The sequence below is a fragment of the Anser cygnoides genome, chromosome 2 (genome assembly GCF_040182565.1).
Source record: "Anser cygnoides isolate HZ-2024a breed goose chromosome 2, Taihu_goose_T2T_genome, whole genome shotgun sequence".
Classification (NCBI taxonomy): Eukaryota; Metazoa; Chordata; class Aves; order Anseriformes; family Anatidae; genus Anser; species Anser cygnoides.
This window is the reverse complement of record NC_089874.1, coordinates 39,062,200-39,350,557: the sequence shown is the minus strand read 5'-3', so window position 1 is coordinate 39,350,557 and position 288,358 is coordinate 39,062,200. Positions and strand designations below refer to the sequence as shown.

General features: G+C 35.5%; 1 protein-coding gene and 1 long non-coding RNA gene across 2 annotated transcripts in view; both read right to left on the bottom strand.

The window, feature by feature from the left end:
* Positions 1-73,849: 73,849 nt before the first annotated feature.
* KCNH8 (potassium voltage-gated channel subfamily H member 8) lies at positions 73,850-265,143 on the bottom strand. Its single transcript, XM_013171969.3, has 16 exons — positions 264,186-265,143; positions 200,606-200,839; positions 185,700-185,831; positions 174,894-175,021; positions 171,735-171,975; positions 150,459-150,616; positions 144,633-144,840; positions 120,821-121,018; positions 116,325-116,524; positions 113,912-114,161; positions 109,758-109,972; positions 92,767-92,805; positions 91,228-91,583; positions 87,786-87,892; positions 86,586-86,662; positions 73,850-76,241 (listed from the first exon to the last, which is right to left on the bottom strand). Exons 1-16 carry the CDS (start codon positions 264,259-264,261, stop codon positions 75,531-75,533), a joined length of 3,330 nt encoding a protein of 1,109 aa, XP_013027423.1. The 5' UTR covers positions 264,262-265,143; the 3' UTR covers positions 73,850-75,530.
* Positions 265,144-280,514: 15,371 nt separating this feature from the next.
* LOC125179634 (uncharacterized) overlaps positions 280,515-288,358 on the bottom strand; it is a 13,181-nt gene continuing 5,337 nt past the window's right edge. Inside the window, exons 3-5 of the long non-coding RNA XR_001203625.3 lie at positions 283,108-283,207; positions 282,732-282,828; positions 280,515-282,185 (exon numbers count right to left, since the gene is read on the bottom strand). This is a non-coding gene — a long non-coding RNA (uncharacterized lncRNA). The remainder of the gene's footprint in view (positions 282,186-282,731; positions 282,829-283,107; positions 283,208-288,358) is intronic.

Below are 288,358 nucleotides of genomic sequence, written 5' to 3'. Positions count from 1 at the left end.
TACTGTCCAGATCAAGAATTTGGTTGTGTTTGTAATTATGCCAATTATAAACAAGCTATAAGTGTTCTTAAAAAAAAAATAAATCAGAATCTCAGATAAGAGCAAGGATAATCTTCAAATCTAGCAAAAAAAAAAAAAAAAAACAACAAAAGTGTGAAAAGCATGAGGCAAATGCTGATTGTGGCTTAGCTGGTGTAAAATCAGGCAATAGTGCTGTTCTCAGTGGTATTCTAGATATAGGATTCAACTGTTCATATGTCTAGGTGTTTTGAGTACAGTTCAGCTTAAGGGTGGGGGGCGGAGGAGGTGGGGCCAAAAACCAGAACACTAATTGTTGAACAGAACGGCCAACTGGATTTCTACAAACTGTTGAGAACATTCAAATCAAGAAAACAGTGAGTCAGTTATGAATAAACATATAGAACAGAAGGTGCTCCAATTTTTTTTTTCTTTTTTGGATAGTAATGACGAGGAAACAGCACATAAATAAGAGGTGATTGCAGAGCATTCTGTTGATGTGGTAGCAGAACTTCAGCTGGAATGGTCTCCAAATATTTTAATTTTGTTCTTATTAACAGCAGACATTTTTTACAAAGAATGAATGTTTTTGGTAATGTCAGTAACTGCCTTCAGTGCGAAATCCATGTGTACTGAACATTTTCCCATCTATTGGTCTAAAGGAGAGGATAGTATTACTATTGGTTTCTCTAGATTAAAAACACTACAGAAGATTTTTGTTGCTTTGTACCTCCTGTACCTTCTCCCTGTACCCACAACAAATAAAGTTTTATTTCTTTTAAAAGAAGAGAAAGGGGGATGGGGGGAGCAAAAGTGATTGATTCCCAAACACTCAGTGTTAAGTGTTTTACCTGTTTTTATAACAAGCTTTTCAAAATGAAACAATTGTAACTCACTACTTTGTCTTCTGATTGTTGTATTATTCTCAGGAGAAAGAGATAAGAAATCACATCTTGTCATTTTATTTGGGTGAATTTTGTTCTTGATTTTTGGCTATTGTGAGATATTTTCATTTGATGCTTCAGAGGAAAAATATAATGCAATAAATCTTGTGATTCGATGGTGCTTTCTTTGAGTCCCGTGAGACAGAAGAGAAGAGGATGAAGTGGCTTATTCCCATTTCTTTGCACGTAGGTGCAAAGCTGGCTGTTGCTTCATGCAAAGAAATATGTCCTAAAGACAGGGTTGATGCACTTTGTCCATCAGGAAACAAATTCTCTGTCCTCTCTATACGTTCTGGAGATGTTAGTTATGCACAGTGACTCTTATACCTAGGGACTATGTCTTTTTAACCATATTCAATGCCTAGTGGCTAACCCCTATCTTTTAAAAGCATTTCTTGCACGAATGAGATTGGAGAACACTGACTATATTTTTTTTTTTCCCTAGCACTGTTGTCTGATTAAAAACTGCATGCAGTTTACTAAAAAAGCTAGCAAAATGCATTGCTCCTTTAAAATGGAGGAGGTTGTACAGATAGAAAAGTGTTGTTGACTGTGCTGCTTAAATGGGGTTATCAGGTGTGCTTTTTACATCTTGGGTATTTCAATGATCACTATTCATAGAGTAATTAAACTTCTGACATTCCTACAGGTATTTATCCTGTCTTTAAAGCCTGGAATCAGAGGTACTGATTTCCTCCTAAATCTTCCTAGACCTTTCATTCCCCCAGTGACTTGTACAAGGTCACATGAAGCAGTGTGCGATAATCCAGGGAGTTCATTCTGGGATCTTCTGAAGTAGAGCTCAGAGTCCAAGTTGCTGAGCCATCCTCTTTTATTGCAAAAAGGAGAACTATTTGGATGAGTTAAGTGTTGAAACAGTCCTGAAAGTAAATGTCAGTGTTTTTACATTCATATTCAGGAATGAAAATTTGTCTAATGTTTCAAAGGTGGAAGCAGTCCTGGGGATTTTAACAGTACTATTGCAGCAGTAATTAAAATATTGCTGAAAAAATATTGAGAAACTTTTTTTCATGAAACTGTATTATGCTGCTTGTCTGAAAATGATGTAGTGAGAAGAAAACTATCAGCTTCATGAGGGGTTTTCGGAGTAATCAAATGATTGATCAACTAAACTTCAAGATACTGAAATCATCCCTCTTTTTCAATTATCTTTCTTTAGATGGAAGATTGGTGCAGTAAGAGAATGAACTGATCTGGTTCAAATGACAAATTGTTTTTGTTTTGAAGCTTTTAACAACAAAAAGAGCAACTACAATGCTATAATCTACTGCCATTATGGAAATGAGGAGAAGAAAAAAAAAATAAGCTGAGCTTGATTCCCCTGATGAGCTCAGAAATCAGTAGATTTTTACTTAGATCAACTCTTGAGCCACAAAATAATGACTATAATTGATTCACCATGGAACAGGACTTGAAGTCCAGAATATGTCAGTGAAAAACTGTTTAGATATTTGTTCTTGGGGAAAGCAGAGGAGGGAAAATAAGTAATTTGCTGCTGTATGAATGAGATAGAGAAAATACTCAGAATATTATTCAAATTACTATTTTGCCTTGGACACTTGTAATAATTTCTCAAGATAAGAATAAATACTTTCAATGATCAGTAAAAAGTTTATATGCTCCCAAATATTGTTTGTTTACATATATGTCTCACGCTCTTCAAGAGGGACAGGTAGGGTAGGTGAGGTGGTGGGGTGGCAATGTATATGAAGCATGGGCTGGACTGTGTGGAACTTCAAGTTGGCAATGGCAAAGTTGAGAGCCTCTGGGTAAGGATTAAGGGACGAACAAATAAAGGGGATGTCGTCGTGGGAGTCTATTACAGACCACCTGGCCAGGACAACAACACCGATGAATTATTCTTTGCAGAACTAAGAGATGCCTCAAGATCAACTCCCCTTGTCCTAATGGGGGATTTCAACTTGCCAGACGTCAACTGGGATCACCACACAGCTGACACGAGCACATCCAGGAGGTTCATAAAGCACCTAGATGATAACTTCTTGGTGCAGGTGCTAAGAGAGCCAACTAGGAAAGGTGCCCTCCTAGATCTGTTGCTGGAGAACAGAGAGGGTCTTGTGGGAGACGTGGTAATTGGCGGCTGTCTCAGTCATAGTGACCATGAAGTGGTTGAGTTTAGAATTTATGGTGACAGAAGGAAAACTGCCACCAAAACTTCAGCCCTGGTTATGGGGAAAGCAGACTTCAGGCTGCTCAGGGAACTAGTCAGCAAGGTCCCCTGGGAAACTGCTTTTGAAGGCATAGGCGTCCATCAGTGCTGGTCAATCTTTAAGCACTGCCTCCTAAAAGCACAAGATCAGGCGATTCCAAAATATTGGAAGTCAGGCAAGAGTGGCAGAAGGCCGGCCTGGCTGACCAGGGATCTTCTACTGGAGCTTAGGCGAAAAAAGAAAGTGTACGGCTGCTGGAAGGAGGGTCAGGCGATAAGGAAGGAATACAGGGATGCTGTTCATGTTTGTAGGGAGAAAATTCGTGTGGTCAAAGCCCAACTAGAGTTGAAGCTGGCCATGTCTGTGGGAGACAATAAAAAAGGTTTTTTTTAGATGTGTTAACAGAAAAAGGAGAACCAAAGAAAACATAGGTCCGCTACTAGATGGGGAGGGTCTCCTCACAGACAATGACATAGGCAAAGCAGAGATGTTTAATGCCTTCTTCGCCTCTGTCTTCAACACTGATGATGGGCTTCGGGACCCAGGGTACCCTGAGCTGGAGGACCATGACGGTGGGAAGGACAAACTCCCAACCAACCCTGAACGTGTGTGGGATTTGTTGCTCCACCTGGATCCATACAAATCCATGGGTCCGGATGGGATTCATACCACGGTGCTTAAAGAGCTGGCTGACGTCATCGCGGGACCTCTCTCAATTATTTTTCAATGATCTTGGGAATCTGGAGAGGTCCCATTGGACTGGAAGCTGGCAAATGTTGTGCCAATTTTCAAGAACGGTAAGAAAGAAGACCTTAGCAATTACAGGCCTGTCAGTCTCACATCAGTGCCTGGTAAAATTATGGAGAGGGTGATCCTTGAAGTTATTGAAGCACACCTGGGGGACAATGCAGTCATTGGTCCCAGCCAACATGGGTTCATGAGGGGTAGGTCCTGCCTAACAAATCTGATTTCTTTTTATGATAAGATCACCCATCTAGTCGATCAAGGGAAACCAGCCGATGTGATCTTTTTGGACTTTAGCAAAGCTTTTGACACGGTTTCCCATAGTATCCTACCGGACAAAATGTCCAGCATACAGCTAAACAAAAACGTCATACGATGGGTGAGCAATTGGCTGACGGGCAGGGCTCAAAGGATTGTGGTAAATGGGGCCACATCTGGCTGGTGGACGGTCACCAGTGGGGTCTCCCAAGGCTCCATTTTAGGGCCAGTCCTCTTCAATGTTTTTATAAATGATTTGGATGTAGGACTAGAAGGTGTTTTGAGCAAATTTGCCGACGACACGAAACTTGGAGGAGTTGTGGACTCAGCTGAGAGTGGAAAGGCCTTGCAGAGAGATCTGGACAGATTGGAGAGCTGGGCGATCACCAACCACATGAAGTTTAACAAGAGCAAGTGCCGGGTCCTGCACCTGGGATGGGGCAACCCTGGCTATACGTACAGACTGGGCGACAAGACACTGGAAAGCAGCACCGCAGAGAGGGATCTGGGGGTTGTAGTTGACAGTAAGTTGAATATGAGCCAGCAGTGTACCCTGGCAGCCAGGAGGGCCAACCGTACCCTGAGGTGCATCAAGCACAGCATTGCTAGTTTGTCGAGGGAGGTGATTGTCCTGCTCTACTCTGCACTGGTGCGGCCCAGCCTCGAGTACTGTCTGCAGTTCTGGGCACCACAGGACAAAAATGACATTAAATTGTTGGAGAGTGTCCAGAGGAGGGCGACGAAGATGGTGAAGGGCCTAGAGGGGAAGATGTATGAGGAGCGGCTGAGGTCACTGGGCCTGTTCAGCCTGGAGAAGAGGAGGCTGAGGGGGGACCTCATCGCAGTCTACAACTTCCTCGCGAGGGGGAGTGGAGAGGCAGGTGACCTATTCTCCGTTATCACCAGTGACAGGACCCGCAGGAACGGTGTTAAGCTGAGGCAGGGGAAGTTTAGGCTGGACATCAGGAAGAGGTTCTTCACCGAAAGGGTGGTTGCACACTTGAACAGGCTCCCCAGTGAAGTAGTCACTGCACCAAGCCTGTCTGAATTTAAGAAGAGATTGGACTGTGCACTTAGTCGCATGGTCTAAACTTTTGGGCAGACCTGTGCGGTGCCAGGAGTTAAACTTGATGATCCTTATGGGTCCCTTCCAACTCGGGATATTCTATGATTCTATGGTTCTATGTCCCTCCAAGTGCTTTAAGAACTTTAGAGAGAGCTAATTAGGAAACTTCCTTGATGCTCAGAGCTGCAGAGCTTCCATGCTCTGATGGCTGTGCCTTCTTGTCAGTGATGTGGACTGGTACCTGTATTCTTTTTTTGTGAATTGTGAGTGTAGTAATGGTGGGGGGTCAGTAAGTTTGTCATGCAGAAATGGTTTTTGGGAGGCCTTGTTTTCTGGTCAGCCAGCCTTGAGACAGAAATTGGCTTCTTAGGTTTCTGTGTACTACTGCTTATCCAAGAGGATACAGGTGGTAGAAAATGCAAAATCCTGGTGTGAGACTGTGGTGGTCTATCTCTGGCTTATATTTGTTTCCCTTTTTCTCTTTCTTTCATGTAGTGTTATCTGTCACTGGAAAAATAATTTATACAAGAAGAAAATATTGTCCTGGCAAAGATTACTTTCAGCAGCCTGAAACAAGTTGTGTGCAAACAAACAACAACAGCAACAACAAACAGTTGTCTGTAAACTGTTGCATTTGCCTAGCAATGCTCTTGTTTGAGTCAGAATAATTATGTTAATTTTTAATACACATATCACTTCTGCAGGGCAAGGTTGAATATGGAGTTCTTTGTGTTTCTACCAGATGACATTTTGCATGCAGTCTTTTCCTTGTATTAAATCCGTTGAGTCAGAATAGGGAACAAAGCTGCCATCCTTCTAATCATCTCTTTTTTGAGGATATTAGCACTAAGTCCTTAAGGTGTTGAAGAAATCTGATTGCCTTGCTTGTTTGCTTTAGTAAGCTGCCAATACTATTTTTTCTTCATGTTATAGGCTTTGGTTACTTGAACTGCCCCTTTCTAAATTAAATGGAAGCACTTTTGATTGCAGTTGCTCTTTTTGAATAGACAGGTATACTGAACTTTTTTATACCCTTCTCTGCACTAAATTGGATATGTATGAATAGCTTGTTATTACAAAGATGTAGCTGCTTATAGGACAGACTTCTGCATTTTGACTTTCTCATATGAATTAAAAAAAATATATAAATCAATATTCTGTGTTTTAATGTTAATAACCAAACCTGAAAGAAAAAAATATCAAACTCTAAGTGCTGTAGAGGATCTTCAACAGTCTGGACCTACAAGACAACTTCCAGGAAATAAAAGGGTGTGGGGAGAACCTATTTGAATGTATTTGGCAGCTGGTGGTGCTGGTAAATGAATGTTAATGTATTTCAAACAGAGAACTTTACAGATCTGTGGAAGCTTTTCAACCATCGCTATTAAGATTTTCTGAATGTTCAGACAGAAGTTCTGCTAGGAACTGTTACAGAAATTAATATTGCTTGTGATTTTGTTTTAAATAGCAATCTTGTGAGTCTGGAGAACTTCCAGGAAATGAGAATAAAAGCCAAGGTCTCTTCAGCAGTTACACAGAATAGACAAAATAACCTAGGTAACTGGGCTGGTTGCCTTGACACTGACACCAGGCAAGATGATTGAGACTGATATGGGATGCAATCAGACTAATATTAGCAAAGCTAATGCCAGTCAGCATGGTGCTATGGAAAGCAGGCTTCCTGTTGTATTTTCCTGTGAATTATATTGGGGGTGCTAAATGAGACAGTCTTAGATTTACTTATGACACAGGGCTTGGATGCAGTGTGAATTTTCTTAAGGCAAACGACATGCACGCAGTAGTAGACAGTCGATAAGAAAAATTGCAATGAGGTCAGTTCATAAAATAACTGTAAATGCAGGTTCATTCAGTTATGCAAATATTTTCTAAGTGAGTTCCCTGAATTTTAACTTTCTGTTTATTCATTTTGTTAATGGGTATTGTGGGGAAAAGCATATAATCACTTTTGGCTTACAGGGGAAAAAAAGGAAACTACTGAAACTGGCACTGTGTGCTTGAGCAATGGAGAATGCAGAACACTACTTCTAAGCAGTGAAGTTGTAGGATGCAGTGCATTAACAATAATCATTTAAAAATATTTTGGAGACTATATGTGATATAATGACATAGAAGTCTCTAGGTAAATATGTCCATAAATTAATTCATAAAAACCATCAGTGATATGTATTTGAACAAATTTCCTTCTGATAAAATAAATGACCTCAATGTTTTATTACTGTGTGCACTGTAAGTTACCTTTTCTCTGATGTGTGTGGGAAAGATGCAAATCCACCAGCATTATTTAGAACAGCTTTATTCTTTTAACTCAATACTTATTCAATTACTAGGTAACTGCTCAAGCAAATCAGGCACTTGCTCATGCACTTCTCTCATATGTACCTTTGTGAAGCCCCAGCTGGACCTTCAGAACCAGAGGTGTGTGGGGGGGTTGTGCACCCTGGGCTTCTCTGTGGCTGCTTGGAGTCGTCTGTTCCAGCAGTGAGATCTGCTTTCCAAAACCTTCAGCTGCACCACATGCTTTGTCTGTCTCTGAAAATTCAGTGCCATATTCCTAAACTTCTGTTGTGTTTAGAAAGACCTGAAAACAAGCAACCTCACCCCCAACTTTAGAGTCCTTAACTGATACTTTTCACCAAAAATAAATAAAAAAATAATTCTGTGACTTTTGTCAAACGACAACAGAAATTCATATATGCTGATAGAAAATCAAAGATCTGGTTTTTGTAGTTTGGTTTTTGCTTAGAGGTGCAAAGCTTTCAGAATCATTGAAGCTATAGTGGGTATCACTTTTTTCCACTTCAGACAGTGGAAAAATTAACTTTGTTGAGAAAGAAATTCAGTTTGTAAAGCTGTATGCTTAATGAAACTGTTAGATTTTTTGAGAGAAAAATTTCTCTGTTAAGTTACCTATAAATCATTTCACTTTTTTTTTTTTTTTTGGTTTTACTCCAAAGTTTCAGTGTCATCTTGGAATTAGTTTTTGAGTGGTTATTACTTGCAGACTGCCAGAAGATGATAACCTGTCAAAAGCTATGTGGAAAAGGTTTAGTGATATCCAAAAGGGAGTGACTCTAAGAAACTTCAAAATCTTTGGGAGCTGATGCATTTAGGATGTGCTTTGTCAGTTGTATATGGAATGGGCAAAACCTCACTGAAGGTGGAATCATGCCATTTCAGAAGCTGCTAAACCTTTCGGTGGTTTCAGTTAATTCATTCTAAATATATCATCAGACATATGGAAATGAAATCTTGGCAAGAAACACGTCATTGTGGGTTTTGTTTTGGTGTTAAGTGACAAGAGAAGCCGTGGATGTGTACAGTCAAACAAAAGCTGTAGAAAAGATCCTAGGGGGAAAAAAAAAAAAGTCTTTGGGCTAAGTGCTGTCTGAAAAGGGCCTTGGAACTAAGAAAAAATAAATTTTAAATTACTACTCTTTCCCTGAACATGGAGGAATTTTTGTTCCTGTTATGCATTTATGTGAGTGAACTGCATCAAGGAAATTACTCTACGTAAACATCTCCCTCTGGATGGAGATGAGAGGGAGATAGGAATTATTTTCTGAAAACAATACAAAAAAATCTCTTTTGCAACTCTTAAATAGATAAGGAATGGCTGAGCTTTCCAAACATTGTAGGAATAACTGTGAACATAATGATTTTAAATTGTACATCAAAGAAGCAAGAGATACTTTTAGATAATAAATGCATTACATATCCAGACTTATTTCATGTATATAATGTTAGTAAATGTCCTTAACTGAGCATTGATGTTCTAAGCTTTCACACAGATCAGTGAACTTTAAGTATGTATTTATGAGATATAGAGCCAGCTGAAGAGACTGAGCTGCCAGAGTCAGCTTAAAACTTAGACAGCTTGCAAAAATGTGAACATCACAATGCATGATATAACATACCTTGAAAACACTTGCTCTGTTATAATGTGAAGTGCAGGTGGATAACTACAAAGATTAAAAAGTGATTTTTATTGAAAACAAATACATGCTGCTTCTGCAGTCTTTCTGATACATCTGATACGGAAAATGCTGGTGCTGCTTGCAGTTAATTTTGTGACAGTGGACCTTTGCTTAGCTATTTATGGTTATTAATGTAATCAACATCTCCCAAGGCATTGTTATAAACCAGTTTACATGGAAATAGATAGCTGAAGCCTAGTGATCAGAATGACAAGAAACCACTTGAACACTTGAAAAGGATTCAATGTCTGGAGAAGATCTGGCTGTCCCTGGAGGTGGAGTGTCTGTGTTCCTGCTGAGCTGTGCTCAGCTGACCCAGGTCTGTTGCCTGGCTAGTATACGTGTATTTTGAGAGCATCCAGCAGACGTCAGAGGAATGCTGAGAGAAAACCTACAGTTCTGTGGAGTACACCACTGAGAAACAAAATTGAAATAAACAAGGTACATCAGGCTGTACAAAATGGTGTTTTGTGGGGTTGTGACTGCCTTGCCCTTACACTGGACTAGTGCAGCAGACAGACAGCTGCTCAGTGATTGAGCCAGGTTTGACTGGGCAGGCAATGCCAGCCTACGTTTGAGGAGCTGGAACTATAAAGAACGTTCTAGATACCACGAATTGGGATTGGCTCACCTACTCCTAGAGAAACCTCAGTAGGTATACTCTGACTGCTAAGTCCCCAAGTCCTCTCACTGCAAAGAGGGAAGACTGCTTCATTAGCTGCGTCTGTCCCCCATAAAGTTACTGTGGCCATCAGATGGTAGCAAGCACAACCACCTCATCAGTCACTGTCTTCCTTCCTCATGCCTTCTGACCTATGCCTGCAGTAAAAGAGAATATGGCGCATATTGATGCCAGGCACTAGAGCCAGCAACTGCTATGACAAAATGACAGGTGACAGAATAAGTGGGTGACAGTCACAACCAGTGGACCAAATGGGAGCTGTTACTTGTGAACAGCTGTTCTGTGAAGCAGGAGAGACAATTGGCAGGCCCTACACAGGAGATGACAGAGCTACCGTAATATGCAGCTTCCTAGGAAATGAACCCATGTGACTTTTCAAAGAAAACAAAAACAAACAACAGACATTTTATTACAGCCAAATGCCATTCTTGTTAAAGCACTTTAAAAACAGAGACAGATTTTTACTTTTCTATTTCTTGGAAAAAGTGCCCAAGTCCCTCAGGCCTTTGTTCTCCTAGAATTAGACTTACCTGCAAACCCATATGATGTTTTATTATATGTGAACATCAGAAGCATGGTACAAATCTGAATTAAGAACTTTTATGGAAGCCAGTTAGCAGTATTGTAAGCACTCTTGCCTGCAACTAAGTGTTAGATGTTTAATTGAGGGAAAAAATCCACAAAGCATCAGATGCCTTTCTCCAAACACTTAAAATTTAAAAATTCAGTACAGTAGGAGTTATTGAGGAGTGAATCATGCTTAAACGACGTAGTGGTACATTAAATATATACAGTGGTTCTTGCCGCTCAAGTCTTAGACAAATACCAGAGGCAAACCTGCTGCAAAGATAAATGTGAGAGCTCTGTGGCAATCAGTCAAGTTATCACTTCTGATGTCCAGGGCAGATTTAAATATTAATAGTATGGAGATAAGGCCTGTTATGAATCACGGAGTGGTTTGGGTTGGAAGGGACCTTTTTAAGATCATCTAGTCCAACCTTCCTGCCATCAACAGGGTTTTACTGATGTTTGGGATTGCACTGACCTAGGTACAGCACCTGGCCTTGCTGAACTTCATGAGGTTCATGTGGGCCTACTTCTCAAGACAGTGTTTCCCTAGATGACATCCCTTCCAGTGGTCAAATGGAGGTTCAGCTTGGTGTTCGCAGACTTGCTGAGGGTGCACTCAATCCCACTGTCCATGTTGTTAATAAAGATATTAAACAGGAATAGTTACAATATAGACTGCTGAGGGACACCACTTATCACTGATCTCCACCTGGACATCGAGTTGTTGACTGTAACCCTCTGTCTGTGGCCATCCAGCCAATTCCTTATCCACTGAATATTCCACCCTTCAAATCCATCTCTCTCCAATGTAGAGATAAGGAGGTCACGTGGGACTGTGTTCAAGGCCTTAAAGAAGTCCAGGGAGATGACACTGATCAGCCTTCCCTTGTTGACTGTTGCAGTCAATCCATCAGAGAAGGCCACCAGATTGGTCAGGCGTGATTTGCCCTTGGTAAAGCCGTGATGGTTGTCTTGGATCACTTCCCTGTCTTCCATATCCTTTAACATAGCTTCAAGGAGGATCTGTTCTATAATCTTCCCAGGCACAGAGTGAGGCTGTCTGGTCTGTAGGTCCTCAATCTTCCTTTCTACCCTTTTTGAAAATGGGAGTGATGTTTCCCTTTTTCTAGTCACTGGGGACTTCACCTGATTGCCAGGACTTTTCAGATATGATGGAGAGAGGCTTGGCAACTCCATCAACCAGTTCCCTCAGGGCCCTGGGATGCATGTCATTGGGCTCCATAGACTTGTACTTGTTTGGTTTCATCAGGTGGTCTCAAAACTGATATTCACTTACAGTGGGAGGGGCTTTGGTAACCCAGCCCTTGCCTTGAGGTTCAGGCACTTGAGAGATGTGGGAAGAATGATTGCCAGTGAACAGAGACAAAAGTGTTTTAGTCATTAGTTAAAATGTATTAGTCATTCTTTGAAAGATGTACAGTTGCATTTGACTTTAAACAAAATAGAGTGAGCAAGGACAGCATTAATGTCACTGGGGATGTCCATTGTGGCATTGAAGCATCCATGCATGACATTGCGTGGGACTGAGTAGTAATGAAGGAGGGAAGAGGGTAAATCTATTGCCTTCTTCAGTAAATCTATGCCTCCCTAGGAAAAACTCTCTGAAAGGCTATAGGTTGAACTGCTGCCAACAGGAAAGAAATAATGATTAAAGAAAATAATCCTTGTCTTTCGATATTCAGAATTTGTACATGAAGCAGAACATCAAACACACCTGAAAGGCAAAATAGATATTTTCTGTAGACTGACATTTATTTTTTTATTTCCTTTCAATAGAATGACTTTAAACAGCCATTTGCTCAGGATTTCAGGTGACATTATGCATGTGTTTTATGTATTCATAAAAAGAGAGCGAGAAAAAGATTTTTGAAATTCTATGTGCTCAAACTAAATACAGGGCCATAAAAATTTCTTCTGCATTGAAATTACACATGCTTTTAGCTCAAGCTGTGATTTTGCAATGTCTGAGAATGGTCTGATTAATTTTAAGAACTTATCGAAGTGGAGCATGAATGGTAAGCTACAAAACTAGCCATACAGTAGACTTATTTTCCAAATATTTTTCTTCTAATTGGGAATGTGAACATTCTCCACCATTACAGATTCAGCTTCCTATCTCACCTGAGGTCATGTTTCCTGTGTTTATAGCTGAAAAAGATGGAGTCAGGCATTGAAATGATCATAACTGATTCTTAATTACTATTATGACACGTTTAACTAGAGTGATTTTTATTTACCTTTTGCTCTCCTTTAGAGATGTTTTGAGTGGAAGGCAGCTGGGGGATAAGGTTCTTAGGCTTCTGCTCCTTGTTCTCATGAAGTATTACAGATATTAAGAAACTTCTAGCAGAACTAATAAACTGTCTTACTAAAGAATTCTGCTTTTCTTGCATCTTTCTTGCTCAGGTCATTGAATCTGTACTGAGATCCAGGCCTGCCGGAAAATAAGTACTCTCCACAGTAACATGCTAAAAGGCACAGAAGGTCCTGAGTGAGTGGTCTTCGTGACCTCCCACACTGCCTTGATGGTGCATCTGCATACTGTACTAGGACGTTTAACTGTGGAGACCTGTATTAATACAGCTAAGGTCAGGGGGAATATTACCAGGATGGTCTTTTTCCAGATTGATCCTACAAAATAATTTTTGAGGGATGTCTTAGAAAAATGAGTCACAGGAAAAAATGACCAGGGCAAAAGTGTGACCTTGAACTCTCAGGCTTACTCCTGAAATAGCCTCTACCAACAGAAGTTCAGTTTTGTAGCTTGAAAAAAAAATCAGTTTGATGGTTTCCTGCTTCTGTAACTGAAGTTGTTATACACAGTAATTATGGGAACAGCGGATGTATAGTGAGTTTTGAGGAGAAGGAGGGAGGTGTAGCTTTATGGAATTGTTATCCTGGAAGACTGTTTTATCCAGGAAGACTGTTTTCCTTTCAAGCTAAAATAAGAGTGTAAGTTTCATAGGAAGTGGTATAGCCTAAATTATAAACCAAGGAAAGGCCATCTCAGTGAAGTATTTCTGGTCACCAGAAGCATCTGATGTATGTTCAAATACTTTTTTTCCTAAATTTTTGATCTATACAGTTATGTTAAGTAGGTGTTTAGAGATTCCTCATTGCTCTTTTCAGTTCATTCCCCTGTGTGAATAGATAAGACCCAATGGGGTGTTCCACCAGATGAAGCCACTGGAGAGACAAGACCTGAGAGGTGGATAAGTAGTGGTCCAGGGTCACTTGTCTACAACATAACTTCCATCTATCCAAAATTTCTTTTCTCCTACTTTGTAATTGTACTTTGCTTTCAACCAGTGAATGCTACAATTCTGTTCTTGTAGAGTTTGACAGTCATTATACCTTCCTAATGGAAGAAAAGGGATTTAAATAGCTTGCTTCCTTATTTAGATACTGCAAGGTTTCTTTATGCCTGGAATTTATGTTAAAATACAGTGACTAATTATAAGTGTGATGTAATGAATGAACAGTTAAATTACAACTTTGTTTTCCTATGATGTAACTAATCATAGTTTAGTTTTCTTCTGTTGAATAAAGACCAGTATAACCTCCTGTTCTCTCTAGAGACTATGATTATAATCTCTCAACTTTCTGTAAACCTTGCTCTTAAGATGCTAGGCATAAAAAATAGTAAAAATATTAGTATTCAGTCTACCTTACATGAAGACACACTTAACAGAGTTAGAAAGGAATTTAATAAGAATATAGGACAGGCTGTGTCAATCAGGTTCAGGACATGGACTGACAAGCATAATGACCACCAAATGATTTACACACATCTGGTCTTTTTTTTTTTTTTTTTTTTTTATCCCCTTACTCCTCTATTTTCCCACAGTTTTTACTTCCCAAATCACCTAAATCTCCCCCCACTCCCCTTTTCCCACCTTCTGTTCCTCTCATAAACGTCCTTTGATAATCCCCAAATGCTCATCCTTTGCATCTCATGATGTGTCCCACACCGCTAAAGAGCAACACCCTTAGTCTGAAAGGTGATACAGAGAGCTGCTCCTGATGGTTCATCTTGGTGGGTTTCATAGAGGGACACTGGAGCTCATGGCCATCCGGCAATGCATACTCAAATGTATCAGTTTTAATGTGATGGGGATCTGTCTCCCTCTTCCAGACTGCTTTGTGTTGAAGGAATACTCAGAGACCATAAAGGTCTAGGAGGCCAGTTTCTGCTCTGTGGGATGGGGTTGTGTACTCTATTCAGACAGAGCAAAGCTGAGCCATCAGTTTCTGTCTGCAAGGGCAGTACCACTATAATGGAGCTGTGTCTCCTTCTCTGCCCTTCTCATGGTATTTCCAGCTACATGCTGTTTAAATTTCTGGTCTGGGAGTGAGCATGACAGGAATTTCAGAGACAGCTTCCAGGAATAGGTGTGTATTTTACGTTGGACCATGCCTTAGGTTAAAAACAATAACAACAAAAATTCCACTACTGTGAATAGGGTAAGATGTCTTCTTGCCTCTTGTTCAGACTGGAGTGGTGTTAACTGCGAAGCTCCAGTTGGGCTTTTTCATGGGTTTAGAAAAGAATTGGTGAAGATACCTGTGGGAAGTAGGGGCCTCATTCAATCAGGGTCACTAGCACTGGAGAACCAGAGCTAAGGCTTTCCTAGGTGAGGGCTCTACCCTCTAGGCTCTTATCCAAAAAGTGAATAACAGGTATGGAAATAATGGGTGTCTTAGCATCTGGCTGCAGGCAAATGTCATTTCCTTTTTTCCTTATAATCCTATAAAGGCTTTCTGTTTTAAGAGGACTGGGTAGCTGTCTGGATGTGCCCATAACAAAAAGGAATGCCTAAATTAAGAAAGACTGAGGTTATTCAGAGGAAGGTTGAAATAAACTTGCCTCTGTGTGATGACATCCTATATTCCTCAAACAGTTAACGTCAGGCAGTCTGGATTAGCCCTGGTGCCATCTGTTATATTGAGTTAGCTTGCACATTTTTTCTTAAATTGTAGACAGAGAACTGCTTTAAATGAGGTTTGACTGTTCTAGCCCAGATGGGCCCCAAAAGTCTCAGGATAGTGAGAAGAGTTACTTCGTGGCTATTTGAAAAATTTTTCTTTTTTAAATCTTTTCAAAAAGTTGCCCAAGATATCCAGTGGAACTGGTATTGCTATGCAGCCACAATGGGTCAAAATGAAGATACGAGGAGAAATACATTGTACCAGTGTTCCTGCCCCCTTTCCTTGGCTATCTGAATCCTGCCACACATCTCAGTATGCACTGCATTTTAATCTCTTTTCTGGCACTGCATCATAAGCCTCAGCTGTCTCAGTAGAGAGTTGAGCCCTGAAAAGACACTGTGTCCTAAGATCAGGATCCTGGGGAGCCTATTTGCAGTCAAAGGCTTTTCTGCAACAAAGGCAGCTGATCTTTCCAAATGTGTGGTAGATATTTTTTTTCTTGCCCTTTGTAAATGACAGGTCCCTAGGATTAAAGGTGCTGTTCTCCTATGTGTTTCATAGAGAGCCAATTAATGTTGATTTGTTTGATTTCTATTTTTTTTCTTTTTCTTTCTTTCTTTTTTTTTTCCTTATAGCTCTTTTCTCAGATTGGAGAATAAGAAGGTTGATGAGTCATCCTTTCAGCTTTTCAATCCTTATTTTACCTGTTACTTGTACAGCTCCTAATAAACTATAGGGATTTGTTGATATTTCTAATAGGGAGACAGGACTGCAATGAAAACATGAATGGCACTGTCTCTCATGGAGTAAGTTTCAGTGACTCTAACTCCCAGAATAAGCATCAATAATTTAATTGATAGTAGACATCAATAATTGGATTTAACTGCTTACCAGGTCCACCACTATGTGCTCATTATTTTCCATAACAAGTCTTGGTTTAAACAGCATCATTAACTGAGCAAATTTATTAGCATTGCTTTAGGTCAAAATGGCAGTTCAGCTATTTGGATAGTTCCCTATAGAAAATATCCAAGCAATTTTTCCTCTGTCCATGAGGATAGTGCAGCAGCATGGGTGGTAATGAATATTTAGAATGCTTTTATTAAAAAAGAACAAAAGAAACAGCCCTTCCCTCCCCCCCAAGCCAAAACCACACTTTCTGACAGCATTCATTATAATTTAATTGGAAGTTTACTGAGATGAATGCAGTAAAGCACTAGGTTGTTCTAAAGGTAGGGGTTAGATTTATCCCTGAAGCAGTTCCAATGGACTGTGGCGCTATGCCAAGAGTGGATTTGGCAAGCTTTCTATATATGTTCTTGAGGCTGTTCAGGGGGATAGTTAAGAGTTACAGGCATGAGTTTAAGCAACAGACTGGAGAGGAAAGTGCCTCTGTGGTGCTTGTGATGATTTAAAGAACTCTGTATGTTCCATCTTGGGTGTATTTTCTAAATATCTCTGTAAATAAATATATTATTTTCTGGGGATATTTGATAGTCAGGGAGAGGCTTTACAGAAGCAATGAAAGGACTGCATATTAACCTTGTAATAGTCATTCTATATTGAAAAATGAATAGACAGTAGAGTGGAGAAAGTGGTCTAAACTGTGTATTCATAGCAAAGCCCCAGCATACTTAACCTTTGAAACAAGTTATAGGACAGTTACAGCAATAATACAGTTGGCAAAATTTTCCTTTACGTTCACAACTTCTAATCTGGAAAGCTCTGGGAACTTTGTGGTGGGTATAAATGGCTTAATGAAAGGCTGGGACTGTCTAAACAATAAAAGAGAGCCTATTGTTGTCAGGCAGTATGGTTTCAAAGCAGAGAACTTGGCTGCAATGCAGAAAAAAATATTTTCTTGCCTTACAGCAGCTCTGTGGTGTAAAGGAAAATCACTTCTTGTGTGCTTCTTTTGTCTTTCTGAAAATTTATAATGCTTTTCTTATATCATCATGATCTTCACAGGTTAAAGTCTAAATAAGACTTGATACAATCAATAGAGTACCCACCTGCAGAATGTCATGGAACAAGGGACATACGCATTGGCAACCTGTTGCTTTGGACACAGATATTTTTGCAGCCTGCTCAATTTCCTGGCTTAGAGGAATCAAATATTGTTATGGTTAAGAATCAACATTGCATATATTTGAGCAAAACACTCTGATTGATTTGAAGCTTACCCGTGATGTGATTTGTCTAACTGCTTTTTTTGATCGTTTCTAGACACACTCTTTTTTCTCTTTTCTTCCCTCTGTAACAGACCTGTGACCCTGCTTCCCAGATACTGGCATCTCCCCAAACCCAGTTTTCACTAAGGAGTTAACCTTTTATTTCTTCTCCAAAGCAGCATGCTTCTTTCTGCAGGGTCTCCTTCCCTCCTGTCCGTGCAGCCCTTGAAAGCCCCTGCTGTGCAAGTGCTCTTAATATTGCTGGTTGCTATCCTGAGAACAAGAGGCCCTGGGAACATCTTTTGTACTCCTCAGCCAAGCTTGCTGCAGCTCTCACATTACTGCCTTTTCCTACCTTGTTATCTGGATCCTTCTTGAGGGGAAGTGTAGCTAATGAGACTTATGTACAACATAATAAAAAGGGGCTGCTTAAGTCTTTACAAACAAATGTGCAAGCTTCTATTAACTCCATGGAAAAACTAGGTTCATCTAGAGGCAATCAAACTTGTACCTTTTTGGGGGAGGGGAGATTAAATTCAACACTCAAGCAAAGTCCTGTATTGCTCATGAATTGCAACATCAGAATCCTAGAGACATCTACTCTATGACTATTGCTACCTTATTTTTGTAGTAGGTGCTACATGGGCCAGTGAAGAAATTGTGAACTTCTGTGATTGATAAGACTGTTTTCAATACTAGAGTTTCTAAAAGTATCTTGAATGGTTTTCCCAACTTACTGAAGAACACTAAAATCTTTAAAATGAAGCATATACTTGAGGATTTTTTTTTTCTTATTCAGAACTTTAGAATTTTGTGTTTAGTCTATTTGTTTGAATTAAAGACCAAAGTTGAAATGATTCAATCTATAACTTCTTTTATTTCTACTCTACTTGCAGGTAGGCTTAGATTGTGTTTTCCCTCTCAAGCAAAGGTTTGGATTTCTTTATTGTTCTGTATGAATTTTAAGAGGACAGAAATAATTTTATATTGCTCAAAAATGATCAGTATGACTGAGGTAAATCTCTCTAAGAATAAAATGCCCCCATGTAACTAATTACAGTCTTTCAATTGGAATGAATGAATGTTTTCTTCTTATTTTTATTTTCCCGATTCCTCGTCAAGCAGGTTGCAAGTAATTAATAAATTGATTTTGGAGACAAGGTCTTTTTCTATTTAATTCTTATTTGTTCCATTCCTGGAGGAAAAAAGAAAAGAAAAGAAAAGAAAAGAAAAGAAAAGAAAAGAAAAGAAAAGAAAAGAAAAGAAAAGAAAAGAAAAGAAAAGAAAAGAAAAGAAAAGAAAAGAAAAGAAAAGAAAAGAAAAGAAAAGAAAAGAAAAGAAAAGAAAAGAAAAGAAAAGAAAAGAAAAGAAAAGAAAAGAAAAGAAAAGAAAGAAAAGAAAAGAAAAGAAAAGAAAGAAAAGAAAAAAGAAAAACCTGCACAAGCTTCCCTTTTAGGAATTATTTGGGAAAGACTTTGCTGACAATTCTACTGTGCTTGCACAAATATTTTTCAGACAACATTTAACTTCAGATACCTTGTCTCTTTGCCAGGGGTTTCCAACATGCTTTCTCTAGATGAAGGAGTTTTTCATTTGCTCATGATGTCCTACATAGCCTATGGAAGTTTGGCTATAGCTTTTCCTGATAGCTTTTCTCCTCAGCCCCAGGCCAGAGAGGAAAAAACACACTAAGCCTGATTCTTCTTTTTGTGCATCCCAGTTTGATTACCCTCTGCACTTCCTTCTTCCCCAAACTATCAGACTTATCAGTCACTCCACTAATTCCTCCCTTTTCACTTTTAATTTCTGGATTCTCTCTGCTCTTATGCTTAGACAAAGTCAGCCTTCACATTGCTCTTTTTCTGTCACTGCTCACACTTTTCTCCCATTTATGGTCACAGTCAAAGTTCAGAAATTGTCCTCTCTGACTTCTCTGCTTGTCATTTGAATTTTCTGCCTCCTCCTGTCGTCTTACCTCCTTTGGTACTGATCATCCTTCCTTACCTGTTATACCAGATCATTCTGCTGCCTCCAGTTCATTAACACCTGTCTGACAAACTGTTCATTTGGGAGCATTTGAGCCATAGGACACAGCCCCATCTGAGGAGAGGTAATGACCTCCCTGAGCCCGTCTGCTTCTTGTCTTTGTGCCTGACTCTACACCTAAATCAGTGTATCTGACACAAATCCAGAGTCTTTGTGTCAGAAATGATCAAAGCCGTCATAATCCTTCTCTAATGATGAGATGAAGTATTTACATGTTCACCTCTGATCTTTATATAAATGGCCACATTTTTGACATTTTCCTCTCATTAAATGGATTTTGCAAGCTAGAGGTTGTCAAAATAAGTAGGACAGCAGCTTCTGGCACCATTTTTTTAGGGTGTTCTGACTTGAATGCCATCCTTAGAAGCACTGGCACAGATATTTGTGTTATCTTTGGCTGCTGCTCACTCTGAACTGTGCACAGGAAGTTTTTAGGGGAAGGGAAGTCTAGTAAGGGAAGAAAGCCTGCTACTGCATTTCCTTAACAGTTTATGCTAGTGTGTGTGTGTGTGTGGGTGTGGGTGTGGGTGTGGGTGTGTGTGTGTGGGTGTGGGTGTGGGTGGGTGTAATCTTTGCATTTACCTTCTTATTCTAGGTCTTGTGTGATCCCTGGATCAAATAAGTCTCAGAGTGGGCTGCTGAAGGAGGGTGCTTGATGGAGGTCATGGGTTTGTGTGCACCTGCTCTGAATCTGGAAGAAGGATATGCAATTGATTTTTCAGAACTTGCATTATTTCCTTAAAAAATAACAACTCATATTCTTAGAAAATTTGATTTTATTCTGCTACCCTTTAATAAAATGAAGTCTGAGTCCTGGTTGTCCTCAGGATTGTACCACATCCAGCAGCTGTGTGTAGATGTAATGGGTCCAGGAAATCCTCTTGATTACCTAAACTTGAAAGTCAAATTTGTTATGAAACAAAATAAATTCTGTGAGTTTTAAATAAAATATCAAGGCTAGATTCATTTGTGATGGTGACAATGGTGTCCTCTACTCTCCCTTATTAAAGGACACTTAAGACCAGGATTGAACCAGCTGGCTTCACATTTTTTGTTGTCAGTCAGAATAGAGATTGAAATGCCAGTTACCTCATTTAAATGAGGATTAAACACATTTTCCTTCTGAGTTCGCTAAATATTTGGTCTCTCAAGAATATGTGCCTCAGTTTCCGAGTTTAATTCAGTGAATTTCATAAACAGTGAAGGAAAGAATGTAAGAAGACATCTCCACAACATTTTCATTTCCATTCAAACAAAATTATTCCTGAACTGGAATTGATAATTGTTCTTACAAATAACTATGAATCAACAACTTTATTTTATTTTATTTTATTTTATTTTTTAATTTTAATTTTAATTTTAATTTTTAATTGTTTATTTTTTATATTTTGATGAATAAGTTTTTTGTCAAAATGTTTGTAAATTAAAATATTTAGGATAAACAATTTTAACAGTTCTGTCTTAAGTACTAGAGATTCTTCAACTGTGACAAAAAGTTGTGGTTTTTTCATATTGATGTCACTGAAATTGCTACTGATCAACTTGCTGATATAATTTCTGTATTGATATAACTTTTTAATGTTGTGTACAATTTATTCTGTTACTTCTTTAATCTAGAATTCTCTCCTTTTTTGTCATAAAACAATTCTGCAGCCAGAATCAGGTCCCTTTTGTCATATTAATTTTGTATTGCAGAAACCTGTTATCTTTTAATAAAGTTCTAATATTCACTGAAACATAATCCTAATATATAATCATACAGATTCAGGTATTAACACTTCCTTATTACATATTACTTTGAAAAAAATATGCTTCTAGAAAAAAGAGAATACCTTACTACCTGAAAATGTACAATAGCTTGTAATACAGATTCATATAGTTGTACAAAACCTCTTGGGCATAAACTAACAGCACCTTAAATGGTTAGAGAAATTCACCTTTCAAAGCACCTAAAGCAAGTTTAATGTTATCTACTGTTTGCATGTTCTGTTGTCTCTTGCGGTTTAATTGTGATTGAAAGTAGTATTCTGTGAAGCTCTTTATCCTTCTTGTTATGCACAGACAGAATCCTTTGAGGCAGAGCTCACAAGATTAAAAAAAAAAAAAAAAAAGGCAGATTTTCAGAGAAAGTAAAGACCTAGTCAACACTGGGAAATGCCGGTCCAGTAATGATGACAAGATAACTGTAAAGAGAGATTATCAGAATAAAGTCTATTTATAGACAGTATTCATCAAGAGCATAATGCAATGAAGGGAAGATGAAATTCTTGTGCTGATAGTGCACACAGTTGTAGCTATATATAGCTCTTCTGTACTCTATAGAGGGTTCCTTGTGAAAGTTGATACAATAAGGGCTTTAGAAATAAGAACCTTTTTGCTGCCTGCAAGCAGGAGAAAGTATGAAACAGTGTCACAATAAAGTTGCTTCTATCAGTACTTTTGAATTGTTTTTTAAGGGCACCATATGACAGATGAAGACTTGTGAAAGTTTTTCACACTCAATTTACATTTCCAGCATTTCAAGATGTCTTTGGATAATGGCTGTGTCCCCAAGCCTTTTCATTTGCTATTAGTCCCCTTGGCTTTGGAGGAGGAACATCTTGCAGCACTCGTAGTGGTGGTTGAATGAATTTCCATGCTGGAGTCTTGTAACGACAATGTTCCGAAACAGCATATAAACTAACTTTTTTTTTTAGGCTGTTCATCAAATTTCTCTAGTTAATAAAAGCTTCCTTAACCACAGTAAATACATCTAACCTTGTTCTGAAGGTCCTCATGCATGTCCCAAGTCTCTTAAGAAGTCCCACAGGTAGCTGAAGTTCAAATACGTCCCTTAATACTGTAAAGTGTAAGTTCTTGCCAGCTATCAGAGGGATTCCCCTTATTACCTGAAGAATTAGCAAAGAATCCCACCATCCCACTTAATATATATATATATATATATATATTTAAGAATATTGATGGTGGAAATTAAACAGGTTTTTGTCCTGCTGGATGCTATGTTATGTATCCTAAACATAGCAGACATTTCTTATCTTGTGCTAGGCAGTACTGTTTGCTTAGATGTCTTCTTGCTTTTGGAGGTCTTGGAAGGTTTAAAAAGGCTGCATCTAACACTAAGCTGCTCTCCTCTTCCCTTAGAGACCCTAATAAAAGAAAGAATCAACAGGGAGAAGTCACTACACACTGTCTCTCAAATAACTTGAGGTATCTTACCTTAAAATGCTGCTGCAAAAGACCAAGTCTCAAAATATTTCAGTTCCTTGAAAAAATGAATAGAAGTGATCAAAATGAAATTGTTGGGGAGTGTATGATATGATCTGTTCTGCAAGTCTTACATAGCAGTTTGGCTTCCAATAAAAATATTGGTATAAAAATTTCTGTTGAATTTAAAAGAACTATTCAGCATTTTTCTTCCACATTTCTGTCTTAAATGGCCTACATCTTTGTATACTGATTTGGTTAGGAAATAGTGTCTGATTTTCCCCTCTTTCTGTTCAGCCAGGTTAATGTTCATGTATTTTTTTTCAGTGTTTGCTTTAATTGCTATAGTGGCATGAATTATTCTTAACAATATGATATCTTTCATTAGGCCTATTGTGATAAATTAGAAAATTAGAATAAAACACAGCAGGTCAGTGTTCTGCACTGCAATCAATTTTGCAGTGATTGGGTTGCTGACAGTAATATATCAGCAATCTAGAGGATAGAGGAAAGGCTATTTCACAGCTGTAATTGACAAAGAAGTATGAAAATTACATGTGAATGCATATGATAACACTTGAATCCAGATGTTCTTTTTCCACTTTATGTGTCCTTACTTTCAAAGATAAAGTTTCAATATGTGTAGTTTAGAGGAATATTTTAATTACATTGTGTGCCTGGTGAAAGGTACAAAGCTATAGTGAAGAGTGAAATTACTGGAGACTCTAAAAAGAAATTTAGTAATTATGTTTTCCTGTTGTAGGTTTAGACTTAACAGGGAAGAATATCTTCATGGCATGGCCATTAAGCACACAAGGTTTTTTGATCCCGTAAGTAAATTCTTGGTTATTAACAGCTGCCTCAGGTTTTTTTTTTGTTTGTTTGTTTTTTTTGGAGGGGCTCGGTGGTATTTCTGTTCTGTGTTATTATCAGGTTTCTGTTAGTTGTCATTATTGGGAGCAAAAGGATTGTGTCTTAAAGTTGGGTTGGTACTCACTGATGTACTGTGAAAAGGACAAGACTCAACAAATTTGAACTTGTCTTGTTTTCAAGACAGACTCTCTGGCAGTGTGGTAGGTCAGTGTGAGGAAGCAGGTCTTGACCCTATGTGGGTAGCAAAATAGGGGATCTTTTTGTTGTCCCGTAATTAGTCTAAATGTAGTATTAACTCAATATGTTCTTAAATTTTAAGTCGCTGAAATAGATAATATTATGGTAGCAGTTGGAGAAAAAAAAAAAAAGAACAGAAAAAAAGCCAGAGGAAATTTTAAAAGTAGCTGAGCAAAGAACAATTTCTAGCTTATTGGTACTCAAGTTTTTCACAATACTGTTTGAGAGGGAAACTGAGTAACTGTATTTGCAGTGCTTTTTCCAGGACTCAGTCATTTACTCCAGGTCAAGATTAATTGTTAATTAATATATTGCAGGATCCATACAGAAATGCATTGTATTTGGTGAGTTTGTACCAACAACATTATTCATATCAGGACAGAAAAGAGTAGATAGCAACTTCTCAGAACCTAGGGAATATTGAAGTTCATGTTTAATTGTGAAACCTCAAGTTAGTTTTCCCATAAGATTTCTTCAAGATTTATTGTGCTGAATATAATTATTTAGAGCATGAGCTAATGAAGGATGATTTTTGTATGGCTTTTTTCTTGCTTGTTGCAAATTTGGGAAAGTGTTTAAACTCTGCTTTTGCTGGCTTTACTACTTTAAAGTAGTAAACTGTATAAAGTTGGTGAATGGTTTTAATTACAAGAAAAATGAGGTGATGATTGCAGGAAACAACATACCACTATCATGTTGGAACTCTAATACCTGTGGAGTCAAACATCAACAATTACTAGGCATGAGTACTACTGTAATATTCATGTAGTCTCCTCCAGTATTTAGTTTCATACCCTTCTCTGAGCCATAGGCCCTCAGGGCAATGCAGTATTGGTGTTTACATGGCCCTTCTGCCCTAGCAATAAGGACAAGCAGAGAGGAGCTCTGTTCTCTCTCTCCCTATTTTATTACCTCATCTCAATTCTACTTCTGTTTCTTCTCCAGACAGTAGTCCTCTCCTCTGATTCCCCAGCAAAATCATGTAGCAGAGAAGTGCTCTGTTCATGGGATATAGGTTGAGGTGAGAGGGGTTTCTCATTTCATGTGAAAATTTTTATCTTTTTAAATGACTGGTAAATACTTCTTGATTTCCCTGGTTTATTTTACTTCTATAAAATTCCTTGCCTTCTGTGGTTTTCACTGGCATTGGTTGTTTCTCCCCATTGTTTTTTAATAAATCTGACTTTGGAACTGTCTTGGAGATGGAGATCAAAATCAGTTCACTTTTGCAGGTCTGATACTGCCCACTCATTTTCATAGAAGGACTGAGATTTATACAAAAATAATAAGCAGTTCATAGGTGAAGAAAATTCAGTATTGTTAGCATTAGTAAAACACAAATTAGCATTAGTAAAACACAAATACCTGCATATTCACCTCATCCCTCCATCTTTGTCTGAATAAGTCACATGGCTTACACTAAAATATTAATCTATGCCATATAATAAACTCCCTGGGATTTCTGAAGTGAAGGATATATGATCAGCTATGAAGAGCTATTTGCTCATTGTTCTTAAATGGCTTTTGTACTTAAATGGCTTTGTTCTTAAATGGCTTTTATTTCCCTTTCAGTACATTGTTAGTTTCCTTATGAGAAAGGTACTTTAGATGTTAGATAATGAAATCTGCATTCATTCTCATTACTGAGAGTTAATTATACTCAGAAATTTTCTACATATATGTGCGTGTGTATATGTATGTATATATATGCATGTGGATGCATCAAATTAAGCACCTAAACAACTGTCTAGGTGAGTTACGTACAATAAAACCAGTTTGAATTTGCCAAACACAATGGACTCCCTAAAATGACCTAAAACAAGATTTTATGGGTTAAATCTGGCCAAACTTGTTTGCTTGTTTTTTGTTCATACTGGCTTTCCATGAGTATTGCATGCATTCAGAGAAATTTTGTTTTCACACCTGATAACACAAATAGGATAGGAGAGAGGGTTGTTGATCGGATACATCAAAGTAATTCTCTCATGTTCAAAATACATTCAATATAAAGAAGTGAAAAGCCCACATAAAGAAGTGAAAGTCTTTCAGTGAAAGTCTAAGGCACTGTTATTTTATATTAGTTGGTGGTCTGTACTTAAATGCAAAGTAGATCTTCAGAAGGTCCATCATATCAAGAGGTGCAATCTACTGTAGTCTAGTTCTGTTTGTACATTGTAAAAGATGAGAAGTGGTTATATGTATGTATATTTACCTGTATTCTGACAGCTTCCATTTTCCCTGTGTCACGTTTTCAAGATATAGTATGTCAGTGAATCAATAGGACAGTTGTGTTGATTTGAAATTCAGATTTTTAGGTTTTGGAAGTTTATAGTGGAAGGAATAGATACTGTGATTAATCTACTCCTTCACTTCCTGAAGCTTTACCAGTTCTATTAGACAAGATATATTAAGGTTTCCAAGGCTTTTACTAAAACCGTGTTATAGAAAAAATACCATACTGTAGATATTCTTCTAAGAAAAAGAGAGCTGTCACTTGTGAGAAAGAAGAACCCATGGACAAACACTTGAAAAACTCCCATTTGATTTTATTCATAGAGTTGTCCTTTTAAAATTGCAGAAGGCCTCCTTGCAACATCTAGGTTATTACGTTTCATGTTTTTATTTAATTTTACAATGACTTGCTCTTATATCAGAAGTCAGCTTCTTTGACTGGCAAAATCAAATAGTATATTTTCTCTATAATATTATTTTATTAGTTTGTTGGTTTTAATGGTGTTAACTTTGGTTGAGAGAAGCGAAATCCGTTTCAATGACACCTTACTTTCCTTTTATCTCAGAAACTCCACCTTATATCAACACTGTGGGTTTAAACTCTGATATGGACTGTGACAAAAGAGGTGTTTTTTCCTTTGTTTTGTTGTTGTTGTCCTTGTTAGTGCTTTTGTTCATTTGCTCGTTTTTAACTGACCAGATAAAAGTACTGAATTCTATGTAGTGGTGAGATCACAACATTCCCTATGGTGGGCTACACATATATTTCTTTTAGAAGCAAGTGAGTACCTGGACAGAGATGGGATGTTCTTACGGTAGGAGATGGATCCTGTCAGAGAACTGTAAGGCTTCCTCTGGAGAGAGATGTGGAGACACAGGTAGTACCTTTTGGCTGTGACACCAGCTCATGAATGGGCTATCCATAACTAGTTTTGTCTTTACAGTGAGTGGGGAAAATAAGGTAGGTGGAATAGGCACACGTAAGAAGTCTGTCACAAGTGTTTCAATACTGCATAGTAACAAACCAGACCTTTGATCCACAAAATAAGGCTGCTTTATTAATTTATACTAGATCTTTGGATGGGTAGATTTGACTATGGATCACATCCCTCTGATCTTATTTTGTTAGAAATTGATTAAATAGTATTAAAGCAATGGGTTAAGTGTAACTGTTTTAGAGCCATGTGTCTACATACTTCAGTGTTTGTGTAAGTTATTCTTTCAGGACCCTGGGATGGACATGTACAATCTCCTAAGTGTACTCAGCTTTGTGATACAATAATATTCTGTGTAGCTTATTCTATTCTGTATGTGCTGGATGGCAGTGGCACTGAATGGACTGGATAAATATATTATTTTTATTTTAAGGGCTTGTCCATCTGAAACACACAGATTAACTTTGTCAGCTAGTATTTTTTTCAGTGAAAAGTGTTAAATTCTTCTTGGAAATGTTTATTAAATGATTGATATCTGACCTTTGGCATGACAGACAGAAATATGTTTTCAGTAATTAGGAAGCAGCATACTGAAGGTAGAATTAGTGTGGATCCTCCCAATAAAGGCATATATTCACAGGAATCTATCCAACTGTGTGTGTGTGTGTGTGCATATGTGCAAGTATTTATGTTTCATTTTTTGCATTTCCTAGAATTAAATCCTGCTGGCAGAATTTTATATTCAAAGAAACACTTACTGCTTCAAAAATACATAAAACTTTAACCTCTTATTTTGTGAATTGTTATGTTGAATGGATTAGAAACTTTTTGGGGATAAATTGTGTATTTTGATATGTCAGATTTCAAGCCACCATAAATAATCTATCCTGATCTATATGCTCAGCATTTGGCCATTAAAAAGCATTTCTATGCATTTTTTGGAAGAAGGTAATATTTCTGTCTATTGTGAAAAAAGTCATTGTCCTTTAATGTACAATTTTTTTTCTTCTTTTCTTTTTGTTAGAGGTTTGTATAAAACTAATGAAATGGCTCAACAGAATTTGTATTTTATGGTTACTCACATGGTAGAAGCTGTATCCTTAATATTAATATTTTAGCCTTGGTTTAAAAGTTTATTTTTGTTGGGTTTTATGTATTTATTTAGCCCATAATAATCAGTACATACTATTTTAATGCTTTGAAAACAAGACAGTTTTTTTTTTGTTTGTTTGTTTGTAAAAACCTTCAAGCTTCAGGTGTGTGGTATTTATTTATTTATTTATTTATTTATTTATTTATTATTCTGTTTTGAAGAATAGAGAACAAAGAATGGAAGTTTTCATTGCAATGACTGTGAAGCAATCCATCATTTTAACAAAACCATTGTTAGAACTTTGGAAAACCTTTTCTTTAATCAGATATTTAATACTGCAGGAATCAGAAATTGATAATGGTGATTTTTTAGCGGCTTTGAAAATAGAAACAATGGCTTTTGCAGTCTGTAGCAGTAGTTCTTAACTCTCAGTCTAACATAGCTAAAAAACTATTAAGAGAGAAAAGTTTTTTTTTTTTTTTCTTTTGAACTGTTTCCATCATCCTTTTATTATTTTTTAATGTGTTTCTCCACAAGAATGTACCTGTTATTGGTACTGATGAACATCTCACTGTAGTTCTGAATTCTTTCTTAATTCATAGGGAAAAACGAGACGGGTCCTGAAGATCATCAAATCCTTTAATATCTGGGAACCATATCTCCTGTCTCTTTTAATTACTTTATATTGAATGTCCTCTTAAAGCTGATCTTTGAATTACAGATTGCAGTCTGATCTGAAATTTTGTTGAAGAAAATTGGGTTAAAGTGGTTTTAGCCTTCTCTGATTTATATAACATCTTCCTCTATTTGTAACTTAGAAATAACAAAGAGTAGCACAAGCCTTTTTTTTTTTTTTTTTTTCCATTCAGCAAGCATATTACAGAATATATCCACTGAAGTCACAGACTTTTGTCTGAAATTCTAGCCTTCAGTGGTTCTATGAATGGTCACAGAAAAAGGATGCCTGTGGCCATGGGGAACATACTCAGTACAGGTCTATATGTATAAAATAATTACATAAAAGAGAACAAATTCAAAACATAATACTGAAAGAGATTACCTCAGAATATCTTAAAGCTGAATCAGGACAGGAATTTGTTTTCAGAGCAGAAAGTTAAGTTTCAGATTCTTATCCTAATAAAACTTGGACTTTGATGACCCAAGTGGGAGTTTTAACTCTTGGGGGAAACATATAATAAAGCTGCAAATCATCGATTTTTATTTCCTTAAGCTTTTTTATTGACTCATTTAGAAATGCTGTAAGTCAAAGTGGCGTTAGACTCCTAATTATCTTACCTGGTTAGAATTTTTCTATATTATTCCATAAAATCATAGAATGATTTGGGTTGAAAGGGACATGAAAGGTCACCTAGTTCCAATCCTCCTACCAAGGACAGGGACACTTCACACTAGACCAGGTCACACAAAGCCCCATCCAACCTGGCCTTGAACACTTCCAGGAATGGGGCATCCACAGCTTCTCTGGGCAACCTGTTCCAGTGTCTCTCTACCCTCAGAGTGATGATTTTTTTCCTTATATTTATTCTAAATCTCTTTTACTTTAAAATCTTTACCCCTTGGCCTATCACTATGCTCCCTGAAAAAGTTCCTCCTCAGCTTTCCTGTAGGCCGCCTTTAGGTAGTGGAAGGCTGCTATAAGGTCTCAGAGCCTTCTCTTCTCCAGGCTGAACAATCCCAGCTCCATCAGCCTGTCTTTGTAGGAAAGGTGCTCCAGCCCTTTGATCATCCTTGTGGCCCTCCTCTGGACTGTCTTTAATAAGTCCATGTCCTTCTTATAGGTTAGCAAAAATAACCAACCAAAAATCCAGATGTCCCCAACCATTCAAAACTCTCCAACTCTTTTTGGAGCTCAAACTGAACAGAGGAATACATTACTCATAGACAGGGAGTCCCAGCTCCTACTACTGGGTTAAGGATCAGCCCAAGTAGTCTTCCAGCAGTAAAATTTATTAACAAAGCTCCTGCAAAAATTTCAAATAATGTGGCACTAACATGTTAAAGCAAAAATGTCTAACTAGTGCTGTTCAATTACACATAACCATAAATATTTATTCTGTAGGTACACATGCATGGGTGGACGTTATTAGGTACATACATGCTATAGACCAGGCTTATTGACACTAGAGAGACCAAGAGTGGGCAGAATGACTGTGCATACTGAGCTTTATATTGTGTTCCTTCCTCCAGAAAGTAGTGAGAAACCTTTATGTTCAGGATGCACTGTCAAGTCTGAGGAACTCTACTTAACCAGTACAATTTCATGGGTTTCTGAAAAATTTTATACAATGCTACTCAAAGCATTGCTATCCTAAAAATCCACAGAAGCAAGGCTTTTAAACTATGACTTTTTATTAATTAATTTATTTATTTAAAGAACTCAAAATAAAAGAAACAGTTGCTTCAGGCTGGATAGGCTAAAGAAGAGATTGCTGCTTTTTGCTTCTCTGTGCCCCTATTAGACCACTTTATATAATGTAAAATCTCTTTGAAAATCAGGCTAACAAACACAGTGTAAGAATATACAGTACAGCTGACTGGAGCACTAATTAAAAAACAAAAAACAAAGCACAAACACACACACGAACTAGCTTTGTGCTTAGGTGGATCTATTTCTATGAGAGTTTAAAAAAAAAAGAAAAGGAATTTTGCTTTACTTTGCACATCAGTTCTGTCCTTTTGTGCAGCATTTGATGAGCTGTAATTATATTCTTGGCAGTCACAATGAAGCACATTAATTTTGCTTTTAAATCTTTTGAAATTCAATAGAAAAATATGCAAATGGTTCAGGAGGAAGTATGTAATTCAAAAGAGGTGTTAGAAGTTTCATTGTCTTTTCAGGACTACTTTGTTTGTCAGGATAAATCAGGAGTCTATTTCCTCCCAAACTTTGAAACACTATTTTTCCAGATCCTGATGAAATTCTAGCATTTTCAATGTGTGTGGGAGGGAGGGGGGAGTTTCTGTCGTTGCTCTTATTATTTAATTGTATATGTATCTCCATGCTAAAATGTGCCATTCCCTTATGGATTTACTTAAAAATAAAACCATCCCACTGATATTAACTGAATTAAAGTCAGCAATATAGGGAGCAAATTAACTCTATTCTTACAGTCTCTTTGTGAGTAAATCTGCCAATAAACCCTTGAGATGTCAGAAGTCTAGCATATGATCAAGTATATCTTACAGAAATTGGGTTTGTAAAGTGACACAGCTTTCATTAGAATCCTGGGAAGTAAGTTTACTTGTCAAGACCCATAACCTGAACTCTTGCCAGGCTGAGAAAAGCCCTTTTCCCAAATTATAATATAAAATTGTCTTCTGTTTACATGCAAGCAGATGCTGATAACCATGCAGAAAGGTTATATATGTTATACGCAAGCTATCTTTCTGTGTGATATTTACCTGAATTTTCAGAAGAGTTCATTTACTGACTCACAGAGCATGAATCAATAGGCAAACCCTGTGTAGGTTGTCCCATTGATGACATGATGGGCAAGATCCATATGAATGACACTTGAAGACTTATTCCCCATATTATTTTTGATCATTTCTGTCTGTCTCTGACTTAACTAATTAGAAATTCTGGTAGCTGCATTGCTTCTTTATATCTAGTTTTGAGGTACTCTTGCAGAAACTTTAAGCTGCTTTAAGCAGCTAGACTAAGAAGGTTTTATTCACTGAAGGCCATGGCTCTTAACTGGAAGCTGCTTTGAGTTCTTAAGGGTCTTTCTGACCATTGTTTGAGATCCTGTCAATAAGGTGAAGAAAACTTTCATTGCAGACATAGTGGAACACCATGCAGGCGGCTTTGCTGTAAACATCCTGTGGAATACACAGAAGGAACTTGCTGGAGTGGCAGGTGGGTAGCTTGGTTTGACACTTGTCACTTTCCAGAATTTAGTGCTCCAGAAGCCTCATTTCTCTGAGGAACAGTGAAAAGAGTATACCAACCGAGCAATGGGATGGCTTGAATAATACTCCAATAGTATTTAATGCATCAGAAATGTATTAGTCTGATTGTGGATGTAATGTTTCTGATGTGTGTCACATATAAAGTCTTGGCCTATTGTCTCTCTCTCTCTGGAACTTTTTTGGAGAAAAAAACCAAACAAACAGCCTCACACCACACCTGCACCTTTAAAAACTTACTCTTTTGTTGAAGGGTTTCATGTTCCTTAAAAACAGTACTAATTATGATGATCAATTATATAGTGACAGGGTTTAAATGAAGTCACTTGAGTGAAACTGAATAGCAGATTTGGCATGGGCAGGTGGGTTAAATTCTCTGATTCTCTCAGAGTTTGTCCCCCAGTTCTCTAGTCCCTCTGGTTCAAATTCCAATCCGAATTTGAATAACACCCCCTCCACCCCCATTTCGAGTGGGATATCACATGGAGCAGATGAAGCATAAAACCATCCTACCAAACAAACAACCCACAAAATGCTTTGTGTGACTGTCACCTTTGGAGTTGGGACATGCGTCTATGACTCACTTTATGCTTAGCTTGATGACAATGCAAATGTGTATTGAAATCTATTGCTTGCTGTAGACCTCTCTATGAATATCAGGCCATAAATAAAGGCATTGAACTCTCTTCCCCATGTGAGCTTTAGAAGTTTCTCAGTACTACACGATCACAAGCATTGTCATGACTGCCTTTGCTTTGATTTTCCAGCTCATTTCTAAGAGGTGTCTTAGCCAGAACAACTTGTCAGCTGGAAAGAGAGAGCACTCTTTCCACTCACTTGCTAGAGAGCATCCCTCTGGAACACTTGTGTGATTTTCTCTTATGAAATCAGGTGAGAAAGGAAAATAAAGAGACAGCAGCAACTTAAAATGACTGTCACTAGGCATTTAATATCTCACAGTTTTGACTTAAGAGCAAGCTATTACTCGTCAGCTGTACTGCACTAAGTACAAAATAGAAACAACCAAGGAAAGTTATTGTGGAGAAAACACCTCGTGCCAACTTACTATCCTGAGGGAACTTCTGTTCTTAAAGCTTTGGGAAGTATGGAGCAATTAACGCTTGTGAGGCTCAAGCAGCTATTGCTCATTAAGTTGCACTTAATGTATATTTCTCGTGTTTTATCTGTGCCTTACATTGGCCCCAAGGGGCAAGCTGGGGGATAAACTGTTGCTGTTTTAAGCATGCTGTAGGATAATAGCTATTGTGGCTGCCACAGGGAGCTTGTATAATGCAAGGGGAAGACAGAAACAGAGATGGAGAAAGGTATGAGACCAAGGATGTGTCTGCACTATGCTAACCAAGGGGGAAAGCAACAGATCTTTTGGCTTGGTGGGGTTGGATTTTCTTTTGTGCCAAGTTCTTTAGGCTGTATGGCCTTGAGCTGCTCATTTTAGCCCTATGTTCTCATTTTGAGTAGCTTTTACTTCTGAGAAAGGTACTTCTGGTGCTGTTGTGTGCTTAGGGATAGGTGTTCATTTCTGATAAAGTCTGCAAAGAGGTGTGTGTGGGAAGTACTGAAAAATTACTAGTGCTTCTGAAAGGTTTTTAGTCTTAATGCTCTTTTAATCTGTTTCTGCTTGCAGATGAGGTTCTGTGAATGCTGTTTTTGGCAGTAAGAGACGCTTAAGAGGTTTCTGAGCTCAGCTATTCTTTTCCATCCTCACAGTTAAATTATACAAAAATAAGGGGTGAGGGGCTGTATGGTAAACTGAACTGACTTAAATTTAGAAAGTATTAAAGAGTATTTTTTCATATTGTGAATGGAGGGAAAGTGAGTATATTATTCCAATGACTAGCTAGCTTCCAGGGTATTTGGAGAGTACACAGTGAGTGATACAAGGTTGAGACATCCCTAAGTTAGCATTCTAAAGAGAACATTCATGAAACCACAGACCACAGCTTAAATTTGTTGTTTATTTGTGCAAGTAACCTCTGCTGTTTATCCTGGAATTGCTAACAGTGAGCCACTACCTTCAGCCTTTTATGAAAAAGACAGCTATGTACCTTAAGCTTATGGTTTTGCCCTCATCCTTTTGAAAAAAAATAATATATATATATATATTTATTGGCTTACTTTTTATTTTATTTTATTTTATTTTTTATTTTATTTTATTTTATTTTATTTTATTTTATTTTATTTTACTTTTTTAATTTCCTTTCTTGGTTCATGTATATTATGGCTATGCACATCTGTACTTTCAGGTACATCAATCTGAAAACTTAGATTCTATAGCTGTCCCATAGCAAAGATTGAAATTTAGTTATTGATACTCCAAGACTTGATTTTGCAAGAGTGTTGTGATATATTGATATGGGGCCTGAGATGGAATTTTGGTTTGGTTGGCTGGCAAGGTCTCAAAAGAAAACTGATTTATTTATCTGTTTTAGCAAATGTTGATGGAAACACCAGGTGTATGTAAAAGGTGCAGTGCAGAAGGCTCTTCATAATGTGCAGTTGATTTCAGTCTTGCAGATGACATTTTAAAATCCAAAGGTTTCTGAGAATGTCTCCAAATGAGAAAGAGACGGACAATGGCTTCCAGTTTGTTTTTTTATTTTACTCTATGTATAGTGCCAAGTCAATAAAGCCAATCTTCTGACATTTTCGTAGTCATTTTCACAGATATTTTTTCCTATTAAAATTGCTAAAATAGTCCAATAACACAGGATGAATGGAAGTTACAAAACTGTTTTTAATATATATTTGAGCAACCTGGTCCAGGGGAAGGTGTCCCTGTTCATGCCAGGGGAGTGGAACTAGATGATCTTCAGGGTCCTCTTCAATCCAGACCATTCTGTGATTCTATGATACATGGATGTCAGTCAACTTCTGTGTTTGGTTGTTGGTTTGTTGCTGTCTGTGGATGAGGAAGGGTTTTACACACAGGAACCTGTTAAGGAGCTTTATTTTTTCCTTTCTATGTAAGAAGCAGAAAACCTGTGGGTTAAGGATATATTGATTGTTTTGGTAAAGACATAGAAATCTTGAAACGAGAACAACAGTAGTTAAAGAGAAGGGAATGGACAGGAAAATGTCATAAACTGATCTACTTCTTATAGAAAAGCAAACACAACTTATCAAAACACTGGAAATGAAATTACAAGCAGGGAGTTCTCAGCTCAGTTCATCCCAGTGACAGAAAGGAATCTAAAGTGTTTGGCTCTGTTCTTCCTTGCTGTCTCCCCTTTGCTCCTATTCTCTGCTCAATCTCATTCATTTCTGTTTTCACTAGCCTTTCTCAGGAAGGGATTTCCCTTGGCATTCTCCTTTAATAAAACAGAAATCTAAGTTTCTACGTTTACATAAATTTTCTGACAGCCTCCAGGCTTGACTTACTGCTCCTGTTGTTCAAAATGAATTGCAGTAGGCAATTATCGGGTTGATGTATATGTATATTTAATCTATTGCAATATTATCTGATAAAGAAAATTTATCTGTTCAATGCATAATCATGGAAGGAAGGGTGGATTTATCCTTTCCCCTGACATAGGGGAAAGAGAAATGGAGAAAGCTGAGAGTGGAAAAGCTACTTTGGTCCCCCGTGTAAACTGAGATTTCATTTCACTGGTAATTGCCTTCAAAACCCTAGAAAAGGCACTGTTGCTGTAGCTATGTCATTCTGCAAAATAGCAGAATCCACATAGATCCTCTTTTGCTTATATCCTTCCAAATATATCCCTCATTTTCTCTCCGCTTTGTGGGTGGTATGACCTGTGGTTCAGGACCACTGTCTACTGCAATTCCTGGAGTTTTATTAAAACACTTTGTGTGTGATGGTGCCTTCCCTGATTGGGAATTTGGGTTAGAAACAGCAAGAAATATTAATGGGGAAAAGAATATCTCATGTTTATAGACAGAACCCTGAAAAGATGGCCTGTATGTATCTTATGTATTCCACTCTGAAAGCAGATTACTCCCCCTCAACCTCAAAGCATCCTGTGGATATGTCTGCTAAATAATGTTAGTGAATTTAGGTGACTGGCTCTTGATTTTTTGAACAGATGGATTTATAATATGATACTGCAGATAAATACATAGTCTAGTTTAATGATACAGGGCCATCTAAATGGATTACACAGCTTTTATACAATTCTGCTTTTCAATGCCAGTAAGGCACAGATAGACTTGGTCAGGAGTATGTCATAGGTGAAACACTCTGAGTCTTCTCCTGAAATTACTGTAAAGCTACTTATTGTTCATACAACTCTAAGCACTCTTTCATCTCTGAGGAGAAAGAGGATTGTTTATACTGTGAGATTTGAAGCATCTAACTGAGCTAGACTTGGCTCTTAATTTACACACCTATGTAATCCCTGCAGGGAGGGAGGCACTCCCAGTTGCTCTCCGGGGATGCTTGACTTCCTCTGTTGACTGAGCAAGGAGGGTTGGAGGGGGAGGGCAAACTTCCCTTATATTTAATCATAAAGACATAAATATTTCTCCTTTTTGCCCTCTCACCCATGCTGTTGAACGGTTTATTCAAGCAAACTAAACTCTGAACCTGAAAAAAAAATAGAGAAAGTATGTGGTGATTTAAAAACAAAGGAAAAGGCTGTTCCAGAGAGCAGGCAAAATGTTGTGTTTGTTGGAAGTGGTTAAACTTGAAGAGGAACAGTAGGGAGCTGAATATAACAGCCTTGAAAGCCATTCTACTACCGGTGTATAAGCTGAAAGATAAGAAAATTGGCTCAACAGCGTGAGCCTTGCAATCAAGGCTGTTCTTGTTTTAATAGTCACATGCACTCTCACATGGCTTAGTGTTTTTCTACAGACTAGTGTTTGCATTTACTGTGGTGGTTGCATCTGTAGCTAAGAGTGATGATGTACGTCCAGCCCAGCCTCTGATCTCTGTCTCTGAGAGCAGGCTCCTTTTCAATACTCTGTATGTGCTTCCAGACAAGAATTTTGGGAATGTTTTGTGCCTGAGAAAATGCTTCATTTTTATTTAGATCTCCCACCTCCCCCCTTTTAGCTGTTCTGCCAAGGGAAAAAATGCTCCATCTCTGAATCAAGAGGGACATTTTAGCAGTATTTTTGCTGTTAGGACTGAAAAATCTGTTTTATTCTAGAAATGGAAATCCAAGCTGTGTATGTTTTCTTGAAAATTTAAATATTTGAGTTAAACATTTGTAAAAAATAAATCTTGAATTTCATTATTGGTTGGCAAACACTGTTTACCTGGGAATAAACCCCCAATGTTTCATTTTTTTTTTTTTTTTTTTGTGAAAAGCAGGCAAGGAACCAACAGTCTCAGAAAAAATATACTAGTCTTCTCTCTTTCTTTTACATTAATATGAATCAGCAATGGCTTTGGTGAAACTTTTTGAAATAGTTGATATAAAAATCAGTGCATAGTAATCCAAAGGACAATGTAACCCATTATTATATATATATGCATATATATATATATGTATATATATATGTAAAATCCATAATAATCCCCATCCATATGTGGTAGTCCCATCAGACAACTGGGGTCAACTGAACCCAGTATTGGTTTAAAATTTTGATAAATCAAGCAGTCTTGGAATACCAGAGGTGATGTTTATCAGAAGACATAAGGTAGTGTCCAATGGGAGTAGTAGTAATTTTCATATTTTAAAGAGCTTATTGCTGTTTGAGAAGAGGAACTTTTGTCCTGACCTCAGGTAGAATGCCCTAAAATCTGTACTTTTTCTGAGAGAACATTGTTGTTCATAGCTACCGTTTGAGTATAGAAACATACTTGGGCAGGGAAAAACTTAGTTTTTTAAATCTTATTTCCCTATAGATTATTATTATTATCATTTTAATAAAGAAGTTTGGTACCATTTTTAAATCTACTTAAAATATAATTGGTAATGGGGTGCTGCTTCTCTAATGCTAAGAATATGTCTTTAATTACTTTTTGGATAAAAGCTGCAGTTATTATCCTTATGACATTTTTTTTTACAGTCTTTGTATTAGCCAGCATGATGTATTTGGGAATTTTCTAATTTGTAAAAACCAATGTGTTTTTGTTGAGAACAGTCATGTCAAACCAACCTAATTTATTCTAATGACAAAGTAACAGGCCTTTCAGATAGGAAAAAGAAAAAGGTGTATATTTTTGTAAAGCTTTGTTACTGACTTGCACGATATTCCCACAAGCAAACTAGATTAACACATTTAAAAATAAGTAATAAATGATAATAATAATAATAAAAATTTCAGTAGTATAGGGAAAGAGTGGATGACTATACAAAGTAGGATGCTTTTAAGACTTTTCCTGGTTGAAAAACAATTCAATGATTTCATTAATTACTAGGATGGTAAAATTGAGTACTCATAAAATCTTCAAAGGACACCTTAATGGGCTGGACTGCAAATGTGATGACTAACATTACTATTCAGAAGTCTTGTCAAATTCAAAAAATACTCTGGAATATTGTAAGTGAAAGGTGCACAGTAATCAGTTGCATAAACACAGGAACAACTGTGCAGGTAGCCGTTCAGTAAAAAAAATGTGGGAGGTAGTGTGGTTCACAAGATGAACATAAGGAAATAAGGAAAGAAAGATGTGAAATTGTTATAATACACTGAAAAAAAAAAGATTTAGGAAGAGACAAAAGTCTTAAAAAACATTAAGAACACCTATAATGAGAGAACAATGTATGTTTAAAGGACAAGAAATAATGGGTTTAGGCTGCAGCAAAGAATATAAACATTAGGGAAATCATTTTAATTTTAAGTATAACGAAGTATGAATGAATTGTGTAGAAAGTACTGGATTATCAACACCTGAGGTTTTGAAGAATAACCTCGACAAATATCCATCAGGAAGGTATTGGATTGTGGAAGAACCAGATGCTATCTTAAGACCTCTTCTGTCTCTATCTTCTGTGCATCCACGCTATCTACAGTGGGGGAATAGGCTGACTGTACATGTGGGTGGTATAGGGAAAATAATATATACTGCAAAAATACTTGCTTATTTTTCTTATGCCGTTCTTGTTTCTTGGACAAGTTCAATTAATGCAGAAGACTTTCATTTCTCATTAATTTTTACCAATTGTAGCAGAGAAGTATGCCTTAGGTGCATTATTTAATACAGTAAGCAAAGTTAACATATATGGACATATATGAAATAACATGAAATGAAATACTTAATTTTTTTTTTTTTTACAGTATCTACTTAACCTGAGAATTTCCAGTTCAACTATTTTAACTCTTTCTGGTGTTTGCTTTGACAAAACTACTTCACACAACTCCCACAAACAGAATATACCTGTAAATTCTGTTTTTCAGTACTTGTTTATTTAATATATATATATATTTTTTTCCTATGCTGTATTTTTCTAATTAGTTGGCTGCAGAAGCTGTGAAAAAAGCTAATAAGTAATTGGTGAAAACTTTAATAAGTTTGGAATGCCCATACTAATACTGTGACATGGAAAACTTTTAGAGTAACTTGACCAGAACTGATCTGCTATTAGAGAGATTGTATTCAAATGTCTTTACTGAAGATTTTGTTCCCAACTGTTTACTTCTGTCATTCCATTTAACATTTGCATCTTTGTCAGGCATATCGTAATGATGATCACTTGCCATGCTTTAAATATCTCAAGGGCATGCTATTCTTCAAGGCAGCAAGCTGTTCGACTGGCTCCACTGATTGTCAAACTGCACTTTGCAGCAAGTAATATAAATGTGATTTTTTTTTTTTTTTGGGGGGGGGGGCAGGGTAAGTCTTACATAGCATGAATAATTTTGAAACATCTTTTATCACCACTCAGGATGCAAACACAAGCCTTTAAACCTTAGTGGAAGTGGAATCAAACAATTCTGGAATGTCAGATCTTTCACAGAAAGTGTACTTTTTAAACTTTTTTTGATGTTGCTGTTTGGTTTTTTTTTTTTGGGGGGGGGGGGGGGAGGGGTGGGGTGGGAGGGGAGGTGTATTTATTTTTTGGTTATTTCCTGTGTCTCTCTGAAATGTTTTAAGGTTCAGTTTGTTCCCAAAATGATCTGCACTATTTTTTACAGAGGCTTTTGGGAAGCATGGGGATGCATCAGGCCTTGTCCACGTTGTTCTTTACCAGATGGATTGCAAATTGTATGTGGAAGCAGCCACAATAGTACAGGAAACCTCCCCTATTTTTCTCTGAAAGATGCATCAAAAATAATTCCCTCATGGAACATCTTGCTTTTAAACAAATAGAATGCAGGAAAAACATCCTGTCACTTAGACTTTTTCTTCTGTGGAAATTGCCATCTCAGCAAGATGGATGCTGACATGATAAACTGGATGGAAATCCAGAAGTAAAGCAATTTCCTCATATCACAGTAGTCCTGGGCTGTGGATGCAGTGGGACACCAAGGTCCAAAAGTAATAAGCTGAAAACTTCCCTCAGTTGTTGAAATTACTACTTTGCAGGATGCCACCAAAAAACTGTGTACAGCCTGATAGTAGGACTGATAGCAGCAGCTAAACAAATGATTCAGATATTTGGCTGAACACCAGGGCTTATTGAGATTTTTCATTAGGGTTTTTGGAGAACATATCATGTTTCTTTACTTGTTCAAAGCTGGTCTAGATCCTTTGCTTGGTTGAGATAATCTTAACATTAATGAAGCTAACAAAGGTTTATAGAAGCTGAAATTGCCCAACAGTATAAGAAAAACCTTATAATAGTTGTGCTGTGTATTCATTTCACTGGATCTATATTGCCCCTCTGTAACTTGAATCCTTGTTTAATTTTGTTTTCATCTTCACTGTTATTGCAAATGTTATTATACCTGAACATACCTCTTACAGTCCTGTGGCAATCTGTTTCCTCCATTTTTGAATGATTTTCTTTTTCAGATATTATTGCAGCTCATGAACATGCTTAAAGTGCATGACTTTCTGTATATGATCCTGTGCCATCTGTTTTTTTTTTTTTTCCCCAGATAATAAATGTCTCTGTCTTTGTACACTCTCATTCCCAAATTTGCTTTTTAATGGCTGGCCAACATTTTTTTTTTTCATCTTCACCTAATTTCTTATTTCTCTATGTAGTGACTAATTTGCTTAAAAACAGAACAAAACAAAACACAACATTTATTTATAAAATGTGAGGTCAATTCGTTCACTATTTCCTTAACTAAAAATTCCATTGTTTTACTTTTTTCATTTTTACTCATGTGTTTTAAAAGCAGCCATAAAATATTAACATAGTTGATATACAGACTATCTTTTGTTGATATTAATTTGGAATTGTTTGAAGAAGCAATAGTAACACAAAATAGATGCTTCTGAGGTCAGGTGTAAAGTCCCCAAAGCTGTATGTCTAGTCATGCTGAAAAGTGAATGAGAGTATCAGCATCAGTAAAGCAGGGATTATGGCATTTTTCTTTATGCCCATAATTCAAATAAGTTATTTTAAACAAGCACACACTCTGTGTGGAAAAACATCAGCATGCCTATGACTACTAAAAACGTTAGTTATAAATGCTGGCTTACCTTGACCCTGGGTGTTTACCTGTCAAGTGAGGAGCATGATCTCTCAGTACTGTCTGGAGGGTCCAGTTTAGCATAAATTCAAGGTCAGCTTTTCTTTGCATATCTTAAATCAGAGAGATCCAAAAGCAAAACACTTCTCTTGGTCTGCCTCAGATAGATCTTTGAGTAGTTAATTTAAGTGTTTGTTGGCTCATGAATTAGAATTTTTTAAGCCTTGTGTTGAACTGATTTACAGCTGAGTTATTGCACAGTATTTCAGAGAAACAGAAACCTTACTCTGAAAAAAAAAACCACGAACAACAACAAAAAATAATAGTAATAAAATAAATGACAACAACAACAAAAAACAAAACACACAAATTCATAAATTAATTTGTTCCTGGATAATCACTTCTGCTGAAGACCTGCATAGATATTTTATTTTTTAGCTGTTGTGGAAATTTAAAGGCCGTAACTTTCCATAGGATCTTTTAAATATTTGTAAGTTAGTATACTTTAATAGTAAAAGTAACTGATAGCTTGCTTAAATATCTGTGCAGCTCATAGAATATATTTTGGAAAAATCTTTATAATCTTTCCTGTTCTTCATTTACATTTTTTTTCAACTAAGCGGAAAATTTCACATTACATATATATACATATAAATATATTTACATTATTTGAAGTACATCGAACACCAGCATCATTTATTAAAGTTTTCTGAAAACTGAGTGAACACATTAAAGACCTGTAAGAAGAAAGCTGTTCTTTTCTGGGCTATATTCAGACTAACACAAACCCTTTGCCCTGCAAACATAACAACATGTCTGCTTGCATGTGTGTCTGTGAAATCTGACTCTTGGATATACACCACATTGCTGTCTGCTGCAGCATCCCCTTGAGCATATACATGTGTATGTGTGAATATCTATTTTCAGAGATTATTAACGCAGTTCCTGAGAGCTTAAAGGGCTGTAGGATCCCTGGTTTGTGGTTGCCAGCCACTTTTTATAGCATGGATCCTCAATTTCCGCAGTCTGTTTTCTCCTAAGGGCAGTGGCTGTTCCGCTGTTCTGGAGTAGGTTCTTCTTTGTCTACTCCGTATTAGTGGAGTTTTTTTATTTATTTTTTATGTGTGTGTGTGTGTTTGTGTATGTGTGTGTCTATTGAAGAGAGGGGTAAGGAAAACATAGATGAGAAAGTGGTTTGTTCTGTGATTTGTGTGTATAAATGTGCTACAACGTTTCATGGTATTTCTCAGGTCATGTAAAGTTTGATGAAGGATTCTGTTTGAATTTGCTGCCTTGGGCTGTTTGGCAGAAAATCAGCTTCTGTAGAAACAAATCAAAGAATGTATCACATCTTCTATAGCTACCATAATATGAACTTAAAAGAGAAACTGTTTATCTGGTTGTTTGTATAAAGAACAGCTCAGAAAGAAAAAATTGAATGTTGGAATTATTGTTAGTGGTCTTTGATAATGAAAGCTGAAATTCTTTCCTAAATGGACTTTTACATTGTATATTCTTCAAATTCTCCTTGTGACTCTTCTCTCTTTCTCTCTCCCTCTTTAAATGTTAGTCTGTGAATTCACATTAGATAAAAATAAGAGCAAAATTCAAAAATTGAGGCTCTAGTATATCAGAAAGAGGTTTAATGCTACCGATGAGTACAGCTTTACAGTCTCCCCACTTACAAGGGCATATTTAGAGCTTAATGAGCATGGAGTGGTAGTGTATATTATAGGATAAATTTCCAAATAATAACAGAAAATTAGGTTGCTCTTCCCATATGACACTAACAAGCTGTATTGTAGAGGAGGCACTAGAAAGAAGTGGTCAGAGAAAACTTAATTTAGGACTGAAAACCTGTACTATATTCCTCATCATCAATCTATCCTGCACTCTCTGTTTTAATTATTCTGTGATGATCTTTGAAAGTACAGCTGCCATGAGAATGTCAAATGAGCAGAAGTACACAATGTACTGATCCATTGAGGACACTGAGGACATTGACCTTCTTTATGTAAACTCATGTTCCATTTCAATCAAATGTATTGTCACACCACCCATACATTTACAACAGCTTCATAAAAAAAGTCAACACTGGCATATATGACAGACAATTAAACCATCCTGTGGAGTCCACTCACACTGACACAGGAGTAGGTGAAAATCATCAAGTGATAAGAAGTATGTAGATTCATTCATTCATAATATATTGATTAGGGAAAAGTGCAGCTGCAGAAAGTCAATATGCCTGCATACTGTTGTCTCAGCTGGATAAATGCACTTAGGGTCTTCTCATTACTGTAATTACAAAAGTAATCAGTTTTAAAAGAAACCACAGATACCATGTAAATGGGTATGGAATTTAGCAGAGCAATATCAGTTTGTTGCATCTGAGCAGCATCAGTTTTCCTGCAAGAAGAAATCTAACAAATAGCAGCAGAAAGGCTTGCTGTCCTAGATAAGTTGTTCTACAGATAAGTTTAATAATACAATATAAAAAAACATTAGACAGTCGAATCCAGAAGAGGAAAGAAATAATGCATAGAGACAAAATAATGTTTGCCAGAACAGGTATATTCTAGTGTCATGCAATCCTATTATTATGTCAGATTCAAGTAGCTCTATTAGAAATGTTTCACATTTGAATTAGAAAGCTTCCCATGTATGCAAGGTAAACAGAATAACTGTCTTAGGAAAACTACAGAAGAAGGTGAAGTGATGGTGGGAACAGAGTATGTTATAACTAAAGCAGGATGTTTTTCAGGTTTACATCATCTTTATCAACTTCTAGTGAGCAACCTGTAGATATTTTTTTGTTGTGAAATAACAGTTGATGGCTTCAAAATGAATGCAGCTGAGAAGACTAGTTTTGCTGTAGGCTTACTTTTATGTATTTGTGGCAGTGGTGAGAAGAATCTCACCAAAGCTTTCTTCAGAATAAGCTGAATCTCATCATCCTTTGAAAATTTTTCCACCTCTGCTCATCCTTGAATCCCTGGATTAGGGAAGGCAAAGAACAAACAAATAAACAACAAAAACTAACAAAAACACAATCAAACAAACAAACAAAAAACAACTCTGTAACTCCAGTGACATTGTGCATATTATTTGGGGAAAAAGATGTAATATAAAATCCTTCATAATGAAAAAGGGATGGCACTCTAGAAGACAGTTTCCTGATATAGGAAAATAATGTGCAAGTTTTTCCTTTAATGTACATAATTGGTAGTGGTTTCTTATGTAAATGGTATACTCCAGTCTCCAGTGACTCATTAGCAGTAACCAAGCCAACTACCTGTATACGTAAATTTTCTGGTAACTCCTTGTCACAAAAATTGAAATCTAAGATGGATTTCTGATGTGTTGCTACTGATATAGAAAAGTCCTAGAAGAGGGAGACAGGAAAAGAGGGATAGTCTCTAATTCAAAGTTGTCAGTTGATCAGGTCTTTGAATCCCTTATGGAGTTACCTCACAAAAACCCTCAATATTTGTGCATCTAAGCCTCATTTTTTTCACAAGCTTAGTCTTCATTCCCTGGGAACCCTTGTTTTTATGTGTTTTAGTAACACGTCTTTTCCTCACATGAGAATTTGTTCATACTACCAAGTCAACACTTCTTTTGGCAGAAGACTTATCGTTCTGCAAGAAAACGGACATATAGATAGAAATATATGCACTCTAAAATACAGAACAGACTGCTATAACGAGTTCCCTATCCACCTTCTCCAGCTCTTGCCCTTCTCTCTGATGTCCGCCTTCCAGATGCACTTCTGTGCCCCTTGTATTTCTCAGGACTGGCCAACACACAAGGTGTCTGTATCAGATTGAGTAGATACCTTGGAATAAACTAAAGCAGAGAAATGCTGAAAAAAGTGAATAAAGAGAAAAAATGGACTATCAGAGCTAGTAAGGGACTAGAAAAAAATAAATGCAAGAATGAGAAAGGTGGAAAAAAATGGGGATGCCTGAGATTCAAAGCCCAAATTTAGGCTTGCACATTAACAGCGGGCAGTGCTGTACGCGTTCCTGTGCTCGATTTAGATTAAAGCTGTTTGGCAGTACAGGTCGTGTGAGACCTCTTGCCAGCTTTTGTGGATTCAGAGGGTAGAGATTGAAAGCCAGGGTCAGTCTGCCTTCGGGTCCCCATCACACACAGACAAGGAGAGCTTGGGCAGTCTTATCTTCATGTGGATCTGACACAGCACAACTCCATGAATGCCCATCAGGCTGCTCTGAGCTGCCAGTTTCTCAGAGGTCATATCCTATATCTTCAGCTCACAAGAATCCAATAAACTGCTCCCAGCTGTCCAGGTGCTGGATAAATGCAATGTTACAATAGTAGTGCCATGTGAGTTATAATCTTATCTCAGGCTTTCTCTTGAGTTAGCAGTGACTGCTTGAGATGTAGAGACACCTATTAATGGTGTCTTTACACTACCTGAAAATGCATCAAGGGGATGGCCTTGCTAGTTCTTTCAGCTCTTGTTCGTGTTAATGCAATTTGCATGATTATTCCATTTCCATTCTGGCAGGGCTTGAAATCTGAATCAGAAGCTGGATTTTTTTCAGTATCAGATATATCTGCATTAAAAATCAGTCCTTTGCCCTAGTGACTTATTCTTCCTAAGTAAGATAGGTGTAATACTGGAATTAAATAGGTAATAGGTAAAATATTTTGGTCTGTAATAGGCTAAATATTTTGTTTATAGAAACTTTATGGTATGAATCTTAGTTGTTATGGGATTTGGGCACAACTTCATATGCTTCCTTTTTTTTTTCCTCTGGCATGAGAAATTGTTAAAAATAAAAATCCTCACAATTAAAGCCTTTGTTGAAATGTGTATCTGCATATGTAAACAAGCTTACAGCACTTGGAAGCCCATTTTGTTGAACTGTATGCAGTGTTAACTTTAAAAGTGTCACAGTATTGCATGGACCAAGTAGATGCTCAGTCTGTGTTTGTTTTTCAGTGGTATCTGCCTCTCAGGATTTATTTGGCATTTATAATGATACTTGTTATTTTTTTTTTCCTTTGCTCTTGGTGATGAGGAAGGTTTTATGAAGAGATTTTTTTTATTTTTGTGGTTATATCATCCAACTTGCTTTCTCTGGCCTTTCTCACTCAACCTACTGTAGTCAGCATCCCTGCTCCTGCTGGTACAAGCTGTTTTACCAGTCTGCTCCAGACTTCTAATTTCTGAATCTTGCTGTTTATTCCAAGTCCTCTGTTATAGTCTCCTTGTGAGTGAGTGGCTGCAATTGTAATTGGCTTTCCTGCCCTGCCAATCTTCCAATTTCTTTCCTTTTATTCCCATTTTTATCCTCCTATTGCAGCAAAGTAGATTGTATTCCCAATGTTACTAATTTTTGTGAGGGCCTTTATGCTTTTCATTTTCTCAGCAAAGCCTGACTTGGTTGCTGTTTCCTGATGGGATGCCTGTGCTGACTTACCACTCAGCAGCAGTTTCTTTTTCTGCCTCCTGCATTTCTATTTTTGTCTCCTGACATTTTAATCATTACTGTATTTTTTTTTGGAATCACTTAGTGCTCATTCATGTAATTTTCTTCACTTTAGCCCTGTCCCATACACCTGCCACACTTAATTTGCTCTGCAGTTTATTTGACTTCTCACATGGAAACAAGGTTTTATATACACAGCTACTTTATGTAGACTTCTTTCCTCTTGTTTCCAAATGCTTTTTTTCCTAGTGCAGACTATTTCAGGGACATCAGAGGAGGTTACTTATCCAGGAGAATTAAACATCTTGCCTGTCTGTGAAAACTAGCAGCAGTGAAAAGGAGCACCACTGTAAACATTTTTATATACATGTTACTGGACAGTAGAGAACCTGTGCAGCAGAGAACACTTTAGAAGTGCTCTATGGAAAGATGCTTTCAGTTGGAGCTCACACTTATAACACATATCCATGTGAAATGTTATATTATTTCATATTCATTTTACTGCAATTTATATCATTTTAACAGAAGGTATCATAGAAACATAGAATGGTTTAGGTTGGAAGGGACCTTAAAGATCACCTTGTTCCAACCCCCCTGCCATAGGCAGGGACGCCACCCACTAGTTCAGGTTGCTCAGGGCCTCATCCAACCTGGCCTTGAACACCTCCAGTGATGGGACATCCACAACCTCTCTGGGCAACCCGTCCCAGTGCCTCACCACACTCTGAGTGAAGAATTTCCTCCTAACATTTAATCTAAATCTCCCCTCTTTTAGTTTAAAACCATTCCTTCTTCTCCTTTCATTATCTGATTGAGCAAAGACTCACTCTCCATCTTTTTTATAAGTTCCCTTTCAATACTGAAAGGCTGCAATGAGCTCACCCTGGAGCCTTCTCTTCTGTAGGTTGAACAGCCCCAGCTCTCTCAGCCTGTCCTCATAGGAGAGGTGTTCCAGCCCCTTGATCATCTTTGTGACTCTCCTCTGGACCCACTCTAACACATCAACATCCTTCTTGTACTGGGGGCCCCAGACCTGGGCGCAGCACTCCAGGTGGGGCCTCACAAGGGCAGAACAGAGCGGGACAATCACCTCCCTCACCTTGCTGGCCACTCCTCTTTTGATGCAGCCCAGGATGCAGTTGGCCTTCTGGGCTGTGAGTGCATGCTGCTGGCTCATGTTGAGCTTTTTATCCAGAACCCCCAGGGCCTTCTCTGCAGGCCTGCTCTCAATAAGTTCTTCTCTCAGTCTGTACTCATGTCAGAGGTTGACCCTTGCAGGTGCAACACTTTGCACCTGGACTTGTTCAGCCTCATTTGGTTCATGTGGGCCCCCTTCTCAAGCTTATCCAGGTCCCTTTGGATGTCATACCTTCCTTCTATTGTATCAGCCACACCACTCAGCTTTGTGTCATCTGCAAGTGTGCTGAGAGCGCATTTAATCCCACTGTCTATGTCATTGTTGAAGATATTAAACAGTAGTGGTCCCAAGACAGACCCCTAAGGCATGTTTTAAGAAGTTGCACAAAGGTATATCTTTCTCAGTTGCTAGTATATATGGAATTGTGTACAATTGCAAAGGAAGATGTCATCAAGTTCAATTATATATACTGGTTTAAAAGAATAATTTGTTTACTATGATAGGGAATGTAGGATATAACCTACTTTCCATGGAGACTCATTTATTTGACATCCTTGTATTTCTGTCTTTCTTTGTACAAGCTCCCAGAGAGCCTGTACAGCTTTTGAGAACCTTTCGATTTTTCCTTTTTGGGATTCACAAGCTACTGTTGGACAATTTCCTGCTATTGTGTAAACAAATCATGCCCATACTTAAGTATTCTGTATGACTTATTTATTTTTCATACTTTGAAAAGATGTTGTTTGAATGGAGTGTCTCTACTTTGACTCTTTCTTGCCAGAGGTTATTCTACTGACTGTCAATGAAAATGCATAGCATGAAAAAATCTACTGCAACAAGCAAGGATTGCTGTAATCCTTTAGTGCTTTAGTCCTTTAGTAGACATTTCACAGGCAATGAGGATTTTCGGGGGTAAAATAAGTTCACAATTCATTCTCTAACTGTAGCTAAATCATGTTTAATTCCTGGGAAATATTAAGGATGGACTGACATTTAAGTATAGACTTCCTGGTGTGTAGGATGAGTGTTGTGCAGGTAACAGCATTTTCTTTGGCTGCTGCATTTCCAGTTTCTGAAGCTCTTCAGAGCAGGTTTGTTACTCTGAGAGTTTCTGATATGGCAATTCTTATTTTCGCTTTGCCCCATCCAGATGTAATTTGCTTCATCATCCATTATTTTCAGTAATGATTTTCTACCCAGAAACACTAGTATCTGAGCTGGGGCCAATTTGATTGAATACTATTCATCAAAATAAAACAACAGGCATCACTGCAATGTTGTGCTATGAAAGATCTGTACAAGCCAGTGTTCTTACAAATGGAGATGATGGCTGATGAGGCTGTAATGCGTATTTCTATAGAGGACTGTTACTAGACTTCGGTGTTTTCAGATGCTTTGTTTGTTCATCTTCCTTCTCCTCTTGTGTGTTAGCATTAAATGAAAACACCTTCCTCACAAAGTTTCCCACTGGGCAGTTCAGGCAAGAATGAATAGTTCAATACAGCATTTGTGGTAGCACATTTGCCTCTACCAGTCCATACCTCAAGTCATGGCCCAAACAAAATGATTGCTTTGTTGATTGCTTTCCTTAGCATTACCTCTAGTGGACACTGTAGCAATAAGATATTTTCTGCTTTCTGAGTTGTCAACAAACTCATAAGGATCCTAAGGACCCCTTGCATCAGATATTAGGATGCTTTCTGAAACCAGAGTAATGATTGAATATGTTCTTCCAAATGATCATGTTGGAGAGAGTGATAAAAATATCACCAAGTGTCACTTGCCTTGTCTAGTTTTTCTATCTTTTTGCAGTGTAACAAAAACAGCTATTTTCCCCTCTGTACCTTCCCTTCCCAGCTGCAGTCCTGAACACCTGAACATAACTATAATTAGGCCTTTTCTTTAGAAAATGAATTAAGAAATGGAAATAAAATAGTAAAAGTTAATTGCCATTCAATTTCTAACACAATCCTAAGGATCATGGAGGAGGAGATCCAGGTCTGGGCTATCTAAGGAAGGAAGAGGAACAGCCAGTGAAACACCCAAGGAAAGGACTAACATAAGAATGGAATTTTCTGTGAGAAACTTTTAAAAATTTGCATTGAACCTAGCTGTAATTTTATGACCCTATTCTATTCAGATGAGCTGAATCATCATTGGCATGATCCTACAGAAAGAAAAAATGTGATAAAGATAGGACTTAATAGCACAGCAAGACTTATGTTTATGACAGTCTTTGAAAAATGTGTTTTTGTAGACAGTCAAAATAAAGTTATATAGCTAAGCTGCCTAAGATGCACACACCTACAATAAAAAATTGAGTTTGAGTGGCATAAACATGTAAATGAAGTTTTGCTACTGTAAGAGAGAAGTTCTTTTAATTTGCCATGCACAAATCTCAAAAGCCTATAATGAACATAAAGAGGAGTATAAGATTATCATATAACTTAAAATTACTGTGGAGGAAGTTATTCTAAGAACTGTACAAGCAGGAATAATTTAAAATTGCTGTATAATACAAAAGATCCTTCATCCATAAAAATGAAAAAGGTAGTATTTACTTCAGTGTTTCTAACAAGAGGCCAGAAAGAAAATCTGTGTAGTGAATCTCCAGAGCAGAAATTCGTGGCTTTCAGCAGCCTTTGGTGGATCAGATCCCCCATGGTGGATCTGTAGATATTAAGGGACTACGATTATTTCAAGGATGTCCTAAAACATCTAGCTGAGTCTCAGACACCTACCAAGAAATGACTTTTAATTAGATTCACTCAATGCTGCATTCTTTTTTCTGTTTTGTAGCATATCTTCTGTTTCTAACTTGTGAAAGTATTTATTTATTTATTCATCTATTTATTTATTTATTTTGTGTGTGTGTGCGCGCGTACAATGATCTACTGTAGCAAGTTTTGTTTTTCCATGGAGAATAAAACTTTGGTGTACAAGTTACTACAATAATCAATATAACAGTATTCCATTCAGTAATCCACATTCTTCTGCCAAGTAGCATGTAAGAGACCTAATAGGTAAATCTACCTCAATGTGTCACTTTTTCCCAAACATCAGCCAGATGCAGTTAAATTCTCACTGTTACGATAGCTTCCAGCACTGATGCCTTGTCATCCCCAGCAGTAGATTTAGGTAAAAAGTTTCCCCACCAGCAGAACTGCTGGGAAGGGTGGTCATGCTGGGCCAAACCATCAGTCTTGAAGTTTGCCTCTGTGCAACTAATTACGGGTTACATAGATGTAATCTAAACCAATTTTTAGCAAGAGTTTAAATTAAGAGGTTGACATAAAGGGAGTGGAGTCCTTTTCCCTTACGAGGAAAGGCTAAGGAGCTGGGTCTCTTTAGCTTGGAGAGGAGACTGAAGGGTGACTTTATTAATGTTTACAAATGTGTAAAGAATGAGTGTCAGGAGGACGGAGCCAGGCTCCTTTCGGTGACATCCAATGATAGGACAAGGGGCAATGGGTGTCAACTGGAACATAGGAGGTTCCGCTTAAATATGAGACAAAGCTTTTTTATGGTGAGGGTGACAGGACAGTGGAACAGGCTGCCCAAGGGGGCTGTGGAGCCTCCTTCTCTGGAGACGTTCAAAACCTGCCTTGACACATTCCCGTGTGATGTGATTTAAGTGTTCATGCTCTGACAGGGGGATTGGATTAGACGATCTTTCAAGGTCCCTTCCAATCCCTAACATTCTGTGATAAGTAGTTTGTGATGTCTTTTCTTAATGCATTTATGATCAAAGTTAATATTTTATTAGTATAGGGGAAGCATTGGTTTGAGGTTTGACTTTCTAAGATTCTTTCTATTAACTTTGTTGATCTAAACTTCCATTCAAAAACTCATATATTGTTGGAATAGTATTTGAGCACTGTGAGAAAAAAATGAAGTAGTTTGACAGAACGGATGGAGGACGTATCATTAGTGGAGACAACACTGTGCACCAAGACATACAAATGGTATTTCTGAGTATGAAATTGTTTTGAGAGTGAAGAAATTTCTCATTTTGTCCAGAAGCTTTGTATTGACTGTCAAGTATATTTCCCAGTGCATTAAAACCTGTACTTTCAGACAACAGTTTTGGTTTCAGTCAATTAATATTTTCTAACATGTCTCCCTTACCTGTCCCCAAACTCATAGAAGCCAGCCCCAAGATATTTTGTCCAAAAAAAAAAAAAAAAAAATTTTGACCAGATCAATCTGACATCAGTTCAGGAACTGACAAGTATAAACAAACATTGATATCAGTGTCACTGATCTGTTTGAAAGCTGGCTCAACATCTGTTACTGTTTGGCAAAGGGACACAGAATGTACAGATTTTTAAAGCCTTGTAAAATGTTTTCATATTTATGTAATGATTGATATTTCATTGCAATTACTAACCTGATAAAATTCGTCACCAGAGGTGGGAGGATGAGAGCAGCTGAGACAGGCACATCTGCTAGTTCTTTGGAGATCCAACAAACTTTTAAATGAGATTCAGGCTTTGAATTCCTTTCAAGTTTATTTTTGGCCCCAAATCCAGAGAGGATATTAATGGGCTGAAAGGAAGCACACTGTATTGCAATAAACCATATCCCAGAGAGGGCTTTGTGATGGGTCTCTAAGCAGTTTCACTAAATCAAATATTTTCCTTGGAGATAATGAAGGAGAGAGATATGAAGAAGTAGTTGTTTCTTTTCCTAGTAAGTGAATACTACTCTTTATAACACTTCTAAACTTCTAATAATTATTTAAGGACACTTAAAATGTTCCTTTCACAAATGATAATTATAGTCTAGTTGTAGTTAGAATGGAGTAAGACTTCTTAAAAGACTAGATGTACTGGAGGAGGAAACATTCAGAAAAATACTGTTCATTGAATGACAAAGATTGGAATGATGGACAATGGTAGACATTTTAAAATGTGAAATGGTTTTATTAAAGCAATTCTTCATTTATTTATGTTTGAGATACATCATTCTTTAAAACAGACATTAAAACTTTGATCTAATTAGATGTTAACTTCAGTAAGTTTTGCAAAATCAAAATCTCTATGGGAATGTCTGCACTGTACTACAAGATGCAAAATAGATGTCCTCAAGCTGATGTCAAAAGTGCTATGAACAGAACAGTACGGTCACCTCACTTTCCTCAGCCAATTTGTTGCTTTGCCTGGGAACAAGTGGTGGAGCTTGGGATTGGAACTGGAATCATTAATAGTATTTTGCAGTATTTCATGGGTGAAAATGCAGTCTGCTTGGAGGCAAGTTGAAGATACCCTGCAAGATTATCTTCAGTGCCCAAAGCATGTACACTTCCCCGTGGAGCTCAAAGCCAAGTTGCTTTGCCTTCTCTGAGGCTAACTGGCCAAATATCATTCATCCTTGTTAACACTGGGGCACCGGGGTTTTTGTTAACACTAGGGTGAGGCAAGCTGTATTGCTATCTTGTTAGGCAACTAAATCTATAAAACTAGGGCTGAAAAATTTGTTTCTAACTTTACCTGAGCTAGAGCTGTAACAGAAAGTGTTTCCAAGCAGAAGTGTGGGTAAAGTAATAGGATAGCTCTCTCAAAAAGTACAGCCATGGCTAAAAGAAGCCATTTTTTTTTTTATAGTGTTTTAGAACAAGGTTTCACTTTGGTATGTAATAATGATAAGCAATTTAAATTTACAAAATCAAGCAATCAAAATTGGAAAATGGCTAGAACTTAGGTTGCATGTGAATTCCCATGAACATGCATATTTTTTTTTTTAATGTGCTTTTACTTGTACCTGTTTGAACCTAGTTTTCATCTTCCACAACTGTATTGTTACTGCTATGTGTGTTGCTTCTGTTTTAAAGAATAAAAGTGTTAGTGAATTAAGATACAGAGCCTTCCAATGTTAGCCAAAGAAACATTACTTCCCAACCTTGTTTTGGGAAACCACAAAACCTCTCTCATGAGATTTATCCCAAGTAAATGAATACATTTTAGCTTGAAACAAACATAAGGGTTTGAAAATTTCTATGTTGTGGGCCCAAATTTTCAGCAGTTACATTACTGAAAACAGGAAGGTGTTGGAGTCTCTTTCTATAGCCATTTAACTAAACCTCTCTGCAATGATATTTCCACTTTTGCATCCCTTGTGTGTGTTTATTAATAGAAATGCTATCAAACCTGTCATCTTCTTCCACCACCAAATTTTTTAGTAAAACAAAAATGAATGTTCACTAGATATTGCCAGTCTGTAATGGGGGGAAGGGGAAGATTGGGGAAGTATTGTAACATTGTGATTTCAAAAGCACAAGCAGTTGATGCTACAAATAAAATACATCTTTCCCAAACATGACACCCATCAATTTAAGTTTAATTAACAATAATGGCATCGAGACCATCTTGGTGCTCTTCAGAATATTGAACAGTTGTTGGCAGATGTCTGCCAATACAGCAGCAATTACAAATATTTCCCTGCTGTATCATTTCTATTTAATTCTCTTTTTAAATGAAATCACATAATTTATACACTCTTCAGGTATGTTCAGGTCTGCAGTCTACTGTGCCATGCAGCACAGCATAAACCAACCTGTTTTCTTAGATTAAATCTATGGTAGTCTAAAAATAGCTCCATGAACATATGCGCTAAAGTACTTCATGATAACCTTTATTTTCTCTGAACTTAATGTAATAAATCAAAACTGCAGAGCCAACCACATGCTGTTGTACAGCAGGAATTGCAGTCATACATCACTTCTCAGTGCAAGAAGGAAACTACTGATATGTATATAATGTATGATCTGTTGAAAGTATTTAAGATAGGATTTTAAATGTATTTAAAATTTTTAAATGTAGTATTTGTGAGAAACCTATCCTCTGCCTCATTAAAAAATAAAAAGTATTTTTTAAAAAAAGATAGCTGATAGGAAGGCTAGGGGAGTAACTTTATTTAGAAATTTTAATTGGCTTAAGAGCTTTCTACTTGTAGATCATCTGCTGGATGATTTCTAATGGTTCATTATCTTTTGGTTTACATTAGATGAGATCAAGGTCTGGTCATCAAAGACCACCTCAGGTCACCTTGAGTAATGCACTGAAGTCATTCATGTTCTTGTGGGCTTTCCTTAAGGCCCAAGAACTAGTGGTCAGAACAGATCTTATCATGTCAGGTTTAAAGCATATTGGCATGAAGCTGAAGAAACGTTACTCTGTTTTGGCATGTTGGATGTGCTCTGTTCGATAGGAAATTATTTGTCAGGTTATCGCTCATGTTCATTAAATGGGTTCAAGCATTTAAAATTTGGAACCAAATTTCTCATGGAAAGGAAACTAAGCCTGTGAGTCTTAAAGATCAAACAGCTATTCTGCTTAACAGTGAATGGGCAGTGGATGCCGAGGAGAGGTTGTTGCTGCTCAACCTGATGGACTGGAGGTAAGGAGGAAAAGAGGAAGCTCATGCTAATAGCAGTATAGAAATGTGTCAAGGAGGCAAAAGGAGTGGCTGTGCATGGAGGGTTAAGCCTTCAGAGATCTGCAGCTCCCTATTTAACAAGTATTAACAGGCCTTAGCTCAATAATAACAAATAGTTATGCATATATAATATAGGTGGTGGGCTTTTTTTTTTTTTTTTCCCTAATCTTGCTTCTTGGAATGGTAGAAATGAGTAACAAGGTAGCATTCAGGTCCCCAGTTATTTCAGTGAGTTTTTGTCTATTTGTTTTTCATGGTTTTAGGCTAAAGCAATGTCCTTGCTGATAACACTATACCTTTGTCTATTTTTTGGAAAAATCTAAATCTGCAGTCTGACATTTTGTGAGTGACTGAATCTAGAGTTATACCTTTTAGCTAGCTTGCCTCAAGCCAATTGAAAGAGATACTGCATTTCCTCTTAAATTTCTTAAAGACAATGTTTGTTCTCAGTGATTTATTTTTATTTTTATTTTTATTTTTATTTTTATTTTTATTTTTATTTTTATTTTTATTTTTATTTTTATTTTTATTTTTATTTTTATTTTTATTTTTATTTTTATTTTTATTTTTATTTTTATTTTTTTATTTTATTTTATTTTTTTTTATTTTTATTTTTATTTTTATTTTTATTTTTATTTTTATTTTTATTTTTATTTTTATTTTTATTTTTATTTTTTTTTTATTTTTTATTTTTATTTTTATTTTTTATTCTTTTATTCTTTTATTCTTTTCTTATTCTTATTCTTATTCTTATTCTTATTTATTTTTTATTATTTTTATTCTTATTTTTATTTTTTATTTTTTTTAGAGCTTTGAATAAAGTACTTGTATTTTAGATGAAATACCTTTAGCTAGACTGGTTGTAGGAAGTATGGCTTATGCTAATAAATTACAGGTAAATGAAAATTTATCAAATTCAATTTTGGATAAAATATACATTTACATATAATTAAATAAAAACATGATTTTTATTCTTTATATAATGCTCTGCTTGCAGATTAAAAATTTTTGATCATAGAACATGTATTGGAATATTGATATGAAGTCTTTGGTAGTGAAATGACTCAATGGTTTATTGTGCATGCTGATTTTCAACAGATATTGATGTTGTATATGCTTTTTTTGATTTGCCTTCCAACTGACTTCTTACTCTGGTCTTCAAATATTACCAATATTTTTGTTTTTCTTTTTGATAATGTAGTTGGGAAAAAGCCCCTAACGTTTAGGTACTGAGACTTTTTTTTTTCCCCCCATTAATCTTTTGTTTTTCAAATGTAGAATACAAGGCCTCTTTTTGTTATGGTCACTACAATGTTATGAGAAATTAAAGTTGAACAAACTCTTCATATTGTTTAGATTCTCACATTGACTATATGTCTAGGAGTTTAAGAAGACTTCTGTAAGTGAACAAAAGGAAATTGGTAATGATTGATAATTAGCTGCCCCCTATTTGAGAGCTGCTGTAGCTCACCAGCAGCCCCAAACAGCCTTTTCAGGCTGACTTTCTCTTTCTTAGTCTGGATTCTGAGCTTAAAGCATTCTCGGCAAGTTTGGTGTGCTGCTAGTCTGAACTGAGGCCGGTGCCACGAGGCCAAGACAGAACAGAATCTGCTCACTTGCTTTTACTGTGGTGCACAAAAAGCAGAAATATTGTGGGGTGGGACTGGCTTTTTACTTGTCTGCAATACCAGCTAAAGAGTGTCAGGAGAAGATCAGTCTTTCTTCTCACCAAGAAATTTGAAGTCTCCAGCTTCTTTCACTACAGCAAAACATCCATAGAGTTTTGGGATTGAATTTTAGTAAACCCTGGTTGGCAAGCAAATAAATAAACCCATGGCATTACAAGGAAGGGAAGGGTATTTTTACTTCATTGCTCACCTGTTGGAAGAGGATAGTTACTTGAAGGAAGACGGGAGGAACCGTGCTGCGGCCTCTTTGACAGCACTAGTGCTGACCACAGATGAAGATGGGCCATCTCTATAGGGAGTGCCAAAGTTGGCAGGTTTTTTCTCTCCTGTCAGAAGGTCACAATGTAGTAGGGTGATGTATTACATACAACTGCCATATGGCATCACTTGACAGTACTGCTGTAATTAAAAATAACCTCTGAACACCATAAGTCTACTGTGAATTTCAAGAATATGTGCTTTTCACTCTATCATCTTCTTTGCACATTTCCCATCAGATTTCATCTGTTGACTTCTTCCACTGAAAGGAGGCTAACTATGCTTTTTACAGTGTGTATTCCACAACAAATCACTAGAAACATTCAAATACCAAACACAAAAATGAAACATTAATAAATTAATCTACACATCTCTCTAAATATAGCCTATAATCCTTTTAACTGTAAATATTGTCAAGCATAGCAAGAGACGAGGTATTCCACTCAGTATTTAATCCCTTTCAAGATAGATTTCTCAGGTTAGATTTAAGTAGTAAAGCAGCAAGTAAAATGTTAATGCAAGTAATTCTCCTTTTGTTCTCTGTGAATTATTCAGATCTGAATATCAGTGGTGTGTAGTTTCCGCAAAGTCACAACAGAATTTTGTCTAGCTACTTTGACAGTCAGTCACTAGAAGCTTTATGGAAGTATAATGTGTTCAAGTACTGTAACTCAGCTGATTATGGTAACACAGGTCAAAATATTTGTACTACAAAGGTCATTAAAAAAAAGATCATCATGTGTTATGAAGAAAGAGGTGTTTAAAAAATACAAATATGCTTGGTAAAGTAGGTTATTACACAAAAGCCGTAGAAGTGAATCCTTCTTTAAGTGATACTGCTTTATGATGAAAAAGGGGGAAAAAATAGACAAGATCTTTTTAAAAACCACTCAGAAATGGTGCACTACACAGTTTTACTACAAACCACTATTACAAACCACTTGCTAGGGATGCATAAGTGACCTAAAAGTGATTTTGGACCTGAATTTGGACCTTAATTATTCCTCTTGGTAATGTCTAATCTTGCTAGTGTCTAGAAAATATTTGGAAGTGAAAAGCTTGTAATGAAATATGAAAATACAACAATGTAAAAAAATGTAGTAAGGAAGACAGTGGCAACAGGAATAGTGGTAAAAGGAGGGAAGGTCATGAAGGAGATGTGGTTATTAATATTTATTTATTTATTGCTATTTTATTGAATTTTATAAGCTTTTCAAGGAACATTACAGAAATGTCCAGAAGCTTCCTTAAACCTCAGCATCACTTCAGCATCATCCATCTAGCACAAAGAAAGAAAGGTGTTCTTATGAAAGTGAGTGTTCAGCTGTATAAATGGAGATCACATTGTGGGTGTGATTTAGACTGTGGATCTCTCTAGTAACACAGCACAAGATGACCTTTAAGGAGCAGTCTGGGGGCTGCAAAGAGAGCAGGCTGCAGATCTTAAAAGCAACTAGAAGAAGAGCAGAGGCTGGAAACTTGTGTCAGGAGGGGTAAATCCTCCTGACTGCAAGTTTTCTTCTGCAGCATCAAAGAAAGGCCGTGAAGTGCTACCTTAATATAACACTGTGCAAGCTGTTTATGTCAGGCTGAAAAAGTCTTCAGCAATGGCTTTATAACTTTAATGAAATCATTCTACATTTACAAAATAAAATGAAAAGGAAAAAGGAGAAAAAAGTTTAGGGTTACAGAACAAATGTGATGTCACTAGTTTTTGCTCTACAACTAGTACTTGTAAGTTTCTGCATAAGCTTTTCACATCCCACTTCATCAAAACCATACACCCCATTAAGAAGGATGCTGTCATCTTAAAAATTGTGATATTAAAAACAATTCCAACATCTATATATATTGGACCTTGCTAAATGCTTTTTTTTTTTCCTTATTATAATTTTAGTTTCTTATCAAGATGTAGCTACACTTTTTTGTATTGATAGAGACTCTCATAAATTTATTATTTATATTTGTTATTCATATTTATTATTATCATCATCATTATTATTGCTCTGCATCTTGCTCTGTAGTAGGGATTGTGCATTGCTAGCACTCAAAATCACCTTCAGGAAATGTTCAAATTGCCTGGAGATCAGTAGGAGAGGCTGCCAGGTCATAAACTACATTTTGAGTGGCATCAGGAATTCAGTGCTGGAGCTGGTGCACTTTTCAGCCAGATCACATAATTCTTGATGGAGTTTTGCAAAGCTGGGAGTGTTGGTGGCTAACCAGACACTCCACACTGTGTGAATGACGTTGTGTATCCCACACTGGTGCCAAAGTAGGGTGAGAGTCTGCTTGCACATTAAGTGCTTAGCAAAGTTTGAGGGTCAGCGTGGGCTATTGGAGGGGGAGCTAGCCTGTGACTTAGGAGACCTCAAACATGTTTCTAATTCCACCACTGATATGTTGGGATGCTATCTAATTTCTTTTCCTGCCTGAATTGCTGTTACTTTGGTAAGCTATGTACCCTCTCCATTATAGAAGATGCTTTGGCAGTATGACTTGCCACAAACTATGCAAGTATACAGCAAGTAGTTCATTTGTGTCTTTCTGTCAGTTTCTGAACTGGTATTAACTGTCAAAAATCCTGGAGGATTTTTTGATTTTGACTGTCAAAATCGTTCATAATTCCCCAGCAGAATATTTTTGCTGTGGCCATTCCTGTTTCCAGGATTCTGCCTGCATCTCATCAGTCCCCACCAGTTCTACTGCCCTTAATTTTTAACACCCACAAAACTCCCTCACAAATTTTTGCTTTCCTGCTTCTCACCTAGTTTCCCTGGCCCCTCTTCTCTTGGAGTAGAAATATCTCCCACCCTAGGGGCTTGTTGCTGGTGCTTGCATCTCCTGAGACTTTTTTTTTTTTTTTTTTTTTTATGAAGGATTATCGCAACAGACTAGAAGCTTTTTGGGTACGAAGCAAATTAAAATGGTAGCCAAAGACCACCCAGGGCATAGTCCTTTATGTTCCTGAGACAGACGTATAGATTCCAGTGACAAATCCTGCTGTGTGGGGAAAGGATCCACTGAGTCTGTGTCAGGATAATTTAATGGATGTTGATGCAGTTGTTAATGGGCTTCCTTAAAGAAACATCATTTTGGGGCTGGTTTCCTTCACTTGTGAAATGGACTGTGGTGCGAAATGGAGTAGACAGAAAATAGGCAGGAGAACAGGAAAACTGTAAAAAAGGACTTCACCTCCAGCTGGACAGCTTATTTTGATTTCACTTTGAATTTTCTCTTGTGTTGACTCAACTTTCTAGAAGTAGATTTTAGTCTAACCTTGGAGTATTTGTAATTTAAATATATTTTAGTTATCAGTTGCAGAAGCACATAGAAGGAAAAACTAAATAAACAAATTTTGATGAACTTCACAGGTAATGTGAATGCTTTGGTGGGGTGGGGACTGTCCCATCTTGAGCAAAGAACAAATTAGTTTTGAAATTTTTGCTGGATTGGAGGTTTGAAAATAATTACATTTTGGGTAGATGTGCAGTATTTTGCTTTCACATTTTTTATATTTGCTTTTAAAATGAATGGAAAAGAACTGTTGAAACAGCAAGAAATTTGTCTTAACAGCACAGCTGTATGTTTGATACAGCAGTGAAGTCTTAGAAATCCTGACTCCTGCTGGTGTGATTTCACCTGAAGTGAAGAGTACCTCAGGAAATTTTAGTTCCGTGTTACCAGGGCATTTATTAGTTATTCAAGTGACTGTTCTGTCCATTTGGTCCTTAACGTTTCCTTAAGAGTCTTCAGAGACAAAAGCAAGAGAGGTGAAGTTTTTCATTGTTGTTTTTATGGGCCTGCCCAGGGTAGATCTGATTCTTTTCTTAGCTAATTGAATACTGTGCTGTGACAGTTCAGGTTTCTCGAGGAGCTGCACTTGATGACGTAAGCACTGTATAAGTAGACAAGCAGAAAACTACCTGCAGGTTGGAAATATGTGCTCCCATTCCTATAGGGCATTACTTCAGTTATCAAATGCAAGGAGCTATCAAAAGAAAGAACTGTAGGAATAAATAAATACATTGTTAATATCACCCGAAGTATCAGAAATCTATCTGAATATCTATATGAACAGATATCTATTGAATATTTTTGAGAATCAAGAAAAAAAAGTCTATTCTGACAGCATGGTGACTGCATATGTGGAGGAAAGAGAGATTAATTCCATATTACAAGGCCTTAATTGGCAGCCACCTGAGTAAAGTATTCTGTTTGGAGCTAAAAAATATATAAATGCTCCTCCATGGCTAAAGGGTTAATAAAACCTTTCATGTCTTTTCTAAAAATTGCTGCTTACAGAATGAGCTGGTCATGACTCCCATAAAACACACATATACAAAGATATACTCCCACTTGGACCAGAAAATAATAGGAAAGCAGTATCTGTGGTGCTCAGGCTGGCTTCATGGGCAGAAAGAACATGTCCTTCCTTGACCTTCAAACTCGTGCTTAATTGCAAGCACTTGCAGGGAGAAAAGAGTTTTCAGAATAGGTCAGACAAGGATGGTAAGTATTTTTCAGTCATTCTATACCAGTAACTAATAGAAAAATACCAGCTTTAAGCGATTTTTTAAAATGTTTAAATGAAAAAAGCATAATGAAGGGCCTGTGCATTTATTGAGGGTAGTATCAGTAAAGTAAGCATTATCAAGACATTTGAGCTAGAGTGGTCCAAACCTAGAATTTCTGTTCTATGGGAAATTTGGGGGGGATGGTGTTTGAGCTGTATCAAAAGCATCCAGCAGATATTTTGAAAGCTTTTAAAAAATCTTTTCTTTTTTATTTATTATGTATGTATGTATGTATGCATTTATTATTTATTTAAAATAAAAGTATTTGTCAGTGTACATGTGGCGTAGCATTAGAAACTTAAAGGCTGAGTTCTCAATGTCCTTGAGATCAGGAATTAAGGTTTAGGGTTCCTTTGGAGGCATGATCCAAATTTCCAGCATCTCCAGTTTGTTGTCACAAAGATGGAAAACCTGTGCTATTCTATACAGTAGGGGCTACCCTGGAAAAAAAAAAAAAGACTTGGGAAGCTGAAAACTATTTTTTTTTGGGGGGGGGGGGGCAGTGGGGAACAACTGTCTATATTTTGTTGAACATCTCTGCCAACTTAAATATTTCTGCAAGGCATTCCAGGTTCAATAACTCAGCATTTTCCAGTTCAGTCTCTTTCACCTGAAAAAAAGTGAGTTGTAATTGGCATGCTTTTGTAGAATCTGAGTTTTTCAGAACTTCATGTTTTTGAGTGCATAAAATAAATTGCTGTATCTGTCTTTGAGTTTCTAGTGTACAACTTTTAGCCTACCATTTTGAGTGGAAATCTAATTCTGTTTTTTTTTTTTTTTTTTTTTTTTTTATGAAAGTTGTATGTGACTTATTTTGGGGCACATCAATATCCCCGCTAGTAGAGTCATGAACCCTAAAGACGTACAAGTAGAAAGTAGAAGAAAGATACCATTTTCTCATTATCGGAAGCAGGAGCTTTGTTGGTTTTAATAAAGAAACCATAAAGCCTGCTGATGGGTAGTAAGGATCCTCTTTAGTGGACTGTAGACTGTATGGTCAAGCAACTTATTTTCTACAGACACTACTAAGGAGGAAAATGCACTAAAGATAGGGAACATAGGATTTAGCAAAAAAGGTAGGAAAACACAGAACTGTTTTTACAAAGGTGTCAGCTAATGAACTAGAATGCAAATTAAACTTTACAATAGTCTAATAGACGTGGTTACCCCCATTGAAGTCTAAGTGACCTGCAGATCTCTCTCATTCTTGTATTGTTTTGTGACAAGTGTTCTTACTACGGCAAATTGGGCTTTTCAGAACTGAAAATTGTTGCTTTAAAGATTTCTAAAACAGATTTTAAAGTAATTTTAATATATGGGCTTGGGGCATATTTGGGAGCAATGCGTGCCTTAAAGATATTAAAAAATAAATAATTAAAAAAAAAAAAAAAGGAAAGACAAAAAAAATAAAAAAATAGTATAAACAGGATTTTCCTGAAATTAAATGGAAGCTGAGCATCACAGAAAACTTTTCTTTATGGCATCTTCTACTAGGCAGAATTTCATACAAGAATTTCATAATTCTTGTGAAAATAGGGGAGTATTTGTTATGAATGTCCATAAAAACATTCTGTCTCACATCTAAGTTACATACAGTGTAGTGATAGTATTTATATGGCAGACTTTATGCAGAATCAAAACAAAACAAAACAAAACAAAAAAGCAACAAGGATCCAAGATCAAGAAAGCTATGACTCAAGGGAAAGAAGTCTCTCTGAATAGGTTCATTCTGATGTACCCTAAATCCTAGGGAACTTAAGGTGGGCCCCCTTTTTCTGTCATTGTCTTTCTGTGAGTCATTATCTGGAAACAAGGATGTCGTTGTTGTCTGATTTTTTTTTTCCAACTCCAATAAGAGAGGAATTCAGCTGTAAAAACTTAAGCCCTGAGGTTCTCCTCATACCACAGAGAGCTCTTGCTCTCCCCAGCACTGGGATAATGCCTGTAGATTGCTATTGTGCCTTATAGTCAGCTAGCTCTTGCAATCCTCTTTTTATAGGGTGGTGGTGATTCTTTCCTTTCCCTTGCAGTTTGTCTTTGGCTCGGGTTGTTGATTTAAAGGTTTTTCTTGTTATTTTTTTCCCAGCAGGCAATGAATCATTGTGTGCTGTTTTGTTCTGTTTTCCATTGTTCTGAGAGCTTGTTTGTTTATTAATAAGAACAATAACAAACAGAAATGCACAGCCTTTTCATAGTCATTATTTGCAAAGCACGTTGTTCCAGGCTACCTAGTACCTGTGTCATAAATTAAGTCTGCAACAGCCACATACAAAAAATGAATAATAAAGCTAGTGTTTGCTTTGCACCAATTTAAAAATAATTTATTTACGCTGTGTGAATCAGCAGCTTTAATATTTGGCTCTAGTTCTGAATATGACAATTAAATTATTTTCTCTTGCACTTTAGCCATTTATTTTACACTGACGTTACTCATGGCAGAATTTACACAACATAAAACAAAATAAGCTCAGGATCAGAAAAGCTATCACTATGGAGAGGAAAGGTTATTTCTAAGGCCACACATTCTGGTTTAAAATACACAATAGTTGGAAAGTAAAAGTGCAAATGGATTCACATCAATATTAAGAATTAAGAGTTCACTCAGGAAAGTTCAGCCTGGAAGAAATTCATAGTGTGGCTGGAGAACTACAATAAAGCTGTAGTTAAAGTAAGAAAAAGAAAGGTTTCTGATGATGACATTTACAACTGAAAAAAAAAGAAAAGAAAAGTTAATTGCTCTTCTGCTCTGCAGAATTCAGCTTAGAACTGGTGTGGCACCACCAAAATAGTGGGAACTTGTTATAAATTCTCTAGATGAGGCTTGCATATGGCTGGGAAGTTCGCTACTGTTATTACTGAGAAAGAGAGAGAATTGTGAACTGTTTCATTGTGGGAAACTTTTGCTTCCCAAATATAGTTTGAAGAACAAATGCCACTAACAGTGGTAGGCAAAAACCATGCCTGGGAGATGACAGCTGGCAGATTTCATCACCAAATGGTCTCTGAAAGAACAAGAGGAAGGTCCTGTATCGGATCTATTTTAGACATTTCGCAGGGGCATTGCAGAAGGTCATCTTGGACCAACTGACCACATGTTGAGAGTTTAAATTAAATGGAAAGTAAAAGACTGAAAGGATATGCACATGGCAATCTGAAGTTAGTTGAACAGAAGTTACTGAAGTGTGTGAATAAAGATGAAGCTTTGCATATTTTCAAAACGAAAATATAAAAATTATCTACCATTCATATCCCTAGTTCCAGAACTAACTATTTCATTCACACAAGAAATTTCAGCTATGTTAGGTTACTCAGCATAATCTGGCAAAACAGATCAATATTGTTGACCAAGTTTGCTATTTAATGTATTCAGATTGTAAACATGAAAGTTGTCTGTGAATAGCTGTAGAACCATAGAGCTGTAGTAGCTCAGTAATACAGAACAACTGGGAAAAGGAATGGTATTTCAAACTCAATTTGAAATTGATAGATAAATGTAAATTAGTCCACCTGGGGGTGAAAATGATCTATCATGGGCTGTCAGCTGATTATGACCCCACAGAAATGAGGTTCAAGATTATAACAAGCAGCTGTATGAATAGTTCATCTTAATATTCAGTAATGAGACGCAAATAAAGTATTAGAAATTATGATGGAAAAAACACAGAACAATATAAATATTTTACTGCGTGCTGTAGTGTAGCCAAAACACATGACAATAGACACACAGACATGCAAAATATAAGAGAAAGGAAAGGTGGTTGGAAGAATGATTAAAGATGTGACTTTCCTCTGGTATAGAGAATGAGAAAACAGAGTGGGATGCTTCAGCCTGAAGTAGAACTCAAAAGCGAATGGTGCAGATGTCTTTCAAATCATGAGTAGCATGGAAAAGGTGATCAGGGAATGATTGTTCAGAATCTCTTTCAATATTAGTAAAATCAAATGTAGGTAGCAGGAACTCCAGTTACAGAAAAGAAGACCTAGTTTCTGCCAAGATGCTCTTTGTATAGCCCTGGATCTCACCCTTCTGCAAGCTTTCCCAATGCATTGGCACCCTCCTCTCGCCCCCTTCACATAGTGCGTACATGCTGCTGTGTTCCCTGTGTTTTTGCCAAAATGTGGTTCAGAGGATTTTGCTTCTAAAAAGCTGCTGTGTGTTTGTGAATGCTATATTTTTATTTTATTTATCTTTAAAGTAACTATTTGCTGACTTAATGCAAGCTGCTGGAGATAGACACTTTCTCCTAATTCTACTCTTCTGTATCTGTGTATTTTGACATAGTTGCAGGAATACAGAGTAAGCACAAATATACTTAGATAAACAAGAGTTTACTTTCCAGATCCCCTGAGTTTGCTGCTGATTTGGGGGGAACCCATTCCCATTCAAAGCTGTCAGCTTTATTTGTTTATTATTTTTTACCTGGGTGAGTGGCCTGGGGATATATCATCACATAGGAAGATTATACTCAGATGCAGTATTAAGTATACTCCCTCCTCACCCACCCGCCAACCCCCAACCCCTATTTAATTTTGTTTGCCATGTTTCCTAAGCTCCTGTTTCTTTCTGGTTTCAGATAGGGCTGAATGGTCTTTTTGCTTCTGCTTGTGAGATGATCGGGGCTGAAAATGCCTAGAAGAAGGGAAAATGTAAGGTATAAAATGTCTCTCAAGTATTTGAGTGCCTGTGCTTGTAAGGCTGACTGCAGTATCAGTAAGGCTTGGGCATGCAGTGTCAGCAGATGTACTGTGTGTTTCTGAAATACATTGCCTGCCTTCTTGATTCTGAAAATACCTAACTTCATGAACACTAAAATGCACAGGTATTGTCCTGATGTGCTTTTTATGTCTAATAGCAGGTTAAAGAGCTTCTCTGCTGCTTCTGCTAACCTGGACTGGTACGTGTGATGCAAACCTTGTGCAAGTCCTTCAGAGGCTACATTTTCTTCCAGCTTCCACACTTGAAAAGGTTAATTAATTATCAAACTGGCTGTCATAATTCAAGCACCTGCTCTCAGACACTTAACAGACACTGTTATGGGAACTGCTGTGCTACGTAGCTCAGACGGAAGGTAATCCTCCTGTCTTGTTTGTAGGTAGCCTATTTTCGTACAAAGCATCGAGTTAGGAATCCTTCAGTATTAGTGCTCGGAAACGCTTTCAGATTTTGTACAGTCCTGCTTCCCACTGCAGCTGCTCTCCCAGATAACTTCTGGCCAGCAGATCAGAGCACTGTGCAGAGCAGGGTTCCCTGCACTGCCCAATTTTTGGTGGCCCTGCTCACTTGGCGTTGGAGAAGTTCTTCAGCTGCAGGTACTGCTCAGCTCAGAAGGGCCCTGCCTTGTTTGCAAGCTGTCATGGGACATTGGATTAATTCTTCATGATGCTTTTTCTCCCTTTTTGTGGGTGTGTCTGTTAGTGCTATGCTTCGTACTGTTAGGCTGAAAGGTTTCTGAATTTCATATTATCCCCTTATGCTGTTGTGAATACAATGGACCCCTGCACTCTTTTAGGCCTTCAATTTCTTCTGCGATGTGGATGATTACTAAACCAAGCTCTGTATGATGCCATTTATTTTCAAATGTGCTCTTCTTATCAAGGTGAAGGATGACCTATACTTCAGAATACAGTGAGATAGAGCTCTAGTGAGGATACTGCCAAATATCCCTCTGAGTTTTTAGTCCTCCAGTTTTATTTTTATTTTATCTTATTATTTTTTTGTTAGCAACAAGCTATATAAACAGAAGCTTTGTGATATAGCCAGTTGCTGAAAGGCTCTGAACATATGAGCAGTTGAAAGAATACCTGTGTTTACATTACTGGTTTGCATCGGAAATAGGCAGCTTCTCTCCTTTAATGGTCTATAATTTTCATAATAGCTGATGTTTATTATGATAATTTAGTCATAGAAGAGGTTATTAGGAATATTAAAATAGAGGAAAATTTACAAAAGGCTAACCAGCAATTTTCTTTTTAAAAATTGCCTTTGCCTGTCGTTAACAAGGTGGAACATAGCAAGATTTGCCTTCTCTCTGATAAAGTAGAAGTGTCGCTAGCTATTAGTACACTGTATACATTCACCAGAGATACTGTGGTGCAACATATAGGGCAAACTGGTAATTTTATGTAAGGAAAAATAAGAAGATGATCACATTATTTTTAATCTTCAGTGGCTGGTTGACAAACGTGGCACAGTCATAACCTATTACAAGGCAATGTAGCATTCAGAGACTTACTTTTTTGTCACATTTATTAGATTTCATTGCAAACAAAAGGACTGAAAGGGGCTTTGTCATTTGCTCTTGGAAAACAATTTCAGATTGATGTGAGTGAGAAGAAAAAATCTTTTAATCCATGTAGTTATAGTTTTCATTTTCTTTCCTATAAGCAAGTCTAATACAAGAACCCCATACATTTTTTTCCACACATATTACAGGCTTTAAAAATCTATTTAACAGCCATTTTCATGGTTAGTGAAATAACACTAAAATTTTCCCTGTAAGAATGTGAGCTATATTTCTTTCTTACTGTGCTGTGAAAAAAATCCAGTAGCACTAGATGTGTGTGTTAAGGTAAAGCGGAAGGAAAACTCAGGTTGCAAATGATTGACTGTTGGCCTTTAAGAAAGTGCAATTAGTCTTTAAAGTTGCCATTTACTGAGACTTGTGGTTCCAGTTTGTCCCTTGCTGCTGCTGTTTTTGTTCTGTATCTGGCTGAAAACTCAAAAAGAAATGGTGTGTGGGATTTGATTGTTTGTACATAGGGTGGTTAACACTTATTAATTTTTTCAGTGAGAAAGATTATATTTTTAGAGCAGGAAGCAAAATCTTTGAGGTGTATCATGAAGAAAAAAAATCCAAATATGTGGATTTTAACTGATTGCATTGTCTTCTGGCATTTTATTAGGGCAAGCAAAGGAAGTAGTAGTCCATTAAAGGCAGGTCATGCTTGTCCAACATCATCTCCTTCTATGATTGTGTGACCAGACTGGTAGATGAGGGAAGGGCTGTTGATGTAGTCTACTTAGAGTTCAGCAAAGCCTTTGACACGGTCTCCCACAGTATTTTGCTAGAGAAACTGGCTGCCGTTGGCCTGGACAGGTGTGCTCTTCTCTGGGTAAAGAACTGGCTGGAGGGCTGTGCTCAGCGAGTTGTGGTTAATGGAGTTAAGTCCAGCTGGCCTCCCATTACAAGTATTGTCCTCCAGGGGTCGGTACTGGGGCCTATCTTGTTTAATATCTTTATTGATGTCCTGGATGAGGGGATTGAGTGTATCCTCAGTAAGTTTGCAGACGACATCAAGTTGGGAGGTAGTGTCGATCTGCCTGAGGGTAGGGTGGCCCTTCGGAGGGGTCTGGATAGGCTGGACTGCTGGGCTGAGGTGAATGGGATCAGGTTTATTAAGGCCAAGTGCCTAGTCCTGCACTTTGGCCACAATAACCCCACGCAACACCACAGGCTTGGGGTAGAGTGGCTAGAAGACTGTGAAGAGGAAAGGGACCTGGAGTGTTGATCAATGCTCGGCTGAACATGAGCTGGCAGTGTGCCCAGGTGGCCAAGAAGGCCAATGGCATCCTGGCCTGTATTAGAAATAGTGTAGTCAGCAGTAGCAGAGAGGTGATCATCCCCCTGTACTCAGCCTTGGTGAGGCTGCACCTTGAGTACTGTGTTCAGTTTTGGGCCCCTCAGTGTGTTCAGTTTTGTAACACCCTAGGATTCATCTGTGGAAATTCTAGTTTTACTTATTTCTGAGCATTTCCTTTGTGATGCTCAATATATCTGAGTTTCCTTAATGCAGTAATTTCTGCAGCTGTCCTCTTGGTGAATGTTAAGTAACTCTTTTGCATTACTGTGGCCATGACATTTTTTAAAGAAATCAACTGTAATAGGTCAATGGAAAGTTAAAACAAAACAACCAAAAAAAAAAAAAAAGCAACTCCCCCTCCCAAACAAACAAACTATCCGTTATCTTAAGTCATAACTTTCAGTGTCCTAATCAGAATATTTTGAATATGTAAGGCTGATAAGACATCTAGGATAAGTAAAACAGAAAAACTGAAGTAACATGTTTCTTTTAACTTATCCTTATAAGCCATTTAATGGAAATATGGAAATATTAATTCCACGTGAGATTCTGATGATGTTTAATCCTACAGTTTGTTAAATACTAGCAGTTTGCCATTGTAATAAATTGTTTGTATGACTCAGTGTCATTGAAACTAAAAATTTTTATATTCCTTTTCCTACTTTGCTTCTGTTGTACTGATTGTGTTTCTTGGTCATGTGTAAATCCTTTGATCGACCATGGCAAAAATTAACAGGTTCCTGAAGAACTAGGGAAAGAGAATACGTTCAAGTGTTAATCTCTTATTATGCTGAGGCTTAAAGCAAGCAATCAAGACATAAGTGCAAGATTATAAACTAAATCTTATATATTAAAACATATTGTAGATGCTAGTTCTCCTTTTGCACAACTTTTGTGGTTCTGAATTCTGATTCGAAATGACACTCAACTCTCTTAAACTTGATTAAAATGGTTCTTTGAGAGATTTCCAAGTCTGAGAGACTTCTGGTATCAAGGTGCACATGAAATAAAATTCACATCAGCTAATTTCTCTAAATGAAAGGAACAGTCTGTGGCATTTCTTCATATTTTTGAGGCAGGAAATTGCTGTTTCTTGTTGCCACTGTCTGTGTGTGGTAGGAGAAATACAGGGATCCTATAAACTGAGGTGTACTGAGGAGGTCAGTGGGAATGATGAAATGACCTTTTTGCTCATCTTGGAAGGGATAAGACTGATTTTATGTGTGGCATCATCTAATACACTTGCAGCTATGTATTTTTCTTAAAAGGATTTGACTATTTTTTACTATTTGCAGATACTTTGGGGATGTAGGCTTAGGTTTCATATATCAGGTTATCAAGCTTTCTGAGTGAAGAGTGGATACCATGTGAGCTGGTAGAGTTGGAGACTGCTGTGAGATGTCCCATGACTGAGTTGTGGGAGGGAGTCAGGAAACCAAGCGCCAGCCTTTTTCCTTTTTCTCATTATGTGCCCCATTTCTGCCCAAATTCCAAGCTGTAAGCTTATTCTTTTAAGGCTGAGGTAAGTGGTTAGAAGCAAACAAGAATGCAGCTATTCACTTTCTGTGGTAGGCTCAGCAGCATTAGATGTCTGCAATGTGTACCACTGAGAGGGGGTTTGGTTCAAATGCTTTTAGGCTAACCAGAGAAAATGTGGAAAATGTTGAGAACACTTTGATTCAGCCAAAACTGCTGTTTGTGAAAGATTTTTTTTTTTTTTTTAACGAGCTACCAGGTGAAGCTATTGACAGAGAATTCTAAAAAACTGCCTCATAAAATGAAATATTTTGAAATCTTATGCAGTTAACAGATGCATTAATTAGAAACTAAATTATTTGTGCAGATAACCAGCACGTGGGTCAATACAAGGTTATCACAAGAGCTGGGTACGACTAGTGCTTAAGAAAATGTGTGGAATTTGTGATAAGCTGTGTTTCTTAAATTGAATCGAGCAGTTATCATAGGCACAATCCAAATGCATGTCTGTACAAGTACATCTGAAGGTATAGAAGCAGAAAACAGGTTTAATTTAATGGGGAATCCTACTTTTCCCCATTGTCAGTGCAGGCAACCATGTCATCATGAGAAGGTAATAACACAGGAGATATTAGTAAGAGACAGGTGTACTGCCTGAATCTTGAAGGTTGTTCTACTGCATAGCTCAGTTCAATAACAACTTAGTTCACTAGTGGTGGGCTAGGATGATTCTTTGTAGTAAAATGACCAGGAAATGCAGAAAGAAATTGCTGAGTTAGGGGACGTTATAAAGGGGATAGAAAAGAGAATGGGTGAGAAAAGAACTTAAGTGCGCACACACAAAAAAAGGAGGTAAAAATATATTGGGTAGGATTGTGAATGAAAATAAATATGAGAGAACAGTTGCTGTACAAAATAAGGAACAGTAATGGAAAATGCAAGAAAGAAAATGTAGCAGATTTAGGGAGTAAAGTAATACCATGGAAAGAACAATCCTGAGAGAAAAATGAATTTTATATATATATATATTTCCCTATTCTTTGTGTGCATGTGTGTGTGTGTGTGTGTGAAGCTTAGTGCAAAAAGGAATACAGTAAGTTGTCTCAGCTGGGCTACTGGATGTTAGGGTAAAGGATACTTGCACTGATGTTCATAATGAGCACCTTTTGAGGGTAACACTTGAATATTACAGTGTTTGCTGCTTTAAATACAGAAATTTTTCATGGCCATGCTGTTTACAGAACTACTGTGTTTACCTGTCTCCCGGAAATATTGTGCCATTCCAAAAATGCATATTTTCCCATTTGTCCCTATGAGTTGCCAATTTGCCTTCAGAACTGATGTTGGTTCACTGCCAGGTATCTTCGAACAGAAGCTGCCTGTGGGTTTCTTTTCTGGAGACTTTCATAATATGATTGCGTCTGGGAATTTAAAGTTGAACTGCCCTTCAAATCCAGATTTCTGGTCTTGCTGACTGCCTTTATTCCTTGCTTGGTATCAGCCAGGAATGAACATGTCCTGTGCTATTCTTGTCCCCCGGGTGTTTCTCTGGGATGCAGCATGTTCACATGCGTGGTGCCATCTTACAGACTCTCTGGAGTCCAGCTAATGACCATGTATGTTCTTTGATGTTATAACTATTCTAAATGGCATAGCATTTCTCAGCGTTTTCAGGATATATTTGACACTTGCAGAAACAAGGAACTGCTTAGGACAGACCTCCTTGTGCTATTACTTCTCAATTACTGCATGTACATTTTCTTTTTTCTGGAAAAAAATGTACAGTGGTAAAGCTATAGCTATTTATGCAAAGTGGTTTTTTTTCTTTCTTTTTCTTTCTTTCTTTTTTTCCTCACTGTTGTTTTTAAACTTTAAATAAAACTGGTGTAGACACTCCAGAACAAAACACCCAAACTTAATTTCACTCCACTAGCATTTATATTTATAAAGAATTTATGTATTGCTTATGAAATAAGAAAGCAAACACCACTCTCAATTTATATATATAAACAATACATATACATATGAAGGGAATTATTAAATTATATTAAAAACAGAGCATGGTAGACAAATAGTATATTTGTGCACTTCCAGTCAACAGCTGGGAAATGGTGAGCCTAGCTTAGCTTGTGTAACTCATTAAGGCAAAAGTCTGAGGGCAGAAGGCTCTGCCATGTTGCCACCCAGCTCCTGGCTTCTCTGCCTGGATGTCATCCCCGCTGCCCCATGTAGTGCAGCTCCTGACTTCTGTCCCTCTAGACCCATCCTCTTGTCCTGCATGACAGTGGGGATGATGGCAGAAGATTGCTAAAGGTGGGCCAAGATGTTCCATTCCTTTAAGACTCCGTGGAAGAACAGAATAATGTGTATTTGCAGAAATACTGCATACCTGTATTTACTAGTTTTTGTTATTAATTTTTTAATTTCTGGGATAAGTATTGTTCAATCAGCAACTCTCTGTGTAACTGCAATCTAATTAAAAACTGGAATAGAGGAACAATAAGAAACCATATATATAAACAGTCATGTTGATGCGTAGACACAGTGACAAAATTCAGGCAGCTCAGAATGAAAGATGACACTGTCCTTAATTTGTACCTAAGGGGAAAAAGAATGTGAAAGGACACAAGTCAGGCAGTGTATAAGCTGGGATTTGTGCTCCTGTGCACATCTCATTGTTAACAATGAACTTAGTCTTTGAAGCTTTCAGAAAAAAAGTCAGAAGGAAGTTAAGTCTGTGCTCTGCAAAAGTTTTAAAAGCTTAAGAGTTTACAATCACCAGTTTCCATTAATTATTAAATGCAATTTAGTTTACTTCTTTATTTTAAAACATTTGTTATGAGTTGTGAACATGATTTTTAGAAAGCTTGCTGAAGAACATGCAAATATGATGCATACTGTGCATCTTTAAATACGTAAATCAAAATCCCAATGAAAAGCAGTTGCTCTGTTTACACTGTAACAGTGTAGGTCTCTAATACATTAAATAAATAATAATAATTAAAAAACTTCAAATTTTCTTTGGGCATTAAATCATGTTCTGGACTAAATAATTTACCAAACCTGTTGTTGTTGTTGTTGTTTGTTTGTTTTGTCTAAAGGTCAAAACAATTTTCTTAGGTATATAAATAAAAATCATCAAATAATTATTTCAACTTTTTTTCTTTTAACTCTGACTAAACCATTACTATTTTTCTCCTTTAATATTCCTCTTGCAATTTACTCAATAGTTTTCATCCCTCTTAGTTTTCTTCTCCAAATATAAAATCCCCAAACAGGGCTGCATAATAAAACATTGACTTAGTCTTAATACTTAATACTGCAATAAGACAATCTGAGGATACTGAATGTTATCGGTATAACATGTCACAGTTAAACTATTGATGGATGACTTAGCATAGGACACAACATTCCAGATGTTTTATTTTTTTTAAATAAAATAATACCTTAATTTATTTGTATTCCACCAGCATGAATACATTCATTACAAATTGCATGCACATAAAAGAATCAATTTGTAAACTACATAATTTTAACAATAAATAGTATTTTTGATCTAATACACGATGGTAGTGCATTTCTTGTTAAAACTGCAAGCTTTTACCAAAATGAAAACAAACTCTTACTCTCATTATAAATATTTTAAATAATTTGTAAGTACATATTTCATACCAAGTATATAAAAATAGTATTTTTTGATAAATTAAGAGGTTTAATTTACATGACAAATAACGTGCAACAACTAACCAGTCTCTACCAGCTCTGTTTGGTTGATTGTCTAGATGACATGCAGCGATAATTGTCCCTTTGCCTTCACAGAACTGACAAACAGACCAGCAGGACCCACGATCACCTGAAGCAAACGGTGCCATGGATATTGTTTGGGAACAACAGTCAGACACTCAGTGAAAACCTTTGCTTCGATGAATAAATGCTGCCCATGACAGTTCTTTTGTCCTAGACTTCCAGCTGCTCTGACCCTCAGGGTCTTTGGACTATCACAACAGTCTGCCAAACAGACCAGAAAGCTATATCTGTATATAAAATGCTTTTCATCATGCTTCTAGAATCTAGAATATTTTTTCTATAGTATGAACCAGCAATACCTTTTCTTACTTTCTATAAAACTGAATTTTCACCTTTGTAAGTATCCTTGATCACCAGAGAAAAGGTCAAACAAAGCAGTCATGTGGTACTCTCTACATTTAAAACTGGCAGCTGCAGAACATGTTTTGAGTACCACTTTACTCTTTCTTGTTATACATCTATGGCTTGGTTATCTTTATCTTTAATATCCCTTGTGCTTGTCACAATGTCTAACGCGAAATCTGAGGTCTGTGCAGAAACTACTCCAGCTGTTCGTTCAAGGTCCCATGATCCTGGCAAATTCTCCAGGCTTAATGAGCTGATTGCTCCTTGGCTAAAGCTACCTTCCTCAGACCTGCTGGGCAGCACGAGGTGTAATGATGTCTCTGATGAAGAGCATACTGAAGAAGAAAGAGTTGCTGAAATAGACTGAAGAGGGGTCAAGGTAGTGTCTGAATGGGGAGAGGTGCATCTTAAAAACTGCAAGTTATCTTTCTGAATTACCTGATACTGGGAGGGTGAATTGTGAAGGCCCGGTGTATAGTAAAATTCACTGTCTGTAGAATTTTGAAGGTTGGGTTCAGTTCTTTGGGGGCTGCTGCCTACAGAGGATAGGTCTGTATTCCAAATGTCACATAACGTGTTACTGTGGCAGGGTTGTGCTTTGGTGCAAGTAATGTTCCCGGCTTGCATGTGTGTGCAAGGTTGACGTGGAGTCCAAGCCATTCGAGCCTGCAGGCTTTCCAGAGTCGGACTCCGAGATATGCCATGCATTGTGCAGAACCCTGGTGGCTTCTGGGATGTGAGCAGGTTCTCAAGAAGGTACATCACATTCTTCATATCCTTACTTAACTGTGAGACTTCTTGAGTTAAGGTTGTCACCTGTTACATCAGGGGAAAATAACTCAATATTAAATTATGCAGTATACATTTTATAATCATGCCTGAAATACATTTTATCTTATTTTCCTTCTAACATCATCAGGTTTGATGTGTAGTATAGTATCTTTATTTTAAGGAGATAAACTCTAATACATTTATACACCCTAATTTAATAGTCAATCCATCTGCCTTTCCACAGCTACGTGCTACACTATCTGCAGCGTACTGAAATAGTTAAACAACTCAAAAACATATACAGGAATATTATAGGCTGAATTCACCAGATTTTAAATGTCAGTCTGTCTATAAATAATGGCTTCAAGTTAGACCCAAGATGATTTCCAGTGGCAATGATATTTGCTTCTTGATGAATCTTTAAATATTTTAATGCATCAACCTTTTAGAGATGGTAGTTTTATACTGACAAATGATATAAATATTAGGTTTTCTGAAAAGTCATTTACAAATATTCGTGAAATATGCTGCCATCTTCATAGTAAAATAAGAGACCCATGCCTGAATTTGCCAACGATAAGTAGTAGTTACATGAAAGTCTGGTGGACAAGTATTAAAAATAAACAAACAAACTAAAGTATTTGGTGATTTTCATACTGACTTTAAAACTGAAACTGGAATTTTTAAAAGCAAGTTGTTACTGCTAAATATTTAAACAGTAAGAAAGTCTATGAAACAGCTTGCTTCAATATAGCTATCTTTCTGCTTGAAAAATAGAGTATATAAAACAAAGGGAGAGAGAGAGATCTGCAGCATACATTACTTCGTTGTGTGTGTGCAAAAGAAAGAATCGTATTTTCTATTTTTTTTTTCCCTAATGCTGAAACAACTGTTATCACACAACTTATTACATGAATTACATGAAGGCTTTAATTTCCCCAAAACCGCTATTTCAAGCTGGGATCAAGTTCACATGTTTTGAATTTGTGTTATAAAGTAAACAGAGATCTGAACTCTACTGGGAACATTCTTTAAGACAATATAAGGGCATTTTAGGACAATATAAGGACATTTTGGGACATAAAAAGCTTAACTGATCACTTCAAATGTGTTTGTATTTTCAAATTTCCTTCGTAAGGAAAAAAATTGTAAGAAGTCAAAATCAGCCAATTAATTTTATTAAAGAGAAACAGGCCTATTGAGAGACAGAAATGAACTTTGTTTCCATGATAGATAATTATTTTAGGTGAAACCACTTTCTCTACTGTTAAACTAGAATTTCTTATAGTGATACTAGTGAAGATAAGATGTTGAAAACAAAGCATGACTGCACAATTATCTTCAGAAAGCTAAACCACTTGTGAAAATTAAAAAAGTCTAATTCAGCTGGCCTTTCTTTGCCCTGAAGAGAAGACAGTACCAATTAGGTGTCCTACACAAATTAGTTTTCATGTAATCATAAATAAAATTTTCATTTTCCTGAGAACACATTTCCAAAAAATTCTACTGAAAAGATATTTCAGGCAGGGCATGGCTGCATTATGATCTTCCACTGGTATTTACTGCAAACACAAGAATTATAAAGAAAACCTAATTTAGAAGGAAAGTAGAAATCTCCCATACAGCTTCTATACATCCATTCATTTCTCTGAGCTTAGAATTCAAACCCATTATATTGTTTAACAGCTGTTTATTGTTACAGTTGCACTGCCCCTGGAGTAAAGATGCTTAGGGGTAGAAGGTTTTTATGTGTCATGTTACAGAATCCCTCTGCCTCTCTTTCTACAGCTCTCCCTCTGTCTCATTACTTAATCATTAAGTTATATAGTAGGTGGAAAATAACCATGAAATCTCCTTCTGCCAGATGAGATTAGGCTTTGAATGCTTGCAAGTTCATTTCAACTTCAGTTCATGTGAGGGATTATAATATGCTAGGAAAGTGATTTGTGAACAAGATTCCTGTGGAGCCAGAGAAGATTCTTGGTACTGTCAGACTGGAAGGAGACATGTTCTGAGATTTCTGCAGTACTGAACATAGGAAGACTGATATTCATCTTCCCCAAATTATGAATGCTGTATGAAAATATCTATAACTTTAAAATAGCTTGTTTGGTTTAGTCTTTTTTTTTCTTTCTTTTTTTTTTCTATTCCATTTCTGATTACATAAAGACTTTAAAAAAATTTAGTTATCCTTCAACATGTTTCTTTTCCCAGTTCATTGAGACAATACAGAAAAAAAAGAAATCTGTTTCAGTAGTTGTAGCATTTATGAATTTGTGTTAGTTATAACTTGTTCTAGTGCTCAGATACTATTTTTGATATATCAAAATAGCTCTTAGAGTGATGTCTTCTTATAAACTTGCTCTTGCACGGTCGTATGTGCTTACCTTATGAACTGGCCTTTGATGTATTCTTTAATAATTTCCAGTAGTACAACAGTGTAATGCCCAAAGGTTTTATACCAAACTTCATTAGAAATTGACCACCGCTTAGTACAGTCTATTTCAACAAATAGTGCTAGGCACATAGACAAAGCAAGTATGTCATATTCTGTATCGTTTAAAACATTTTCTGTATTTTAAAAACTGTTAATCTTACTGGATTAAACTTCCAATAATCATAGAATGGCTTGGTTTGGAAGGTAACCATTACATCAGTTATGTTAACAATTTCACAGCGCTTCAGGAAATGAAAAAGAACAGGGACTAAAAGCAAAAGAAATTTTAAGTCTATGAAACAAAAATCTGACAATACAGATTCCTCCTGAACAAAAGGCTAATTCCTTGTGTGCTGGTAAGGCTATTTTTTCAGGCATTTAGTTATTATTGCTAGGCAATAGAGCTAGCTCTACAAGCGGTTCCCCCTGTGCTAGGCATAGAGCTTTAAATTAATCTGTGAGATCCCCAATATACTTGAAATGCTGCCTTAAGAGTTTCTAGGACTTGAAAAAGATACTGAAATGTTTCCTGATATAGAAACTAGGATTTATATAGCTTGAGCTTAAATTATCAACAGGGGCTTCTCAGGCCGGTCAAAAGCGATGCACTGGTATCTTTTTAGCAGAGTTTGAAGAAACTGTATTTTTCAAAACATATTTTAAAAGAACAGTCTTTTTTTTTTTTGTCTTTCTTTCTCTTTCTTCTCTCTTCTCTCTCTCTCTTCCTCCCCTGTCCTTCTCCTCCCCTGTCCTTCTCCTCCTCCTCCACCTCCTCCTCCTTCTTCTCTTCCTTCTCCTTCTTTCTCCTTCTTTCATATGAACTTTAATAACAATGTTTTCTGATGTTTTAACCAATATAAGTTTTAGTAGTTGTATTTTGCATTTCCAAATTACTTTGACAGTTTCAGTAGAAAGAGTAATTTCCTTTACTACCAGTATTAAACAGTTGTGCACTTTAATTGGATACTTTGTTCCATGTAGTTAAGTAGGACTCTAGGTGACTGTATTTAAGCCTTTCCATAAGTGATGAAAAGTTCTATATAATGTAAGGTGATGATTATTTTTACTTAGTTTAAATAAAATTTGTTAAATGGATTTCTTTGTTTTTCATTCTATATACCATCATGTAATTTTTTGATTTAAAAAAATTTTTGGTTACATTTTCTACCAAAATTCCTCTCTCTCATCAATGTTCCTGGAGTGGTCTGGAATAAGCTTTCATTTTCCGATTAGAAGCCTAGTAGAATACATTGCTATTTTTAATCTCTGTGGTTTATTCGTCTTTGCAATTCAAACTTCACCCAGATGTCTTCCTGCCATGACTCTTTCTGAACACTCAACTCAAAGATGTGAAGAAGAAAACTTGCTTCTTGAGAAATCAAAGTTGCATATTGGCAATGCGGAAAAGCTGGCTGCTTGCACTATCGATGCAGCTTTGCTATTCTGTTTAGTATTTCATTGATTCTTTTATTCTAGTGCTTCATAAAGTTGATGAGACATTCAGTCAGAATGAGTTGCCTTTGAGGCCCAAATTAACTGGCTGGTGATAGTCTGTTTTCCAGTAAGTGCATTGTTGAATGAGTGAGATGAGAATGGAACTGAGGCAGAATTTTCATTGATCATCCATCAGCTTCTAAGTCACCATAATAGCAATGGTGACAGACATTTCTGACCTAATGGCACTTTAGGAATAAAGATAGTTGCAGAAGAAAAAACAATGCAATGCATCTAGTCTTAGTTCAGATTAAATATATGGGAATTGTGCAATGATATGAAGAGTCAGTTTCAGTGAAATAAATCTGGAAGCTTTTGAAATTTGCCTTATCATGTAGAAGTACAAAAAATTTGCTGGTTTCTCTGCCTACTTGCTAGACAGGTCTCTTGTAGTTCTGGGGTAACCAGTCTGTCTGAGTAAATTGGGACACTAAGACTGTTGATATTAGTATTAAATAACTTGAGGACAAAACAGGAAAGTATAAAAGCCTTGATAATTTAAATGTATTCAAGTCAACAGCACTCCTATAAAATTCAGTCTAGAAAAGGGGTCCCAGACTGCACTTTGAATAATACATGGCTCTTTGTTTTTGGATGTGGATGGCATAGAATCAGTACTGTGTCGTCATGATGGGTGCACAAAGAAAACTAGCTTTGAAAATTACTGCTTCAAGAACTTCAGAAACTATCAAGAGCAAATTCTGTTCAACTAGTTACTTTGAAAGCAAATGGAGGATCACAGAAATCCCATTTGACTGGGAGAAGAGAAGCAGTTAATGTCTACTTTTGAAAGAACAACTGAGGTGTTACATATGTTATCAGGAAAACATGCTAAGCAATTTCTATAAGCCAAAAGAAAACAGACAACCATAAATTTCTCAAGAATAGCACATGGTGAAACAGGTAAAATGATCTAATTCTCTCTAATTGTAATGTAATATATACCTCGTCAGAAGATTACTCAGAAGTTATATTGAAGAATGTAATCATGACATTCTGCTAAACCAGCTAAGAAGATATGACCAGCATACAATCACTGTAAGTTAGATTCATTCATGACCAGAATGGTTTATGATCAATAAACATACTGTTGTCCTTTTAGGACATTTCAAGATAGTCTTTTTAGCTGTCTATCCCAACCTGTTTTTATTTTATATTTATTTTTAATGGCTAAATGGAGTGCACATTCACTGTTAAATATTAGTAATATGAAATTCAACAAATGTAAATGTTAAACATCATAGCTGAAAAGAAAATGTCAGAACCATGAGTATAAATATAATATTCTGCCCATGCAGGATATTACAGAAAAGGGTCTGTGGAGTGTCATTGTATCACACGCTGCATGCTTTAATCATGCTCCCAGAATGTATCATCAGCTTTTTATTATTATTATTATTATTCAACACAGGCCAGGGGGCTATCTTTATTGGGAACTACTTAGGCTGGTGCAGTTTAGGATCACACACTTTGTAAGAGCCTTAAAAAATCTAACCAAAGACAATTCAAATGAAAATTCTACTAATAAGGAATCTTAGAAAATGTGACGAGCAAAGAAAGTCTGAAGGAATTGCATTTGTTGAGATTGGCTGGAACAATATGTTTCCAGTGTAAATTGGTTTTAGACAGAGAACTGCAGTCAGCTTTTTCTTATATCTTCTGGAAAATGATAATCTCATATGTCAACAGAGGTTTATATTTAGATGTTAGGAAAATAGATCTTTTTGATACAGGAAGGTTTTGACATGCCTATTAGAGTTAACAGTGTAATGGTTATCTCCTATCATAGTAGTAATATTTTTGTTATTGTTGCTCAGATCAGCTTCTGGCCCCCGGTTAATTTTTATACCTCTTTGCTTGCACTGCTGATGTCTCAGGTGCATTTCCAGTAAGGAAAAATGCAAAAGAGATACTACAACATATAAACCTTATGCCCTATAGATACTTTATGGATACCTTATGTCTTGCTTTTTTTTTTTAAATAAAAAATAAAAAAAACCTCTCCTCCCCCAAGCTTTAAAGAATCAGCCATTTTTGTTACCATCACCTGTCTACAGCTTTTAAGCTAAAACTAAAAGAAAAAAAGAAAAAGTACTCTACACTCGTCAAAGCAAGAGGTATAGAAAACAGCAACGTAGTAGTTCTTAAGAAATATGAATATGTATGATTAAAGGAAAAACTACCTGAACAAATATCAACAGACCAAAAAGCATGTTTAATTTGTGTTTGTGATTTAGAAAGCTTTTATTTCTTAACACAAATAATTCTAGGCTTTATATATTGTCTTTTGTGATAAATGGACATAGTTAAAATAAAAAATGGGTAGATTGATCATAATTAGTTTTCATCATCAGTAAATGTCATTAGTTCACTTTTTGCCACATCTGTCTTTATTGAAGGATATTTTGCAAATGTATATGCTTTTTTTTCCTGCCCTTCCAGAGAAGAAAACGAGTTTGATTTTTAGAAGCTGGATGCAACATACATTTTATAATATTCTATTTATAAAATTTCTCTAGGTGATCTGGAAAATAATCATTTAGTCAGGATTGTCCCTTTTGTTAGATGAAAGTGAAATATCCATATGAATACATTTTCACTGATCTGAATAAGTGTCAAACGCTTAGAATATTTTAAGCACTTGCAACTAAAAAAACTAAAATTAAAAATAGCTGAATTTCCACTAAGTATTCCAAAATGCAGCTACATAGAAGGCAATTTTCTAGTATAAAACCTGACCCAATTTATATTTCCTTGTGTTTGTTTGTTTTTCAGTTGAATGGGAGTAATGTGAATAGTCTGCTCATTATACCGATATAGTACTGTAATTGTGGAATCTACTGATGTAGTAAAATTTGAAATCAGTCCCCAAATGCCTCCTTTAAGCAAGGGGTCAACCTAGCTTCATTCTTTGTATGTCTTGTTTATACATACAAATCCAGGTTTCTGAATAATGTTGGACATCTAACAGCATCTCTACATGGCCAAATGCAAAGCCATGTTTGTGTGCTCTGTACTCTGGGCTGACTGGGCAAGCTGTGGTCTGTCGGCCTGCTAACCACAGTGGTGTAGATCTGCTTCAGATCATAATACTTAGCACTGCTTTAACTAATGCAGCTGTAAGAGACTGAACAAGAGATGAGTTGGATAGGAAGAACAGGGGACGTGACATCTGAGTTTGTCTGTATGAATTGTGCTAGCTGTATCTTGTATGTCCAAGTATGAAAAAATGTCCTTGTATATTTGAATAGAGAACATGCACATGTGTCCACAGCAAGTCTTGAGAGAAAAAATAAGACTAAAATTTAGCTATTTTCCTATTTTTGGCTTCTCTGTGTTTCAAATAATTCAGATGTGTATTTCCTTCCTTCCTTCCTTCCTTCCTTCCTTCCTTCCTTCCTTCCTTCCTTCCTTCCTTCCTTCCTTCCTTCCTTCCTCCCTCCCTCCCTCCCTCCCTCCCTCCCTCCCTCCCCCCCTCTTCCCCCCTTCCTCCCTCCCTTCCTTCCTTCCTTTCTTTCTTTTCTTTCTTTTCTTTTTCTTTCTTTTTAATATTAATTTAAAGATTTAAAGTGGAAATATTTCCGTGCTCTTTCCATACAGTTGCACTCAAATGATAGAGAACTAAATGTGTAGTAGGACACAGATAATGAGATAGTGGTCCACAGGTGCCCCAGTCTAGATTTACGGCCATCTGTATATCTGAAAATATCTAATTTTCCTATTTTTACTCCTGGGTTCTTTAGTTTAATTCCATGTTTAAATATGATTGTATCAGGGAAATGGCGAGTGTTTAGATACACATAGACTTTGCAGAGAAATGCATTGGAAAGACCAGGTTGGGTGTACACATCTCCACAAAGGAAGGATGCATGCTTGTCCAGCAGAAGACTTATTCCTAAACTCTCAATCTGCATAATCTGGAGTAGGTTTTTGAATCAAGCTTTCTCCAAGTAAGAAAGTATACCATTCTGTTGTGTGTTCAGTCACTGAATTTTGAAACTGTTGCTTAAACAACTGAATTTCTACAGGAGCAAGAATCTGAACCTAAACTCTCTCACCTGCCACATATTGAACTATGATTGAAGTTGTGTCTTTTTTATTCAGTGTTTATTTAGACTAAGTGGAACAGCTTCCACAGGCAAGTAGGAGTTTTCTATTAGGGAATTTGTAATAGGAAAGTCTAGTAGTCCTATTCCAGTTCACTTTACAGTGCTGAACCAGATAGAAAGTCCTTTTTATCAGCTTAGTTCTCAATCAGTCTCAAAATGAGAAGTGAGGTTAGGTTAGGGAATGAAGAAGCTGGGTAAATGGCTAGGCAGCTAATCTGTGGAGCTACAGAATAGGAATTTGGAGCATGTGGAAGCCTCTCTCTCAATACTGAGCAGCTGATTTTGGTGCCTGTCCTTCTTCAAGGAAATTTGTATGTGTTGGTCCTAAAGATAATATGTAACAAACTCTGAGAAGTGAAATCAAGTCTCAGTCTTCTGTTAGCCCCATTCTTAGGTAAAAGAATTTTCTCTTGCATTATGTAGTGAATATCATACACCTAAAATGTTGCCATGAGTTCCAATGGATGTGGAGCTGGGTTTGCCTTCTTTTATAGATTTGTTTGTGGGGCAGCTCTGCTAACAAGAGACTGTCTTGAAAGTCTGAATGGGAAGATACATGTTTTTGTTCTCCCAACAAACAGCTGAAATGTTTTTAAGCTAGCTAGTGAACTGTTTTAATACAATTGCCTTTCATGAAAGCAGGAATTTTTGCATTTGTTGATTGACTTCTGATTTCCACTGGAAAATGTATTAATGACAATGTGTGCTGCTGTTGGCTACTTGTGACCTGCTTTTTCAATATTTTCCTTTTTAGGAGTCTGCATATTTTACAAAGAAGCTCAATTTCAAACTCTGCCTGTATTTTGACTGCTGCAAAGAGTCTGCTTCTACATTGGTCATATTCTTCCATTAATGATCACCACCAACTGATGGAAAAAAAAAAGAAGCATAGGGTCTACAGGTGCTGTTCAATACTTTCTGTTGAAACAACAACAACACAACACAAAAAAAAAAAAAGGACAGCTGGTATATTCCAGCAAAGCTACTTGTGGGCTTATATGGGTAAGGGCCAAGTCACTCAGTACTGTCAGTTCAGGTGCACTCTATGTGGGGCATGTTTGAATACATGAATATATATCCATGTAGAATACGCAATTAAGCAGTCTTCTAGTGATGCAGTTTTTCAATGTATATTTTGATCTATGGGATGACTTGGAGGATAACTGTCTGTCTCTATGGGATTTGCCCCCAGGATGTTACCTGTGACATCTAAATCCATACCAGTTTAGAATCACTCCTTATGCTCTTTAAGTTCTTTGATCAAGCTTTGTAAAAAATCTGCAGTGAATAGGGCATGGCGCTTTGTTCGGAACTCAACAGTTTGACATACAACCAAGTTGATGTATGCATCGTAACTAACTAGCTGTGCCTGTACTCTTAGCTCAGTACATGTAAATTATCTCACCAAGTTAACCTGACCCAGGATAAAAGAGGTTTACAAGCCCAATACTTCATATATAGAAATAAAGTATAATTAGATTAAGCCTACACAAGATGGAAAGGAAAATAAAATAAAATTTGATATTTCTGGTAACAAAAAAGATTAGGAAAAAGAAACAAAGCTGTATGGTTTGACTTTAAAAAGTATATATTTAAATGTTTCCTCTAGTTGGCTCTTAAGAAATTGTCTCTAATATCTTTATATATTGAAAGACTGAGTATATTGTGAACAGATTTTAGTCTTACAATACAACTGTGCAGTTAAAGTCTGAAGCTTTCATCTTGTTAACTGAAGTATTGCAGTGGCTGGAAATAAAGAGTATAGACAGAGAACATCTCTTTAGTGTCAGATTTATAGTAGATTACGTTTGAAACTCTTTGGAGGGATGAATAGAAAGCACAACTGAGCAATACTGGCCCTGTATTCCTCAGGTCCTACAGGTCCATTCTTGAGCATGAATGGAAGTACTTCTGTCTATTTCTAACTAGATTCAGGTAAAGTGATTTGAAAATGACTGGATTTCATTTCTTTCAAGGAAATTCTCCAAAAGCATAGCGTTACTCCCCAGAAAGAAAAGTTGGAATAAGGTGCTTGAGGAAAGACTGAAAGGAAAGAGAGAAACAAAAGCACATGTAGAAGAGAAGAAATCCCAAGAAAATTCAAAATCTAGCTATACTAAACCTCACTTTGATTTTAGCTCCAGCATGTGACACAAACTTTTAGAGATCTTTAATTTGGAAAATTAACCACTGGAAGAGCTAAAATTTAGCTGCCCTAAATTTAGGAACCCCATCCAATTTTCCAAACTCCTGTATTGCACATTTATCATATTCCCACATTTGCTTAGTTTTCTTCAGCATTTCTTGAATTATTGTTAATAAGCTCCAACTTCCACAGAAGCCCATTACCTCATTATTAAGCCTGCTGATCTGTTGTTTGGTCTCTTCTACTTTGATAACAAGCACTGCAGCACCAATTTCAGCCTCTGAAAAATAATTTAAATGCATGTAAATAAGAGAAGTATAGTAACTTCTTTTAGTAACTTCTTATAATAACTTCTTACCATTGGTGACTATAGTCACCAATGGTAATCTTGTACTTCTATATTGCTTTAAATTAAAACCTAGTTTTTGCACTTGGATCAAATGAAAATAAAATCTTGTATTTAATGTTCACTTTATAATGTTTAAGAAAAGTGTGAATTAGGAAAGTGATCTCTTCAATCTGAAAGGACTGAAATTGACAACCCTGGTGCCAATGGTATGACATGTTAATAGTCTAGAGATTATAGATAGAAGTAAGCTACTATTAGTTTTTTGTTTGGCTTCAAGAGGGACAAAAAATGTCCTTGTGGCCTCCATGCAAAAGGTATATAACTATATGAAGAGTGTTTACTCAAGTACATGAAGAACATTTACTTACAGAAGGAAAATGTTGGAAACAATCTGAGCAGCACTAGTTTTGTCACTTCAGCATTAGTCCACTGGTGTCCCCACAGTTCCTCTTTTTTTTTTTTTTTTTTTTCTTGCTGACTTGTTGCATTCCTTGTGATGCTATATTGTCAATCTTTTCAGAGTGTAAGTCATATAAGGCTGCCTAAAACCCTTTGCTATTCAAGGTTTCACTATGCCTACTTCTGAAACACTAAGTACTTCCACACTCCTTTGCCTCTGTATATATCCTTTTAACAAAAATTTAGACAAGTTTGCATATTGCATTTTTTGATGTTTTTAAAAAATTGTTATTAAAATGTTTTGTTATCAAATTTTGTCCATGTGTTTAGTACCTTCCATGTCCAAAAATTTCAGAGCATGAGGCTCCTGGCTGATCCTACGATAGTAAAAATATAATTCATGAAAACATATTACTCCTTGCAAGCTGTTTTACGGTGACTGTTAGTAGGAAAACAACTGTCCTTAGGGACCCTGTTGTATTTTTCCACATTGTTCAGTGTGGTACTGAAATAGTACTGAAAGTACAGATACATGTTAGATCAATTTATGCTGCTTGTAAGGACTTTTCCTTCTGATAATCAAAGAAACAAAGGGTACAAAAAGCAGTTATGAAAACTCTTTTCTCTGAAGAGTGATTTCCCAAGCAACATTCACCTCCAATTGTTGGAGATACCCTGGAGTCCTGCCGGAGCTGATCACAGCTGAAGTCAAAGGTTTGGCTCTCCTCATTGTGGTTTCCATCTTCAATCCCGTCAACAATTCTGTAAGAAAAAACAGAGTTAAGGGAACAGCTTCCTAAACCGTTTCACAGACATCACATTCACAGATATACTGTGAAAATTACTCATAAAAGGCACATCTTAAAGCAATAGTGAAATTTACAGGATATTAAATTTAGAGAAATCTAAAAAATATTGCTTTACACTTACAACATCTTGTGAGTCACTATAGATTACCTTTTCTATTAGAAGAAGGAATTTGAGGTCAAATATTACTAACTGAAATTTCAAAATTGTTGTGACTTTTGCGGTATATATAACAGGTCCTAACAAAGCTTTTATTGAATATAGTTCAATTTCCATACATACAGTAATCTGTAATCTTCTTCAGCACAGACTAAAGATGATTTCTCTATGCTCTCATCAAGTCTAAATCTCCTAGCATGTAACACGCTCTTATATTAGGCTTAATTAGGCAGAGCCTAAGCCTGAACAATATTTATGACAACATCTCTGTAAAACACAGCCGAAGATACAATAAATACAAATCAAATACATCACAGATTCAATATATCACAGATGAAAGACCTATGTAAATTGAATAGTTCTGTATACATACTATACATATATTCTTATATATATATTTTTATATATATATATATATTCTTGTCCTTCTGTTTCTTCACATGGGCTTAGGGCTTTGTGTCATGCTTTAGTGTTCATGATGCCAGCTGGATTTTATTAAACTGCACTCTAATCTTAATCAGCCTCTGGGAAAAGATGAGGCTCAAATGTGGTGCCTTGGCTATTCTGGACTATACCGTTACCTGCAGCTGAAACCTGAATGATTACTTTGGAATTTGCTATAAAACCTATTTAATGTCATCTGGCCTCACTGCTTCAAAAAGTAAACTTTAAACACTAATATTCCTTTTGTAGAGATTTCTAATTATATCAAATGCTAACATTTCAACTGCCTTCAAAGCACATGGGAAAACTAAACAGGCGTGACTTGGAATTTGTAGCTGCTGTATTCTTTAAAGTGTTTAACGATACAGACTTAAAGGAAAATATATTAGCAAAAATAGCTAGTTCTGGAGTGCTACAAGACAGGCCTCAGTAAAAATGTAGTGAGAAAGATGCTTATTCATAAACAAGCAACTGGAATGTGGAGTAACAATCTAGTGAATAGAAAACACATGGGCTCAAAACTCTCTCCCCTTTAAGAATTAGCTATTACAGTCCTGAATTTTCTCCTGAAGACAGATATCTCAACTCCTAGAAACCAAAAAGTCAGAAAAGTCTAATATGTGACCTCTTCTATCTAGTTGGTCAGGGCCAGAGTACTGTTGCCAATATGGATTTGAGGAGATTCAAATGCATAAATGTTTCCTCCCGGGCATTCTAGGCTTCTTCTTTTTGATGCTCTACTTCAGATGCAGAATGCAAAAAGGGGTTGGGAAGATTAAGACTGTATCCTGGAAGTTATGATGCTGACTTCTATTTCTTCTGTCCAGGACTATTTTAACGTTTTAACCAGTCTCTGTATGTTTTGTCTACTGCCTTCATTATAGTGTCAAAGAAACAAACCTGAAGTGACTGAGAAATTCTTGTTGGCTTGCTCTAGGGAACATGCACAGAAAAAGTTTAAGACAAAGTACATTTTCTTTTGAAAAAGTGAGGTTACTAACCTCCCCACTACATTGACTGGACATTTCAGATCAAAACAGCATCTTACACCCTTACACCACTGTACAACAACAAATAAAAGTGAGGATATTAATTAAAAGATCTTATTTTCTCTTTCATATTTACTTAAAAATATTTGAAGCTCTCTTTAAAGTGCTTTTAACCAGTCCGTTTCAATGTTCTAATAATATAAACCAATTTGGGGAAATAATATGAAAGTTTTTTAGCTGAAAAAGTCTGCAAACCACATACATCATGAGACAATTTTCTAGCCTATTAGGATTATTCTGGAATTATAAATTGTGAATTGAAATAATAAATAATAACACATGTAACAACACTTGTTTCACATTTGCTCTTACAGCCTTGAGTGCCAATGTCTGGATGCATATGCTCAGAACAACAAGGAGCAAAATTGCAGTTCAGCGGAAAATATGAAAGGTGTCTTTCCCCAGAATTACCATTTGTTATGCAAATAACTGTCTGTCACAGCTGACCTGAACCAGACTCACATGAGATCCAAAGAAGAAATGAGAAAATATCTGTTATGCATTTCAGTTTTGCTCATGTAGAAGCTAGTTTTTCATATATTATTTTTCCTTGTATTGGCAAATACAGGGTAATCAGTTTGTATACTTCTCCTATTTGAAATGTTATTATATTCATCAAATATATGATGAGGGGAAAAGATTGTTATACACTCTTAAATGTATAACTCTTTTTATTGCATCTGTACGGACAGGTGTCTTAGAAATAAATAAATATTGGTCAAGCTTTGGTTCTTTCATGTCTACAAAGGAAAGTTTGTGAAAATACCATTCTGCCTATCATGAATAAAGGAAGTTCTTGAACATGTGAAATGCTTAAACTTATAGAAACCGAAACTTGAACTGAATAATCACCTCCTGTTTTTCCTCATATGTCAAAAAAAGTGATTTTGATTTTGGTAATGAAAAGAGCCTAAAACTCTTGATTTTATTAACAATTAATGATTATATTGCAAGAATTCAGAACTAAGAAAAAAAAAATCACCTTACAAATAACATATAAGTATTTTTTTTTAAATTATACGCTTAAAACCACAAAAAGCATTATTCACATTATTATATGACTTTATGTCAGAATTCATGGCAAAACAGATTTTCTCAAATCCATGTTTACTTTGTACATAACTTGTATTGTCAGGTTTTCTTTATCTAATGTAAAAAACTCTAAATATTTTCTAAAATTGCCAGGCAGTAGTTTCCCATTATAGTTCTCCACTCCAGTAATTTTTGTATTTGCACAGCTCTGCCGCCTTATCATCAACTTGCTTCCTAAATTACTATATCTCTGATGGACTGAGTATGCTTCACAGCGTTACTGTGGGAATAAAGATTATTATAGATGGACAAAACGATACTATAAAACCAGACTATTCAAATAGTCATTTTTATAATTGCTCAGTACTTTCCCTTTTTGCTTACAGAAATTCTTTATCTTGCAAAGAAGTCCTAAAGTGTTCAATATTTTCTACAATGAGAGGACTATTCCTTCTCTGTGGGATGAACAAAATATGGACATATTGAAAAAGTATTAACATTTTGAATATCAAAGGTTTTTTTTTTGATTTTTTTTTTTGTTACAGTCATTATATTTCTAATAGAAGTTATGTGATATGGAAGAAAATAACCATTCCTAACTATTACCTTGGGCTCAGGTCTGGTGGGCCACCAGCATTCAGTGCTGAAAGGTGTAACTTAAGGTTTTTCTCCTTCCTTTTGGAATAGTAATGGAGCTCAGTTTCATGTTTGGTTCTTGAGGGGTTTGAACTGCAAGCACGAATGGGTGAATGGAAGGGCACTGTTCCTGAGGCCAACTGCTTCAAGTTCCTCCCCAGGTGGTTTTTATTGCTTCCAGCCTTCTTCTGTTGAGAGCAAGTTGTGCTTCTTGTATGGATTGGTGAAAGGGTGCTGCTCTCTTCTTCTCCTTCATCATCATCTTCTTCATCTTCTACAATTGAAGGGAGTCTTTTCTTTATATTTCCATTTCCCTTGAGCTCTGTCTAAAAAAGCAGATAATAATTACTAAGGTCAAATTCAGAATCTGATGTTGCAGGAATCCTTCTCTCTTCAACTATGGCTATACGTATGTACATGAAAAAGATAACAAATACATTAGCAAGGCTCTCTAGTGCCATAGACAGTAAACTCAATGCAGTATGTCTTAGTACCAAGATCACATGACTAGGTCTTACAAGCCATGTGGCACATATGTACTTGAGTAGATTAATCTTGCTTTACTGAGGTGTACTTCTGAATGTTACTGTCAGACTCCTGGTGTACCAAGGGAAAGAACTGAGGCTGGTAATTCCATTCCACATTTTTGTATGGAGCCATTTGGAATGTGTAAATAGCATTTATAACAGTTCAGTTGAAGCCCAGATATCCTCTGCATCCTTAGTCATTATGACTGAAACATCTGCTGGGACAGTAGGCAAATTTCTCAGTTTATACAAAATCACATTAATGCATGAGTAGTGTGACAACGTCAGCTTCAGAACTGAGTCAACAAAAAGCATAGCTACCTTTATAAAAAAAATAAAATAAAAAATTGCTCTGTGGATGCTTGGTGTTGGACCCAAGACAATTTAAAAATGCAGGCTTGGGGAATTTATCTAAATGTTCTAAGCTCCTATCAGTATCTACCTAAATATTTTACAGCAAAGTTTTAATTTTGCTGTGTAATACTCACTTCCATCAAGTGAAAGTTTTTCTTTTAGTATCCATTGGCAAATAGTGAATTAAACACTTTCAGTCTGAGAGGTATGAAAAGGTACAAATTTAAAACGTCAAAAGACTTGTCTATATTAAAATATTATAACAGCTTTTTTTGTCAACCATAATAGTCATCTGAAGGCTGATATAAAGATCAAATTACACAGGACCTGGCTGTCATGTAGCCTATACTCTACACAGAATGAGTATTATCCATATTCAAGGCTTTGGCTTGAGAAACATTGTATTTAAAATGTGCATGCCATAGTATGATATCCTAGCTCAGCACCTGGAAGAAAAGATCATAATCAATCATAAAATGGACAGTGGCACAACTATCTGCAGGATGCTATTTAAAGACTCATTCTGAAACCAATGAAGTCACTTGGAGTTTTTCCAACTTTGATCTGGCCGTAACTGTGTGCATGTTTCTAAGTCAAGCTTTGCAGATTTAAAATGTGAGCAACATACCTGAGATAGCGTAGACTTGTTCGATAATTTTGATATTACCTGAAACAAACCAAAACACATAACAAATATGTGTATCTGCAAAGTATTGGCTTCCAAGAGCATACAAACATCTTAACCAAAATATTTATATGATACAAGAAAAGAATCTCATAGTAAAAAATGTATTGAAATAAACATAACAATGAACAAATGACACTCCTCAGAAAAAGATATTGTCAGAAAATAGGTTTTATTCATATATATATGTGTGTGTGTGTGTGTGTGTGTGTATAAATATTACCTGCAGAAATAACATTTTTCTTTAATAAAAAGTTGGGTTAAAGCTCCAAACCTGTGAATGAATATGGATGGTTAAGCATATGCCTGGTAAGGTTCAGTGCTACTCTGATGGAATCCCATGCAGGAACAGTGCTCTACTTTGCCCCTATGTCTTTGTAGCTTTAGCTCCTATGCCAGCCTAGTGCATTCATCTAGATGATCAAAGTGTCACATAAGAACCTACTACTCTACTAGGATCTAGAATCTCTACTTTGAATATTTTTCAGTCAGTAATGGGACTGAAGCAAGAAGGACCAATATAATCCCAGGGGATATACATGCTTAACAGCTGTTCAAAGCCGTGCAATTTTATCTTATTGGATACGAAGAGGAATGAAACCAAATAAATAAATAAATAAATATTCATGCAATTTTAATTAACTACTACCCATAATCTCTGCAGGAACTGCCTAATACTGTGGGATACAAATGTCTTGTTGTTTATTTAGATGTCCACAACTTGATCATAGGCAAGTCACTAAGACTGCATGTGATATTTATAGGCATATTGTAGTTCACCAAGCAGAATTTTTAGAATTGATTTTCAGCTTTCATAAGCCTTGTATGTTGATATAAAAAAAAGTTTAACACTCATCAATTTTAAATTAAGAGCTTAGGTTTATTTTTCTCCAAAGAAGTCAAAGAGGCTAAGCTTTTCTTGAAGACATTGTGGCTTCCCAAATACACAGATGTTAGGTACAGTTTTGGAAAAAAAAATCTCTGCAATTGCTCATACAAGTGAAGGCGTTTGTGCTGCTATAACATATGACTACATATTTAATTTTGCGTAAGCAGAAATCCTACTCCTCAACTGCCAAGTCAGTAGCAGGTGTATCAATAAATTTAGCAATAACACTCTAATAACTGCCAAACAGAAAAACTGCAATAACTAGGCTATGTAAATAAAATAACTGCTGTGCTCTTCCTGAGTTAGAAAAAGTGCTACTTGATATTAGCTGAGAAGCAGGCCTCAGATACTGCCATCTCCCAACCTGCACTGTAATCTATACCATTTGAAGAAAGATTGTTTCCTTCAAGATTCATGAGAACAGTAAACTGGAAGAGTATTAATATGTTAAAGTTAAAAATATATATATAAAAAAATCAGACTTAGGAAGTACTAATGGCCCACTTTGCACATATGTTCACGTGGATTAATTTACAATTCTGCCCAGAACTTTGGGGCCTCGGTTTGTTTGGCATCTAGGCACAGGTGCAGTATGAATGTTAAATAGCAGCCTTAATTAAAACTCCAAGCCAATCCCAAATATTAGCAGCTTAACAAAAAAGATCTTAGAAAGTATGAATTTGCCTTCTCAAGAGTTTAGAAGGGACTTTTCACTTGTACTTTGTAATGTGGGTGAAGATCTCTCCTAACTTGACTTTTTTTTTTCTTTTTTTTTTTTTTCTTCTGAGCAGAACTGTTAATTCTGATTTTTGTGACTTGGAAATAGACACAAAGAAATTACTATATGGCTGACTCCTGGTGTTCTGCTGGTGTTGAAGCAGACCTGCTGGGGTCTTTCATCTGGGCTTTCACCTCCAACACTGTATTAATGCACTACAACCACATTTATTGCTTGTGCATCATATCATGTGCAAGTAAAAATAGGCTCCTGGACTTTACATCCTAGTAGTTGAAAGTTGATGAAACTAATTTAACTGTGACCAGGCACAACCCTCGAGAGTTAGGCTTTTAAAACTCTACCAGTAACTCCCTTCTCTTTCCCTTCCTGCAAAAAAATTGTTCTGTAAGAGAAAAAGTGAAGATCATCAGAAGAACATAGAAAACAAACAAACAAACAAACAAACAAACAAAAACCAGCAGGCAGTAAAAGGCAGTAAATTGAAAGACTTCACCATTCACATAGCTTTATATCTGTAAATACATTGTAAATAATTATGAGGAATTGTCTGTTAAAACTTTTTCTTTAGGGTAACGCACTTGTGTACCTTGTTTAGGTGTACCTTGTTTAAAATGCATATTATTATTTAATGTAAAAAGAAAGAGGATGAAAAATAGCTCATATTCTTATCTTTTACGAAGAACTGAAACTGTTAAAGAGTAAAGGCAGCTGAAATAAAAACACAAGCATTTTTCCTATTATGTGCAAGGAAAAAAAAAAAGACCAATGTTCAATGTTAACATGAGCTGTGTGAAATACCCTAAGGGTCTAATTCAATTTTTAATTTCAGCTCTGGTGTCTTGCAAAACCAGTTATTAAAGTTAATTTCAAAAGATAAAACTATAATAGATCATGCACCACAAGCAGAATTGTAACAAATTCTTCCATGTACATAGTCTGAAATCTATGGTCTTGTACTTGTTTAATATGTTAATATAGACAGCTTAAAGATTTAGTAGTCTTTATAATTGCTTATTACAAGCAGAAAAAGAGCATTTTCACAGCTGCAAACACTAGTGGTTTGCTGTCAAAAGCCAGTGATCTAAAGGTTTTTCCAGGGTCAAGAGACAGTAGTCTTTAATAGAAGAATCTCTATGGGGACATGTAGTCAAACCAAGTAGTTAGCTATACAACAATTCAAGATGAATTCAAATTATAAAGCCCTAAAACCAGAAATATAGAGATGCGGCTAAATTTGGTGTTAATGTATTAAATGTCCATGTAAGTAATTTTGTATTATCAGCTTTTACTGCCTTGATTCTTATTGCCTTCATGAGAAGGAGGAACAAAATAGAAATGTAATTTTACTGATTTGCTTGCAAGACTTGAGTCCTAAACCATTTGAATAATGCTTTGTATCTGAGGGGTCAAAAGGATAAAATACATTTTCAGGAAAGGATTTGAAATTGAACTAGAATACTAATGTTCTTAGTCAGCATTTGGAAGCAGAAAAAAACAAACACAAACACATTTAGAAGCATTGACAATATGGGGGGTGGAGGGGTAGAACACATGCCATATGTTCTATTCCTTGGAAACTTACTGTATGGCAATGGAAAAGATACAAATACATAATAAGGGATTAACATACCACTGAAAAGCCTAATGCCTCACATGTGTTCAGGCCTCAGTTCTCCATAATCAGGAAATTTTTCAATGAACTATCACAGATCCTTTAAATCACAAGAGTTAGTGTCTCTTAAAGGATCTCTTAGGTTAAATATGATGTTTTTATATCTACATTTACTGTGAAACTCAACACTCCTCCCTATCTCCTTTTTTAATAATAGTTTCTAGAGTTACTTCATCAGATTTTTCCTGTATTTTTCTCAGATTCCTTCTTATCTCTTTTCCTTGCTTAATGGAAATATAAAGATGACATGTTTTTGTGGAAGCAGATGTTTTCAGCATTCTCTGATCCTACTTACAGCACAGAATGTATACTGAATTAAAAGCAAAAGTTGAACAACAGATCTGCCAACAGTACTTTATTCTATGTGACCAAATACTGTGAATTGCTATGAGCTCTTCAGTCTTCTGTTAAGTCCTTATCCTAAATCATTCATATATTTTGAACAAATTATAATAGCCTGTGAAGCTAGCCCAAGATTTTAATAACAGACTGTTAATGGTTAGCTTTTGATAAGTCTTTTTTTTGAAAAAGCATACTTAATTGCATTCCAATTTCTCACATGAGCTTTCTATATTTAGCAGAATTTGTTAGAATTTCAATTTTCATATATTTCTTTAAAACTTGGAGGTTAATTTCACTTCAGTCATTAGCAAAAATATTTAAAGATACTTTGATTGGCAGGATCTACTCTGTTTCTTATTCAAAATATAAAATCTGTCACTGACACAAAAAGTAACCTCTTTATCTCCTGCCCCAAATCAAGAATTGAGTAGACAGTAAATGTGGTTGGTATAATTTGTCATTTTTTACTTCTATATTCATACCTCCCTCTCCCCCCTCCCCAAAACAGGGATAAGAAAGTAGTATCCCACTCTGCTCTGATACACGTCTTTCATAGCAAACCATGTGCTAATTTAAACAAACAAAACAAAAACACCACCACCACCACCACAACAACCAAAAAAAACTACAACAAAAATTCACACAACAAAATCAGGAAGAGACTGTTAATAAGGCCAGATGAAGACAAAAGGAAGAACTGTTAAAATGGACAATAGACCTGGCACTGCTTGTACATTGTTCTGGCAGGCTGCACTTCTGGAAAAGCTTACAGATTACTGCAGACAAAAGATACAGTGGAGAAAAATTTTCAATATTCCTACTGCTAGATTACATGCATGTAAAGATTTACATAATATCAATAGAAATTACAATGAATGCTAACATCTTTCAGAGCAATAAAACTCAAAAAACTTCCTCTTCTTTAAAACAGTCAGGTATATGCCTAGCCTCATTCAACTTGAAGAGTCCAGACAGACTCATAAATGTTTGCAGGACTGGTTCTATGGATCTATCTGATTAGACTCAAGGTCAGGTTGTAGAAATTGTGAAAGTGTTGATTCTAAGTTCCCAAAGTTATTTTTATGTTTAAATAAAACTTCATACTACTTATAAAAACAAGTGTATCTAACTTCAGGCAGGCTCTTAAAAAGCAAAGATGAAGACAATACAGTGGATCTTGAAAAATATTCTCCTAACAATTTTTTTTTTAACCTACCAACCGCCTATTTCCAAACACCCCCAAAGCTGCCCAGCTCTTTTGGCAGTCCAGATCAGTGGGATGAGTGCTGAGGACAGCAACATATCTGGGGAGAGCTTTTAAGAAAGCTCAGAGTTGTCTGGCTTTCAGGGTCAACCTTACAAAGAGTAAGGCAGGGACAGGTGGAATCTTTTTAATTATTTTAAAACCTTTTCTTTTTTTTTTTTATCCTCAGAAACTTTTCTCTTTAATAATGAATATTTAACTTTTTGGAAGGTTGTTTGTTGATTACGTTAACCTCTAGTGAATTCTCCCAGAAGGTTTAAAAGGGCAAGAAGTCATGTCCTGGCATATAAAGAAATCAGCAGAAGTCCAAGTATATAAATTTGTTAAGTAAGAGAGCGACCGTAATTTCCTTCCCTTGAGATGCAATTTGTGTTTCATATGGACCCATAATACAGAAAAGAGTGTGTAGTATTTTAGAACTCTTGGCAACTTTATTAATCATGAATTTCTAAATAGCTTAGAAACTAAGATAACGTAGACATTGAAGAAGTAAAAAACAAAAAAACAAACAAAAAAACAACAAAAAACAACTTCAGTTTTCAAAGAAAAAAACAAAACAAAACAAAACAAAAGGAAAAGTAGGGTAAGTGACTTAATACCTGAGTTCTGTAGATTTGCTGAACATGACTCACAAAATATTACAGCCTTTCTTTCTCTGTTCTGTGTTAAGGGGAGCTCTGGAGAATGGCTATGTAAAATCTTTAACTGTTGGAAAACCATGATTTAACACACTTCTTCACATTGTACAGGATTGCTAGTTATCTAATCGTGACAATATCAAACCCATTAAAACAATTTGTATCTTCAGGTTAGGATAAATTTGTTTATTTAATTTTATTCAATTTATTTTTTCTGAGCAAAAACTTATTTGGTCTATCTATCTTTATAAGTGTGTTGAAAAGAAAAACATAAGGACGTTTGAACAGCTTTGTGGAAATTTTATTAACCCTGAATCTCATTACGTTCCTGTCCAACACCAAAAACTGATGTCTGTGGTCTTTCAAGACTCCAGTGATTTCCAGTGCATCTCCACTGACCCTATATACCCATTAGACTCCTCACATTCTTGCCAATGCTAGCTTTCTGCCGTATAAACTAGTCATTCTGCCTGTAAATTTCACAATAAATAGCCTGGAAACAAGAATAAGAGTCTGGGCTTCAGCCTTAAGCCCACTTAGCTGACTGCTTCATGCAGTCACAACCCACAGGGGAGAAAGGATAGCTCAGGAGAACAAAACAAAATCCAGCAGAAATTTGATAAAAAATGTGTTTGGCCTGAAAATAAGATCAATTCCAATACTATTTCTGGCACCACCTACAAAACAGTAGTTTCATAGTATAAGGCTCTGCAGAAAGGTTCCAAAGCAAAAGCTTCCCAAGAAAAGGATCCACCTATGTCTTTACTATTTCTAATAGATTGCATAATCTCTGCAACTATAAATATGAAGACTATAAATCTATACAGATCTGTCAAATAAGCCTAGAAACAATTCTAGAGTTAACATAGATATGATTTCAGACAGGGCAGAAGAAACAGCCAGTGACCAAAACCAAAGCTGACTAATTAATAGCACAGTACTTTGCAACCAAAAGGATTCACTCATTCCCTTTTACTCTATGTACGTGTTGTCATTCTATAAGCGATAACACTTAAGTAATCAGTAAGCTTTGCTATTTAGATCAAACATAGAACCTAGTAATCAAAATCTACATCCATAAATTCTGCTTAGGGTTTAGATTGGTATTCTGCTGGGTTGTAGTGTTCCTACTGGGACTGAGACTTTTAAATAGTTCATAAATCTGTCTTTTATGTACTTTGGAGGTAACCTTCATTCTCTACATACAGCAGTATCTCCAAAAGAACAGTATCACCTTAAGATGTTAATGCAGTTCTTGCTCAGGTTACTGCATGCAATAAATTAATGCTTTTCATAGAAATACCACAGGACACAACAGACTACAAAAAAAAAAAAAAAAAAAGTCAATACTCAACTATCATCTCGCACATGTCATTCATCATTCCACAAAAACGAGGAAAATATGTCAATTGCTCATTTGAAAATAAAACATATCAGGTGATTTTTCAGATCCATTCACAGAATAGGCTTACCTGAGAAGGTATGAAATAGCAATGGACACAGGGAACATCCAACATATAGTTGTAATATAAAATAAATAAACTGTAAAATAAACCTTTGTTTTCTGCTAAATTTATTTCTACTCTTTTCCTAATCCCCCAGCATGATCATCAATGGAGCCCACCCCTGAATACTTACTATATAGGCAGTACTGCACTGTGTATACTATACTGTATATATGCATATACTGTAGTTATATATTTCTTAGTGTAGTCATTAAAAATGATCTATACGGATCTATATGATTTAGGTAGGAGCTGCACTTTCAGCAGGACTCTAGTTACACTTGCGTAGGTAGTTTCTGTAGCTCTGGTTTTACTAAGTGAAAGTATAGATTAAAAAAAAATCCAATATTTATTTTTATAACAGTAAAATTTTAGATCACATTTGTACATAAATGATTGCTTTTTCATTTTTGTATCTTTTCATATCTTTGAGCAGAGCAGTGTGTGCAGCTGATCTTCAGAGGTTCCTTTCCTCATCTATTATACAAATCTATGATCTTTAAAATTTACACTAAAAATGCTACCAGCTGAATAAAATTGAGAATGGATGCTTGTCTCCATAAGAATGCCTACCTGACACATAAGTTGCACTGATTATATACAGTTTGCTCAAAGACTAGATCATATTTAATTTCACACATTTCTCTCTTATAGGAACTTTTCCATACAAGCCTTCCTGTCATGCTCATTATATCTCCACATAGTCTGCACCTTCAGGACACGTTCTTATAAAAAAAAAATTGCAGTATTTTCCTTTCCTTCATAAATTAGTCTTAACTAAATTATAAAAATATAGGTTACTGTAAGATTCCTTCAGAATTTGAGGCTATTTTCTGGTTGTTGCTAGATCAATGTAAAATAAAAGCAACTATGGGAAAAAAGCAAACAAACAAACAAACAAACTCAAAGCAAACCAACCAACCAAATAAAATCATACCGGTGTAAGATATAAGACACTTTAAGATTGCTTTTCCCCGTTTTTTCCCGTGTAGAAATATCATGCAGAAAAATTATAAAAGTTAGCATTATCATATTGTCTTAAGGCATAGTGAAGCATATTAGAAAAAGTGTTGTCATCTAGCATGGCTTTGTAACTAAAATAGAAATATGGTTAACTTCCAAATCAATACTCTTTGAAAGACAGGAGCATTTCCTGGCTAAAACTCTGTTTGACACTGTTTTATACTCGCTTCATACCACTGTCTAAAAACATCAATAAGCTGCTTTTCTAGCGTGGATTTTTTTTTTTCCAACATGTAAACCTCTGGTTAAGCTTTATAATCTGATGCAGAATGCAATAATCCCAGGAAGAGAAATGAATGAGAACGGAGAGTGTTCAAAATGACTCAAAAGATAAAATTAGAAGTAGTTTTTCCCCTCATTTAAATTTAAAATCTAATTACAATGAAAACTGTTTGTATTTGTCTAGAAATATGCAATTATGAAAAATTATTTATATACATGCATTTAATTGTATTGTTATAAATAATGTATAAATAATTATCATAATTTCTTTCTCTTAGCCCATTCACGGGAGTAAGAGACAGCCAAAAGGCTTGACATTTTGAGATGGCTCACATATACGTAATGTAGTCCCAGACAAAACTAAATGGATTATTTTTCTCTCTTCCCCTTCAGCCTCTTCAACATCTTGCAGGATTCAACCTTACAGCGCATCCTCTATTTGTTTCAGGCTTAAAGTTGAAGATTTATAAAAAATGCAAGAAGTAATGAAAAAATTAAATAATAAAAAAGATGATGAATTGCATCAATAAGTTGTAAGATGAATTTACTAACTAAAACACCATCACAGATCAGAAGAATATCAGAGAGACAAAAATGGAGAGTATAGGTGGCTGTATGCTGTCATTTTTGAAAATATTAGAATGACTGAAGGCTATGGAAGGGAGCCTGAAACATACCAGGAAAAACAAAACGAAACAAAACAAAAACAAACAAACAAAAACAAACAAACAAAAAACACCTTCAGGTAAGGATACTAGCAAAGAAAATAAGAAGCCCACAAAGCCTGAAAGAAAAAAGGCGTTCCAGCCCATCCTTTTTGAATTACATGTTCCTTTATTACTTTATTTTTGGGTGATGTACCATAGTGAAGGATATATTAGAAACATGATAATGAGATAACCATCTCACTGTCTTGAGGGGCACTGAGTGAGCTGATGGCTCAAAGGCACCACACATCATGTACATCAACAACTGCAAGTAAACAGGCTTTATGAGTCAGCAGGCAACAAAAAGGAACCTGCCTTGCACTATAGCTCCAGGTCAGCCCCACTCTCATGCTGAGTGCAGCAGGTAATTGCCAGGCAGAGGAAGCAGAGGATAAACTGTAAAACTGCACAGGGAGGAGGGTATTGCAACAGAGTCAACTGTCTGAAACTAGTATCCACCTTAAGCAGCCAAAGATCCATCAAAACATGCTTAGTGGCGTGAATAAGGTAGGAGATCTGTGAAATGTCTTGCAGAGTGTTAGATGACAAAGCTCATTCCCAAACTGCTTCTCACTCACTTAAAACCAGGAATGAAATGTAAAACGGATGAAATGCTCTATTTTCTTGCTCAGATGGTCAAGCCTTTCTACATCTGCATGTAGAGGTAGAAAGGCATCTACACCTTCCCTGAAGGTGTTTAAGGAAAGGTTGGATGCGGTACTTAGTTACATGGTTTAGTGGGTAATATTGGTGGTAGGGTAGGTGAGTAGCATTGGTGGTGGTTGGACCAGACGATCTTGGAGGTCTTTTCCACCTTAATGATTCTATGACTTGTTCCATAGAAATACAGAAGTTAAGCTGCATAAGTGAGGTTGTATGAGTGCTGCGTAGTTCCGCAATGTGGTATTTATTCTGGGAAGATGAAGAAGGAAAGCAAAGAAGAAGAAAAGATTAAAAAAAAAAAAAGTAAAACAAACAAATAAACAAACCAAAAAAAAGCATTCTGGCAGTCCCAGAAGCATGAAAGAAAAATCTGAGAAACTTTTAAAATGTAGAAGAGTGCTGAGCAGTATTGCACAGTAGCACTGATTGCACCGCAGTCCATGCATACAGGCAACTAAAAAACCTACTCCACCGAACACATCAGGAGACATGTGTCAAAGTTAATTATATGTTCATGATTTTTAAGCAATTTTAGTTTTTGACAGTATAAAGTGGACATTCATTCCTATACTCTACCCTCTGAGAAGGTGAGAGGTTTTCAGACTCCACATAATATGAAAAGGAGAAATGGGAGTACAGTATCCAACAGGAAGAAAGCAACAAATGCACAGCTATCAGTGACTTAGACAAGTCATCCTAATACAAAAAAACGAATTTGGTCTGTGCAGCTGCCAAGTACACATGGACTATAAAGAAAGGTAGTAAGCAGGAAGCTAAGGTGCTTTATTTTTCATAATAATAATGCAGGTAAAGTATTAGACTTCTGCTGCTTTGTGTGATTTATTCACTTCTATATTCTACTTGTTGTGATAGCTTTTACACACACACACACAAAAAATCCTGTTGAGAGGTGTCTCATTTTTCAGCATTTATACCTGTTATGCTACAGGCAATAAACACCAGTGAGTTACACCTACACTAATAGCACACGATCATCTGCCAGACAAGCTACTGACAAAGGTGAGGGATTAATAGGAGGTATTTTGTTTTAAAAAAAAACAGAAGTTTGTTTAAAAATGGTAAGTTTTCCTCAAAGTTACCAAACCACTGATAAATGTCAAAGTAAAGCTTGTTAAATTTTCTTAATTAAACCACTCCTTTCTACACAGCTGATGAGTGATATGGCCAAACCCTCTTCCACATTAAACAGATGGTTGGGATTATTTGGTAAATCTTCTATGAAAAGTATTTATTATGAAAAACATTTTGCAACATTTTATTGTTCTGCAATGCACAAGCTATGACCTACTCTGGAGTGGAGGAATTATGATTAAGTGAAGCAGTGTAGTAATAGCTGTTTAAGAAAATAATCTTTTAAATACATAGGTTTTATTATAAGTACCTGAGAAATCAGTAGGGTTTTTTTTTTGGCTCTGAAAGTCAAATGTAAGAATAAGTAATCATGTGACTGAAGTTACTATCACATTTTTTTACTTTGCAGTCTTTGCCAAAATTAGAAGCAATCCTTTCCATAAAAACATGCTGATTTTTTTTTTCCTTCAAAGCAATAGAATTGCAAATAGGATAACTTTGTTCTGTTTCTTTAAAACAAAATACTATTTACTATGCAGAAAATAAAGATATATTAAAAAAATCAGAAATGTAACTCTGCCTCCGTTGCTGGTTAGTAATAGATAATCAAATATGTAACACCTCTGACTATATTAGAAAACCGCATTAATAAATTCAACAGAGCCATATTACAATATCTAGAAAAATCATGACCAAAAGGTCATTATTTCATGAAGAAATAATTTATGTTAAATAAGTAATCTACTAGATGAAAAATAGACTGTGGATAGGCAGACTTCCAGCTGAAATTTGTGCATGAACTCAAAATATCTTTTTCTCTATCCATCTTTTTATATTGTTATTATTATTTATTTGCCTACAGGACCAAAACCACTAGTTGACACACAAAAAAGGAGAGAAGTCTGGAAATAAACCACTTAAGAAATGAAGTGGAATTATACTCTTAAAATATGTGCTTAATGCTTTTCTAAAATGAACCAGAAAACTCAGCCTAGAGTAGAATCTGTAGATATTATTCTTCTGAAACTGTGCCTTCTGTTTTATGCTCCAGAGCTTAAAGCGGTTTTCACCTTTAAGAACAACTGTTTTGGCCAGATTTCCCAGTAGAAAAGGGTAATTTGTTTGGTATTGCTATTAGCAACATGAACTTCATTATATTGAAAACAAACAAACAAAAAACCACAACTCAAACATTAAATTAAAAAAATTCTAAATACCAGCCTCTCCAAAATACAAGCATTAAGCCCCAATTTGTCAGACAATGCCTTTTATTTGGGGGAAAAAATAAATCCTTGGTTGCCTTTTAAAAACTATTTATTTGTCTATTTACTCATTTTTTATTATCAAGGAGCTATGCTGTAATAAGAATGTTCCCAACTGGAGGAAGAATATACCACTTTTCTAGTACAATCTTTGTTATTATCTCTAATTTACACTGTGATAGACTCCAACAATGCAGTCCTTCCCCCCTATTTTGGAGATTATTTTCATTTTAAAGAGAATAGTATCTCCTCCTTTGGGGGTAGGGAGAAAGGAAGCTCTCTGTAAGAGACAGAACAGTACTTTTAAAACTACAAAAGAAAAAAAATATTCTTATTAATTACAAATCATGTCAAAAAGACAGAGTTTTTAATCTTCAAGAATGTCATCTTTTCTTTTAGAAATGGCACATATTGATAGTGCTCTAGTGAGTCAAAGACATGTGTGCCTGCATGCTTCTTATCTTCCTTTGGGACTTCATTACAACTTGAGAGATGGCATAGGTGTCAAGGAGGATTCTTGTACTTTGCACCAGTCTGGCTGTAACCAGCCTTTGTGTGTTTTTCTTTTCTTTTTTTCTTCTTTCTTTTTCTTTTTCTTTTTCTTTTTTTTTTCTTTTTCTTTTTCTTTTTCTTTTTCTTTTTCTTTTTCTTTTTTCTTTTTCTTTTTCTTTTTCTTTTTCTTTTTCTTTTTCTTTTTCTTTTTCTTTTTCTTTTTCTTTTTCTTTTTTTTTTCTTTTTCTTTTTCCTTTTTCTTTTTCTTTTTCTTTTCTTTTCCTTTTCCTTTTCCTTTTCCTTTTCCTTTTCCTTTTCCTTTTCCTTTTCCTTTTCCTTTTCCTTTTCCTTTTCCTTTTCCTTTTCCTTTTCCTTTTCCTTTTCCGTTTCCTTTTCCTTTTCCTTTTCCTTTTCCTTTTCCTTTTCCTTTTCCTTTTTCTTTTCCTTTTTCTTTTTCTTTTTCTTTTTCTTTTTCTTTTTCTTTTTCTTTTTCTTTTTTTCTTCCTTTTTCTTTCTTTTTCTTTTTCTTTTTCTTTTTCTTTTCTTTTTCTTTTTCTTTTTCTTTTTCTTTTTCTTTTTCTTTTTCTTTTTCTTTTTCTTTTTCTTTTTCTTTTTCTTTTTCTTTTTCTTTTTCTTTTTCTTTTTCTTTTTCTTTTTCTTTTTCTTTTTCTTTTTCTTTTTCTTTTTCTTTTTCTTTTTCTTTTTCTTTTTCTTTTTCTTTTTCTTTTTCTTTTTCTTTTTTTCTTTTTCTTTTTCTTTTTCTTTTTCTTTTTCTTTTTCTTTTTCTTTTTCTTTTTCTTTTTCTTTTTCTTTTTCTTTTTTTCTTTTTCTTCTTTTCCTTTTCCTTTTCCTTTTCCTTTTCCTTTTCCTTTTCCTTTTCCTTTTCCTTTTCCTTTTCCTTTTCTTTTTTTCTTTTTCTTTTTCTTTTTCTTTTTCTTTTTCTTTTTCTTTTTCTTTTTCTTTTTCTTTTTCTTTTTCTTTTTCTTTTTCTTTTTCTTTTTCTTTTTCTTTTTCTTTTTCTTTTTCTTTTTCTTTTTCTTTTTCTTTTTCTTTTTCTTTTTCTTTTTCTTTTTCTTTTTCTTTTTCTTTTTCTTTTTCTTTTTCTTTTTCTTTTCTTTCTTTTTTTTTTAATGAGTCGTGACGCCTACACTATAGACACTTTGCAGACAAAAGAAATAGTAACAACAAATGGTTACCTAGCCCACGAAAATATTGTGTAAGTATTTACCTATTCTAAGCTTCTCATAAGATAATTAGGAGTTATGAACATTTGTTACTGCTCTCTCCATAACAGAGCAAGATTTCCAGGGCACACAGATAGCAAAATCATTTCCAGTTTCTTTCATATTATTGTACTTGTAAGAATCTTCTTCTGACTGCCTAGCTTTATCAAATCAGGCACCTGGTCCTCTAGCTGCCTGCTCTGTATACAATCTGTAATATTTAATGCAAAATATATGGTTGAGGGGGGTGCTGAAATCTTTATCACTTAGCAAACTATTTCATGACTATGATGTCAGTCACAGCCCTAAAAAAATTGCTTGAAACACCAGAATGCCTGAACTGTGTTTACATCACAACTCCAGCTACCAAATGAATTAGTTTTTCCTAGCTGTGCTGAATTAATTTTGTATGTTTACAAGAATGAGCTTCTCCAGCAAAATTCAGTAAAGAAAACAAAGGACAGAATACATATAATCAACACAGGCTTTTTCCTAATTCACATCTTTCTGTGATGTGAATATATAAAAAGATGGTATAATAGTACTGACAGTGTGATTGCACAACCATTAAAGTTTATACTCATAAATCTCTTAAGGACTTCTGTTTTTAGTACTACTATGAGGAACCACTGAAACTTTATCTCTGTATTTTTGTATCTGTTTCCGTTATTCATTAGAAGCTGAAATAGCTACATGATTGCCAGCTCCTGTACTTAAAATCCCCTGAGCTTTTCTTTTAAATTACTTAAACAACTCTTTCAATCTTTCTACAACCAGATAGCTGCAGTTTCTACTTGATATTGGGAGGAAATATGGTTACAGCTCTTTGTTTTACTGAAAAGTGGCTGTGGAAATTCTGGAGCCTTTTCCACCATTACACCTTACTTGGATTTTACTGCAGATGGAGCTCATCACTATATGCACTTTTAGATGTCCAAACGAGCCAAGAAAACAAAACGAAACCAAACCAAACAAACAAAAACCCTTTTCATAGAAATTTCTGTGTGGTAGGGTAGTTAGGTAATTTGGAGGTTTGACACTAGGATCAGGAAACTCATGATTACTTCTGTCACTTTTTGGTCCACTTAGCTCTAATTCAGTTCAAAGTTCTTCAGTTTTGTGTGTAAAGAGTTCAAACAGCACAAGGAAGGGGAGAATGGATAACCAAGACTACATTTTTCTGCTGTATTACATTTTAATGATGGCTTAAAGCATTTGGCAATCTACAACCAAAGGCAGTTTTGGTGGACTGTGACTAAAAAAGCAATAAGGTTTTAGGTCAGGTCTGAAAGGCACTTGTCAAAGTCATGCTATTTCATGTTATTTTGATCTGCAGTTCATCTGACCCTAGACTGAAAGGCACTTGGCAGATTGTAGTGGGGAAATTCATGCTTTTTCATTCTGTAGATCACCTGGCTCTAAATACTGCTACTGATCCATTTTCAGAAGCATTAAATTCACATTCAATTTCAAAATTGTATTCACGTAAGACGTTCAAGGAAAAACAGAATGAGAAACTGACTTACTGAAATGAATCAAATCTACTTTTTAACTATGGAAAAACTCTCCAAACCTAAAACTTTCTATAAAGCTGAAAAAGACATAAACACACACAAAAGTAAAATCTCCCTATCTTAGAGTGTTTAGTGTCACAGCTGCCCAATTCTCCCATAGCACCATTCCCAAGACATAATGCTGTATTTAAAAGATGTCATGTTTTCATGCACACACATTTTACTTCTGAAAACGTTCTTAATATTCTGTGAGAGTAAACCATCAGATAACTCAGATAACAGATTATTTCTGTGTGCAAGTTATTTATATAGAAGATGTGGTATTTTCTAGGAACTGCACTCCTAGGTGTGCACAGCAAGTAAGTTTTTGACCCGGCAGACTTTGCTATAGCCATAGGGATCTTTCATGATTTGGTGAGCCCTGTTTTTGTACTAGTAAAATTTTTTGCCGCCCTATACCTACTGTTCATCCTTATTGATAAATAAAATGATTGGAGCAGAAATCAGATGCATGTGACCAAGATTAGTTCTGCTGCAAAAGCAATACCAGTGGATGGCCTAGTTAACTTCAGGATGTAGGAGGAAGTGAAACTAACATTAACTGCCTTGTGTTATCTCAGTTTATATATGCCTGTGACACTGGATGCTAATTAGTCTCCTGATCTTTTTTTCCCCTTTAATTTTAAAATAATAGATTATACCATGAAAATACAGTGCATATCCACAAATTCTGAAAATGTTTTCTTCATTAAAATGTAATAATTTGTTTGGTATTTCCTTCAGAGCTTTAAACCCCATATTCTAAAGTGAGCATGAAGAGGGTCTTTACCTCTCTGCACTGACAGAGCTGATGTAAGTTTGCTCTCAGTAGAGAATCTGTGCATCATGCAGGCATCTCCAATTGGGAGGAGCTGTCCTTGGTTTTATAAAAGCTGAATGTGTTTGCAGCTGATATGATGACCCCCAGATCTGTCAGCATACAGAAAAGCACGAAGCAATACCGACTAGCCAAGCAACGAGCCACCCTTTATAACACTGAGTTAACAGTGAGCCTATGTTAAATGGAGGATAAAGGTCCCACAAGGCATGAAGTTTCTAAGCCTTGCAATACTTTGAATACTTGAAAATACTTCGGTAAGTCTATCCTGGTCTTTCAGCAATGCATTATCTGAAATTTCTTGTTGGTTATTTGAGTTTTCACATGTAGTCGCCCATTGAAATGGAAAAACACTTTTCAGTTGCAGTATGATGAGAAAAAAACTTTGTTATTTTGAACATGTGAAAACATTCTTAAATATGAAGCAATCAATGTTCATTAGACTGGCACATGAGGTTCTAGAAAAGGTATAGTTAAATACTTTTTTTTTGGACACATGCTTTATATAACTGTGAATTGTTTGTAAACATTAGCAAAAAAAATGACAAAATACTAAAGAAGTATGTTCTCTCAAATGAGGTTTTCTATAGAAAAATGAGAAGCAGAGAACATGTTCTCTGTTTATAATCTGTTCAACTGATCAACAATTCATATAGATAACGATTGAATTATCAAACATACTGAACAAGTGATCCTTTTAATGTAATCTATGTATTATTTCTTTACTGTGATGAAATCATGATTACAGGCTAAAGCATGAGAAACGCCTTAAAGTTAACAATAGCTGCGGAGACTTTTAAAGATACTTACATCACTTTCATGGCCTTCTCTTAGATTGTATGTGAGATCATGCTGTATGTCTTCAACAAACTTGTGAGCATACTCTGGGTAAAGATCAAGCACTTCAAAGAGACCTTTGAGGATAATGCATTGGAGGTCACAGTATGTTAGAGCTTTAACGTCTGCATTTGTTTTAATAACTTGATCCCTAATTGATAGGTTTGCTCCAATTAAATCTCCTTTACCTGAAAGAAAAGATGAAAGCAATCACCTTGAAAACATGAATTCTTGACTACTGTTTTGAATCATAACTCTGTTTAACAACTGCTAAATTTAAAACCCATAGTTACTAATGAATTTTTAAATTAATAACATTCACAAGTATAGTTATCTAAAGACTTTCTCTGATTTTTGCAGGAAGAATGTTACATACAATGAATGGGAGGTACAAAGACTCATTTCTGTACATGTAAATATCTCATTTAAGAGAGCAATCAAGTAAATACGTAAAAAAAACATATTACACGAGTAATTAGTATCAGGTGAAATTTTGTAAGTCAAAAATTGAAGACCATATTTCTTGCTTGTTCTTTTTAGATCATTTTAACAATGACATGATTAATTGTAGATCCTCAATTCAAATGAAACCTTTACTAAGAATATGTATTATAAAACTTTTGCAAGCTCTGATACTTATAGTTGTATAGCTGAACTTCATGATGTATATTAGTTGTACAAGGTAATAACAAATATATAGCCCAATAGTACTTCTGCCAAGAAAAAATATTGGATTCGTAAGCCATTATATTTTCATTTCTGGGCAACCGACCACTTGTTGAAGAGCATAAAGAGCAAAAATCTTGCATAGCATCTGATCTGAGGTATTATGTCCAAAGAGCAGTTATTGAACCAGAGATCTTCCTCTAAGGTTAGTGCAGATGGTCTTTACTGAAGACCTGGACAGTGCAATTGAGTGCACTCTTGGTGAGTTTATGGACTACACCAAACTGGGGAAAGTGACTGATATACTCAGGGAAAAGCTGTTATTCAGGGTACCTTAACAAGCTGGCAAAAAAGGTCTGACAGGATCTCATGAAGTTCAACAAAAATAAATACCAAGTCCTGAACCTGTGAGAGAAGATCTCCCTGCAGCAATATGGGCTGGGGTCTGACCAGCTGGAAAACAGCTCCTCAGAAAAGAGCATGGGGATTGTCATAGACAAGTTGAACATAAGCTAACGATGTGCCCTTGAAGAAAAGAAGGTCCAAGAGCATCCTGGGCAGCATTAGTAAGAGTACAGCCAACAGGTTCCAGGGAAGTAACAGGAAACCCTCTGTATTTCACTTTTCAGACTACATCTGGAATATCATGTCCAGTTTTGGGTTTCCAAGTAGAAGACAGAGTGTTGACATACTGGATTAAATCCAGAAAAGGTCATGAAGATGACCAAGGACTGGAGAACATAATGCATGAGGAGAGACAGCTCTGAGCAAGTGGAACAAAAGCGGCCCAAACCAGGACTGGGACTGGGTGGCTTTCAGAAGTCTCTTCTAATCTTACATTAGTCTGAGATTAGTGAGTAATAAGTGAAGACTGTAAAATCTGAATATGCACACAGCATGTGATTCTACCTGGATATTACACAGAAAATGTTCTTAAAGTGTGTCATCACGCGGCACTTACAGGGCAACCAGGCGATCAGGTCCAGTCAGCATGGGTTTATGAAAGGCAGGTCCTGCTTGATGAACCTGATCTCCTTCTATGACAAAGTGACACGCTTAGTGGATGAGGGAAAGGCTGTGGATGTAGTCTACCTTGATTTCAGTAAGGCTTTTGACACTGTTTCCCACAGCATTCTCCTCAAGAAACTGGCTGCTCATGGCTTGGACTGGAGTACGCTTCATTGGGTTAAAAACTGGCTGGATAACTGGGCCCAAAGAGTTGTGGTGAATGGAGTCAAATCCAGTTGGAGGCCAGTCATTAGTGGAGTCCCCCAGGGCTCAGTACTGGGGCCAGTCCTCTTTAATATCTTTATCGATCTGGATGAGGGGATCAAGTGCACCCTCAGTCAGTTTGCAGATGACACCAAGTTAGGTGCGTGTGTCGATCTGCTCGAGGGAAGGAAGGCTCTGCAGGAGGATCTGGATAGGCTGGACCGATGGGTTGAGGCCAACTGTATGAAGTTGGCCAAGTGCCGGGTCCTGCACCTGGGGCACAATAGCCCCAAGCAGAGCTACAGGCTGGGAGATGAGTAGTTGGAAAGCTGCCTGGCAGAGAAGGACCTGGGAGTATTGGTTGATAGTCAGCTGAATATGAGCCAGCAGTGTGCTCAGGTGGCTGTATGCTCAAACAATACATCAATGTTGTTGATTTTTTTTTCCTTAAAAAGTATATTTTAAATTTCATTGTGAGATATCACGTAACACTCTAAAGAGGAACCAAACAGTTGTATTTAATCAGATCATCTCTTATTGTACTGTTGCTGTATTACTTGTTAGTGAGAATGGCAACCAAAACATATTCCACCACAATTAGAATTGTGACAGAGTTATAAAATTGTTGTTTGGGAACTGCAAGTAATCAACATTTTCAGAAAAAAAATCTGCTCTTTGGAATTTACATTACATTAGTAAAACGGTTTCTCATTGGGACCTACAGGTATGATGCACTCACCTTCTTCTAGCATTAATTAGGTTTAAATGATGAAGCTCCCATTCACTGAAATGAAACATTATTTCATTGTATCATGTTTACGTTTTTGCATTACGATTTCATTCACTTCTCTCAGAAATCCACTAATCTTTCTTTTTGTTGTCATTGTTACCATTACAAAATGAAGCTCTTATTAACATTTTCAGAAGTGTCTGAAAATGAAATTGTTAATGAAATCGTAATTGTAATGGAGGTAAGTCTTGACCTCTTGCTATACTTAAGCTTATGGTTTTTTTCTAAGCCACATTTTATAGCTTTGATTTATGTGATCCAATAAAATAGAAGCATTCTAAAACTTCCTAATTACAAGCAAGTGTTAGAGTGATATGGACTGTCAATCTAATGGAATTAAAGAGTTATGAAACAAATAGGACATGTATCACATTTATATTAAAAAAAAAAAAAAGGCCAATCAAATGAATGCTAGTAAAATAAAGGAAATGTAATTGCAGAAGATCAGAAGCTTGCATTACAGTGCAATCCCACAAAACAGGAAGGAAAGCATAAAGGAAATGTTCTTTTTAACTCTGCTTTATAAGAATATTAGAGGTTATTAGAAAGAAGAATATATTGAAATCTAAAGAAGCATTAAGATCATAACAAAATAATTCTTTTATATTTAGAGTAATATTTTACATTTTACTTTATCAGAACACTTCATAAACATTAACTCAGACAAGTCCTTTAGCTGAAGATAAAGGGAAGCTCTTTAATAGGCATTAGACTGAAGCCTATCACTGAAATTTACAGATAGAGATGCTTGATATTAGATAAGCCAAAGCACTCGTCTAGCAAACAACCACTAAACAGAATTTATTAGAACAGAACTTCTGGCCTTCTTCTGTTCTAATATACTCAGATGAATTCTGGCAGCATGAATTATCTTGAAGTAACTCTTGGCAGAGCAGAGCCAACAATGTTTGCTTTTCACCAAATGGCTGTCCTACAAGTGGTGTTCATATGCATTTATTAAAGAATGAGATTGGGCTCACATTGCTTGCTTTCATTTGTGAGCAACTGCCCACTAATTTTTGTTAACTGTTTAGGAACTAATATCAAATGTCCTCTGAGGTATCAATACTGGTGTCAAATATTGTGGAAAGTGCCAAATTATATCAAAAGCTGATAAGGACCTACTTACATACAAAGGAGAGAAAAATAAGTGCAAGAAAATCAGACTACAAGCAAAATATTATACAGCTATTAAAATTAATATTTAAAGCTCTCTAGGGCAAATAAATAAAAAAGTTTAAACTAAAAGATTTAGGGATTGCCATAGCAGATTAATAGATGAATAGTAGATTTAAATCAGAATAAATTATTTCTCTCTGTCTCATTAGACTACTAGAATACGCTAAGCCATCATTAGTATTTTGAGGATGACTGTGCTCTTTCATTAACATCAATCTTAATATAGCTGGCTACTTTGGAGGACCATTCTTTCTCTTTGAAGCTATGATCATGACCATACCGAGAATCGCCAGCACCGTGCTGTCCTTCAGGACTTCCATGGAACCTGAGCACACAAAATAGATCGCTTGCAGGGCATCTCCCTGCCGGAGGAGGTATTCCCCAGGAGCACAGAAGGAGGTTTTGATATGCAGAGACAGAGACCTGAGGCAACCGCGGCTGGCACACTCAAAAAGAGAGAGCTGCAAAATCTCCTTATTCAAGTGCATGGTGATATCTGAACGCAGCTCATCTGGGAAATCTTTTAAAAGCTGCACCAAAAGAAAAAATAAAAATAAATAGAAAAAGAGAGAGAAAGAGAAATAGGAGTGAAAATATGTGCTAGGTTTTAATAAATCTTTACACTGATAAACACTGATAAATTCCTGGAAAAAAAAAAAAAGATTAAAAATATGCCTTTATGCAAAAAAAATAAAATAAAATAAAATAAATAAAATAAAATAAAATAAAATAAAATAAAATAAAATAAAATAAAATAAAATAATAAATAAAAATCTCAGTGGTCTGTGGAAGAACTCCCCAAATGCACAATTTAACCTTGTTTGAGTTCCCAGTTGTTAGACCAAAAGTATACTCTCTGGGTATATAATTTTGTATACGGTAGCATATACTATAAAAACAGCAAAAGTGAACTTGGTTTAGGTTTTCTTTAAAAAGTTTATATAAAATTCATGAATAAGCCTTTTGTATGGTAAAACCTGTGGAAGAGGAATAACTAAGAAAACAAAAACAAAAAAACCCCACCTCTATATAGTTCACATCTAAACTTTTAAATTGTTTATTATTATTATTATTATTATTTATTATTATTTTATTTTTTATGATGTTGCAATTAGACTCTGAAGAGGTGGGAAAGAAATACTGACAAAGATGCACATCCAGAACCTATGGAAACTAAAAGAAAGACCTATTTTTGGGTCTTCTTATTTTTATTTAGTTTTAATTCTAGGCAAATTCCTACTGTAGCTTGGCCAACACATAATAATATATCCCTGTATATTTTACAAAAGATCTGTTGGAAGATGGGAAAATTAAGAGAAACATCTTTCGGCTCAGAGATGTCTCCTGAGAATAATATACAGCTGACCAAATGTGTATATATACATATATACATGTATTTAACCACAAAAATTTCAGGTGGGGCTTTTAAAAAATGTTGAAGTGGTTTCAAGAGTCAGTCCCTTGAAGCAAAGTATACTGCTTGCTTATGGGCAGAGCTCTGGACAGGCACACTGCAAGCCTACAACCACGGTGCTCTTTGTAGTCTGAGGGGATCTCATGCCTGAGCAACGTAGTCAGCCAACGCTTGACCAATTGTGCTCAGACAAGATAGTTTGTGGAGGGGAATCAAAGCATAAAACACTGATGGTCTCTCCAGAGGCTGCTGCTGTTGTACAATAGTCAATGACTTTCAGTGGGATTAAGGTACAGAAGGTACAGAAACTGAATCTGATCCTTAATCAAATTTAATAAAGCTTGGATATCAGTGGTTTTTTTTTGTTGTTTTTTTTTTGTTTTTGTATCATTGGAGATCTTACTAGGTTCCTTCTGTTGCCAGGATGCTGTTGAATATCCTTTTTTTTTTTTTTTTTTGTTGTTGTTGTGCACACTGCAAGAAGAGTCTATCAGGAAAAAAATGTTCTCAACCCAAAATCTTTCTGCTTGCTTCCACTTTATGTGTAGAGGCCAATGAGTTTTATAATGACAGATGTAACAAGAGCTATGAAGGGAACAACGCATTCAAATAACACTCCAGCAGAGAAAAAATATTATTTCTCCCACAGTATAGTAATACATAACCTGGATAAGTCATTTAGAACAAGCGAGCAAAGACACAGCCAGAAATCTGCCCTTTGTTTTTTACTGTCATGTCATTCTCTGCAAATTAGTCAGTATTTAAAAATATAGGGAAATGAATAACTTAAGCATTCAGACAATATCTTTCAGGCCAAACCACTTGTTTACAGGAATGCAAAGCACAAAAGAAAATGAAGGAGGGAGGAAAGGACAGTGAAATCACCCTTCCTTAAAATCAAACAGGAAAAAAAAAACCACAGTAGATTTTTTTTGTGTGTGTGTTTGTTGAAAGGTAAAGAGCTCACTGGAGTTTTTCTGGTATCATGCTAACGGTTTCTGATGAGGGTCTCTTCAACAGTTCTAAATTATGAAGGACTCTGAATTTTTAATATATATGTTAATTATATTATATTTTAATATATATTATTAACATACTTAGAACAGATTCTTCAATAACATTTCCCTCCTGGGACAACACAACTTTATTTTTAGACATGTACTTTTTTATATGTAATTTCACAGAAAACACAGTATCACAGACAGAAAACGATCCCCTGCTCATTCCAAGTCAGCAGTCAAAACTATCAAACACACAACCCCCTCCCTCATTTGGTTACCTCGTTGGAATCAATTCCATTATTGACAGACCATGTAGTTTGGAAATATTCAAGCATCCTTTGCTTTAGCTGCTGTGGCAGGTGATGGACCCGTATAAAATCCTTAAGATCCTTGGTTCTTGTGTGATAAAGGGACCATCTGGAGTACATCCTCTGAATTATGGCAGTCACATTGCCAAACACCAAGGCATGCATCAGAGCTAGGGAGGACAGAAATTATGTGTAATGTGGAGTGACTTGTTGATCATTAAAATGTAACAGAAAATAAACACAATTTTCACAGAAAATCAGTTTCCTGATTAATAGATAAAATAAAGCTTGAGTATAAGACTCCATGAGAAATATACAAGTGTTCATACTATTATTCATTTCTGGTTATAGTCATGGGACAGGATAGAACAACATCTGTTGCTATCTAGTCAGAGTATAATACAAAATAATGCCCAAAACTATAAAGTTTATAGGCTAAAATACTATAAGGTTTATAGTCTAAGAAAAAAGGAAACAGATATACAAATGTAGGCAGGCTTATTCAGGAAATAATGAAAAACTATTAAACAGTACAAAGACTAGACTCAATAAACTAAATAAATTGTAATCTATTTCAGAGAAGTCATGCAAATAAATACAATAACAGAGCATATATGAATCTAACAGGGACTATGTGTAATGGAATGAGATTGTAAACAACATTTAAAGATATACCATATTCTGGGAAACAAGATGTTAAAAAAAAGGAGGGGAAAAAGCTTTGTAATGTATAAAGTAAAAATTCATGTAAAAGAAAAAAAAAAAGAAAGATACATTCAAACTGACAACCTGATTTCTTATGTTGCTTGAGAAAGTCAAATATGGTGTGAAATTTTTTATCAGAAAGTTCTGACATCCAGGAGTTTGCCTGCAATTAGAGACTGGCTTGGGAATAAAAATACCAGAATCAAAATTGAAGAAATGCCTGCAGATACAGTGCATCTGGGTTTGTCTGTGCAGAAATGTGTTTGCTGATTATCAGTGGACAAAATTACTGTAGATTGTCTGTCATGTGGTATTGATCTGAGGTATATAATATACACATTTACAAATTGTTTATTGAAAAAACTATTAAAGAGCTTGATTATTACTCTTAAGGGACATCTAGCTTTATAGTGCTTGAAAGGAAGCAGACAGACTCCTCAGAGTAGCAAAGGAATTGGTTTATAAACAAGACAAACAAGACATTGACCTCGTATGGCAATTTATAGAAGTCCAGGGTAAGCAGAGAGAAACAAGGGGAGCAGGAGAAGGAAAAGATATATTTTGATGGTTAATCATACTTTCTTATTGTAGAAACAGGCAGAAAATTCCTTGGTTTAGAGAGCAGAAAAATTTTACAGGCTGAGTCAAACAAAAAGGAGCTAGTAATATCTATGTCTTTATTGTGAAGGGAAGGCAGAAAAATGGAGAAAGCACTGAAGTGTCATGTAGTTTCACAACACAATGCATTTAGAGGTGATTCACTGATATGTTTAAGTCAATACAAGTCCATTAGTAAAAGAAGATAAATGAACAGTACAGAAAGAAAAGGTTCACATGTGAATATTAGAAAGAAAAAGTATGTATAATTGTAAGAACTGTAATTTTTAAGAAGAATCAGCTGGATCAACCAAACGTTGTTACTGATGGTGCAGTGCATTACTAAGACACTAATGAAGCTTAGGTAACAAAATACAGCAGACTGGTGTAAAGTTAGATACAGGGTATTATAGTAGAAATATTCACCTGGGGCTGAAACAATTCAGCCAGATGTAGCTAAACAGACTGAAGATGGTGTAGCACTGTGTTTTAAGAATGTGATATTCACTTTAAAAAGAGGGGGGAGGGATAAAGCAGTGTATGGATGTGGTGTATGGATGCATATGTAAAAATCACTTGTATTCTGGTCAGTCTCCCACAGGCTCCAGGGTTAGGAGGCGAACAGTGTAGAGATCTCTGTGATGTTTTTATGGGCACAAATATCATAAAGAATTGTTAATATAGGAGAATCTATCTTTGCATATGTACACTGGAAGACAACTGCTACTGATGATGACAAGCTATTCCTGTCTGTGATAGCCGTTAGATTTCTTTATTAAAGAATGTTAGACCCATCCTACTTTCTGTAAAATAACTATTAATCCATTCTCTAAAATGAAGTAAGACAAATTAAAAACTTCTAGGAAGCATATTTCATAAAGTGTCCTTAATTTGAATAGTTACTCTAAATTACATTTTTCTTGCTTAAGGAACAGAGGAACACCTCTGATCCCAGGATTAATATTCTGTGTATCCTAGGAATTCTAGTTAAGTTTTAATAAGTACATTTTGCCTCCAATTTTAAGAAGAAATATTACATAGCGTAGGATGTTTTATCCTCACAATAATGCTTATCTTAATTGCAATTTTAAATCTATGCACAATGAGAATTAATACCAAGAGGCAGTGATGCACATTAAAGATGAACATACAAAGTACTGCTAAACCAAATCATGTTACCCATTCCACCTGAAATTTCATAAACTAATGGCTGGTTTAAATACTGAAAAAAAAAAAAAAAAAACCATTTTTTTTTTCAAGACATCACTTTTCACTAGGAAATTTTAAAATTAAATATCAGCCAAAACTACACTTCAAAGCATGCTTTAAGAAATGAAAATATATTATATGTTAAAGTATACAGAGTAGTATTTTGTTCCTAATAGTTTTCAAAGCAGTCTGTGCTGCATGATGCCAGCTCCTTCAAGTTTTCCCCCTAGGCTGATTTACTCAAATAGGGTCTAAAATAGGTCTAAAATTTCTCAGGAAAACATCTGCAAACCAGCCTGCTCTGCTTCTTTACCTGGATACATCTTGTTTCCTGGGCCCTCCCTGGTGTAAAGTCCTTCTTCTGCTGCTTCACAGTATCTTTACCTTTCACTTTTCAGTTCCCTCTTACTACATTCAGTCAGCAAGTTCCTCACAATTTATTCAGTGCACAAACACAGATGTACCACTCAGTAATATAAGGAATGAAAAAGAAATTTCTATAGCTGGATTAAATAAAAGTGTAGGATACTTTTATAGTCTATTAAGTTTCCAAAAGGTCTACTATATCAAAATGAATTAAATATTCATCATTGTGTTACCCAGAATATTGCTGGTTTCTTGATATAAATGAATACTTCTTCATCCATTCCAACACATTTTATATAGTGAAAGCCCCAATGCAGAGACCACATTGTATTTTAAAGCTGCATAATGTTATGCCAGCATTAAATTAATGAGTTCCCTATTTTTTCTGACACTGTCAAAATTAAAATGGTACTATTGTTGGATTCATTACATCACTGATGCTCATTTTGAGGACAGGGAAAAATGGCAATAATTCATTGAGCATTTTTAATACTACTGGATGCTACAGATATATAGTTTACAGGGTATTCATTATGTTCCTTAGTTTCTGAGTGTCAAGTTACCAATTTATTTTTGGCCAGTAAAATTTATGTTGTAAAACTGACAACCAGTGCCTTGCAGACACACCTTGTAGAAATGCTGGGTGGTAGAAATACCTACTAGTATTTCTAGAACGATTAGGTAACCAGAGAAAATATGAGGGGGCCTTTTGTTCTTCACAAACATTGTGATATCTTTGAGATTTGTGATGTACACACTATGAAACATAACAGCTATTTTTAATTAATTAATTAATTAATTAATTTTGGAAGAAGAATGTAAAGAGGTACCTGCAGGTACCTTCTCTGCACTGTCTTGGGTTTACCAAGATCTGCAGGTGCCACTATCTCACTGGTGTTCCCAGGTACCTCAGCAGGAAAGTGAACCCAACAATAAGACTAGGTAATTAGCATCAGTTACAAATACGGTGAAGAGCTGTAGGCATGACAAAAACACTGCGATTTTGAAGCAAATCTGAAGCAGCGATGTGGTAAAATCTACTTAGTGATAAATAAACTTCTTTTTCCTTATGGAAACGCTCACCTATGGCTCACACAATGTTTTACCTGGCTCTGTCCTGTCTCCACTGCCTTTGTTCTGGGCTGGGTCCTTCAGACACGGATATACACGCAGCCAGATACACTTTTAGGCTGACATCCTTTCTTTGCCATTTTTCCCAGGGCTGCTGCAGGGACTGAACTGGAGCTGAACTTATTATTTAACTGACTGGAACTGTGCCTGGCATGTAACCAAAATGCAGATATTCCCAGGACACATGGCTGGCCCACACTCACTCACAATAGGAAGAGCTTGCATTTTACTGGGTAATGACTTTTGTTACCATAAATTATCAAAAGCTGGGAGATATGCCTGCTTCAGGTAAGTTATCCAGTTTTAATCTCCACAAAATATTTCCTTCTTTTTGTCAGTTTAAATTAGAGTTTCTGTTTGTTTGATTTTGAATCAAAACCTAGCAAAATTTCAGGTCATATTTTACTCCCCTCTACTCTGCCCAAACATTTTACATGATGCTTAGCATAAATACCTACCTCCTATCAGCATTGTGCAAATGGAGAAGATCTTTTCAGCATCAGTATTGGCTGAAACATTTCCAAACCCAACACTTGTGAGGCTGCTGAGGGTGAAATATAGGGCAGCTATATAGGCACTTCTGATTGATGGGCCTCCCAGGGTATTATTGTCATAGTAAGGAGACTCTATACGTTTTCCTAGCTCATGAAGCCAACCTGAAAAACAAATCATAAAAAAATGACTGTTAAGGAATACTGACATCACGAATACTACGCACTCTGTAGAACAATATGTCATTTTAAAATACTTATTTAGAAGACACTGCATTCTTCACACTATTTCAAGAATAAAAACGTAAAAAGAACAGAAACTGTAAGAACTTATACAGCATATAAAGGACTGTTTCTCTAGAGTATTGCTTTTTATGTATGAGTATTTATGATAAGAACTGGATTTCTGTGTTGGAATTGAATGGTTTTGAATTGCATATTACAAGTCTAATTAGCTAATTCACAAAACCCACTAAGGCACAGAAAAGACAAAAAAAATCATCTCCTAATAACACTGCAACAAAAAATTTAACATTGATTTACTTTTTTTCCCATTAATTAATGCTTGGAAAGCTTTCTGAGATTATAAAACTAAATTGTTATAATAATAATCACATATTTAGAGCTTTTTATGTTTCTCTTTACAGTAGAAAAGATTCAGACAATAGAACACAACTTACAAACCAGAATTAATTTTCCGAAGACGCTTCAGTAAGTATTTTCTAAATTAATAATTTAATCTTTCTTTTCCTTTCTTTTCATTTTGCTAAATGAATGTATGTGTGCTAGATAAAGTAGTATTAGATGCTGCCTCACAGACATTTCAAAAAAAAATATAAAAATAAAAACACAAATGGGAAAAAGTGTATGGTTCTTCTTTTGGAAAAGGAAAACAACCAACCTGAATGAGCTATGAGCTGCATAAATGTAATGATTGATACAAGTAAGTTACAAAAAAAAAATCAATTTATGAGCCCACTACTGTGTGTTAAGCAGTTTGCTTGGGAGAGTGGGAATCCTTCCTGGATATTCAGCTATAACCATCATAACAAAATATTCCTGGCACACAGTTTGCTTTTAGAAAAAGTGGTAGGAGTTCCCCCTGTCCTAAACTGAGAGCTTCAATAATTATGTCAAGTCATGTATGTACTGAAAGACTGAACCACTTTCTGAAGCTTAACATCTCTCCCAATTCACTCAGCATATATTTCTTTATTTTGGATAAAGAATGAACCCAAGTATGAACCAGGGGAGCTCCTCTTGTACAGAATATTTGCAAAAGTAGGTGGTAGATTTTAAGAACCTGACTCAGTGCTTCCAAATAAGTTGGGGAAAAAAGGTTTGTAAGTATTTTGCTTGGATGGTCATACTCAAAGACTTACAGTGAACAGCTCAATGCCTAGGTGGAGATAATGACGAGTGGTGTTCCTCAAGGGTCAGTATTGGGACTGGCACAATTTAATATCTTTGTTGGTGACATGGACAATGAAATTGAGTGCACCCTTAGCAAGTCTGCTGATGACATCAAGGTGTGTGGTGCAGTTGACATGCTGGAGGGAAGAGGTGCCATCCAGAGGGACCTTGACAGGCTTGAGAGGTGGACTTATGCAAACCTCATGAGGTTAAACAAGGTCAACTGCAAGCTCCTGCATCTGGGCTAGGGCAATCCTAAGCACAAATACAGGCTGGGCAGGGAAGGGATGGAAAGCAGACCTGACGAATAAGGACCTGTGGGTGCTGGTTGACAGCTCGACTTGAGCTGACAATGTACATTTGCAGCCCAGAAAGCCAACTCTATCTTTGGCTGCATCAAAAGCAGCGTGGCCAACAGGGCGAGGGAGATGATTCTCCCACTCTGCTCTGCTCTTGTGAGACAACAACTGGAGTGCTGTGTTCAGCTCTGGGGCCCCCAGCAAAAGAAGGACATGGAAGTTTTAAAACTAGTCCAGAGGAAGGCCACAAAGATGATCAAGGGGCTGGAGCACCTGTCCTATGAAGACAGGCTGAAGGAGTTGGGGTTGTTCAGCCTGGAGAAGAGAAGGCTCTGGGGAGACCTTGTAGCAGCCTTCCAATACCTAAAAGGGGCCTACAGGAAAGCCGGGGAGGGACTCTTTGTCAGGGAGTGTAGTGATGGGACTAGGGTTAAAGGCTTTAAACTAAAAGAAGGTAGGTTTAGATTTGATATAAGGAGGAAATTCTTCACTGTGAGGATGGTGAGGCACTGGAACAGGTTTCCCAGAGAAGATGCAGATGCCCCATCCCTGGAAGTGCTCAAGGTCAGCTTGGATGGGGCTTTGAGCAACCTGATTTGGCAGGAGGTGTCCCCGCCCATGGCAGGGAGGTTGGAACTAGGTGATCTTTAAAGTCCCTTCCAACCCAAACCATTCTATGATTCTATTTACCTCCTAAAGCAGACTTGTTGAGTCACTACTGCTACCACACAGGGCCATCCTCAACACTACACTCTCTTGCATACTAGCCTACAGAGAAAGCTAAACCAGAAGGGCTGGGTAATAACGGCATAAGATCAAGTCATGGCTGGTAGAGAGCATTGATTACAACCAGCTATTTTATATTTGTGGCTCCCAATTAACTAAAATGAAAGAAAAGCAAAAAACATAACTGAACTCATGCTGGCAACCCAGCTACGAGGTACGTTGTGAGGTAAGTAGTGTCAGTGTGTACCAGCAGCAATCACACAGTGCAGGCACAAGATAAGGCAGTTGAATTTCATTGAGAGTTGTAGCAAATAATTAGGGGTGTCTATGCATCAATATCTGCTGAACTTTAATTGGCAACAACTTAAGCTGCTGCATACAAATAATCAATACTGTAAGTACAACACCACAGAAACTTGAAGCAATTAAGCTGTCCCACATTTATTGTGGTTATATTATTAGGGCTGCACTGACACCTTAGTCTTCTGCTGGTTTGGGTCCTCTTGCTGCTCCCTTACAGTAGTGTAATCTCAGAAAAACATAATTTCTCCAACAATGATATGGGCCTTTACACAGCTGATTTCATTCCTTTGCCTGTATTAGAGAATGTAATCCCATACATTAAAGAGTAGAAAACTAGCAAAATCCCTAACGGAGTTAATAAAAGTCTATCTAAACATAATATACAGAAGCACAATTGTAGAGTTCAACTTCAGCTTTTGAAAATATTCTAAAGTATATCAAGAACTGCAAAATTGACACAAATTAAATATGTTATTTTAAGTAACTGTAACTGATGTGTAGATACTGAAATAATGTCCCTTAGGAAAAAATCTCTTTCCTGGGAATGTTCTAAAAGCCACTGATTCTTGGCCTTTTCATTCCCATTCTTCTGCCCTTTGTTATCTGAATGAATTTCACATTCATTGTTATAAAGGGTCATATCACAACTTATTTCAAGTAACTTTGTACAAAACAGTACCGGTCTCACTTTTAGGCAACTACATTCCCATTGTTATTCAGCAAAGGCAAATAAGCCTGTTTTTTAATTGACAGATACACTTAAACTGGCTTCTCCTTTACAACACACTTTATGAAGAAGAAAAAAAAAGAAAAAAGAAAAAAAGAAAACCCTAATGAAACACCATCACAAAAGATCCATTATTAGTAGCTGAGATATGGTGCCAAAATATGTGCTTAAAGTGTATCAAACAGTAGAAATCTCTATATGAGTTCTATAATAATTGTACTACTGAAATACCAAATACAATATTAACATGTTACAGTTGCAAACAAACACTTCTAGCCAAGGAAGTCTCTCTGCATCGTTACTCAAGAATAGTTCACCACTCTGTGCCTAGTTCTGTGATGTAATTTAGGATCAGACGAATAAGCTTAATCGGTAAGATGAATGACTTATCATTAAGCTACAACAGTAACAATTAGCAAATGTTAGCAATTGTTAACAATTTCTACAAATGGTTTGCTATGTAAGGAGAAGTTATTTGGTAACTTTCATTAAAGATGGATCATGAGATTTGGAAGAGAAATGTAAATCTGAAAGTGAAAACCAGATAAATATATTGCTCTGATTTGTAGATAAGGACATGATAAACAGCTTCTCATTTCCGTCTGTTAAAGATGATTCTCATCAGGACCTTCTGAAGAAATGATATAGAATGAAGTTTCAGCCAAAGTATATATAATGCTCCAATATCTTCCAGATCAGTTATACTTCTGAGATTTTTTGTTGATAGCAATATATTTTTTCCTGGTGGAGGTAAAGACAAGAAACTGTTGTCTGTAAATATTTTCATTACCCTATAGTCATGAGAACAGAAACAATGCCTTTTGCTTTTTGATTCCTGTAGGTAACAGCTCTCAGCAGATTCTCTGGCAAACTTGGGTAATTAATTTCTGCCCTCAGGGAAGAAGAGAAAAAATAAATATACCTCATAGTCAAAGAGGGAGCATCCTAGAATTTAGCATTATGAAACTTGTCTGGTTCTGAATTAACATTACCTAGATATAGATCTATGACTTTGAAAACATGTTAAAACATCAATTAACGTAATTAAGAGGAAGGCTTTTCAAAGGGAAAAAGAACACTTGTGTAATCAACTCCCTTTAGAAAAGTCAGTAGCAATTGGGTATCCAGCTCCACTAGGCTACTTTAAAACTTGCTGGAAGAATCCATAGCGAGTCTCATTTATCTATATCTGGGAAGATATAAATAAATGTACCAGAAGAAATAAACATGAATTTATGCATTTGTAGATGATGTACTTTACAACTAGCTGTAAAGCACATTATCTCACTTACAAGGCATTCAGAAACTCAGTCTTCCCTCAGTTTGGTGCTTGTACTTTATAGAGCAGGTAAGTCACTCCATAATTTATAGGTTCATGCTATACTATTACTTAGATTTTCCTTTTATGACAGACACTTAGTATACCAAAATGTTAACTATGTTAAGTGGTATTTAATTTAAGCAACTTAGAAAATAGTTGCATTATCTAACTAATTAACTACCAATACCATTTATTCTATAAAACAGACACACTTTTTTTTTTTTTTTTCCCTAGTTAGAAAGTAAACCAAAACTCTCTGGTTTATTCTGGACTACTGTGTCAGGAAATGCAAAAAGGTATTTTTGAAGACTGCGTCTTAGAGCATCCCCAAACACCTGAAAGCAGGAATGCTTCCCCCAAGATCCCAGGGGTCATGATGCTGGAACAAGAGTGGGACAAACCTTCTCTCAGCTGCAGCTCCATATCTAATTCAGGGGGCCTCTTGTATTCCTAGGGAACAAAGGTAGGAAGGCCTATCTGCCCCTTCACCATTACCTTTTTGTCTTTAAAGAGTATTTGAACTTCATTTATGGCCAGAACATACTTGGCTCTTTCATGCAAGAAAATAAACATGTTATGCTGGTATTAGGGAAAGGGAATATGTAACGAATGAGTATAGGGTAAACCTAAAGGATACTGTCCGGTCTGGGTTATCTTTAAGGGCTATGTTTCAGTTTCAAGAACACTTTTCCAATTCATCTAAAAAACTTTGGGGCTCTAAATGAAAACACAAAAAAATGACAGTGGCTTTATTAGATGGTACTTATACTTTATACTTCTACAAAATCGCACCTGACAGACTTGGCTATAGAACAGACTTACAACTTCTAGAAAAATCACAGGTTTATCATATTCTAAGTGCTCATTGTTTAATTCAAACAGTAGAATGGATCGAAGGATAAGAAAAATGGACTATGTTGAGTGTGTCTCGAGTGTATCTTGAAACTGGTGGTTCATGTGATTTTATTAACACACAAACTAACAGCAGTCACAATCCCAGAACTGTACCTTATGAAATAACAAGCAATAAAAAAATAAAAAAAAATCTAGAAATATTGGAGAACAAAACATAGAAAATATAAACAAGCTCCCAAATAGTACAAAATAAGGAAAAAAAATGCTCTGAAATGGAGCACATACGGCCATTTGATGTAAATAGATTATAACTTTTAACACAGAAGTTTGTGTATGCTATGCCTGCTAAGCTAAGTTGAAGCAAACAGTTTGAGGTTATCCCTGGAGGTCTTTAAAAGACGTTTAGATGTAGATCTTAGTGATATGGTTTAGTGGAGGACTTGTTAGTGTTAGGTCAGAGGTTGGACTAGGTGATCTTGGAGGTCTCTTCCAACTTAGATGATTCTGTGATTCTGTGATATATTACCCCCCCAGAAAATAAATCTTAGGGCAAAACAATTGCTAAAATATAAGTAATCCAACTCCCTCTTTTAGGTAAAATTTTTTATGATATCAATCTCTAAGACAAGTTTTATGTATTCTGTACCAAATTTTACTTCTTCCAGTGTGCATGACTCTGCTTTATTAAATAATCATTGCCTCTGCTCCTATGGTGATTACTTATTTAAAGTATTGTTCTAAATATCCTTAAAGTCCTTTTTATCCCTGTCTAGCCAAAATATTTTTGACAAGTGCATTTTTTTTTCTGCTATGTCATTTGCATTTTTTTCTAGACAATTAATACATTAAACAGCACCATTCCAACTACTTAATCCCAGAAAACATCACTGTTATCCTTTCATTGTCATAAAATGTATGATTTCTTTACAGGCTTGATCCATCATGGAATTTTGCTTGTTATGTTAGAAGAGGCACACAGATACCAAAGTAGATGGTTTTAGTATTAAAGACCCCCAGTGATGACAGGAGCAATCATACTTCCAACCCCACTTTTCTTAACATTTCAAATAGAAAACCCTACAACCTTGAAAGTGTCATGCAGCTGCAGGTTCTAGGATTGTGTAAACACAGCTGCATCATATATGCCCAGATAGCACAGTTGTACAATAGTAAAAAATAGGGCATGTGTTCTTGCTCTTTTCAAAATAAAGATATTAAATAAATATCGTATGTATAAAACAAAACCTGAGGTGCACCTATATGACATGTCAACAACCTTAGGCTGCAGAGATGGAGCTAGTAGATTAATTTACCCCGCTTGGTCTTTATTTTGCTAACACACTTTCCTAAAAAAATTATAAAGTGAGAAAGAAAACAAATTTTATAAATCATAGAATAGAATCATTAAGGTTGGAAAAGACCTCCGAGATCATCTGGTCCAAGCATCCCCCTACCACCAATATCACCCACTAAACCATGTCCCTAAGAACCACGTCCAAACTTTTCTTAAACACCCTCACGGATGGTGACTCCACCACTTCCCTGGGCAACCTGTTCCAATGCCTGACTACTCCTTCTGAAAAGAAATTTCTCCTAATTTCCAACCTGAACCTCCCTTGGCACAACTTGAGGCCATTCTCTCTAGTCCTATTGCTAGTTATCTGCGAGAAGAAGCTGACCCCCAGCTCCTCACTCCTTCCTTTCAGGTAGCTGTATAGAGCAATAAGGTCTCCCCTGAGCCTCCTGTTCCCAGACTAAACAACCCCAGTTCATCTGCTCCTCATAAGAATTCACCAGCTTCATAGTTCTCTGGATGTGCTCCAGGACTTCTATGTCTTTTTTGAAGTGAGGGGCCCAAAACTGAACACACTACTCAAGGTGTGGCCCCACCAGAGCAGAATACAGGGGGACGATCACCTCCCTGGTCCTGCTGGTTACACTACTTCTGATACAATTCAGAATGCTGTTGGTCTTTTTGGCCACCTGGGCACACTTGCTTTTCATGAACCCATACTGACTGGGCCTGATCACCCGGTTGTCCCACATATGCTCTATGATTCCATTCAGGATGACCTGTTCCATTACCTTTCCTGGCACCAAGGTCAGGCTGACAGGCCTGTAGTTCTCTGGGTCCTCCTTACAACCCTTCTTATAGATGGGTGTTACATTAGCAAGTCTCTAGTCATCCAGGACCTCTCCAGATGACCATGACTGCTGATAGATGATGGAAAGCAGCCCAGCAATCACATCCGCCAACTCCCTCAGCACCCTTGGGTGGATCCCATCTGGCCCCATGGACTTGTGACAGTCCAGGTGGAGCAGCAGTTCTCTAACTGTTTCCACCTGAACTGTGGGTGGTTTCTTCTGCTCTCCATTCCAGACTTCCAGGTTGGGAGGCTGAGTACCCTGAGGATAAGTGGTCTGACTAGTAAAGATGGATGTAAAGAAAGCATTAAGAACCTTAGCCTTTTCCATATCCTCAGTAGTCATGTCCCCCCTGCATCCAGTAAAGGATGGAGATTCTCCTTGGCCCTCCTCTTACCGTTAATATATTTATAAAAACATTTTTTTGTTGTCCTTAACTATAGTGGCCAGGTTGAGCTTGTAAAAGACATTAATTTTCTCAAGCACCAAGAGTCTGATTAATATGATTAAAGTAATTATTAAAGTAATGCCCAAAGGAGCTTAATCAAAATGTTTTTATTTTATGTTACGTTAATTTGTTATTTATTTTATTTTATTTTATTTTATTTTATTTTATTTTATTTTATTTTATTTTATTTTCAGTGTAAAATATGAGTCTTAACGGAGTATATTCCTTATTACAATGGATTGAATTATAATATTTTTTCTTTAACTAGAAAGAGTTAGAGAAAGTACTAGAGGAACATCGGCTACAATCAGAGCTACGTAGTCAAATTTTGTGTAGGGAAATTCTTTACATGAAATAGAAATGAAACAGATTTACCTTGGACTGTATGAAATAGTTTTACCTCAACTGCCTGTGGCTGGATTATTTGCAGCAGGGGCATGCAAGGCCACTCAGGGCATACTATCCTCTGCAACCTTGGGACTGGTGTCCCGGTATGATCTGTGCTGCTGGGGAAGTGACGTGATGCCTACAGCAGGTATGGAGATGAGTGCTTCATATCAATGCATTGCAAAGGCATCTACTCTCCACAGTCTGTAGTATCAACTTTCCTTCATTAACAAGATAATTTTAAATCTAATTTATGTCTGTTTAAGAATTTCCCCCAATTTTGCTATGTCTGTGTCATAATCGTTTGTACTGATCTGGTGCATACATTGCACCAGCTTGTTCAGGTAGCGAAGAGTTAACTATGTTAACCTTGTACAAGGCAGATTATAATTAACCTCTGGGCTCAGTGTACTAAGTGTCAACAGAAGTAAGACACATGGATATTTCCACGATGGAAACTACCGATCATTTTCCGTGGATATATATAAAAGTTTATACAATTTTGCTTGATGTGTACCACATTACAGATAACAAAAAACACCAAAAAATCCCTTTAATGTGTAATCGAAGTGGGAAAAAGTTCCCTTTTTCTATCAAGTATGCTACATCTCTTTCTATTAAGTAGATAAAATCCATAGAGGGGAGAGAGGTAAATTTTATAAGAAGATTTCATGTTTCTGATCTGAGATGTTCAGCTCTTTAAAGCATAGTGCATAAATCAAAACATAGTGTGCATTCATGTAAATCTTACATATTTATGTCTCCATGTGAAATTATTAACAGCATATTTTGGGGATCTTGTTAATGATGGGAATGAAAATAAAAGTAACATTTCAAAATGAAAAGAAAAATGGAGTTGAGTTTCAAAACCACGCCATTCTCAGAATGGAAACTTGATGAGATATCTCCTCTCCAAAATAATACGTGGGGATTTACAAGAAGCAAATTTTAGGGTCGTTGTCATACTAGAAATTAAGTGGACGCTTGGAACAGATAGATGCAATAAAAATGTTGTTTGACTCCCATTGGAGATAGAATTCTGGATAGAATCTTTATTACATCTTTCCCAAATTAATAGATGATGTAAGAGATGGGCACGAGCCAAAATCCAAGACAAAATATGTTCCTAATAATGCTGATATCTGGGACATATCTTTGCATCTATCTCATTTCTTTATCAAAAACATCTTATAAATGTTTATAAATACATGAAGTGTGGGAGACAAAGGGATACAGCCAACCTCTTTTCAGTGGTTTTTGGGGACAGGACCAGGGGAAATGGCCACAGTTGGAGCACAGGAAGTTCCGCTCCAACATGCGGAAGAACTTCTTCACAGTGAGGGTGACTGAGCACTGGAACAGGCTGCCCAGGGAGGTTGTGGAGTCTCCTTCTCTGGAGATATTCAAGACCCGTCTGGAGGCCTACCTGTGCAATTTGCTCTAGGGAACCAGTTTTGGCAGGGGGATTGGACCCAATGATCTCTTGAGGTCCCTTCCAACCCTTACAATTCTGTTATTTATTATGGACCAAATAATAATAATAATAAAAAAAACAAACAAACACTGGATTTGCAGATATGTCAGATGAAGTTATAATACTCTGCTAGGCTTTGGGAATTTTACCATTGATTTTATCATCTATGCCATCACCAAGAGAAAGTTTGAACTTCGACACTGAGCAGTCAGAAAAGAAAAATGAAGATGAAAATAGAGGGCCCATGTATTCTCTATTGTTTCATAAAGCTTGCAGACTCAAGATACATTAATTTCTTCAGTTGAAAGCATCTGGTCCCTTTTGAAATGCCTGCCTCAAATTTACCCTTAGCAGATATATTGACTGGTGTTTTTCTTCGACTCTGGTCTAGAGAAAACCATCTCTTTCCCTAGAACCTTATGAAAAGTTTTTAAACAATCAGGAAACATGCAATGAGACAGATGTTTTAGGCTTTTGAAACCCAAGCAGCTTTCCAAACTAAATGTGTACTCCCTCTGGTAGCAGCATTTTTAGATACAAGCTTAACCTTTGTCAGGTCTACTGAAAATGAATTTAATTTGAAAAGTGACATCCTATGGAATTCTTTTGTAAGGCTGACTAATACTCTTTGTAAATAAATTGGCTGTTGTATTTCTAATTGAATATATGCTTAGAAGCTATCGTACAAATAATTACATTTTGTAGAGCTTTAACTCATGTAACTAGACAAAGTCATAACAAGATATTGACCGTTGTACTCACTGAAAATGAAGCTTTCATGGTACAATAAATATTCGATGAACTCAGTAGTTTAAGGATGAAGAGGTGCTCAATCAGGGGATTAAAAAAAAAACAAAAACACAAAAAAACAACAAACCTAAGATCTAATTGTAATATCGCTAATAACAACAAAAACACAGCTGAGCCCATAGAAGTGCCAAAAAAAATGACAATTAAGTTTTAATTATTTGACAAAACTCAACTCTAAATTGACTGTGAGAAGGCTGCAGATATCATTGCTTATAGTAAGAAAGTAAAATTTATATATTCTTGTGATAAAATTGATGTGCCTTTGGGAATACTGGCAAAATTCCTCCGTGGGAAGCATTTCATCCATTTCATCTCTAGTCATCAGCAAGGTTGGGTCCATTAAATAATTAATATTTTCATTTAAGAAAGCCACAGGTGCAAGGAGAGAGACTTTTTATCCAAGAGGAGCCTTTAATTCAACCAAATGAAAGTACTACAACATGTTCATGGATTATACTACTATTTCCAAAGTTTCTCTGGTTGATCACTCCAGGACACATTCATAGCTTGTAATTGATAAAGAAATAGGCCTGATTTACAATGCTTGTAATACTAGCATTTTGTAAAAAACATTGTTGGAAAGACACCTTTTAAAAAATACTTGTTTAGTCAAGCAAGAACAGGCTGAAGTTCTGTAGCTTTTCCACCTAATGCAAAATGCTATGTAAACACTGCACAAAGCACAGTGTACCTGAATTACCAACAGCTGCACACATTTCAAGCCCCAGATTCTTTACAAAACTTCATCATGTGCTTGCATTAAACATTAACGTTACTAGATGATGAAATCCTAACTTATTTTGACTGCAAAATAAAGTTTTGCTCTTTTTCTGCACTTTTGTTTTTCTAGACAATCTCCTGAGGACCAGTCTAGACACAGTACCACAGTCAGAGCCTCAGATATTTCTTAAGGTGCAAAATATAGATAGTTCACGTGAATTAGCTACTTTCATTTTTCCTTCAACGTGTGGATAAAAACTCTCTTTCCAAAGAAGTTATTTCATGTCTACAGCTATAGTGCATTCTGGTGAAAGATGACAGAAGAGATGGGACTGGGATGGGTGGAGACAAGTCTTTTTGAGTGGAGCTCCAAGACAGTCTCCAAACAGTTAGTTGGTGCTCTGCATAACCCTAAAGGTTAATATTGGACTTTTCCTCCAGGACCATTGTCATGTGGAATGGGAACTGGATTTATGAGCTTGCCCTGTTTGGTGGGCTGTCCCTGAGGCTGACTGGGCAGGCTTTGGATGGCTTGTCCGTATAACCTCAAGCTGTGTTACTACTTTGCTGCCACATAAGGCTGCAGAATGTGTCTCTGGGGCACTCAACTGATATTCTGTAGATGAATAAACAATCCAGAGAATTAGACAGATCTTTTGTTCATGATGCTGAGGAACCCTCCAATACACTTTTGCTACAGTCTCCTAGTATAACACAAATATAAATATTTCCTTTACAGTAGAGATGTGTTTATTCCAAGACCTGACTCTATTACACATAAGGTTCTGTTTTGAGATCTAACTAAGCAGATTTGCAAAGAACACATTTCCCTTGATATTTCATATTTCTCTAAACATTTTTGCTTACTGTTGCATAGAATCTCCAGTGTAAAAGATAAGTGCACCTGCATTCCTGTAGAACTAGGACATAAGTTGCTCAGTCTCATTTATCAAGTAGATAAATGTAGAAAAGAAACACACTGGATACTCTTCTCTGTGGTAAGCATGCACAGATCTTCTCTACAGTAATTCGTCAGATGGCTAAATTTAGATACATGGGAGATTTATATCCTTCTTGCTTTTGCAAGCCAGCATTTTTTTCCTCTTCCACACTTCATTGAAAAGATCAAGTGGGGATGTCTGCAATATCCACTTTTGTGACAGTCAATTATATTTTAATGAAACTTTTTTTTTTTTTTTAATCAGCAAAGTGCATGGAAATAGCTCTGATGGCATTGATTTATTTGCAGTGAAGACAAATGACTTTATTCTTAATTATGCTTGTTAACCAAGAAAAAAGTTTGTTATAAACTAAAATAAATTAACAACATAAGAAAATTAACTCTTTTTTTGTTGTCTCCTATAATGTTCACTTAATTTTTAGGTTATAGGTAAAACATGCAAGGCTAAACATATAGGTAATTTAAGAAATAAAATTACAACTCTGTCATTGGAAATATATAAATAATTTGTAAATCATCTACTTCTCAAAGAGTCTCAGCATTTAACATTGCTGTTCCTTAGGCAAAGTGGATGCTACTGTCATTTTCCAGGCTATCAAACACTTTGCAGCTAAGTGTGGAATTAGAAATGTTAGTGCTTTTAGTTCACTCAGTGAAAAGAGCATGTTTATATATGCCCTCTTTGCTTTCCTCTGCTCCATCAGTCTGTACCCATCTGTTAGAGCTTTTCTTATCTCATATTTAGAATTTAATACCCTTCTGAGCAAGAGCAGCCTTTCTATTCTGTGTTAATTGAGCAATGGAGACGAGAGGGTCCTGACCCATAACTAGGATCCCAGATGCTGTTCCAATAAAATTAACGGTTCTGACACTTTTTTATGCTGTCAGCTGAAGTGTTAGGAACCTGCTTTGCAGTTTTATATGTTCAGAGTCCAATTTTTGAAGAAAAAGGTTAGAGATACTACAGATGATATGTTCCTTTTTCTTTTAAGAAATTATTACCCTCCTCCTTAAGGCAATATGAATCACACTAAAATGAAACATTTGTTATCAAAATATGAAAAAAATACCCCCAAAACAAACAAACAAACAAACAAAAACCTTAAAGAGCATCAGTTTTAAAGCTGCCAGCAAAATTGTGGATCTACATGTATGCAGTGTGGCATAGTCTAATTATGTAATTCTTATCATAGTTGGTAAATTAATTTCACCTCTGCCCTGATGTTCTCATCTGCTCAGTTCTCACCACCAAAGAAACTCAAGCTAGAGTCTTTCAGCACTTCATTTATATGGCAATTTTTTGTTCCTAACAGTGAGTTTAATATACTCACTCCTGAAACAGAATCTGTAAATAGACTCTCCTGGAGGCAATGACAGAGGTAATCTATACCTTAAAATCTCTGTAAAACAAAGAGATACTTATTTGCAACAAGAAGATCATATATTTTATAAAAAACAGTGAAGTGTGCTACACTCTCTTTCTCATACTGCCTGTTAGCCAGTGGTCTGCAAGAGTAGGACTGTTTACTTCTAGACTCCTCAGTAAGAGTTATCTCTGCTTCTCAAAGCTAACTAATACAATTGTCAACCCTGCCTCACTCCTGCCACTTCCCTCACTCCAGCAATCAAGTCAATTTTCAGCAACTTCTATCCATTCAAATGCAGCCTCCCAACTTTACAAAACAGGGGCAGATTCCTCAGCACATAAATATTTCCTTGAGTAGGTCTAATTACAAATGAAAGGATTAATTCAGAGTTGCAACATCATCATGCTAGTTTTCATATGGCTACCCAGCATAATCACACGGGACGATATGAGAGTAAGAGGTCAATTCAGGTCATTATAGACTGTTACAGTGTACATGACCTCCATTTCTCCTTGTCTTCTACACTAATAGCATCCATGCTAGTTAGGTAACAGCTAAGTATGCTAACACTCACCACAATCCTATCCTTGCTTGCTTCATAGATTCCACAATATAATCTAAATCTTTTCTTCTGCATTCTTACCTAAGGAGCCATTCCATTGCTTTCTTTGAAACAATGCTGCCCTAACCAGGCAGTCATATGATAAACACTACATTAAATTAACGCACAGTAATGTTTCTATTGTTTTACATATCAACTAGTGTTACACAGAAATCCTTCATTTACTCTTGCCTTCTCTTAATCCTCTAATCCTTGAATAAGGATCCTTGATAACCTAAGTAACATTTTTTTCAATATGATTTTTTCTACGTATCATTTGAATGAAGCAAGTTGAGATCCAAATACAGTGAGCTTTTGTGAGGGAGAATCTACAACAGGGGGTATCTCACTTCAGTGGTATATCTTAACATCATAGCAAAACAAGAAAGCTAGTGTGTCAATAGGAAAGCACTCCATGCGTTTAAAGTGACAGCAGTTCTGAGAATAAAACATCCATATCTACAGACCTAAGAAGTCATTTTGAAGGGTGTGATATAATCCTACGCTTTGGCATTTTTATCCATAGTTATCGTAGATTTGACAATGAAAAATGATTTAATATAATTAGGTATAATTATTTTACAGAATCTGGCTTGTGTAAAATTTTATAGAATATAGAATACCATGACCTCACAATCTTTTTTTTTTTTTTTTTTTTTTTCCTGAAAGTAGTTACTAGTTCACCTTAAACTTTGTCAACCAAAGGTACAAAAGAAGCATGAATATTTCCAAGGTCAGTGAAAATGGAAGAGAGTCTGGAAAGAAAAGAGTCTTGAATAATTTCTTCATTTTTTATATGGAAATTATTTTCTATTCTGGTAACAGGAAAACCCTTCTTTCATCAAACTGTTGCTCTGCTGAAGGAAGGATAGATAAATAGAAAGTAGGAATATACATAAATGACTTTTCTAGATTAAAAATGTAATGAATGTTTGCACTGTAGAAGGAAAAAATATAGCAGGCATTATGGGATCACTATGGAATAAAATATGACATTCTAAAACCCTAGGGTCTCTACCTAAAAGATGTGGCTGAAAGAGGCAGTCCACTCAAATAAAATGCAGCTGCTGAAAATGTTTCAAAAGATAATTGTGAAGACTTCCCGTTTTTAAATTGGATTGAGACATACTAATTTTAACAACTTGACCATGGTCTTTGAAACCAGAGGTAGTAACTTCTGAGAAATTTTAACAAAACATCCTACTCCAGCAATGAGTAATATACACTAATGTTTTAGCAAAGTAGTACAAAGTTCTCCATGAAGTGTAGTGTAATCCCAGAACAAGATGTCCAAAGGAGACAGAGGAGCTTTCTTTCTTGCTAGCTTTCATGATTTGAGTGGAATTGATTTGATTAATTGCTGATGATAGTCCTACTACAGCCAGCTAGCTGAACTAGCTAAACCCCAGGGGTTCTTTCCAGCCAAAACTCTATGATCAAAAGTACAGCATTTAAGCATAAAGAGTCTGATGTAATGATTGACTGAGCAAGGTTTTTATACAGAATATTTGCAACTTTCAAGAAATTACACTCTCTACACTGTTTCTGTTACAGAAGCTGTGTGGAAAGATCATGGTTTTACTTTACCTCTTGGGACTATTCCCTCATCGGGTGTATACTAAGCAGATTTTCCCCCTGTACATAGCACTGAAAATTTCTATTACACTTGGAGAAATTGGTCCAGATACAGTTTTTCCACTGAGATAAAAAATGTTTTGTAGAATTAATGAACTATATGTAGGTAATCTGCAGTTAGACACAGCAGGACATTTTCAACTTTGTCAAACCTCAGGGGCTTCATCCACACACCAGATTTTTACTTTTCACTTAAAAATTGTCCAAAATTTTTGTCCTAGGTACAAAACCTTGGAATTGTATTACTGAATACATAAAAACCTCACAATCCTTTTAATAAGGTACTTTCATCCCTATCTTGTCTGGACTGCAAATCCAATAGGGTATGTTAGTCCTGGGGTATTTTGTGATTACTAGAATGGTTCAATCAGAAGGCAAGGTACGGTATGCAAAGGAAAATGTAGCTTAATCAAGGAACTGAGCCTGTAGAAAAGAAAAGCAGGGAAGAATGACAGAATAAAACTGACTAAGGCTCAAAGCAGCTGAGATACAAATTAATGTTAAACTTAACATAAAGGAAATGTTTCAGTTCAGTTCAACAAATGATACTTTGGCTTCCCACAGCTCTGTCAAACACAGAATATTTTGGGTTTTCAAATGCAAAATTGAATGATTTCCACAAAATTAGATTTAAGGTTATTTTTAAATTTAAATTTATATTGTAAATCCTGACAAGGTATGGTATACATAGGTCTGAAATGTGGGATGTTTGTTAATTTAAAGCAAACAAACAAAAACTTTCCTAAAATGTATATATTACTTATAAAGCAGGCAGAAAAGGAGGGCCACATTTTCAGATAAGCCTTTATGAGACCTATATAGGTAGGTCCTCACCTTGCACAGAATGTGTTTCCACATGAATTTCCAGCATATGGTGAGGTGATTACAAGTGTAAACCTATTATTATTATATTACTATACTATTATAAACCTATTTGTGGCAGTTAAATTTCTCTCTGTCTATTCTAAAAGACTGACAAACAAGTAAAACAAAACAAAACAAAACAAACAAACAAAACAAAACAAAAAAAAATCATCCTCTGCTCATATTTATTCCAAAGTGTAAAACAATCAGATAAAAGAAAAAGATTTCTTTCATAAATATTTCTTACCATAAGATTCTTCGAATCATGTCTCAAATCTAGCATTCTACACTGGAATTATTTTAATTATTTAGGTATTTATCACAATTTAAAGAAATATTTCAAAGTTGTTTTGAAATGATTAAATGCATTTATTCACTATAATTTCTTCATGATTATAATTAAACTATTTTAGTTCTTAGAAGAGAAGAAAGGCATTCTCCTTTCATATTTCTTTTCAACTGTGTTAGGCTATTTTATCACTGGTAAATACTTCAGTATTGTGGTACTTCCTTGTTTTTGTTTGTTTGTTTGTTTTCAAAGAATATACAAGGTAATAAATGCAGTTCGTAATTATTTGTGAGATGGGTGCTTTGAAAATTGTCATGGCTTCAAAGTAATTGTCTTGCTTTATCCAATTAATATATTCATTAGTCATGTAACACAATCCACAGATTAATTATTTTATGAAAGTGCTACAAGAAATAACCCAAATTTAGAGACTGAGTCTCTAAGACACTGATGGCCCAGAATACTTCACAAGATTGGCAGCCATCAACCATTTCCTTCATATATAAACTAGAAATTAATTTTCAGCCAGATTAATTCACTCCTCCTGATATCCAAAATAGACAGACAAACAGATATATGTATATTCCACACACACAAAAAAAGGACCTTCAATACAGTTTTCCCAGGTTATATAGCATTATAATTCATTTTACTAAATGAAAATGTCAGCACTTATGCAAGATACAACTGTATCTTTTATTCCTTTTCTTAAAGCCACCTCTTAAAAATTAGAAAGGACTAGAGTTCCAAAGTAATAGATTCTGTTATTGCTGACAACAAAATATTAAAAATACCAGTAATCAAAAACATAATGAAGCAGATGAAAAGATTAAAATCAAACATTCAGGTACAGAGATGGGAGATTGAGATGAACAACTGATCATGGCTTGTGAATGATGTCCTTTGCAATTCAGTCAGCATAAAGTTCATTTTTCCCTGCAAGGATTCATAAATCTACACATGCCATTTCTAACCTGATGAATGTGTGTGTTTGGAGCAGTGAAGCTAACCCAATATTTTATTCTAGAATACAGATTTTTAGCCAAGAGTCTTAGATATAAAAAGAATAAAAACCTGAAATGAGAATGGAGGTATTCTATGGAAATAGATGTAAATAAGTGAAGAATGCTGTTTAATGACCTGTTTTTAAAGCTTCTCCCAAAGTGAACATACTTGATTTTGTACAAAAGTATGGGTTATTTATTTATTTATTTATTATTTATTTGTGCTCTAATAACAACCCCTCCATAGTCTGGATGTTATAAGTGATACTGTGGGTGGAATAACAGAAAGTTGCAGATGAATTTCTGGTGGTCAGCAAGGATTTTTTGCAAGACAATTACAAAAATTATACCTGACAGCTTTGACTGTCTATGGGAAGCAGCCTCCTGACTCTTGGCCTTCTCCTAATCTTCTCGCTACGCTCAAGACAGGTGAGATTCAACAGCTCATATGTTTCTCACAGAATGAATGCTTTTAGCATTGAGGAAACATTTTCAATATAATCTGTTTCTTATAGAGAGAGATCTAGAAGTCTTTTCTTATATTTGATAAGAATTTGAAAGGGAACTGCGTATAATAATTCAAAACCACAGATATACAATAAAGACCCTTATCTATGCCTTAATCTGATTATTGTTAAACATACAGAAATGAGCACCAATGCATTGAAGTCAAAGGAATTACAGTGGTAGGATCAGTCAGGAACCTCAACGCAGTCGAGCCTCTGTTCTGTGTCTGTTAACTGAAAATTAATCTTATTTTTACAGATGGCTGAAAATCGTGCCATGTGTCATGGTAACGTCTGTTTCACCCATGAGAACAAGCAAGGAGAACAACATGGAATGTAATAGCAAATAATTTAACAAAGCTTTTTATCAGACATGTTTTTATTGGATATAAGAGTTAAGCTGCTGCACAAAGAGTCACTGCTTTCTGAGGAGGAAAAACTTGCTGAGGTAAAGATCTCTAGCACCTCAAGGCCATGTCCACAGTGAATATCTTCTAAATACCCCACATAGTCAGTTAAAAAATCAAGATAAGAGCTATGTAAGAGATGTTGAAGATCTAGATTTTAACACTAGTAAATGTCTCAATGCCACTTCATCATGGCAGTTCATCAGTAATATCCCCCCCTGCCCTCCCTCCGAATCTTTCTCATTTTGCCACAACATGGCTTTTTTCGGGGGGGGGGGGGGGAGGGGGATGGCTTACAATTACAACCACTAAGAACAAAGCACACAAAGTACATATACTTTTCTGTTCTGTGTATTTTCGTAGGGAGAACATTATCACTCCCATTGCCCCAATCCAAATGCAAATTAAGCACCTCATTTGTTTAAATTGGCCAGAGGAAGAGATACAGAGAACCAAATGCTACTCCCACTAAAGTCAATGTTGTGAGATCTGGGCTATGGTGCATATCTGATAGCACAGCAAGGTCCAAAGTACTATGTTACAGCATTACAGTTTAAAATGTTGGTTTTCAGTGTTAGCAAGATCTCAGTCTTGAATCTGTGACACAAGCTTTCTGAGCTTTTTTTTTTTTCTTTTTTTCTCTCCTCAAAAATAGATGCACACATAAAAATATTTTTTTCTTTTTAGTCTTGGAGTGGATTTCCCTTCTTAGAACAAACCTGTCCCTATATTTCAGCTGTTGTATGCATTGCAGTATCCATACCCAAGGCACTACTTCTTCATGTAGACACTGGCTGAGACACTCCAGTGAAGAATAAAATGTATAGTTTCCAAGGGGGAGACATATTCTGTTTAATGAAAAAGTAGAGGAATGTTATTTTTGTATTATATATTTTTTAATGATGTCAATTACAGAGCCTCCTAATGCTCCTTGAAATGAAATTTATATAAGCTCTACTGACAGAAACTTGAGCCTCTAGCTTCAGTATTAATATAATTAAATCAAAAATTTAAAAATGAAAACCTGCCAACAAAGAATAAGGACCACACTCTACTGCCTTGCCTGCATTAATAAATCTCTTATGCATTATCCAAAATTTTAGAAAAAGTTCCAGCTGAAGCCTTCATGCAAGAGAACAGAATACTTACAATCATTAGAATACCTTACAATCATTACCTTTATTATACCCAGAAGCACATTTTCTCCTGTGTGCATTATTTGTTTGTGATTCACTATGATCTCAAAATCTCATTTTAATTTGCATAATCACTTATACCCTAAATCACGTCTTCTCAATATCCCCCACACAGATGCTGTGTGAATGGTGTAGTAGAATGGTCATTTGAAGTTTCCTTAAGGTTAAAAGAAAGGCTAGTTAATATAATCATCTCTGTATCACCAGAGTGGCAAAGATTATAGCACAGAGGACCAAGATTTAAGTTCACTATATTTCATCAGCAAGAAGCTTGCATACATAGAGTAATAGGATTTGCACTGACTGAAGGAATTACTTAATATTTTGTTTCAGTTCATGTATGTGACACACAATCTTAAATAAAAAAATTATCAATGCTGAAGTGGTCTTTGCAAAATAATGGCTTTATGCAAGGTCTCTGGAATTTTCTGATCTTTTTTGTTTTAACCAGTTTCCAATACTTTTTAAACATTTAAATATTTTAAAACTGTTTCCCTTAAAAACAAAACATGAGTCATAAATATTTAACCTCAGAAATAACCATTCTGACAGATATGGAACTACTATCACTTTGATTTGCTGCACAATAACTGCATGAGCTTTGCAAGACTCATTGTAGTATAATTTTTATTACACATTTATAGCATCTAAATATTTCAGAGACTATCCATGAAGGTGGTAGAATAGCTTTCCAGACAAAAATACACAAACACACATCTGGGGCAAAAAAAATGAAACAAAATCAAGTTGTAAGCTGAACAAATAGGCAGTTTTGCCAGATGGGAGGCTTAGCTTAAGAGTGCATGAGGCTAAGAAGTGCCCTGGCCTTTGCAATGGGGAGGTGCACTGACTGCAGGAAACAAGTCTCATGGTGAGACAAGCCAGTGGGAGGATGTTAAGGAGCAACTCCTTCCTAGGAAGCCCACTAGAAGATGTGAAATGTGTGGAAACCCAGTAAGAGCATTCTTCACTGAGACACAAATAAGACTTACATGAAATGGCTCTGTTCTGAATAAACTAGGTTTTGTTCTAAAAAGATAGTTGGGACTGCCAGCAGCCCCACCCAGGGGGGAGGCAATGATGCAGCCCATCCTCATCACAAGGACTGTGATGGATGCTTTGAAATAGGCTATAATTTGTGGCGTACGCAAGCTGACAATATTTTTTCACAGCTACTTCCCATCAGAGAGACTTTCCTTTTTTCTATTATTATTATTATTATTATTATTATTATTATTTCTGGATTTGTTTTTCTGTTACCAGTATTTGACCAATTTGTGCACAGTGGGCTTTCTTTGTGTATTATCCCCTACAGGTGCAGTCTTTTCTTTGAGAGGTTTGCCCTCTGTGAGGTGTTCGACAGCAGGTTACGGACCAGGTTTATAGAGAAATAAACAACCAACTAGAATAATAATAATAAAAAAATAAAATAAAAAATAAAATAGCTTAAAGTAAGCTATGGGCAAACTGGAGAGATTTATTGAACATTCTTTCCTTTTTCCTCTTCCTTGCACAGCATCCTCACCTCATCTGAGGACAGGCACTTTTAACATACTTGTAATTTTCCCTTCAGATGTATCTTTATTAGATATTTAATGGGGTTTAGAGAGAAAGAAGAAATTAAAGGAGATAAGAATAGTAGATAATGATGTTCAAATACACCTCATGATCCTTTGGCCAGAGGTGTTTGCATCATTCCCCCAACAACCATTTTTCCTTCTAGGAAACTCTGTCTCACCATCAGATATTGTTTGTTTATGAAACAGTCTCATATTCACTCTGTTCCTCTTACAGATAACTTATATAACCTAAATTATTCACACAATTTTAATTATGTTTTTAGTATTTAAAAGCCTAAGGAAAACTAGCAGGGTTTCCTCCTCCCAGTTAATTTTATCACTGGCCTTCTTTCATCTCCTGCTTCAGGTAACACATTATAGATTTTAGGTGAAAGGTAAATACAAGTAAAATTAAAAAACAGAAAGCAGAAGGACCCAGAAGAAAAAGGGAGAAAAAGGGATGCTTAATATTGATATGCCATCTGAAAAATACAGTAAAAGATATATCTCCACAGTAAAGTCAAATGACCCTATATAAGGTTCCTATACAAAGTATATTGTTTTCCCGTTGCAATATCACAAAGGAATACAACCCTTAGAAATAACAATAAAAATTAAACAAACAAACAAACAAAAAGTTTAGAATCTAAAGAGTAAATCTGGAATATTCAAAGAAAACAGAAAGAAGTGTGGGTTGGAAACTAAACCCTCAATGTAACTTGACAGGTCCAATACCATCTATCCATTGACAAACACCTTGTCGTCTGTGCAAAAATACCACAGCTAAATCAGCTAAACAATATTTCCAAAGGGATTTTTTATCTTGAATACATTTCAGGGCCTATCTGCTTTCACTGTACAGTAAAGAATAATCAGCATGCTTGAGGGAATCTCTGCTAATAAATTGTCTAATTTGCAAAAACAGAATAAACTTTGTTTTCTACTGTGCTACACCATCTGTTTAGCTCTTTCCTATCTAGATCCTTGTTTTCCTAAACATGGAAACACTTTAAAAAATCTAATTGTTTTCCACTTTTTCCATTTTCTTTCCATTTTAACCCTCTTTTCCAGGCTGATCTGAAATTCAGAGCACCAATCTCTTCAGTTAGAAATTGCCCACAGACTGTTTTTTCTTATTGAATGTTTTTGTTACCATTTAGCCATGTAATTTGGACAACTCATTCAGTGGATGTTTAAAAGAGCTAGTGACCGGAAGGAAGGAAGGAAAAAAGGAAGGAAGGAGAAGGTTCCACCCCCCATTGCTCCTCCTCCGTGCTTAAAACTGATCATTTAAAACTATGCCAAAGAAAGACTTATGCCAAAGCTCAAACACATAGTATTTAGAGTTTAAAGGAGAATTATTTTTTCTTATTGAAGTAGATAGAAATTCACTTTTCAGTTTATAAATTTAGAGAAGACTACTTAGGAATCAAATTTTCAAAATCTTGAGAAACACATCTTGAATTTATATGACTTGATACAGATTCCAACATTTTTAGTGCAAATTTCTGTCCTTTACTTGTTTGATAGTTAACTTTAAAGAAATACATACATTCAGTGTACAACCTGCTAACTAAAAATTATGGGATTTAAGCAATTCCTTTTCTCTAAAACCAGCATTAAATAATTGTATATGGTACATATACATATGGTTTACATATGGTACAAAGCCAAGAAACACTGAATGGTTTATACATATATTTTTGTATACTTACACACACATACGCATGTATATATGTATATGGTGGAAAGAATAACTTACCTATGTCCCAGGTAAGGGGGTTATTCTGTTCCATCTCCCTTTTCCCAATGACATACCAAATGCAAGCCATCCAGTGAGCAAGCAAGGCAAACATGGACATGAGAAGTGTGAGAACAATTGTGCTGTGCTGGGAGTAACGATCCAACTTCTGAAGGAGACGCAAGAGGCGGAGCAACCGCACTGTCTTTAGGAGATGGACAAGAGAAACCTAAGAGAACAAACAGAGAAAACAACTTGTCAGCTCTTGACTTCTATCACCCTATTCTCTTGCTGCAATGAATGGAAACTCCATCCTCTAAAGTTGTATGGAGTTTTACTTTTGTTGTGTACGTACTTATTTTAGTTACTTTAGTACTTCTGATTTAAACCATACAATGAAATCCTGAGATATCTTTCCTTTTGAATTTTTTCAATGTAATGTCTTCCTTTGGATTTAACATAAAAAATTGTTTGCACAAAACTAGATTTTTCCCTGCTCTAGAAAAGAAACTAAATTATCAGACTGGTTCAAGGTTCATTTGACTCCTGTGTGAAACAACAAAATAAGCATCTTCAAACACACAATGATCTTCAGTTTCTGCTAACAGACAAAAAAAACAGTAGGCATAGCTCCACTTAAATATACATGACATGAAATCAGCTTAATAATTAAACCTGGAAGAGGCAACAACACAAAGCAGATATTTTGCAGAGTAAGGAAGCAAGAGAGGTGAATGAAGGACTCAGATGTTTTGTTCAGATTTAAACTTGTGTTCAGGGGCCTCGGTTCCTTTACTGCACTGTACTAACTCAGAGTCCAAAAGACTCTGTCAGACAGAGTCCATTAAAACTTCCAATACTAGTTTGAAAATTCCTTACCTAAAAGACTATTGCCTTTCAAGTGTATGTTTCAAAAACAAAAAAATATTCTCAGAACTCTAGGTGTATGAGGATTATGGGCTCTGGCCCCAGAGAAGATGCAGAAATACACAAAGCAAGAAGTCCCTGAACCATCCCATCCTATCCAGAGCATCCTCCAACCTATATCCACACCAGAGCTTGTGCACCTCCCAGCTTTTCATGGAATATTCTCGGCTCATGCTTCACCTGCTTTAGCAAACAATATGCAGATTAGAATACAACACATTTTTTATTTTTTCAAAAACTAAATATGCACAATTTTCGTTAACAGCAAGCATTCTTTCCTTCATTAATGAGACATTAGGATTAAGGTTTACTAGATACTTGGCAAATACAGGATACATACATCTACAGACTGAAAAAAAAATAGTGTCAAACTTGACATATCTTTTCATAGCACTCCCAAAGCAATGTAATGAGCTCTCTGAAAAGAAAGTCTCAAAGCATTGTTGGATCAACATCTTTTGTTTATGATAATCCAGAATAACCTGAAGTTAAACCTTTCTGCTTCTATTACCAACACTAATAACCTGAAATCTTCATTTCATAGGTGTGCATTTTCTAACAAGTGGGTGCAAGTTGCCTGATAAGCTTTGTAACATGGAGTATTTTAAATTTATTCATGAAGGCTTAATGAACCATTGATTTTATTCCAACCCCAGAAATTAAGAGATTAGGTGGGAAAACTATAAGGAAAAATAAATAAAAAAGACAAGTATTCTTGTTTCTGCTACAGTTTTGATAGTGCAGAAGTAATTCTCTCCTGACCTTCATGTACTATTCACTGCCCATATATATTTTTTTTTCACAAGAGCCTTTATATTTTTTCTCACAGACATAGTAGGGAAAACAAAAACAAACAAACAAACAAACAAAAAAACCCAGAAACATGACACTTGTTTAAATGACTTTGAATTTCACAGCTGTGAGGAATAAGATTTGACATGAGAGCACACAAGCTAATACAGGGTCCTCTCTTCTTGCAATTCTTTTGTCTATTACTATAAGTCAGTGAAATTAGTTAAGTCTGTGTCCTTAAGCACAAGAATATTTGCAGTTTGGGGCAGAAGGCCCTAAAATATTTGATGGAATTGCCTTGTTTGTATTAAAATAATTATATTACAAATAAAATACAATTATTCTAAATGAATGTCATGTTCATCATAACAAATGACTCTTTTTCTCTGGCAACACATTTCCCAGTCTTTTTTTTTTTTTCCCTGTCTCCATTTTTTATCTCACTCATAAGCTTGTTTGAGCTAAACATGGCTCTATTTGTTGCGCTCTTAACAGAAATGGTCCCTGTTCATGACTGACACACACAGGTGTTGCAGTAATATATAAATATAAATATAGATGGCATATATGTGCTGTGTTCATCACTATGGAGCCCTTATCTTTATATGATTGTTTATGTTCCTCCACAGCACAAACAAATAGTGACAGATGACGTGAAATTATTCTTTTAATCAGTTTCTCATAAATAAGAAATATCAAAAGTACTGTTACTGTAAGTGCACCCAGTCAGTTATTATCTGTGACTAAATCATTACCATTTTTATTAGGTTACAAAATACTGCTGGGTATATAAATAGAAAATCAGAAATGGATTTTTTTTTTTTTTTAAAGTGGATACATTTCATTTTAGGGCCCAAAGACTGCCTCATTCCAAAATAATTTGCTCATAAATTTGAACACAGATGTAATTAATCATACATAATTGCAATGAATTTCCTCATTAGTTATGCCAAACACTCTTCTTCTATTGTGTCTAATCTGTCATTGAAAGACCTCAAATGCCATCAGGCAGCTTTCTGTTCTTTGTCATAAATTTAGAAAGACAAAGTGAGGAATCAGCACTCATACTTGTGTCTGTGTAGATTTTGCTCTGCCCACAGATATAAAGCCAACTAAATTTTCCATTTGGTTAATCATTTTAGACTAGCTGGGTTAACCTTTTTCTGTCAAAGTGACAGAGTCAGAATTTTATCTAAAACCAACAAAAACTCATTCATAGCATTCTGTGATACTGAGAAGTACTGAGAAATAAAGTTGCAACAAAAGTAGTGAAGGAATTCTCTGCTTGGAAGCATTATGTCCTATGACAAAAAGGAAATAATAAGGGAATGTGATACATTTTAAGTTTTAGTGGCAGTGATCTTTAATTCTTTTTGTCTGCTTGGTTAACGGGCTTTCCTCCAAAAGTGACTTTTTTTTTTTTCTTTTTTACTGGCTCTATACCACCAATAGTTACTCAGAGATGAGCAAATTAAATCATGATGACTAGTGCTTAACAGCCTGTTTTTTGCTTCGGCAGCATTTCACAGAACATTTCCATGGATGAAGGGATCCCTTACATCAGATGAATACCACGATGAGAGAAGCTAGGGTCTCAGCAGGCACTGAGGTTAGGAAGAAACATGCTTGAGGTCTCAGATTGCTGAATTTTTATCCATCAGTGATAGTGCAGAATCCTTGCAAGGTGTAAAGGCAGTAGGACCAATTCCTAAGGTTTCACCTTTTTCTTTTGAAATATCTCCACAGATGGCAAGAGACTCCACAGCTTTTTCACACGCTCTAACTACACAAATCTCCAACCAGAGGATGATATATATGTGCCATACATACCCATGTATGTATGGCACTATACCTAGCTTGCAGAATTTAGAGCATCCCTAAAGAGTTGGCCTTTGTGCCGGGGCCTGAACAGCAAAGGAGTGAGATGCTCCCTGATGCCCCTTCTCACCGTTCTGTTGAGGCAACATCTGAGAGTCGATGGAGTGAAAATCTGAGAACAGACATGAGGAAATAGCTTATTAACTCAATAAAGTCTAAAAACAGTGGAATGTGATTCACACCTCCCCCCACTCTTGAAACAGTTGATAGTCATTGCAATCTTGAGGATTATATTGACTGTTGCCTTGTCTTACCACTATGGAAAATACAATGTAGTAAGGCACTGTGTTCCCTTTGAGGAATCATACAGATAACAAAAGAATTAAGTCTGTGAGGGTGAATACAGGGTACAGACTTCTACATTCTGGATTTCATCTCGATTGCCAGAGGGAATAAAGGGTTGGCCCTTGACCATTGTGTATTGGTCATTACTATACAGCAGCTAGCTACAGAAATTGGGCCAGAGCAAATGGAAGAAACAGACTGTACCTTGGAAAACTTTTAATGAGACATTTAACTCTTGGGGCATACAGGGAGCTAAGCCTGTCAGTCAATTCTAATTTCTAGATCAACATGGCTATATATTGTTTATTACTTGAGGAGTTAAGTGTTGAGGACTGAATCTATCCTTAATCATCTCATGAAGGATCTACAATTAATCAGTGTTTCTGGATATTCTTAGCCACCATATTAGTGATCTTGTTAGGGAATAAAAAGTTAAAAGAAATAACAAACAGCAGATATGTGCTAATCATATTATAGTAACATTTGTAATATTGTGACTTTTTAAACTGTAAAAATAATTATTAGATAATGCTTTATTTTCAGTAAGTTACTACAGAAAGAATATCAGTTCCTGAACAACAATAAAGAAGAAATAGATCAGACGTGGTTCATCCAATGAAAAAATCATAACAGAAGTTAAACCAACATATTTATGGTGGCTATTCAGTTTTAATGTAAGGGACAAACTGAGATAGTAGTGCATTTAAATAGATTACTCACTGTTTAAACAAATAAATAAACAAAACAACAACAACAACAAAACAAACAACACAGTAATTGAAGAACGTGGATCTATTAACTGCTTGTTTTTAAAAGCTACTAGCATAAGATTGACAGTTCTTAATATAACAAATGGAATGAAAAGGGAGATCACTGAAGGAAATGAAACTAAATGAATAAAAACAAACAGGATACCTTACACAGGAGTTTTACTGACTAGCGTTTTGCTTCCTGATACTTGTCTATCCTATCATCTATGTACATGTCTCTAACTCACATTTAATGAAAATGAGATTGAGTGCATCTGTTCAGTGAAGATCAAAATCCTGAGAATTGGAAAGCAAACAGCTTAAAACCCTAAGTCTCTTAATGTGAAAAATCCACAAAATTGAGAAATCTCTGCCAACACTATCTTTCCAATATTAAACTTTCTAATTCTATTTAATTTTGATTAGTACATTCTTACTCTACTATTGTTAATAGGACTATGAGAAGAAAAACCTTTGTCTTAGCATAAGTTAACCAACGCAAATGTAACCCACCACAACTGACATTAAGTGGAATCAACAGACATTGGACCCACACATTTTTCAAAGTGGCTTAAGCATTTTGTAATTAAATACATAACAAAGCTGAATTGAAACCAAAGCTAATGATCACCCTAATATATATTAGAACACAAATAAATTAGCATGATACTTAAAATTTATCATGCTGTAATTTTTGCATTAGAATGCCTGTCAGTAAAGAGAAAGAAGATTCCTATAGGAGTGAAGAATGTATTCTACCGGCCATAACAATGATTACCACCATAACCACTTATGAAACTTGAAAAATTCAATCATTGAACACAGCATAAGAAAGCAAAGGCCACAGAGAATTATATTTGAGTACAGTAAGCAATAATGAACTAAGTGCAACTATATACAAATTAAGGATAATGGATCAGATATTTACATATATGGCTTTCATGTTAATGTATGACCACATTGACACCCAACCTCATAACACCTTTAATTAACATGTAAGATTACATTCTATTTCTTCCTTTAGCATTCAAAGTAAAAATACTCAATGCAGCTGCAAAAGATAACAATGTATTTTACTTCGTTCAGTTTTAGTTTCCAGATTTGAAAAAGCAAACAAAAAATTAATCAAACAAACAAAACAAAAACAAAACACCAAAACCATCTTCTGAAAAAAAAAAAAAAAACACTATTAAAATAGACTATGGTTAGTACTTACCACAGTAACATTGAAAGCATAAAGAAGATCAAAAGGAAGTGCAGCAATTAAATCAATGATAAACCAGGTAGTCACGTAGTGGATACAAATAGATCTTGCTTCAAATATAACTTGGCCAGACTTGCTGACATATGTTGTTCGGAAATTTAAAATAATATCTGCTTGACAAAAAAGGAACAGAATCAGAGACAGTGATTTCTTTGTTCCGGGACAGCAATCCCCACCACAACATTGATTGTATTATTTTACGCATAGCAAAGACCAGAATCTAAAACAGAAACCCATAAAATATGCTGGTAAGAGATCCATATACATAGAGTTAAATCAATTGATGCACAAAATCGTTCTTTGCAAGAGTAAAAAGAATATTCAAAACATTTAAAACTTGCTGATTTCAAAGGGAGCTTGAATTAAAATAAATACAGTCTTCTTTAAACAGTACCATATACAGTACTTTCCAACTGTAGCTTTTTTTATGAAAAATGAAGATATGATTGTTGTACATAAAACCTATTGATAACTGTTTTAAGATTTAAAAAACTAACAAAAACACAAAAAAAAAACAAACAAGAAAACAACAAAACCACAAGACATTAATTACTTAAATTAAAATGCAAATTTGAAACTTTCCTTCAGTGATAACTGTCCAGCATAGATGATAAATAATGTCATTCTCAAGGGTAACCACTTGTTTCTTAATAGAAAAGTGCTGAACCCATTTGGAAAAAAAAAAGAAAAAGGCTTTTGGGTTATGATGGTGATCACAAAAGTGATATGAATTGCTTCATGGCTTGTGCACTGTACATGTTCCTATCTAATGTTCCAGGATGAGTGCCTCTCAATACGAGATATAGTTTTGACATGTCTTGCCAAAGCACATTAACACTCAAAGAAAAGCTTAGCTCTTGACAACAGTCTCAATTATTTTCATGTCTTACAAGATGAAGACTATAATCTGTCCTCAAGCTATGGACCCAGTTTCTACCAACATTTGTGAGCACTACTTATATAACTTTTACAATGGCAGAAAGAAGTGCAGTGAACCATAAAAGTTGGTGTTTTACAGCAAGATCACTAGCTCACTGCCTTGCAAATTCTAACACCTCATGTTGAAGACCATCTCATTAAAAAAAAAAAAAAAAAAAAAAAAAAAGATCCCAAGTGTCAGGAAGATGTTCAGAACGTAATTGTCTTTTTTTTTTTTTTTTTTTTTTTTTTTTCTCTCACAATAATAATTAAAACAAACAAACAAACAACTTCAAGGTGATGGTCTTGGCAGCCCAAAAGCCAGTGGTCTTTCTTTGAGGCAGCTTTTTGGATATTAGTTTGGTGTGTAATGGACTTGTCAGCTGTGTAATTTGTAATCTGTGTAGCATATTATAAAGTGTTACAAGGAGGAAACTGCATTCATTATACCATTTGCAGCAATGGCAGCATTGATTTCTTTCTGTCTGTTAGATGATGCACAAGATATGCCTGCAGCTGCTTCTTCTACATGCTGCTCTTGCACAGAGGTGGCAGCTGTTGCTGAAGGCTGGTTCCTCACTATGCACAGCAAGGACTGTGCATGTGTTTGGGAAGTGTTTGTTGCCCCAAAAACAGGTTTCTTACAGCCTCTGGGGAAGGGGAGGTAAAAGTGCCAAATGGAAAAACCTACAAACCAAACCCAGCCTCTTGCCCGCCAGTGAAGGTGAAGGAATAGGAAGATGATATATGCCTTGTAAATGGAAATAAACACAGAATGTAAGTATTTAATTGGTTCAGTCTATTTAAGAAATTTGTTTTATCTTTGGATATAGATATTTCCTTTCCTCACAAATCCAGCACAGGTAAACCTGCTCCAATTCAGCGAATTCTTGAAAAAAAGAAAGCTGTGAAGTCCTAAACTATAAGTATACCTCTACATTAATCTCTGCATAATTAAAAAATGTAACAAACACTGCACATCATGTTAGAACTAAGAAATGGGGAGTAGTAGGACTGTTGTTTCATCTACTCTTGGATTTCTGGGCAGTTTATGATGCCTGAAAATATTTCTTCCTGTTATACATACATGAAAATGAATACTGAGTTTCTGATATAATTTTATCCTGCAATTTTCATTTGGTGAAAATACAACTAACAGCAAGCGTGAATGAACAGACTTTGCTCAGACAGTGAAATGCAAAAATGAGCATTAAAAGCTTTTTTTCCTATGATTTATTTAAAAATCAAACAAAGAAAACAAAACAAAAAAAAAACAAAACAAAACACGTGTTTATGTAGAACACACACACACTGAAAATGAAATAATTAAATATTACGCAGCTCAGTTTAAATGAGCCAGATTTTTTCAAATCAATTGTGTTGTGTTGTTCTTCTTATTCTTAGGTATTTTTCTTACTTCTTGAAATTTCCATTCATCAGGGACATTGTTTTTCATTTCTTACCATGTTTTCTCTTTTTATTTTTATTGTAGTTTTTGTTTTCTGTGCCATTACTTCTGAAGTTGGCTTTGGAAATGACAATCTCCTACATTGTTGCAAGTATAATGAGGACAGCTAGTTTAAAGGAAAGCAAGAGAAGTAGTACCTGAATGGGTTCATTTTAACTGAGTAAATTAACTAAACATAAAACAATCTCAATTGAAAATGCTGCCTCATTGAGGGAACATGAACTGCTACTAGTATATATTAATGCATTTTTTTCAATTCAAGAATTTTATTTCAGAACATTTTCATGCTTAAAGAACATTAAAAGTGAAATACCTTTTCATACCTTATGAACACAGTTACTAGAACAGAGAAGCCATACAGCCCATGCAGAAAATACTGCTGAAGTCCTATAACAGAGTTTACACTCTTCTTCTTCAAAATAGTTTGAAACTGAAATTCATCCACCCACAAACTTCACAAGTTTCTTAAACTTTGTTTTAAAAATAGTGGAATTGCTGACATTGAAATGAATTACTAACTCTTATACATGTTTGAACAGATGCAATCACTCAGTATCTATGACTGTGTATCCATCTTAAGAACAGCAGTATCATTTTTTTTTCCTTTAGCTTACTTATATAGATGCTTTACTCCAAGTTTGCTGTGATGTGCTGCTAGGACATTGTGATGATGGAAGCTATGAAGAACTGGGGACAAGGGCCTCTATATTTCTGGGGCAAAAGGTGTGAATTCATCTAAAGCACTGCCAAATATTGGTATAACGTTATTAAAGTGTCAGTTTTATCATCTCTTTTAATTCTGCTCAGATTTGCCTTGAGATATCCATTTTGTGCATTTATATTGTTAGATAATGTTGTGAAACACAAAAAGATCTGATGAAATTTGTAGCTGCTATAAAACATCATGCTTAATTATGTATATGTGATTTTTTCCTCTTAACTGAAAAAAACACCACCCTCACTCTTAAAAACAAAAAACAAACTACTGAGTTTTAGTTTGATCACCCTAGAAATTTTCTTTATTTTTTTTTTTCAAAACAGAATCAGAGAAGCACTATAAAATATCTGTTGGATTTTCATTTTCAATATGTAGTGAGACAAACGCACACTTAATTTCATTGTCAAATACATATATATATATATTTATATACATATTGCTCATGCATGAAGACAGGACGCTTCTGACACATATTTTGCCATTTTACAATAAAAAAAAGTTAAGAGTTCCAGTTCTAAAACAATATGTTGTTTTGTGTGTTGTTTTTATGCTCTTTAATGTTGATGGCAAAAGTTATTTTTCAGATATATTTCATCCTGTCTTCAGTTTTCATGTGTTTGCTTCTATTTTGGCAGTGAAATACAGGCACAAACAATGTAGGTATTCTTGTTTTCTAGGACAATTTATGACTACAAATAGGGAGGCAGTTACTGAAAAATATATGTTCATATTGTGTAGGACAATAAACACACCACCATCGGCACCTTTAGATGCAGATATATACCAGCTATAAAAGCATTCTTAACTATACGATTCTTAAAAGCCTCTAAAAGAATAATTACTTAACATGAGATTAGAAATGTTATATGAATTTGGGATAAATTAACGTTACAATCTATTTAAATGGGGTAAAAAAAAAAAAAAAGCTATTTTTGATTAAAAATCAGTAACCATCTGGACCTGGAAAATATGATCTTATCATACATGTACACTTTGAAAAGATGACAGTCTATGATGTGAACTTGGAAGTGTAAAAGAATTTTTTTAAGGCTTCAAGTGTTTTATCAATATATATGATTTGAACAATTTTTAGGCATGAATTAACAATCAGATTGTTAAGGAAAATCATTAAGCCCTGCTAGTTTAAAAAACAAAAAAGAAACATATGACAACCAACGAATCAATAGACCAAACAAAAAAGCCTCCACAAAGCTGTAAGATACAAAGTAAAACAGAAAATGCAACTGAAATTCAGGAAACATCAGCGGTTAACAAAATTACAAGTCTGAAACTGAGTCACCAGTATTAATTTTCAATACAACCTCATAAAATTGGAGAAATGTTAAGGAAATGGAAACTTGCCAGGATAATTTTAATAATTCAGGGGGAAAAACAAAAAGCAACCCTAAAAGTGATAATCCAGAAGTCAATAGGTTTGCTAATTGCAAAAAAATTGAGGGAGCAGATCCTTCTTGCATATGTTAAACGTGTAGCAATAATAATACACATAAAAGTATAACTGATGCCATAAGTTAATGAATGACATGAAATCATCACTGTCTCTTACTAAGAAAAATGTCTTCTTGACAAATTATCCAGCTAGTTGTTTTCTGCAGCACACTTATACGCACTGAGGTTATAACTCAATTTATTTCATCCTGTATAATTGTAATTTGAAGATTTGCATTATCCAGAATATTAAACACATAAAACAAAAGCCAAACCTGGTTTGCTGCTCAGTTTTAAAATGATGTTACTATGGGTTTGTTTATAAACAAAACAGTTTCTAGACGATTTATCTTGGATGATTAAGTTTTCAATGTTATGATAGTTTTTAATAGAAAAGATGGATGACTGTGTACCAAGACAAATCCAAACATAAAATCAGCCAAATATCACTATGTCATAGGCAAAATACATTTAAAATCCAAGACAGAAAAGGTATCTATAGAAGAAGAGAGAAAGAGAATTACAGAAACTATCTGGACTTCACTTTACTTCATGTTATAAACTCAATTGTTGGTTTACTCTGCTCCAAAATACAGACAGAAGAACTGACCTTTGCACGATTTTACACATTGATAGACAAATTAGTCAAAATAGAATATACTGGATACACTAATACATCAGTTAAATTCATGTATTCATTTTGGAAATTAAACATGGCCAAGTAAATGATGTGATGAACTTGGATCAGTTGGATTCAAGTTAAATGCCCTAACAATGTAAAACAAACACGGCATCATACTAAATATATTGTTACATTCATGTATGAAATGCTTATGTACTCATGTAACTTAGGCACATGAGATGGATGTATACATGTATGCAGATGTGCTAGGGAGAAGAAAGGCGTGTCTGATTTTCATTATTAGCTTTTGCAGCATTGAGTTACTTTTTCTTTCCATAAGAAAATGGAAGATCTCTTTCTCTTCATAACTTTTTTGGGAAAAAAGAGGTATTTGGACTTTCTCTACATGTTCTTTATGTAGCCTACACTAAGACTGCACAAAGTAAGTTCATATCTTCGAGCATGTTACCAATACATGCAAGAAGCCACCACGCACTTTTTTCCCCATTACTGCATTACTGAGGGTAAAGAGAAGAGACAGGCAGAGACTTAGCACAGAGACAGGATCACACTAGATCATTCCTTTAAGGTATCAGAAAAAAGATTTCTTTATCATGTGTTTTGATCCATTGCCCAGTTCCACTGCCAGATCTGGGTCTGGAAGATAATTACTTCCCATATTTCACTGACAGAAATATTTTATGCTGTCTTCCTTAATTTGAGGCTAGACTGTTTGCTAAGATCACCTGACATACACTAACTAGTTAACCTATACACTGTTTGTAACAGGTCAAACTATATTTCTGACAGTTTGATCTCTCCCATTCCTCACTTCTACTTATTAGAGGTGAGTCTCCTAAAATAATAAAATGTTCAGTGAAGTTTTTATTGTTTTGGAACTCTGTTGGCACTTTAAAATTTTCAAGACATAGTGCAGAGTCTTAACACAGTGACTTAGACACATACATAAGACTATCTAGTTCCATGGACCAAGATCTTTCAGTCTATAATTAAGTTTTAAGAAACAGTGTTTGGATTCAACAAAATCCTCATACTAAACAGAAAATATAAATAAAATCAGAGAGAGAAAAAATTTATCCTGGCCTTGCACTCATAAAGCTAGAAAAATGTTTTGAAACCACCTGTTGTATTAAAATGTGAAATTAGCATGGTTTCATATGGTTCATAATACACAAGAGGATTCACTCAACTCCACAGGTGCTCAGTAGAGTTAGTTGCATATTATTCACATTCACAAATCAGCATAGTAGCACCAACAATGTGCATGACTACTTCATGCAGATTTGCTTGATATAGGTAAGAAACAAAGATAAAGATGTTTGTTTCATGAGTTAAAGTATTCCTCAACAGAAAAAAAAAAAAAAAAAAAGCCCAATGCAGGTTACTGTTTTGGAAAACACAACAGACAGAAATACTGCACTTTCTCCAACTGGTGTCATGAAACCCATAAAAGTGGTAAAACTTCTCCTTCTTGTTTGTCTCAAAAACCTCCAGTGTGTAGTTATCAAGGTTAAAGAAAAGGATTTGCTTACTTATTGCACATTAGTATTTTTGAGGCAACTAAAGCTTTAAAAGAGAAGGAGATAAATGCTTGCTTTAAACTCCCCTAAGCCATCCAGTACACCAAAGGCTTATCAATTCACATATGGAATTCACTGTTCAAGACTGAAGAGATTAGAGGGTTTTCTGCACAGCACCCCTTTCTGCCTTCTTTTCAAAGCAATTTAGCACAACAATCACAGATAATTTTTATGTATAAAAAAATCAAATAGAAAATGGTAAGCGCTTCTTTCAACATCCAAGTCATTAGATAAAAATACAGAAGAAGGTAGGTGAGTGTGATCTTTCATTTCTTGTCAGTTTTCTGAGCTGCACTTAGGTGTAAACAGCTTCTTTGTCTGGGCAACATTATTTACAGCTTAACTATTACCAAGAAAGCTGAAGGGTGAGGGGAAGTGCTCCTAAGCCAAAAAAAAAGGATATATAAAAGCACAACAAAATCTTTAACACAAATTTAGAAAGGAGTATTTATTCTGGAAGGTGTTATTATTTTTAGGAATTATATGTTCTGCAGCCTTTTGGGGATTGCTGTTTAAAGAGTGGAAGGTGAAAATTTTTTACTTTTTTAAATAAATGTTTTCTCATCATTAAAACTTTGATCAATGAGAATGGTAGGCAAATTGAGACAACAAGTAATAAATATCAACAAATTGTAAAATAATCTATTCTGAGAATACTCATGGAATATTTTATATGTTATAACTTTATTGTGAAGCTTACTGTGCACTAGCTTCCACCTACAGATGCCATTAACCTATCAAAGCACAGCGTGAAATTCAAAACAAGCATCAACAATGTAAAGCCTCAGAGATTCCAGGTGACTTCACATCATCAAAATAGTTCTCTTCAGCGCTGGAAGTTCTGAAGTGGTGTTCCAAAGGCCCTAAGATGAGGTGGGCTTTAAGCTTTTTTTTTTTTTTTTCTAAAGGAGGAAGGACACAAATCTTACAGAAGATTACAGCAGTAAACCAGGCAAGAGGGACATTTAATCTCTGAGTTGGTTGTTAAAGCATACATGAAGTGACTGTAATATCTTTTGGACAGTAAGTGTCTCAAAACTTTTCTATATGAGGTATGTTTTAATATATTATCATTAAATATGCTGTAACAGCCAAATTCAGCCTGTACATGCTTCATACTTAAGGTTGTATTTGACGTGTTAGTTTCAGACTGGAACAACTACTATAATCCCTTTTCCATTTCATCAGTTCTCAGGATTCTGAGAGCAATGAATAAATCATATAATAAGTATTATTACTGTATAAAAAAATATACTTCTGAAGCAAAGTAACCTCACCAAATTTTTCCATTTAAGTTGGAAAAAGCATCATTTTAAATGATGTTGGATGCAACATAGATCATGCCACGTGCTAAGGAAAACAGAACAAGGGACATAAATAATGTCACTGACATGGGTAATACCATTAAAAAGTTACCTAAAACTAAAGCAGAAATGACATCAAATAATATCATAATTGGTTGACTCACTGTGTTACAACTTCTGAATACATGAAACATCTGTATATTAAAATATTTGATGTAAGGAGGGAAGAAAGGATGAAGCCTCTCTATTCTTTTCTTCATCAGGAAAACGGATGGGTTCTTATTTCAAGTTATATAATTCAATTTCAGTTACAAGAAAGCTAGAGTTCTCACAAATGAAATCTCAAGATAGACTCTAGACTGTCCTTTTGACTTTAAGAATGTCCTTTAAGTCATGTTTAAACTAAATGATGCCTTTTTCTTCCACATATTTTTGCTTTGTTTTAGAATAGATACATGTGCTTTGTTAAACAAACACCTACACTCTTTAAGTCAATCCTGACCTGTGTTGCAGACTTTGGCTTCTGCACCAATTGCTGTTGTGTGGATGAGCTGGTGAGCTTAACACAAACAAAGTGCTTCAGTCCATAAAGCAGCAAGTCACTGTACTGCTATCAAACACAAATGTGAACTTGGCCTGGCAGCACTCCACAGGGACAACACGAGACTGCCAATTTAAATGGGTTTTGAACAATCAGTCGTATCACCCCACTGCCTCATCTCTGAATATATAAATAGAGATTTTTCAGTTATTTCAGCTCTAATTTCCACCCTCAAGTTATGCAGAACCACTTCATATTAAGAAAAATTTAACGGCAAAACAATGGCCAATAACCCAAAGAAAGACTGCTCTGCTTAGGCTCCTTAGCCAAATCTCTTGCCTCCCCATCTCGTCAGTCTCTTTTCACGTGCCTGCTGCTTTCTCATATATCCTCTACCACTGCTCCGTTCTTGCGTCCAACAACAGAAGTTCTTCCCCTCACACCCACTGAACACAAGTGCCAGTTTATTCAGCTCCTTTCCTCTTTTCCAGCCCTGCTCCTGCTTTGTTCTAGCCTGCAGACTGCTCACCTTCCTCGACCAACCCCACACAAGGTAAACCGGAAATCCTGTTAGCCACTAAATCTGTAAGATGCATACAGAGAAGATAACCAGTGGTTGACAAATCTCACAAAACCTTTTGTATAGTTTTGGTATGATCAACCCCAAACATAAACCTTGACCTTGATTTATCTTCTGGTTGGATCCCTAACTAGCTCAGTCTGGATGGATTCTCATAGCCTACTATTTCCACTACGGGCAAGATGTGCCCAAACATACTTCCTTCCCCTCTCCTCCTCCCCCCCACCCTCACCCCATGTACCAACATTCAAAAATGTTAATTCACATGCAGCTACCATTCCTATTTATATTTTCTTCCAATTAAATTCTCACACTGTATCTACAGCAGTAAATGAAAGATGAAACAGCAGAAAGATGAAACAGCATTATTGTACTGTCTTCCAAATTTGCAGTCATCATGACTACATGCTTTTGTAATACTTTCATTCAAAATTTCTAAAGCCAATACAGTGATCTAACTGAAAAGCTTTAACTTATATCTTTCCTTATTTGAAGGCTTTAATGGCCTTTACTCTCCTGTTAGTGACCATATTTTTGTAAAGAATTTCATTCTGCAGTCATGAAAGTCCATGCTCATGCAGCAATGCTCAGTTCCTATGAAATGACAATGTATTTCATATTTGGGCATACATTTGCTGGGAACTTGAAGCAAGTCATTAAGGTGGCAGAACCATTTGGTGACTGTTCTTGAATTAAAGATTTACCATCCTGTCCCTTTCCAGATTTCTTTTGCAATCACATTCACACATTCCTACTTAGTCTTTGGTGTAAAAATACTAGTTTAAACTGGTACAGAATCACATAGAATCACACACAGAATCACACGGAATGGTACTCAACAAAACGAAAAAAGACTACACGAAAGCAGAGGTTCTACTTAATGCATAATGCAGGTTGCAATCCTAAATGATATAAAAAAGTGAAAACTATAAAATAATATTCACAGAACTATTTTATTAATCCTTAAGATGTTTTCCAGAATAATTCCTCTTTTCCAACTTCAGAAGTGAAATTCTAAAATATGTTTTGTATAATCTCAATTTCTAATCCCTAAAAAATCTAAAATGATCTAATCTAAAAAATACAATAAAATAAAATAAAATATAGATAATCCAATAGTAAAACTTTATTTTCAGGCCAGATGAATCTCTTCACCCATAAACAGGATTATTTTACCTGAACCAGCTGATTTTCCTGTGCCCACATTACTTGTTTTCTCTTTAAGCTTTATATTTTAAAATAAATCCTGCTGGGATTAGACATATGATCATAACAGCAGAATAACAATTTAGGATTAGTCAGCTGATTCAATAACTGCCTGTGGCACACTTTTTGATTGCAGCAAATTCTAGGCAATATAACTCATTTTACCTCTCTTTTACTGTGAAATAACTGAAATTGAAAAATTCTGCACTTTAGGGCAAGTAGGATACATATAAACAGTAACCAGGGAACTGGGTGATGCATGAATTCTCATTAGACTACAGTAATTCAATCCTGTGCTTGAGACCTAGATAATTTAGGCATATTAACCCCATTGATTTTCAGAGTAGACAGTTTCCTACACCTCCTCTCTCTCCTAGATGTTACAAATGGCTCTTTCCTTATTTCTTTTATTTTTTTCTCATATTCCTTTATGTGATTTTATATTGATTGTTTTTAGCTAGCTATACATTCCCCAAAGCCCAAGATCTTTGATCTATCTGATTATTTGACCCGATGTTATTTAAGTATATATGGTATCAGAATCTGGCCAGAGAGTTTTCAGGGAAGGTTCCAGGAAATATTAGTGCTATATTGATTAAGAACAATTTATTTGTTCCTGTATAAACTCTACTTTTTTTCTTTTCTACTGCTTTTGTAAAACTAAATATTCCTAGTTAATTTGCTAGTTTCAATTTATTCAAATGAAAGAGTAATCTTTCATCTTATAATGTTCCTTCAAACATTTATTACCACAATTAGTTTGACAATTTTCTTTTAGGTGCTAAGAGGTTAATCTGAGGGAGATAATATTTTTTATGTAGGAGAGGAAAATAATGTTTATTTTACACCTGACGCTTAGAAATCCAGGCTACTATGAAGTCAAGTAAAATTTATGAGAAAAAAAAAATACAGGGATTAAATAGTAAACATAGATACCTCTACAAATACCTGAGGGGACAATGTAAAGAAGATGGGGCCAAACTCTTCTGGGTGGTGGCCAGTGATAAAACAAGGGGTAATGGGTATAAATTGAACAACAGGAGGTTTCATCACTATATGAGGAAGAACTACTTTACGTTTTGGGTGACAGAGCATTGGAACAGGCTGCTCAGAGAGGTTGTGAAGTTATTCTTTGGAGCTATTCAAAACCTGTCTGGATGCGATCCTGTGTAACATGCTCTAGGTGACCCTGCTTGAGCAGGGTTGGATTAGATGATCCTTGGAGGTCCCTTCCAATCCAACCTCAACTATTCTGTGATTCTACGATTCTGTGATGCGCTCCCAAAAATAATGTCTTTAAAACAACCCACTGTAGCTGCTGAATTATTATTATTATTATTATTAATAATTATTATATTTAATTTATTTATTTTTTAAGGAAGTTATAGCAAGAGCGGAACATATACTAACTAAAAATCAACATAAAATACAGAAATCTTTACATGAAAATCTAGACATTTTGGGGAAAGAGAAATAAATCATTGGTACACACGATTGAACTTCAGTTCCACTATATTAGTGCTATCCGATCAAGAGAGAGACTGTTAATAATTTTGCAGAAAAAACAGATATATTCAACAAATACTTATTTTCTAATTTATCTAATTTTAGAATGGAGCAGCAAAATATGCTTTTATCATATCAGATGCTAAATTACCATCCAATGTATCCTACCTAAGAGTCAGAGGGTAGAAACATTTTAAAACAGCAATCCTAAAGGTTTAGCAAAATGTCAATTCTGCAGATTAATGAAAAAGAAAACTACAAATAATTAAAAATAAAAAAGAAAAAAAAAAGAGAAAAGAAAGCCATGTCATAGATAAGTTGTGGATTCTCTTTCCTCCGAGGTCTTTGAACAAGAGCAGATGGTATCAGGAAAACATGACTTAGCCAAAAAACATAATGTATTGGAGTTAATACCTGGATGAAATTAATACCTTATATTCAAGATTGAACAAGATGGTCATATTTTTCTTTCTTAGGAGAATCTTTATGAACTGAAAGGTCATATAAAACTATACAAAACTGAAATCTCAGCTGTATTGTGATGACATATGTTACAATGCTAAGGAAGAAGCCACCCTAATTTTTACACTGCTAGAAATTAAAGAAATTAAGTATCCCAAGATACAAACAGTAGGTTTCAATGGATTTTTAATCTGAAGAGTAATATCAAAAGTCAACATCATACCACATTGAGGAGCATAATCATTAAATAAAATTACATAAAAAGGTTAGATTTAGTCCTTAAGCAACAGTACATTTAAAATGGCAAAATATCGCTAACGATTATACCTCTTCCTCCTACTTCTCTTTGCATGCAGCCCCCAGTAAAGTTTTCTCCTGGTAATTAGCACTCCAGACTATTTAGGAAGCAGGTCAGTCAAGTTTGTGTGGGCATTCACAGAGGATGAAAACTTTATCAGGCACATGTTACACCTCTACTCAAAGATCTTTTTTAGAGGTTTCATGGATTTAGTTGGACAGCTATTGTTAAGATGAATATTGGAGCATAGTTTAGAGCTACAAATTCTCAAAATGCTCATCACAGGGAAATCACATTCATGTACTATAATTGACTTCTGAAAAAAAAAAAAAGCTTCTGCTAATGTGGAATTGATACAATTAACAGGTTTTGCTGTATTAAACTCATCACTGAATATAGTAAGCTGTTTTACTAGTCAAATTTCTCCTACAAAAGGAGTTTATTCACTATGGGACACCAAAATGCTGATCACTGTACAGCACACGAGGAGTGACATATTCCCTGCTCTGAGGCAGTATTCTGACATATGTTTTCAACCTTGCTCCAGTACAGTCTGACAAACTGACAAAATGTTTACTAATTTTAATGGATCAAGATCTGTTCTCTGGCAAGAACTGGTTCCCAAAACCCAAACCATCTGTATCTTACACACTGATCTGCTCTTCCTCACTACTTGTTCTTGCAACAGAAGGCAATGGGATACTGAGGTCATGACCAAGTGGAAATACTGTTTTACTTAGGTAAATTATCCATTAACACAAAAATCTGAAAGCATTAGTGCTTTGAATGGATACTGTGGAAACAAAAGCCATTCCCTTCAGGAGTACAATGTATAGACAGTGTATATACCAATATATACCAATGCTTTGCCATGGTATGTTCAATCCAACACCACAGTTACAGGCTGCTGTACTCGTTACTGGAGGCATGCTGTAGGCATACAGAATGGTAGGCACACAAAAATTAAAATGGGGGTTTTAATGGCAATGTTTTACCATACTAAGAGACCATGAGCTCAAATCCCAATATCATGAAACAGATAGGAAGACCACAGACTTAAATAATAAAAGGAGTCATACTCCTTTATCTCCTTCCTTGATTTTTAGTCCTTTGAGTTTACCTTTTTAAGTTGGTCTCCTTAACTATGAGGATGTTTAACAGAGATTATGTAATCTCACTTTTACAGTAGCTGATATTGGAACTTGGACTTGGAAAGACTTTTATGTATTTATTTATTTATTTATTATAAACAAACTATACTCTGCCTTTAAAAACAGACTCAATCCATGAACACACTGAGTAACTGAAATATACTATACTGACTTTTTTTTTCTTTTTTTTTCTTTTTTTTTTCTTTTTTTTTCTTTTTTTTTCTTTTTTTTTTCTTTTTTTTTTTTCCCAAGGAAGATACAGAATTTGGAGACTTGAAATAAAAACAAAGAATTAAAAATATATCTGAAATATGTCCTGCTAGCTCTGCTTTTAAAAAAGCTTGTATTTGTGATTGCTGAAGTGCAAAAGTTTCTACATGGGCAATTTTCTTAATAGGACTTAAAGAAATATGGTAGAAAGAAGCAACTTCAAGGAATAAAAGAACATCGATCATATGACTTAACTTTTCACTAAATTCAATGTGTGTGAAGCAACTATATTTAGTTGCGAGGCACTTCAGAAAAACAGTTGCTGTGGTTTAACCCTGGTAGGCAGCTAAGCATCACACAAACACCCATTCTCTTCCCCCACTTCCCATGGGATAGGGAAGAGAATCAAATGGTCAAAAATTGAAAACTTGTGGGCTGAGATAAAGACAGTTTAATAACTTAAAAGGAGGGTGAAGGAGAGGGGAGGGAAGGCAAAGAATAACAAAACCAAGGAAAAAAACAGTGATTCAAAACACAATTGCTTATTACCAGATGACTGATAATAGGGTAGATGCTGAGCAACGGCAACCATGCCCCCTCCCCCCCAATTTTTCTTGCTGAGCATGATGACGTGGGGTACAGAATAACCCTTTGATCAGTTTGGGTCAGCTGTCCTAGCTGTGTCCCTTCCCAGCTTCCTGTGCACCCCCAGCATCCTCACTAGCATGACAGCATAAGAAGCTGAAAAGTTCTTGACTCATTGTAAGCACTGCTCATCAGTAACTAAATCATTGATGTGTTATCTAAGTTTTCATCACAAATCCAAAACATAGCACCATACAAAATACTATGAATAAAAATAACTCTATCCTATCCAAAACTATCACAACAGTTCTCTTTACAGAAATGCTGCAGACAACAATGAAAAGATGGAACAAATAAAACATTCATTGGGCAATGTGACAACTGCTTTGCCCATTTAAAATTTTCTTTAGTTTTTAAATGATCAGAAGAGGGAAACTGGAAATATTTCTCTCAGAAATACCTCCATGCAGCTAGATAACAGTTCACATAGGATGTTATCCATAAAACATTAAAAAAAAAAAAGGCCACAGGCAAGATAATAGAAATATGGTTAACTACTAATCACCTAACCATTTCTTGGAAATGACCTGGGTAGTTAATTAAGACTTTAACCTTGAGTTTAATCTACAGTGTTGTTTTATCATCGTGTTATATGATAACAAACCTAAATGCAAACTTTATCTGATTGTAGCATTAACGCAAGTCAGTCATACAATATATGACAGGGTAATATTAACAGGCTTTTTGCAAACCTTATGAAAGGCAACAGCAGAATGAAAATTACTTACAAAATTGTTACTACAGCACTTCATAATGTGCGTGTTGACTATAGCTGAAACAATAATTTGTCACAGTTGTTTTTTGTTTGTTTTACAATGACACCACAGTATAGATGACAAAATAATAATAATAATAATAATAATAATAATAAAAGAATGAAGAACCTGTTGTAGTTCTCTACTAAGTTCTAAGAAGCCTGTCACTCTGATGTTACAAGTCTCATTGTGAAACAGGAAGGAGGAAAGAAAAATAATGTGAATATATTCGTTTAGGACAGGTGATAAATGGCACACTGACTATATTTTTCAGAAGCATAAATGCAGTATATCTTGTCCAGCTATAAGCTGCCTACAGAGCTCTCCCCAGAATTGTAAGGGGAGAGAGTAAGAAGGAGAGTAAATGCCTCATATTTCAGCCTGTACTCATGATGATCCCATGATCTTAAATGTGTTTTTGCATAAGCCACTTGCTTTGTTCTAGGTATTCCTTCACAAAATCAATGTGTAGCTATGAGATCACACCTCAGATGAGAAAGAGTCAGCAGAGCCAATTCAAGTCAAATTTTCAGGGTGCCTCCATTATCATATAATGTATCTACCTTGATATACAGAAATGTTTCCATGGAAATTATCACTTCTAAATTATTGTGGCTTATGCTTGTCTCCTTTATGTACAGCTGGATGTTTTTGTGCACGGAAATGGCATTTTACATGCAGAAGAGCAGCTGTCCTCTTTAGAAGGATATGTAGGGAAGGTTACTGGAAACATTTCTAACAATACAATGGTCTTGCAAACTTTAATTTGTCACACTGAGTGAGAATCTTTAAGAAATGTATTACTTTTTTCAACATAAATATTGTTTAATGTTTATTCACACTTCCAGGCAACTCATAGTTCATGAAAAGTGCATTAGGTCCTTGCCTCCCTAATGTTAGGTACATCAGTGATATTCTATCCTTTTTCAAGTTTTGTCCATATGTATTCATGGATAATACCATTTGATGCTCAGATATAAATTCAAACCAATGTCTTGGCATCTACCTAATATTTTGTTTACTAGGGTCTGAAGGTAAAATTTCTAAAATATTGTTCCACTACCATTTCCTTTCAAAATGTACAAGACCTCTTATTAGATTTTAATTTCTCTAGGCACAAAAATTGTTTTACATGTCCTTCTGTACACTTGCAAAGATATGAAATGATAGCCATAATAATGAAAAAAGGACATGAGGAGAAAAAGGAAAATAAATTTGCTAATTTAAAGAAACCTAAAAAAATCTATAACATTTAATAGTATCTCATCTGATTCCAACATTTTTTTCTTGATATATATATAATTTTCAATACAATATTATGCATACTTGAACAACTGTGTAAGTCACAAATATTGATACAAATTTATACTGGTTTTATACCATATTTTTAAATTTATAAATTCTGAAGATTCAAAGGCTTCATATAATTTAAGACACTTTTGGGATTACTTGATATCTGTTGCTTCTGAGTAATTTAGATTTGTGATAGACAATGATGGGAGACGTCTCTAATTTTCAGTATCATGCAACAAAAATTGCAGCACTATGGCTTCTAAACATGCTGCTGTTAAAAGCTGAAATTATTGAAAAAAAAACAACACACTGTTAAACAGTATTTAACAAGACAGAGAGAGATATACAAAGAGAATCTTAGTAACCATGATTCATTTTCTCTCTTGAAATCATAAACTATGGAGAAATTCTTTATACTTGAGGGGGAAGGAGTAAGTTGTCTTTTTTTTTTTTTTCTTTTTTTTTTCCCTAAGGTAGGCAAAACAATACTTTGGGGAAAATAATTTAAAATGACTGTTGCCATTATTGTTATAGATAGCATAATTTTATACCTATAACTAGTAGCCAGTTTCTTCTATCTTCCATCAGAAACTAATGGAGTCCAAAAATAGAAAACTGAAATTAAAAGTGAAAGGTTTCTTATTTTTCTAGCTTTTCTCTGTACAGTTGTTCCTGGCCACCTTAGGAGACAAGATACTCAGACACCTCTCATCTTATCTAGCAAATAAAGTATTACAATTAGCCTGAAAACATATACATGAACAATTGCATTGAACTTCACTCCTGTTGAAGATATCCTATTCAAATAGTCCTGTGTGGTAATGAATCTGAGCACATAGCAACAAAATACTGATAATCTTTTGGTAATGTTACTTTCTTTGATTTAGGTGTTCAAAATGTTTTAAAAATAAATAAGGCAATATCTGAGAGCTGGAATGAAATAGGAAGAAAAGCACTATATATATACAGAGGGGTAAATGTTATGCAAACAGGAAGGTATTACTAATAAAATGGAATGAAATGGGAAAGAGATTCTTCCAGCTTTTTTTTTTTTTTCTGTCAAAAAGTCAGAAAATATTATTTTACAAATATTAATGAAAACTAACAAAAATATATTATGCTTCTTGGACATATTGATATTTCATCTGTCCAGGCCCTAGGCATACGTAATCTACAAATGAAGTACCCAGCTACTGCTTATGCAAATTAAGGGATAGGACAGAAACGTTAACATAGTGTCATAAAGCAGGCAATCTCACTCACCAAATGAAACGCCAAGATAATTAATTTGTTTGCTTAAAACACTAATCTTAAAAAGGTTTTCTTTCCACCTCTTTATGATTTTAAGATACATAAAGCAGTCAATGAGTTCTAAAATAAACCAGTTTTAAATTATCATTGGATAGAGGAAGCAAAAGATCTATTTACAGGAGAATGTTAAAGAAGGATTGCTAACATTACAACGGGAAAGAGATCTACACGTACATTTAAACATTGCATCAAAAGCAAAAAATAATTTTAACTTTATTTTAACTTAATAATTTTAACTTGAGAAGCCTTAATTACTTTCTGTCACCAGCATCTTCTTCAAAGATATCATAAAATGGGTTATTATTATTAATCTTCTGTTTGTATTTTAGACATCTTCAAAGGTTAAATCAGTTAAAACTCTAGCTAGATATGTTCTTTTCTCATAAATAGTTTAATTCAGATTAATACTCATAAATACCCCAACTAAGGTGAATACTTCCATATGTATTTTATCATGCTTAAGCACATACTGAATTGTAAATTGAAAAAAAAAAAAGAAAAAGTTTTTTTAGCCAGTATATTCATAAAAACTCTTCTGCATAAAGGAAAACTTATCACTTCACTTGAACTGATGTGTAGACAACATCTCTCCTTTTTATAGACATGACTCTGCTCCCTTTGATAACACAGCAAAAAAGTAAGACATTGTAAATCCAAATAAGAGTTTATGCAATTTATGTGCATAAAAGGAATATTATTCCATGTTCTGCGAAATCTGAATGAAATCAAAGTAGGTAGACTCTTTTTCCTCAAGCCATGATCACAGGACTGTAAAACAGCTGAAGGCCCCATCTAAAGCAGAGATTCCCATTGTCTGACTGAGATGGTAGCATCATAAAAAGAATTTTGCTCAGCACTTCTCACTGGCTTTTCTCAGAGTGCACAGATCACTCATCAAAGAGGTGCTTGGCAGAGCCCCAGTGTAACAGTGCCCTCAAACTTATGCTTAATTTTATGCATGTTGTCAGTTTTACTATTTTCATTATGGTAACACATGTTCTGAGACATTCATCCAACATTTTAATGGACAAGGGACCATTAAGAGGTGACTATAAACATACTATTTTTCTTTAAATTTAGTGCAGAGATTTATATGCAGCATGCGATTGTCCTGAAAATGCTCTATAAACCTTTCCCCAGAGCCACAAATTAAAAACAGAAAAAAAGTTGAGACGCAATTAATTTGGGAAAAATCAAGCTGTTAATGAAACTGGGGGAGAAAAATGGTATGTTACAGTTCAGTATTTGTGGTTATCAGTAATATTAACTATGTAAAGAAGTATTCTCTAAGATTTTAAACAATTTTCTTTGAATATATTTGCTTCAATCCACAGTTTTATTTCCTGGATGATAGAGCTAAAGATCTAACCAGAAAATATCAAGCAAAATTGACAGGGAATCTTGCTTTTATTATTATGATGATGATTTTTACCCAGTTACTCTATTGGTCATAGAAATACCATTGCTTTTGACTTATACTAGTATAAGAATTCTGTGTTTCCAGTAAAGGATATAAACAGAAAAGTAGCACTGAGCAATATGCCATCTGTCTTGCTACAAATGAAAACTACAGCAGATAAATCAGATAGTCCCAGCTCTCTTGTGCTCAGATTCTAATAAAGACATTCATAACACAAGCCAGTTATCTACACCTGTGTGAGGTGAAGGATACAACCATTATCAAAGTATCTTAACTTTGAGTCTACTGTTTTCATAAACACAGAAAGACTCCCAGGTAGATCAAGTGGAATTCATTTTGTATTCCTTAAAATGGAGTCACTTATGACTGACTAGAGTCATGACCTTGCTGCTTTCATACAGGAAAAAAAAATTATCCTCTATTATCTGCATTGCAGAACACAGATTTCTTACTGCAATGCCTCAGTACCATTCAATATGAATCACTTGCGAGATTGAGAGCCAGATGAGATGTCATAGTAAGTATAAAAGAGGAAGATTACACCTTAAACACACTGGCAAATCAATGTCCAAAGGAGGAAATATAAATACCTATCATGCAAGCTGCATATTCCACCAGTAGCAGGGAAGCTAGTTTTATTGTCTACAGTAACCATATCAAAATGATGGAATAAAGTTTTCTTTTTTTTTGTTTAATATTTTATTTTGTAAGAAAATCTCCTGTTAAACTATAGACATATAGAGTTGTTCCTTAGCGTTTAAGGAGTTCCAGTCTTTCATTCTCCTAGAGAGGACATAACATTGATTTTAATGAATGAATAATTACTTTTTTTTGTTTTCAGGAAAAAGATAGAAAAGTAAAATTGAAAAGAATTTTAAAATCTTAGGGTGATTTTATTCTTTTATTCATTTTCTTTCTCTGTTAGAACCTGTCTTAAGTCTTTTCACATTCGAGAAACACATACTCAACTTTGCTTATTTATTTAAAATAACTTCACATGCATATTATCAAAAGATCTGATGGTCAGTGTGACTGCAGACAGTGATGTTACAACAATAAAAACGTTGAGAAAAAAGCCTCTGTGTGACCCTGGCCAGTGATTCTTTTCTATATATGTAAAGAAAGGAATAAAATGTAATACAAGAAAAGAAAAACCTTAGCTATAATTCATTTGCTATTAGACTTCACTTTGTTTTCCCTGTAATTCATTGAAGTTATAAATATTAAACAGACCATTGAAATAAAAACTTTAAAGAACGGACCAGATGCCAAGCTTCAACCACTTAAATTTTATCCCAGTTGTCAGTATAGCATATAGACATTGTATATTAGCATTATGGCAATATAATTTTTAATCTTATTAATTTTTAAAACCTAGTGATTTTCAACTTGTGGTCTGTGGGTCTTCAAAGTGTTTGTAAAAGGTAAATAAGAAAAAATGTTATGAACAACAGTATTGTAAGGAATTGGGAAGGTTTTAAGCATCCCCAGGGTAAAAAAGGAAAGAAAAAAAAGAAAAAAAAAAAAGAAAAAAGGTTTTCAACCTTAAGTTCAAACTCCCTTTTGAGAAATAACAGGACTACCTGAAGCACTTCAATGTAAATAAATATAAAAATAGATCAAAAGTTCAAGCAAAATCTCAAACTATACAACTAAAATTTATTTTCTTTAAAATCATGAAAACATATGATTTCCCCTTTTCTAAATCATATGTTTTGTGAAAACCTAAAAAAAAAAAAAGACCCCAAACAAACGCCAGAGTTATCTTACCAATGATAAAAAGAATTTCCACTGCAATGTCACTGACAGTTGTGCTTCGAGTTGTAGACAGCTCATCATGGCCAATAAAGCAAACATTATAAGGTACAGTCACAGCAACATAAAACGTTGCCAGTAAAATAAGCCAGTCCCAGCCAGCTTTAAAAGTGCTAAAATGCAACAATATGAATTTGGATTTTTTTGCATCTGAAACTTTGTATTCTGGAAATGCTGGTTTATCTACAAAAACATTCTGAAAAGAGAAAAAAATGTAATGAGACAAAAGATTAATTTGATCACACAGACATTTCTTCTAATATAGCTTTTTTTTTTTTCCAAAATTACAAAGAAATATGACAGTCAAATTCAGGCAAGAATTAAAATTGTAACATATCTTTCAAAAACACAAACATATTTACATATTATTTTAAACTTATGCACATTCTTTGAGTTTTTCCTATTTTTGGAAGGATTTTTTGCTAAAAACAAATATTACAAATGCTGAAAGACAGATTATTCTTCACTGTTAGTGCGATTTTTTCATCTTGAAAATCTGAATCAAAGAGTAGTCTTTTAATCTCACAATTAAAATGCATCATAGAATTCATACATCATCTAAAAGCTACACTGGTATGAAATACTGAGAATTTACCTGTAAAATAAAGATTAAAAGTAAATTAGAAAATGTATCTGCTGTTTTCAAAAGATTCAAAAAAGAAAAGTGGCAAAACATGTTGAAGAAAATATCCTGAACAAATTAAAATATTTTCTTAGAAAGAACAGATATAGGTTCCAATTCAAATGACTTGAACAGTGTATCACCAGTTCTGTTGTGGGTTTAGATTAGATTTAGATTAATTCACGATCTCCCTAGAGAAGCATATTTTAAAATATTTTTTCTTGTCTTGTCTCTACACTAACATTTTTAACAAGATCTCTTTGTTGCTAACACAGTCCTCATGTTTATTTAGGTACATGGTTCTGATGATGGAATAGCTTTTGTGAATGTTGGGGCAGAAAGAAGATTAATGAGGAATGCCATAAATAGAATCAGAAGGGGATGGAATCTTGCAAACTATTTCTTCCTCTGTTGGGTGAATTCTGACTAAAAAGCAATGATTTTCTGCCAGACAGGCTAAAGCTTTGTGTACATAAGGACATAATACTGCAAAATGGGAATAAACCTATGGAATGTAATAGAAATTGCTGAAGACAAAATATCCTTTCTATGTATATTTTTAGAGCTGTGGAGAGGTTGTTTCAGACTAGGTCTAGCCTGGTCCTGTGGATTGGACAGCTAGTTGGAGAGTCCTGGTTTAGTTTCATATCAAGGTATCCAGTTCACATGCCCTGAGACTGCTATGAACCAAAGCACAATTAGTAAGAATTCTTTTGAAAATTCCACTCTGATATAAACCAAAATACTGATGTAGACCCACCATAATATGGCTTCAGAACTGACTGCCTTCACCGTTAGATAATGCCTAGCTTTGTCTTGAACCTTGAGTCTTTATCATCTAACAAAGGTCTCTGCATAAAAGACTTCAGTGCAACAAACAAGTTTTATAAATACTTAGCTTTCATACTCCAGAGTTTAACAAAACCACTTGCCCTGCTGGAAAGCAGCATGTAGTTCATGAACTGTCTTGTGTTATTTACTACAAAAATCTTGCTCACTGTCGTTGTGCCCCCAGTTAATGCTGTGCCAGTAATGAAGAGCTTCACAAAACAATATTGTGTATTCAGCAAGCTATGATTGCTTCTGATCTCAAAGTTACTACGAATATAAAAAAGACAACTGCATGACTCCAGACTTAATTACATTTGCGTTGTCTGTCATAGCCTTTCTGTCTGTGCAATTCTTTTGAAATACTGATATCCTTCTCTTCTCCATTCTTGGTTCTCATTCATGAAGCTGGAGGACTGAATTCTCGTTGTTTCTATTGGTCCATTCTTAATCACGAAGAAGAAAATGTTCCTATTATGAATTTGAATTCAAACCCTTAAAAATAAATTCACTAAATGAAGTAAATGAGTGCTTAACACACACATTTTAAACCAGTATAATATCAGCTGCACAAGGATTTTGACAGTACAGGAAAGTCACCAAAGGATATTTAAAAGTCACATTCCTAAAAATATTGCTGCACTATCAAAATATCATTGGAAGATATTCTGCAGCTTTTTGTTGTTAAATTTTTATACTTCTTTAACATTTAATATTTTAAAACATTTTTGACATTCTAAAAATATTAACATTTTAAAACTTCTTTTCAACATTAATCTTTTTTTCTTTAAAATTTTTTAAATAATTAACATTTTTTTTATCATTTACAGTTTACACTCAATGAAAGGGACTGTATGCCCTCTGAGACATACACCAGCTGTGTATTCTCATGTTCTTAGTCCAGCCAAGATTTTTCTGCTATTAATTTCTAATGTAGTAATGTCTAGAGCAATGTATCTGTACTGCTGCTTAACTTTGGTGACCAATAAGAGGTGGTGGAACAACTAGGTTTTCAGGGTGTTCATGATACATACCCTTTATCTACTTTTTCCAGGAGAAAAAAAGGAGACCATTTCTTTCTTGTGGCACTATCACAGATTTTCGAAGGTGTTTAATAAATATTTTTCTCTCTAGTTCAGAGATCATGGAATCACCAGCAAATGGAATCAGGAGACCGACTGTATTTTTCTGGTCTGCTTTGTGACCACGTCTCTGAGCATCTCAGTCCTCTCTTTTTAACTTGGAATTCCTTGACACATTCTGTCTGTTTACTTACATTTAAAATTTTTGTATAAACATATGAGAATATAGGCCCTAACTTGAAGTAGAGTTTTTTTTGATGCTAGTGAAAAACAACAAATAAACTAAATACTGTTCTGAGATTTTAAGAAAAACTTTTTCTGAGAAACAGTTCTGAGAAATTTAATAATGGGATTTTCCTGAGGTAAATGAATGTCTATTTACAGTATAGCTAAATACACTGTCTTGTTATATGAAGTGTAAAAAGTACAATAGTAGGTAGAACTGCACTTAAATTTGCTTTACTCCTCTTGTTATAATATGATTAGGACATTTCAAAGGTAACTACTGACCTTTTACAGCACTTTTTTTTTTCCAAAAAAAGAACAGTACAAAGAGTACATTAAAAAAAAATTTACACCTACATTATTAATTTTTAATTTGTTCTTCTCTCTCCTTTGTAGGTGTCCAGAGATATGATAAAGGACAGCTCTACTCCGTCTTCGAGCTGAATCGAAATGTGACCCAGCTCTTCCTCTTCCTTTCCATTTTTCTGTAGAACAGAAGTGAGAGTCCATTAAACATCAGAAAATGACACTTCAGCCTTTGAGAGTTGAACTGTTGACATTTTAGAATTTGCTAGAAATAAGATTGAATATATAGATTATACACACATTTTTATGCACCTATATATACATTTTCTTGGTTTTCTTCAATATTTTGCAGTTAAAAAAACAAAATCCCTCTCCTGAAGGGCAAATAAAAGTCACTGTTAGGTTTTAAAAGTCAAATGTCTTCACTCAATTCAGACGCAATTAATTCCATCATATGATTTCATAGATAAGTTTACTGGTTCAGAAAATGAAATCGTGATTACTGACAAGCATCAAGAGTGCCTAGGATTAACCACTTCAAGGCAAACAAACAAACAAACAAACAAAAATAACAATTTACTTTCTCCTTTTGTGGTCTACTTTACAAAACTAAGACTTGTACTTGGCCTGCATTATATCAGAATGTGTTAATTCGCACGCTTTCTCATTAGTAATATTCAAATTTTAATTTGAGTCTTTTAGATTTCTAATTTTCCTTCCACATGGTCACTGTCATGATCATTTGACATGTGTTTTTTTTTGTGACATGAAATCTATTAGGGTAAAAACTGGATACTGTTTTGAAAAGATTTTATTATTATTTTTTTTTTCTTCAGATATCTGTAATTGTCGGTCATGGGAAAAAAAATGGTTCTTGCTTATACAGCAGTAAATTCAAGGTAACTCCACTGACTCTGACGGAATTACAGAGAATTGACGCCAGGGTAAATGAAAGCAGACATTTTGCAATGTGTCAGGATTCAGAAAAAAAGAAATTGTGGGAATAAAGGAAGAAGCTGCCTGTCAAACAGGTTTAATTAAAGTCAACTCAATGCATACAAATTAGGGAGAAGGGGGAGCAGGGGGAAAACAAACAACACATTCAGTACAGCCTGAAATTAACAAGAAAAATAGCTACATCTTGAAACCTGCCTATGAAAATCAAGAAAGATTGGGATTAGAAAATCGGTGCATTTTTGTCTCTACAAAAAAGAAGCATAAATAAAGAAAAGCTATAAGAAACAAAACTTTCCAAACTTCTTAGTGAAGAATGCTTCATTTAATTCATGCAAGAGACCTCTCCAAATGAGGATTTTTTACATGTCGGTGAGGAGGAGAAGGGGTAAAAAAATTAAAAATATACATGTTAAAAAAGATGCACTGCAAAATGAAATTAGTTACTCAAAAGAAATCTGGGGAAGGTGGAAGAAGAAGCCCCATACTTCATACTACAGTTTCCTTATCTCCACTTTCTGTCTACAAAGCATAAAATTGCCAGAAACAAAGAAATGTAAAACAAATTTGGAAAATGCTCAAAAAAAAAAAAACAAAACTTTTTACTTTTAAACTTCCATCTCTCCATTATCAAACCATTTAAAACACGAACTAAATTTTTAAAATGTTCTTAAATTGTGGGTGAGTGCAGACTGCTTATCCACTTCTCTGAGCACAAAATCTGAATTTGTTGAATTGGGTCTCCACTGTAGGGTTGGATAGCTGTACATATTTTTGCCATTTCAGTTTAAAATCTTCTTTAGCACTTGCAGGCTTCCTTTTCTTATCTTTCTCAACCTAAATTGTCATGCTAGATGAAGCCATTCAGTTTACTCTGCTGCCTCTCCAGGTAGTCAATAACGCATGCTTCAGACATGCTATCAGACATGTTGAGAAAGCAAGAAAATATCTTTGCCCAGTTTTTGGCCAGCAACATTTTCAGGACTCTTCCAACAAATGTTTTGTTCTCACAATCCCTTGTATTTAATACCTCTTAGGTCTTTAACCTACAAAGCACAAGATAGTCTACCCCAGTAGGTGGTGGATACAACAGCCTATGTGCATTGAGATCCATGCTGAGTCACGTTGCATAAAGCAGGCACAGTGCCTTCAGGCAGAGTTTCTTTGAGTACTTTCAGCAACCCCAACAATGCAAGGCTCTTCTAGCATAGTAGTCCATTCAAGCAGGTCCTTGTTCCAGAATAACTTACAATATTCAAGATGTGGATACACAGTCGCTTTATGTAATACCAAAATAATGCTGTCAGTTTTGTTCCTAATGGCTCCTAAATTTAGATTTGCGTTTTTTTTTTTTTTTAACCCATTGAACACTGAGCTGAAAACTATCCACAACTCCAACATCTATTTCCAGAATGGTAAACATTACTACAGACATAATCAAAGTATGTACAGTCAGGTAAGACTATTTTTTTCCTATGTATTACTGATGCTGATTTTACACTTTCTGTCCACTCTTTAAATAAAAGTTCCTTATAAGATTTTCAATTTTATGTGCCAATGATCTTATAATATTTTGGTTTAGATAGATCCCATCTCTCCTACATAAGTTTAGCATTCCAGCTAATAAGAATTCTGTAGTCATTAACCTACTCAGACTGTGGGGCTTGATATGGCACTTAGAATGACAGTAGTCATATGTTTGCACAGCCAGTTACTTCTATCACAAACTGATTCCATAATTTCTAAAGGATTAATGCTACATTTATATTAATAGAAGCCATTCAAGTCCTAGAGACAGCAAAACAAAGATAGAAAAGGAAAGTGTAAAATTCCTTACAAATTACTAATATTTTTTCCCTTAAGCAGAAAAAAAGATTTTTTATTGCTGTTATTAAAAGTGAAAAAAACAAATTCCCTAAACTGATATGATGTCATCAGACAATGTAATTGTTAGAGCTGTGTTCTAGCTCATAACATAAAACAATGAATGATGTTTGTGAATTCTCCGGCTTCTGACCTTTCCAGTACCTTTAGGAAAAGTAGCAATCCTGATCCCAACTAAACTACTTTTTTCACCAGCTGTCTTGATGTGTGTGCAATTATTATCTGCAAACTTCATTCTTTTCCATACTTAATTTACTGATCAGTATTATGAAGGAGATAGTTTTTTTTTTTTTTTTTAATATACAGCTGTTTTTACTGATATTTAAAAATGGTTATGTACCTGACAGATTTACTTTCCTTTCAATGGATGTTAGACAAAAAGACACCACAGTGAATCCAACCAGTAGAAAGGCACTTTAAATGCTGCTGTTTTATTTTTAGCTTGTGCTTAAAATCAAAAGGATTTCTCATCTCCCCAAGTACTGTAAGAAACCAGTGTTTTAAAAAAAGCTGTTTGGGGGTTCTATTGCCTGGCACTTTTATACGCTCCTTCCTTTGTGATGATAATCCCCCCCAAATAGGTGTTAAAAAGGATGTTTTGCAATTTAGTCTTAACTCCCCTTTTACTTGATGAGAAATGTGGTAATATGTTTTTTAACTCTCTTGAAGTTCTTCAATGCCTTTTTTTTTTTCTTTAACGAGATTAGCTATAACAACACAATCATCACATATGACAATCTCGTAAATCTTTTCCGAGAAAAGAAACTAACAACAACCCCTCTCTGCCAATCTTACCACTACTCTCATAACAGCTTGAGAACTCATAAACTTGTCAGGCACATGAAAAGCACCAGAAAATGCAAATGCCTTTGTAGCCAATGACTTTTTTGTTTTATAAAAACATGATATATCAAGCTTACACTTAATAGAAAGTGGAGGTTTAAGTCTTTTCTTGTCCTTTTGAAAAAAGTCACAAATTCTGATATGCTCCACTACGCTTGTGCTGCCTTAACAACACAATACAAAAGAACCTTATTTACTGACCAAATTCAAACCTAACCTATGTCTGCTCTCCTTCAAATCACAACTGAGTAGTCAGAGCATAGCACTGGATATTCCTTGGAAAGCAAATCCGTCCCATACATTCAGATACATGTTAATCTTGAGCCATAGACTCATGCAATCTACAGTAAGTAACTCCAATGTGACCCAGAAACGTTACACTCACTCCACAGTAGACATGCTGTGGCATGAGGGAGATCATGAAATTGATGTCTTTTCATAAAGTGAACCTGCTCAAGCTGTAAATGTTGCACACTACTGGCAAAAAAAAAAAAAAAAAAAAAAAGTCTCATCCTTGATATTTTTCTTATGGCATTAATCTGTATCCCTTTGAAACAACTACATTCACATTTTTCCTCAGGTTACGTATTATTACTAAAAAAAGAAAAAAAGAAAAAAGAAAAAAAAAAGAAAAAAGGAAGGGGGGAGGGGGGGACGGAGGGGGGGAGGGGGGGAGGGAGGGAGGGAGGGAGGGAGGGAGGAAGGAAGGAAGGAAGGAAGGAAGGAAGGAAGGAAGGAAGGAAGGAAGGAAGGAAGGAAGGAAGGAAGGAAGGAAGGAAGGAAGGAAGGAAGGAAGGAAGGAAGGAAGGAAGGAAGGATGATTTTGAGGAACACAGGATAAAGCAATATGAAAAGATTTTGAACAAACAGGAAAAAAAAGTCAAAAAAAGAGATTGTAAGGAAGGCTGGTATGAGTTTTTCTAGGTTTTTAAAAATCTTTCACTAACTTTAAGGTATTATTCTTCAGGGTACACCACACCAGCAATTGTCAATATAGAGAAAACTGATACAAACCTGCTTTGTTATTAATGACAGAATAAAAGCACTACCATGGCCAATATGCTGCAGGAGGTCTGTTAGTTTCATGACATATTCTTTCTGTCAACAACAGTCAAATATTCACAGAACTATTAGGTGTATGGTGGATCCAGGTTAGCCTCTAGCCACTTTTTTCCTCTGTTAACTGATTAACTGATTCAATGAGAAAACGTACTTAATGCACATACCAGCTGAAAAGCTCTAAATATTATTACAAAATATTTTCAAAGGGACTAATTTTTACACAGAAACAAATGTATGATCTTCATCATTTTAATATTACACCTTCAGAGAACAATAAGAGAAAAGAAGCAATGGTATACATTACTCCTTGTCTCATGGATTGGAAAGACTTTTAAACAGCAGTAAGCTTAATGAGATAAGCTGCTGATTCTTCCATCATGAAGAATTAGGAGGTGGAGGAAATACACACAAAGACCAGGGATTTCTCTTTCTCTCTACCTCCACTTCGGTTGTTGAAGGGTGTGCATTCCCAAATAAATATATTTTTTTATTTTTATTTTTTTTATTTTTTCCCAGAAGCTGGTATTTAGACATATTTCATAAAATTCAGAATTGAAAAAAAAAAAATCCAAGTAGGTGCATCTTTCTTTGGCTACTTCTAACAATAGACTGAGATCCAACAGAACAAGGAAGCTAAACTGATTTTAAGCTATTTCTGTTTGTGAATATTACTGCCTTCTCCCAGGTTTTACCTGAAAAGTTGCAAAATCACTAATAAAATAAAATACTCCAACTCCAAAAAAACTATTTCATAACTGCATTAAAATAGTTTATTCACCAACCCATTACTACACATTTATAAAGCGTTATCTCACTAGGGGAAATATTGTCATTTTGATTATGCCACTAAATTTGAAACATATCTTCTAATTTATCTGAAGTGACTATTGATATGTAATTATACAGTACAAAATTTATTGTTAAATAATTTTTACTGGGTTACTACTTATTTTTCAGCTTTTTTTTTTTTGACATCTTTTATTTCCTGATTCTTTAAGTCATTGAGAAACTTTTCATTGACACCCACAAGTGTCTCCCTGTACATGAATATAATATTTAAGGCCATAAATTCAATGAATTTAAAGTGCCCCATTCTATCCCCCCTTTTAATTCCATGATAATAGAATGATTAATGATTAATTAATGGAATGATTAATGATTAATTCACATACTTTACTTACTGATATTTTGCCCCCCAAAGTGTTTAATTTAATATATTTTTTTATTTCTAATCTGAAGTGGTGGTAGTTTCACACTCATTGATGTTTTTACATATTAATTACATAAATGATTTGCACAGAAGTGATAATACAGTATAAACTTGTTTATTTGGAAGGTTAAAATGAGAATAAAATCACCTGAGTAATTTCTACCTTGTAATGAAAGCAAGAGTTTTGACAAATAAGGACTTGTTTTCTTAATACATTTATCTACAATTCAGAACCAGATCAGTCACCACTAAAAGCATTTTGTGGACAGGACAATTTGTCCAAAAGTAAGGCATGGGAGAAAAACAGTTGTTTGTTTGTTTTGTTTTGTTTTTAAAGTTAGTTTAAAGAGCTAAAATGCATATAAGTTCAAAAACCTGTCTGTTTTTATGTGGTCAATGAAACACCTACAAACTCTGATTTCTTCTCAAGGAATGAAATTTTCAGAATATGATAATGACAGGTGATAAACTGTTTTACAACCTTAAAACTGTCTTTGCCATGGCTAGGCAGAACTTGCTTTTAATAGACATTATTTACGAAGTCCTTGTAGGACCTCAAAGTCGCTCTGAGGAGCCACTGCATGAACTACATTCAGTATAGCTGCAAATATAAGTGAATTCTGCAAATGTTCCTGCTACCCTTACTTGTGTTTCTGAAGACAGAGTACATGTACAATACACTTCCTAGTTCACATAGTCTCCTAATTAATAAAATGTAACACACCAGGCTATGTCTAGGTCTGTGAAAGTCTTAAGTTTATTTACAAGGTTCTGCAAAGCTAACTCCCTCCACCTATCCCCCAAAACACAAACCTTAACATACTACACACACAACTTTGAAGATCTCTTCTAATTGGCAACGCACATACTGAACACATTTGTGGTTTCTTCCGTGACGTCTGCTGTCAGTTTTACATGTTTGAACTAGCAAACTCTGAAAGGAAAATCTGAAGATATTTTCCACTCTCTGTCCTCAACATATTCCAACAACCAGAAAACCACCAAGCTGAAAACCAAAACAAACAAAAAACTCCTACAAAACTCATCTTTTGATAACTTGTCTTTTAAAAATCTAAGGATGCTTGCATGAGTTTATCTAGGAAATAGTGAGTCAAATGGTTGCTAATGCATTTATTCTCTCACCCTTCCAAGATATTCTCCAGAGTACATGCTGCCTCCTCAACATCTGCACATTCATTTGCTTAAGAATGAATGTTTGCTTTTATTTTTTTTTTTCTCTCTCTCTACATATACTGCAAAGGACATTTCTCCCTCACCTCCAGTACATATCCTTATGTCTCTAGGAGCTGCTGGAATAAAACCACCATTTACTTTTAAAACGTGGTATAATGCTAAAGTAATGGCCGTGAAGATAATACTTCTAAGGGTTCAAGACTCAAATACAACATATTTGCTTGCATAGAGAAGGTGCAAAGGTATATGCTCACACGTATCTGAGGAAACAAGGAGCAGAAAGACAGCTCTATATGCATCTCCTAGGTGTTTGCAGTCATGCACTGCGCAAGAGGAAAGCAGGTTCTCCTTACTGAGGACAAGAGATTCAAACTCTTCCTACTCTGATGGTCAGCCAGGAACAAAGTCACCCTTGAGAAGATGTAACAGAGTCATTGCAGAACAAGGGTTTCCATGACGTGTAGTTCCTTTGAGCAGAGGAGTCAAACTATTCTGCTATCTCACCTCCTGTATTGACACAAGTGCATGATGTCCCATGCATCCTGAAACAATTCTACCTGCTTTAAGTAACGAATATCTAGGTGACAGTACATCCCCTTCTAAATACCCTGCCTCCTGACAGGCATAATGTGTTTTAAAACTAAATTTTGTGCTCTGAATATTCACTGCTGTAGCTTGAACTATCAAGAAGTAGCTGAGAACAATTAAGCAGAATAAATCAACCTGCACATTACAGAATTTATTAGAAGAGACCACCCTTGCCCTCAGCAGACATTTTTTTTACACAAAAATACGGAATGTAAAATGGTTGGCATATGTTATTTCACTTTGGCATACTGAAAAGAACCACCACTCCCTCCAACAAACAACGTGTAATCAAAATAAATCTGTCTTCTTAGAAAGAATTAATAGGAAGTCAGAAAAGGCTCACCATTTAAACCATAACACTGCAGCTTAGTTTAATCCATAGTGGGAAAAGGTGTCCAGCTTTTCATTTACAATTATTACTGGGATAAGAACATCTTTTCCAACAGGAAGGCTAACCTGGCAGGGAAGCCTTTCAACTAGGAATGATGGGAGGAGAATATGATGACATGTTTCCTGGGGGGGGCAGGTAATTGGGAATAAACCCATGCACTAGGACAGGATGAGGGCCAGCTAGCAGGCAAGCAGCTTGCCAAGCAAAACCTGGAGGTTTTGGTAGCTACCAAGACGAGCATGGGCAAACAATGTGTCTGGTGGTAAAGAAAGCCAACAACACTGTGGGATGCATTAGAAAAGAGTTGCCAGCAGGTTAGGGGAGGTGATCTCCTCAGTACTGGTGAGATTCATTGTAAATGCTGGTTCCAGGTCTGGGCTCCCCTTTAACAGGACAGAAATGGACACGCATTAACACAGTGAGTCCAGCAAAGGACCACAAAGATGTCTAGGTGTTTGGAGCATCTAACACATGAGGAGATGTTGAGAGAGCTGGGACTGATCAGTCCAGGGCAGAGAAAGCCCAGGAGGAAAAATAGTGTGCATAAATACCTGATAGGGGGAAATAAAGAGGAAGCCAGACTTTACTTAGTGATACCTAGTGAAAGGACAAGAGGCCATGGGCACAAACTGAATACATGAAATTCCATTTAAACATAAGGATTTTTTTTTTTCCACTTTGTAGGCAGTCATATATTGGAACAGGTTGCCCAGAGAAGTGGTAGAGTCTCCATCGTTGGTAATACTCAAGACACATACTAAGTGACCTGTTCTAGCTGACCCTGCTTTGAGTAGGTGATGGGAATTGGTGTAGACATTCTCCAGAGGTTCCTTCCCACATTAAATATCAGGTGATTCTCTGGTTAATATTTATTACATACATTTTTTTTATACTAATGCTGGAGTATATTTCTACAACAAACTTACAGGTGGGGCAACAAATGCAGTGCTGAAACCAAGCTGACAATATTGAAAAGATGAGGGCTCTAAGAACATTGCCATGAAATAGGGTGCATGAGATAGTGATGGAGGGAAGGATGGTAAATTAAGTTTTAAAACAAAACAAAACAAAATCAAAAACATATAAGAGTTGCTGATTGTCACAGCACCTCTTAAGGACTGTCATACACAAGTTTTTCCCTTTATCTTATATGAAAGTTTCAGGACAAAGTCCTCTCTAATCATTGCATGATAGGACAAATTTCACTGGAAACTTTTATACAGAGGAAGAAAAGAGAAAATCTGTTAAATTTGTATTTAAAATGAGACATTCAAAAGAAAAGGTCACAGACAGTGTCTGACATTTTGGCTGAGTAAAGGAAAATCAGGCAAAAAAGTGGACTTTTGCAGTCACGTTGGCACAAAGGAGAAACTGAAGTTGTGTGAACACATGAGATAAAACTTAAATGTGCTGCAGAAAATCAAAGGGAAAATCAAACAAATATCTCCTTATAATAAAACCATAAGTTAAATCATGGTTTCAACATGAGTAACAAGGGAAGTAACAACTAGGGATCAGGAAGAACAACCAGGATCAGAGTGTACCACACAAGGCAGACAAACGTCACTAGTCATAAATTTATAGCAATTCTTAAAACTCAAGCCACCAACACAGAGCAAAAAACTGAATGGGCATTTGCTGGTGTAATGCAAGTCTTCACGAGTATGTTCACAGTCAGAACATGGTTGGGATCTAGAAGGAATATTAAGTTTTAAATGTGTAACAGCAAACATGAGTAAAAATCTGCTTAGATTTTCAATTTAACATGAACCCACATCAAAAGCTGGAGACCATTTTAATCCATCCTAAGCTGAGCATTACAGCTACAAAATGTTTAACAGATAAACAATAGTTAAATAATAATAATAATCATCATTCCTACACCTATTTCAAACTATCACTGGTATATTAAATGTGATTTCTCAGTGTAACCTGAAAACTTGCATCTCTCATAATGTAAATAATTAGCCTTTAGAGAACAGATGTTCAAACAATTTCTCTTCTGCATGATCCTATACCATGTTTTAATAAACAATTTTCCTAAAACTTTCATAAGTGTAAGGTTTCCTGTCTAAAGAAAGAATTAGATAAAATGCATTATACATTTTAAATATTTTACTTCAACATGAAGTGATTGGTTGAAGTTGTATGTAAGGGGAATCTGCAAATATACTTAGTATTTCTTTAGGGACCCAGGAGTTGGACTCAATGATCCTTGTGGGTCCCTTCCAACTCAGATATTCTATGATTCTATGATTCTTCCATCTTTCAGCTCAGAAATTCTGAGACATATTCTCTGTAAAAAATGAAGAATGTAAAATCCCTCAGTTATTCAGGGTTGAAAAGTGAAGATGAAATTATTTGTTGAACTGTAAAGAGGAGGCAGACATTGTTAGAATAAATATTGAATTAAGAATTTTCATCAACGCAGGGAAACATAACATTTCCTATTTTGAGTACTAAGAAGTTATAAAAGAAAGCTGCATTCCAATTCCCTGTAAATATTATTTTTATTGAAAACTAATATTAAAGAGCAGCAAAAGTTGAATACAAATTGTTAGATTTCCAAAGAATAAATTAATATATGATCTGGAAGGACAGATCATATATTAATTTATTCTTTGGAAATCTAACAGGTCTCTGATTTAACAGTGTGCATGAGAGAGAGTTCAAGTAGCTGTGACTCTCAAAAACTACATTCTTATCAATATTGGGTTCAATTCACACAAACCTTCCTTTTTGTCTTCTGCAGCAATCTTCACTTTTGTGTCTGTTATATCTTTGAAAGAGGCCAGAAAGAGTACTACATCTCCTTTTTCATTCTTTATAGGAACAATATCCAATAGGCACCAGAATGAAGACCCTGTAAGGATAAAAATGAATTTAATTCAAACAGCTGTCTTTTAGCAGAGAGAGAAGGAAAAAAAAAAAAAAAGTGAATCACTAAATCTACAACTAATGCAATTCTAAAAAAAAAAAATCTTATTTAGGAGGTCAGTTGTCAGGAAATCACAGATGTTCAGCTCATGTAAATCTGTTTGCATCATTGGTTGAAGCTCAGTAATACTGCTTTCTCTGGAAGTAAGGCATTAATTTAAATGCAAAATTTATCTGTGGGGATCATTAATAGAATTTAATGAAACTGCTTACTCCTCTGATACTATGCTTTCCTTTGAACTCTCAACTGATGTTGCTTATTTTACTGGAATAGCTTTCACTTTGTTAACTTGACATCTGAAGCTTCCAGGTTTACTATAAAATCATTTTACTTTAATCTTGCTTGATACTCATTAAAATCTCTTGACAGGAGACCTGATAGTCAGAACATCATTTCACTAATTCAAAGATATTTAAACTAATCAGACATCAGACTTAGAATAGAAAGTGTAAATGCTTGATTCAAAGTAACTTAAGCTAAGAAAGAATTAACTCCCCGCATCTTACAGGTAAGATTTATAATACAAGAAATCTTCTGTAAAATTAATATCAGCTATCTTACTATATATAAAGGTCAGCTCGCTAAGGTGTTAATTAGACAACACTGAGATTGACAATATTTTTAATTTTTGCCAACCTTTCTCTTCCCAGATCTGGTAAATAATTGTACCACTTTCAATAGTTATTTTCACTGATTTTGTTACATGTCATATTTGCAAGGTATGTTGTTCAATTCCAGTGGAAACATTTATAGGTCTGCCATTAACACAGACGACTTGGAACAGAAGATAATGAATGTTATGTGCTAGGAGTATAATGGAGATTTCAGCAAGCACCCTGGATCCCAATCCCATCCATTCTGGGACAATTCAGCCCAATGCCAGGTTTTGTGTTTTTCCGTTTTTGGCTATTAATACTTCCTATCTCCAATCATCCTTCTCCTCCTATTATTTGCAAGATGTATAGTTACCGTTACAGCATTTTTGTTTGTTTGTTTGTTAGTTTTAAATTACCTTCTTGGAGATTTCTTTATGTTTCCATATTCATTTTCATCCCCAACAGACTGCTATTAGCATTCATTTACAAGCAAAAGTATATTTTCATTCAGAAAAGAAAAAAAGAAAGAGTTCCTTCAACCACTGCTGCCACTACTGCCAAACTATCAGCTGTGCTTTGGAGATGTCCTTTGGAAGAACAAGCAGATTAGTTATTTCATCCTCTATTCTTCCTTCTGAACTCTGCAGTCTTGAAAATGAACTGAACACACCAAGATCACAATTCATCTAAGTCAAATTTTCAACTGGAAGTTCTCTGTCTGTTAAAAGATGTAGGTAAGCATGGGGGGTGAAACTGCAGCTTTCCTTTTGAAGGGCCTCTGAAGATGAAGGTGGAGAAGTATGTTTGAAAAGAAATTCATCTGTTCTTCTTTATCCTGGTTAAACTTCTCGAGAGGCAGGCTTTGAGAGTAACAATACTGGTTGAGTCACCAGGTAATGTTTCCACTCAAGGAGTTTCCACTTTAAAGTAGAGATAGGGAGAATTGGGAACAGAAGGAAAGTAGATTGGGTAAGGACAGAGAAATTGTGTGAAAACAGACTGACTTTATATTAGGTTTAATCATTCTCATTTTGAGGTTGTAGAGAGAGAGCAACAAAGAAGCCCTTTTAAAAGAAGGTAGAACTGACACAGAAGCAATATATTTCTATCTTCCCTCTTTCTTTTTAATTTTCCATTCTTAATTCAAATTTATACAGACATAGCTTGTTTTATCAAAACTTTTGGGAAAAATTGCTTAGTGCTCTTACTGTCAGAAATGTTATATAGAGCCAACACCCTATCAATCTGAAGTGGTGTATTCAAAGACGAGAAGTAGCATTAAGCAATTTTACTTTATGGCTTAAAAATAGAATCACAGATATCTACAGAGTATTATTATCTACCTCTTAAACTATTCATGTTCTTTCTTTTACAATTGTATTTTGTGCATTCTAGTAGTAGTTTCAGTTGGACAAAAAGCTGTTCTCAACTGCATCTTCTTAACAATACTAATAGCAGCCTTTTCTTTTAAACATCTGTTGAAATCTCTGGAAGTAGAAGTGTATCTTACTCTTTTAAATTGTTTCATGTCTTTTTGACACACACACACACACAAATAAATCATCACAGCTGTTTCAGGCAGAAAGTTAGAGATATTAGCTACATCCATATAAATCTAACTCAGTTATGCTAAGAAGCACATCTGATAACTTTATCTGAAGTGATAGATTTGTATGTTTAGGGAAGTAATTGTAACACTGTCCATCAGTAATAATCAGAAATAGAGACAAATACTTTCAGTGTTACATGTTGTAATGTTTTTTCTCTTTTGTTAACGTGTATTTGAGTTCTTTGCTGGTGAATACTAGTCACTGAAATCATTTAATGTCATTTTCTGTTTCTCTTCAATCATATTTTCTCTCATTATCTATCCTCATTGTTCTCCTCTGTGAATGTGTGTGGGGTTTTTTTTGTTTTGTTTTGTTTTATTAAGCAAAACAAGTATGCTTAAGAAATGGTACAAACAACTAAAGAAAGCACATATCTGATACATGCATAGGATACTTCTCCCTCAAAGGGTTCTGTGTTAGTGCTTAGCATAGCAGAGTTGCAGATCTTGACATTACTTATACGCTCAACCTTTAGAAGTTCAAAGTTTACTTTTTGGGGGTTTCTGCCATTACTCTGACGTGTGCAAATATATATGAAATACTCTTCCAGACTAGAGGAGATGACCCAGTTTAAGCCAGGACTAGATCAGTATGTGCTTGCACTCTGTCAAGAACAGAAGTGTGCCACATTTCACTCTAGATGAGCATTCTTGGAAAAATGTACTTATCCAATGCAATCAATTATACAGCTTTTACTGAAAGCCAACACTGTAGAATGCTATAAGCCAAAATAAGAACTTTCTACTCACTGAAAAAAATAATGCCCTATTCAGTTATAGTTCTTTTGAGTGCACTCATCTGTGAGGAAGAAATTTCTTCCCTGCTTCAGGTGGTGCACACAAAGGTTTTCTGTATTGCCAGGAGTTGTCTATCAAAGACATTTCTTTTGGAGGTTTATTTATATACAGACCTTTATTGCTCCAAGCCACTACTCTTTGAGGAAGAGCCTAATCTTTCTCTTGCATTATGAACTGAATGTTCAAAATATATTTTAATATCCTCAAGGCTTGTATAAGCATATCTCAGGAAAGAAGAAAAGAGACCAAATGAAGCATAATCTTATCACAAAGCAATTTGGCTATAGTCCACCTTTCATGTATACATAAAAAAGAGAGTGCTTTATGGTCACTCTCTCACTCTCCGTTTCTACCTTTCCTCCCTCTGACAGTTAGAAGTCTCCTTAGACTGAAATCAAAACAAAGGTCAACAGGGCCAGGAATTTAAAAGGGAGATTTGATAAAAAACCCTTGCCATCATAGCACCAATAACCTTTAGAACCAAGTATTCCTGTTACTAGAAAATAAGGTCTGCTTAAACCAAGGAACAAACTCAGACTGTTAACCTTACTCATAAGCTATGTCCACCCAGCATACAATAATACTTAACCGAACTTCAATGACAGCTATCACAGACAAAGCCCATTGCAAGAGTCAGAATAGAAATATTTGGGTATTGCAGTGGTATTATAGAAACAGAGAGGGATTATTGATGACTAGTTAATGTAAGTCTTTAATGGAATAAAAATAAATAATTTGCCCATCTCCTCTGCTTAATCAATATTTTATCTGTGCTTTTCTGCAGTAAGTATCTTCTTAGTGTAAAAAAAGGAAAGCATAAATGTCTTGCATGTTAGATAAACAAGTCTTGTGACACACACACACAAAAATCTCTTCATTTAATAATTACCATATTGTATAACATTAAAAAAGCAGAATTAAGCTGCACAAGACATCATGTATCTGGCTGATTTTTTTTTTTTTTTTAATGGCAGTGCTTGATTTTAAACAGATATAAATCTAGCTTTTAAGATAAAATGAAACAAACAAAAACAACAAAAAACACAACTTTTTCCAGGGATTTGTTATTTAAAAGACAAAGATAAAATTATTTTTGTATAGATAACTGCAATAACATATTGACAGGGTTGATACTAATTCTTCAGCTTTACAACATGGTCCTTCCATTTACAGAATTACTAATTGTTAGCAAAATAAAGCATTGGCTTATTTTTTAAGAAGTTTAGCCAGATTATTTCACCTTTTCTACTGTAGAAAGTGTGAACTCCACCACTGACAGTCCAGGATGCCAAAGACTGTCTGGGGAAACCAAGCTAGCTTTTTTTGCTAGATTCCAAGTGCCAATGATAACATTTTGTTCTGAATGTTTTGTGATTTTGACAAGGTGTCAACACTTTGTTGAGGAGACCAAAGTGCAAAGAAGCAAACAATTCTTAAAACAAAACAAAACAAAACAACAACAGCAAAAAAAACAACAACAACAAACTGAACTAAATTAGAAGGGAATGTAGCTGAAAGAAAAAGTACATCTGTAATCAGAGTACTTTTTATCTTGTAAATACCAAAACTTTGACAATGATCAGTTAACATAGTTAACTCAAGGCTTTGCTACTTTAAGAAAGTAAGTACCTCATTCTTCTCCATTTTTTGCAGAAGTGGCATGTACATACTAACAAAATTTATCAAATTTTCCCTTGAATTCTGCTCCTGTTGATGACAGCCTATGTGCTATATCCTAGTGACAGTCTTTGGTCTGACAATATTGCAAGAAAACTAACAAGAAGACATATGGAGTATCAGGTAACTGATACATATAGTCACTTATGGTTGTGCTAACACTCTCATAGCAGTAAAAAAAAAAAAAAAAAAAGGCTCAAGAATTTATGGCCAACAGATCATGTTTGCAATTAGTTCTCTCTGCAAATTTTAAGAGTCAACTTAAATCCCTTCCAAAAAAAAATCTCAAATGAGAATACAGAGGTATCTCAAGAACTTGGCTGGGGGAAAGGGAATAGGTAAAATACCTTAATAATGAGGTAAAATTATGGTTCAATATGAATAAGCAGATAACAGTCAATTCTGTGGAGCTGTGTAGTGATTTATAAACTTCCATTAAAAATCTCCCTGCACATCTCTCACACGTGGCAATAGAGCACGTGTGATATTACTCAGATCTATCACATCTCATCAGAGAATGTGAAAATCCCCTCTCCATGTCTCCCCTTCTTTTTCAGTGACCAACTTCATCCTACACTCTGTTCCCACTACTGCTGGATAACTCATGAGCTCTAACTCATAGCTCATATGTCATGTTGCACAATGTCTAATTTTGCTGTCATCACTGCCATGATGGAGAAAGGGAAAGGATGTTCCACTAAGAGGAGACATTCCACAGCACATCAGCCTCTTATCCTTGCCTTGCTGCAAACTCCCTATGTTAGTCAGAGAAAGACTTTGCTCACCACCTCAAAATCTGCATTTATTAATATGCTGACAGAGGCTGCCTCTGTTCTGACAGCTCCTGGTTTGAGTGCTTGACTTTTCCAACCTTGGTGTTCTTTTCTTTTGTATGCAACTGCTAGTACAGTCTGCTGTATACATTTTTTACTAACAAATTTATGGACTCGAGCACATCTACATTTTGGATTTGTTTACTCAGCTTTGCTATCTCTCCTTTTATAACCACTTTCTACTACCTTTTCTACTTAATGCAATTCCCTATTTCAAAATCCTCTAGTTACATACGAGTTTTCATTGAACAAAAGCAGAGAAGCTAAGCGATGCCTGTTAAAGCCGCGCATTATCCTTATGTGTGCTACTTACTTTTTGTCTGCTCTAATTTCCTTTTCCTATCTCTGTCCAGATTAGAAAAGAAAACTGCATTTAAGCAGATAAGAACTTCCCTGATGTAATACATTTACTAGGTTACGTTTATAACAATTAGCAAAATACACAGGATTATTAAAAAAACTCAGTAAAGTCAATGAAATGCATTCTGTTTAAATGCAAAAGACTCCAGGGCAAATTCCTTGATACCAGCAGTCTGCAACTTACTTTCCCTCCAACTGCAATGATCGTTATTCTGTCACAGTCATAATACTACAAGTCATTTGTCAGCTAACTCCTGTGACAGCAGAAACTGAGGCAATTTATTGATCTAATTAAATATCCAATAGTTAAAGTCTTAAAAAATTATCTTAAAATATTCTTGCTACCTTACTTGTTTAATAATTATATGTCTAACCATAGACTGTTTTTACCCAGTATACTGGAAAAAAAAATCTAAACAAAATATAGTTTCTTCAGTTTTTTTCCATGTACTGTTTTGGAAAAAAGTCATGACCAATCCTTCCTGAGTAGTCTTGTCTTTCCTCTGTTCAGATGATATCAGCTTTTTTCATTATTTTGAGTTACACAATCTCTAAATAAGCAAAGTCTACTTTCCCTTGATTATTGTATTTTTGAAATCTATTGTTAGAATTGTGTTTACAGCCTATGGTGCATATTCTTTTTGGATTTTAACAATTCCTTGTTCAAAATGTAGACTTAATGACAGCAGCAGATATGATTTTTTAGTCTACTGAGGGGTGTACTTTTGTCACTTGGAAAGAAAAAAAAGGCAAAAAACTGACAAATTTTCTTAAGCCAGGATGATTTCTTGGATAAATGTATGTCTGTATATATATACATGCATGAAAAACATGTATTTATACATACCTTTCTCCCCCAGCTTCTCTCTGTTTCTCTCAAAAAGCTAACCAATATTTTTAAAATTGTGTCTGAAATTTCTGACATCAGAAGGAAATGTATTCCACATTGATCTAAAAACTACCATGTTTTCAAATGAAGTTATAATCTTTGAGCTTATTATTATTATATTCTCTTATAAAGAAACTTCCAAAATTACTCAGAATTTGTTGCTTCCTAGGAAGAATAAGAACAACACAGCAATACCAAAACAGACACTAGTACTGGTAAACTTTCCACTTTTTCGATTCCAAGTAATGAGACAGAAAAACATAAAAAAAGATATTTTTGTGCAAGACATTTTCATGATCCTGGTTTTGGTTTCCCTGCCAATGGCAGCCCCTATGAACAGAATGGTCAGAGTTTACAGAAGAGTAGGTCTCCCAAAGGTGGAAGAAATTCTGGTTGCAGCCTCATGCTTATTCTAAACACTTTCATCAAATGTTAGTTGGAGAAATGGAAATTCTGCTGGCTATTTGTCCACTCATGTTGCAAAGCTCCATTTTAGAAACTGATAATTTATTTTCTATCACTTTTTCCATAAGGTAAGATCAGAGATTGTTTTTGTTTGACTGCTATATCAGTGACTCTATAGTTAATGTCTAAAATTTAAGTTTTATCTGTAAATATTCATCAGCCGTTTCAAACAAATTTGAGGATTTTCTGTTGAGCCCATAATTCAAAAATTTTAACCTGCTCTTGACTTTCTGCCCTCCAGCACTTTTCTAGGAGGAAAGGGACATGGCTGGGACCTGATAAAGAGTTGTGTCATGAACCTGGATTGCTATCGCCCTCCTGTCAGGTTTATGGGTTTATGCAGGAGGGTTTTGAAACATGCACTGAAAAATTACATAATGCTACAGAGAGGATTAATCTTCCCAGTTCACCATTTGAATCCATGTGAACACATGCTGTACACAGACTCTGAGCCTTTCCATTGAGAAGAATTACAGAAACACTGCGCCAGTTGGAAAGTAGTAGGTTTTAACCTTTTTGTTACTTACCTGCTCTATAAAATCACACTGTTTTTGCAATTCCCCAAGCCAAATCAATAAGATGGTTCAATACACAATGCTAACATGAACCTCCTGCTGTTCCTCCAAAAAAACCATGGAGATACTGCAAGAACTCATTGCAATTGTTAGCATAAGAGTTGGCAATTACATTCTGCAGCATGATCCAATAAAGGTTATTGAGGACCATGAAAAAATTAAAGAAATGTCATCAGAAGGGAGGCAGGTGACCATCAGGAGAGATGACTCTTTGTCCTTTCTTTAAACAAACATCAGCCTAACTCATGTTGAAGTGTGGGGACAGAAGTCAACTTCTGGCTAAGCCTGATTTAAAACTTTGTAAAAAATAAAGCATAACCTATCAGCATCCTCATTGTGACCATAAAACCATAAGAAAATTCGAAGCATAGACTAACTGTTCTGACCCCAGTATCCCACAGCAAAATAAATACCTATGTCTCTTAAAATGCATGTGCAAAAAGTAGCATAATTAGATAAATCTTAAAATATAAAAAGTGCATACAACATAAACTTTCGTATTAAGTACAGCTGGAAACACGTGGTGCCTGCATGGAAACACAAATCTGTAAGCATCTGTAAGCAATGAAAAGCCTGTCACTTTGTAACAATGCAATAAACACCACAAAAATCTTATATGGATTTATTCACTTAACAGTGTGCTTCTACGAGAACAAATCTTTTCACAGTGAATTATGCTTTTAATAAATCATGTTGCTTTTGAAAGAAGCTATTAGCCAATGTCACCATGAGTGCCATCAGAATCAAGTCTCAGCACTGTCAGTTAGTAAGCAGCAGTAAGCAACTTTGTGTTGAAGTCTCATTAAATCATAGCAAAAGATCTCAGATGTTTCAGATCACACTGCACACAGGGGATTTTCCTTTTTTTTTTTTTTCCCCTCCCTTCTGAAGTTCAGCCCCTGGTTTTATCTCCTTGCAGGCTTTCACTGATTGTTTCACCCAACACTCTACAGAGTCAGAGCCAGGGATCTCCAGAGGAACAAACATCTGCCCCATTTTCCCCTTTTGCAGCTCTCACAGCAGAAGCTGGGACTGTCTGCAATGTCTATGTACTTCACAGCTACACACTGCATTTTGAAAAATGAAGTGTTTGCAGAGAAAAGAAGCTTAAACGTTTCCTGTTCTATGAAAACAGAAGAAAATAAGGACACGCCTTTAGTCTACACACACAGGTATACTGCTTTTTTAAAAAAATAACTTCCTTAATAGCACTGAGATATCCTAACAATTTAGTATTGAGCTATATGGAAGGGATGAAAAACAAACAAACAAACAAAAAAATAATGCTTTTATAAAGATACAAGCTATTGCTTATAGGTCATATAATTGCTGTTAGCTATTACCATCAGATTCATTTTTCAGCACTGAAAATTCAGCTCTTTCTGTTTCCCCCCACTTCTCCTGTATTTTGTACTATAATTTAGATAATGTGAGCAAAACAGCTACAAATGATTTTAACTTTCTTGTTAGGCCACATTTTTAAGGTAAAGCAGCAGTGAGGTCACATTTCTATGAACTCTCCTGCCAAACAACTTGTCAAGAAAGTTTCTGTACATAAGTAACTAGACATCACTGGAAAATTGATGGTTTTATATGGAGAATTTTAATTTTCTTTAACTGGAAAATTCTAATAAATGTCTCTCCTGTAGCTGCCAGGCTTAACATTTCCCAAAGCAATTCAAGGGCTGTTAAGCAGGGAGTTAGTTTATATTAAAAATGTACCATACAACTCCTATGCTTCAAAGTGCTACAGGATATTTTCAGAGAACCATTAAAGTAGATCTTTAAACTTGGAAAAAAAAGGACACCATTTCTGCAAAGACCAAAATACCTTTGTGTGTGTGTGTGTGTTTAAAAGAAGAGCTTTAAGAAATCCTTATTTTCTTTAAAGGTCACTATTTTTACTTAAACTTCTTTAATACTTATTATTATTTTTAATAAAAAAAAATCATCTTAAAAAAAAAAGAAAAAGCCTTGTTTGTTTACATTATGCAGGTCATTCATTGACTGCAAATAATGTGTGGAATCTTTGATCTTCTTTAGCCACATTATTCAAATGCATCCATAACAGATGCTATAAGCAATGTCTCATGTCCTGAGGCTAACTTCATTTGCCTGTGGCTGTTATTGTTGCTCATCTGAGAACACCGTTACACCTGAGGCTTCAAATGGCCTTTTGCCCAGTGGTACCTAGTAACTCAGTGAGATGTTCTGTCTTTCACTGTTTTTCAACTCCTATTCTACCCATCTGATATAATATTTTGGTATTATATATTTATATAAAGTATTATATATTAATATATTATATTAATAATACTTCCAGATAAAGGTACAGATTTTTTTAAACACTAATGAGTAGAGATTAAATACCTTGGTTTAATCACACTGACTCTTGGAATTAGAGAACTGAGAAAATAGCTGTTGCATGTCTTCTTGACTTTACAAGTTATTTACCAATCCTAATACTTACCTCAGAAAGTGCTTAAATTAATTTACAGGTAGAAGATGTCATAGTGTCCCACGAGTATCTGTGCTTAAGCCAACTCTATATGCAGTCAAGTCCTAAGGCAACTTGTAAAGGTGGCCCCAGCAACACCTACTCTTTCCATTACTCTTACAGAAGGGATTTTTAAATATCCACAAATGCCAGCTGGGAGGTGGTGAGAGGAGGACATGGACACAATGGATGCCATATTGAAGCCTCTCACAAATCCTTAAATCAAAAGTAAACTTTTCTGATTACACAGTATTTTACACGAGTTACACCTTCACAGGAAGAAAACAATTTCCTTTCCATGAAGGAAGGTTGTAGCACTACTAAAGTTGATAAGAGTTTGTGTGTAAGAACAAACAAGACCAAACCCTTTTTTAAAGACTACAAACTGATTTTTGAGACACAGAAAATAAGACTGATGGGGTCATAAGGGAACCAAGGTATGACCTTCTCAGTGATTGAAGATGGAGAGCTTACGCTGGACTAAGTCAGTGATTATAAGGCTTATTGTAGCATCCTCTTAGGCTGCAACAGAAAAGGAAAAAATCCAATCTGCTCCTTGTTTATACTTAAGTTTGGTGGATCATGAAGACCTTATTTAACTATAAGTACTCATTGCTGATAATTTTTTTTCAGTGGTCTGCCAGGGAGAAAAAGATGGGATTGTTTAAACGTAGTTCTTTAGTGAAGTGTTCATCTGCTATCAGACTACTCTAAAAAAGGAGATCCCTGAAGTGAGTTCTTCCCTCACAAGTCACTTGAATTCAGAAAGGTTATTTCGCATTTCTGTTATCATAATTGACAACTTAATTTGTCATAGATGTTTTGAAGAAAGTGTAGAAATAGTAAGAGAAAAAAATTAAAAAGCAACTCCTAAAATACTTTATTTTAAAACTTTCTGAAGAAAGCAAGTCATACATTTTGTTGTATTTTAATAGTTACTTTTTTTTTCTGTTTGTCTTCAAAAAGCACTATAACTCTAATAAATAAATAAATAAAATGTAAAAACTGGCTAAGAAACTGAAATAAATACTAAAACTATGTTGAGAAGTACGTTTTTAGTGGGATTTCCAAAAGACATCTCTCTGAAGCTGCTGTATCTGCTGCCACAGTTCTTATACTATTCTGAACTAATATGGCAGAAATGGGAGGGTACAACCTTTCATCATGGGAAGGTACAAACATTTTATGCTATGGTGAAGATTTGTTAAAATGACAAAAGGAGAACACACATACTTTTATCCATTCTAAGAAGATTGCTTTCTAGTTAGGTGAGAGTACAACAGGTGAGGATCACCCTTCTATTATGATCCAAAACCAAATAACCGAAACAATAAATTTCTTTGTTTCTTACCACAGAGAATTAATCCATATTACTCCTCTACCCAATTCCTTGCATGTTGGTTTTTCTCACTGCAGTGAGTGTCAGCTCACATCAGTCTGGAATTCCTATGAAATTGCATGTACGATGGTGGAGTTGCTTTAGTTAGAGCAATCACTACTTTACTGAACAGTTCCTGAGAAAAATTGCTATTAGAATTTCTAGGTAGTACTTAAATAACTGTGAAAGGCCCTATACTTAAACTTACTAAATTCAGATCAAAACAAGTAAGGGCTTTAAGTCCCAAACTTGAATCAGAACTTGTGTAGAATGAATAGTCTAATTTAACGATAAAAAACAAATCAGTTTTAAACTGAGTTTAAATAAAAGTCATAATGTTGAAAAATGTGGTTATTAAAAAAAAATAAAAATCAACACATATTTAGTTTTGGAAGTTTGAATTTCTTTCCCACACAAGGAGATACACATAGGAAAAAAAAATAAAAATGAAAGAAAACAACAACAATGACAAAAAACGTTATTTTCAATTACAGATTTCTAGCCTCTGAGTTTTAGATCAAATCCAGGATAGAAAAAAAAATCCTAATGTTGTATCTTTTATAAAGTAGTTATTTAAATTATTATTTTATGGAGTATTCTGAGGGACATTTCAGTCAATTCTGTAATTCTGTGAGCTCAGAATTATCCCCAAAGCTGAACTTCTGTGCCTGAAGTTATCCCTGAAAGTATTTATTTCATCTTGTAGCTAGGCCTACAGAGTAAGGCTATACCTCTGAATAGAGGACTAGATAGCCTTACTATATGATACCTTAAAGTCATAACAGGACACTGAAATGTTACTCTATAAAAACCAAACCTTACTAGTTACCTGTCTCTCACTGATCTCTGTTCCTGGGGTTACACTATGCACTAACCCCTTTAGCAGGTATTTTCAGTATCAGGTAAGCCTCAAGGTAACCATATATTCATTCTCAGGCCATTAGTCCTAAAGTTCTTGTATAAAAATATTGTTAAAACATTTGTCTGTAACATATACTCCTTTTTTTCCTCCCTCCTCTTTTTTTTTTTTTTTTCCCTGCCAATGTTGAATAACCTTAACTGCTTCATTGGTTCATTTTTTCTTCTGATAAAAACTCTCAAAACATTTAGCTAAAATGGGTGATTCACCAAATTAAATGTCTGCGCTATGAAGCTCTGTTGAAAACCTAACAAACAAACAAAGAACAACAACAAAAAAAACAACAAACCAAGACTATTTTTTAAGATAAATTTTGCTTTTATTCAAGAACAGTCTCATGTTATTTTAATACCTATTCATTTCTGCTTCACAATGGTACAGAAATACATGAAAATGAAAAATACAATAGACAGTCAAGAAAATTTATTCATACTCAGAAAAAGTCTTGGAATGGCTCCCATTCCAATTATACACAGGGATGCAAGTAGAATAATAGATTGTGGGAATTCTTTTATCCTAAACAATTTCTCTTTACCTATGTTTCATAAACTTAATTGCCAAGCAAACTGATCTGCAATTTCCTTTACCTGAATTAGTCATACCTATTGAAGGTTTGAAGCACCCCTCATAGTGCAAAGGAATCACAATTTAACCTGCAGGACCAAGCCAGTGAAATGAATATGTTAGCTTTACTTCTTTCATTTACATATATTGAAATCTCTTCCCGCTATGCCCAGTCATCATTCTGCAATACTGGTCAAATGCAGCCCTTATGTTTCTGTAAGATATTTTTTCCCTACATTCAGACATGATTTACAGAGGTGAAACTGGAGAAACTAGTTTTATTGAATAACCTTCCTGAAAAATGAGTGCTGATGAATTCAAGGAAATACGGGAGTCTCTTTCCAAAAAAAAAAAAAAAAAGTAGAAAAGCAGTCATGAACACAAAACAACTGAACAGCGACTTTTCTCTCTTTTGAATTAGTCAGGGAAAGAGGGGCTGTCTATCTAAATCACTGCCTAACTTTTTGTCATTAAATACCAATTACTTTTAAAAAATAACTTGTAAAATATTTAATATAGTAGTAATAACATTTTGGGAGGAAATCTTTCATTAAGAAGGACATAAATAGGATCTATGGAGAAACTACATGGCTTAAACATATGTCTAGAAATTCTAGCCTTATAATAAAACATAAGGTGATACTCAACCTGTGGATCCATTAAGATCATGGATCATTAAATATATGAGAAGGCTCCTATAGCACAACTGTGGTTGCAATTCTATCAGAATCTCATACTTAGGGTCACCCTTGGCTAGTGGTACAGTTCAAAGATCACATGAATAATGGCACTTTAAACACTTACGGAACAGGTGCACTGAAAGAGACTGATATAATGAAACAAGCTGATAACTGTGTGTCCTGGGTTACTTTCTTCCATAGCTCATTCTCTTTTACTGTGTGAGAGTCCTTATAAATGCCCTACAATAGCAGTGAAAGCTTTGGCAATGCAACTCAAAATTTACTAAAGTCTATGGAGTTGCTTAACGCTCAGAATGTTTTATGTGACAATACATACTTAAAAGTAAACTCTATGTAGAGTACTTACCTATATTTGAAAGTGATTATTATTGTGTTTATATAGAGTGGCTGCAGAGAATAAGCCACTTGGATCATTCAAAAAGGTAAGCATTTTACTGATTGGATTGAAAATTTTACATACCCACTGCATACCTTAATTTTTGAATTTCATTTTCATCAATAAGGGGTCAGGACATCAGTATAAGAAAAAAAAAATTGCAGTGGTATATTAACTGCTGATATCACAGTGCCTCATAATGCATCTTAGGACCCTGAATTTCTCCTTCTACAGTTTTATAACTTGCCAGACAGCTAACACAAAATCAGAAATGCTAATGTAAACATAGTTTCAATGTGCATCCAAATGTATCCAAATCTGTTCTTGTAGGTCTGACTATAGACATAGAAAATAATTAAGTGGAAATCAAACTATGTACTATACAAGTTAATGCTAACTTTCATTCTTTGGGACTAACAGAAAATAGGAAAAAACAAAACAAACAAACAAACAAATACTTACCGTTCTTCTTATAGAACATGATTTCTCCTTTGAATTCTATCTTTTCCTCCAATGATTTCTCAATCTGAAGAATCATTTGCTCATTTGTTTCAGCACCAAGTAAAAATTTACAGCTGCAGCTCTTCTGCATGACTTCAGTTCTTGCAAATCCAGCAAGCTCACAGAAGCCATCTGAGCAGTAAACAATAGGGAATCCCTTAGCCACCTGAGCATTTGCAAGGATGAAGTTACTATCTGTAGAGGAACACAAAAGTAAAACATGAATTACACACTGCAATCTACATCATTTGACATAATACTTCCTTTATCATTGTGGGAAAGCACAACTGGGCATATATTTACAAACAAAGCCCCAGCTCCCTGCAACATGGCTGCAACTTTTGTTTTTAGACCATCAGTCAGAATGGTCTAACAGATCACAGAGCACTCTCATTTGATGATTCCTCATGCACCATCTTGCCTTATTGCATCTTCAAGCAATAATTTACTACAACTGCCTCCAAGATGGCACATCCAAAGAAAACTTGAGCAAGGACTGGTGATGAACATGGAAGCTTTGGAGAAGTTTCAGAGATGCTACATTATGCTTCCACTCAAATTCCTCTCCACTCTGTAGGCTAAAGATGACTTTTATCATCACTTAAACTAATTTCTTTTATAAAATTTTTCTACTTAAAAGTAGAGTTGAGGGACATTCTGTGGCTATGTGAAATCTTTTGTCCTTTATTCCCCCACCAGACTTTATATTTATTTATTTATTTATTTATTTTGTGAGGAGGAAATTATTTTATTCAAAAGCACTGCCATCTGTTTTCCAGAGCCCCACCATACTTTTTGCATATGTAACAGGCACATAAGATTCACAATGCTTTTACAACTTAATGCATTTTAGAATTTTAAAGTGTACGTGAAATGCAATCAACATCTTATAAATTTAAGAAAGGTGTTTTGAAATGGGCATCAATCAGCAAAAAATGAGGTTGTAATTTGTGTTAAAATCTTTAAGTGTATTTTGCAGCTGAATGGTTTGTTTCCATGGCCTGTGGAAGTGTCTTTGAAGGTTTTGTACTTTAGACGCTCATCCACAGTTTACACCTATAGCTGTTGCGCTGTATGGTCTTTTTCAACTGTCACAGAGACATGAGACATTTTCCAGTCGATATATGAAGTTCTTGAACACTTTTTTTTTTTTCCCCTGTGTTTCCTTATCTTCAAGTGAAAATAAATAAATAAATAAATTTTATGTGAGGAATGTGTCCAAACTTCACATTGAGAGAGGAAAGACTATTTTTTGTCTACTGTTTACTAAGGAATGTATACCTTAGAGCTTGCTATCAGGAGCAGTCTAGTCCCAATACAGATGTTTCTCATATTTCAGACTTATATGCATGTGGATTCTTGTGTGTATTAAGAAAAAATACGAAACTAATTTAACTAAGTATCTCTTGACAAATATACATACATTTAAAGAGAAAAAATGAACTATTTTAATGAAAAAAAATCAGGTTGCTATGCCTAATTTCCATACAGGGGTATATTATTCATGAATGGAGAGACATGGAGATGGACAGAATGTATTTAGTAAAACTGAGTAAAAGTAAGTGTGATTCAGACTTAACTGTCACAAGAGTTTTAGATCCATGAAATTACATCAACTTCAGCTACTTTATTCTTTATTTACCCAAGGGATAGAATACTATGGCTTGTATTGTTCCATATTTTTAATACAATGTTGAGGTTTTTTTTTTTAAATGTTTTATTTGCTCATGAGACTGCACTTCAGTTACTCCCTTTTTGCTCAAATCTAATTGAAGTATTTCAATAAATGATTGTTAAATTAAAACAGATGCTTCCCCTTTACCAACTATGTACTTTAAAAATGCATTCAGTGCAGTGCTTGGTTTTGCTTGTCATTTTTATTTGCCTAGCTAGAGAATAAGTATCATTACCATTCATGCACTGACATGCTGCTTCCCCGTCAACACAAAACTAAATCACCACACTGCCAAAAGAATTAAAATCATACGCTTCCACTGCAGCTTAATGATGGTATTACAGTGAAAGACCTGCAAAACTGTACATCCCAAATGTATTTATAACTATCAAATTAATGTAATCCTGAGTTTCTTATTGTTTAAGATATAATTATGCATTGCAAAGCCATTTGTAAAATTTATTTTATTATTATTCTAATTGCAAACTGCAAAAAGCAGAATATAGGACACCAAAAGGACAGAAAGGATTGGGAGGATGCTCTCTAAGTGTAGGAGTGTTTGAATATCATTACAAACAGGAATACAGTGGACCTCACTAAGAATATCATTTTATGAAAAGTATTAGATGGCCAAACTCTGCTGTCATTTACATCAAAATAAACCCAGAATACTTTATGCTACTTTATCATTCACAGCAGAAAATAATTTACTTCTAAAAGACCAATCCGGTGTTGGCTAGAATAACAGACAATAATTCCTATAACATCAGTGGATGTCTGATAAGTCTGGTCTTGCCAGTCTAATTATCTTACACTTTTTTAATAATGACAATAAAGAATCAGCTTCAGGAAGACACAATCAGGATTATGTTTTTTGTTTTTCTTGAGGTTGAAATTCAAGTCAGATAATTAATGATACAGCTGTAATCCCAAACTAGTAGACTAAAAGAAACATTATAGTACTTATTGAAGCAACATCTTTTTGTCCAATAATCATCTGTATTTCACTGAATTCTTAAGTAATGTTTCTTAAGGGATAATTAACTTAAAATTATTACACAAAATAAATTTTCTCAAATCTATCTTAAAATATTCTGGTTCAAAGTTTATTTGCTTTTCATAATCTGGAATCTTTAATATCACTTGCTATTTGTAATGAACAAAAAGCACCATAACATATTCAAAACAAACAAACAAACAAACAAAAAATACAACCCAACCTAAGCAATGAGGGTGAAAGGTATATCATTTAAGGCTCAGTGCAACACAAAAAAAAATACAGCATTTAGTTCAATGTTCTTCAGAGATAGCTAGATATTAAAATTCAGAGTAGGAAGAATGATATTTTATTTAGAATAATTTATTAGAAATCTATAATTCTTTATAGACTGGAAGTCAGAATTTAGGCTTATCTTTGACCAGTAGACCAGTTGCAATGAGAGATACAAACCTTAGTCTTTGTATTTTGATATATATTCATCTGTAGATTGCAACACTTCCATAAAAAAATAAAAAAAGAATTCAATTCCATATTGATTTTTCAACACATCAACATGAATATTAAGTTATTTCATTCAGGTTGATTGGACTTAATGATCAGTGGACATACTAGATTACTGGCAGTACTTTTAAATTTATTTTTTTTAGATAAGAAAATACACTGAAGCTAAATTCAAGTTATATTCAGAAAGATGTAATTTTGAGTCTATTGGACTGTTTAAGAGTACAGGGCATTTGCTGGAACAGAGTAGAACTTCTGCCAATCTGCAGACAGCCAAATGATAAATTTTGACAAAACCACAAGTAGCACTCTTCAACTCAGAATTTGTCAAGTGCTCTAACTTTGGGCAAAATAAATCAAATATTCTAGTCATATATTTAAATATTAGCTTTAAATAAAAATACTTGGTTGCATATTCGAGTTTGCATATGACGTATAGAGAATGCTTTTTAAAAGCATTTCTGTTAAAGATGAGATAATAAGACTAGACACCAAAAAAACCCCACAATATTCACTAAAGTTTTCTTTTAACAGCAAAACAGCGAAAATGGATGAATACTGAAGGGATATTCCACAAGTATTCATCACAATTTAGAAGCAGATTTGTTTCAGCTACCCTTAACTTACCTTCATTTTCTGTAAAGATCACAGAATCACAGAGAATCACAGAATTGTAGGGGTTGGAAGGGACCTCCAGAGATCATCAGGTCCAAAGCAAGTTCCCTGGAGCAGGTTGCACAGGTAGGTATCCAGATGGGCCTTGAATATCTCCAGAGAAGGAGACTCCACAACCTCCCTGGGCAGCCCATTCCAGTGCTCTGTCACCCTCACTGTGAAGTTCTTTCACATGTTGTTGTGAACTTCCTGTGCTTCATTTTGTGGCCATTGCCCTTTGTCCTGTCCCCAGAGACCACTGAAAATAAGTTGGCCATATCCCTTTGTCTCCCACACTTAAGGTATTTATAAACATTGATAAGATCCCCTCTCAGTCTTCTTTTCTCAAGGCTGAACAGACCCAGGCCTTTCAGCCTTTCCTCATAGGGGAGATGCTCCAGGCCCTGTATCACCTTAGTGGCCCTCTGCTGGACTCTTTCCAGGAGATCCCTGTCTTTTTTGTACCAAGGAGCCCAGAACTGGACACAGTACTCCAGGTGAGGCCTGACCAGGGCAGAGTAAAGGGGGAGGATCACCTCCCTTGACCTGCTGGCCATTCTCCTTTTAATGCACCCCAGGATGCCACTGGCCCTCTTGGCCACCAGGGCACACTGCTGGCTCATGGTCAGATTAAATTCCTTTTTCACTTGAAAGTTTGAAGGAAGAATATTAGGAGCTTGCATGTCTGCATTTGCTTTGGAAGTAGGACAGATTGAAGTAGGTAGGACATTGGTCAAAAAAAGACTCACATGGTTTCAAGAAACCTCCATCAGACACACAGAGTAAACCCAGAAACCATTAAACAAGCTGAACCAGAACCATGCTATCTCCACCTTCAATCACAGGCTTACCCAGAGTTGCCTTGTTTCAGTGATTATTCTGATACTCGAAAATTGTAATCTAAGAAACAGAACAAATTTATGTAATGTGCCATACAATCCAGAGAGAAAGGTTTGTTAAAAATCCCATGACAGTGTTTTAGAATTGAGATAATTAAAGGAAAAGGTTATTATGCAATTCTCGGCTTCATAATTAACGCACACAATTTATCTGACTGTTTGTAATGACACCATGTTACATTTACACTCAGCACTCCCTTGATAAATCTTACTGTCATCTTATTTAGGAAAAAAAAAAAGACAAAAGGGTTTTTGCCTTAATAGTGTAGCTGTGTCTGCTATAAATCTTATCCCCGTCCTTCTGCAGTTCTTGTAACTGCTCTTTTAAATCAAAGTCCAGATGGTTTCTGCAAGTCTTCCTCTTTAGGATTGAAGAGAGCATCTATCTCACTTCTTGTGCAACTGAGAACAGCCAACCACCATTCTAATTTAAATATCAAAAAATTTATGAATTAAAAAGGAAGGAAAAGTGACAAAAGAATAAAAATCCCTAGCAATGAAGGGAGTTGCATGCATAAACAAGTGAATCACATAACCACTCTATAGAATGGAGAACAGTCCATAATTATTCTGGATGAAAGGAGTTGCTACATGTAAGTTTGATTCTATGGTTCCTCCACAGGCAACTTAACTAGAGAAGTCTCACCCCATTCTCATACTTCTACAGAGAGCTTGATCACATTAAGAGTTAAGTATACTTGAGTGATTAAAACAGCATATGAAAACATTTAGCTTTATGTTAGCACATTTAAATGAAAGTGAGTTTTATTAGACTTCAAGCTCATTTACCAGCTATACTTTGAATCTAGCTGAAGCCAAAATGATTTTATAATACATACATTTTCAAATATCGGAGTTTCTCTTGAAAATCTCAGTGAAGTTACCTGTGTCACTAACGTGAGGTTAAGATTTATCTAGATCTAGATCTAGATAAGTCAGAATAAAGTTATTTGTTTATAATGTTACCTCTCCCCACTCTTCGCTAGAAATAAAATAAATAAAAGCATATTCCAATGAATCTACGGGAGTAGAGGATAGAAATATTGCATATTAACCTATATGCATGGAATGATGGACAAAGGACCCATCACTGTAAGCTGTATAATTGATTTAATTGGCCATGTCACTTCAAATAATAGCTACAGAAAGAGTTAATCTGTAATACAGTACAGCACAGAGACATTCAGATAAAATGAGCTTTAGGATGTTAAAACATCTTCTAGTCTTGTTGATACACACAGTTTGTAAGCCATTTAAGATTCTCAGTGCTTAACAGTCTCAAACCTAGTTTTCAGTGCCATTGCTGCATCAGGTCAATACTAGATTAATGTCTGCAGCTGTCTTCATGAATCGAAGAAAATACCTATTCCTGAGACAATGTAGACCAAAGAGCAAGATGGACCATGGAGGAAAACCAAATAACAAACAACCACAAAATAAAGGCAAAGGGCACTGATTCTCCCAAAAGACCTCATGCTGAGTTGGTGTATTGGACTCCTAGACAGAGAGGAAAAAAAATAAAAATAAATCATTTGCTCCTCCAATAGAAATCTCTCTATGTGCTCCTATTTTCACTTCTTTTCTAATTTCTTTCTTATTTGCATCAACCTGAACTATAAGGTGTAAGGGTTGGAAAATACTTTGCTCAACATAGTAGCAACTCTGTTATTGCTAACTTTTCACAGAGCACATTTCAAACAAAAAATCGATGGAATTTGCAATGGATGAACTAGAGTAAAGGAGAGGAACAATTAGCAGAGATGACTTTGAAGTTCTTCAGAATTAAACTCCACTAGAAGCAGATATTTATGTCTTTTCCTGAGAAGGAAATATTAACTAGTTTAAGAAATCTCTTTTCACTTTTTTTTTTTTTTTAAGATTTACTTAGTATTACACTTTCATATTACACATACACTATGTGTAACAACAATCTAAATCCAGCAAGCACTGGATTTAAAACTGAATCAGGGTTGCAATGAAATATTTCTTTTCCCACTCTTAAGCTGTGAGGTACATGTCACATATGTACTAATTCTCCCCTGGCAAAAATGGTGCATACTATATCACTGTGCCTCACCTATACAAAATGATCTATCCTTTGAACAGACCCAGACCCAGGTCTGAATTTAAAGTGAAGGGAAAAGGGACAACAGTCATCCTTTCTCAGCACCACCTGCTTAGTGTAGCAGTTGCTGTCAACAGTGGTCAGCTCAGCGTCTTCAGCATCACTATAACAGATGCATTTTTCTGGCCCTGCAGATGGTGTCAACACAAAACTTTTGTATGCAATTTTCATTTCCACATGCAGGATACACAAATAACAGTATCCAGACCTTTGTCTTGTCAAAAACATTGGCTGTTCAAATATCACATAATCCTTGTGTTACTGTTACATTCTCTGAATAAGAAGAATGCATCATTTCACGTAAGCACTTAACTATCCTGAAGTTGTTACTCAAAGCAGCTCAGGGATGCTTTTCGTGGATGCTGACTCATAAACATAATTTCTGTGGTGTTCACAATCACTTTAAAAATTGTTGATAACACCCATAAAAATCTCATGCCAGCTTGTGATTTTTACTGTACTGAATTCATTCTATACTTATTTTACTAAAATATTAAGGTAGCAAAAGAGTACCAGGGCTCTATGACTAAAAATGACCACTTGAAGCCTTTGCAGTTTATATACTCCTCTCTCACTCCCTAAAATTTAGAAAAATCTTGAGTTAATTTTAAAGGTGTGAGGAAGCAAGCTCCCATGTGCTTATTCCAGTGACATAAGTTATCAGTAAGATAACTGCAAGAATTTCTTCATGCAGTGCTCTTAGAGAAGCAATGGTAACCTAAAATGATGCTATGGAAAAAAAAATGTTCAAAGAATGTTCTTCTGGCAAATTGACATAAATTATGTTAAAAGAGAATTCAGAAATTGATAAACAGCGTCCAAGGAATGTAATTTCCAAAACACAGAATTTTATACTAGGCTATTTACCATAACAAAGAATGACGCTTACCCTTTCTGAAATGTTGTTTCCTTTAAATCAAAATAATTTCAAGGATCTCAAAACAGGGCTCACTGATGATGTACTCTTGAGCAAGATCTGTGAATAAAACTTCTTTCTGGAGTGGAAGGGAATGTTGTGAAATTACAGGTGGGGATGTGATTAGGTTGTCACATTCAAAAAAAAACAAACACAAAAAAACAAAATGATCATCTTGTAGTGGGTATCCCAGCTGAGAATGATTTTCAGAAAAATCCAGAGGGAAAAATGCTGAAAACTGTGGAGAAGTTGTGGTTGAATGAAAAAGAAAAGTAACCTTAATGGAAAAGTAAAGTAGATGCCTGAAGTAGACATAGGCAACTACTTATAATTAAGCTAAAATGGACAGCCATCCCTCAAGTCAGCACCTCCTGAATGATTGGTATAGAATAGAGCAAGAACACCTGAGCTTAGACCTACTGATTTAAGGAAAGATGTTAATAAGAAAGGAAGAAGCTGATAAGGGAACTTGAAAGTCCTGAGTAGAACACCGGCATAAAATGGTCACAATCTGGAGAAAAGATCCAGATTTAAGCTAGAGATGGTCTAGGAAGTTCAAAGCATCCAGGATTTCCTTGCAATAAGTACAGGTATAAATAGGCAGTAAAATCATCAGATTGTTGTTGTTGTTGTTGTTACCTTAGGAAAAAAAAATAATAATTTGGACTACTTATTGTCTCAGTAAAAGAAAATCAGGCAGAGGAAAAGAAAGCTATCCAAAAATCTCCCTAAATTCAACCTCAGAGAACTTAAACAATATAGACAAAAAGAAGCACAGCAAAGTCATGGAGGGCCTTAAGTATAATTAGATCCTCAAAAACCTACACCTTTTTATGTGTGCTTGTTTTGTTTTATGTCTCTTTCTATTTTAAGAGGATTAAAGAGGCTAAGTAACACAGATGAAACTTTGGCATTTCTATAGCAAGTGTTATTTTCATTTTCCTGTGAAAAAAAAACAATTCCCCTTCCCACCCTCCTGACCTCCAACCTCCTCCTCCACCCCCCCAAAAAAAAAATTACTTACATGAGAAAGCAACTCACACCAGAACACTAGACCAGTTTTCAGTAATTAGTCCAAGATCTAAAACTTCCATATCCCAGAAAAATGTTATCTATTAACTATTCTGCACTTAATCATCATTTTTAGGGAAACAAGTAATTTTTATTTCAGTTTTCTTGGCCAAAACATAAAAATTACATTTCAGTCTTCAGCTAAATTCCTCTTACTGGTCCAAAAACTTTCATGCAAAATCTTTTTTTGCCACTATACTTGTAAGACAATGTCAACACTACTTTTGGTCTACAGGAATGAAGTATAAAGATGCTGTAATCAAATGCCAGTGTTATTATGGGAGGTAGCTGGAAGCCTTGCTTTGTCTTGCCAAAGGCCAATCTAAAGCAATTGACTGAGGACACCTTAACCAAATGTCAGCAGATACTTGTTACTGATTGCAAAATTTTTTATGTGAGAAAGAAAAATTTAATTTGCTCAAAAAAGTTTTGAAACTGTACAGAAACTGTAGAAAATCTGGTGTTCGCACCGTGGATTCGTCCTCTATCTTATCAAGTAGCAGTGGCACTGAGCAGAGAAAAATACTAAAAATAGACAAACAAAAAAACTTTTTAGCATAAATGGTGGACAGTTCTGTAAATTATGCTCACTGAAAACACCAAAAGTTGAAGAAAGCTGCAAATGACAACCTGATTACACTGCTATATCTCCTATGTGACCCAATGCTATAAATTTGGAAGTAGTTTTGCTGTTCTAGATACTGTTTTGAATGTGAAAAATTATTCAGAAAGACTTAAAATCATTTGGATAATTTAACATGCATTGTATACATCAACAGAAATGTCTTTTCAACTTTTTGAAAAGACAATCAACTTTTACAGCTTTGGTGGCCGCAATTACCAAAATGGTGTTAACCTCTTCTTTAGACAACTGAATCTCAGTGTCAGGGTCAGGAGCCGCATCTCCACAGGAATGGTAGAAAGTGATTTCTTCCAAGGGGTTAAACAGAATAAGGACTTATATCTGTCATATAGGAAACCTATGGGACCTCATTCCTTCATGTCTAAGCTAGATTCTCTTAAAAACACAGAAAGTGGATAATATCAGTAAATATGCCACAAAGGACTTCAGAAGAACCCTTAAATATTATCTTCACATAGGTAGGTTCTAAACACTGAGTATATGCACCTGACCTTGCCCATGTCATTCTTTCTTACAAACAAGTCAAAGAGCATCTGTATGTGAGGTACTTTTCCTTACCTGGAAATTCTTAAAAGAAAAGAAATGTACAACTTGTTGTTGCTGTTTTTATTCTAACAAAATAAAGTGAATGAAATGTGAGTCTGACCTCTTGGATTACACTGTGATGTAGGAAAATCACTCAATTTCAGACCACCCTATATATCTAATAATAAAAAATATGGTTATTACACATACTGTGCTCCATGCTATAAAACAACTTAAGTTACAATAGCAATAATAACTCTGAAAGTCTTGGGTGAAAGCTTCACAAAATCTCAAGTTAATAGATAAAAACACAATCAAAAAGTCTGAAACCTAGCCTGTTAAAACAAATATTCTTACAACAGCAGAGAACATATATGGTAAGGAGGACTTATGTAGAAAATGGTAACAAATGTTCTGCAGTGCCTTAAATACCACAGTGTCTTAGTAACGCTATGGGACTACTACTTGCAACCCTGTAAACTTTACCTACATTGCTGATGCAGTGTTTTCAGAGCCTCTGTTGCATTGTTTTTCTTTTATTCTTCTCATACTCTTATTCTTATCTTGTCACAGCCTTGCACCCACAAGCCACAATAGTGATGGCGTCTTGTGGGAAGCACCTATCACTGGTCTAAGAATGACCTCTTTATTCCCTTTGCTTCCTTATCTCACTCTGTAGAATTTAGTTTATTAGAGCAAATGGAAATACTGCAGACAACAAATTAGATAATAGTAATTCAAGTACTCAGTAAATATTAACCAGTAATATATGCACGCACAAGCTTAACAAACAGTAAATACATATCACTACAAGCTAATTCACATATGACAGAATCACAGAATAGTTGAGGTTGGAACGGACCTGTGGAGATTATTTAGTCCAGCCTGCCAAACAGGGTCATCCCAGTCAGTGCTAATAACATCATGAATGTGAGCAAAAAATGGGAGGGCTAGAGAAGGTTCTGATGAAAACTGGATAGCAGTAGGGGAAAACAATGTTAAAAAGCTTTTTATTCATAGCCAGCCAATGCACTGGAAAAACACCCAGAACTCTTCTGGGGGTCCTCTCCCTGCTCCTCCCAGCTGACCATTGCAGAGAGTATTCCTTTTCACTTCTCATTCCCTCTCTTTGTTATGTTACTTTCCTCCAAAATCAGCTTTTATCATTAGAGTCAATGTATTCTGTAAGCTATGGGCTCCAGTACTAAACATCTGTATACGTAAGCAGATCTTAACATCTTTTCTGCCATCACAAAATTCCTATTCATTCCTTGTTTTCTCATTCTCTGCTCTTGCCTATGCAGGCTTTCTCATGCTTTGTCCCTTGTGCTTTATTTTCCACCCAGCTGAGCATATCATCTAACCCAATAAAGATGGGCATTTTTTAATTTTTCTTAAACTTGTGTTCTTGTGTTGAAGACCTGCTGGATTAGCAGGCTTCATCCTGCAGTCATGTGAGAGCAGAACATCAGAATAAAAGGGTGGTGGTTAAAGCAGCATCTAGAAGGAGGAGGAGGGATGTTATCTTACCCCTTAGAGGACAACAACCCCTTACATTGTCTTGGATGATTCTTTGTATGGTAACAAGTGTAAGCTACTTTGGGTCAGTGCTCTGTGGTAGGGACCAATTGGGAGAGCTAACACACGATGCAATACTATAGAAATGGGGCATCTTTTAACAAACATGTCTGAACCTGAATGCTGGTGCATTGTTTTCTATATTAATACAGACTCTTGTACAGGAGTTACGTCAGTGGAGCCACAGCAGGAGCAAAAACAAATAAAACGTTCCAGGGATAAATGAATTCTCTCATCAAGGCAGTCATCCAAGCACTAAATAACAAACTAGAGTCTGACACAGTAATAAATTGGGATTCATTCAGAAGAGGGATAAAAGTCTCCTTTTAGAACACTTCCAGGATTTACTTCTTTTATCTTTCCCTTTCATAAGATAAGACTTTCCATTAGTTTTCAGCCTCAGCTTAGATGGTCAGACCTTTCAGGGGGCTGCCCAGGAATATCTCTTGCTTCAGGAAAACTTGATCACAGGCCTCTCTCTAAGAAAAGACAGTTTTAATTTCCTATCCTTTTAACAACGGCTTGAATGTTAAAGTATGCAAGATCCAACTCTTTTCACTCCTGGAGACAGAAGAAATGGGGAGGCAGAACTCTGAAACTTGGTTCTCATTCCTGTTTTTAGTTACTATTTGTTTCATTCCTCACCATCACTTGGTGGAGATGGCATCCTTCTGCTGGAAGGATTAACTTCTTCAATTTTGTTAGATGCCATGTTCTAGGACATTTTATAAGCATATTAAAGACCATAGTCCTAAACTGTCTAAATGATGACCAAACTGTATCTTAAAAGAGGCAAAAAAAAAAAGAAAATAAAGAAATACAGGGAAGACAGTTTTTATCAATAACATTCTCTACAAATGGCAAACTAATTATTAAATTAGTTATTAAACTAGTTATTTTACAGCTGTATGCACAAGTCTAATCATTAACCTCTTTCCTCAGCTTCCTTACTCCACTCCATTAAAGAAATTCCAAAGGGAAAGTTACATGAACAGTGTTTTTAGATGTTATCAAAATATTTGTAGTAGTTTAATACCTTTATGAGTGGTATTTTTTTCAAAAATATCTTGTATTTTATTTTTCAACATATAGAACTATTCACTTGAATATAATATTTAAAATTGATTAGAATACTGTCTTAAGACTAAGTTTTGGGTTTTCAAACTTGTTAAAGAACAGCAATTTACCATCTTTCTAACTCACCAACCAACACTCCACATGTCAGAGGTTTCCTTAGAAGCAGAAAATGTATTAATCACTTCTCTGGAAATGTTACTAACTAGCTTTTAATTAACATTTATACCTGCTTTTAAAAATATTTTATTCATATAACCTTTGCTTTAGAAAGGTTTGTGTTCAAAAAAAAAAAAAAAGTCAAATAAAACATATATGAAATGAAACAATTTAAATTGATATATCGAAGTTCCAAGTAAAAAGATTTTCATTAAGTATTTTTGTGGCTCAATAAAAAAGAAACCAAAAGTAATAATGGTAAGCTACTTCATTTTACCATTTCATATGACATAGTAATGAAAATGTAAAACATCATACAGGGAAAAAAAATCAATTTAAGAAAAGAAATAGAGAAAATAATTTCCCAAAGCTTTTGTCCTTCTCAGGGTATAGCTGCAATAATGGATTAACCAACATTACAATTATTATTATTATTTTCAGCATGTCAGAAAAGTAAATATGTTTGGACCTTTGAAAAGTAAAACACCAGTGATATTTCAGGAAAGGGTTTTCTTCCCCCTCCCTCCCATCCCAATGGCATTTAGCAGTCCAAAATACATGACATTGACCCTACATTTCCTTTTTCAGAGACACTCTCTGCAATTTCTTTCAGTTATAGAGGTCATTCATGTCCTCTTCTTTAAACAACTAAGGTTATTGCTTGCCCGTTTACTCACCTGTTGTGTTCTCTACTGACTTCATAACATCCAGAACTATTACTTTCTTGAGCAGCCTGAGTTCCCAAGAAAGGGGTCTTATGTAGGTTTTTTTGTTGTTGTTGTTATTTTTATTTGTTTACTTATTTATTTTTAGGGGGGAGACATCTCCTTCTGACTGGATTTATGAAATAATTAGAGTAGAATAGAATGGAAATAACATTCACCTCAAACTTGAATTAAACAGAGATCTGAGATTTACATATTCTTGATCTTCAGTCTACTACAGTAAAAGTTCATAATATGCAAAGGTTAGTCACATCAATCCCTGCCTTCACAGCATTTAACAACCCTCCTGAAAAAAAAAAAAAAAAAATCTCTTCCATTTAGATTTTCTTAAAAAGAATGAGTAACCTTGTTAAGAGTTTGAACTCCTTGATCTTGTCCAACCCTTCAAGAGACATGACAAAAGCATAATCTGCTATCAGCTATATACCTACAATGGAAAACTTAATAACATAGCAATAATCTGTACAAATTTGAGTTTCCATAAGAAGTGAAAAGAACGTACAGCATATGTTTACTATCTTCTTTTGCGAAGAGAGGCAACACTAAGGATTTCAGTTTACAAATACATTCTTGTACAATCAATCACTATGTTTCAATTAAAATCCAACAATGTTCACATATTTCAATATATATTTTGTATGCAATAATTTAGACATTTAAGTTCCTTTAATTAGCCGTTGCACCATTTCTTAGTAATATGCCAAACATTTTCATGTTTCATGCTCTCAGTTATGCTGCTTCACACTTGAAGAAGTGGGAGCTGATGCTAATCAAGCCAATATTACTCAGCTGGTAAAATTAATGGCAAAATCTTACTTCACTTTCTGTAACTAAAACCAAATTAGAAGAAACAAATTAACCATTTTAAAAATTATTATTTCCAAATACAACAGGATTTATTTCTTAAAAAATTAAAAAATAATAATAAAAAAATCAATGTCTGGTCATACATTTGTATTGCTACATGGGTATGTATGTGAGATTTGTATTGATTATGACAAGATTATTCTGTAACTGAGATGTGTCATTTCCTAAAGATTTTTTTTCTCTGTAAAATAAGTTAAAAGGAAGTACATTAATAACAAGACTAAGATGCAATTTATAAAATACTTCAGGAATATTATAACTCATGAGAAGCCTGTTCCTCAGCCATGAGACAGATGTGTCCTGTTGGTGTCCCACCACATTCAGCACCTCATCCCTCAGAATCACCAAGAGTTAGTTGACCTCATCAGTGACGTTCACCTGTTGCTTTCAACCAAACAACATCCAAGCCAGCCTTGTATTGAAAGTTAGATAAGGTGCACGTGTGCATGCTTGCTGCTTTGGGTTTTCTGTACATTTTCTGTATTTGATTTCAAACTCTTGGAATGTTCACAAGGAAAAAAAAAAGTCCTTTCACAGGGAGTTACAGCAAGTCTGCAATAGAAGCTCCTTAACTATTAGCTGTGAAAACTAAAACTCAGTTTTACAGGATTTGCAGTTACTAGCCACTGACTTTGCTGCACTCCACTATGAGAATATTAATAACCACTTTTCTTATAGCACAGTACTTCAACCCTGTTACTTCTCTACCGCAGTACTACCTACATATAACCCCTCACAATTCCTCCAGTTCCTCTCTTTCTTCTTCAGGTCCCTACCTACTTTAGTTTGCTTTGTGTTCTCAGGAAGAGGCAGAGAACAGTATTGTGGCTTGCAAAGACATGCATGCTGGTTGGTTTGCTGGGGGGACAGCAGATGGGTATCTTTCACCTAAGAGGCATGAGTAGAGCATGTGGAACTGCTGCTGAGAACCAAGCAAATGGCATCAGTCATTTTATACAGCTACTCTCTGATTCTCCTACGGGCCTAGAGCACAAACTTAGTATTTCTTATATTATTCAGTATGTTCCCAAGTTTATTTGGGGGGGGAGGGGGGGGGGGGGGGGGAAGGGGAAGGAAGGAAATTATAAGATAGCATGAATCTTGTTTCTTGGAACCAGGCCAAAAAATATGTGCTTGGCACAATTATATTAGTTTTACTCCATCTCCCAGAACAGTATGACAATATAATAGTATTACACAATGAAAATTGGTGAATGAAAAAGGTGAGAATGAACATCTCCAAACAAATCTAAAACAAATCTAAACAAATTAGTTCTCTTGACACAGGTTTAAATCTACAGAGAATCAGTAAGAACAGCATTCTAAGTCAGAGCATGCATGCATATATTTTGCTAACATTGTTAAAATATGCTCTTTTTTTTTTTTTGCCTAATCTGAAGGGTTTTTTGTTTTGGTTTGGTTTTGTTTTTGTTTTAGTTCACCACTGCACAGTATCTTTACATGGTATAGGTGTGCAGTGTGCATATTTTGGTAATTTTATTGGCCAGAAGAGCCCAGATCAGATGTCACTCTCCTCCAAGCATATCAAAGCACTTTGGCCACAAGCAGATACTTATTTTTCTTATTTTTGTTCTGCAATCTATAGATGTAAACTATTGCAATCACTCAGCTTTTTTTTTTTTTTTTTTTTTTTAAGTTAAAAAGGTGTGATTTGTGAACCTAATTCTTCTTTTGGGATGCTAATCTTCTCAAAATGAAATGTCACTGTTAATGATTCAAGGATAGCATATCCATAACTAACAAGTAATAGCTAAAATGTAAACTCAAGCTTGCTAAAAACTGGAGATATATATCCCAGTTACATTCCTTCATGGGGTTCATGACCGAGAAGTAAGAGCACTGGTACTGAATCATCCCTTTGTTCCCGTTATTAATATTATTCCCCTTATTTTTCATTTATTTTATTACTCTGATTTCAAACTGCTGCAGTTCAAAAGTTGTCTCTATCATCTTATATTGCCTATCACAATAGAAATTAAAAGGTTATTCTTGTGAGAATATTAGCAACCTAGGATTAAACTCCACACTTTCCTTACCCACAATTATGTCTTAGTGTAGCAGATGCTGATGCTGTCTGAAAAGTTTAAGAGGAGATGACCTAATAAAATCTTGTTTAAGTGAAACATATTTGGCCTTCCATGATGTTTCTTAGCAGTCACAAACATGCACACCAAAATCACAATACAAAAAACAGACTAAAGCTCTGTTGTTACTACACAAACTTAGAACAAAGAGGGAAAACAAGAAACTGATATACATCAACATTTCCTCTCCTTGATTCTTTAAGAAAACAAATTTATAACGAGAACAAACGATTGTCATTTTAATCAATATATATATTTTTCCAGTTTCAAAAATAGGTTAATCATCTTCATCCTTAAGTATATGTATTTTAAATCTCATTTTCCATGCTCTCAGTTAGTCTGGTATATCTCCAGGGCAACTCATTTGACAATAATAAATTTATCTTACTCCAGAAGAGATGGAAATCTGGGAACTTAGATTAAGCTTCAGTATTTTTGAAAAGTATTTCTGTTGAATGCAGCACTTATTTCCCAGCTGCTGGAAAATTAGATTCTGATTTAAATAATATTCATTTGCATCTTATAGAAAATATTTTCTGTGCAGACTCAAGGAGAGACAATAATTATAGGATCACAGTCTAACGATTAACCAATTTTATTAAATTACAATATTGTTATCAAAAAAGAAACAGTGAAATGGTAGCTAAGGCAATAATCATTTTATGTAGCTGTTAATTTTACTGTCAACAAATAGAATTTCTTTCTAAACTTCACATTCTCTCTTTTATAAACTGTTTTATTCCAGTTTTGAACAGATATTGCGTGTTTTGAACAGATATTTATTTTGCTACCAGTTTTGGATTGTTGCTGTTTCCTTTTTAAAATTCCTTTCCCTGAAAAAAACAATGGTGCCAAACAACATTCAGCTGTCAACCTGCAAATATAGGACAAGGTAAAGAACATGCATTTTTATTCCATGATAAGTATGTCATCTGCATCTATTCAGGGAAAAAAGTATGGTAGTATCATGAAGTTCATGAAGAACATGAAGTTCAGACTGGATTTTTTGCATTTTTGAGATCCCCCATGTAACCACACACTAAGTAACATCTCTCTTGGTTCAATTTCTTTAAAAATCCCTGACACCAGACCATAATTTATTTCAATTTGTTTACTCTTATGGGTGTCCAACTTCTTTGATTTTGTAAAACAATAACAGCAGAAGAAATATAGAGACTTTGGTCAGCAAGGCCATATCCTTCATTACTACAAACACAGCCTTTTTACAAGAAAGGAGTTTAGCAGAACTTTTGATTGGTTTTGTTGAGACTTGTGTCTGGATGAAACTGTGCTGCCAGAGCTGAATGTGCTACAGCATAGAAGGCCTTCTGGATGAGACTGACGCTTTAATACTCAGTCCACAGGCCTGATTATTAAAGATTATTTTGCAATTTTAGCAGCTGTTCTTTCACCAGAAGTTAAGTAAAATACAATTGAAGTAAACAGCAAATTCAAAACTAATCAAAACACAGAAACAATTATAGAAGATCTGTAGTTGAGAATCAGTGCTCAGAATAAATTACATCAAAATGGGTTTCAGCCTTCCTAGATAAATCACTGGATTCCCCTGGATTATTATATTTGAAGGGAAGTGGGTGTTTGGATGTTTTCTGCTTTCAATGGTTTTTGTTTATTTTGTTGTTGTTGTTATGTTTATTCCACATAGGAGGGACTAATACTTCTTTGTCTCTTCTGTTTATTTTTCTGCTTTCTGCTTTCTTCTTTTCTGCTTTCTAGTATCTCACCTCCATTCCTTCCTTGTTCCTTAATTTTGCTCATTTAATTTTTCTGATTACTTGCTCCAGCTCTATTCTGCTAACTCAAGTCATTTTCCATTCCCAGTATCAGGAGATTACTGAGTAAGGATGTAAAGGCACCGTCTGCAGCTGAGATGAAAACCACACACACGCACACAAGTTAATCTTTGTGGACTATATATAAACTTAGAAATTGTTTGTTACCCCAAGCTAACTGTATTGGAAATCATAACCATTTCAGAGAGCAATGGGAAGATAAGCTTCCTGACAGCCAATTGTTTTATCCACAAATAAAACATCAGTTCTGTGGTACGCATACAGGACACGAGGCAGCTTTCCTTAACAATATTTACCCAGTTCCCTGTCTTTTAAGTAGATTGTCATCTTGAAGAAATTCATCAAGACATGGAAAAGCTGAGAAAAGTTGATAGCTTTCTTTAAGCTACAGGAAATGAGACATTTTGCTCAATCACAAGATTAAAAAGTAGAATACCCTTACTGAAGTTGGGTAAAACATAGAAAACGTGTCCTTGCATTTCTTCAAGCACATAGACAGAAATAAGTGCTAATTAAATAAGCGTATCGTCATTAACAACTACTTTCCAATTATTTAAAAGATTTGTCAAGTCAGCTACTAAAAACTTAGAGGAATGTAACCATTATCTGCATTAAGTGTATTTCAGCAGAGATATCTAACAACTGACTAAGTCCAAAACAGAAGCCCATTTCTGAGTGATCAGACTGCTTATTATGTAAGTGGAGAGGTAGCAGGCAGGAAAACATTTCAGGTCTAAAACTGCCATCTATTTGTTCTATTTATTCATCCGTTTAATTCATCTATTTAATTCTGAAAATGAATGAAATTTAAGTGAGTAGTTCAATCAGTTAAATACACATTTATTACATGTCCTACCTTGTCCTACTTAAAAGCAAGGCTTATAGACAGGCCGCTTTTATCAAATGTTGTGTGGCTTGCAGGTGGTCTCTAGATGCAGTATATAATCCAAGTTTATTACGCTACAGAAGCAAAAATCTGAGGGACATCAAAAAGTGTATGTAAAAGAGTCACAGCAATGATTGTCAATTGTAACTCAGAGAGCTTGAGACAAAACTGGAAACTTGTGGTTGCTCTGCAGCACTATTGGAAGGAGCTCTCTTTTAACAGAGAGACAGTTTTGTAAGAAGCACTGGAGTCTAGAAGTACAGATTTTGTTCAAAATAATTAAAAAAAATGAAAAAAAAAAAAAGAAAAAGAAGAAGAAGAAGAGTAAGAAGAAGAGGGAGGCAAAAAGCTTGAATCCCTTCCTAGCTTTTCCCACTGAAGTAGACAGGACAAATTGTATACACCTTTGTCATTATTGCCTTCCTCCTCTGTCTCAATAATCAGAAGCTAAGACACTCATCTACCATGTAGGATTTGTCCCCAAGCAGGTTGTATCTGAAGGTACCTGAATTATCAGAGTATGTATTAAATTTCTGTCTTTCAGTCTTTTTTATTCTACATGAAAAATAATATTCCCTGAGTCAGAAAGAATTTCACAGTCACTAATATCTCAGGCTGTTGCACGTTTTGTGGGTAACCACTAACTCCTCTGACTTGTCTGGGAATTTTTTGTAAGGTCTAATGGATGAACTAAATTGTCTCTGGGAGTTTTCAAAGCCCAGTATTCTTTAAGTCTCTCAGTAAAAACCTCCCTTTTTCAAATGGATTTTACTGTGAGGATTGTGTCAGTAAGTAACACAGTAATTCAAGATGGTAGGCATAGGCATTTTTCTTAGGTAAGGTTTCAAAACAGATATTATCCCTCACCTTCAACCTCTTTCTGATATGTAGATTTTCTGTAAAATAATAGCTACATTTAAAATAATAATAATAATAATAATCTGTTGTCTAACATTTTATTTTTTTTTCTGTCTAAATACATTAATGCTTATTTTTAATACATGACTTTTTTTCCAAAGACTACAAAAGAAGAAGGTGCTTTGGGCATATAGTAGTGTTCTCATTGATAACAAAGACACCACCATAGTTTCAGATGTTGTAATAGGAAAAAAGGACAATTTTGCCCTGTAGATGATGTCTTCCCATGGCAAGGCTGCTATTGCAGGCTCCTTTGTGTCCTGCATGAGTCTGGCTCTCCAGATTCTGGAGTGCAGTGGGATATTTATTACTAAATTCCAAAATTAATTAGCCTATATTTATAGTGTTTTGAAAGAGAAAAATATTGCACACATACTGATGTTACAAGTAATTAAGAATAAAATCTTTGTTAGGATCTGATGTTAATTCCCTGATGCCTAGCAAGCAGCATAATTATTTCTATGAAGGTTGAGCTTTTTGTATTGAAAAAAAATAGAAGATTTTACTAAAACCCGACTTGTATAACACTGTATTGTCTGCATCTCCTATTCCTATTCTAGACAGTCACAGCTGAGCATTTCCTCAGACTTAAAAAACGTAGAATTTTTTTAAAAATTGAAAGCAACAGTTAATCAGAGACTAAAATTTCTTGATCAGCTTAATAATAAAGTGAATCTCAAAGACTGTGTCTGTCTTAAAAAGAAAATATAAAATATTTTCTGCTCCTGAGGTCAACAGTGCAGCACATTCCTCATTCATGTAGGTTATTCATTTAGCTTACACCAAACACACACACACACACACACACACAAGGAGGAAAAAAGAAGAAAAGTGAAAAACAGATCCACAAAAAAATAAAAAAAATATACAGGTAAAAATTGTCAGGGTAACTTCATTCTTACAGAGTATTGGGAACAAGCCTGCTCCCTGAATCTTTCTTTGGATTTGCATGTGAAATCAGAAGTTATTTTGGACCCAAACCATGTAGTATGAAGCACATTAGCTATCAGACAGTATAGGATAAAAGGCTGGAAAAGACTTTTAAGATCAAGTCCAACTGTTAACCCAGCATTGCCAACCATGTCCCTAAGCATACTGCACAAGGGACTTAACCATGTAATATAAATCTCTGATGAATCACCTGGCAGTTCTGAAACACTTCTGTACTGCTGTAACCAGCAGCTGATGTGATGCTAGTTATCTGTAAAAAGCAGAAAAGCATATTTCCTCAGCAGATGTGCTGGGGATAAACAGGGACCTCTTCACTCTTAACTTCACTATTTTATTTCTGCAGAACATTTGATCCTGGGTAAGTGAAATGGCACAACCACAGAGACAGGTCAGGAAAGGATGTGCAAGGTGAAACTATACTAAGCAGTAAAGCTGTACGTCTCCCTTCAGTATGTAGCAGTAGTTGTAACAGTCCTAAATATTTAAACTTACAGGCATGCCAAGTACAGACAGCACAAGCCACGGCTGGTTGTTCACAGGCACCTATTTTTTATGCCATCACTCTACGTGTGGAATCCATGTATGAGTCTTGCAGTCAATTACCTCTTTTGGGAGGGAGACGTATTTTCGTATTTGTTCCAAAAAGCTTATATATGTTTTGGGAAAGTGATTTAAAAAAATAAAAAGAAAATAAAAAGAAAAAAAAATATTCTGGTTTGGTAAAAGGCTCATAGACCTCATTTTCTCCCCTCCTGTAAATTGCTTAAGCTGGAGTCACATGTGCACCAGCAGGTACTAGCAGGCATTTTTACTGACAAGTATATAGTTATCGTGTCATAAAATAACCAAAGCTTTCTGTAAGTTCCATGTATATATGGGATAAATACAGTGATGAACAAACCAGGTGACTTTTATCCCTATAGTCACTTTCAAGCAAGGGACTGCATTTTGCATCTATGAATGAAAAAAATCAATTTTTAAACAACTGTGTAAGTTGTAAGTATTTGTCTGCAAATTGAGTACATTAAAACTATATACATTAAATAAGTAAGTAAAGTAAAAACAACACCACAAGGCAATGGTTTAGTCTGCCCCCAAAATTATAAAGAAGAGGCATAAAGATAAATGGAGTATGGGGTAAAATAAAACCTGAGTTTATATAATTGAGGCTACTCTAAAAGAAAATTGACAGCATTCTTTGATAAGACATGATATTCCAGAGAATCATAGTGGATGTATCTAGATGTTATAAAGTCTTTGACACAAGGACCTTAAGAAACAAATTAACTGAACAGAAGGTAGGAATTGACCTTAAAAAAAAAAAAGGTATTTAAATTCCAGTTTTAATTCCAATATAAGTGTGAGTGGACAGTATTTTGTGATGGTATTTTTGTGATTATTCTTTTATAAGCATAGACTAAAGATTTTAGTAGATCACCTCATATTACTGTGTATTCAACTTCAGGCATTTTCACAAATGGTCCTAGAAAAGAGGGGGAATGAGAAGGCTGTTGTGTCTTAAAAGAGAGTTCCTGAACCCAGAGTCTTGGAGGGTACTATCAACACTAAAGGAAGATAGGAATATCTCATAGGAAGTAATCCTGAAAATTGGTCTGAGGTCTGTAGAAGAGGAATTATATTAAGTAATGTGACTGTGCAATTTCAAGTGGATTTCTCCTAACGTGGTTATTTATAATCTGGAGATGAAAGAAGGAAAAAGATCCAAGTACGCTGACTGATGATCACAGGGTGACTGATCCAAGAAATCCATGAGACCATGAAAAAGGATTCAGGAGCCCAGGGTAAGTGACATGTGACATGGCTAGTAAAAATGAGGTGTACTAGCACCATTAAACAAATACTACTGAGAATATTTGAAATATTATGTGCAGCTTTGTTTTCATTTTTGACTGAACTTAATAGTGTTAGGACAGAGCTACTAGAAAAAATGGGGAAACTGCAGGAATAAGAAGAAAAAGAACAGAGTTTTGTTTGGCAACATAAAGCCTAAGGAGACATATGTCTCTATGTGAGAGAGAGTGCTTGTGACGTGAGTAAGGAAAGATAAGAACTACAAAAACATTGTGTGTTTATTCATGTATTTATGCATTCAAAATTAGGAGAAAATTTCCATTGAAAGCATGAGTAAAGGAACAACACCCTCTCCCAAACAGATCAACACCTCCCTCACAAATCCTGTTTGAAGATTAAGCTGAAAAAAATTAGAAACTACATGATGTGTTGATAGCAAGACACTTGGTTCTGTGACTCAGGAAATCCCTTCTATTCCTGCACTTTTTTGAAACTACTGAATAAAAAAAATAAAAAAGAAAAGAAAAAGAAAAAGAAAAAAAGCTAAAATGAAAGTCCTACACTAGGATTTTACACAAAACAGAAATGTTTAGAACATCTGCTCTGAGATGGGAAAACAGATTTCCAGCTGTCTTACTGAGATGAACACTGCAGGGATCCCGGTGATACTCTTCTAATATTTTATTACAAATAAAATATTTTAAAGTTTTGGGGCTGAGCAGCCTGTTATTCATGGGAATTTCTTTGTTAGAATAGCTTCAGTCAATTATTTTCAATATCTATGACTTTCACATTTTTAAACACACGGGAAGTATTTTTCCATTTCAGATTTCTTATAACGGCAAAAACATTTCTGTCTTGTCCCCAGTTGCCACCAAGACTGTCAAATTTCAAAAACATTTTCTTTGTAGTATTTTACATTAGAATCTGCTATTATGTGTTCTATCAGTACCTCCTCTAACATCATTAATTTTAACAAAAGAATGAAAAATAACTGCATCATGTATTAGAAGCTTTGGATATATATAGTCTGTAAAAATACATACAGTAACATTCATCTATTTCGCTGCTGAGTTATCAACAGCTTTAGCTTTTAAGACCATGAATATTTAATTTCTACCATGTTCACTGTTTCATTTTCATTAATTGCTAAATTCCCGTATGTGTAAACTTGTGTCAGTTGTACATTTTCATTTATAAGGGTGTTTGGAGGTGATATAATTCCCTGTTACTTTAGTTATATGCTAAGAAATCCAATAATTTCTCTTCATCTAAATGCAAAAATATATTTTGCAACTCAGTCTTCAAAGGCTTTATTTATGGAATATGCTAGATTATCTTTAATCTCTATAAAGTATTATGCAAGAATGACAGAAATTGCAAAGTACACAAGAATATAAAAGGTAATCTGCAAAAATACTTGTGGAGTTTAATTTTCATACAACCAAAAGTGAAATGAGCACACCGAAAGATGGAAACTTCAACTTCTATATAATTTTTGGTAAGAATATCTCTAGTTATTTACACAAGAGGATCACTCTCCCTTTTAAGTACCCCTCAACCTATTCTGCACTTAAAAGCCAGGGCATAATGAAATTCATTACAAGGACCAGGAGCATAACAGCAAGCATTTAAAAGTTCATTAGTTTTGACATGTATTATTTCCACGCATATTATAGTATGTTCTTACAAATTTGTACATCTGAGTCTTTTAAGCTCTTCTTCCCCAAAGTATTTCTGAGACAAAAACAAAACAAAACAACAAAACAAAAAATAAAAATAAAACACCATCACCAAAAAAAAAAAAAAGTTATATTTCAGAAAGAAAAGACAGACTACATATATAAACCCTGTAGGTTTAAAAACGTCCATTCCTCAGACCTTGGTTAAATCTCATTTAAGCGTACTTCATACCTAAACTGAACATCTGGACTCCCTTTATGGTTAGAGAAATGGATATTTTCTGGTCATAATTATTCTCTTTTAATGTACATGTCAAAAATAGGTCAGATGAATCATGCTCTGAAGGTGTCTGTTTCTACCCACTAACTATAAAGAGAGAAGACGGCTCAAATGTAGGTGGGTAGAATTAACTGAAAGGAACAGCATCTGTCCTATACTCCTCAAAGTCACGGAAAACTAGAGCTCAGCTGCCATTTATAAGCCCGTTCAAGAATCTAAATCAAAACCCATGAAAATTTGGATAATTAATTAAATGAGGGTTGATGTGGGCAGAGGATTTTGTTTGTTTTTATCTTCCACTAAGTTATTTCATTCCAGGAGGAGTGCACAATGGTTTTCAGGTTAAAAATTAAATAAAGTAATAAAAATGTATCTCATCATATTTTAAAAGTCAAATGTTAAAAAGTGGCATCAACGCCAAAACTCAGGCATATAAATACATTATTCAGAAATTCTTAACCTTTTTTTGTCACTGAAAATTGGTTTAGCTGCAAGCCTTTAAGAAGTTAAGCTCCATTTTTTGCTTGCTACTAAATAAATGTTTGATTACAGAGCATACCAGCATTTCTGTATTCCTCTATTCCACTACAAAATCAAAAGGCAGCTCAAACACCCCAGCATTTGAGGTCACCTGTGACTTTGCCCTGGAACAAGCATTCAAAGTAGCTGGAAACTAAACTCTGCTAACTACCATGTATGGTCAGGCTTGCTGGTTGACAGCAGCTGCTGCACGTGATTAACTGCAAGGAGGACTCTGTCTTCCCTGGACACTCAATTCATCTCCTCCAAGGGATTCCACACAGGCAGATCGCACAGCATGACACTGGCAATGATGCACTTGAGTAATCTGTAAATTAAGGCTTATTCTCAAGCAAGAGCCAGTGGTGTAACCTGACCCAGTATAGTCCCTTCTATACTTCTACACTTCTTCTAAATAATTATTCTCATGAGTTGTCTTACATGATTCGTGATGTTTATAAATAGGGGAAGAGATTCTGAACATACCTTTGCGTAAACCTATTTGCAGAACAGGCTGTGAATAAAATATTTTCTTACAGTGTTAGTGCTAACAAGATAATGCACTCAACTCCAGCTATATAAGATCTTGTTTGCAATGTATTGTGAATTATTTTCACAAAGTTTTTCAAGATAAGTCAATTTAAAAGATTGATTTGAAATAAGCTAGGGCTTTTGATATCTAAATAAAGTTACTTTTATAATAGGGAAAAATGCATAATACATATAAGAAAGATGAGTACAAGAAGTCAGATGGATAGGCTGGACATAGCAAAGAGAAGACAGGATAAGATAAAAAAATTTATTTGGTCAGCATGATATGTTCTGCTAGTAACAAAAGATCAGGTTTCCACCTTGGCTTTCCACTGCCTCCTACAGAATGTAGTAGACTTCAAGGTGTGCTGACCTGACCGAGTCTTGGCTTTTCCAGCAGTTTAGGAAGTAGATTGGCTACTGAGAAAACATTGACAGTTGTCTATGTCATCAGATACATTTAACCCTTAATGCCATTCTTGAGATACACCATTAGACTAAATACTGGCTAAATAATTTAAAACAAATACAAAGAAGTTACAACTTTAATGCTATTAATAGAATGTGCATGTTTTTAATATTTCCTATGAAATAATTAAAATACTGAGTGGTTTGAAATATTTTATAGGCTTCTTCTAAATTGCCACCTTCACCTTCCACCTTCACCTTCCACCTGTACCTGACATTGCAGGTTCCCAGCATGCCTAGACTTTGACAGGTATATGCAATTCTCCTTGATATGGTCACATTTTCAGTTGCTTCCCAGCTGTCTATTTTCTCATTTAAAGTACAGAATTTATGACCACAATTACATCATACACTGAAGCAACTTTATATCAGTACAGTTTTGTAGAGCTATGGCTAATCAGTAGAGGTGTTCCCAGGTCTCTAAGAGGTGGCATAGAAATAAAAAATAAAATAAACTAGGAAAAAAGTCTTTACTCAGAGGGTGATGAGGCACTGGAACAGGTTGCCCAGAGAAGTTGTGGTTGCCCAACTTCTGGAGGTGTTCAAGGCCAGGTTGGATGGGGCTTTGAGCAACCTGGTCTAGTGGAAGGTGTCTCTGCCAATGGCAGGGGGTTGGAATTAGATGATTTTAAGGTCCCTTCCAACCCAAATTATTCTATGATTCTAATGATGAATTAAAGCTTGCAGCTGGACTAAAACATGGGCAGATTTTTAGTTGTTCTTGATCCAGAGTAAAAAATATGGTGAATAAAAAATTGGTAGATTTCATGATTCACCCATACTGACATGCAGCTATTACTATAAATCCATGGAGTCCACACTGGAAAAAAAAAAATCAATGCAGTTCCTGTTGGCTACGCTACTACAGTATGAGATTACAATGAAAAAAAAAACCCTCTCAAATCTTGCTTATTATTAGTTAGTCTTTTTATAATGTCACCATGAGTCTAGTTTTATAAGGAGCAAATTAATTCACTGCAAGACCACACACACTTACAATTCTAGTTGCAGCATAAGTACAATAGCAGTAATAATTTCAATGAAAGCCTATAGAAAAAAATCCTCTTAATAAAATGAAATTCTAGCATGAGGTATATTACTGTTAAAAATGCAAAGGAAATTAAAGAAAATAAAAGCCACATAAAAATTATTACTAAGATTCACAGGTAAATCTGCATATATAAACCATTCTTATTTTTCTGGTTACATCTCACAAGGCATGGATTTAACATGAATGTAGGGAATATATGCCGTCAAGCTGAACAAGCACCTTCTACCTCACCGCTCTGATTGGGGGTTACTCCCTTGTGTGCTTGTATATCTTTTGCTTGCTATAGCCTGTATGTTGTATAACTATGAAATTTGATAGATCAGCACTGAATTCTTTCACAGTGCTATATTATTCCATAGTGCTAACTGGAAATCATTATGAGTAGTCATTTTCTAGTTTATGACTGAATATAAATGCAAGAAGCTTTCAAAAATTAACTTCTCAGCAAAAGCGTTTATACAAGATCATCATCTGTTAGTCTTTGAATGAAATTCCTTTCCTGCTTACTTAAAGTACAGTCTACAATGAGATGCCAGATTTTTGCTGCTGATGATCATATGAACCTTCCTATCCTCACTCCCAAATTCAGAAATCCTATATGGGTCAATAACGACAGCTCATAGGCTTCCAGCCCAAGCAGAAAAGGTGCTTGAAGGGGGCATTAAAAAAGTGGAAGATTGAAACTATGTGTCAATATTCAGCAGAATTTCCTTTAAACTGCTCCAATTTACACCAAGGCCACAAAAACAGTATTTTGGAATCAGGAGGTTGCAAATGGCTGTTAAACAGTGGTTTCTCCATCTCCAGTATTATGATTTCCTGTGAAATAGATAAAAAGATGGTGATTTATCTTCCTTGATTCATACTGAAAGGCTCTGTAAAATCCTAATAAATTTGATACTTTCAGCCATGGTTTTGGTGTATGTTTACTCTTAACACGTACTTACACTGATGTAGTCATCTTATACAATTTCTGCTGACACAAAGGGTCAGCATATTAATTTTAGAAAAAGGCAAATCTGTACAGCACATTTCTTTCTGTTTCTCCCAAGAGAATATCACAAACATGTACACTCTAGGAAGCAGACCAAGAAGTTCAACGAAAAGTATTCTGTGTTCTACAACCAAAACAACTGTCCGCTCCAAGAATCTACAGGATCTAATCTGCCCTGATGGACATGATCAACAGTTGCCCAACAGAAATTGGAATGGACTGCAGCAACAACAGAAGAAGATACGCCAAGCAAAATAACAATCTGGTGTAACGTCCTAACTCATTAATGGATCATAACTACCTTGAGTTCCTGCCTACTTCTAAGAATTCCTACTCTTAGAAGTAATGGAACACCTCTGTAAGGGGTGGAGCTTAAGCTGTTCTCTTCAGACAGTCTGTGGTAGCTCTGTGCAGACTTGTATCATTTCCTTAGCACATAGTGTTTGAAAATAACGAAACCTCAAGTTAATTAATATATTGCAAACTAATCATAGAACTTAAATTATCTTGTAAATTCAGTAGCATCCTGTAAAATTTTCAAGTCTATGGCAACACTTACATGCATGTGGATAAAAGCATTTCACATCAGAAAATAAATATCACCAAAGTAATGGAGAGTTTACAGTGAACATTTTAACAACATGTGAATTATTTCCAGTTCTTTGCTTAGTGTAGAAATTCAGAGTATTTGATATGGTGGTATACAGAGAGGTGTCTAGTGGGAGTTGTGCTGCCAGCTTCTATGGGAATAATATCATCCACTACCCTTTTAAATTAGGGCTTATATGTTGAGCTTGATTGGGAGAAAAGTTTGCATAAAGCTTTCCTTAAATTATTTTCTTGGTCCAGTTACACCATTTATTTAGAACTCGGGTAATAATCACAAGGATTAAGGACACAGTTCAGAAAAGTGACAACACCTACATGGCATTACAGAGCAATCCATAATGGCATGGAAACTTCATTTTAAAGAGAAAAATGTCAAGAAATAATAATGAAAGAGCAACTTAGAAAAACACTAATGCATTCAAATGGATGTACTCAGACATATTGCTTCTTATCCTTCTATTTTAAGAGCTTTTAAATTTAAAGAGTGAGAGGTTTTATTCAATGTTATAATACTTTCCTACATTACACTATGTGATAATCAGGAAAGCAGTAAGTGCATGTAAGGAGACAAATAGAAAAGAAAATGATCCTACTTCCTTCAGCTCAGTGAAATCACAGTGTAATTCATGTAATGCAAGTAGATGTAAACAAGATCCAGTAAGAAAGCACCTGCAGACCTACATTCCATTGCCTTAACAAAAAAATGGCCTGAAAAAAAGAGCAGCTTCATTACAATCAGATGCTGACTATACAACATGGAGCTTTGCAGGTCCTGGAAACTCAGCAGCACCTGTAAATTTCCCATTCTGCAACATATGAGGTGCAAATGGGGAGCTCATTCATTTCATGTAAATAAAAAACAGAAGCCTTAACAGCAAATGATATAAAAATAACATGCAATTCTGAATATATAACCACATTGAAGATGTCTACCTATCTATCTTTTCTAAAAGATTTCTTATTCTATTCTATTCCAGAAAAGAAACTTATTACTAGAGAGAGTGTTGATCAATGCAGCCAAAGCAAGGAAAAAAAGGATGCCCTCTGTCCTATTATGGTCATTATGATCAATTACTTATTGTGCGGTCTTTATAATATTATTTCTTTTCCTTTCAGCTGCTTGAACTACAAGTTTCTCAGGGCCACACCACTCCCTTAAGACATGCTTGGATTATCTTTACCACAGCAGGTCTTCTTTCCCATTTTATTTTGTGACACCATTGTAACATATTGCTGGCATTTCTGCCCTGGAGACTCATTTGAATATATCATAGAATCATTACGGTTGAAAAAGACCTTAGAGATCATCTGGTCCAACCATCCCCCTACCACCAATATCACCTACTAAACCATGTCCCTAAGCATCACATCCAACCTTTGCTTGATCACCCCTAGGGACAGTGACACCACCACTTCCCTGGGCAACCTGTTCCAATGCCTGACTACTCTTTCTGAGAAGAAATTTCTCCTAATTTCCGACCTGAACCTCCCCTGGTGTAATTTGAGGCCATTTCCTCTAGTCCTATTGCTAGTTATCTGTGAGAAGAGGCTGACCTCCAACTACCCACACCTTCCTTTCAGGTAGTTGTAGAGAGCAATAAGGTCACCCCTGAGCCTCCTCTTCTCCAGACTAAAGAACCCCACTTCCCTCAGCTGCTCCTCATAGGACTTGTGTTCCAGGCCTTTCACAAAGCTTTGTAACCCTCCTTTGGACACGCTCCAGGGCCTCGATGTCTTTCTTGTACTGAGGGACCCAAAACTGAATACGGTGCTCGAGGTGCAGCCTCACCAGAGCAGAGTACAGGGGGACAATCACTTCCTTAGTCCTGCTGGCCACACTGCTTCTGATACAAGCCAGGAAGCCATTGGCCTAACTTCTCAAAACTCATAATTCAGGATAGAAAAGTAATCTTGTTTCTCTTGAGACCTGGGAAAAACACTTACAGTAATTATCCCTTTGGAAATGCCTCTCTAGTCACAAATTACCTACTAATAAGCATAGCTTTTTAGAAATACAAATAAATGGAATTATTCATTGAAATGTAATTTCATATGTATGTTCTGTTAAGGAATGACTTGCTGTGACTGCATGGCTGCCACTCATATTAACATATTTTAATGCTTTATTATATCCTTCACCTACAACATATCCTAATTTGCTACTAAGGACACATGAGCATGAAAGTGCACGCACTCACGATGCCTGGAAGAATTATACATGTGGAAGAAAAGTTTGAGTTAGGGATAGAAGAATAAAATACAAAACTCAAATTCTATGTTTCCTGATAAAATACATTGATTTTTTTTAAAAAAAGAAATGGACAAATTTTAACTGGAGACAATAAGGAAAATAGTTTAACTCATCAGTAAATCACAGCAGATAAACATCAAGGGTGAGAGGCAGTACTGCAACTTAGTGATGCCAACTCAGTACTTTTTCAAATCTACCATTTGGATCACAGTAGGACATATTAATGACTTACATCTGTAGACATAATTGATTCTGTGATATACCCTAAACATAAAAACTTTGCTTCTAATATATATTTTCTTGAAATCTGACATTGATATTCATGCTTACAGTTTCATTTTTGCTTGTCATAATGATGGATGTTCACAAAAAAATAATAATAAAAAATAATAGTAATAATAAAAAGACTTCCAAAAAAGCCATGCTACTAATTCCTCTTTTTTACAAAATTGAGTGTTTCTCTCTATACCCTTACTATTCAACATGAAATAGTGTCTTGTCTTCTGAAGTATAGGCACTGCAACAAGTAGACATTCAACAGTTACACAGGAGTCTTTTATTTTCTACTTTGTTCTCTGATCATTGCTTACAAGAGACAAAGCGGTAATGTGAAGCCTGACATAATGAGGTGTGTGGTATGAGGAGAAGCAAAGAAAAGCAGGCAGAAGAGAAAAAAAGATTCCCTTCTCTACTGTCTAGTTTAGTGTGTTCATTTCATTTGCAAGTTATTTTCCTTATTTACAAAAGACATCTTGAACTTAGGCTATTAAATCTTGCACACTTCTACAAAGAAGCTGACAGTAACACATACAGAGCAAGAAACATTGTAGTTTGCTAGACACTAGAATAAGCTCCAGTAGATTAAACTGGATGTTTTCATTAAAAGGGTCATAATTTATTAAGTTTTATATATATGACAGAGGTGGATTCAGAAGAAGAAACTTTTTTTTTTTTTTTTTTGCCTTTATAGGCAAGAATCTCAAAAAAAATGACTTAAAACATCTTCCTAAAAGTTTATACCTAAACCCAGACCACATTCTGTCACACATGGCGTGGAGAAATCCATTACCAGCAAGTGAAACAAAGTGAAAGAGTTTGCCTTGAATTAATAAATTAATTAAAGATTTAATTATGCAGTGATTTCTTGCAGTGTTCTTCCCATCTGAGCTGGGAGATTTTGTCTGACACAGACAGAACCACAACATTCAGTTAAATGGATCCAATCTTGTTCTCCATGCTTGTCAAACAAATATATCAAGACTGTGCTCACTCATTTATCTCCCACATATTTTTTCAAAGGCACATAGGAATAAAAAGAAAATCCTCATATCAAGATATATATTCAATTGTCTTTACTGGTGGACTACAGAATTTCATATAGAAGTTCATAGGCTAAACCACGCAGTGGTGAAGGGCTATTTGTGACTCCTGTCCACTATAGGAGTTATCAGAAATGTTTTGACCTTAGACAAACCCAGCCTATAACTTTTCTAAAGAAAAGTCAGCACCTCTTCTCTAGCAAGGTCTACTATCCTAATGGAAAGACACTGGGGAAAGAACTGACACTTACAATCTGATCTAGATCATTTATTGTAGGGCTTTAAGTTGTTCTGCTGACCTAAGACTTGCAATTTTTTAGCCATTCACCCATAGCATTTCATTCAGTTCCCAAGCCCACATTTTTAAATGCATCTGTTTCTGATCAACAGCAAAATCTGATCAGTATTTCTGATTTCTTAATGAATGTGTCTGGATCAGGACCTTCATCTAAGTATGTTGTTACTTAATTGCTTTGCTAAACAGAGCAAGAAATGTTTTACAGCTAGGTAAATGGCAGATGTTGCTTTCTAAACATCTCTTCTCTGTTCAATGAAGCAGATCTTCTATCACCTGCATCCCACATACATAATAGCCACTACTGATTTTTTTTTTTTTTTTTGAACTGAATTGAAACATACTCTCAAAGTCAAATACAGGATATGATGTAAACAATTTGAGATTTTTTGAAGGGGCTTATGATTCCTTTCAATATAGTAAATCTTCCAAGAGATCATTTAATAGCAAACGTGGTAATTATGGGGTTCCTCAAATAATTTACCATCCTTCAATTAGAAATATATTAAAAAAAGAAAGAAGATACAAAATAAACGGAACGTTAATGATAACACCTCACAAATACACCTTTGAAAGACTGGTAGCAAACCCTACCCCTCCAAGACTCTGTTTATATTCTTTGTAAAAGTTAAGGCTGTATAGTTATTTCTTTGTCTCCTGTTCGTACAGCATTTATTACATGAAATTAACTCACCAGTTCCACCAAAGAAAGCTTCATAGCAGAGAGGCAATTCATAACAGCCATAATGGAGTGCTTACAAACTTTTCCATGGTTGGAAAAGATATAGGAAAACCCAATAAAGCTTTGCCTGTTGCTCTGTTTGGAATACAAGGTCTCCTAATGACATATCCCAGTGCCATTAGATATGATCTGATACTGTGATGCAAATATTTCACTGTCTCTGTCTCTACTTATACACTGTACTTGCTATGTCATTTATGCCTTCTCAGCTGCTAGGATGGAAGAGAAATATATTCTATATATCTCTTCTGCCCTGCAGCTCAGCATTTCCAAAATTCCTGACTACTCAGAAGAATTTTTTTTTCCTTCCTCAGCCTGGTTTTAAAATTGTGGTACAAGATGTAGAAACTCAAGTCCATCTATTTCATGTTTCTTGTACCAGCATGGCCCATTTTTCACTTTGAACTGTATAAAAAATATTTGTGTTTCACAAGTTCTGAAAGAATTGGCTGACGATATTGTTCATTAAGGGAATAGGTTTATGGATTTAAATCTGTTTTCCTTATTTATTCTCTCATGTTTGAAGATGATGTCAGAAATAAATGAATTTAGTAATTTCTACTAAATAAAGTATAGCAAGAAAATAATGCAGTTAATTCTAAAACCCTTTAAATTCTAGCTAAAATATAAGGCAAGTCATTTTTGCAAACGTGAAAGTATGAGAACTTTAAAATATTTTTTAGGAAGTCAATGAAACTGTTGATTATGCTATAATATCAAAACTCTAGTATTACTTTAGGCTCCACATGGCACTGTTTTGCTCTGTTTTTCACAGTTTCCAGTCACTGCTACCTCCGCACACCAGCCAGTGCAAAAGCCCTCCAGTTGCTGCTCATTTCCTGTGCTTATGCCAGGATGCAGGAGCATGGACCTTAACATTTGAAGAGAAACAGAGACTGATTCCATTGCCAGCAAGAAATTAAATGAAATTTGAGCAGGCTAAATCGTGGTACCAGCAACTGATATATTCCCCATTTTCTTCAATGGAACTGTGAAGATCTGTGCTTTGTCTAGTACTTGCATTCATTATACTCGCAGTCTTAACTACACATGATATAAATCAAAGACTAAGTTCAGTGATACTGATTGGGAACTCAGAGCTGCATGATCTTGTTGGCGTGAGGATATGTGACTATCTTACCTGTCAGTTTAGAGATTTAAGCATTTTATTTGGCACTCAGGGAATTTTAAAATAAATTATATTTTAATCCTGTGTAACCAAGTTCCACCAAAACAATAATTAAGTTGTACTAACATAAAACTGGTGTGAAAGATTAATCAAAAGCCAATAATTTCGAATGTGTTTTCCTATTGCTCCTACTTCATCTTTTGCATCTACATCATTGTTGACAGTTTTCTATTCAGTATAATAGATGTGTCAGTGTCCTTATTTTCACCTTTTGTTAAACCAATAATTTGAGAACAGACAGGGTTAGAAGAACCTGTGTCTTCAAATTACATTGTGTGTATCTCTGAAAAAAAAAATTCATTTGGGCTGAAAAGGAGAAGCAGTGAAAGGAGGAAATGAAGGAATGGAAAATAAAAATAAAATTCACTGTTTCTTTCTGCACCAAAATGACAACATTTGGATAATATACAATATACTTAAAAAACAAACAAACAAACAAAAACACAAAAAAACACCAACTACAAAACAATATAACTCTACTCTTTGAAAATGACATAACTAGCTTTGTTTTGTCCAAACTAATCTTCAGAAACAGTATTTTAATTCTGAACATATCTTTAAGCTTAAACAAAAAGAGGTAAGCTTTTTAAAATGTCATGTAAAATATAAATAGGAAGATGTTTAGATGTTATTCGTTGTTTATGACTTTCTACAGTCAGACTCCTCACTGTGACCATACATCCAAGTGGCTGAAAAGAGAATTAGTTATTCCCTCACTTAAACTTTTAAAATGTAAGTTTTCCTTATTGTCTTTCATTTCACATTTCCTGCCTCTTTTAAAAGAAACTCTTACAAGCTGAGCTCAGTTTGCTGCAACTCCAGTTTTCTTAGAAACTCAATTCTTTAACTACGCTCTTCAGTTATTAATGATCATAGTGCCAGGTCACAGATTTATAGCTTTTCTGTTCAAAACTGATGAAGAATGAAACAGAATGTACCATTTTATGTACCTTACTGTGACTTACAAACATCATGTGTAAAAGTAATATCGGGTTCATAGATTGATATTTATCCATATATGACTCCTGGGACCATAATACTTCAGTTTTAGGAAACATAGCAAACAAAACAAAACAAAACAAACAACAACAAAAAACCAACACCAAACCAAACCAAAACCAACTAAAAAATACTGTATTCAGTCTATTTTATGATTGCTTTACATATATCTTGACAGATAATCAGGATGATCATTTTAATTTACACTGAATATGCAAATAGATCTGGCAATAACTACATTTGAAGTGTTCTGTGTTTTAATTAGAGCAGGGTGAAAACCACAACAAATTTGCTTTAATTATTTCCTGAAACTTAAAAATAAATGGGCCATATCCTACACTCCTCTTTCATGCAGAACTGGATAGGTACCTTGCAATTCACTATTCCCATTGGGTAAAAGGGAGCAATAACTACAAGAAGCAGGTCAGAGCACTGAATACGTTTCTTCTAAATATAAAATTTGTTTTTCATCATCACTTGTCTCTGGGATTTAGGGAAGGAAAAACGCTTCCCCGCCCCCCCTCCTTCCCCCATCAGTGATATATGAAAGAAAATGGAGCTGTCAAGGCTTTAGTTTCTACTTTTTTTTTTTTTTTTTTTTTTCCAGCTACCTGCTTGACTCTGCAGAAGAAAAGCAACACTACAGAAGCATCTGATGTTCTTTCATGCTTCTACTGGGATGAATGGAAGAGAACATGGCAAGAAGCAAAGCTCCACATGGATCATTCACTACCTTAGCCCATCCTCTTCATTTCTGACTTAGCATATGTCACCTCTGCATATGGCTCTATTGAAATTAACAGAATAATTAATAACATAAGGTAATAGATAAGATCATTATAAGATGATCAGTAGTAAGTTGTTACCTTTCCCCTGAGCCTGTCTTCACCCAGTGAAAATGTGACCTCTTTTCTCAAACATCAACTGAGAGCTTCTTCCCACTTCAATACAAAGGTTGCTGAAGATAGATGAAGCAACATTGGCTGGTTTTGCACAGAAACATACCAAGAACACTAACAAGATATATTATTTTGGCTGTGCTGTGAAGATATTAATCACCCCCAAGAGAGTACAAACATGGTAAATCTCCATGGCTGCTTGTGCAACAATCATTAGACCACGGCTTAAGGGAATGGACGCAGACTCTGGCCCAGTTGTTGTTATTTTTGAAACTGAAATTAATTTAAAATCGTTCTCTGGCAGAGTTCGCTTGCTGGAATTATACGTGAAACACAGACTCTCTTGGCCTGAAAAAAGATTTTTCCCCCTGCTACAGAAATATCATGCGAGTTTCAAGAAATCATAGCTTATCTCACTCTGTGCAGTTGGAACCACGCACATCATGACTGAGAAGCTGTGAATTTCCTAATCACACTGATGAGCAGGTACTTGGGCTCTGTTCTGAGACAGGGATCAAAATTGCAGATAAGTTAGGTATGATCTCGATAACCACAGTGCCTGTAAGCAGCCTTTCTACAGTCTCAATCAAGTTCAAGAGGATGAACAACAAAACAGATCTGACTGTGAAACCCTTCAAACAATGAATGTGGGTACAAGAACAGTGATCTGATCACTGGTATTTCGTGCGCAAGAAAAAAAAGTAGAAAAAAAAAGAAAAAAAGAAAAAAAGAAAAAAAAGAAAAAAAAAAAAAAAAAAAGTTTTATTTTCTATGTTGTTCTTACTGTAAGCCAGAGAAATAAAATATCCTTTCCCTAACCTGAAGTTGAACTGGCAACTGGCTGTGTCCTGAGATAGCTCCTGTCTCTGCATATTGCTGTGGAAAGTTCCACCAAAAAGCTTTTAAGAGCTGTCTTTAATGCTGAGGTAATTAACTACTATAATGTCTAGTGTATGACTCAAAACCTAGACCATACTGAAAGAAAAAACAACAACAGTAACAACAAACAAGTTAATTAAAAGTGAAATCCCCTAAACTCTGTTATAGTCTTAAAACAAAACAAAACGACAACAACAAAAAAAAACGATTGGGAAAAAATATATTTCCTGCATTATTAAATAAAGTCCTATTTTGCATTTGTCATGCATTGCATCCTCCTGAAAAAGGGAGAGAAAATTCCACTGAATTTTGAGTATTCAAAATTATATAGAATCATAGAAACACACAGACAAAAGCAGGTTCATCTGTCTCCATCAGCATTTAGAACCGACCCAAGCCTGTTTTATGACCAGTTTGTATAGAAAACTTAGAGTTAACAATTATATTCCTTAAGATCTGTTCTCACAACCTGTTTACCTTCTTCTAAAAATTAATATATTAAAATTATATTTAAATCTAATCCAAGGTACATGTTAAGTACACATATTTACTTTCTAAACAAATCATTGTATCCACATCTAAATGAAACAAACAAACAACAACAACAACAAAAAATGTACCATAGGCTTAAAAAATCATGATTTTTTCTTGTTTGGGAACTCTTGTCATAGTTCTAAATTTATTTGTTGAATCTTAAGCTGAAAGTGACCACTGTGTTATCTATTTATCTTCACTTTAACAAATATTCTTAAACTTCATTTAATCACTTGTATTCATTATAAACAATCTCTATCTACATAGCTCTCAAAATGCTAACACTACACAGAGATCTGCTCTGTTGATGGTAGGTTGTCTCCAATGTCAACCTGTTATACTATATTAACAGAGATAAGATTATTAAATACATCAGCAACACTGCTTACTGTAATTGACACAGAGATGTTACTCTGTCATTACTGACATTTACCACAGTGCAGAAGATAACCCTAGAATGCAGTGTATACCAAGAAACTGTTTTTGATGTAATCTATAACTGATGCTAAACTTTGTAAAATATAAACAAATTACTAACAGAAAAAAAAAGTAAGAAAAAAAAAAAGCCTCCCTAAACCACTTTGCATATACTTGAATGACTTCCAAATACTGCTTAAGTTTAATGGATATCTTCATCCCAGAGACTGTGAACTTTTGAAATGTAGAAGTGAAAAATTCTTCAAAATGAAAATTTAAGTTTGGAAGGGAAAGGATTTATAAATACAGTTGTTCCCCCCATTAAAAATAATAATAATAATAATAATAGTCCTAAAAAATATTTGAGATCTCCCAAGTGCCTTTCTGCTTTTTAAAATTCCCTCGATATTAAAGAGTACATTATTTACACAGTCCTATTTGAAATGTTCCATGGTAGTGTGTTTATATGAAATTGTTATATTTATACATACAGAGTAAAAATCTAATAATCAATTTTGATCTTGGTCAAAGCAATACAAACCCTGAGTAACTCAGGAACAGCAAAGATTATTAAGTTAAAAAATATGGAAAAAAAAGTTCAGCCAGCAGTGTTAGGAAGAATATCTTTTTTTTTGTGGTGTAAAAGAGTGATCTGCTACAAAAGTAATATCTAATCTTTTCTCACTGAAATAATGGGAAAGAATATCCATACTACAAAGATCCACTTTTTTTTTTTTTTAAGTAAAAATAAATTGTGCAGACAATCTAGTAAACCAAAATCTCGGGCCACAAACTGGAGGGGAAAAATATATAAAAAAATAAAAAAAAATCTTATCCCTTAATGCAATAGCCTTCCTCCTCCACCCCAGTAGTAATTAAAGCATAAAAAATAAAATTCATACACAATAAGATTTTGACATACACTTCCTGTCAAGGTTGTACTTAAGTCCTTTCCTAAATCAAGGATTTGGGAAGCAATTTAAACACAAGAGAGGTGATTTATCATTCCTAACATGTCCTCTTTCCCTTAGGATTTGAAGTACGTACAGAAACCCATTCTAAATCTCCCTACAGACAGAAGAGTGGGAAGATGCTTGGTGTGATGATAAGGCGGAAGAAAAAACAACAAAAACAACAACAAAAACTTTGTGAGAGAACCCAGTGCTGATAATAAGGCCACTTATCAAGTAAAACAGATCGCTCAACAGAATTTGAAAGCCAGCAACTGGAACACAGCATAGGCAAGAGACGTGTGCTCTGACAAAATAAGCAGAAAGACACTTTATTTTCTAAAAATCTAGAATTTTACTTTGCTTTTCAATACATTCAATCCCAAATGATTTCTCCTCTACTTACCATGCTTAGCGCTGTCTGGTAGAGAAATATTGCTATGTTCAAGAGCCACGTGTACATTTAAACACATTTCTACTGCAGGTTTTGGAAATACAGTAGGCTAATTTCATTTTATTACTGGTTCTTATTACTAAGCATTGAAAAGCTCTTAATATATAGAGTATCTTTATAATGTGTTTTTTTTTTCTACACTATAATTAAGCTAGATGGATAATCTGACTTTACAGAAAAGAAGTAGAAAATGCATGATGTTGCTTTAATTTCCAAAACATGTCTTACCCACCACATACAAAGACAATAAACAGGAATGACTGTGCAGTGATAAACAATTGGAGCAATTGTAGACCTGCATGTCATTAAAGTGAAAGGTATGTCATGATCCTGTTTTTCAGCAGTAGCATACCATAAATTAGTCATGGCATCATTTGGTAGCATTGGTTGTATATCAGCATAATACGTCTCCTTAATTACGTGCATGCTGCACGATACTTAAACATGTTTTGTTCCCTACTAAAATAAATTTTCTCCATATCATTTAACAAGGTTGAAGGACTCTAAGACATAGACTCTAACATCATATGTGATATTTAGGTAGTCTAGTCCCACATCTTTGTCTGAGACTTTCAGCTATGTTTTCTGGGATCTCGCTTTGACAATAGTATATGACAATTTTCCAACTCCATTATTCCTACTTAAAGAAATTAAATTAAGGCATGAAATGGGTGTTCAACAAAGGGGAAAATGTTAAATAAGGATCATAGTAAATGTTAGACACAAATAGAAATACACACTAAAAATAGGCACGTGGGCATGACAATTCACATAGTTCATTACTTCGGGCTTTTCTTCTAACCATTACCGATCTTCTGTACTTCTGCAGTATCTATTCTAGACACCTTGCATTATTCTTCACGTTTTTTCCCCATCTGTGTTGTTTGTAAACATTTGGTACATGCATTTTTGTCTCTGCCCCTTTTTTTTGCATCGTTCCAAACTTTGCATTGTTTAGAAGAAAAGAGTAAACATGAAGATAAACTTTCAACATGTTTTCAGGGAGAACACTTTACAGTCAACATAATTTTAGAAAATAATGGAACATACTATCACTGAAAGAGATAATGGACAAAGGGATGTATTTTTTTCATTGAGTTCTTCATATTAAATATACTTAAATCTAAATAGTTATTGACAAAGTACTCAGCATTTGTACTTGCAAAATGAAATGAAAATCATCTTCTATGACAAGTGAATAATAGTAAGAAACAAGTTGAACTTTTAATCAATATTTGAGCAGAATAGTTCTTTTTAAATGCTACTTTTTTGCATTTTGATCTGTGTCTCATCTGACAAATATGTTTGCATGGAACATTGTACAAAGCACTGCTAGTCAACATTAGTATTTTCAGAAGTGGGATATATGTCTCTTTTCTCCTAATTTTACTAATATTGTAGTACCTGACCTAACACTCCAATAAATTGCAAGAACAATTATAATTATGGTTTGCATATACAGCTAACAATACCTGGGGATACCCTTTTGTTTCTGTGTATTAGGCAAACCACCATTTAGTCTCCTTACTACATCAGAGTTGCAAAGCTGTGAATCATTCTTACAAGTTTTTTATTGCATGTGTTTACCAATGTTTTAAAAGGTTACCCTGCAAGTTATGCATGTTTCGTTATGTCACAACCATACATTATTTATGAAATTTCTGTATAACGATAGATTATTCATACTCTGATATTTATGTCACTTCCTGATCTGAAAGTCTGTATGAAGTTGTACAAGAAACAGCAGAAATTGCAGCATTTAACTACTTAACTTGAAAACCCAATATTAAAAATGGATGGCAAACAACACCTACAGTCTGAAGTGTGTATATTTTCTCCTACTGCCTTGCAAATAGAAATCTGGCTTCACATGGGCATAGAAGCTTTTGAAACATTTTTATCTAAACAATAAATCATTGCTAAACTGCAGTGTCCAGTGGGTACTTATGCTTCCTTGGAGTATTTAAAAGCTAAGATTTAAATAAGTGTGAAATTCTGAAGTTTCTCCTCAATAAGTAATTATTTCACTTACAATTCAAAAGATATATTTATTGGTAAAATTATGTAAGAGATTATTTTTTGTGTTGAAAAACCCTTTAAGTGAAATCTTCAAGATGTATTAAGACGAAGCCTTCCAGTGCCACCATTCACATGACTTACACACAAATGCTTAAAGAGTAGGCATGACCCAACTTCTAGAGCTCAAAAGAAAGTAAGAGACTAAGTCCCAGATGGAGGTCTCATTGTTTTGCTCAGGTTGATCTGAGAAGCAGCAGGGTTGAGTCTACCAGCAAGGGAAAAATTAAGCTCTTAATCAAATTGGGCATATGGTAACTGAACCACAGCTGGACTGAGAACCAACTGTGCAGATGGAGAGCATATAAGTCATGGAAGCAGGCATTCCTAAATCAACTTGTCACTGCCCATGTACACCCAACCTCCATGCAGGAGCAAACAGTGCATCACACATATGGAAAGACAGACTGAATAATAAGAAATAGAAGTAAACCAGAAAATTTCAGAAGTCAAGGAAAGGAAGAAAAAAGAAAATTAGTATTCCAGGGACAAACCTGCCAATAGATCCATCATACTAAGATTTAGCTCCTGAAAATGTAGTGTACATGTATTTCGATCTTAAGCCCTGACAGTCTTTAGCAAATAAAAGGCTCTGGTAATTCATCTATATCTTTAGTTCACCAGTCTATCCCATCTATCCATCACTCTGATTCCAACAAAAGGACTGTAGAGTATTCACACAAAGAAAGATTGTAATTGGCCATATAAGGTAGAAAGAAAGAAAATATGAGTCTTACAACTTTGTAAGTTCAATGTAGTAATTAGGAAAACAAGAAAACAAACCAGAATAGAATCTCATAAATTTTTGCTACTGTACCAAGATATTTTACTTCTTTTTATGATGTCCTTAAAATTACTTTTTGTTCAGAAAAAATGGATAAATCCAACTGGGAAAAATAATGTATAAGCAGACAATGAAATTATACGAGGCACAAAAGGGTAATAGGTAACAGTAACATCATGAAAAGAAAAACAAAACAAACAAACAAACAAAAAAAACCATGGAAATAAACCCTTTTCTACAACCCAGTTCTATTTCAACTAATTTGACAATGATAAATGGAGTAGAAAACAGTAGAAAACCATGCAGCTTCTGAAAAGACAACTGATACCATAACTGAGAAAACTAAATTTTTGTTTAGCTGAGGTTGCATAAACAATGCTGTATCTTTCGTATTGCTCTATGGATGACATGTAGCATCAGCAGTAATTGCCCAGCTTAGCAAATAGTCAGTACTATTTCAGAAGTCATTGGATTTTAGTATAACATTACTGCTCTGTTTAATAGGGATTGGACTTGAGACCTATTGCCAATTTTCTATTATTATGTTAGTGACATTGGCCACTCACTCCAAGAAAGATGTTGGAAACCTTAGGTTTAACCACTATACAATGGATACATATATATATATATATATATATAGTGGTTTAACTTAAATCTGTTTGAAAAATATTAATTAAATCAGTAAGAAAAAGTTAAAAATTGTTTCATTTCTGTCTATTTAAGTAATAATAGCAATACTAACAAATTTGGGAAAGAAATAGTTTCTTAGCAATAAGGAATGATATCTTACATTATGCAGGATATTTTTCATCTTCAAAATGTTTTACAAGCATTAAATTTTCATCAGAGCTCTCTTGTAAGTAAGGCATTTCCCCCAATTTTTCTTTTTATTCCACCCAGATTTCTTTATCTGAGTAAATATTCACAATTCATTATTTCACGTTTGATGGCAATAAAAGTCCAATGGACCATCAATGGAATATGTGGATTACAACATTCAGAAAACATGAAGTCTCCTGTACATATTACTCTGGTCTCTTTGGACTTAACTTCATTTGCCACTACAGAACCTGTGCAGCAGCACCAATGCTTCCTACCATCCTGGGCCTGGAGACCACATGCTGTACCATGTCACCTCCATGCTCAGTCTCTTTCAGATCTTTCAGATCACATTGACGTGGCAGTTCATCAGTTCGTGCAATGCATCCAGGGCATGTAAAACACAATAGAGATACTATACAGTACTTACAGGTATAGGTTTTGTTTAAATTAGAGGATGTATAGGACACATATATATAGTATTCAGACCACACCTCAGCCTTTAAAGCAAACTTATTAAAAATAGACATGATATAAGCTAGTTTGAAATATAATAATAATAATGCTACAAAACACAGACTTGGAATACTTCCAGGTATGAATATATTTGCTGTGTATTTTTACAATATAAAATTAATCATGTGCACAGCTGCAAGTAATATCAAGAGCGATAAGAACAACACTTCCACAAAAATATATTTGCCAGCTAGAATATTTGTTTGTGGAGCTACATTTTTGGCTCTATTAACTAAGAAAGATTGGGCTTTCACATTCCTGAGGAACAGTGGAGGACATGCAGTGACAAACAGGTGGTATTTCAATATTTCAAACATTACATAGCTCACTCTGAAAATGCATAGATTCTGCTGGGTGCTCATTGTTCCTTCTGTTTCCCCTGCCCTCCTCCCCACTCCACCTCCTTCTGCGAGAAAAAATAAATAAATAAAAATTCTTTCCTGACTCATGTTCTGGACTCATGTTTGGTTTGGTGTAGTTACAGACTATTCTCTTCCACTGTAGTGTTCCAATGGCCTGTGGCATGAGGTAAGTGAAGAACCCCACCACTCCTGACCCCCCTGTGTTTCCTTGTAATTTATGGAGTGCAGCTTCTCATACTGAGCTTTTAAATTTCAGTTTAAATTCATTAAGAACTAAGTCAAGTTCAGACCTTGTGTAAAATCAGTACAATGTTGTGAAATACTGTCCACAGTTTGAACTTGACCAACAACTTTCTCTGCAGTTGTAAACTTCTTTGCTTTTCTCTGCAGATGTAAAATTATGGTCATGATAAATATAACCAATAGATTTAAGTTAAAATATCAAGACTAACTCTGTTTATCTGAAACAGCATGTTAATTTTGAACTATTTTCAAGGTGTGTTACTGCAGCTGTTAGAACTTGTTGTAATATTTTAATATACATAGCTAGATTTTGGTTTTAGCTGATCAATGACTTATTTTTCAATGGCTTTATGCTACAACTACCTTGCTGTATGGTTTATGTTGCTGCTGATTCACAAGGGAGAAAAGACCACTCACATTCCCATTTGTCAAACTGCAGACATTTATTCCTTACTTCCCTGCTATAGTCTTTGCAGAGACACAGTTTTCGGACAGCAAAAACACCATCTGGTGTTGCCTGTCCCTTTTCTATGTCTGGCAATCTATTATGATATGAACACACTTCCTAAATGAAGACACTGAAACATTTGATCCTCCAAAATTTTCAAATTGTAAATCAACTTCAGTCCTTAGACTTGACTGAATGTTAAAGGTCAATAGTCAAAAGAATGAAGTCAGTTATAAATAATAATGTGCTACAACTTATAAATTGCATGCTAACTCATCAGTGATAGATGATTATGTATAAACAATTTTGTATTTGTGTATTGAGAACTGTCAGGAGGGCTTGTTTCTTATTACCCAATTTCCACACATGGAAGCATAAATAAAGGCCTAAAAACAGGTCAAGCCAAGCAAACTCTGCTATTTTTTCTCTCTACTTATAAGACTCTGGCACTCCAGAGTCACCAGTTCTGAAAGAAATAGCTGAACCTCACACACTTTAATAACAATTGTTTTTTGTGATGTTGATTTTTATGTTATAAATGCACAAAACAAATACATAGTTTCTCCTAAATTTAGATAAAATACTTAATGGCATACAAGGCTATTCAGTTTATGTGGGAACTATTTTAACAACAGTTTCAACAGTGTGTAGAACAACAGAGAGCATCATAAGCACAGGATATTCTGATACCGTATACCAGCAAATGTTGTTATTGGAAAAATGTTTTTTATGGAGAAAACTCAAAGATTGCATGATTGATTAGAAGTATCTCACAATGTGGTATTCATTGGTCATCAGACCCGTAGTTATTTTAGTATTTTAAAATAAATATAAATATGAACTGGACTACGATCCACTGACTAAATCAGGGGGATTATATTCTTCAAGTATATTTTCAGCCATGGTTTAATTATCAGAAAATATATTACATTTATATTAAGTTGGTTACCTAGAATTGCACATACCTAAAAAAAAGCCCTCTTTATACACAGATTAACTAAATTTCTGGATACAAATTTGTCTTCTTTCTCAAAAACATCATAGCTATCCCCAGCTGCATGTTGTGTTCTAATATATGATTTAGCTGAAATTGTGTAAAAATGAATGTTGCTAGATAACTCTAAATGATTTTAAGTGTTATTTATTTCTAAGCTGTTTCAAACACATAAAGTATACCACTTAACTTAGTTAATAATTTGTATTGATGAAATTAGCTCAAGTTCCATCTATTTCACAGATGCATAATAATAATAATAAAAGACAAAAAAAGTAGCCTTGCTTTTGACCACTCTATTTTGTTCATCTCAACAACCCTCTTAAGAGAAAGAGTCACAGTTCTGAGAGTGTTATACAAGATCCTTCCATAAAAGCAGAAAACAAACAAGCAAACAAACATAGATCTTAAACATAACTAGTTTCACTGTTTCCAGATGCGAGAGATTTGAGAGGAGCTGTTAGGGGATTCTTATCACAAGTCCTGTGCCATTATGAAGCACAGTTACACGATCTAGTTTAGATTTCTAAAGTGCATCCAAGAAGGATTAAAGTTTAGGAATGAAAGAATCCCTCTGCAGTCAAAAGAGAGAACAGCACGTTCCCTGGCTCTATTTGTAAACAATTTAAACCAGTTAAAGGGAAAAAAAAAAAAAAAAAAACAACTATCTATTTCAACATACCTTTCAGAGCTTCTTTCATCAGTAAGGACAGTCAAGTGAATCACTCAAGGCCAAAATATTCAATTGACACAAAACCCATCTTAAGTCATTTATGAGGGAGACATTGAGAAATTTGTTAGCTAAAAAGGGAGGAAGGCAGTTCTAAGGCATATCTATACTACCAGGAAGGACAACCACCATATATGACCGTTATACATCTCACCATTTTAACTGATTCATTTCTTCTCTCACAGAAATAGTTTGAGAATACAGGATCAAGCATTTCTTTTAGGATATTGCAGCCAAATGTGCCTGCCTGAAATTGGAAACCATCGGTGTGTAGTCAGTTAAGCAAACACTTCTGAGTGTTATAAAAGGTGGTACTAAACTACTATAGATTGTTTGTGCTCACTGAGTGTTTTGAAAAACTTTATATATCTATATATATATTTTAGTAACAAAGCATATGGAACATACGTAAATGTGTTCCCCATGAATACCTGAATCCCCCCATCTTTTCTTTTTTTAACACTGCCAGTCTTCAGCAATATTTACCAGGGGACAAGAGGTCTGAAGGGTGCTGAGATGTTACAATCAGCTTCATAAAACAGCTAGAAGAGAAATTATTCATGCCTAGTTTTCGCAAAGCTTCAGTGTCAGCTTGGCTTTATTGGATTTCAGAAAATTCATATAGGAGCTTAACTCAGGGGGAAACAAGGCTTCACTGGTGGTTTGGCACTAAAACTCACTCATTCTCCTTTCACATATTTACAAGAGCCAAAGACAGAATTTTTTATCTGATACATTAATACATTTAGATATTAAATTTTCAGCACTTGGCAAAATTAAGCAACAAAATACTACTTAGAAAAACAATAACAACAAAATGTATGTACAAAGAAACTTTCTAGATCTCTCTTCAATTGAATCCCATGATCACTGCCTATCAGAAATGACCAGTTCAGGTCTAGAGTCTAAAAGTTCACATTTCTCATTACTGAGTTTATCGTTGGAGAACTCATGCTGACATTGTAATTCCCATGTGACACCTATGAAACCAGTTTATTATTTATGGAAATAAAAAGTATCAGTACTTATACAGTTAGCTTGGCAAACAAGTCAGCAGCTGAGCACCCCCACAATTTGAGGACAGCTCTCTCATACTTATCAAAAAGAATGTCCCAACTGACATTGGCTGAGTCAAGAGCTATGCAGGATGGAATACACACCATGACACCTCACTGTATTTTGAGTAGTTAAAATTTTGTTTTCAGTAGACTGAAAACAAATTCAGCTGTGCCTCAGAAAATTGAGTCAATACCAGTAAAAACCATCGTTGACTCCTCATGTGCTCCTGAGGCTTCACAAATGTGCCAGAATACAACACAGTAATCCTAAAGTTATGAAATAAAAAACATGTCAATATGGTAAAATATTTAAATTAATTATTGTCACATTTTTATATTAAGCTTGTTTAACAGTCACTTCCTATGTGTTCTCTCTCTAAATAAAAAGATTTATGCCATTTTCTTTTCACTCGTAGTCTGAAGGCTGCATTATCGGAAGAACATTCTGAAAAGTAGAAAGTACATTTTTACAGGAACTTTTTCCTCCCCCGGACCTTTAAAAAATATTTAAAATAAAGTCCTGCTGACTGAGCATTACATTAATGTTATGGTGGATACACATTATGAGTAAAGATAGAATTCCTCTTTATAGTCACTTTTTCATCATAGTGTAGGTTGTTACAAATCCCTTGTCATGAAAAATCCTCTTCATTTATTTGAAAGTCTGTAACTGAGAACATTCCAAGATTGGAAAAATGGAGCAATTTTCTATTTCTAATGCAAGATAATTTTCTGTGACCTAGATTGTCTAGTTCTTTGTTTTCTTCCTATCTACCAGTATAGTTTAAGCTGAAACATGTTCTGCTAGACTGGGTCTCGTTCAAATATTTTTTACAGGAGTAATTTTGAAAATACAGGATAAGGATGGAAACACACTTCTCACATATGATAAGGCATTCACACGAAGTAGCTATCCTACAGAAAGAATTAAGGGTATAAAATATATCCATTTCAAGACAAGGCTGGGATAGGTATGGTGCAAAGGTTGTTTTTGATTGTGGCATGCTCATAATTGTAATTCTAGTAGTGGTTTGTACTTGTGGAAATAAGATATATCCCTCATACTTCTAACTTTTCTATTTCTCTTCAGCTGCAATTATCAAGTGCTTTAACACTATGCATGAGCAACTGAATTATTTACATGCTACTAGAGGTCCTGAAACAATTTTAATTATCATGGGTTTTCCTGAGCAAGAAAACAGACAAAAATAAGGCTTCTGAGAACTATTTTAAGCTTAAGACATTAGAAGAATTATATAATTGAGCAAAAATTTCAGATTATTAAATTTTGAAGTAATTGTGAAGAATTGTAAATGTGTTAGTTCAGAACAACAGGTTTGTGTTTTCTTTTCTCTTCCCATAGTAACACCGTATGCTTAATTCTAGGTGTAAGTACAAGCTCATTCTGTAAGCATTGTGGATTTAAAGTCAACAAACCCTTAGAACAGCAGCACTGGCAGAAAGAAACAGAACTTCTGCAGATAGAATGTGTTTTATTTCTGGGGATGCTTTTACCTTCTTACAGAGAAGAGCTCTTAGCTCTTGACCCTTAATCCCAGCCCATAGGCCTGAATCTCATGAAGAACAGTACCTCTGTCCCTTTCCTGTCAGGTGCCCACCCTGTCAATGTAGCTACCAGCCCTGATGTCGATCTATTAATCATATACTAATCTGGCACATGAGCTTCTGAAACAAGGGATGCATTGGTGCTTCTCCACAGAAAAATGGGATGTCAAGTAGTTGGACTGTCTGTCTGGAGAGCATTTGCAACTTTGCACCCTCAACCTGACAGATATTTCTGTGTCATGTGGCCAAAGATGACAGTTTTGTGTATCAGAGAAGATATTTGTAAGGTGTCTCATGCAACATAGATTTTTTTCTCCCCCCCCCCCCCCCCCAACCTGTGCACTCACTGCAATGCTTTAGTGCCGCAAACTTTGCTTCCCAAGCCTGAAAAAGCTTTCAGCAAGCACTTGCTTTCAAGATCAAGCTATTCTATCATTATATTTAGTTTATTGTACCATTCACAAACTCTCCTAGGTAGCTGAAAATTAGCAATGACAAATGAACACCAAAACATCCAAGTGCTATGCAAACCACTACAATACACCAAGCATTTAAACAGATGAAATAAAACCCCTGTGCTGCACATAGCACTATGTTAAACTTCAATAGCTGAAAATAGATCAACCTAAGAAACACCATTACAAAGATTTTCTCATTAACTTTACTTTAGAGGAATATTTTTTATTAGAATAATTACTATGTGCATTTAATTAATTATGAGCAATAATTTTTATGTACTTCTAACTGTTAAAAAGGTTAGGAGACAATACTTTCATGCCAGAAATATAAAAACCTGTTTCTTTCCCTTCATTTTTGCTTATCTTAGAAAATCAGTCCAAAATAAAACGGGGTGTGTAAAGGAGGCAGAATATGTCTCCTAACCTTTTATTGTACTCCTGGAAGTCTTTTTTTTTTTTTGATGACAGTTCATAGAAAATGACATATCAGCCACAGCAGACTGGGGAAAAAAATAATACTACTGCAATTTTCCCAATTAATTCTAACCTCTTTGCTTTACTTGTAATTATTTCACTCATCTCCCAAAACTTAGCTTATTAAGATCTATCCATCATGGTGTGGGTCATACAGTATTTCTGTCACTGAGCTTTCTCGCCTTTGTCTTTCCTCCTTTCAGACCCTGCCTACAGAGGATTCATAAAAGGGAAAAGTGTTTTAAAAAGATGAATAAGGGTTAAAGGTGAATGAATTACTATAACTCCAGATTTATTTATTTATTTATGTGGCTAATAATTCCCTGAACTTGGTCTCCTGCTTTCCTGGAAAAGACACTCCTTGTACTAATCACTTGTCACCTGTAAGACTATCAATTGGACAATTTACCTATAATTTGCACCTTACATAATGATGCATATAGCAGCTGTTTTTCCCCACTCCATGGTGTTCATTGGTATAAATCTTCACAATTACTGTGAGTGATTATACCTATTTATATAAAGTGCTTACAACAGTATCCAGTTATATTGCAGGTGAGATGCATACCACATCAGGTTATGACTATTTATCTCTTAAAATAAAATAAAATAATAAAAAAAGCCCCAAGAAAAGAGAATAGAAATATTAAAATTATTCACCACAAAGGACATAAACAGAAGGCCTGCAGTTAACCTGACACTTCAAGCAATCATTCTCTGAAGACCCTACTTAGCAGAATGATGAATATGTGAACTAGTTCTCCTAACTAAAATGTGCTTTATTCAGTAATTAAAGCAGGCTATCACCTGCATATATGATTGTATATCTCTAAATATATCTGAAATACAAAAGGTTGAAAGGTCCATGTATATATATATATATATATTTTTTTTTTTTTCTGAAGATACTGTTGGGGTCAAGAGAAAGAATCTCTCTACTATGTAATTATTCTGTTTAGTTAGGATAAAAGGGGGAAAAAATAAAAGAGCAATTCAGACAGCTCCAACTAAATGCAGGGAACAAAATCTCTGTACACATCTCGAAGAGTTACTACTTCCACTGTCTGCTTCGGTTATTAGCACTGAGTTGCAACTGGAAACAAAACTCTAGGTCTCCATCTGGCTCCTGCTCCTAGCAATATGAAAACATCTCAACAGATGCCTGTTTTATTTGCATAAGAATTCTGACTAATGAGTTAAAATGTCTGCAGTAATTTACACCTGTCCATTCTGACTTCTCTTGCTGATTGCATCCTGGAAGTAAACAGTGCTAGTTTAGCTCCAGGCATGGAGTAGTGAATTACAGCAACTCCGTATTGCTTCCCAAGCAGCTGATCTATCCCTGTAGCAGAGGCAGCAATCTGGAGCAGCTCAGCAGCTGTTTGGTCAGATCCATCCACCCCCACAGTGGGAGCAGGAACATCTGGAGAGGGGCAGGACAGGCAGTGAACATGAGAATCACAGCAGCTTCTCCCACCCACTCAAGGGAGCTAGCAAGTGAAGCTCCAGGCTGAGGTATTTTGTCTGCCTACAGCCTCGTAGATCTTTGCTCATGTCTCCTGTCACTGTAGAAGAGCAACTGGATTATCTGCAGTGTTGCTTGAATTCAGGCACACTTATTGGCTCTTGCTACAATGCATTTTAAAGATTCTACAGAGTCTTATCTGAAAACAAAATCCAATGTGAAGGACAGGAGGTGGACATTGCAGACCAATGAGCGACAGAAAATGAGATACCAGTTTCACAATTACTGTATAAATTGTCCAGGGTTAATAAGAAAAAACAAACAAACAAACAAACAAAACAAACAAAAAAAATCCACTAACAAGTCATGCAGCAAACACAAGTTCCAGAAAAAACAGAAATAGTTAATGCCATTAATAGCCCTTCAAGTGCTCTGAAAACTTAGTTGTTGGTTTTTGTTTTGTTTTGTTTTTCTCTAAGATCTCATTTTCTATATATCGTACAGATTAAGGATACTGTTGTTCATAGATTCTAAAACAGAGTTAAAAAATAGAAGTTTACAATCGACAACAGAGAAACAATTCCTGATATATTTAAAATATACCTCCATCAGTTTTTAGTCTGCAGTACTTTCCAACCCATTATAAGAAACTGGAAGAGTCTAGAGTGCTGAAATTGGTGAACTGAACAGGAGGTGGTGGGGAAAAAATTAAATATTTCAGACATTCTAGATGTAAATTTATGGAAAACAAAGATCATGTGCTATCCAGTCATCCATGCACAGACAAAATAAGTTAAAGCAAAACACAGACAGCCACCCACACACACTCCATCCCCACCCACCCTCAATCCCCAAACCCCAAATCCTGTTGGATCTTCATTCCCTTTATAAAGGTGTTGGGCTTTTTTTTTTCTCTCTCCCTTTTTTTTCTCTCTCTTTTTTTTTTTTTTTTTTATAATTCAAGTTGCTATAGTCAATTTTTTTTTCTTTGTATTTTTCACCAAGTCAGCTACTTATTTCTTAGTTGCTTCCTTCCCCCACATGCATTAGCTAGAATCAACGTGTCAAAACAAAGACTTAGTTCTTTGGTTTTAGCGGCTAAACATTTACTAAGAAAATAATGGAGACACGTTGACACCCAAGACTGCCAGGATAGCTTTCCATCATATAACTAAGTAGGACGACAACTCCTGAGAAAAGAGAAGACAGTACATTTAATACTCTCATGACCATACTCATTTACAGTAGCATTTCCTGTGCTATATTCTGCACAGAATTCAAGCTTCCCACAGTGCTACTGCCATTTAGTTCATTCTAAAGCTCTACCCCACTGTTCACTCAGCAATCCCACCAGTCAATCACAGCTTCTTAGCAGCTGCTCCATCCTTTTCCCTTTCTTGGCTAAAGATGACCTGTATACTTTACCACACAAGACTACCCCCTCCTCTACAAATCAATTGTAGCTTCAGTTCATACTGTAAGTAAAATTTACTAAATCAATTATTTACTTAAGGCCACTTATAACTTAATTTTTCTAAAGGTTTTTAATACATTTTAAAGGAGAATAGTCTGTTTTTTCAAAATTAATATCTGTCACATTGATACTGGGTGCAGATTCAGAAATAATTATTTGTAACTTATAATGAATTTGAAGATGAAAATCACAGATTCAAAGAGAGAAAAGTGACAAATTGTTATATGGATCTCAAAGCTATTGAAAATACTTGGATGTAAATCCTTCCAGTCAAAATTTTGGAAAAGGCTTTTACCACACCTCTAAGTGTGCAGAAAATAAATCCTCCAGCTTTTGCCTCAAAATGCACTACAGTGAGGTCACATAGTTGATGTTTGCCTACCTGCCTTCTGCTTAGAGAAGTATTCAATCTAGTACAATGCAAGAGCATATGTCTACTGCACAATATAACCATATGTCTATAGTACAGTGATATTGTACAATTGCAAGGCATATGTCTGCCTAGTTCCAGGCAACAACCTGTTGCTCGAACAGATGTAAGGAGTGTAGTGTGCTCTAACCACTGGCACATCCATAACCTTCCAGGTAGTATTGAAAGAGCCAAAATCTGCTGCTTAATTTGAGAAAAGCAAATGTGTAGTTCAACCTCTTACATCAATATCTGTTAGCTATACTTTTCCATATAATTATTGAAATGGCTAACGCATTTCCATAAGGTCAGGTTTCATGAGGTACATGCTTCCCTCTGCTCTTGAGGTGGAAAAGAAAATGTCCAAACTCCTAGTCCTTAACACTGCCTACAGATTGGCTAGCATCATAATCTTTCAGCTCAGTAAAGAACAAATCCAGTTTAGTAAATGCAATGACTGTCCAATCACCTCACAAGCTTAATCCATATATTAAGAAAAAAGCCATAGATTATGATATTGTGTATTTCCATCTGGAGCTTTAAAAATAAAATAAAATCAACTTATTGCTGATATACTCTTTATATTGTCTTATTAAAGTTCTTTTACCCACCAAAGAAGTTGTTCAATCTTCCACAAAGAATCTTGTTTTCCTTAAAAAGTTCCCTCTAAAACAACATAGTATTCCCATTATATTTCTTATCATTGTTGATTCCAAGATGCAAGAAAAGCCACAATTTACGTATACTTATCACAGGATTTATCTGACATTTAAGAAAACAACACAACAACAATAAAAACAACAAGCTATTTGCATTAGGACAATTTTGTGATTCTAAAAATCAAATAAATGACAAAATGACTGGGTTATAGCTCTCTTTTTACATTTGGAATAAGAAAGTATGTCTAGTCATGTACCAGAACAAGTTATTGAGGGAGATGGAAGGCAAAATGAAAAGGGCACAAAACAAAAGCTGTAGTACGAAGTATTACATCCATGATGTCCAGATAAATCTCTCTCTATTTCTGTTGGTTTAACTTAAAGAAAAAGCAAAATAACCCTAGCAACTCTCAGCCTTTGAAAGTCCTAAGAGCCAGAATCTACACTCCTAGCAGTCATAACTAATGCCTAGAGAAAAACTGATCTCAGTGCAGACACACTGGAAGAAACACTCTTCAACAGGGAACAATTACAGCTTTGTATAATAATGCCGCAAAACTGCCTCATCCTCCTAAAGGAAATACATCTAAACAGTGAAAATTGTTTTCTTTATTGTTAACAAGATCTCTTACATTAATTTTTCTTTATGGTAAAATTAAAAAGTAATGATATATTAAAGGTCTTTATTAAAGAAATGTTACATCATGTCGTGATGTGGTTTTTTTTTTTTCCTTTTTTTTTTTTCCCTCCACTTGTTCTTTTGGCACAGCAAAGGCCTAACCCAGACTCGGTGCATGAACATACTTACATTTTTATTAGCAATCCTTTTATTAAAAGAAATAAAGTTATGGAATCATTTTGTGACAACAGATTTTCCTTTTTTTTTTTTCCCCCGCTCATTTGTTCGATCTATAAATAATTTTCTCCATTAAAAGCTGTGCTAGATTCTTTTAATTATTTTTTAAATACTGTGAATTCTAAAAGAGTATGTCCTGTTCTGTTGTTAAAAGTATATAAATCAATATTATCTGAAAGACAAGTTTTAGTATTTCTGTTTTGCACTAAGCACTAAGGAAAAGATTTGTACTTAGTGCATGAATACTTTTAGAATGTCTTCGATAGAAAAATTAAGAATACTTAAGGTCATAACTGAAAAGATTAATCAAGATCTTGGGCCAGACTCCTCACTCATTTACCTAGGTAAGATACTGGTACAGCTTCACTGAGTTCAGGGGGAATAGCCCCAGTCACTAAGAAAGAGACGGGCTTTAGTTGTGAACACGTTAAAAGCTATTGGCAAGGATGTGCAAAATTCTACAATACCATGGTAAAACTTGTACCTGAACAGTTCTCACTGAAGTCAAAATTTCAATTATCACAGGAATAAATTTCTTATTGGCTCCACTGAGAGCAGAGTTTGGTTAATAATTGTCAAAACTTTGCTTTATTTTATTTCATTTTGACCAAAATACGACTTGCCAGTTTGCCATTACAAAATTCTGTGAAAAACAGAATGGCAGTTACTTTACTTAATTTTACAATACTTTTCTTGATTTCTCAATGATGGTCAAACTCAGCTACAGTTATCTCCTTTCTTCCACTTGTAAGGAACACTTTGGACGTCTTTCAGAATTTCCTTGGCTATTCTGATTGCTGTTTTTATTTTTTCCTTCCTTATGCAGAACAATCCTGTTCCTATCAGATATCACTGGTCTTTATAAAGAAGCAGCACTGCTTTTATTAAGGACAATACAGCAGAATTCTGAATGCTTTTATATCATCTGCTGAAAAATAGTAATGGAAAATAATTAAACTGATCATGAATTCTCAAAAACATGTTCCACTGAAAAGTGTTTCTTTAAGACCCAGGAACAACTGACACAACCTAGGTGTCTCTTAGGAGATCAGAAAACTCTAGATCTAGTCTTAAGCAAACACTGATAATGGAATAGATGAGTGGGATGGGGGCGAAAACTCTAGATCTAAAGTCGAAAGAAAAGTCGACCAATAATTCCTCCCCTTACGTGAAAAGAGGCAAATCATTTCAACATCACAAGATAATGTACCACATTTCTTAAAACAAGTCCTTCATCGAAGTGTTTTTTCCATAATACAATTGTCTTTGGCTGTCCTTGAAATGATTGACAGATCAGCATTAAGTTTAGGGATGCTCAGAAGATATTTAAAGTTAACTTCAATGTTAAATACGCTAGTATTTTAAGAACAACACCTGTTCCAAAGCTTTTGAATGCTATTATCATTCCTTGGAAACAGAAGGATCCTGAAGCACTTGGCAAAGAGAACTCCAAAAGAAGAATGTTCTTATACTGTTGTGGAAGTCTCTCCTGTCTGCAGTTGAGAATGTTTTGTTTGTTTCTTTATCCCTTCTCCTCTTCCTTCCTTCCCCCCCCCCCCATCTTCACTATTTATTTATTTATTTTCAGATTGAGTGGGCAGGAAAAAACATTACTTTGGGAGAGAGTTGTTCCTTAGTTGTTTTTTATTCATGGTCATTTTTAATACACCATGATAAATTAAACGAGCTTGTAAAAATGTGAAAACTCTTGTAGCAATTGCCTTTTTCAGGACACAGATAATGTAATACAAGTAACTTATATTTCTTTAAAAAAAAATGCATTACATCAGAACAGAATCTATTTCCAGACATATTATTATACATTCATGCATATATACCATATTTGGTAAGGAGTCCACCTGTGCTTGAAGCAATATTTTTAGTCTATTTCTATTGTTCTTTTTCTCTGAACTCTACTCTGAACACATTTACTTTATACCCAAAGAGAACGGGAATGTATAAACAAAATATGAACAGACTAAAATATATGTTGAATGTACAAATGCAATATTAAAATAAGATAATTTTATTTCCATATTTATCAGAGAAGAAAATAGTGCCATATATTTAGAACAGGAAAAAATAAATAGATTTACAGAGTAACTAACTCTAGTTGGAATTCTGAAAAAAATCATATAAGGCTCTGAAACCCTCTAAAGAGTTTTTTCTGTAATCCATTAACAAAGTAATATTCATTCAAATATATGTCACTTCAAACACACAATGCAGCGAGAACAAAACCGAATGTCAGTTTTATTAGACTTATATATAAAATCGCACTCAGAAATATTCTTGCATTATTCAGGAAAAAAATCCCTTATTTAATGACTCTTCCACTATTACATTTCAAATGTTCATCTTGAATTTAAATACAGATTTTATATCTGAAACAAAATGTATGCTACTAGTCTAACTTTGTTTTAATAAGCATTAACCTAGAACCTTAGGCTTAAAGGTAGTTCACTTAATGAATTGCACAGCCTTCTGAATGCATGTCCTGCAGGGATATCATTCTAACTTCTTTCTGTCTGCAAAAGGAGACCACCACCTGACAATTCAAATGCATTAATATTTTCTCCAGCAATAACATACTCGGTGAATAAAACATATTCTTTAAAATCACAAATCACTGTAACTCAGAAATTTGAATTTTTAAATGGGACCTGCACAATTGTTTTATTGAACTAGTTCCTTAATACAAGAACTAGTTAAGAAATATGGTCTTAAGATATCTCTAAATCTCTTCACAATTCAGTCTTTAATGTCCAACTTCAGCTGAAGTTAGAATCTGAATTTACTGTGAGCAAAAATCATCCAGAATAAGTCTTAGATTATGAGTTCTTCAGCCCCAACACTTGTGCAGACAGAATAGGAACATATTTTTTGAGTAGCAGCTTAGTCTAGTTTTTGTTACTTTCAGTGAAGAGCAACAGCACAACACAGATTCCAACATCTGACACTGGGTTCTATTCAAAATCACATTTTTTTTTTTTTTTTTTTAAGTAACTGAGCTACAGTGAGATACATCATGGACTGTGTCTTACAGGAACAAGTACAGAAAAGAAAGTATTTGCTTTCTTGGTGCTCTGAGCAAAACACAAGAAAGATCTTTTCCTGCATTGACAGTATATTTTTTGTAGTGACAAATATATGATTCATTCAAAACAAAACATTATTTACCTGTCCAAAAATATAAGCAAAAGGGCAGAGTAGTCTGCTTATGAAAACACCAAACAAATGTTTAGGGAATAATAGCTTTGGAAATTTCCCTCATGCCAACTAATTGCATCTGTGTCAGAAAGAACTAGACCATCTTTCAGTACACCTCCACTCCTTCAGAGTGAGAGGGGACAGCTCACCAGCTTTTCCACTATCACCGTTTGGAAGCCTTCGGTATTAATCAATGATTTTCATAGTTCAAGTCTTTCATTTGTTTGGTCACACACTTTTTTTTTTTTTTTTTTTTTTTTTTTTTGAGGTGAACTACTCTAATTATAGATTTTGATCAATAACGTCCTCCCCTGGAAAGCTCAACTGTTGCTTCCCTATGCTTGACACTGTTTCAATTCCTTGTGTTCATTTGGTAGAAAACTACTGGGTAGCACCAACAGTCAAGAAGTGGCCTCTGAATTTCTTGTAATAATGATGTTATGGTTAAGTATCACACTGTCTAGTCTAGAGAGGATTTGACCTGAATGAGATACAGGATTTGATTACAGAGTATCAGAAAATGTCAGTGCCTTGTGTCAACATGGCAGACATTACCCTTTTTTTTTAAAAAAATATAATTTATTTATTTTTAATGAGGTAGAAATCAAATGATGGGGAAGAAGAGGAGGAGGAAGGAATGTAAAGAAGCTGCAACCTGGGAATATCATCATATACACCGGCTTTCAGTTCTGTACCAACTATGGTTTATTCAAAAGAGACAACGTGGTGGAAACCCACGGTGACAGTGGAAACACACTAACACCACTTCTGATATACTTAATCTGTATGTTTCCATCAAGTACCTTTCAAGCCCTCCTAGGGTTGACTAAAGCAACTAGAAAACTGAATCTATGCAATTGGTAAGGACAAAAATGTATTATGGCTGTTCAAAATGTAATGAGCAAAAATTGGAAAACAAAACGGAACATAGAAGTCGTTCTACAAATAGGGAATTATCAAATTTATCACCATTGACAGTGAGCAAGAAGGAATTAACTCAGCATGATCTTCAGATTATAGTGATCATATGAAATTGTTAATAACGATGTGGAAGTACACAATTTGGAAACTGAATATATTTGATAGACAAGAGATAATTATAGAACTTCAGTCATTTTATAGTATAACCACATATAAAATCACCATTAGTTTAAATATATTTATACATACACACACACAAAATGATGAGGTCATCTGTTAGCTTTGCTCACTGAGAAAGCATCACAAATTTGCAGAAACAACCACCTCTTGTGTGGATTTACCTACTTAAATAATACATAGGGATTATATATACGTATAAAATACACACATACAAACGTTAAAATGCAATAGAGAATTTCATACTATGCAACCATTTCTTAATGGTTTTCTTAACCTAAATTAGGATGAGAATCAAAAACATCTAAATTTTCCATTCAGAAGTTTTAATTATTAATTTCAGACATTTACAAGCATAATACTTTGAGTTTTAATTATAGCCATATACATGACATATTTGAACACTTGAAAAAAAGACTTGAAAACAAGACTTTTGTCTTGTAAATCTGGAAAAAATATATATATATATATATATAAACTCTTCTTGTAATAGTGTGGTTTGTCTGTTTTCTTTTCCTTAGAGAGCAATTACCACATAAACCCCTTGCTAACAGAGGGGGCAAAAAACATTTAGATGATCTGGTGGTTAGTTATCAAGGGAAAAAAGAAAAAAAAGCCCTTTGAGAAAACATTGACTTCAACTCCAATGTCAGGAACACAAAACATAGTTCAGAGTTGTAAGAAGGTGAAATTATAATAACACATAAACAGATCCAAGAGCTCTGTCATGAAAATCCAGATATGCAGATCCTTAATATTGTTCTATCATGTACGCAATTCAGGTAATGGCAACTTTGCAGATGTAGATCTCTGTGACATCCTGAATATCCAGGAGTCACACCAACATTAATCTTTGTCTAGCACTGTTTTGACACGTAAAGCATATGTATTTGTAATATGTGTATAACAATATAAAACAACTGCTGTGAGAATTCTGGACAGAGGAAATAACTGTCAAACAGTTCCGTTATCTAGGCTTTTTTGATATTTGCAGTTTTTTAATAATGCCATTTATAATTATTAATTAGATAGAAATCATTGCAATAGTAAAATTGAAAGACTTATTTGAATGAATTTTTGAAAAGTTCTGTAGAAAGCAAAGAATATTTTCTAATATTATCTGGAATCCTTTCTTGCACTGTTGCCCAGAATTAGAATTATCCCTCTTCTGGATTAAAGATGCATTGGTGGATTAGTCTATCACTGATGACAACATAATATATCCTTCCCAGAGGCTTAAAATGAAAGGAGGTCTGTTAACTACAGACTATGTTAAAACAAAACAAAAAGCCTTTTTGACACAAAACTGTATTTTAACACTAAATATTGTGTAGAAGGTCAAAGTAGTTTATGAAACAGTCCCAGGTTAAGTGCCATTTATCAGTTATATTCCTTTCATAGTCTATATCACCTATAAAACTAGTAAAACATAGGACTGATTCCTGTGAGGATTAGCCATCATTATTACTCCTAGCTTTAGCCACCTGAACAACCTCAGTACTACCACCAAGACAATTTAAATGAAAACAAAATGTTTTATTGTTTCTTCCTGATGCTCATGTAAGTATATAAATTTTGCAAAACTACTTTCCTTTATTTGAAAAAAAAAATAAATAAATAAATATTTTCAGTTAAAGATATATATTTTTGTATTTAAATCTATCTGTTTTATGGAAAAAAACATATCAAAGCAATAAAGGAGATGAACTGTTTCTGAAGATTTTAAATGTAACTATGATGTAAATTGATTTGCATAACTTCATTTCAAAAAAGACTTTAAGAACATTAAGTTGATTCTTTTTTTTACCCTAACCCTCTAAAAGAGATGTTATTTTGTAGATTGAGAGTCACATTGGTTTTCCATAGAATAGTGTCATCCTCCACAACTTCTATTATCTTTATTATGTCTGATTGTGTAGCTAATAAGTCTTCTTTTGTGAACATCTGTGAGTATTTCTCATGCGAAGTTACACAATGACAAGTTCTAGATTAAGCTTGTTTAATATTTATGCCAAATTTTGAATATCTACTTACAAAGCAACACATAATTGCCTATAATAAAAACATGACATGCTATAATTTCTTGAGGTACATAAGTACCTAATTATATTATTTTTCTAATGCAATATATGAGAAAGTATATCAGTTATTAGCATTACATATTTCTAAGAAGGACAACGGGCCCTGTTTTCTGTTGCTTTAGAAAAGATTGGCCCAGCTGACACTATGAAGATTAGTGGAATTATTGCTTAAAGAAAGCAGTTACATTTGCTCATAGAATTCAACTAAGTGATAAACTTCCTGCCGCACTTCTCTGTTTGTGTCACTGAGAATACAAAGATTAGACATTTTCCTAATTTTTGTTGTTGTTGAAGTAAAACAGCTGCACATCATCATTAATGTTGTTTGTTCAGTTGGATCTTTTTAGAAGAAAAGGGAATTGGTGAAATGTTTGTGTGTACAGCTCACAGGCTGTACTCTATCCTTTGAAATGAAGCCATTGAAAGGGGGGAGGGTCCTGAGCACAAAGCAGGGAAGAAGTACTTTTCTGGCAAATAACAGTATCAGCAACAAAACTCCTATTAGAGTGTCATGCTTCAATATGCAGAAAATAATACCCATGTGATTTAGAGAAATAAAAAAGGTGGAGAGGTGAGGGGAAAGGACTTTGAGTAGTGTATTTAAAGGAATTTAAAGGTACATCTAAGTAGTCTTAAGAGGGATTGCTTTATAATCAAGTACCAATTACATACACCCTGAATCACAATTAGCTACATATCCTCAGACTAGCAGAGCAGCTGTAATACAGTTCAATGTTTCTCTGCAATTGATTTCAGTGACCACATATTTTCTTGACACTTTACAACTTATCAATACAGTAATTATAGTTCAGTGTCTTAATCACACCCTAGCTGAACCATTGAGAAAATGCCAAGAGACACATACCCAAAAAGGTACCAAACCAGTTAGATCGCAACGTTTTCACTCAGGAAAGAGCTGAGAGCAACTCAAAACCACAGGTTGTCTTTTCTTTCACTTTGGATCTCTAGATTTATTTGTTTAAAAGGAATCTTCCAAACTCCAATTTCTTTTTATTTAAAAAAAAAAAAAAAAAAAAAAAAAAGGCGAGCCCCATTAAAGAAGCAGCAAAACTCAAGACAGAGACAACTTCCAACCCCACGGCAAGCCAGCTTCCCGCAGCGGAGGCAGCTCCTTGCCTGGGAGCCGCTGAGCGGGACCAAGGAGAGCGCCGCGGGCGGAGCAGGGCGCGGTAGGGCGCGGAGCGGCGCTGCCGCCCGGCAGGGCCCTGTCCGCGGTGCTGCAGCCGGACGCTGCCGCTGGAGGGTTGTTTCGTCCTTTCTTCCTCAACAACCTCTTGCACCTCCTGCTGTGCAGCTGCTGAACCCCTTCTACAGGGAGTCAGTTTTTAGGGTGATGTTGAGCGGGGGGAGGAGAAGGAAAAAAAAAAAATCCCCTAATATCCTGACAAAGCCCTGCCCAGGTTCTGAAACCTGCTTTTTCCCCGCAGCCTCCGCTGCCCGGGAGGAGAAGCTCCAGCCCAGAACACAACTTTCCTACATCGATCCCAGCTGCAGCAGCAGCTCGGCTGCCGGCACCAGCCCCCGCGGAGGGGGCCGGCAGGAGAAGGGACGGAGCATCCTCCTCACCTGAAAAGCTGAGGATAAGCCGGGCAGGAGAGTAGGAGAGGATGGGAGCTGCCTCGCCTCACCCTCCTCCTTGCCGGCGTCTGGTACCGAGAAAACCCCTTCCGAAGAAGCAGAAGGCTCCTGTCACCCGATGGGAAGCAGGAGGCTCCCACTGTACGCACGGTGCCCTCCCTACAGCCCCTTTCCTGAGCCCGCTGCCCCAGCCCGGACTCACGTGTGCCGTCAAACCGGGTGGCGATGGTGTCGAGGAAGGTGTTCTGGGGTGCCAGTAATCCCTTCATAACCGGCATTTTTCCAGCGCGGTGCGAGGTTCCCCATCAAAGTTTGCCTACGAGGGTGGTTCGAGAAGAAAGTGCAGAGGGCGCCCGGGGGAAGGGAGGAAGGAGGCGGAGGGAGGGAGAAAAGGATGGGGAGAGAGGGAGGGGGAGGAGGATGGGGATGCCACCGCCGCCGCGCCGCCCCCGGCGCCGGGAGTCCCCCGCCCGGCAGCCCCCGGTCCCGCCGGCCCCCGCAGCCAGGCGGGGCGACCGCGGAGCCCCCTGTGCACCGCCCGGGCATCCTCTCCTCGCCTCCTGTGGAGAGGCCGCGGGAAGGAAGGCTGGGAATGAGGGAAAAGCAACCTGCATCCACCTGCAGCTGGAGCACCGGAGGAACAGCCGCCGCCCCGGCGCTGCCGAGCCTTCCTCCGGCCCCCAGCCCGGCCTGAACCGTCCGGTTCTCAGCTCTAGCAGTCAAGGGTGGCCTAGACTTGAAGCACAAGCACCCCGCTTTGTGAGTAATATCAGCACAAGATAATGCTTAGAACCTTAGCTTGCTGGCAGGAGATCGGCGGCATTGACATGTATAGCCCCTGTAGGTGGCCATTGGAGAGGAGGCTAGAACATGGAGAATGCTTTATGAGGTGGGTATGTGGTCTAAGTCATTTGCACGTTGTCGCTTTTTATTAAAAAAATACAGGGATAGGCTTTTTCAGATTTATTGTGCATATTCCCTCAGTCATGTTTTAGAAATTCCTCTCTAAAAAATTACAGGAAGGAATATGTTACTTTTTGGCAACCAGAAAGAATGGAGACATGGCCCACAAGGTCTAATGTGTAAACTCGAGGGGAAGGGAAGGAGGAGATGCAAAGATAAAAATTAAGCAGCAGACACACAAACTGCTTCCACAGCAGGATGAGTGATTTCCTCATGCTAATACCATGGTACCAGATAATACCCCAAGGTACAGTGATAGCTACTACAGTAAGTGAAATGGTAAAATTTTCTCCACCTGCTTTCAGGACCCCAAGAGCCTGGAAAGAACATATGAGATTACACTCCCTAATCTACAAACTCGCTGTGCATTACAAAATGGAACCACATTGGTCTTTTTGCTGTTTTACAGTATTGCTATTTTTATTTATGCTATTATTTTATTGTTCTCCTTTTCTCCTATTAGGTAGAAGACTGATTCCCACTATTCAGCGTAAGCAACACAGAGAGAGACTCCAATATGGACAAAAAAGTCTTCCTTTTATAGTAAATTAAAAAAGGCACCTAAGACACCACCACGGAAAATGCTATAAAATCCATACATCAAAGCCTACCCATGGTAAACCCACCTTGGCTTTGAAGAACACTGTAGTATTTTACTGAAATCACATGAATATCTCTAATTAGCCTTGTACTGGAAATCTGCATGAAATAGTTAATCAAGAGCTCTCAGCTCAGTTTTCAGATGTGGCATATAAGAATGGAGACTGCCTTATAGTCACTCACTATGGAATTCTCCAAACTCTCACAGTAGTAGCAGTTTCTTAAATAATTAACTTCATATTCATGGCAGACTTTTACTTTCATTAGAATTACTAGTTTTCTCCTTAAAATGAATGATTTTAATAGTGAAAAAGAAAACTAACAATTACTGACATTCAAAAAGATTTTCATGTCCTGCAGTTCTCCATAAGCAGAGCTCTGAAATTAATTTCTCTTTATAGCTTGCCACTTAGTCTCACTGTCAGGTACCACACTACTAGTATCTAGGTTTTATAAAAGGTACAGAATACTCTCACTGGTAAAATAAAGCCTGTTCCAACACGTACAAAGTCCAGAAGAGCATGATCAGATTTTTCACTTGCATAACTACTCAGCAACATCAAGACAAGTGTGAACCTTTGATGTCTGCAAAGGGGTTTGCATGCATTGTAGCCTGTGTTGTAGTTGTGTTCCAATTTGTATTTTTCCTTTATGACCTGCCCCAAACACCCACTTAAGTAGGGATGCAGTGAAGGTGAAAGGAATATTTTCCTCAATCTTAGTGCAGGCAGGCAGAAGATAATAACCTGTGTACATTTAAAGAGAAATATATTTCTCAATTCTGACTCACCAAAAATATCGCAAAAGAGAAAAAAATTCCAAGGGCATCAAATTGCTAATAACCCTGGCAGCTCATAAGTAGATATTGTACTTCCTAATGCACAATATAAGATGTAAACATGTTATGTTTTGAGGGCTCTGTGACATAGTTCAGTAAGCTTAGAACTTTAAAAAAGTTCACTGAAATTTCTTAACTGATTTGGGGAGTGGCAGAAAGGGTGTGTCTTTCTGGAACAAAAACAGCTATACAAATACATATCCCCAGAAGGGTGGATAGCTGCCAGAGAAGTTATCTGGTATTTTTCATGTTGATAATTGTAAGCACAAATTACAATTATATAAAAAAACAAACAAGGAAAAAAACACTGCTGGCCAGGAAAATGTGGTGGCAAGTGAGAAGTAGGTGGTGGCAGAGAAAGCACTACCAAAAAGACAGTCATGCACAAGAGGGAGGAACAATACTAACTTCTTTATAAGAAGAAGCTGAAGGTCTTGTCAACTCTGTGAGATCTTCAGGAAAGAGGAGGGAAGTTTCTTGCTTAACAAATTTATGCAGTCATGACATATAAATTGGCTATGACAACAGGTATATACTATGAACAAGCAGTAACAATCAAGCTTTTAAAAATATATTTGGTACACATCACAGAATCACTCACTAAACATTTCTGTGCTAGAATTGACAGAATAGTTTCCAAAAATGATACATAGTGAAAAGCATCAAATGACAGAAGAAGAAACACTGAAATGTAACGTCTTATTTTGCACTTGAATTTAGCATATTCTACCACACTTTACTCACAAGAGTAATCCTCCTTAGTGCCTGGTACTTAACTTCAGAGTTAGCTGCAAAACACTGAAGTATTAAGTCTGGAATAGTTCAAAGCATACAAATTTAGCAGGTTGAAATTTTAGTGGATCAAGAACAAGAAGTTTAGGAAAGCAGAGACAGAACAGCTGAGAATATTTAACAAGGAGGTGAGTGAGCAACTGGAAGTTTGTATTTAAGTCTTGTATTTAAGTCCTGGAAAATTGTTTCACAAGATTTGAGCAAAATGGAAACTAGGAACTCTGAAGAGTCATAAACTACCTTTTGTTGTTTAATTTAATTTAATACTTAAGAGAAGGGTAAAATCCAAACCAAGATTATTTGTCTTGTTTCAGGAAGTCAGCTTTCAATTTTGCTATATTAATTTTGGTTTTGAGTATCTAAAGATACCTAGACATGCTTTCTACAATATTACTTTTTTTTGTTTTGTTTTTACTGTCAAGGAAAAATAAAACTTGAACTTTTTATATATTTTTTGAAATTACTCTATATTAACTCTAGGTAAATAATATACTCCATATATACTTGTTTGCTGTCAGGAGTTTTACCAAATTTGTAATATATTTCTAGAAAGACAATATAAGAACTGAGAGACTGGAAACTAATACCATTGCTGTTACACTTCATGTTGTGACTAGCATCTATACTGTGAGTGAAATTCAGTCAAAGACTTACAGTTTAGAGCACAAGTACAATTAAAATATTTGTTGCTTCAAATTACTCAACAGTATGTAAAATATCTCAGCCATACGCTTCCTCCCACTTATCCACAGTTATATTCAGCATAACACATTACATTTTGAGGCAGCGTATAATCTTAGATATCACCAGTTACCCTGAAATCAGGGCATGGGCAGAGTGTTTTACACAGAACATATGCAAACATCAGGATAACATAACGATTTTTGTCAGTTGTATAACTTTTCTTCATTTATAATTTCACTGGAAGCACATTTTCCAAAGTTTCTTATTAATATCCCATAATCCCATGAATTATCTCATAATATTAGGCATTAGGAGCTGCTTACTGCTTGCTTCTCTGATATAATAAGCATTTGACCTCAACTCACCTGCTACAATTACACAAGTGAAAACTGTTAGTGAAAAATCAAATTAACAATCAGAAAGGACTGCATGCAGCTTACTTTGGGGCTTGAAATTGCCACCCACTTATTAACACAGGCTTCCAATGGAAAGAACAATAAAAATGGAACTATGTGAGAGTCTGAAAATACTAGGACAGGACAAAGAATAGCAACCCGTTATTCATCTACTATGAACAGACTTATTTAGTCTGAAGTGTTATGCACCAAGAGTATTATCCTAATAAATAATCCACTGTGCTTAAAGAAGTGTTGGCTTTTTGTTTTCCACTGTGCGTAAGTCAGCAATAGAACTTGAAAACAATAAAGCTGTGTAACTGAAGATCTGCCAAGTGAGGGACAGTCTGGTTTGAAGTTTAAATACAAAGATGCCACCCCTGGATGAGGGGGTGGCAAAATTGCTAGGGAGAGCTTGCAAGAAAAAAGGTTGCAACACTCTTCCCACTAGTATTCTCTTCCCCCACTATCTCCTGTGAGTCACAGTGGAGAAATGATATTGGCATAGACAGACCCTTGGTCTGAACCAGTAACAGCTGCCCATATAATATGTGGGCTATAGAAACCTTGCAACTACATATCTGCCAGCAATTTCCACTCTAAGACATTTTCTGTTTTATAAATTTTTGCCAAGTGGGTCAACCTGCTTCATACAGTGCATTTTTCCTTAGAACATTTCACCTTAAAATAAATATTCAGTCAGCCATTTTCAAGATCCAAGTGAGGTGGAGAGATACAAGTTGAGAAATCTCAGCAAATGAAGCAGCAACTGGAGCATTATGTAAAGAAACCATATTAGGGAATGGGCCTGGGACAATTCATAATTGAGAGGAAATGGATGAGCACAAATGGGAAGTAGATGATGAGGTAAGGGAAAGCTGGATCCCTGTTGGGGACCTGGTAAACCTCTGGGCCCAGCTGAATTAGACTCAGTGGAAATGGGATATAAGCTGAACAGCAGAAGATGGGCAAAACACCAGGAACAAGGTTAAGAGTGAGAACAAAAGAGATGTCTAGCTAAGCAGAATGACATGAAAAATAAAGTCTTAACATGCAAGGATTGCAAGTATGTTTAATGTTTGTGTAACAGCCACATTTTACCAAAACAAACATCTGATAAAGCTAGGCAAAAAATGGCAGCTGTCATCCAAGAGATGTCTGGATAATGTTTGGATAATTATGGATCCACATTTCAAATAGTGAATTAAGCAGACATTGAATTTTTTTATCATTAGTTGATTAGTTTCTATCATGTCTTCAGAAAAGAACACGAAAAACACTAAAGGGAATTTGTAATTCTTAATACAAAATCAAAATCCAAAGATGAATAAACAATATTTAGTTTGAATCAATTTTTTTGTTTTGTTTTCTAATGGAACCTAAAGCAACAACAACAACAAAAATACACAACCAAACCAATCCTAAACCTATAAAAATACAAATTATAATTCTGGAGATGAACCTCAGTTAATTAAATGGAAACAAGTTTTCTTCTTATTTAAGAAACTAAGAATAGAGAGAAAGTTTGGTTTAGAAAACAACAGAGCAGGGTAATAGTTTATTTGTATATTTTCTGGCTATAGAAGATGTATCATGTCTTTTTATCTCACTGTGACATTGAGAGTAATATTGATGTTAGAATACAAAGCTACAAAGATCTTGTAGCTTGTTCTACAGTTCAAATAATGTTGTTTCAGTTCATCCGCTAACGGCAAATACTGTTGTTTTTCCCCAAACTCTCCTCTGAATAGTAAGTGAATACAAAAGTTAGAAATATTCCTCGTATTAATATCAAAACTTCATCTATTTATGATGTGGAGTTTAAAGCTACTTTATGAAAGAAAAATAAGAGGTAATGCATTATTTTATCTGTTTAAATTCAGAGTACAAAGATGATTTTTTTTAAGGTATAATGCAGAGAAAGAAAAGAATAATTGACCCTAAGAGTTTAAGACATGGTGCTTTTTGTAAAGGAGACATATTAAGACACTTTGAATAAAGACAATAATCACAAGCTTAGCTCTAGATATCAGATTCGCTCTTAAGTCTTGAGGATGATTTTCCTACATGCAGATGTACAAAGTGATTCCTCCCACAGAAGTTAATTAGAAATTATGCTACCATGCTTACACACAGACATCCCCTGAACACTGGGAAATAAGCATTAAAACTTCCTGTCAGTGGAATTTGTTTAGCATGATCACTTTCCAAACACCATTATTACAATATAATTTAGAAGACAGCACAAATTCCTTCCTAAATACACCAGTTTTAAAATGATTAAACTGGGTAAGTGGAGAACAATAATTTATTCTGCTTTCAAAAAATGTTATTTAGGGAAACTATTGATATAGAATTTAAACTTCCTCCTTGATTATCACTGATATAACTCACATTCAAAAGCTGCTCTTCCTGACTTACACCAGTGCAGCAAAGCATAGGGTAAGGCCCACCACTCTTTTTCCCTCCTTTAATAGTATTTCTGACTTGCAAAACACAGGTAATGCTGAAAATAATAAATAGTACAGCTAGGCTTGTCAGTAGTAACGTTGTGGTTCTAATTTGAATTGAGATTTTGGTGAGTATTCATGAAGTGATAAGAAAGCAGTAAATGTCTGTAACATTGACTTTTAAAGGACACCGCAAGCCACTTAAGAAAGCTACCAATACACGAAAAGCTCAAAAGGAACAGATGAGTATTTCACTAGATGTCATCTTCAATTGTGTTTCCAGTGCAACTTTTGTCTTTCATTAACAGAAAGCCAGGGCAGTGTTACAGATTTTTATTCTTTTGGATTTTATTGTATTTTCAAAAGTTTAAATTCTCATTAAAATATAAGACTACAGCTAAAACATTATCATTCAGGAGTCTCATGTTTCTAACATGCAAGTATTTGCATCACTTCGTATCATAAAGATGCATGATTACTATTATGATGATTGTATGTTTTAACAGATATTTAAAATTTATAAATTAGACCTGTCAGATCATTCTTGTACAAAACCATCCTGCTACAGGCATCTGTCCAAGTACTTACGTGCTGTATTTTTTACGTGCTGTATTTTTGTGGCAAATATGTATCCCAGTCAATTGTATGACTTGTTAAGGGTGTGAAGAGAAAAGTAAAGATATTTTCTCAAAGCTATAATTAACGTGTCAGAAAATTCAGAAATATTTGAAGCCAGATAATAAGTTTTACTTTAGAAAGTTCCCAACAGGAAAAAATAGCATGCTGCCCTCCCCCCCCCCTTGTTTATTTATAAATCAATGTATTATATAACACCTGTCTTAAACTATAACTATAGTTCAGGTTATATCGCTTTTTTATTATAACAATGACCATCATATTTTTCACTCACTTTCCCCCCACTGCATGGTAGTTAATAAAAAGTTACAACAACTTTTGTTGTGCAGTAAGTTCTATTTCTACATTAGAATTACTTCAGAAGACAACAGATAAACTGTAAGCAATTAAGGAAAAGAGAAAACCTGATTCACCAAGATTATATCAGCTTTAATACTGATTGATTTGCTATTTAGTCTTCCCCAATTCATCAGCTACCTTCTTTCCTTAATAAAGGTTTCATAAGATTTTCTTTTCATATGGCCATTAAAACGTAAGAACTAGTAAAGATATTTCAGCATCTGTACTCCATAACACTTTTCTACCTGGAAGATATTCTATATCTTTAGAAGTGAAGTAAATGAACCACCTTTCTTCATTCTTCTTATTAAAACACATGTAACTTACTCTTATTTTGGAAATGTTTCTTTAAAGAAAACTACACCAAACGTATATTTTCAGTTAGACATTTGTGAAGAGGAACACCGCAAAAGCATAGAGATCAAAAAAGGAACACTGAAGGAAAAACTCATTGTTAGTTTAGAGAAGTTACATAATGAAACAATAAGGCATTACAGGCAAAGAAATCCTAATCACAATAGAAAAGTTAGGTGAAAATTATCATCGCTTGCACAGGAACAGAATTTCAACTAAATCTGTGGTGCGGTTTATGCAAAATCAAGGAAAAGGGGGGTCTAAGTAGAAGACTAACTAGAGGAGAGTAGGCAGCACACCAGGTTTAAGAGTGAACAGCAGGAGATTGAGGTGATGCTTAGTTGTGCCACATTAAGAGAGTCAGATATAGAGTATTTTTGTCTGCAACTGAAGCAATTGCATGAATATGTAGCTCAGGATTAAACCAAGTTTTACACTGTAGGGAAGCCCACTTTGTTTGCTTGCTCTTCTCCCAGGTAGCCCTCCAACAGAGCTGGAACAAAAAGGTTATTTCTGAACTTCAACTAAGGCAACTAGTCTTGAACTCTAGTCACCTCCAAAATAGAGTATGCGACTATATATGACACTGAACTTGGAGAGTCCATGTTTTTGTTTAAATTTTGACCTTTTCCAGTTATCTTCAGTATTTACAAGAGCTTAGGATTTCAGTCATGTCTGTCCTCCATTAACTTACCCTCTGTATATAATCCTTTATAAAAATCCATATGTTTCATCTAAACACAGTGCCCCTATTCTGATCCTGTAATATGTCCAAGTAAGGGAAGCCTTATGTATGCGCAGAGGTACAAAGCAAGAACTGGTATAGTATTACAGCTAGATGCAAGTGTTAGACAAGGAATGACATGAAAGGATTAGGGCAACTGTATGTACAACAGATCTTGCAGGAAATGACCAGTCTTACAGTAGGTGCAGTCTCAGTCCTATCTATACTATAATTAACTCCCTAGTCAGGGAGTAACTAACCTAGTCAGGTTAGATAAATATCTTGATCCTTTTGTGTGTAGTAGTTTGCATATCTTGGTAAAATTTTCATGAGGAGCCTTACGTAAGCTGGCATTTACTATTACAGTGCAGTTTGAGGCTTGCTACAAGAATGAGTGTCAGCATTTTCTGTACAGTGAACAGCTGAAATTCAAATATTAAAACAGGAAATGCAGACATTGTCCCAAGATGACTGGCAGCTTCTTACAGCCTCATACTAAAGGAAAGCAGAAAAAACACAGGTACTTTCATAAATAGTTTTTCAGAGTTTTCTATGACTAGAAAATAAGTTTTTACTATGTTCTCCTAAAACACATCTATTTACCAAGAACTAAAATGTTACTTTTCTGCTTAGACTAAAAAAATCTTTGGATTATTTCAGCCCAAGCCTTTATTTATTTCATGGTAACTAACAGAAACCTATGATCACCTTCTTACTATGTGAGCTAGTGATCAAAAAGCAGAGGTGAAAATCATTCCATCTTTAGCAACAGTGGAATCAAATAATATGGAATCAAATATAGGGTGAGCTGAAGTCTGCAGCTTGAAATTCCAGATTTGAAGACTTTCAAGTTCTTACCTTTCAGTAGTTATTTTCTAGTGAATTTAGTTTAACAGGTTGTCTACAGGAAACAATAAAGAGCTTGCAAAAGTAAGGACTGGAACTTGACTCAAGTAAACCAACACACACTCAGGTAAACCAACATTATAAATATACTTACACACATTTTATATAAAATACCTGTTCATAACCTTAAGTGATCAGATATTGGAGATATCAGAAGAAGAAATATTCAAAATTAAGTGCAAGGTATTGTGAATTTGTGTATCCACCAAGTGTTTTATCTAAAGACAAACAATTGGACGTGTAAGTACAGATTACAGCATCTATTTTGGCCAAATAGTATTACTTTACAATTTCTAAAAAGTAAATTTAATATTACTTTAGCATATTTTCCAAATAAACTTCTAGGTCCTAGTAATCCAAACAGCTGGCTTCTTAATAAGAATTGTGGTCTAATATTTACTAGACAGGGTAAAGAACAGATACCTGTGCTCTTTAAATGGTTGGATAGATTTTAAAACTAGAACAGCAGAACATTATGACAGCACTGGGTGGAAAATAATCACTTAAAGTAGTTTTAATCACTTAAAGTAGTTTTAGTTTGACATTAAGATTTGATTTGTTATATTCTTTTAGCAGTTGCAAGAATTACTTTGCTATTTTCTCTCATATATTCAAATCATGTTTTGTAGTTTGCATTTTACTACATACTGCACTTCTAGATACTTGCAGAATTTGTAAGGAACTAAAACATGATCGTAACTTTTGCAGAAACAAGGGTGTATGAAGTAGTGATAGGCCACATAAATGTCTGCTGGTGAAATCCAAGAGTTGTACTGATGAAACAGGCAAACAAGAAGAGCAGGCATTTGGAAATCAACAGGCCAAAGCAAGGCAACTAAAATGAGAGTAAATAGCTTGTTTTCCCATCATCTTTTAAACCTCCTTGTGAAAGCTTAAGCTCAGTTTCTCTGTAGGAATACAAGATCCAACAAACAACCATTGCCCACAGACTCCTTAGAGTCATAGCTCCATTATGGAAAGCTTGCTCTCAAACTTTGTCTTCACAAGTCCCTTTCATCTTCACTTGCTCAGTCTTTTTATGCAAGGGTGAAATCAGATGCACTCTGTAGTGTTGGGATAACACTAAAGAGTTCACCTTTTTGCAACATGGCCCAAGAGTAAAAGATTTACCCATAAGATGGGGACAGAAAAAAGCTTGCTGGAGCCAATATCACTCCAAAGTACCTGCTTGCAACCAGCTAGTTACTTGTCTGAAGAACTTCAGACAGAGGACTTGCTACCTCCTCCCCTCATTTCAGCTATACTTTCCCTTTCCTTCACTGTGCCTTTATATTCCTCAGTGTTATTCATGACTTCCTAATTTTCTACAGAGCTAATTCTTTTCTCTTTGGCAAGACAGCTTGGCAAAGTTAATGAATTGATACTGTGGTTCTCAGACAGATTTATTTTAGTAAGTTGTGATTAATCCTGTTATTCTTCAAACATTTAATTTCAAAACATTGACTACATCTTCCAAGTTTGGGATATTTGCATATTTGAATACATTTCTTTACTCTGCTCTGAATATTCTACGTTTGTCATAGCTGCTAAATATTGAGGTCTATCTTGACAACTCAACCTCATTCAACTTCACATGGTAACAAGGTCATTCTAACACCTCTGATTTCTGATCCTCCGCACTCTAAAGTGGGGCAAAACATAAGATTACACTTGGACTTTAACAGTCTAAAAAAACACCACAACCAGCAAAGCAAAAGGGACTGTTGTGGTTTAACCCAGCCAGCAGCTAAACACCACACAGCCATTCGCTCACCCTCCCCTCTCCCTCTCTGGGATGGGGGAGAGAAATGGGAAAGTGAAGCCTGTGAGCTGAGATAAAGACAGTTTATTAAGACAGGAATATAATAATGATAATGATAATAGTATTACTAATAATAATGTGTGCGAAACAAGTGATGCACAATGCAATTGCTCACCACCCGCTGACCGATGCCCAGCCTATCCCCGAGCAGCCGGCCCCCCACCCCGGCCAGCCACCCCTATATATTGTTTAGCATGACATCAGATGGTATGGAATACCCCTTTGGCCAGTTTGGGTCAGCTGTCCTGGGTCTGTCCCCTCCCAGCTCCCGCTGCACCCCTAGCCTGCTCGCTGGCAGGACAGAGCAAGAAGCTGAAGAGTCCTTGGCTTGGTGTAAGCACTGTTCTACAACAATTAAAAACACCAGCATGTTATCAGCACTCTTATTCTAATCCAAAACATAGCACCCTACCAGCTACTAGGAGGAAAATTAACTCTGTCCTAACTGAAACCAGGACAGGGCCATCACAACATTTCAGACAGGCCTTCTTGCTTTCTTTCTATGAAGGAGATGTGCAACAAGTTTTGCCTTTCTTCACTCCCACACACCCCAACCTTTGGACTATTTGTACCTTTGAAAAAGGCTTTTGTGAGTAATAGGAAAGTATCATTATATGGATTTTTATTTCTCCCTCTTTCTGTTTACTATGGTGCAAGGATCATATCCAGCATCTTCAAAATTCAATTAAGTTTAGCTAAAACATTCTGTTCAAGGTACTAGCAGCTGAAGAACAAATTTACAAAGACTTTTGGGTGCTTAAAGAAGATAAAGCTACAGGATTCTCAGGAACATTTAATTTGTGTAATTTTGCTTCCTGTGGGTCACTTCATAAATTTTGTAAATCCCACTGGACAAAAGAGTTGTAATTTTCTCCTAACCTGTGCATGAAGGCAATGGTTTCCAGCCATCAGGAACCCCCCCGCCCTTTCTCCTTGTCCTGGATCATAATGGCCCCTTAACCCCCCTCTCCACTCCCCTCCACCCTCAAATTATTCCTCAATCTTAATTTATCTAACACAAAGATTAACAAGGGGGCTGCTCCCAGGACCACCCTTTCAGGACACATTTGAAGAATGTGAAGTTCATCAGGCAGGAGGGATGAATATAGGTAGTAACTTCAGCTGTCCAGTAGCAACAGCTGGAAGAGGATGCAATTAGACCCCAAATGCTTTGGAAGTCTGAGTTTTTTGTGACCTGGGCCCTTAATCTCCATTATAATAATGCCACTGAAACAGTCACGCCATAAGTAGCTCATGAAGCATTTTCAACAAGAATAAAATAAACATGAAGGATTCTGGAAAGAGTTGAAAAAAATCTTTGAAAAATTAATTTGGCCATGTTTTTTCCTTAAAAGAACATACAAGCTAATGTCCATTTCATTGATATCAACTGCATCTTTCATACACTTGTAGATTATAAGAGTGAGGTACAAAAGGTTGGAAATACACTTCACAATGAAGTGTTTACATTTTCCTTAGTTTAATTGGGAAATACAGTACTACGAATCTTATTACTAGCAAAAGCTTATTGAAATTAGTATTTTCACTGACTCTAGTTTGAATTGCAGAACTGCTTGTAGATTCATATTTTGGCCCCAACACTTCAAAACACTGATATACATGACTTAAAGAATTCCCAGTTAAAGTTGTGCTAAGGTAAGTGCATACTATTTTTAAATTTAAATTAAAAATATAAATTGGAAAAAATGCTCTAGTCCTGTAACTACAAGCTTATATTTGCCAGAGCTGATCCAGCAAAACATTTAAAATATATACTATGTATACTAATATAAGACCACTAATGTGCTTAACATTAAGCTCTGATTTAGTGAAATGCTTATAGCACTCGCTCAAGTGTATTTTGTAGCGTAAGCATACTGAAGTATTAAACTCTCAATATACATTTTTCTTGAACAGTGGACAATGCTTGCCTCCAGCTATAGCATGACCTGGTTACTTACACATTTGAATGCTCCAGAATAGATAAAATGTCTTGCTTTCTGCTGGTGTAATCCCACTGACTACATCCGCGTTACAGCAGAACTTCTAGCCCATGAGTTTAAACATCGCACAGCATATAGAATCAGTGTGAACTTACAACAGGTATGTTATGCATACATGTATGTGTTGTATATATATCTATTAATGCTACTGCAGGAGTTTGTTGTGGACTTAAAGCAGATGAACATTATAAGATATAGGCTTAGTCGGACTTTCGGATAAAAAATAAAAGCTGCCCAGACACAATTGATATACTCATTTATAAATGTTCAATTTTAAGTAGCATAATTATGATCCATGAGCTTATCTGTAGCTTACCTGGCATTGGAAATTAATAATTCTTAGATGTACATGGAATTACATCTTCTAGAAAAGAATAGATTTTCTAGAAAAGAATAGATTTATAGATTTTTCTTTGCAGCTTTATTTATATGCCTTTATCCCAACAATCCATTTTGTTTCCTTAAAGTCTTTAGGAAGTTGTTGCAGCAACTGCTTCAAATTCAAATTCAATTGAATTTGGTAAACGATAGATGGAATACTTCCAACTGTAGTCTGAACATAAAGTTGGCACCAGTGTTGTTTTAGTCTTTCCCCCTATATCCTTTGTATTTTGTCTCATAATACTACATTCCATATTTTCTTCAGTCTTATTCTCACCTAGGTACGCTGAAATTCCCATATCCCATTTCTATGTTTTTTCTTATTTCCTAATTATATTATGTATGGTAAATGAGTAAGGACTAAACATAAACTGGAAGGTATTATTTCATTTGAGGAGTGCTGTTCAGATTCAAACACTATTTATAACATTAGAAAGGCTTCATCTGCAATACAGAACAATTTGTAACATGATGTTCTTTATTATTGAATGCATAAGTGATCTATCTAACAAAGGAATCAGTAATGAAGCAGAATGGAGATACAACAGCACTCAAGATATCTTGGCCAAAGACCTATAATCTTACAATAGTGTTTTCCTTTTAGGAATACAAAGAGTGCAATAAAATAGCGCCATATAAATTCATTCATAAAGCTGTCTCTCCATAGTCTAAATTCAGGTCATTACATAAGCATACAAACTGCATTAAGCACATGAGTTATTATGATAAATACTACTTATATCAAACAAGTGTTTAAACATCCTTTGTGTTTCCATGTTTTCATGTAACATTTAGTAACACTTCAATCTTTAACCCCCTGTTGAACCAGACTTGCTCTCATATGCAGAATCTAAACAATCAGCTTAAAAAGATTAGACATACTTTTTTTAATTTGAGTGCCGATGCGATTCTGAATATTATAAATGCTGCCTATTTGCATCATAAGGGCCAGATACACAAAGGCATTTAAACAGTGTTCTTCCTTTTCAGCAAGATACAATTATCATATTAGAAAAAGAATGAGCAACTGTTAGTTAAATCTGTCCTGGCACAAATCCATACAAATAGATACTAAAATAAATAAATGGAAGTACCACTTCACCTGATTCATGCCACTGAGTTTCAAATGTCATCAACTCCCAGTCCCCATTCAAACTTGAATGAGCAGTGGTATGTCAAAGAAAGCTCTCTGAATAGTCTGCACTAAAATTGTGCTGACAGTATTTTTCTTCCATTTTCTCCCCCTTAATAAGGGGAGGAAGAAAAAATAGCTTAGGAGCCTTGAGAACCTTTGCTGAATCTAAATAAGGACCTCTAATCAAAGTCAGAGGTACTGTAATGAAATATATTAAGAGCTGTCAACATCAGCTTCAGTTGCTGATCCAATTTCTGCCACCCACTCCCCAAGCCTAGTATCATACAGAATTTCCTTCTACACTACCGCTTAGGTCCATCAGTAAGTCTTCTCTTTCCAGAAGATTCTTTTATATTCTTTCCGTTAAACTCTTACCTGAATCTAAGACTCAGACATTCCTGATACAGTACACACATCAGATCTTTCCTGTCTGAAAGGAGAAACAACAAAAAACAACCCCCCAAAAAGCACACCACCACAAAAAGCAAACAAAAAACCCACCTACTTCCTTGATAATACTGCATGAGTACAAGTAGAAAAGAAATACTAAGAAGTTTCTAGACCAAGAGATACCACTAGAAAGCCCACAGTTCAGTCTAACGTTAAAGTAGGATGCCACCTACTGCTTAATACCCCAAATTAAAAGTGAACTAATTTCTTAACAACATAACTGGATGGACTTATGGCAAATACTTTGCAGTACTGTTGCACTAGGCCAGTTCTTAGTGAAGAGTTTCACATCTAGTTTATAAGGCCAAAACTGGTATTGTATGTCTTCCTCTGCTGGATGAGGGATGTTCTTCATAGGTAATTGAAGTAACACATGCACGCAAAAGATAAGGGTTTCTGCATTCTTAAGCAAAGCAGCATTACTCTGTGACATAAAATTAGTTAATAGCAAGTCTGCTCCTTACTTCACTGAAATTAGGAGACACATTCATTGGCTTTAGGTCAAAATGCTACAAATTGTGTTTGTTTACTTTGATATCTATATTTATAATTATATATGTTTAAAAAATGCAGTCTATCAGCTCAGCCTGGGGAGTTTATTCTAAGTTTCAAAAGCTAGATAACATATCTAGTGATGTATGTAGCTGTTTGTGACGTTCCTAATAGCATAGTATTCCCTAATTGTTTACTTCATCTTCATTCATTTAACTGAAGAAAAAATACAGTGAACAAATAAAAGCCAGCCTAAAGCAAGAAAAGACAGCTTAAGAAGTTCCTGTCTTGGTGTTCCTCCCCACCTCCCTAGAAGAATTTCAGCCTCCCTACTATTTCCAGTAGAATTGGTTGAGTAGCTTATCTGTAAACCAGATCAAAGCCATACAGATCCAGAGCATTCTACCATAATTAAGTTTCATTTCCCACTTCTGTAGCTTCTCTGATCCACCTTATATCACAACCCTGCAAATATCTGTGCCAGCATAATGCAGGGGGCAAGGATTCAATTAGTAAATCAGACTTCAATTAGTTTTAAATATATAGCCATAAAACCAGTTTAAGAGTTAGAAAACCTATCTGAATCCAAAAATGTAATAAATAATGCTTATTGAAAGAATGTTTCTAATCCATGTAAAAGTTCTTCCACTGCAGTAATTGACTTAAGAGGTACAACAGATTAAAGTTTTATGAAACTTCACAGCTGTAAAATATCCTATTTGGTTTGGGTTATTAATCAAAAAAGAGGCAAAATTTGTTTTTAACAAAAAAATGTTAAAAAATTAGTCTTGTTGTAATACAAAGTATATCCTAGCTGTCTGACATCTTGATTCAGAAAATCTAAGCAATGGCTGTTTTTCCCCACATAATTTATATTCAATTTATTGAGTATATCATGATGGCCTTCCTTCCATCATAAGCTTTAAATACTAAGCACATACACAAGTTACAACTGTGTGGAGCCAAATGTGTAAAACTCAAGCTGTACTGCACTATTTAAATATACTGCAGCTTGTAAGTTCTCCAGTAAAACATCATGTCTTTCACAGTTAAAATACTTGTTCTGAAATGGACTAAGATATCTTCATTATTAGTCTACTATCTAATCACCTACTACACTGAATCCCACAGACCAGCCTATTTTTTGTTTCAGTCACATAATTGAAATAATTAAACTTCATATTTCTGGACCTCTATAGCTTTGCTTTAGCCTGCAATGGTTGCCTTCAGGGATAAAGTGGAAACAATTGCATTGCTTATTCAGGTCCAGACTGTTCATTTTTGTGTGGATGGAATTATGCATACGTTTCTTCACAATTTACACTCCAAATGGGACTCCTGCCTAATGTTGATGTTAAGTGAATACTATCATAAGCACGTGCAGAAAGAGACCATATATGATATATAGGAAAGCAGTAGGTGAAGCCATTTGGTGAAATAATCGTACTCCTCAGTCATGTGAAAGCAAGGGTTGTCCAAAAAGAGTAAACAACAACTCTGTACATAATGAGTACAGAAGCCACAGATTAGTCCTCCTGTATTTTTATTTTGCCCAATGTTATGGGTAGTTAACCAGAGGAGTTTACTTTAGGAGATGACTAGAGAAAGAATTCAAAGTATTGACTGTCAGATTTGAAAGCAGGGGAAAGGCACCTTTAAGAGGCTTAATCACCCATCCCAATTACTGAAAGCAGTAGACAAATATTTCCAGTGAACTGTTTACTTACAGTGAACATGAATTGCAACAACATTTCCAAAGCCTTTTTCTTGGTCTGGAATCCGTTTTTTTTTGGGGGGGGGGTAGCAGGGGATGCACCTCTTAGATGCTACCTCCTTACCTCAGAAAGTCTTAACTCCCTAAAGCTGATTCCATTTCAGAAGCTGAAAACCCTGGTTTCTCCAGATGGTTATTATTCTCTTCCTTACATTGCCACTTTATTCTTTATTTAGCATAGTCTTTCATGTGTACTTCAACAGAATGAATGACACCCCCCCCCAATAAATAAATAAATACACATCTAGATTTAACTTACAGAAACAGCATCCAAACCTTAAAACATGCTTTGACCTACTCCAAGTATAAGATAGTGCTGAGTTAACCTTATCCAAAGGTGCAGTCATTTTTAGGTCACAGGAATAGGTATTTTAATTATTTCTCATATATTCTTCATGAGTTATCTGATGAAGTGCAAGCCTCATTCTTGAACCAAAAGATTACACAGTAACTCTTATTTCACCCTGAAAGTGCAAAAACAAGCCAGTAACAAAAACAAGCTGTTCAGTAGTGATTCAGCAAATGCACCAGAAATGCAACTCTTCTACTTGAAAAACTTGGGTTGTGTGTTACAACTCCAGAATGATTAGCTTTTTATCACACGTCTAAAAGCGTTTTTTAAGAAACCAGGAAGATATGGATGAATAAATTGTTGCAGTACTTATGGATTAAGCAAAGCTATTGAGTTTCAGGATAAAGAAAATACACACAGATTTTTACTTTTAAACACAGCTATGGGTCTTCTTTCAGACAGAATGAAGAATTGCAGCATCCCCCACCTCCCTGTTCCTTGTATCTCTTTCATGAATGATATTAAAGACTTCAAAGTATGGTTTTACATACTACATCAAGGAAAAGATTTTTCACTGCCTGGCCACTGATGGGGCAAGATCCCCACCTAGCGCATCCCGCACCGCATTGCAGCGGGTGCGACTCGGCATTCTCTCAGCCCCAGCAGGTACACGGCCAGGAGTAAAACATACATTGCATACATATACACATGTACTCACAGTATATTCACTGTTACTGCTTTGCGACTGCAAAAGAGTTGGTTGCAAATGCAGCTTCATTTGGCCTTTTAAGCATAATTTCAGGTGTGAGATAAGCCTACAAGAAATACAGGCATCAGATTAATTTTTCTCTCTAACATAAGGAAGAAGGAGTTGTACAAGACAAAAAAAGGACTAATTTCAAGGTAGGAGTGTTTAGAAGAGGGTGAGGTTCACTCACACAAAGTGCTAATCTTACAGAATTCCTACACTTACAGAAAAACAGCAAGGACTCACTTTGCACATACACAGTTCACCCATTAGAAATGACAGGAAGAACACAAACATATTAGAACACTGAAGTGTGGTTATTCACAACAGAAAGACTGTGCTCTACCTGTGCAATACAACCACAGCCCAAGTATTTGTATGAAGTGATTCTGAATACAGCTTTCTCTTGATCTCTAGGTGATGCTGTGTAAAATTGAAGGTCCATGCTTCAGAAAGATGAATACCGGAAACAAAGAGAAAGACATGGAAATAATTGCATAAATGAAAATCTTTACTTCTGGAGTTGGCTTGGAAACTATGATAGGAAAAATAAAGTTTACATTGTAAATGTCAACATGGGGCAGATGTTGACATGGGTCTTGTACATGTGTGAACTTCAGAATCAAAAGTGAAATTTATCTTTTGAACACTCAGAAACAATCTTAGGGTTGTAATCAGTACCAAAGTCTAGCTGGAGATTAATTACTAGTGGTGTACTGCAGGTGTAAAGACTGTGGCCAATACTTATTGACTCCTTCATTAGTGACCTAGATAATAGAATAGAGTGTACCACCAGAGCATTTGTAGATAATACAAAACTGGGAGGAGTGGTTGATACACCAGATAGTTGTGCTTCAACTCAGGAGGACCTCAGCACACTGAAAAATAAATCCAACAGCAACATCGTTAAATTCAACGCAGGGAAACGTCAAGTCCTGCACTCAAGGAGGAATAATCCCAGACAAAAGTACATGCTGTTAGTTGTACAGCCCCCCCCCCCCCGCCCCCAATGCCTACCATCTAGAAGACAACTCTAGAGAGAGCATTCTTGGGGTCTGGTTCCAGGGGACAACAAGCTGACCAGGAGCCATCAATATACCTTTGGAGGAAAGATAGCTAACAATATCCTGAATTGTATTTGGAAGAGCACTGACAGTAGGTCAAAGAAGGATTTCTTCCCCATCCCTCTTCAGTTCGGGCAGTCATATCAGCAGTGCTGGGTCCAGACTATTCCCCATTACAAGAGAGAAATGGACTTACTGAAGAAAGTTCAGCAAAGGGCTACAAACATGATTAAGCTTGTAGCACATGATGTCCCAGAATAGGCTGGGACCATTCAGCATGGAGAAAAAAAGTCTTTTGTGTATGTGGGGAGGTATTATATGCACACTGATAAGGCGCTCTGATTGGGGGAAGCGAAGATGAGGGAGCCAGACTTCTCTTCGCAGTGCTCACTTGACAGTGGTCAAGACACTAGAGACAAATTAAAACAAATGAAGTTTTATCTGAATACAGACTAACAAACAAAAACACCACAATTTTTGCATTGTAAGCATGACCAAACAGTGGCACAGGTTGCCCATAGAAATTGTGGAGTCTCTATTTGTGGAGATATTCAAAACCCAACTGCACATGGTCCTAGCATAAACTGCTTCAGCTGATCCTGCTTGAATTTAGGGTTTGAACTAGATGATCTCAGAGATCTCTTCCCAATCAAATGATTCCAGGATACTTGCTAGCTGCAACTAGTATTAGCTGCTTCTAAGTTTTGATCATATGTGATCTAGAATAAAGAGAAAGTGACATCCCATATCCTGCAGTTAATAAATAAATAAAAAGATACGGGACAGAAGCACACATTAGGAGGAGGCTGACCATGCGTTCTATTTCTGCACTGAGATTATTTAGATTGGGAAAATTGGGGCTTGGAATCCCAGAGAAAAGGTAAAGATGGTCCAGACTGAAGGAAAGAATCTGGAAACAGACAGGAAGATCCTGCAGATCAAGGAACAAACAGAAAAGCACCAGGGAATGCCCTCTGAGACTTTGTCTAGAAACATCTAAGCCTGGTAGTCATAAGTAACTGCACAGCACAAACCAAAATGACTTTCTACATGACCCACCTGAACCTGCAGCCATCTCACCAATAGGAAGATGAAGACAAGACAGTGAAAATAACCAGTGGTTGTGTTGGAGGCAGTGAAGGAGCATCTGAAATACTAAGTAAATGCTCTAATCTGGTTGGTTCTTAAATAAAAAAACAGTATCCAGATGCTATATGGGTTGTCATTTATCCTGAACTGCCTGTGACAGAGATCTAGCAAAATGAACACCATGAAATAAAAATAAGTAAAAAACATTCTTTTGTGATGCACATGCAAAGTTATAGTAAAGGGAACAAAGATCACTTGGGAAATATAAACTGTTTTCCTCTCTCTGCTCCACTTGAGCAAGTTCAAGACTTATAAGACGACAGTATTATTATGAAAGAGTGATAGCACCTCTAATAAAAAAAGACAGCATACTATACAGATTTTAAATATTTTCCTCCTCCTGATTTGGCTGTATGCCAGACAGTTGCACATCATGAAATAACCCTAGTAGCAGTTATGAGATCACCTTAGTTTTGCAGACTCAGTAGGAAACAAAATTCCACACTTGTCATATTTTACTCTAACTTCACACTGAGAAAACAGGCCCAATACATTACCCAAGTCTTTGTTTACTGCTGCTTCTTATATTTTGTCCTTAAATAAATACCCCCTTACATGCATCTTCTGTATGCTCCTCCCCCCCCTTTTTTTTTTTTTAAGTAAAAATACTTCCTTGATCATCCACAAAACAGTTTCCTTGGAAACTCACCCTGTATTAGGCATTATAATAAAGGTCAGTCCAGAGGCTAAGTCTAGCTGACTACATTTGGTTTGTGTGTGCAGCATTCAGAAATAACAGCTTTTATTTAGCAACTAATCTGACAACTTCAGAACTAAGGGAAAAGATATAGTAACACAGATAGCAGGATCCCATTTGTGTTGTATACAATCTCCTTCCTACTCTCTTCTTTGTTCCTCTAATTGCTTATGGTTTGCTCCAAATTAGGTTATTTTCTTGGAGCAAGAATCTTGTTTTCTAAATGTTTATGAAACACTTGGACACTCAGATTGTGTGCGCATATAAAAGAAACAGATGATAATGTAAAGAAGAGTTAACAGGTTCCCAACTTACTGTGAACTGAAATTTGTTGCTGTATTTTCAACACAACATTAAAGAATTCTGTCAAGAATCACAGAAGATAATGATTAGGGTTTTATTTGTTTTGCAGATTTAGAAGATCTTGAAGTGTTTTCTTACTGTTTCACATATGAATTTTAGCCCCCTATAAAATTAATAACTACTCTCTAAATGTAAAGAATTGTCAGAGAAGTCTACCTCAAGATGTATACATGCATGTCTTGTCAAATAAGAAAAGGTACTACAAAGTGGTGGTTACATTTTTGGGACACACTGTAGCTATTGCAATTTTACCATGTTAGTTAAGAGGTTACTATGGCTCCTTCCGATTTTAAGCATGAGACCAACCTTATGCTTGAGCTCAAACTTACCTCGTGCAAGTTACTTGGACATAAGCCCAGACTGCAGTGAGGAAGAAATCCTGTTTTCATGGTAGTCTGTAGCATAGGTTGAACCATGCATTTGTCTACAGTGAAGAGCAATGGCATGGGAACAGTACTACTTTCTCAGTCCATGTCTCTCATGCCACCTCCAGAAATGTCCAGTGAAAACAGCACATGACTGAGGTAGTGGAAAGAAGCTCATCTTCTCTTCTTGCTAGAGGCATGGGCCATCGGGTCCTTTTAAAACAGCACTGCACAGTACACGACACCAAGATCTGGACACCTACTGGTGCAGGTCCCACAGCATTCCATACTTCCCCTATTCCTGGGCCTCAGCAAATGGGTACACCAGGTTACCAAAATAGAGCTATTCAATGGCTGTCTGAGAAAGCTTTGTGGAGAAGTTACCAAAGAGGTATTTCAGGAAGGTGCATGCCATAAACAAATGAGGGTGAAGTAAAAAAATATATGAAGTTTGTTCAGCACCTATACCTATCCCAAGACCAGTGGCAGTTGGACATGATAGGAGAAACGCTGGGGAGGGCAAGAAAAACATACTTGTCCTGGAGTGAATTAGCAATGGCAAGATGTGTCTTTACAGGTCTAAAGAACAATGAAAAAAACTCTGCTCTTATTTCTTCCAGTTTAAAGCTTACCATCCTTACTGCTGTTAAATACAAGCAGGACAGTGTTGGCACACTTAAAAAGACTTTTTCCCCACATCTATGTATAATTTTCATTCTACCCAGGACTTTAGTGACACGTTGCCTGATAGGAATCATATTGTTCATGACCGGAAGGCACTCAGGAACGTGAAAGTAAATATGTTGTTTCCTCATTTAATAGCTAAGATAAAAGGTAAATTTCACTGTTATTCTGAAAGCACTGTTTTGGAATTTTTTTTTTAATTTCAGCCATGAAAAGGTGGTTGTCCCTGTCCCTTCCCACCCATCATTTGTTAATGAATGAAATATTCATTCATTAACAAAAGACTCTGCAAGAGCTATGAATGACTTAGAGTTCAGCCATGCCTGTTTGCTATGTCACCTGTTTCTCCCCGATAACTAACTCAAGGAACTTGGAAATGATCTGACAACACTGGTACAAAGTAGGAGTTCAAGCATCAGAGGAATCAACTGCTCTAACAGCAATTTGTTTAAAATCTGAATCCAATATTTCCTGCAAAATGTTTCAACCCAGCTTCTATTAGCACTAAAAGGCATCTTTTTACTTTGCTGTAACAGCAGAATCAACTATTTATCATAATAGCCTGCTAAACTGACAAAAAGAAAAAGTTCCTCACCTTTACACATCTCCCTAATGTTTAAATATTTAAAGCTCTTATCTGTCTGTCCCCATAATACTCTCTCTACACATGCCCAGCCAGTTCTGCAGCTGCTGAAAATCAATCCAGCTGCACTGAGGCAATGAAGCTTTAATGATTTGCACCAGGTGAGGACCATTACAGTCAGTGAATTCACACTGACATTCTGCTGGCGATCTCTCTGCTATTGCACTCACTGCAGCCACAACCAAGAAACAAGTACAAATACTGTCTCAACCATTTGACTCAAAGAATTTCAGTTAATGAAAGTCATATAATAAAGGTGATTTTTCCCCTGAAATTAAGTTTCCTAGAAGTAGAATTCTGATACTTCAAGACTTCACAAAATTGACTTTTACTTCATTCTTAAGACTGACACAGCAACATTATGTAGGACTAATAAGCATGAAATACTGTAAACAGAAAGTCATGAACAAGCATACTTCTTAAGTAGTCTTCCACATAGGAACACAGAGGTTTAAAATAATTAGTATTATTCAACAAAAGCTATGAATACAGTTCAGTCTTGGAAAAAAACAAGAAAGTGTTTTCCAAAGAGCAGAGACTTACTGTTTCATGACTGAGAGATAGTCAATTTAAGTGTCTTCCCCCCCACGCCCCCCCCCTTTCATTAGGTGGTAATTCAGCTCTTCATCTTT

Coding starts and splice junctions, on each gene's coding strand:
- KCNH8 (XM_013171969.3), bottom strand. CDS start 264,261: ATGCCGGTTATGAAGGGATTACTGGCACCCCAGAACACCTTCCTCGAC. Junction 175,022..185,699: donor TGCAGAAGACAAAAAGGAAG/GTTTGTGTGAAT, acceptor TCTGTTCTACAG/AAAAATGGAAAGGAAGAGGA. Junction 86,663..87,785: donor GGTATCTCCAACAATTGGAG/GTGAATGTTGCT, acceptor ATTATTTTTCAG/AGGCTGAAATTGGTGCTGCA.